This window comes from Callithrix jacchus, chromosome 5, assembly GCF_049354715.1.
Source record: "Callithrix jacchus isolate 240 chromosome 5, calJac240_pri, whole genome shotgun sequence".
Lineage (NCBI taxonomy): Eukaryota > Metazoa > Chordata > Mammalia > Primates > Cebidae > Callithrix > Callithrix jacchus.
This window is the reverse complement of record NC_133506.1, coordinates 63956635-64244992: the sequence shown is the minus strand read 5'-3', so window position 1 is coordinate 64244992 and position 288358 is coordinate 63956635. Positions and strand designations below refer to the sequence as shown.

General features: G+C 50.1%; 2 protein-coding genes, 1 long non-coding RNA gene and 1 pseudogene across 33 annotated transcripts; 1 reads left to right on the top strand and 3 right to left on the bottom strand.

Moving 5' to 3' along the window:
- Nucleotides 1-26922: 26922 nt before the first annotated feature.
- LOC100400762 (protein PML pseudogene) lies at nucleotides 26923-29470 on the top strand (annotated as a pseudogene).
- Nucleotides 29471-71128: 41658 nt separating this feature from the next.
- DOC2B (double C2 domain beta) lies at nucleotides 71129-105568 on the bottom strand. Of its 5 annotated transcripts, none has more exons than XR_013535371.1 (10): nucleotides 105026-105568; nucleotides 96564-96643; nucleotides 95919-95945; nucleotides 91589-91663; nucleotides 89569-89678; nucleotides 88828-88954; nucleotides 84024-84181; nucleotides 76416-76558; nucleotides 75304-75400; nucleotides 71129-74737 (listed from the first exon to the last, which is right to left on the bottom strand). XR_013535371.1 is itself a non-coding variant. In XM_035299285.3 (10 exons), the coding sequence occupies exons 1-10, from the start codon at nucleotides 105396-105398 to the stop codon at nucleotides 74601-74603; spliced, it is 1269 nt and encodes a 422-aa protein (XP_035155176.1). In that variant the 5' UTR covers nucleotides 105399-105568; the 3' UTR covers nucleotides 71129-74600. The 5 variants fall into 5 exon arrangements, 4 of the variants coding, with proteins under 4 accessions (XP_035155176.1, XP_035155177.1, XP_035155178.1 ...); XM_035299285.3 differs by having other exon boundaries at nucleotides 75304-75403; nucleotides 76416-76497; XM_035299286.3 differs by having other exon boundaries at nucleotides 76416-76497.
- Nucleotides 105135-282773, bottom strand: RPH3AL (rabphilin 3A like (without C2 domains)). 27 transcript variants are annotated; one of them, XR_013535372.1, is made up of 11 exons: nucleotides 282661-282773; nucleotides 226272-226384; nucleotides 218156-218299; nucleotides 216311-216440; nucleotides 184071-184157; nucleotides 159363-159537; nucleotides 137034-137147; nucleotides 126314-126440; nucleotides 118727-118860; nucleotides 110153-110314; nucleotides 105135-105260 (listed from the first exon to the last, which is right to left on the bottom strand). XR_013535372.1 is itself a non-coding variant. In XM_078372325.1 (11 exons), the coding sequence occupies exons 3-11, from the start codon at nucleotides 226346-226348 to the stop codon at nucleotides 133229-133231; spliced, it is 1101 nt and encodes a 366-aa protein (XP_078228451.1). In that variant the 5' UTR covers nucleotides 226349-226384; nucleotides 239498-240052; nucleotides 282734-282773; the 3' UTR covers nucleotides 131783-133228. The 27 variants fall into 27 exon arrangements, 26 of the variants coding, with proteins under 26 accessions (XP_078228458.1, XP_078228459.1, XP_078228471.1 ...); XM_078372325.1 differs by lacking the exons at nucleotides 105135-105260; nucleotides 110153-110314; nucleotides 118727-118860; nucleotides 126314-126440 and adding exons at nucleotides 131783-133232; nucleotides 134523-134748; nucleotides 135316-135459; nucleotides 239498-240052 and having other exon boundaries at nucleotides 282734-282773; XM_078372337.1 differs by lacking the exons at nucleotides 105135-105260; nucleotides 110153-110314; nucleotides 118727-118860; nucleotides 126314-126440 and adding exons at nucleotides 131783-133232; nucleotides 134523-134748; nucleotides 135316-135459; nucleotides 220169-220419 and having other exon boundaries at nucleotides 282734-282773.
- On the bottom strand, nucleotides 169690-172460 carry LOC144582527 (uncharacterized). Its single transcript, XR_013535373.1, has 2 exons — nucleotides 172150-172460; nucleotides 169690-171751 (listed from the first exon to the last, which is right to left on the bottom strand). It is a non-coding gene; the product is annotated as an uncharacterized LOC144582527 (long non-coding RNA).
- Nucleotides 282774-288358: the final 5585 nt, after the last annotated feature.

The following is a 288358-nucleotide window of genomic DNA, read 5'->3' as shown; positions in this document are numbered from 1 at the left end:
CTTAGTGTAAATTATTCAAGTATCTGTAGATAGGGAATTCTCTATCTGTCCCCATGCTCTCATGATATACTTGCATATCTGGGAGTAGGGACACAGTGATTTAAGTCACATTCCTGCCCCTAGGAGTTTACAGTCTAATGGGCAGAAACACACAAGTAAAATGAAATAAAGGAACATTTGTAAAGGCAATATAAACAAACAGAAATGATGCAGCAGGACTCCTGGGCAAGATGGCTGCAAAGGAACAACTCTGGTCTGCAGCTCCCACAAGACCAACACAGAGGCTGGTGATTTCTGCAATTCCAACTGAGATACCTAGTTCATCTCATTGGGACTGGTTAAACAGTAGGTGCAGCTCACAAAGGTCAAGCAGAAGCAGGGTAAGGTGTCGCCTAACCAGGTAGCACAAGGGGTCAGAAAAATCCTTCTAGCCAAGAAAAGCCATGAGAGACTGTGCCATGAAAGACAGTGCTATCTGGCCCAGATACTAGAGTTTTCCCAAGGTCTTTGCAACCCACAGACCAGGAGATTCCCTCGGGTACCTACACCACAAGGGCCTGGGTTTCAAGCACAAAACTGGGCAGTCATGTAGACAGACACTGAGCTAGCTGCAGGGATTTCCTTATCATACCCCAGTGGTGCCTGGAATGCCAGTGAGACTGAATGTTCAGAACCATTCACTCTCCTGGAAAGGGGGCTGAAGCCAGGGAGCCAAGTGGTCTTGCTCAGTAGATACCACACCCACAGAGCCCAGCAAGCTAAGATTCACAGGCTTGAAATTCTTGCTGCCAGTACAGCAGTCTGAAGTCAACCTAGGATGCTGGAGCTTGGTTGGGGGAGGGGCGTCCACCATTACAGAAGCTTGAGTAGGCAGTTTTCCCCCTCACAGTGTAAACAAAGTCAGTAGGAATTTCAAACTGGGCAGAGCCCACTACAGCTCTGCAAAGCTGCTTTAGCCAGACTGCCTCTCCAGATTCCTCCTCTCTGTGCAGGACATTTCTGAAAGAAAAGCAGCAGCCCTAGTCAGGGGCTTATAGATAAAACTCCCATCTGCCTGGGACAGAGCATCTGGGGGAAGGGGTGGCTGTGGCCACAGCTTCAGCAGACTTAAACTTTCCTTCCTGCCAGCTTTGAAGAGAGAAGCGAATCTCCCAGCATAGCACTCAAGCTTTGCTAAAAGACAGACTGCCTCTTTAAATGGGTCTCTCACCCCCAAGCCTCCTGAGAGGGAGATACCTCCCAGCAGGAGTTGAAAGATACCTCATACAGGAGTGCTCTGGCTGGCTTCTGGTGGGTGCCTTTCTGGGATGAAGTTTCCAGAGAAACAAACAGGCAGCAACCTTTGCTGTTCTGCAGCCTCCACTGGTGATACCCAGGCAAACAGGGTCTGGAGTGGACCCCCAGCAAACTCCAGCAGACCTGCAGCAGAGAGGCCTGTTAGAAGGAAAACTAACAAACAGAAAGCAATAGCTTCAACACAACAAAAAAGAATGACCACACAACAACTCCATCTGAATGTCCTCAACATCAAAGAGCAAAGGTAGATGAATCCACAAAGATGATGAAAACCCAGCACAAAAAAGGCTGAAATTTCCAAAAACCAGAATGCCTCTTCTCCTCCAAAGGATCACAACTCCTCCCAGCAAGGGAACAAAACTGGATGGAGAATGAGTTTGATGAATTGACAGAAATAGTCTTCAGATGGTAGGTAATAACAAACTCCTCCGAGCTAAAGGAGCATGTTTTAACCCAATGCAAGGAAGCTAAGGACCTTGATAAAAGGTTAGAAAAGTTGTGAACTAGAATAACTAGTTTAGAGAAGAATACAAAAGACCTAAAAGAGCTGAAAAATAGTACAAGAACCTTGTGAAGCATACCCAAGTATCAATAGCTGAATTGACCAAGTGAAGAAAGAATATCAGAGATTGAAGATCAACTTAATGAAATAAAGTAAGAAACAAGATTAAAGAAAAAAGAATGAAAAGAAATGAACAAAGCCTCCAAGAAATATGGAACTATGTGAAAATATCAAACATAATTTGATTGGTGTACCTGAAAGTGATGGAAAGAATGGAACCAAGTTGGAAACACACTTCAACATATTATCTGATAGAACTTCCCCAACCTAGCAAGGCAGGCCAACATTCAAATTCAGGAAATACAGACAACACAACAAACATACTCATCAAAAGAGCAACCCAAGACACATAATCATTAGATTCACCAAGATTGAAATGAAGGAAAAAATGTTAAGGGCAGCCACAGAGAAAGGTCGGGTTACCCACAAAGGTAAACCCATCAGACTAACAGTGAATCACTCTGCAGAAACCCTATAAGGCAGAAGAGAGTTGGGGAGCCAATATTCAACATTCTTAAAGAAAAGAATTTTCAACCCAGAATTTTATATCCAACCAAACTAAACTTTATAAGTGAAGGAGAAATAAAATGTTTTATGGAAAAGCAAATGCTGAGGGATTTTGTCACTTCCAGTCCTACCTTATAAGAGTTCCTGAAGGAAGCACTAAATAAGGGGGAGTGGGGGGAAATTCCAGCCACTGCAAAAACAAATCAAAATAGACAGACCATCGACACTATGAAGAAACTATACCAACTAATGGACAAAATAACCAGCTAGCATCATAATGACAGGATCAAATTCACACACAACAATATCAACCTTGAATGTAAATGGGATAAATGCTCTATTAAAAGGCACAGACTGGCAAATTGGATAAAGAGGCAAGACCCATCGGTATGCTGTATTCAGGAGACCCACCTGATGTGCAAAGACACACAGAGGCTCAAAATAAAGGGATGGAGGAAAATTTACCAAGCAAATGGAAAGCAAATAAAAGCAGTAGTTGAAATTCTAGACTTTAAACCAACAAAAATAAAAAAAAAAAGACAATTAAAAAAAATGTCTTTACGGGCATTACATAATGGTAAAAGAATCAATACATCGAGAAGAGCTAACAATCCTAAATATATACACACCCAATACAGGAGCACCCAGGTACATAAAGCAAGTTCTTAATGTGACCTACAAAAAGACTTAGACTCCCACACAATAATAATGGGAAACTTTAACACTCCTCTGTCAATATTAGACAGATTAACAAGACAGAAAATTAACAAGGATATGCTGGACTTGAACTCAGCTCTGGAACAAGTGGACCTAGTAGGCATGTACAGAACTCTCCACCTCAAATCAACAGAATATACATTCTTCTCAGCACCACATTGTACTTATTCTAAAATCAACAACATAATTGGATGTCTCTCAGATCACAGTGCAATCAAATTAGAACTCAGGATTAAGAAACTCACTCAAAACCACACAACTACATGGAAACTGAACAACCTCCTCCTGAATGACTAATAAGTAAATAATGAAATTGAGGCAGAAATAAATAAATTCTTTGAAACCAATGAGAACAAGGTACAATGTACCAGGATCCCTGGGACACAGCTAAAGCAGTGTTTAGACGGAAATTTATAGTACTAAATGCCCACAGGAGAAAGCAGCAAAGATCTAAAATTGACACCCCAACATCACAATTAAAAGAACTAGAGAAGCAAGAGCAAACAAATTCAAAAGCTAGCAGAAGACAAGAAATAAAGATCAGAGCAGAACTGAAAAAGATAGAGACAGGGAAAACCCTTCAAAAAAGCAATGAATCCAGAGCTGGTCTTTTGAAAAGATTAACAAAACAGATAGAACGCTAGCTAGACTAATAAAGAAGAAAAGAGAGAAGAATCAAATAGATGCAACAAAAAAATGATCAAGGGGAGGTCATCACTGATCCCACAGAAACACAAACTACCATCAGAGAATACTATAAACACCTCTACACAAATAAACTAGAATATCAAGAAGAAATGGATAAATTCCTAGAAACATACACCCTCCCAAGACTAAACCAGGGGGAAGTTGAATCCCTGAATAGACCAATAATAAGTTCTGAAATTGAGTAAGTAATTAGTAGCCTACCAGCCATAAACACCCAGGACCAGACAGATTCACAGCCAAATTCTAGCAGAGGTACAAGGAGGAGCTGGTACCATTCCTTCTGAAACTATTGTAAACAGTAGAAAAAGAGGGATTCCTCCTTAACTCATTTTATGAGGCCAGCATCATTCTGATACCAAAACCTGGCAGAGACATGACAAAAAAAAAAAAATTTTAGGCCAGTATCCCTGATGAACATTAATGCAAAAATCCTCAATAAAATGCTGGCAAACCGAATCCAGCAGCAAATTAAAAAGCTTATCCACCATGATCAAGTCAGCTTCATCCCTGGGATGCAAGGCTGGTTCAATATTTGCAAATCAATAAAAATAATCCATCACATAAACAGAACCAATGTCAAAAACCATGATTATCTCAATAGATGCAGAAAAAGCCTTTGATAAAATTCAACACCAATTTATGCTAAAAACACTCAATAAACTAGGTATTGATGGAACATATCTCAAAATAATAAGAGCTATTTATGACAAATTCATATCCAATATCACACTGAATGGGCAGAAGCTGGAAGCATTCCCTTTGAAACCCAGCATAGGACAAGGATGCCCTCTCACCACTCCTATTCAACATAGTATTGGAAGTTCTGACCAGGGCAATCAGGCAGGACAAATAAATAAAAGTTACTCAAATAGGAAGAGAGGAAGTCAAATTATCTGTTTGCAGATGACATGATGGTGTATTTCAAAAACCCCATTGTGTCATCCCAAAATCTCCTTAAGCTGATAAGCAACTTCAGCAGTCTCAGGATACAAAATTGATGTGCAAAAATCACAAGCATTCCTATATACCAATAACAGACAAACAGAGAGCCAAATCATGAGTGAACTCCCATTCGCAATTGCTACAAAGGGAATAAAATATCTAGGAATACAACTTACAAAAGATGTGATGAATCTCTTCAAAAAGAACTGCAACCACTTCTCAAGGAAATAAGAGCGGACACAAACAAATGAAAACACATCCCATGCTCAGGGATAGAAAGAATCAATATTGTGAAAATGCCCATACTGCCCAAAGTAATTTATAGATTCGATGCTATCCCCATTGTTATTGCTGACTTTCTTCACAGAATGAGAAAAAAAGCTACTTTAAATTACAATATGAAACCAAAACACAGCCTATATAGCCAAGACAATCCTAAGCAAAAAGAACAAAGCTGGAGGCATCACACTACCTGAATTCAAACTATATTACAGGACTATAGTAACGAAAACAGCAAGGTATTGGTACCAAAACAGATATATTGACCAATGGAACAAAACAGGGGCCTCAGAAGTAAAACCACACATCTACAACCATCTGACCTTTGACAAACCTGACAGAAACAAGCAATAGGGAAAGGATTCCCTATTTAATAAACAGTATTGGGAAAACTGGTGAGCCATATTTAGAAAACTGAAACTGGACCCCTTCCTTACACCTAATACAAAAATTAACTCAAGATGTATTAAAGATTTAAACATAATACCTAACCCCATAAAAACCCTAGAAGAAAAGCAAGGCAATATCATTCAGGACATAGGCATGGGCAAAGACTTCATGACTAAAACACTAAAAGCAATGGCAACAAAAGCCAAAATTGACAAATGGGATCTAATGAACTAAAGAGCTTCTGCTCAGAAAAAAGAAACTGTCATCAGAGTGAAGAGGCAACCTACAGAAAGGGTGAAAATTTTTGCAATCTATCCATCTGACAAAGGGTTAATATCCAGAATCTACAAGGAACTTAAACAAATTTACAAGAAAAGAACAAACAACCCCATTAAAAAGTGGGCAAAGAATATGAACAGACACTCAAAGGAAGACATTTATGTGGCCAACAAACATATGAGAAAAAGCTCATCATCAGGGGTCATTAGAGAAGTGCAAATCAAAACCATAATGAGATACCATTTCACACCAGTTAGAATGGCGATCATTAAAAAGTCAGGAAACACAGATGCTGGAGAGGATGTGGAGAAATAGGAATGCTTTTACACTGTTGGTGGGAGTGTAAATTAGTTCAACCATCATGGAAGACAGTGTGGCGATTCCTCAAGGACCTAGAAATAGAAATTCCATTTGACCCAGTAATCCCATTACTGGGTATATAGCCAAAGGATTATAAATCATTCTACTATAAAGACACATGCACTTGTATGTTTATTGCAGCACTATTCACAATAGCTAAGACTTGGAACCAACACAAATGCCCATCACTGTTAGACTGGATAAAGAAAATGTGGCACATATACACCATGGAATACCATGCAGCCATATAAGTGTGAGATCATGTCCTTTGCAGGGACATGGATGAAGCTGGAAACCGTCATTCTCAGCAAACTAACACAGGAACAGAAAACCAAACACCACATGTTCTCACTCATAAGTGCTAGTTGAACAATGAGAACACATGGACACAGGGAGGGTAACATCACACGCAGGGGCCTGTCGGGGGTGTTGGGGGACATGGGGAGGAATAGTATTAGGAGAAATACCTAATGTACATGACAGGTTGATGGGTGCAGCAAACCACCATGGCACATGTATACCTATGTAACAAACCTGCACATTCTGCACATGTATCCCAGAAATTGAAGTGTATTTAAAAAAGAAATGAGGCAGCAAAAAAAAAACAGGTCCTGAAGTACCCCAGTGGGAGTCAGAGAACAACTTAAATAAAGGAAAGAGCTTGGGCTTAAAATGGAAGTCTTGTCTGTGTAGATGATGGATGCTGATAAGAATGTTACCATGTATTGATCATCATGCCCCAGATATGGCCCTCCATACAATACATGGTTATCTCAATTAATCCCCACCACATCCCAAAAACGGAGGCTCAGAAAGGTCATATGCTTTCCAAAAATGGTAGAATTTGAACCTAGATCTCTGACTCCTAGGTGTATATCTCAACTCCTACAGGATTCTGCCTTTTGAAATTGATGCAGGCAGGCAGAGTTGCCATTTTTTATTACCCAACAGGTGAAGCTACTCAGTTTGTAAGTAATCGTCAAAGAAAAAGGAATACCACAGAGCTCAGACTTTGTATGGGCTGCGTGAGGGAGGGAGGGGCTATATGGTAAGATTTGAAGCAAGGGATGTTGCAAACAGTTTGATCACCATGATGCAATTGCCATCAAGAGCATGTAAAAAATCAGCAAACCCAGTGGGTGAACTAGCCAAATATGTAGCCATGGGAATTTCAACAGTAAAGAGACATGAAAGTTCTTGCAAAGGGAAAGAGAAAAAGAAAATGGGGCACCATAGAGTAAAAGAAGGGATTGAAAAGAAATGTTGATCAATGCAAGCACATTTGAGGGTTTGTGTTTTATGTATGTCATTGATATTTTCTAGGTTTTATATACATCCATCTACATAAATGTTTATGGAATGTAAATAATAGTTCGCAAATTATACTTGTATGTATTTCTTAAATTGTGTTTTCAGCATTTATGTATTGGTGTGATATGACTGTGAAATCTTAAAGGAAACAATCTGTGAGGATTAATGAGATCTGAAAACACATCTGCATGGTATGTGTGCTCTAGGGAGATAAGCGCTTTATAAATACGATATTGTAACACATTTGTCTCAGACAGGGTCCAGGGAAGAGTGGTGGCTAGGCATAAAAGGGGCTCACTGAAGATTTTTCTCTCCTAGAAAAGAGAGTTTGGGTGAGCAATATGCTACTTTGGTTGATTCCTTCAAAGATAGCTCAGATGGATTCTATACCTAAAGCCAAAGTTTTTATAAACCCAGTTCCACTTCCTGAAAACTAGTAGAGTGGTTGCAGGACTTTCTAGAGTGTTGGTACCCCCACACCCTACCACCTATGGGGCATGGTGGAGGCACCTGGGGCCTTTAAAGTCCCTTATGCCAGGCTACAGCCCAGACCAATGACATCAGAATCACCCAGGGTGGGTTGTAAAGCTCCCTGAAGAGCTTAGCTGAGGTTGACATCCACTGACCTAGGAGAATGCATTTGCTTAGCTCACATCTGAAAACAAAGAAGAAAATAAGATCATATCCATTCTTTGAACTACGAGGCTGCAAATCATTTGTTTGGGTACTGAACTGCCAACTTTCTCACATGGGTCAAATTTGACAGACACAAAATGCAAGGTTAATAATAGAAAATGGCAAGTTGTTGTGACCCAAGAGGCAGAATGATGTACAGACAAGAACTGGAGCAGATGGAAAGGATGTGTGAGTTCAAATGTCAATGGCACAGAACTAGCAATAAAGGAACTAGGAAATCCAAGTCAACCATTTAAGGAAAAGTGGCAAGGAAGGCCAATTAATTCTGTCAGCCTACATCTTTGCCTTGGCAGAGTATCTCAGACTTCTCTGATGGTAAGGATTTCCTGAGGTATATGTTTAACTTGCAAATTCCCAAGTGCCATCTCAGGCCCTCTGAATCCCTGTCTCCAGGGGAGGTACCTGGGAACCTTGGATACTTTATGTTTAACAAGAACATTGTTTGTTTTGTTTTGTTTTTTTTGAGATGGAGTTTCACTCTTGTTACCCAGGCTAAAGTCCAATGGTGCATTCTCGGCTCACCGCAACCTCCACCTCCTGGGTTCAAGCGATTCTCCTGTCTCAGCCTCCCAGGTAGCTGGGATTACAGGCATGTGCCACCATGTCTGGCTCCTTTTTTGTATTTTTAGTAGAGATGGGGTTTCACCATATTGGCCAGGATGGTCTCGATCTCTTGACCTCATGATCCACCTGCCTTGGCCTCCCAAAGTGCTGGGATTACTTGTTTTGTTTTTTAAGACACCAGGCATTGTTCTGTCTGCTGCCCAGACTGAAGCGCATGGGCTTAATCATAGTTTACTGCAACCTCAAATTCCTGGGCTCAAGGAATCCTCCTTCCTCAGCCTCCCAAGTAGCTAGGACTATAGGTACATACCGCCATGCCTGGCTATTTCGTTTTTTATAGATACAGGGTCTTTCTATGTTGCCCAGTTTGATCTGGAACTCCTAGGATCAAGCAATCCTCCTGCTGCAGCCTCCCAAAATGCTGGAATGAAAGGTATGAGCCACCTATCATCCAATAGCCTCCTCTTACCTTTTTAATGGTGCAGTTTGTCCCCTGATGTCTAAGAAGCTACAACTGACACCTAAGACCAGGAGACCAAGTTGAACAAGTGTCAGGTAAACACTGTTCTACTGCTGAATCTGACCAGCCTGGCCCTGACCAAAAAAAAATGGCCCAATTTACAAGCTATTCTATCTGTTGCAGAAGTAGGACGATTTTGCCATTAGTTATGCTCAAGCCTTGATCCTAAATGTTTCCTCACTTTTAAATTCTCTGGAGTGTCCACCATATGGCAGATCACTGGGCACTGAAGCTATGCAAGCTGATTGCATTATAAGGGTTGCTTCATAAGATTAGCTCTACCTGTTGAGCAATAAAAAACGGCAACTGTGTCTGCCTGCATCAATTTCAAAAGGTGAAATCCTGTAGGAGTTCGAATTATACACTTAGGAGTCAGAAATTTAGGTTCAAATTCAACCATTTCCAGAAAGCATACACTTTTCTGAGCTTCTGTTGTTGTGATGTGGTGGGGATTAATTGAGATAATCATGTATTGTGTTGAGGGCTGTGTCGGGGGCATGATGAGTGATCAATAAAATCATATAACGGAATCAGGACTTGAACTTGGAAATAGTATAAGATTTTAAGTTTTTTATTCCCAAATCTTTCTTTTCACACAACCTAGGTATGAGAATAAAAAATATGAAATGTATGTTTGATATAGGCGTATGGAATAAAGATTTAATAACCATCCCATGTTTCTAGGCAAGCTGAAGCTAGAGAAAACAACACTATTATTCCAGTCTCAATCTTGGGGACAAATGAACATTTGTCACTCGTTGTGGCTTCTGTTTCCCTCAAGCAGGTGAGTGTATGCTCCTGGTCTAAATGAAATGAGGCCAGAGGAAAACTGGTAGTATAAAAGTGCAATTCCTATTGATCTTACCACATTGGCAGCAAGCTCCATAAATGTGATATTACATTGAAAACAACAACAGTACAGCTGTTCTCCTTGAAGGTGGGCATTATTCAAGAGAGCCTGTTATACTCACCTGATTACTGTACACACACATGCTCCATGTCAACACATGTGAATATAACAGAGAATCAGAATGTTTCCGTTTCTTGGATCAAACTATAATTTGTAAGCAAGCACAGAGAGGAGGAGTAGTTCATTTGAAAATATGTATGAGATTTTACCAAGCTATTAAGGCAAAAGGTGAGTACAGTGATAAGTTAGTAATTAACTAGACATGTAACATATAATTAATTCATAAAGGCTTTGAGTGGTGCTCAATGGGAGCTTGATATGTCTATTTGCCTCACAAATCAGCTGCAATTTCCATTCTATTTTTTCAGCCTCATTTTCTTCATAACACTTAACTATACAGGATAGCCTGCAATAAACCTAAAAATTATCTATAGGGTCTGCAACGTAGGGTAATCACTCTGCAACAGGCACTTAGTGATGATGTGTCTCTGGTGAGCTCTGTAACCTTCTCTGCCTTAACAACCTCATCTCTTAAATGGGACAGTAAGAGTATTGCTCACATACAATTACTGAGATAAATATGTTAGAAAATTGATGTGTCCAGACTATTTAGACAGCAGAGTTCACCTTGACCAGGGACAAATGGTGTTAGCATAAGCTTTGTTTTCCATTCACAAAAAAAGATAGCTCTGATAGAAACAATGTAATAGACTGACTACAGCGGAATAAATGGCACACCTTTCTATAAATTAGATGCAATTGTAACAGAATCAGGTTACATTAAATCTGTCATTTGGTGGAAAAAAAAGAAAAGAGAAAGACAAATTGATGCGAAATGGATAGCTCAATTCTTGGCACACAAATGCAAAGTATTATAATACATCATAACAGATTTTATATGTGGCATAATTATATTTTGTATAATTAATTATATTTTTATTTCATAATCTACCTCTTAGAATTTAGATTTTTAATTAAAATAAGCTCTCTTCCAAGTATTAGAAAAAAACAGGCTTGATTTTTGTACATTTCCTCAGATTGTTACTTAGTCATACTAGTTGACCTCATTTAGGCCAGCCTTTTGAGCCTTTTTATCAGATTTTTTAACTCATCTTTTCAAGTAGCAATATACATGGACAATCTTATTTGGCTTCCAAAATGGAAAATAGGACAATCTTTTCTTCCTATTCAACCTGCATTGTCTTGACTTTTATTCCACCAGCTTTCCCTTTATACCAGAGTACCTACCCCTATAGTTGAAAGCACTGAAAGTCAAAAGAGGCCAAGTGCCCCACGTGGAAGAATCTGGGACATTCACTAATCCCAGACCCAAAGAGGTCTTAGAGAACCAGTGGCGGAAGTATGCGTTTCTAGCATTGCCCTTTCTTTTGCTAGCAGATTATTAACCTTTAACTTTATCAAAGTGGATAATTTATATGATCCCTTGAGATCCTTTCAACCAACAAAGCGGTATCATCCTGTATAATGTGACTACTAGGAAGACATATCCTGAGCTTCTTCTCCAGGGCTCTTCTAGTCTGGTTTGATTTTAAGATTATTTAGTCTTAAATCTTTCTACAATATATGAAGCTTAAAACATGGTGGGGCTGGGGGGACTCAAGATGGCGCGTTGAGAACAACCCAGGATTAAAGCTCTCAGTGAATGCGCAAAGAGGGTGAGTCAGGGCTGCATTTCCAGATGGACCTTTGTTGCCCATAGAATGGGGAAATTCCCAGGTATAAAAGAGAAGTGGGACGTCAGGCAGAGGTTTTGGCAGGTGCAGCTGGCAGCCGGTGCAGCAGGCAGCCAGTACTGTAGTGCAGCGACGCTACACAGTGCTCCACACGAAGCGCACTAGTCCGGGTGCCCTGTTGAACTGGCAATCTGAGACTTGAGAGGGCTGAACTTGAGACTGAACGGGACTTGGACAGTGAGCCAAGCCAGGAGATTCCAGGGAAACAGTGTTTGGGGTAGCGCAGTGGGACAAACAAAACGGCGATTCCAAAGGCTCCAGGTAGAGAGGTTCCCTGAGGGCACAGCTGAACCCAGGACGGTGCAGCACCGTGGGGGAGGGGCGTCCACCATTACCAAGGCAATCCGCCCCTACTGAGGTACACGCCCATTGCTGAAGCAACCTGCCATTGCCGAAGAAACCCGCTAAAACAGAGAGACTCTGCCGCAGGGCGTAGCCCGTGGCAGCAGGGCAGAGACCACAGCAGCAGGGCAGAGCCTGCAGCAACAGGGCGAACCTCACACCAGCAGGATGGAGCCTCAGCAGGCAAATAGTGAATAGACCGCCTCCAAGCTGGGCAGGACAGCACAACGGACACTCACAAAGAAAGCCCCAACCCCCCCGAGACAGAGCATCTGAGAAAGAAAGGGGTTTTTTATGAGTTCTGCTGCAGCAGAATTAAACGTAGCAGCCTAACAGCCCTGAATGAACAACAGAGCTCACAGATCAGCACTTGAGCTCCGATAAAGTACAGACTGTCTCCTCAAGCAGCTCCCTGACCCCTCTATATCCATAAGACTGACATTTGGCAGGCATCATTCTGGGACTAAGATAGCAGAAAAAGAAACTGGTAGCATCCCTCACTGTTCTGCAGCTGCTATAGGTGCACCCCAGACAAGCAGGACCTGCAGTGGACCTCAGCAGTCATAATGTGGAGGGGCTAGACAGGTAGAAGGAAAACCAAGTAACAGAAATACTTCATCATCAACAATCTGGGCGTCCACTCAGAGACCCAATCGAAAAGTCAGCAACTACACAGACGACAGGTGGATAAATCCACAAAAATGGGAAGAAACCAGTGCAAAAAAAAACACCCAAAACCAGAACACCTCGCCTCCTAGAAAGCACCAAAACTCCTCACCAGCAAGGAAACAAAGCTGGACGGAGAATGACTGTGATGAAATGATGGAATTAGATTTCAGAAGGTGGATAATGAGAAACTTTTGTGAGCTAAAAGAACAAGTTTTAAATCAATGCAAAGAAACTAAGAAGCTTAAAAAAAGATTCGAGGAAATGATAACAAGAATGGATAACTTAGAGAGGAATATGAGTGAATTAAAGGAGCTGAAAAACACAACACGAGAATGTCACAAAGCATGCAAAAGTTTCAACAGCCGAATTAACCAAGCAGAAGAAAGAATATCAGAAGTCGAAGATCAACTCAATGAAATAAAACAAGAAACCAAGATCAGAGAAAAAAGCAAAAAAAGGAATGAACAAAGTCTCCAAGAAATGTGGGACTGTATGAAGAGACCTAACCTACGTTTGATAGGTGTACCAGAATGTGACGAAGAGAATGAATCCAAGCTGGAAAATACTCTGCAGGACATTATCCAGGAAAACTTCCCCCACCTAGCAAGACAGGTCAACACTCAATTGCAGGAAATACAGAGAACACCACAAAGATATTCCGCAAGAAGAGCAACCCCAAGGCACATAATCATCAGATTCAACAAGGTTGAAATAAAGGAGAAAATACTAAGGGCAGCCAGAGAGAAGGCCGGGTCACCCACAAAGGGAAGCCCATCAGACTCACAGCAGATATCTCAGCAAAAATAATACAAGCCAGAAGAGTGGGGGCCAATATTCAACATCCTTAAAGAAAAGAACTTTCAACCCAGAATTTAATATCCAGACAAACTGAGCTTCAGAAGTGAAGGAAAAACAAAATCCTTTGCGAACAAGAAAGTACTCAGAGATTTTGTCACCACCAGGCCTGCTTTACAAGAGCTCCTGAAAGAGGCACTACACATAGAAAGGAACAACCAGTACCAGCCATTCCAAAATCACACTAAATGCTAAAGAGCATCAACATATTGAAGACTCTACAACAACTAACGGGCAAAACAGCCAGCTAGCATCAAAATGGCAGTATCAAATTCACACATAACAATATTAACCCTAAATGTAAATGGACTAAATGTACCAATCAAAAGACACAGACTGGCAAATTGGATAAAAATCCAAAACCCATCAGTGTGCTGTATCCAGGAAACCCATCTCACATGCAAGGATACACAAAGGCTCAAAAGAAAGGGATGGAGGAAGATTTACCAAGCAAATGGAGAGCAAAAAAATGCAGGAGTTGCAATTCTCATCTCTGATAAAATAGACTTTAAAGCAACAAAGATTAAAAGAGACAAAGAAGGCCATTACATAATGGTAAAAGGATCGATACAACAAGAAGAGCTAATGATCCTAAACATATATGGACCCAATACAGGAGCACCCAGATACATAAGGCAAGTTCTTAATGACTTACAGAAGGACTTAGACTCCCACACAATAATAGTGGGAGACTTTAACACTCCACTGTCAATACTAGACAGATCAACCAGACAGAAAATCAACAAGGATACCCAGGGCTTGAACTCAGACCTGGAGCAAGCAAACCTGGTGGACATTTACAGAACTCTCCACCCCAAATCCACAGAATACACATTCTTCTCAGCACCACATCACACCTACTCTAAAATTGACCACATAATTGGAAGTAAAGCACTGCTCAACAAATGAAAAACAACTGAAATCATAACAAACAGCCTCTCAGACCATAGTGCAATCAAGTTAGAACTCAGAATTCAGAAACCAACCCAGAACCGCACAGCTTCATGAAAACTGAACAACTGGCTCTTGAATGTTGACTGGGTAAACAATGAAATAAAGGCAGAAATAAAGAAGTTCTTCAAAACCAATGAGAACGAAGACACAACATGCCAGAATCTCTGGGACACATTTAAAGCAGTCTCTAGAGGAAAATATATAGCAATAAGTGCCCATATGAAAAGAATGCAGAGATCTAAAATTGACACCCTATCGTCAAAATTGAAAGAGCTAGAGGAGCAAGATCAAAAAAACTCAAAACCCAGCAGAAGACAAGAAATAACTAAGATCAGAGCTGAACTGAAGGAGATAGAGACACAAAAAAACCCTTCAAAAAATCAATAAATCCAAGAGCTGGTTTTTTGAAAAGATCAACAAAATAGACAGACCACTAGCCAGATTGATTAAAAATAAAAGAGAGAACAACCAAATAGATGCAATAAAAAATGATAAAGGGGAAATCACCACAGATCCCACAGAAATTCGAACCATCATCAGAGAATATTACAGACAATTCTATGCACATAAACTAGTAAACCTGGAAGAAATGGATAAATTCCTGGACTCCTGTGTCCTCCCAAGCCTAAACCAGGAGGAAGCTGAAACTATGAATAGACCAATAAAAAGGTCAGAAGTCGAGGCAGCAATTAAGAGCCTACCGCACAAAAAAAGCCCAGGTGCAGATGGGTTCACAGCCGAATTCTACCAGACACACAAGGAGGAGCTGGTACCATTCCTTCTGAAACTATTCCAAATAATCCAAAAAGAGGGAATCCTTCCCAAATCATTTTATGAGACGAATATCATCCTGATACCAAAACCCGGCAGAGACCCAACAAGAAAAGAAAACTTCAGGCCAATATCCATGATGAACATAGATGCAAAAATCCTCAACAAAATATTGGCAAGCCGATTGCAACAGCAAATCAATAAACTTATCCATCATGATCAAGTAGGATTCATCCTGGGGATGCAAGGCTGGTTCAACATACGCAGGTCTATAAATGTAATTCACCACATAAACAGAACCAAAAACAAAAACCACATGATTATCTCAATTGACGCAGAGAAGGCATTTGGCAAAATTCAACAGCCCTTTATGCTAAAAACCCTCAATAAACTCGGTATCGATGGAACGTATCTCAAAGTAATAAAAGCTATTTATGACAAACCAACAGCCAATATCATACTGAATGGGCAAAAACTGGAAGCATTCCCTTTGAAATCCGGCACTAGACAAGGATGCCCTCTTTCACCACTCCTATTCAATATAGTACTGGAAGTTCTAGCCAGAGCAATCAGGCAAGAAAAAGAAATAAAGGATATTCAAATAGGAAAGGTGGAAGCCAAATTGTCTCTATTTGGAGACGACATGATAGTATACCTAGAAGATCCAATCGCCTCAGCCCAAAAACTCCTGAAACTGATAAGCAACTTCAGCAAAGTCTCAGGATATAAAATCAATGTGCAAAAATCACAAGCCTTCCTCTACACCAATAACAGACTTAGAGCCAAATCAAGAACAAACTGCCATTCACAATTGCTACAAAAAGAATAAAATACCTAGGAATACAACTCACAAAGAATGTAAGGGACCTCTTCAAGGAAAACTACAAACCACTGCTCAACGAAATCAGAGAGGACACAAACAGATGGAGAAACATTCCATGTTCATGGTTAGGAAGAATTAATATCGTGAAAATGGCTATACTGCCCAAAGTAATTTACAGAATCAACGCTATCCCCATGAAGCTACTATTGACTTTCTTCACAGAACTGGAAAAAACCACCATGAACTTCATATGGAACCAAAAGAGAGCCCACATAGCCAAGCCCATTCTAAGCAAAAAGAACACAGCGGGGGGCATCACACTACCAGATTTCAAACTAGACTACAAGGCTACAGTAATCAAAACAGCCTGGTACTGGTACCAAAACAGAGATATAGACCAATGGAAAAGAACAGAGGCATCGGAGGCAACACAACATATCTACAACCATACAATCTTTGATAAACCTGACAAAAACAAGCAATGGGGAAAGGATTCCCTGTTTAACAAATGGTGTTGGAAAAACTGGCTAGCCATGTGCAGAAAGCAGAAACTGGACCCCTTCCTGACACCTTACATTAAAATTAACTCCAGATGGATTAAAGACTTAAACATAAGACCTGGCACCATAAAAACCCTAGAAGGAAATCTAGGCAAAACCATCCAGGACATAGGAGCAGGCAAGGAATTCATGAACAAAACACCAAAAGCATTGGCAACAAAAGCCAAAATAGACAAATGGGACCTAATCAAACTCCACAGCTTCTGCACGGCAAAAGAAACAGTAACTAGAGTGAATCGGCAACCAACAGAATGGGAAAAAATTTTTGCAGTTTACTCATCTGACAAAGGGCTTATATCCAGAATTTACAAAGAACTCAAACAGATTTACAGGAAAAATCAAACAAGCCCATTCAAAATTGGGCAAAGGATATGAACAGACACTTTATGAAAGAAGACATATATGAGGCCAACAATCATATGAAAAGATGCTCATCATCACTGGTCATCAGAGAGATGCAAATCAAAACCACATAGAGATACCATCTCACGCCAGTTAGAATGGCGATCATTAAGAAATCTGGAGACAACAGATGCTGGAGAGGATGTGGAGAAAAAGGAACACTTTTACAATGTTGGTGGGAGTGTAAATTAGTTCAACCATTGTGTAAGACAGTGTGGCGATTCCTCAAGGCCTTAGAAACAGAAATTCCATTTGACCCAGCAATCCCATTACTGAGTATATATCCAAAGGATTATAAATCGTTCTACTATAAGGACACATGCACACGAATGTTCATTGCAGCACTGTTTACGATAGCAAAGACCTGGAACAACCCAAATGCCCATTGATCATAGACTGGATTGGGAAAATGTGGCACAAATACAGCACGGAATATTATGCAGCAATCAGAAATGATGAGTTTGTGTCGTTTGTAGGGACATGGATGAATCTGGAGAACATTATTCTCAGCAAACTGACACAAGAACAGAAAATGAAATACCGTATATTCTCACTCATAGGTGGGTGATGAAAAATGAGACCACATGGACACAGGGATGGGAGTATTAAACACTGAGGTCTATTTGGGGGTAAAGGGGAGGGCCAGCGGGAGGGGGAGCTGGGGAGGGATAGCCTGGGGAGAAATGCCAAATGTGGGTGAAGGGGAGACAGGAAGCAAAACACACTGCCATGTGTGTACCTATGCAACTGTCTTGCATGTTCTGCACATGTACCCCAAAACCTAAAATGCAATAAAAATTTTTTTAAAAAACCATAGTGGGGACACTACTCCTGAAATATGAGATGCTCTAGTCATACTTTCCTTATTTTAAAATTCTCCTTAATAAATTAAACGTTATGACAATCACTCTTAATGTGAAGTATTCTCTGGATGTCCTTCCCTCTTCAGAAAGAGAATATTTCAGGTGTTAAAAATGGCTCCCAGTGGGGTCTTGGATACAGAGCCTGACACAAACTTGTTGAGTGAACCTCCTCTTTACCAGATGGAAAGAAACCTTAGTGTGTCAACTATAGCCTGATTGCAAGCCAAAAGCCTTTTGAACATGCCACAGAAAAACGGAAGTTTGCTGCACATTTAAACAGGCCAAATACTTATGCTGGGTTATAGTCTCTAAAAAAAAAGTTGCCTTCATTATGGAAAGCATACAAAAATAAATTTTAAAAACACAGAGATAGAAAAATAAAGATATTTTGTTCCTGTCCCTTTGAACAGCTTTTTAAGAATGCACATTTACTGTGCATTCTTAAATTTTGAATTTTTTTGAATGTGGTAATACTAGCTATGCTGCATAATGAAAGAGATTTTGTCCATTTAGTTTACTAACAAGGCAAATTATGGTTCTTTCTCTACATAGGTAATTTCTGAAATGAATCCATAAGGAATATCTAATAAGTGTATCAGTCTTCAGAATGTAGGCAATCTTTTTGAAAGACATTCAAATGTTGCTCATTCCACCTTAGTCAACATAATAGCAAAGGTTATAAAGTCTGAATAAGAAGGTATTGTAGATATGCTGTATTTTATAAAACCAAGCTGGTCAGACTGACATTTCATTTAAAAAATCACAATTACTTTCTTAAAACATCAAAACTGTCATGAAATAAATTAAATTGTATTTGCTCTAAAGGCATGGTTAATCACAGTTTTCTCAAGGAGATATCCTAATCAATGTGTGGCTTTTATCAGACCTCTTCTGAACTTATTCTCATTGGGGACTATTGCCCCAAATGTGAGATCCAGCCTACAGAAATGCATGTCAACCTGAAGAATAAACTTCTCTGGCTCTTTGAAGGCTGTTCCTCTGAATACCACATTGGCTAGAGGTTTTTCTTCTCAGCTGCTCTCAAAGCTATCATCTACTGTGCCCAGGCTGCCTGGTTCTTGGGAGGAATGCTAATGAGTTTCTGGCCATGTGCCTTTTAATCATTGAATTGAAGAGTGAATGTTTGGAAATCCCATGCTAGATTTTTTGAACATATTTTCAAGAGAAGGAAAAGAGAAACAGTATGGAAGAAATGGGTAGGGTAGTTTTCTGGAGTAATGAGTCCTTTGTGTCTTTTTTTCAGTTTAAGAGAACACTATCCAAATAAATGTGATGTGAATTATTAAGCTAAATTTACCCAGTTCAGATCGGCAATGAAAGACAAAACATGCCATTGTTTTGTTTGTTTGTTTTTTGTTATTGTTTTAATCTAGAGGAACAGTTTCTATTCTGAATGTTAAAATGGGTTGAAATTTCAATTGACAGAAAACTATACATAACTTGCAGTCTGTTCATCTATACAGAACACCAAAGTACATGTCAGTAAGGTTAGGATATCACTGAATGAACATTATTTGTCACGTGTTGCAAGGAAAAATGCTAAAAACTAGTGTTGTAGGGATAGATGGATGCATGGATGGATAGGTGAAGGGATGGGTGAGAAAGTATAGGGTAATGACTATGAGAGATTTGAATAAAAACGATTTGCATTCAAATCCTGGCTCTGCCACTTACTATCTCTATAACTCAGGGGAAAAAATGCATGAACTTCAGTTTTCTCACCTATAAAACGGTGATGTTGAAGACAAGGATAAGATGATAATGATGACGATGATGATGAGGATGATGATGTGTACCTCAGAGAGTTTTTGTGAGAATTAAGTTATTTTATAGAATACACAGCACTTAAAACAGTGTATGGTACATTTTAAGCACAAATGTTAGCTTTTATTATGTTAGGAAAAAAGAAAGCCAAATTTTATGCTAAGCCATATTGCTTATATCTTGTTTTTCTACAAAGCTTTGGAGTTTACAAAGATTGTTCACATACTTAAATTATGTGATTGCCAATAGAGGCATATGATTTAAATATAATCATAACAATTTTACATTTAAAAAAAAACAACCAATTGGGAAGCAAGATATTTTGCATGAAGTCAAATTTAAATTTAATGGGTAACCTGATGCTAGAGACCTGGGCTCAAAAAATGGCTTTGAAAACTCTTAGCTCAGAGATTTTGGAAAAGTCACTTAACTTCTCTGACCCTGGATTACTAATCTATAAAATGGTGATAAAATGATAATACATTCATTGTAACATTGTTAAAGGTCTTGTTATGTTACTCAGTAAATATTTACGGTGTGCCTCCTATGCACCAGGCACTGTGCTAAGAACCAGACACATTGGCACAGCAATACAAATACCAAGTATTTCAACAAATCAATAAATATTCATGGTTTTCATTGTTTTTATCATCAGTTGCTATTCTCCCATGGAGAGGCCAGAAATATCAGGTCTTCAATCAGAGCTTGCTCTTTGTAATAATTCAATGAAGTTTCCTAAAACTCTCCTGATGGGTAAATGGTCAGTAGTGTCTTAGGGAGGCAAGAGTCTGTTGTAGACAGATGGCTTGACCACTAAAGATTTCAGTGGGAATTGGCTTCAAATATGCATTCTTTTTGCTGTTTTGTTTTTATTTTAAATTAACATGATTGAAGTTTAATTTACACACAACAAAATACACCCATATGAAGGGTAGTTTGATGCATTTTCACGAGCGGGTACATCCCTGAAATCACTCCCACAATCAAGATATAAAACTTTTTCATCACCTCAAAAAGTTTCCTCATGACCCTTTGCAGTCAACAGCCCCACCCGTTTTGAGACAACCACCAATTTAGATTAGTTTTGTCTATTAAAGAATTTCATAAAATAGAATCATTCATGAAGCATGTAGTTATTTGTGTTTGGTTTCTTTGTCTAAGCATGTTATTTAGGTTCATCCATGTCGTAGTATGTACCAATATTTTGCTCCTTTTTATTGCTGAATAGTATTTCATTGCATGGACTTGCCACAATTTGCTTAGTCATTCATCTGTTGATACACATTTGGTGAGTTCTCAGTTTGGGGTGATTATGAGTACAGGTGCTATAAGCAATCATGTGGACATGTTTCTATTGCTCTTGGGGAGACAGTGTAATTCACTGAATCATATAATAAGTGTATTTGTAAATATAACTTCAAAAATATTTTCCAAAGTGGCTGTATATGAGTTCACCCCCACTGGCCATGTAAGAGAGTTCTAATTGTTCTACCTTTTGCAAACAATTGGGTTCATGTTTAATAAACAGAATTGTTAGTGAACAAGTAGAAGGGGCTCCATGTGTACAGGCACAGGAATCTCAGAAGCCACCACAATGTGCACCTCTAAGGGGACTTTTCTAAGGTTAGTCCAAAGATTCAGAAATAACAGTCTTCACACGCAGTGAAGAGAGTAAGATAAAGACACACAGATGGATGAAGGCAATTGAGGAAAACAAGAAAGAGTGAAAAAAGAGCAGAATAGCCTAAAAAAAAAAAAGGCAAGTTATATCTGTCAATGACCAAAGTGGAGAATAATGGGAAGAGAAGCTTCATAAAATTTACAGAATTATTTTAATTAATTGTCTATTCACAAACCAAATTTATGTATCATATCTATTACAAAATATGATATTTTAAATATATTACACACACACAAATCTATTTTTCCAATGGGTAAGGCTGCGGTTTTATTGCTGTTGCTTTTATTACAAAGCTTTACTTAAACATCCAGGGCTTGGCAGTAGCTGCCAAAGCTTCTTCATTAGCCCACCTTTGAGAATGTAAACACTGAAATCAGTTATTTTAGGGTCGGGGACTGGAAAAGATGCTAATAAAATGAATTGACCAGCTTTCTATGGATGAGAAAACTCTAAAACCTGATGGCTTTTTTCTGGTAACTGCAGCAGTAAATCAGCCAATCCTGGATAAATATCAGGCTGCTTTTGGGAAGAAAATGCCTCCATCAAGCTACAAAAACATTATGAAAAGGGGTAGAGAATTGCAGGTGGGAGAAGTGTTCAGGCTCTCTCCCCTCTCTTCCCAATCTCTTTCACAAGGCAATGCTAGACATGATGCATTGCAAATTATTAATACCACTGTGCCTGTATTGGATTTGAAAATTCAGGAACATGTATCTATATTTAATTCAGGTATCTGTTTCTGTAGAGAAGGGAATATGAATGGCTGGTGGGAATAGCTATCTATATTCAATAGTGACCAACATAATTATTTTACATGCTTTCTGTTCCCTTACATCCTTTTATTTCCTTAGCACATATTCATTCACTTAACAAACAGTAATTGCTAGGCATGATCTAGAAGCTGAGGACAGAGTAACAGACAAAACAAAGTCCCTACCCTCATTGAACTACCATAAAGGGGTGACACACAATAAACACACCACTGAACATATGTCATGTAAGATAAGGCTAAAAGCAGTGGAAATGATTAAGAAGGCTAAGGCATATAGGGTGTGCTATGTAGAAAGCACTTTATGATATCAGATAATCAGGGACCTAATTAGGTTATTATTGAGCAGAGCAGACCACATACATACCAGGGGGAAGAGGGAACACTCAGGGTAAAGAGAATGAATCTGGAATGCACTTGTCATTTTCCAGGACACTGGTGTGTCTCAGAAGGAGCAAGAAGGCCAGTGGACAGAAATAACAAGGGTGGGTCAGGGGCAATGTGAGGAGATGAGAGGACAAGGGGAGCAGGTTCACATCTTAGACAATATTTTGTTTCATTCAGTAAGAACATTGATGTTCACCATGATTGAGGTGGAGCCACTGAAATACTTCTGTGTGGAGAGTTTCCTTGTGCCCCATCTTCTGTGCACTAGGATGTGACAAGGTGTAAATAGGATAGGTGTAAATAGGTTTTCACCATCCCTGAGCTTCTACACTAGCTAAGCATGTGCTAGGATGGGTGATAAAGATTTGGAATGTCAATTTTGCCATGAAGGAGTTCCTGATGTAGTTGAGACAGGGAGAATAAATGGAAATTACATCACAGTGTCATAAGGGAATATTCAGTGCATCATGACGTTATAAATGAGAGGAACCTCCCACTCACTAGGAGAAATCAGGAACTATTTTTTTGAGACAAGTGTCCAGATTAGAGTGGTCAGCATGGGAGAGACATTATAGAATGACACTTAAGGAAGGGGATAGCATGTACTGAGGGACAAACGTGGCCACTTGGCCTGCCTTGAGTTTTTCAACATGATGGACATACAGAGCATGCCTACAATGGGGAACAGGGGAGAATTCCAGGAATGTAGAAATTATGCTCAGATTATTCCTAAGATTTCTAATGAATCTATATAATGTGTCCAGGCAAAGCTACTCTGGCTAGGATAAGTTTCCTCCACCAATCCAATGAGGCTGTGTTTGGGATATAAGAGCTATTTATTGAACAGCTAGTTCAAGAAGAAATTTCTGAATAATAAAATCATTGCCTTGGTAAAAGACAAGATTTTTTTTAGGATCTTGAATGCCAGGCACAGGAGCTCAAACTTTATCCAGTGAGGATTAGAAGTGACTGAAGTTTTTAAAATATCATAAATGCACTTTCTGGGAAGTTTCATTTTACAGACCTGTAAAAATCATATGAGAATTGGCAGAAAACAAAAAGGAGATAGGTAAGCACATTATAACAATGGCCAAGGCCTGGAGAAAATAGGAGACATGGAAAGACACCGAGAAGGTGGAAAAGGGGACATGAACTGCTCTTGCCTTCCACCATTTACTTCTCCTTTTGATAGGTAGCAACTGAATTTTCCTTTGAAGGAATTACCTCTATCCCATGGTATGCCAAATGACCCAGAATTCCAAGCCCTCCCTGGCCAAAGTTTGGCCACATGACCACAAATGAAAACAAGTAACTAATCAAATATTCAGAAGCCTAAAAAAGGCTGGTTTCTGAGAGATTCTGGTAAAGAAAAATCATAACACAATTTCAATTCCACAAGTATTTCTTTTAAACAACTATTATGGATATAGAAGAATGTAAAGAACAAGGTCTCTATTCTCAAACTTCCTATATTTTAGATGTATCTGATGTCCTTCTTTCCCTCTGGCTTCATTTACACTCTATCTCTTCTTAGTTTGCATGACCAGCAATGATACAACAAAATAGCAAAGGCAATGGAATGCCCAAAAAGTACTGAAAAAGTCACACATGCTGAAAGTTTAGTGGGTGGGAAAGAAAGTGTCTAACCAGGCCAGGCGCGATGGCTCAAGCCTTTAATCCCAGCACTTTGGGAGGCCAAGGCGGGTGGATCACGAGGTCAAGAGATTGAGACCATCCTGGTCAACATGGTGAAACCCTGTCTCTACTAAAAATACAAAAAATTAGCTGGGCATGGTGGCGCACACCTGTAATTCCAGCTACTCAGGAGGCTGAGGCAGGAGAATTGCCTGAACCCAGGAGGCGGAGGTTGCAGTGAGCCGAGATCACGCCATTGCACTCCAGCCTGGGTAACAGCAGCGAAACTCCATCTCAAAAAAAAAAAAAAGAAAAGAAAAAAAGAAAGTGTCTAACCAAGTTCAGGTATGGCAAAAACATAATCTCCAGGCATACAAAAATGTTCAGTAATGAGCCTCTATATTTTGTAAGTCAATAATTCTTTTGAGTATGTCTGTATACATGTGTACATGTCTAAATTAACATTTTCAAAGAAAGAATTAAACATATCCATTAAAACATATCCTCTGATTATGAAAACTGATTACGCTTTTGCCATACCTGAACTGGAGAATGACTACTTACTTATCCAAAACTTAACTTTTTTGATTGCTACTATTTAAGATTAGGGTCAAAATAACAGATTTAAGGTTAGAGACATTTGGACTCAAATTCTAGCTTAGTTACATATTGACTATGACTTTCAAAGACTTCTCTCCTTAAATGTGTGATGTGTGATTTTACCACTGACTGTATATCAGACTCAGCCAGGGAGCCTTATAAAAATACATATATCCCAACTTCATACCTAGAAATTCTAATGCACCAGGTCTAGAGCAGAGACTTTACAACAAAGAAAAAACGTGGAGTAAAAAAATGTGTACCGCTCCCGGGAGAATCTAATGGATAGCCAAGGATAAGCATTACTGCCTTAGATAGCTAACAGTCAAATCCATCATGAAATGGACCACATGCATCATGGGAGGTGGCTGAACTGAATGGCTTTATGCCACAATCGATTTATCTAGATAAATAGAGAAATGATTTTCATCAGGGCAATGTTCATGGAGTCAGAAGTCACTGGGCATCGATGGCAGGGGTTTTTGTGAGCTGCTGGAGTAAGCTGACATGTAGGACCATAGTTAGGTGAAGAGATGGCACACAGAAGGGAACCTTGAAATGCTACAATTTACTGTAACTTTTTTTTAATAGGCCAATGAAAGAGAAAGGGGGTTTATTTTCAGCTTATTTCTCTGCACACAGAGCCATGGATGTCACTGACCATTGTAGCAAGCCAAAGTATAGCTCTCCTGTGTGGAAGGAAGGACATGCCTTTCCTCAGTCACTCCACTCAAAGGCATGCATGCAACAACCCTAAATCTGCCTCACTGAACTCCAGGAGACTTCCCTAGCTGGAAATGTAATAGGGTTCTGCTGCCTAGTCCCAGCTAAGACTTCCCACCTTCTCATACTCTTAAGAGACATTTTATGCTGAGCACTGTACCCACAGTGGTCTGGATACTTTATGTGCTATTCATTACTTAATCCTTGGCATGAGCCTGTGTAGTAGGTAAAATAGCTCTACATTTTTTACCGAGGAAGAAACTGGGTCACTTGGCCAAGAATCCACACAGCTAGTTAGTTAAGTGCAGACCAGGGTTTCAATCCCAGGTCTGCCATGTCCACAGTACAGACTTTCAGCCACTGTACCAGTGGTGAATAGGCTTCTCAAGGGCAGAACCCCATTTCACCAATTGAAGATCTCACAACCCACTTCAAAGACAGCCAGTTTGAGTTGCCTTGGATTTTTCTGTAATTACATCTGTCCTCTGATCCTTTTTGCTTTGCTTGGATGAAAAAAAATGCCTTTGATTCTTCTAATGTATATTTATGTAGTGCTTATGCATAGTGTCTGGCACTTGGTAAATTAGTTATTATCACTGTGGCTGTTATTTTTGTTATTAGCACTGCCTCCTTAACCAGCCTATCTCTATTTGTTTTCTGAGTTCCATTTCTTCCTTTTGCTTTAGAACTTTACTCATATTTTGGCATTGATCCTCATATCTTCTCTCTATATACTCTTTATGGGACTTTGTATCTGTTCTTCCAGCTTTAACTTTTTATGTTACCCCCCAAAAAACTGCACCTGTAGCCTCGACTTCCCTCCCATACATTACATCCTTATTTCTCATGTACTTTCCATAAATATCTCCACACAAATATCTTGCCAGCCAATGAAATTCACAATATTTGAAACTTAAAGAATTATATTCCTTTCAAAATCAGCTTTTTTTTTTTTGAGTTATATTTTAATGGCACACTGAGTCCCCTAGTAACTCAGGTTGAACATTTCATAATTACATCTAATTCCCTCCTCTCCCTTTATCCTCCATAACCAATCAATTACTAAATATTCTTGTGTCTACCTGGCCTCAGGCCTCTCCCTACCAATCTGGTTGCCCCTACGTTCAATCAGAGACTAAAGAGATGTTAGCCTAGAAACTTGAGGGACCTTCTTTTCTTCTAATTCACCTTCTTCTAAAACACTTTAGACACAACTGTCATATCAATATTCCCATATAGGCCAGGTGCAACGTTCCACTGTTAAAAATTCAAAGTGTTGCCCTTTCAGCTTCTCCTCCCGCCCTCCAAGATCTAAACCGAGAATCGAAACTAAGCTGGGGTCCATGCAGCAGGAGCCTGCACCCGAACGACCTCCGGTGCCCCAGCAGGACCCCACCCGGCCCCACGCGCCCACCATGCCTCCCCCCGACACCCCCTCTGAAGGCCGCCAGCCCAGCCCCAGCCACAGCCCTGCAGAACAAGCCACGGAGGAGTTCCAGTTTCTGCGCTGCCAGAAATGCCAGGCCAAAGCCAAGTGCCCGAAGCTGCTGCCTTACCTGCACACGCTGTGCTCGGGATGCCTGGAGGCGTCGGGCATGCAATGCCCTATCTGCCAGGCGCCCTGGACGCCAGGTGCAGACACACCTGCACTGGATAACGTCTTTTTCGAGAGTCTGCAGCGGCGCCTGTCGGTGTACCGGCAGATCGTGGATGCACAGGCTGTGTGCACCCGCTGCAAAGAGTCAGCCGACTTCTTGTGCTTTGAGTGCGAGCAGCTCCTCTGCGCCAAGTGCTTCGAGGCACACCAATGTTTCCTCAAGCACGAGGCCTGGCCCCTGGCAGAGCTGCGCAACCAGTCGGTGCGTGAGTTCCTGGACGGCACCCGCAAGACCAACAACATCTTCTGCTCTAACCCCAACCACCGCACCCCTATGCTGACCAGCATCTACTGCCGCGACTGTTCCAAGCCGCTGTGCTGCTCGTGCGTGCTCTTTGACAGCGGCCACACCGAGCTAAAGTGCGACATCAGCGCGGAGATCCAGCAGCGACCGGAGGAGCTGGATGCCATGACGCAGGCGCTGCAGGAGCAGGACTGCGCCTTCGGTGGGGCGCACGCGCAGATGCACGCGGCCGTCGGCCAGCTGGGCCGCGTGCGGGCGGAAACCGAGGAGCTGATCCGCGCGGGCATGCGCCAGGTAGTAGCTCACGGGCAGGCGCAGGAGACCGAGCTGCTGGAGGCGGTGGAGGCGCGGTAGCAGCGCGACTACGAGGAGATGGCCAGCCGGCTGGGCCGCCTGGACGCTGTGCTACAGCGCATCCGCACGGGCAGCGCGCTCGTGCAGAGGATGAAGTGCTATGCCTCGGACTAGGAGGTGCTGGAGATGCACGGTTTCCTGCGCCAGGCACTCTGCCGTCTGCGCTAGGAGGAGCCCCAGAGCCAGCAAGCTGCCTTGCGCACGGATGGCTTCGACGAGTTCAAGGTGCGCCTGCAGGACCTCATCTCTTACATCACCCAGGGGACAGATGCAGCTGTATCCAAGAAAGCCAGGCCAGAGGCTGCCAGCACTCCCAGGGACCCTATTGATGTTGACCTGCCCGAGGAGGCAGAGAGAGTGAAGGCCCAGGACCAGGCCCTGGGGCTGGCTGAAGCCCAACCTGTGGCTGTGGTACAGTCATTCCCCGGGGCACACCTCGTGCCAGTGTACGCCTTCTCCATCAAAGGCCCTTCCTACAGAGAGGAGGTCTCCAATACAACCACAGGCCAGAAAAGGAAGATCATTCAGACCCAGCGCCTCAGGAAGGTCATCCAGGAGTCTGAGGAGGGTAAGGAGGCGAGGTTGGCTCGGAGCTCCCCCGAGCAGCCCAGGCGTAGCACCTCTAAGGCAGTCTCACCACCCCACTTGGATGGGCCGCCCAGCGCCGGGACCCCCGACATGGGAAGTGAGGCCATCCCACCCAACAGCAACCATGTGGCCAGTGGCGCCGGGGAGGCAGAGGAGTGCATTGTGGTGATCAGCAGCTCAGAAGACTCAGATGCCGAAAACTCGTGCATGGAGCCCACGGAGACCGCCAAGCCACAGTCCTCGCCAGCCCAGTCCCTGCTGAGAACACAAGAAGCCTCCATCCTGCCGCGTGGTACATGCCATCTGCCGGCTTCGCCTCCCCACTAGCCCACTGAGGTTCCCGACGCTGAACCTCAGAGCCAGCCTGCCAATCACCAGGAGCACCCTGCCGTCCACCGTGGGATCCGTCACCTGTTGTGCAGAGCACAGAGAGCCATCCACCTTCGCCATGCCCTCCACTTGCACCCTCGATTGCATCGGGCCCGCCTTCCGACTTGGTCTCACCACGTGGTTTAGGCCAACACTCCTGCCACCACAGGGCCCCTCAACCATCCTGCCAGTGCCCAGGAACATCCTGCCCAGCTGCAAAGGGCCATCAGCCCACCCCGCCGGATACGAGGGGCCATGAGATCCCGAAGCCGCTTCCTCCGGGGCTCCTCTCATTTATCCCAGTGGCTCAACCACTTCTTTGCCCTCCCCCTCTCCATGGCTCCCCAGCTTGACACTTCTTCCATGCTGGGGGCAGGGGGAGGCAGAGCCCAGACTCTTGGAGCAGGTGTTACCCCTGGGGATTCTGACAGAGGCCCCATGGAAGCCCCTCAAGTCCAAGTTCCTCGGGAAGCCTCTCCAATTACAATCCCACCACCCTGTTCCCCAGAAAAACCTCGCATCAGCCCAGTCCCAGGGCCCTGTCAAGCAGGCCTCTGAGCGTGCCACTCCTCTCTTGTAACCTTGCAGCCAACACCCCTGCCCAGCCCCTGAGCTGCCTCCTCCAGCCCATGCTCTTACAGGCCCTGGAGAGTAGGCATTCATTAATTGTTGGTTAAAGAATGAATGAGTGAATGGCTATGCATGGACCTCTGGGTAGGGAGACTTGGGTCTTCTCTGGCTGAGAGGGGAAGGCTAAGGCATGGCTGAGATTCAGGCCACCCTCCCAGGCCTCTTTGCCCAAGAAGGAAGCTTCTCTCACACCTGCACCCTCCTGTGTTCTGAGTCCCTGGCCAATAGCACAGCCCTCCATGCCCTGACCCCCACCCCAAGCCTTTCCACAGGGCCTTTGCTAGGACCTAAGCCCATGAGCACAGGGACTGGCTATCCCAAGACCTGGTAGACATGGCTGCTCAAAAAACACTTGTTGAACGATTAAAAAAAAAAAAAAATCAAAGTGTTGTTCCTTAACTGAAATGGGTGGGGGCTGGATCTTTAAGTAATTTTTATATCAGTAATTCATGTAGCCTCCTCTTGGTCATCTACACATGGCTCTACCCTCGATGATATGGGCATGCTTAACTCATGAGTGGGGATGCCTGTCTGACCTGAGATAATCTATGTCTTTTTTCTTTTTTAGACCGAGCCTCGCTCTGTCACCAGGCTGGAGTGCAGGCACGCTATCTCAGCTCACTGCAACCTCTGCCTCCTGGGTTCAAGCAATTCTCCTTTCTCAGCCTCCTGAGTAGCTAGGACTAGAGGCATGAGCCACCATGCCCAGCTAATTTTTGTATTTTTTAGTAGAAACGGGGTTTCACCATGTTGGCCAGGATGGTCTCAATCTCTTGACCTCATGATCCACCAGCCTTGGTGTCTCAAAGTGCCAGAATTACAGGCGTGAGCCACTGCGCCCGGCCGATAATCTATGTCTTATCTTCTTTTTGGTTATAGGCATTACCAAGAGTATTCCAAAGAAAGAGACAGGAACTGATGTTTGTAAACAATGATGGCTAACAAATCCAAATACTAACTCCTCTATATCTCTGGCTCATAAGGAGCTTTGTTTCGTTCTTACTCCTCTAACTTCCTTTCACATATTGATTGCACTTATTCTGTTTTGATACTTCTTGTTTTTTATTTTTGAGACAAGATCTTGCTCTGTCGTCCAGGCTGGAGTTCAGTGGTGCAATCTCAGCTCACTGCAACCTCTGCCTCCCGGGCTCAGGTGATCCTCACACCACACCCTCCTGAGCAGCTGGGACCATAGGCCTGTGCCACCACCCCCAGCTAGTTTTTGTATTTTTTGTAGACTCAAGGTCTCTATATTGCCTCGGCCAATCTTGAATTCCTGAGCTCAAGTGATCCTCCCACCTCAGCTTCTCGAAGTGCTAGCATTATAGGCATAGAGCCACAGCACGCAGCCCTGTTTGGATACTTTTGTGTTGTCTTACATTATTAGTTCTCTTTAAAGGTATACTGTCCTCTCTTTTTATTCTGAAAATATCATAAGAACTAGCCTTCTCAACTCGAGATATTCTATGCTGGCCTTAAAAAGTGATTGGCCCTAGCAGATGCTCAGTAAGTATTATTAGGATCTAGTATGTGGCTGATGCTCATTTTGGATTCCCTACCTATGTGGAATGAGGTTTAGAGCAAGCGTTCCTCAGCGTGACTATTTGTATCAGGTGGTACTTTTTTGGGTTTGAGTGATTTAAAACACAGTTCATCTTGACTTAAACACTGTGACTGATGCTGCTGAAACATCTAAACATAGATTTCAAGTCAGACAAGCCTGATCAAGAAGCTCAACTGATTCATCAAGATCCAGTTTCTCTCCATCTCTCCTCTCTGCTTTCCATGGTGTCAGCTTCATTCTCAGGCTACACACACCAGCGCCCAACAGCTTAAGGCTTTCTCTGCCTGTAGCAAACAAAATGTCCACTACAAGTCTGGAGCTCACATCTTTAACCACTGTCTTCAGAGGAAAAGAGTCATTTGCAATAGCTCTAGGTTTTAGGAGTCACTCTCTACCATTGGCCTGAATGGGGCAAAAGTGGATCTATCTCTTAAAAATAACCACATGGTGGAGAAGAGACAGAAACTAAACACACAGAAGGAAATTTGGGTGCTGATGGCAAGAAAAGGGTAAAATTAATATTTAGGCTGAAACCAACACCTTCACTACACTGATCATCAGAATCACCAGATAAACGTAAAAATTCAGATTTATGGGCCCTATATCAAAACTTCTGACTCAGAAGCTTGTTCTAAAGAATAGGATCTGCATTTTATAAAACCCACTCAGGTAATCCAGGTTGTGGGATCAAAGTGTCTTGCTTCTGTCTCTTCCTTCATTTACTTCTGTAACACAGAACAACAATCCATATATACACTTAAAGCATATAAAATAATGCTTAGAAAAAAATATGAGTACCAAGGAAACTGACTCTGTAAATATAAAAGTGTAATTATTTTCAAAAAGCATTTCTGCCTGTAACCTCATCTTAAAAAAAAGCATGTGAGCTGCAGGGATGTCTGATTCTGATCTTTCAGACTCACTAACACAGATTTATTCCCTTAGATGGCACAAGAAGCAGTTGCATCTTTGAGGGGGGTAGAAATCTATCCTCCCGGGCAGCCTGGCCCTATCCTGAAAGAGTCACAGACATAATATCACAGAGAAATTCAATATAAATGGATGTTTCCTCTGATGATACAAAATCATCAGAAACTTTGCAGGCATTTGCATAAGTGTGACATGAATGTGAGAAGGATGAAGTGCTAAGAAACCCAGGTTCCCTCCTGGCACAAAGTCTGCTCTCAAACACCGGCTTCGGAGCATTCACTTGAGCAATTCTCATACGGCGTGCCACGCCAATGAAGTTGCAGAATGCTCCATTGAGCTTGCCTGGCCCAGGAGAGATCCTATGCAACACCAGAGCAGTGTGTCTGGAGAAGAAAAGGAATAGAACAGCTGTGCAGCCAGCTCCAATTGCTCACCTGCCGGCATGAAGGTTTAATACCCTCAACTGATTAAACTTAAACAAACAAACACGAAAACAGAAAGGGAAGAGAGATGTGAGGGACAGGAGAGTGGCAAGTTGCTGGAGAGACTCACTTTAGCTCGTCCTCCTGGATCATGTCTGCTCTCTTTCAGTGAGCAGGTCATTTTTCCGTCTTCTTCCAGCTGTATAGGCTTGCTTCCCTTTCATTCTCCCACCTCTCAGCCACTCTTCACTAGTCTCTCTACCTCCTTCTTCTTCTTCTTCTTCTTCTTCTTCTTCTTCTTCTTCTTCTTCTTCTTCTCTTCTTCTTTCTTCTTCTTCTTCTTCTTCCTCTCTCTCCATCCCAAGTGTTCTGAAGAAGCCAACATGCTGGATAACAGATGGTCCTTGACATATTGTGTCACTTATCACACGACAGCCCCAATCCTGCTAACAGGGCCTTTCCCATAAGTCACTGTCGACTTTTACACGGCCCCAATGCATCAAAAAGAAATGGTTTAATACAATGTGCTGTAATTCCCGAGTCACAGCTCAATGGAGGGGTTTGGGACATCGAGCTTCCTTTCCTTTCCATTTTATTTACTTGTTTCAACTGGCTCTTGTTCCTGACAAATGGATGAATGAACTCATCTGAGGTCAGGTGGAGGGAAAAATCATCCACAGAATTATGTTTCAGGTTGGAAGAAAAAGGGAAGGTAGGTCTAGAGTGGAAGGCAGAAAATGCAGGCTGCATTCTATTATCACACTCCCTAGCAGGCACTTGCTTATTTTCTATGGAGCAGGGCATCCGCCATGCTTAACAACAAGGAGTGCTCAGTGGTGAAATTCTATAAATCCAGACTGACACAGGAGTGCCCTGCTGCATCCCCAATGGGAGGAGAGTTGACTGCATCAACTGCAAGGGGAGGTTCCCTGACCAAACCTTCACTGAGGGCTGCTCCTGCTTTGGCCAGAGTAAAAGGGTTTTGCGGTATTTCCTGTTATAACCCATTCATCCCAGAAGCATCGTCATAGCAACAAGTCACATCTTTGTAAGCACCAAAGGGCATTGCAAGTTCACACACTTTACGGCTTTCTTTCTCTCCAGATCCTCACGGCTGACTTGCCACTCCTGTCCGCTTGCCAGTGGGTTGCATCACCCCCAGGCTGATGGGCTTCAAGTCAAGCTGAGTGCCAATGTGATTGTTCTTCACCCCCACCTGAGGCCTTTGATGCAAGTGACTTCCATTCCCATGGGAAGCAGACAGGAAGATGCACACAGGAACTCAGACATGCAAAGACAACATGGTTTACACTTTTTATATATATATAGTACCACCCCATACATTGAATTGCAGATTTAAGATTTTCATTATCTTAAATCTGCAATTCTATGTATCTCAATTTATTTTTTGATTTAAATTGTCTTTGGGGTTAAAACAACTTGGTAGGAAACTGAATTGAGTGAACTCGGAATTTAACTTTCAGTTAAATGTTCTGCCTTCCTTCCTTTTTTCCAAGACAGGATGTGTTGTTGTGGGACTGCGAAGGCATAGGGAGCAGGTGGCCCCTTGTCTCATTCTGGTCTCTTGACTGCTAATGGCTGGGTTGGCCTTTAGGTGTGGGCTGCTGGCCCTGGTGCTGACCCCTGGCACACTCTCCCTTTCTGCTGCTGGGTATTACTGCTGGTTTTCTTGCTGTTGTCCATAGCTCTTCTGTTGCTGCATGGACAATCCTTTCAAGGATCCTAAGAGCCACCTTGGTTCTTAGTGCCTGGGACTCCCACTCAGGCCTTAGGAGGATGGCCTGCCCGCAGATAACTTTTGGCCCTAGGCTCATACTATCCTGTAGTGAATGAACTCTTTGGACAAGCTCTCCAGCTAGATTTCCAGGAACTCTTCTGAGAGTCATGTGAAAAATTTCAGGTCCTTTCCCACCATGCAAAAGCTGAGTGAATTGGGGTTAGAAGGAGAGCTAACCCCAGCTCTCCTTCTCCCTGAACAATAAAGTAGGAATTCCTATCCAAGTGACTTCTTTGGGAAGGATATTCTTTGAAGAAAAGTGAAATGAGGAAAGCCAGCAAGCAAGAGGGAAGGAAAAAGCCAGTGAGATTGTGTTCTCCAACAGATATATAAAAAAGAAACGCTCAACACCACTAATCAATCATCAGGGAAGTGTAAGAAACCACAGTGAGATATCATCTTACCCCAGTTAGAACGGTTATTATCAAAAAGACAAAAGATATCAAATTCTGGCAAGGATGTGGAGAGAGAGGACTGCTTGGCCACTGTTGGTGGGAATGTGAATTAGTACCACCTTTATGGAAAACAGTACAGAGATTCTTCCATAAACTGAAAACAAATCTATCCTATGATCCAGCAATCCTACTACTGAGTATTTACCCAAAGGAAAGAAAACCAGCATCTCAAAGTGATACCTGCATCCTTATGTTTATTGCAGCACTAGTCACAGTAGCTAAGATATGGAGTCAACCCAAGTGTCTATCAATGAATGGATGAATAAAGAAAATGTGACCTATATACACAATGGAATGCGATTCAGTCATAAAAAAGAATGAGATTCTGTCATTCATGGCAACATGGGTGAGTTTGGAGGACACTGTTAAGTAAAATAATCCAGGTACAAAAAGACAAATCCCATGGAGAAGAGGGAATGGTGAGAGGTTTGTTAATAAACAAAATTACAGTTAGATAGGAGAAATAAATTGTGGTGTTCTGTAGCACTGTAGGGTGACTATAATTAACAATTTATTGTATGTTTTTAAATAGCTTGAAGAGTGAATTTAGAATGTTTCCAACACAAAGAAATGATAAATATTTAAAGTGATAGATAGGCTAATTACCCTTTCATCATTACACACTGTATACACGTATCAAAGTATCACATGCCCCATAAGTATGTGCAATTATTGCACAATTTTTCACAAAAGTGAAAAAAGGATGTTGCCTCAACAGGAGATTCCCATCCATCTGATCACACAGGGAAGCTGAGAGCACAAACTGTACCCCCAGCAGCCATGAGCCCCAGCTGGAGATCCCTGGTGCCCTGTGGCAGCTGGTAGTTGGCCAAGGGCCACAGGGGCTGAGTGGAGAGAGAGCCACTAGGTTTCCCTGGCTCAGTGACTTCTGTCTGGCTAAGGGCAACGTCAGAAAAGAACAACAGTTTCTCCTTGTCAGACAATACAGCATCCAGGCGGAGATGCACAGCCTAGTAGGGATCCAAACAGAACAGTAACACCCACAGCACTGCCCACATCACTTTTTCTTCCCTGCAGCCACCTTGCCTTGTGGGCAGGAGCAGAGGGAAGGAGGAGAGACCCTCCTGCAAAGCAACTGCATCTGTCTGCTTTTCTCTCAGAGTTTAAATAGAGTGAGTCATATCCGTCTCCTCTGCTTCCTCTTCACCCTTCTCTAACACATTTTCCCCAAACACTTCAGCCCTGAGAGCAGAGGCCAGGATGCCTATGATGAAGGACTTGCTTTCCTTCCTGTTGCTCTTTTCCTTCCCATAATCCACCAGGGCTACAAGAGGTGGCTTTTTACTTTTCTCTCCAGCACTGATTCTCCCGCTATTATATCTAGTTCTTTCTCAAAGTTAATTCATTCCAGCCATTTCCTTGAGCCACAATGGTGGACTGAATGAAGGAAGAGAAAGTGGCTTACTAACAATGACAGATCGAAAATGAACCTTTATTAGGATTGTTATTGTTATTAATGGCAAGATTAAAAATATACTTTAAGTCAGGATCTGGGGTTTAGGTTCCCAGTGAAATTTTGAAAACCATTGTGAAGTGGATATGATCATATTCTCTAACAAGTGAGGAAGAGGCATCTAGGTGGGAAAAGTAAATCTTGAGCATGACACAGGGAACGGGGAATGAAAACAGAACCTGATACGAGCTCTGTCTGATTCAGATGCTCAGGCTCATTCTACTGTATTGTAGCCCTAGGAATGTTCAGAGATGGGGAAATATCTCCTCCACTCTCAGCCTGCTCCTCAGATTCAAAGCCAGATTTTTGTTTTCTTTTTCTGACCTGACCACACGCCTTTAAACCTAGCTGAATACCACCCACCACATGGCTGGTACACAGTAAAAACAAGGCATAGCCTCCCAGCTCCATACAAACTGTCTTGAACCTGGCTTTGCTTCCACCTCAGCTCTTGGCTCCCTTCTCAGTTCCTGAGGTTATTGAGCTCATAATGTTCCAAATTTCATCCCCACCTCTGAGGATCTGGTAGCTTTCCCTTTGATATGCAGAGCTCTTCCAAGCATGACCTGAACTTTCGTTAGGTTCTTCTGATCCTACCAAGGACTGATCTTAGCCCAGCACCTGAGAGGTCAGCTGGACACCAGGTTGCACAGTTAGCATTCCTGCTGGGCTTGTCTCTTCACTGTGATCAATGCAGACAGAAGATTCTGGCTTAACTCCCACTGGCAACTCCATTATTACCACATTCATCTCTGGTAATTGACCCTTTGGTTAGACAACAATTATGGTTAGATTCCGGAGAAGGGAAGCTACCCAACCTCTTCCAATAACAGGGATACAATGCCCCATGCCCAAGTGTGCACACTGTTACTTAGTCCTTTAGTCCTTTGAGGAATGCTGGTAAGCCCTTGGCATGGGCCTGCTGGCACAGGTACCTGGATATTCATTCTCCTAGAAGCATATCTATGTCATTGGCACACCTACTCACACCATCTTTGATGGCTCTCAGAGTCATTTATTAAACAGAATGGGTCATTAAAAGCAGTCCACTATGGGCGTTCTTCACTGCTCAAAAGGTCATAAATTTTGTTTGAGCAGAAATTGGAGAGAGCTGCTGAATAATTTTTTTTCTTTTCCACAGCGTGAGATGTTGAAGATTTTGATTCCAAAGGAAAAACACTAGGTCAATTTTTTTAAATGTAGTATTTGGAATTCACTAGTTTGAAGGGTTTTTCAATGACCAATGATAATTATATCCATGCACCCAAATTTGCTATAAGAACAGCCATCACTCTCAGGGCTATGTAATACAGTGACATGGCACAATAACCACACTGAGTGCTCTTTATAATACAGCTCTTTCCAGCAAGCCTTCACCCACCAGATTTTAGAAAAATCGTCTTTCTTGAGTCCTCATAGTAGAAAGGATGGTTTCCGTCTTGTTCTTCAACTAAATCTCTAATTGTTGGGTCTTTACTCCATCTGTCCTGACCCTGGCTCTAATGTATGACTCTGACCCCAAAGTCCACTCCTGACACAATGTTTGATTTTTATGTTTCTTGAGCTTGTTTCCTATGCCTGATTCTGATGCTTGTGTTCCTCAACTCTTGTATCTCATATCCCAATAAAAGGTACTTTACTTCTGCTATGCTCCCTTGGTTCAACTGTCACTTATGAGAACATTTTGGAGTTTGATGGCAGCTCCCTGGCTTCCATTGCTATTGTGTTTATGCTGCAGTATGACAGCAGGAGACCATGTCAAATGCACAGTAGGTACATGCCCTAACTTGGGTTAAAGCATCAATGACATCATTCATGAATATGTGGCTTGGGGCAAACTACTGAACCCATTTCCTTGTCTAGAAAGAAAATCCACCTCATAGGATGGTTATGAGGAATAAATGAGATTGTGTCTATGAAATGATAGGCACAGTGCCTGAAATACAGAAAGTAACTTCCATTCACAGTTTATTATTACTCTCCATCTCTTGGTGGGGGGTAGAACAATCATACATGTCAATTTAGCCCTTGATAACAGATTATTGACCATAATCTCAACTTCTCCTTTCTTGATGATCTAAATACCAACTTCTGAGTATATCCAAATAATATATGAACCAACCATGAGTGATTATGTATTCTTAAGCATTTCTCTGGTTGGTCATATTCCCTTACTGTTGTTCAAATTATTCTACCCATCCCTCATGAAAATAGCATTAAATTTCCTGACCCAAAATATCTTAGATCCCAATGAATGATTTTCAAAATATCATTTGTTCTTTTTCTTTCATTATTATTCAGCCTACAAACAGAGTTTCCATTTCATAAAAATATAATATAGCAGCACAAGAATCAAAGACAAATTATAGTGGAAAATTAGTCAATAAACTTTTATTATATTAGTTCATAATGCCGTCATTAATACTGAGAGACTTAAAATTAATTTCTATCCAGGGCAAAATTTATGGCTAAAACTTCAGATATAACGCTGGCTAGGACACTAATGAAGACCACTTCAGGAGCCCCCAGGCTGTTCCCACTGGAGTTGTGTGCTCTGACATAAGGATTCTGCCTAAGTAAACTGGGAATGCTTCTGTTTACACAGCCTATCTGCTGTGGGCTGCCCGAGCGACTGAGGCCTGAGGAAGAGCAGCTGTTCGAGAGAGGAGGAATTTACTCGTTTCGTAACACCTCAAGTAAATGTATTTAATGGAGAACCACAAGGAAATCCCACAGTTGGATCAAGTAGTTGCTGCCTGGTCATGGTTTGAAAAGTGTTGGATTTCTATGCTTTGCTCAGTATTGCCTTGTCTTGACCCTGTGAGTGACTTTTGCCCACTCCTGCTAAACTGAAATGTATTTATTCATTTATGCATTCTTTTATTCATTCTTTCAACTGATAATGCATTAAATGCTAAGCCTTGGAGAATTAAAAAATGAACATTGTTTCTACTGTCTTTGATTTATAATCTACTTGGAAAAAATTTAGATGTACCATATAGGGCCATTAGTACTGAGCCATAAGAATGGCGCTCCCTATAGAGAGTTCAGCTGAACAAGATGCCATTTCTAAGTGTGGGCTTTCAAGGCAAGTCATGTGTAGGGAAATGTAATTATCCTGGCTGGAGTTTTCAAATTTGCGACCCATGAGTGATTTTTAAATGTTTCAACGTTTAAATATTGGCAGATAACACACACTTAATTTTTTGAATTTCTGACTACTCTTAAATATTGGGGACACTAGCGACACAAGTTTTTCTGTTTTTTTTTTTTTTTTTTTTTTGAGACGGAGTTTCACTCGTTACTCAGGCTGGAGTGCAATGGCGCGATCTCGGCTCACTGCAACCTCCGCCTCCTGGGTTCAGGCAATTCTCCTGCCTCAGCCTCCTGAGTAGCTGGGATTACAGTCATGTGCCACCATGCCCAGCTAATTTTTTGTATTTTTAGTAGAGACGGGGTTTCACCAGGTTGACCAGGATGGTCTCGTTCTCTTGACCTTGTGATCCACCCGCCTTGGCCTCCCAAAGTGCTGGGATTACAGGCTTGAGGGATTACAGGCGGTGGCACCCGGCCAGCAACACAACTTTTACATTTATACATAGAAACAAGCAGGAGATGAGATGCTACCCTGTATATACTGCCCAGTTACAACATCCTCACCAGGATTCTTCCACCCATCAGCATTCCCCACTTGGTTGAGTTTGCCACCCACAAACAAGATTTTCAATAGCAGATATGGCTTAGTAGGCAGGAGAGAGTAGAGAAGGGAGAGTTGCCAGATAAATTACAGACTATCAGGCCATGCACAATGGCTTATGCCTGTAATCCCAATTTGTTGTGGGTGGCAAACTCAACCAAGTGGGGAATGCTGATGGGTGGAAGAATCCTGGTGAGGATGTTGTAACTGGGCAGTATATACAGGGTTGGTAGGCCGAGAAGTATGGATCACTTGAGGTCAGGAGTTTGAGACCAGCTGGCTAACATGGTGAAACCCTGTCTCCCTTAAAAATACAAAAATTAGCTGGGCATTGTGGCAGGTGCCTGTAATCCCAGCTATTTGGGAGGCTGAAGCAGGAGGATCACTTTAAACCAGGAGACAGAGGTTGCAGTGAGCTGAGATGACATCACTGCACTCCAGCCTGGGTAACAGAGCAAGACTCCATCTTAAAAAAAAAAAGGAGAGACAGACTATCAGTTATATATGAATTTAGATAAACAGATACATTTTTAAGATAAGCATATCCCATTAAATATTGCATAGGATATACTTGTACTAAAAACTATTGGTTGTTTATTTAAAATTTAAATTTATTTAAATGTCCTGTATTTTTACTTGTTAAATCTGATAACCCTGGATGGTGATAGAGGAATTGGGGATAAAGAGGTCGTTTCTGACAAAGTGAATGTTATTTTAAAAAGTAGGGAGATAGACAAAGCATATTCCTGAGAAAGGGAGTGTTCCAGTCTGCGCAGAGCATGTGACTGGGGAGTATTAGGAGATAATAAGGTAATAAAAATAAGAACTTAGCTATATTGAGCATTTCACACCAGATCTCATACAAAGTAGTTTACCTAAATTAGCCTGCCTTTTTTCTCAAAATCCACCCATAATAGTAACCATCTTATAAGTAAGAAAACTGAGGCTTGGCTAGGTACAATGGCTCATGCCTGTAGTTCCAGCACTTTGGGAGGCTGAGGTGGGCAGATCACAGGGTCGGAAGTTCAAGACCAGCCTGGTCAACATAGTGAAACTCTGTCTCTACTAAAAAAAAAATACAAAAATTAGTCAGGCGTGGTGATGTGCATCTGTAATCCCAGCTACTATGGAGGCTGAGGCAGGAGAATGACTTGGACCCAGGAGGTGGGGTTGCAGTGAGCCGAGATCATGCCATTGCACTCCAGCCTGGGTGACAGAGCAAGACTCCATCTCAAAAAGCAGACAGACAGGACAGGACAGGACAGGACAGGACAAGACAAGGACAAGGACAAGGACAAGACAAGACAAAGACAAGACAAAGACAAGAAAAGACAAGACAAGACAAGGACAAGGACAAGACAAGACAAAGACAAAACAAGACAAGACAAGACAAGGACAGGACAAGACAAGACAAAGACAGGACAAGACCAAGACAAGACAAGGACAGGATAAGATAAAGACAAGACAAGGACAAGACAAGACAAGACCAAGACAAGACAAAGACAAGACAAGACAAGGCAAGGACAAGGACAAGACAAGACAAGACAAAAGACAAAGACAAGACAAGACAAGGACAAGACAAGACAAGACAAGATACACCACGCCATGCAAAGGGAAGGGAAGGGAAGGGAAACTGAGGCTTAGCTGGATCATGTACTTTGACCTGTGACATTCAGTTGGCAATTGAGAAAGGCTGGGTTTGACCTCAGATGGCATGAGCTCATCCACTCTTATCACAGATTCCTGACAGAAACAGAAGGGCGGGAGGAGACAGATGAAAAGGCTGAGAGCTCATAAGGGTAGGGTTTGCACTTTTTAAAGCCTAATTTCCACCCTGAAGTGCTCACTATTGGTTGAAATTGTTGATGCTCTTCTAAGAGGCTTAGCACATTAGTTACTAACCAGGATTAGGATCAGCTGAGCTTGTGACAGACTAGGTTGGGGGACCCAGCTGAGTTGGGGGAACTGCATGCATATTGGGAAAAAAAAGAAATTGAAGGGTCAGGATAAAGTAGTTCCCTGAGAGCATCAGACTGTGAAGAAAGGACTACATCTTACTATAATTTTTTAAATTATGGTGCTCAATAAATGTTCACAATTGTAACATAATGAAGCTCTGAAGCAGGAGCAGTGCCTCCTCAATCTTATTTAAAGCCCTTTCTCATTTCTCTGTTGGGGAGAAGTAGCTGATCACTGGGCTAGTGCTTCACAAAAAGCCAAAATTATTTCTATTACATACCAGGACTCGGGGAGGGCAGTTTTGGTCACAGCACCAAGACATTCAGATTTCTATCTAATATTTGACAGCAATATTTATTTATTTATTTAGAGACGAAGTTTCGCTCTTGTTACCCAGACTGGAGTGCAATGGTGCAATCTCGGCTCACCACAACCTCCGCCTCCTGGGTTCAGGCAATTCTGCCTCAGCCTCCTGAGTAGCTGGGATTACAGGTTAGCACCACCATGCCCAGCTAATTTTTTGTATTTTTAGTAGAGATGGGGTTTCACCATGTTGACCAGGATGGTCTCGATCTCTTGACCTCGTGATCCACCTACCTCGGCCTCCCAAAGTGCTGAGATTACAGGTGTGAGCCACCACACCCGGCCCTATTCTCAGTCTCTTTTATTTAGCTTCTCTAGTACATACCTTCATACATACCTCAGTGTCCTCAAATTGAACTAACTTATAAAATTATAAAAATTACTCTCTCTGGCAACAGCCACTAGGGGAGAAGTTGTTTTAAAAATAGTATCAATGGAAAATCCCCAAGAAATTTGGAATCATTTGATGTAAATAAAATGAAATAAAAAGTCCTGCTCAAATCCCTCCGCAATATGATGATTTTTTAAGATCTGGCAAAGCCAGTTTGTTTTATTTTGGTGAGTTGCAGAGTCTTAAAAAAATATTAGAAGTCCCAATTTTAGTGATTACTTATTCTTTGTTGCACCATAGTTATTTTCCACAACCATAAGCAAGTCCTTAGGCACTCTCTGACAAAACTGTTTATACATCCTTAGTCTTTACTCAGCTAATCCATTAAACTAATTAACTTTTGGTCCCTATTCCTTATTAACAGATGCTGCTTTGCTTATTTGTAAAACAATAAATATGAAATCATGGTTGTTGACTAATATTAATTATTAATATAAGTCTTCCCATTAACTTAGTGTAATTGTCATGGCAATAAAGATCATGGCTCTGGTCTTTGTCACTCTATACACAATGCCTAGCACAGTGCTTGTCACCTAGTGGGAACACATTAAACATGTATTAAATGGATGGCATGAGATAGAGTCTCCTGGCCCTGAAACTCTTGCACATAAAGCTAATCCTGGATAAGACCATCATTCTGAACAAGAACCTTGCTCTCACACACCCAACAGACAAGCTTAGCCCATCTTAATTTTTTTCCTTAGCTTAATTTTATCCTTCTCCATACTTATGTACTTTCCTTATTCATTTTGAATCTCTTCTTTGGTGTATCATTTGTTGCAGCCTTGTCCTTTGTTCCTCACCTGACTCCAGCAAGGCCCAGCTCTGAGAAGATGAAACTTTCTTCAAGCTTAATGGGATGTTACCAGATCTCCCCATGCACTCGTGCACACACACAGGCGTGCACACACACACACACACCATGGAGAGGGGTAAGACTATAATTTTCTATATGCATGCAAGGTTTAGAAGTGAGGATTTTACTTAAAAATGGGCAAAAAAAAGAGAGAAGAGAGGAAAGCGATTGAAGGGAAAGTTAAGAAGCTCCATTGCAATCACCCTGAAGTACCATCTTAGGGAAAGAAAACTGAATTTAAATATTCCTCAGACTAATGAACCACTGTGAGAAGAAATTTTAGTTAATATAGGATTAGTTAATGACAGTTGTTAACAATTATTATTGTGTTGCTATATATTGGTAATATATTGGTAACTAACCATAATAACAATAGCCGAAGATTTATTATTTATTATATGATAGGAACAGTGTTAGGCACTGTACATGATTCTCTCATTGAATTAATGGATTCTATTATCTTCACAACTTTACTGGGAAGGAATCTGAGCCTCAAAGAGGTTAACAAATGCACCTGAGGTTACCAATCAGCTTAGGAATTTAAGAATTATGGCTCCAGAACCCATTTGCTTCACCTATGTACAGCACTAGGTTAGTGTCCAATCTGAAAATTAACTTCAGATGCTCCAAATTCTAAAGCAGCCCATTGAGTTTTAATAAAATTACACAGAACCTTAAATCTCTAATTTGGCTTGAACTTCTGATTCACGTGGAAATGATTCCTTTAAAGTTAGCCTAAATGGAGCACCTTTCATAGCTTAAAACATAGGATTTTTCAAAAATGTAAATTTAGAAAAGTCTGATTAAAGTGAAAAAAATGACTTTCACCTGGTGAGATCACCCTGGTCTTCACCTAGTAACAGTAATCCTTACAATACTTAGTGGAAAATCTTCATAATTCTTAGCTTATCTTCTCCCTGCCTGATCTTAGTCACCCCCAGCTGCCTTCAGCATAACCTCAACTGACAGCTGAACCAGTGAAAATGTCAAAAACATAAATAGGGAAAGGGACAGAAAATTTAATATACACATATTTTAATGTGGGACTCATATATGTTTAAATAGAGATTTACTTGGTAGGTTAGTGACACATATGCTATTTCCTTCATTTTCTAGCCCTTTCCTCCTAGAAATTATGAAAAGAACCATCTGAGCTGTCCAATCAGTATTTCTCCCTGCCCTACATATTTCAACTGAATGGATTTACAATAGCTCAAGAATCTTTCAGCATGTATATTCAATAGGAAAACTTACAATTGGACACACACCTCAATTGGTAAGCTTCAGTAATTGCTGTGTCTATGTGAGCAAAACAAATTCAGAATAATAGGATATACAAGTCCTGAATGTCCTGTGTTCATTTCTTCTGCATCAATTGCAACTGGACTACAAACCTCTTCTGAGACGAAGCCATGTCCATTTAATCAAGCTTTGCATACGACCCCATATGAGTCCAGAGACACACCCGATATTAATTGCTGCAGTGCTACAGCTATAGTTCCCTTATCAACTCTGACATCCTCTGGTGTCAGATATTTGGGCAGCAGATAGAAAAGCAGCAGAGAGGAAAACAACTAATGGATTCTATTTAAGGACATTTGATGAAAATGTTGACTGGCCCATGACCGATTTTATTCTTAGCGCTTAAATGTTAGTTAGTCAATTTGAATGTTAATTAGCCATAATGACAAGGAGTGTCTCTTTTTATGATCCTCTTAAAATGTATCCAGGGGCTAATAAATAATGGGTGCATCCCATAAATATAATAAGTAAATAAATTAGCATCAGTTAATTTAAATGTAAGCAAACTGCATTATCTGCTCTCCCTGCATTTCAGTTATTTTTCTCTCAGCATCTCGTCTCACCTCATCAATTTCAAGATCTAAACAATATACTCTACAGCTAAAAGCAAGGTCAGACATTATTGAATTCAATGTAAAGCAAGCAGACTTTTTTCACTTTTCAGACACATGTTGTCAGATAACTGGGTGGTTAGAATAAAAGTCAAAGGAAATGAGACTCATAAAATTCTGCTTGTGTGGACAACCACTTTCACCATGGTGATTAATACAGATGGTTAGCACAGTCATCAAAAAGGTTAATTTGGCCAAATAACTACCTAGACTCCATTTCCTTGAAAGCCAAAATGGCTAGGAAAGTGAATGACCAAATACTTCAGCCACAATAAAAGGATCAGTTGGGTGTGTAGATGCCTGTAGTTTCCTGCACTGGCTGAATCAAGTAGAATTCCTGGATCAACCAGAATTACAGGTGCTCCACTCTGGATGGTGGAATACAGTCAAGGACATTTTATAAACTGGATCTCAATAGCTTATGCTTCTGTAAATCACAGTCTTTTAGAGGAAAAGGCCACAGAGACACATTCCAATTATAAGAGAAAGGAAGAGAGTTATATAAGAAAGATGCTGTTATCTCCCTGCCCCTGCTCACTCAGTATTAGTTTCTGGATTGCATTAGTGGATACATTACCAAATTTAGCACATCTAACAGAGGAAGGCTGAAGCTTGGAGACTGAGTGGGAGTAGACATGGAGCTTAGATTGAGGGGTGCCTTTCTGGACATACCAATTACCACACAGTGCATGCCAGAGTTTTCATGGGAACATCCCTACTTGGCCAAATAACTACCTAGACTCCATTTCCTTGAAAGCCAAAATGGCTAGGAAAGTGAATGAAACAGAGACCCTGACAATGAAACTTCTCTCTCCAAGAAATGTGAATCATGGTTGAAGTTGCTGCTCTGAGTCAAAGGGCAGGATTTTGGAGCAACTGATTTTCTTAGATAGATATATTTCATTTAATGTTTCATTCAATCTTCCTTGCACTGGAAACGTTGATGTAATTCCCAAGGAACAGCCTGAATAGAAGCTGCACCTTCCTCCTTCTAGAAGGAGCTAAACAAGCTCATTTAGAATTATGCAATCAGCCTGGTTCTGTTTAAATTTCCTCTATCCATCTGTTAACTACGTGGCCAATGGCAAAAAAAAAAAAAAAAAAAAAAAAGACAAACAGATGAGGTATCAAGATGGCGCTGTGAGAACAACCCAGGATTGAAGCTCTCGGTGGATGCGTGGAGAGGGTGAGTCAGGGACGCATTTTCAGACGGATCTTTGTTGCTCACAGAACGGGGAAATTCCCAGGTATAAAAGAGATGCAGGACGCCAGGCAAAGGTTTTGGCTGGTGTAGCCAGCAGCCAGTGCAGCAGCGGCCCGCGCTGTTGCGCAGCGGCGCTCCACAGCGCTCCGCACAAAGCGCACTGGTCCGGGTGCACTGTTGAACTGGCAACCTGAAACTTGGGAGGCCTGAACTTGAGTCTGAACAGGACTTGGACAGTGAGCCAGCCCAGGAAATTCCAGGGACACAGCATTTGGGGTAGCGCAGTGCGACAAACAAAACGGCGATTCCAAATGCTCCCGGTGGGGAGGTTCCCTGAAAGCACAGCTCCGTGGGGGAGGGGCGTCTGCCATTACCGAGGCAATCAGCCCCTACTGAGGTACACACCCATTGCTGATGCAGCCTGCCGTAGCCAAGGCAACCCGCTACAACAGAGAGACTCCGCGCAGGGTGTAGCCCATGGCAGCAGGGTGGAGACCACAGCACAAGGGCAGAGCCTGCAGCAACAGGGCGAACCTCACACCAGCAGGGTGGAGCCTTGGCAGGCAAATAGTGACTAGACTGCCTCCTAGCTGGGCAGGACAGCGCGACAGACACTCAAAAATAAAGGCCTAATACCCCTGAGACAGAACATCTGAGAAAAAAAGGGTTTTTTTTATGAGTTGTGTTGCAGCAGAATTAAACATAGCAGCCTAACAGCCCTGAATGAACAACAGAGCTCACAGCTCAGCAATTGAGCTCCTATAAAGTACAGACTGTCTCCTCAAGCAGCTCCCTGACCCCTCTATATCCAAAAGACTGACATTTGGCAGGCATCATTCTGGGACAAAGATAGCAGAAAAAGAAACTGGTAGCATCCCTCGCCGTTCCGCAGCTGCTATAGGTGCACCCCAGACAAGCAGGGCCTGAAGCGGACCTCAGCAGTCGTACAGCGAAGGGGCTAAACTGGTAGAAGGAAAACCAAGTAACAGAAATACTTCATCATCAACAATCTGGGTGTCCATTCAGAGATCCAATCGAAAAGACAGCAACTACACAGACGACAGGTGAATAAATCCACAACCATGGGAAGAAACCAGCGCAAAAAGGAGGAAAACACCCGAAACCAGAACACCACACCTCCTAGATAGGACCAAAACTCCTCACCAGCAAGGGAACAAAGCTAGACGGAGAATGACTGTGACGAAATGACGGAATTAGACTTCAGAAGGTGGATAATGAGAAACTTTTGTGAGCTAAAAGAACATGTTTTAAATCAATGCAAAGAAACTAAGAACCTTGAAAAAAGATATAAAAAAGATTCAAGGAAATGATAACAAGAATGGATAACTTAGAGAGGAATATGAATGAATTAAAGGAGCTGAAAAACACAATACGAGAACTTCGCTAAGCACACACAAGTTTCAATAGCCGAATTGACCAAACAGAAGAAAGAATATCAGAAGTCGAAGCTGATACTCAATGAAATAAAATGAGAAACAAAGATCAGAGAAAAAAGCAAAAAAAGGAATGAACAAAGTCTCCAAGAAATGTGGGACTATGTGAAGAGACCTAACCTACGTTTGATAGGTGTACCAGAAGGGGACAAAGAGAATGACTCCACGCTGGAAAATATTCTTCAGGACATTATCCAGGAAAATTTCCCCCACCTAGCAAGACAGGCCAACACTCAAATGCAGGAAATACAGAGAACAACACAAAGATATTCCACAAGAAGAGCAACCCCAAGGCACATAATCATCAGATTCAACAAGGTTGAAATAAAGGAGAAAATACTAAGGGCAGCCAGAGAGAAAGGTCAGGTCACCCACAAAGGGAAGCCCATCAGACTCACAGCAGATCTCTCGGCAGAAACCCTACAAGCCAGAAGAGAGTAGGGGCCAATATTCAACATCCTTAAAGAAAAGAACTTTCAACACAGAATTTCATATCCAGCCAAACTGATCATAAGTGAAGGAAAAATAAAATCCTTTGTGAACAAGCAAGTACTCAGAGATTTTGTCACCACCAGGCCTGCTTTACAAGAGCTCCTGAAAGAGGCACTACACATAGAAAGGAACAATCAGTACCAGCCATTCCAAAATCACACTAAATGCTAAAGAGCATCAACATAATGAAGAATCTACAACAACTAACGGGCAAAACAGCCAGCTAGCATCAAAATGGCAGTATCAAAGTCACACATAACAATATTAATCCTAAATGTAAATGGGCTAAATGCACCAATCAAAAGACACAGACTGGCAAATTGGATAAAAATCCAAAACCCATCAGTGTGCCGTATCCAGGAAACCCATCTCACATGCAAGGATACACAAAGGCTCAAAAGAAAGGGATGAAGGAAGATTTACCAAGCAAATGGAGAGCAAAAAAATGCAGGAGTTGCAATTCTCATCTCTGATAAAATAGACTTTAAAGCAACAAAGATCAAAAGTGACAAAGAAGGCCATTACATAATGGTAAAAGGATCGATACAACAAGAAGAGCTAACGATCCTAAACATATATGGACCAAATGCAGGAGCACCCAGATACATAAGGCAAGTTCTTAATGACCTAAAAAGAGACATAGACTCCCACACAATAACAGTGGAAGACTTTAACAATCCACTGTCAATATTAGACAGATCAACCAGACAGAAAATCAACAAGGATATCCAGGGCTTGAACTCAGACCTGGAGCAAGCAAACCTGATAGACATTTACAGAACTCTCCACCCCACCCGAAATCCACAGAATATACATTCTTCTCAGCACCACATCACACCTACTCTAAAATTGACCACATAATTGGAAGTAAAGCACTGCTCAGCAAATGCAAAACAACTTAAATCATAACAAACAGTCTCCCAGACCATAGTGCAATCAAGTTAGAACTCAGAATTCAGAAACCAACCCAGAACCGCACAGCTTCATGGAAACTGAACAACTGGCTCTTGAATGTTGACTGGGTAAACAATGAAATGAAGGCAGAAATAAAGAAGTTCTTCAAAACCAATGAGAACGAAGACACAATATGCCAGAATCTCTGGGACACATTTAAAGCAGTCTCTAGAGGAATGTATATAGCAATAAGTGCCCATATGAGGAGAATGGAGAGATCCAAAATTGACACCCTATTGTCAAAATTGAAAGAGCTAGAGGAGCAAGACCAAAAAAGCTCAAATCCCAGCAGAAGACAAGAAATAACTAAGATCAGAGCTGAACTGAAGGAGATAGAGACACGAAAAACCCTTCAAAAAATCAATAAATCCAAGAGCTGGTTTTTTGAAAAGATCAACAAAATAGACCACTAGCCAGATTGATTAAAAAGAAAAGAGAGAACAACCAAATAAATGCAATAAAAAATGATAAAGGGGAAATCGCCACAGATCCCATAGAAATTCGAACCATCATCAGAGAATATTACAGACAACTCTATGCACATTAGTTTATGTAAACCTGGAAGAAATGGATAAATTCCTGGACTCCTGTGTCCTCCCAAGCCTAAACCAGGAGGAAGCTGAAACTATGAATAGACCAATAACAAGGTCAGAAGTCGAGGCAGCAATTAAGAGCCTACCACACAAAAAAAGCCCCGGTCCAGACAGGTTCACAGCCGAATTCTACCAGACACACAAAGAGGAGCTGGTACCATTCCTTCTGAAACTATACCAAATAATCCAAAAAGAGGGAATCCTTCCCAAATCATTTTATGAGACCAATATCATCCTGATACCAAAAGCCGGCAGAGACCCAACGAAAAAAGAAAACTTCAGGCCAATATCCATGATGAACATAGATGCAAAAATCTTCAATAAAATATTGGCAAGCCGATTGCAACAGCAAATCAAAAAACTTATTCATCATGATCAAGTAGGATTCATCCTGGGGATGCAAGGCTGGTTTAACATATGCAAGTCTATAAATGTAATTCACCACATAAAAAGAACCAAAAACAAAAACCATATGATTATCTCAATTGATGCAGAGAAGGCCTTTGACAAATTCAACAGCCCTTTATGCTAAAAACCCTCAATAAACTCAGTATCAATGGAATGTATCTCAAAGTAATAAAAGCTATTTATGACAAACCAACAGCCAATATCATACTGAATGGGCAAAAACTGGAAGCATTCCCTTTGAAATCCGGCACTAGACAAGAATGCCCTCTTTCACCACTCCTATTCAATATAGTACTGGAAGTTCTAGCCATAGCAATCAGGCAAGAAAAAGAAATAAAGGGTATTCAAATAGGAAAGGTGGAAGCCAAATTGTCTCTATTTGCAGACGACATGATAGTATACCTAGAAGACCCATCGCCTCAGCCCAAAAACTCCTGAAACTGATAAGCAACTTCAGCAAAGTCTCAGGATATAAAATCAATGTGCAAAAATCACAAGCCTTCCTCTACACCAATAACAGACTTAAAGAGAGCCAAATCAAGAACGAACTACCATTCACAATTGCTACAAAAAGAATAAAATACCTTGGAATACAACTCACAAGGAACGTAAGGGACCTCTTCAGGGAAAACTACAAACCACTGCTCAACGAAATCAGAGAGGACACAAACAGATGGAGAAACATTCCATGTTCATGGTTAGGAAGAATTAATATCGTGAAAATGGCTATACTGCCCAAAGTAATTTACAGAATCAACGCTATCCCCATGAAGCTACTATTGACTTTCTTCACAGAACTGGAAAAAACCACCATGAACTTCATATGGAACCAAAAGAGAGCCCGCAATAGCCAAGTCAATTCTAAGCAAAAAGAACACAGCAGGAGGCATCACACTACCAGATTTCAAACTAGACTACAAGCCTACAGTAATCAAAACAGCATGGTACTGGTACCAAAACAGAGATATAGACCAATGGAACAAAACAGAGGCATCGAAGGCAACACAACATATCTACAACCATACAATCTTTGATAAACCTGACAAAAACAAGCAATGGGGAAAGAATTCCCTGTTTAATAAATGGTGTTGGGAAAACTGGCTAGCCATGTGCAGAAAGCAGAAACTGGACCCCTTCCTGACCCCTTACACTAAAGTTAACTCCAGATGGATTAAAGACTTAAACATAAGACCTGGCACCATAAAAACCCTAGAAGGAAATCTAGGCAAAACCATCCAGGACATAGGAGTAGGCAAGGACTTCATGAACAAAACACCAAAAGCATTGACAACAAAAGCCAAAATGGACAAATGGGACCTAATGAAACTCCACAGCTTCTGCACAGCAAAAGAAACAGTCACTAGAGTGAATTGGCAACCAACAGAATGGGAAACAATTTTTGCAGTTTACCCATCTGACAAAGGGCTGATATCCAGAATTTACAAACAACTCAAACAGATTTACAGGAAAAAAACAAACAAGCCCATTCAAAATTGGGCAAAGGATATGAACAGACACTTTACGAAAGAAGACAGATATGAGGCCAACAATCATATGAAAAAATGCTCATCGTCACTGGTCATCAGAGAGATGCAAATCAAAACCACATTGAGATACCATCTCACACCAGTTAGAATGGCGATCATTAAAAAATCTGTAGACAACAGATGCTGGAGAGGATGTGGAGAAATAGGAACACTTTTACACTGTTGGTGGGAGTGTAAATTAGTTCAACCATTGTGGAAGACAGTGTGGCGATTCCTCAAGGCCTTAGAAATAGAAATTCCATTTGACCCAGCAATCCCATTACTGGGTATATATCCAAAGGACTATAAATCGTTCTACTATAAGGACACATGCACATGAATGTTCATTGCAGCACTGTTTACAATAGCAAAGACCCGGAATCAACCCAAATGCCCATTGATGATAGACTGGATTGGTAAAATGTGGCACATATACACCATGGAATATTATGCAGCAATCAGAAATGATGAGTTTGTGTCGTTTGTAGGGACATGGATGAATCTGGAGAACATCATTCTCAGCAAACTGACACAAGAACAGAAAATGAAACACCGCATATTCTCACTCATAGGCGGGTGATGAAAAATGAGAACACATGGACGCAGAGAGGGGAGTACTAAACACTGGGGTCTATTGGGGGGAAAAGGGGAGGGCCAGCGGGAGGGGGAGGGGGGGAGGGATAGCCTGGGGAGAAATGCCAAATGTGGGTGAAGGGGAGAAAGCAAGCAAAACACACTGCCATTTGTGTACCTATGCAACTGTCTTGCATGTTCTGCACATGTACCCCAAAACCTAAAATGCAATAAAAAAAAAATAATAAGTAAATAAATAAAAAGAAAAAAAAAAGACAAAGAAGAAGAAAGGAGCTTCATCTTCTTCAAGGAATTGATTCAGAACCCTTGTTTCTGCAAGGCCAGCAAGCGGCTTCTTCTCAGTCCTCCCAGGCCACTGACCTTTGGCTTTAGTTCCTGCGTCCACCCCGCTCCAGCCTGTCTATCAGACTCACCCTGGCTCGGGCACAGCTGAGTCATCTTTGGTCACTTTGTTTTTAGCATCTTGAATGTACATGCTTGCCCTGATGTGGTCACCAGGACTGGACCTCAGTGTGGCCCCTGGCAGCCCTGCAGCCAGGCCCTGCCAGAACCCTGAGGGAGACATGAGGACAGGGGCCACTCCAGTCAGTGTGACCTGCCCCTTCGCTGACACACTGACTTCCAGCCACCTGCCAGGGGCTGTTCCTCATTGTTCTTAAAGTGCAAAAAAACCTCTTAAATTTTTCACACCACTGGACCCAAGAAAAAATTTAACCCAAAGCCGAATAGCCTCAGGCTTTAGATCTCCCTACCACCTTGAGGCTTTTATCTAAACTCCTTTGTCCCTGCTATCCTTGGTGGTGACCTGATATTATGGAAGTGAAAAAGGTTGGTCAGCAAGAGTAAAGTATGAAATCACAGGGAAAAAGAGTAACTCTACAATGTAGAAACCCAGCAAACATTACCTCAGCAAAGTCAACATCAATAGTGATAAATCATACTGATATATCTTTCTTCATAGAATGCAGTAAAAATGGCACTTTACACCTGTGGTCTCCTTCCCAAAAATACACACAAACACAGGCTAATCATGAGAAAAACATTAGATCAATGCCAATAAAGGGTCATTCTCCAAAATATCTGACCAGGGCTCCTCAAAACTATTGAAGTCATCAAAAACAACGTCCGAGAAACTGCCATGGCCCAGAGGAACTTGGGGAAATGTGAAGACCAGACAGATGTAATGTGATGTCATGGATGGGAGTCTGGATTAGGCAAAAACTAAAGACATCTGAATAAAGTATGCACTTTGGTTAAGAGAAATGTGTTCACACTGGCTTACACTAATTGCAGTTTGACATGCACATAGTTGTTTGTCAAGAGGTCTAATCCCAGGGCAAGCTGGACTCAAGCCCTTATGCCAGGTCCTTAGCAAACAGAATCCTGGGCCACAAAGTTAAAACTTGATCCTGGGAACTGGGATGCTGAGAATCACAAGGGCCCCAACTTAGTGGAAGGATGGGAGGATAAGAGGTGAGTCCCTGGATTCTAGGGATGGCTAGTGGGAGAGGGGATTCAGAGCTATTGTGTTGCCAGTGCACAGCCCAATAGCCCTGGGGTTTTCAGATCTGCTGCAGGGAGGGGAAGCCTTTGAGATTACTTAAAACTGACTTTCCCATGTAACGTAGCAACAGGGAGTCTCAGCCAAGTGGAGTCATAGAAGGTAGTAGGGACAGAGAAGTCAAAAAGGGGAGAATGTCATTAGCACTATAACAGGGTCCTAATAAAATGAACACAACTCAGTCAGAAAGGTGATACAGTGTATTGAGTAAACATTAACATTTCATAATATGTGTGGAATCCCATGGCCTACTAGACATTGTGTAAACACTCAGGATTACTAATAAAGTAAAATAAAATCATATAAACCAAGACTAGTGTGAAGGTCAGCCTAAGTTATAGAAATATTTTACACATAGTTCTTTTACTTTGTCCTACAGAGACACAAGCAGACACTGTGGATGGCATTATTGCAAAGGTTGAGATACTATGAATTTCCCTATTGCAAATTACTCAGAAATGTATGTGGTAACAGACACTTTTGTGGACACCACATTATGTGCCTGTGCTTAGCACTGTGTGCTCAGCCATGCACACGTATAGGTTAAAGGTAACCCTACTACACACTTTATAATGGAAGGAACATTATATTCATTTTACTTAAAGACAGCAGGGCTATTCAATTTTATGTAACTTGTCCCAAGACCACTTGAGTACTGAAAGTGGCACTGAAAGAAACAGAATCCCCAGATGCCAAGTCAGGCACTCATCTTTCCTGTCATGGTTTCAGGCCAAGTTCTGGAAAATGAGATTCATCGTGGGATCTTACAAAGGGTTAGCAAATTAATAAGGTCACTGCTAACAAGCCAGCAGGTCCACTAAAATACTGGAACTTTGGAGCAAAGTAGGCCAGTTCCACCACTTGGTAGCTGCGAGAACTTTAGTAAGTTACCTAACCTCTCTGAGTCTCAGTTTCCTTATCTATATAAGGCATTTTAGTATTACCCCTCCCACAGGATGGTCACAAGAATTAAAAGAGATTTGATAGTATAAAATGCTAGAAACTATTTACTGTTACATAGTAAACACCCAGTTTAAGAATCTCCATTTTAAAGATGTGTATGTATCACTAAGTTACACTGAAATACAACCTACTTTCTCAAAAGTGAGTGCTGTAAAGTCTTTGTTCTCTCAAAGCCCAACTTAAAACACCAATTATCACCTGTGGACTGTTATACCTTTGTTGTTTCTCCAGAGCAAAGTTAATTCTCAGTGTGCCTCTTCTTTGCTTCCACAACAAATTACTGATGCATCTATTAAAACAACTATCCTATGTGCAGTGGTTAGCTCTTCTGGGTCTTTCAAGTTTGAGGTGTGCTTTTGATTATAAGATTATATCACTGCTTCCCTAAATTCTAGAACACTGTCTAGCACTTGGCAAAAAGTTACACACACACACACACACACACACACACACACACACAGAGAGAGAGAGAGAGAGAGAGAGAGAGAAAGAGATACTTCTTTAATCACTGAATTCTGCCTTAGGGTGCTTAGTAAATCCTATTAAGAAAATGTTATATAACTCAACTGAAACATAAGCACTGAAATTACAATTTGCATTTTCTAAGTTAACTCTCCAATATATAATAACACTGATATGATGCTTTGATTCGCAATGTCTCAGAAATTCAAAGATTGGCTACATCAATATAGACACTCTAAAATGCTGGAATTGAAATAGGCTCTATTCCATTGTTCTGTTCCGCAGAAAAGCAGCCCCAACCTTGATCATTGAAGGATAAAGAGCTGACTGAGGAGGGGACTCAAGATGGCGCTGTGAGAACAACCCAGGATTGGAGCCCGCGTTGAATCCGCAAACGGTGAGTCAGTGCTGCATTTCCAGACTGATCTTTGTTGCCCACAGAACGGGGAAACTCCCAAGTATAAAAAGACACGGGACGCCAGGCAGTAGGTCTGCCTGGCGAAGCCGGCAGCCGGGGCGGCGGCGGCCGGCCCTACCCAGCAATCCCCACAGGGCGCGCTTGTCCGGGTGCCTTGTTGAACCGGCAGCCTGAGACTTGAGAGGGCTGGACTTGAGACTGAGCGAGACTTGCACAGTAGCCCAGCCCAGGGGATTGCAGGGACAGATCGTTTGGGATACCCAGTGGGACGAACAAAACCGCGATTTCAAACTATCCCGGGCAGACGGTCCGAGACGCTCTGTGGGGGAGGGGCGTCCACCACTACGGAGGCAACCTGCCCCAACTGAGATACACGCCCACTGCTGATGCAGCCAGCCGGTGCCGAGGCAACCCGCCCCAACTGAGATACACGCCCACTGCTGACGCAGCCAGCCGTTGCCGAGGCAACCCGTCCCTACTGAGATACACGCCCACTGCTGACGCAGCCTGCCGTTGCTGAGGCAACACGCTACAACGAAGAGACTCCGCCGCAGGGCGTGGCGGAGACCACAGCAGAGCCGGCAGGAACAGCGCGAATCACACAACAGCAGGGCGGAGCCTCGGCAGCCAAACAGTGGCTAGTCTGCCTTCGAGCTGGGCAGGACACCTGATCGGACATCCAAAAATAAAGCCCAAACCCCTCAACACAGAGCATTTGAGAAAAAAAAAAGGGTTGTTTAATGAGCTGTGTTGCAGCAGAATCAAACATAGCAGCCTAACAGCCCTGAATGAACAACAGAGTGCACAGCTCAGCAATTAAACCCCTATAAAGTACAAACTGTCTCCTCAAGCAGCTCCCTGACCCGTCTATATCCAAAAGACTGTCATTAGGCAGGCATCATCCTAGGACAAAGAGAGCAGAAAAAGAAACTGGTAGCATCCCTCGCTGTGCCACGGCTACTAGAGGTGCATCCCAGACAAGCAGGGTCTGGAGCAGACCTCAACAGTCATACAGCGAAGGGGCTAGACTGGTAGAAGGAAAACCAAGCAACAGAAATACTTCATCATCAACATTCTGGGTGTCCACTCAGAGACCCAAACGAAAAGTCAGCAACTACGCAGACGACCAGCGGACAAATCCACAAAGATGGGAAGAAACCAGTGCAAAAAGGAGGAAAACACCCGAAACCAGAACACATCGCCTCCTAGAAAGGACCAAAACTCCTCACCAGCAAGGGAACAAAGTTGGACGGAGAATGACTGTGACGAAATGACGGAATTAGACCTCAGAAGATGGATAATGAGAAACTTTTGTGAGCTAAAAGATCATGTATTAAATCAATGCAAAGAAACTAAGAACCTTGAAAAAAGATTTGAAAAAAGATTCGAGGAAATGATAACAAGAATGGATACCTTAGAGAGGAATATGAATGAATTAAAGGAGCTGAAAAACACAATACGAGAACTTCGCGAAGCAAACGCAAGTTTCAATAGCCGAATTGACCAAGCAGAAGAAAGAATATCTGAAGTCAAAGACCAACTCAATGAAATAAAACGAGAAACCAAGATCAGAGAAAAAAGCGCAAAAAGGAATGAACAAAGTCTCCAAGAAATGTGGGACTATGTGAAAAGACCTAACCTACGTTTGATAGGTGTACCAGAAGGGGACGAAGAGAATGAATCCCAGCTGGAAAATACTCTTCAGGACATCATCCAGGAAAATTTCCCCCACCTAGCAAGACAAGCCAACACTCAATTGCAGGAAATACAGAGAACACCACAAAGATATTCCGCAAGAAGAGCAACCCCAAGGCACATAATCGTCAGATTCAACAGGGTTGAAATAAAGGAGAGAATACTAAGGGCAGCCAGAGAGAAAGGTCGGGTCACCCACAAAGGGAAGCCCATCAGACTCACAGCAGATCTCTCAGCAGAAACACTACAAGCCAGAAGAGAGTGGGGGCCAATATTCAACATTCTTAAAGAAAACAACTTTCAACACAGAATTTCATATCCAGCCAAACTGAGCTTCAGAAGTGAAGGAAGAATAAAATCCTTTGCGAACAAGTAAGTACTCAGAGATTTTGTCACCACCAGGCCTGCTTTACAAGAGCTCCTAAAAGAGGCACTACACATAGAAAGGATCAATCAGTACCAGCCATTCCAGAATCACACTGAATGCTAAAGAGCTTCAACATAATGAAGAATCTATAAAAACTAACAGGCAAAACAGCCAATTAGCATCAAAATGGCAGTATCAAATTCACACATAACAATATTAACCCTAAATGTAAATGGACTAAATGCACCAATCAAAAGACACAGACTGGCAAATTGGATAAAAATCCAAAACCCATCAGTGTGCTGTATCCAGGAAATCCATCTCACATGCAAGGATACACAAAGGCTCAAAATAAAGGGATGGAGGAAGATTTACCAAGCTAATGGAAAGCAAAAAAAAGCAGGAGTTGCAATTCTCATCTCTGATAAAATAGACTTTAAAGCAACAAAGATCAAAAGAGACAAAGAAGGCCATTACATAATGGTAAAAGGATCGATACAACAAGAAGAGCTAACGATCCTAAACATATATGGACCCAACACAGGAGCACCCAGATACATAAGGCAAGTTCTTAATGACTTACAGAAGGACTTAGACTCCCACACAATAATAGTGGGAGACTTTAACACTCCACTGTCAATACTAGACAGATCAACCAGACAGAAAATCAACAAGGATACCCAGGGCTTGAACTCAGACCTGGAGCAAGCAAACCTGGTGGACATTTACAGAACTCTCCACCCCAAATCCACAGAATACACATTCTTCTCAGCACCACATCACACCTACTCTAAAATTGACCACATAATTGGAAGTAAAGCACTGCTCAACAAATGAAAAACAACTGAAATCATAACAAACAGCCTCTCAGACCATAGTGCAATCAAGTTAGAACTCAGAATTCAGAAACCGACCCAGAACCGCACAGCTTCATGGAAACTGAACAACTGGCTCTTGAATGTTGACTGGGTAAACAATGAAATGAAGGCAGAAATAAAGAAGTTCTTCGAAACCAATGAGAACGAAGACACAACGTGCCAGAACCTCTGGGACACATTTAAAGCAGTCTCTAGAGGAAAGTATATAGCAATAAGTGCCCATATGAGGAGAATGGAGAGATCCAAAATTGACACCCTATCGTCAAAATTGAAAGAGCTAGAGGAGCAAGATCAAAAAAACTCAAAACCCAGCAGAAGACAAGAAATTACTAAGATCAGAGCTGAGCTGAAGGAGATTGAGACATGAAAAACCCTTCAAAAAATCAATAAATCCAAGAGCTGGTTTTTTGAAAAGATCAACAAAATAGACAGACCACTAGCCAGATTGATTAAAAATAAAAGAGAGAACAACCAAATAGATGCAATAAAAAATGATAAAGGGGAAATCACCACAGATTCCACAGAAATTCAAACCATCATCAGAGAATATTACAAACAACTCTATGCACATAAACTAGTAAACCTGGAAGAAATGGATAAATTCCTGGACTCCTGTGTCCTCCCAAGCCTAAACCAGGAGGAAGCTGAAACTATGAATAGACCAATAACAAGGTCTGAAGTTGAGGCAGCAATTAAGAGCCTACCTCACAAAAAAAGCCCAGGTCCAGACGGGTTCACAGCCGAATTCTACCAGACACACAAGGAGGAGCTGGTACCATTCCTTCTAAAACTATTTCAAACAATCCAAAAAGAGGGAATCCTTCCCAAATCATTTTATGAGACCAACATCATCCTGATACCAAAACCTGGCAGAGACCCAATGAGAAAAGAAAACTTCAGGCCAATATCCATGATGAACATAGATGCAAAAATCTTCAATAAAATATTGGCAAGCCGATTGCAACAGCAAATCAAAAAACTTATTCATCATGATCAAGTAGGATTCATCCCAGGGATGCAAGGCTGGTTCAACATACGCAAGTCTATCAACGTAATTCACCACATAAACAGAACCAAAAACAAAAACCACATGATTATCTCAATTGACGCAGAGAAGGCATTTGACAAAATTCAACAGCCCTTTATGCTAAAAACCCTCAATAAACTCGGTATTGATGGAACGTATCTCAAAGTAATAAAAGCTATTTATGACAAACCAACAGCCAATATCATACTGAATGGGCAAAAACTGGAAGCATTCCCTTTGAAATCTGGTACTAGACAAGGATGCCCTCTCTCACCACTCCTATTCAATATAGTACTGGAAGTTCTAGCCAGAGCAATCAGGCAAGAAAAAGAAATAAAGGGTATTCAAATAGGAAAGGTGGAAGCCAAATTGTCTCTATTTGCAGACGACATGATAGTATACCTAGAAGACCCCATCACCTCAGCCCAAAAACTCCTGAAACTGATAAACAACTTCAGCAAAGTCTCAGGATATAAAATCAACGTGCAAAAATCACAAGCATTCATCTACACCAATAACAGACTTAAAGAAAGCCAAATCAAGAGCGAACTGCCATTCGCAATTGCTACAAAAAGAATAAAATACCTTGGAATACAACTCACAAGGAACGTAAGGGACCTCTTCAAGGAGAACTACAAACCACTGCTCAACGAAATCAGAGAGGACACAAACAGATGGAGAAACATTCCATGTTCATGGTTAGGAAGAATTAATATTGTGAAAATGGCTATACTGCCCAAAGTAATTTACAGAATCAACGCTATCCCCATCAAGCTACCATTGACTTTCTTCACAGAACTGGAAAAAACCACCATGAACTTCATATGGAACCAAAAGAGAGCCCGCATAGCCAAGTCAATTCTAAGCAAAAAGAACACAGTGGGGGGCATCACACTACCGGATTTCAAACTATACTACAAGGCTACAGTAATCAAAACAGCATGGTACTGGTACCAAAACAGAGATATAGACCAATGGAACAAAACAGAGGCACCGGAGGCAACACAACATACATACAACTATACAATCTTTGATAAACCTGACAAAAATAAGCAATGGGGCAAGGATTCCATGTTTAACAAATGGTGTTGGGAAAACTGGCTAGCCATGTGCAGAAAGCAGAAACTGGACCCCTTCCTGACACCTTACACTAAAATTAACTCCAGATGGATTAAAGACTTAAACATAAGACCTGGCACCATAAAAACCCTAGAAGGAAATCTAGGCAAAACTATCCAGGACATAGGAGTAGGCAAGGACTTCATGAACAAAACACCAAGAGCATTGGCAACAAAAGCCAAAATAGACAAATGGGACCTAATGAAACTCCACAGCTTCTGCACGGCAAAAGAAACAGTCACTAGAGTGGATCGGCAACCAACAGAATGGGAAAAAATTTTCGCAGTCTACCCATCTGACAAAGGGCTGATATCCAGAATTTACAAACAACTCAAGCAGATTTACAGGAAAAAAACAAACAAGCCCATTCAAAAGTGGGCAAAGGATATGAACAGATACTTTACGAAAGAAGACATATATGAGGCCAACAATCATATGAAAAAATGCTCATCGTCACTGGTCATCAGAGAGATGCAAATCAAAACCACATTGAGATACCATCTCACGCCAGTTAGAATGGCGATCATCAAAAAATCTGGAGACAACAGATGCTGGAGAGGATGTGGAGAAAAAGGAACACTTTTACACTGTTGGTGGGAGTGTAAATTAGTTCAACCATTGTGGAAGACAGTGTGGCGATTCCTCAAGGCCTTAGAAATAGAAATTCCATTTGACCCAGCAATCCCATTACTGGGTATATATCCAAAAGACTATAAATCGTTCTACTATAAGGACACATGTACACGAATGTTCATTGCAGCACTGTTTACAATAGCAAAGACCTGGAATCAACCCAAATGCCCATTGATAATAGACTGGATTGGAAAAATGTGGCACATATACACCATGGAATATTATGCAGCAATCAGAAATGATGAGTTCGTGTCATTTGTAGGGACATGGATGAATCTGGAAAACATCATCCTCAGCAAACTGACACAAGAGCAGAAAATGAAACACCGCATATTCTCACTCATAGGTGGGTGATGAAAAATGAGAACACATGGACACAGAAAGGGGAGTACTAAACACTGGGGTCTATTGGGGGGAAATGGGGAGGGCCAGTGGGAGGGGGAGGTGGGGAGGGATAGCCTGGGGAGAAATGCCAAATGTGGGTGAAGGGGAGAAGAAAAGCAAAGCACACTGCCATGTGTGTACCTACGCAACTGTCTGGCATGCTCTGCTCATGTACCCCAAAACCTATAATCCAATAAAAAATTAAAAAAAAAAAAAAAAAAAAAAAGAGCTGACTGAACTCCAGGCCAGTGCGGGTAAGGGTAAAGAATATTTATCAAAGTCATTGCATTGTTGTTATTTGTTTCAACTACAAATTTCTCCTGGGTTCCTTTTAATGTCTCCAACTATCTTAGAATTATAAGCAGCAATGCTCAAAGGCAATGATAGGAAAAATGCCTGACTTCACATACAACATGTCCTGCAAGGAATTAATTTCCCTGAAATAAAATGAAAAATGCAGACATGGTTCAAGGTTGTATTCATCCACGTGGTGAGAACAGAGCCTGAAATTATAGGGGCATGAGTATTCGGGAGAGTAGACCTTTCACGTTGATTCCTCAGAGATGAATTGAAGTTATGGTCCCGGGAGGCATTTGTGCAACACTCACCTGTTGCCCTATCTGTCAAATTTACATTGTGAGTCTGCTGGGTCCAGCTATAATTTTAAGTCTGATAGCATGGTTGACAGTCTATTATGTTCAACACATTTTTTTAAAACTTTTACTTTCAAAAAAAAATCACAGCTTTCTTATTCTTTTCTATTCATCATAAGTCCGTGTTGCTAAGGTGGAGTCTTGGACTTTTCTCTATCTCAATGTGGTAGAAGAGGCCCACCCCGCGGAGTTTTGGCACAAGGCTGGCCCTGGAGAAAAGCAGAGGCCAAGATCCCACATTTGGCATATTTTAAACCAGTTCTGAGAGATACTATTGCTTATCTGTTTTCTTACCACTTGGACTATGATAGGAACCTCCCAACAGAGAGAGCACTCTACTTTCTATTCTAGACCTAAGGTCCTCATGATCCAAGGAATGGGTGCCCTTTGGAATATCTTTGTGAGAAAGCAGAGTGAAGGGAAAAGACATTGTCTATGTGTTTCTGGAACCTTCTGTGAAACCAGCAGCCATATTTTCCCACCTCTAACCTCTTTCTCAGTATTCACTTGTTAGCAGCACTGGTCCCAAAGATGCCACCTTATCTAGGACACACCATGAAATCAGACCCAGCCCATGAGAAAAAGAGACACAGAAATTATTTTGTAAGTTATTAGTAACAGCAAAACCACCATCAACCTAAATATGCAATAAGTAAGTGAACAGTTAGTAAAATTCTCTTAAAAATTAACTCAATTTGAAGAGTGCTAAAATTTTTTACTTGTACCATGGTAAACTGCTCATGATACCATTAAAAAAATAATTAGTCAAACTCCACAACAAAGACAAGCCAACTCAAAAACAGGCAAAGGATTTGAACAGACATTTCTCCAAAGAAGATATACAATGGCCAAAAAACATGAAAAGATATTCAATATCATTAATCATCAGGGAAATGCAAACCAAGCCCACAATGAGACTACTTCACATCCACCAAAATGGCTCTATTCATTAATAAATAAATAATAAAAACAGGAAATAAGTGTTGCCAAGATAAGGAAAACCTGCAACTCTCATACATTGCTGGTGGGAATGTAAAATGGTTCAGCTGTACAGAATATGACTAACAATTCCACTCCTCGGTACATATCCAAAACTGAAAACAAGTGGTAACCAGGCTTCCCTGTAGCACTGCTCACAATGGCCCAACAATGGAAACAGATCAAATGGCCATCAACAGATGAATGGATAAACAAAATGTGGCATAATGAAATATTCTTCAGCCATAAAATGGAATGAGTACTGATGAATGAACCTTAAAAACATGTTAAGTGAAAGACACCAGACACAGAAGGTCACAAATTATATGACTCTTTCTATATGAAATGTCCAGAATACGCAAATCCAGAGAGACAGAATGCAGACTCGGGGTTGCCAGAGGCCGGGGAGAGGGAATCATGGGGAAGGCTTATTTAATGGTTAGAGTGATGAAGTGTTTTGGAACCAGACGGAAGTGGTGGCTGCCCAACACTGTAAATGCACTAAGTGAACAGTTCTTCACTTTAAACAGTTCCTTTATGTGATCTGAATTTCACCTCAATAAAAGAGAGGGAGGAAGAACTGGGCAACTTCAAGTTTCAGTCAAAATGGAATAACAGGGATGAGATTGACCCTCCCACCCAAAATAGCCAAAAGGGACAAAATGTATAGAACAGTGGTTTTCAAGACACCAGACGTCAGGCAATGAAGAACAGTAATCCCTGAGGAATGGACACTAATGAAATGAGCCTTTTAACTGCCCCTGCTCACTCTCATGAGATAGTCCTCAGGCTGTGACACAGGAAGAAAGAAACCCAAAAAGAGACTAGGTGGCCTCCCAAGGTGAGGGAATGGGGAATGGAACCAAGATGGCTAGAGTTGATAGGACATGGTTTGAGAATCTGCAGAGAAAGAAGTTTGAAGATCTACAGAGGGTTCCCAGGTAGACAGCCGAATACTGCTTATGGTGTGCATGTAGGGAGAAGACCCAGGGCCAGGGAAAGAACCACCGAAAGACTGAAGGTAACCATGCCCCATGCTCACAAAGAGCTGGCACCAGGTTAAAAAGGCCCTAGTGGTACAGTTCGGTGCGTCCCTCCAAATCTCACGTGGAAATGTGACCTCCAATGTGGTAGTGGGGGGTGTTTGGGCAGATCCCCCATAAACGGCTTGGTGCTGTCCTTGTGGGGATGATGAGTGAGTTCTCTGAGTTCATATGGAAGCCGGTGGTTTAAGAGAGCCCGGCACCTCCTCCTCTCTCTCTTGCTCCCTTTCTTGCCATGGGACACCCTGCCTTCACCTTCCACCATGTGTAAAAGCTCCCTGAGGCCTCCCGGAAGCCAGCAGATGCTGGTGCCATACTTGTACAGCCTGCAGAACTGTGAGCCACATAAAACTCTTTCTTTATAAATTACCCAGCCTCAGGTATTCCTTTACAGCAATGCAAATCGGACTAACACAGTTGGGTAGAGTGTAATGAGGCTCCTTACCTTGAGGGTGGGCGCTCATTAGCCCTCGATTGAGCACTGCTCTGGTTCTGCCTAACGGATGTTAATAGCAAGATCTGAAAGAAGCAAACTGCTTCCAAAAAAATCTGCAACTCATAATAAAGCTCCAGAATACTCATAGGAATACAAAAATATACAACACCCACCAAGGCAAATGTTACCTCTGGCATCTGATCAAAAATTACTAGGCACAGAAAGCACCAGCAGGGCAGGACCCGCAGTGAGGAGGTAATCCACTGAAACTGACCCAAGTGATAGGATCTGCAGACAAGGACATCAAAACTGTTTTTATAACTGTGTTCCTGGTTTTAAAAGATTAAAGACAGGGCATTGAAAAACACACATATATATAACTTTCAGAACTTTTAGACACAGAACTACAATGTATAAAATTCAAAGTACGCAGGATGGGCCTCACAGCAGTTTTGACATTGAAAAGGAAAATATTAGTGAACTTGAAGGGGCAGCAATAGAAACTATCCACAGTGCAACAGAGAGAAAGCATAATGTTTAAAAAGTCAAGGGAGTACAAATGAGCTGTGAGACAACTTCAAGCAACTAATACAGGAATAATGAGAATCTCCAAAGGAGAAGACAAAGTGCGGGGGTCAGAAAAAATATTCGAAAAATACCGTAAAATTCTCCAAATTTTATGGAAACAATAAACTCACAGATCCAAGAAATTCAAAAATTTCCAAGCACAAGAAACCAAGGAAAAATAATACACCGAGGCACATCATAATCCGTGACGTGTTTTAAAAGGAACATTGTGTAAAGATGACAGATTTTTCATCATGAAACGATGCAAGCAGACAGTAGAGTATATCTTTAAAGTACTCAAAGGAACTATCAAGCTAAAAATGTAAATTCAGCAAAAACTGCTTTCAAAAATGAAGGCAAAATACTTTTTCAGGCAGACACAAACAGTAGAAGAATTTATCACCAGCAGACCCACACTAAAACAAAAGCCCTTCAGGCAAAAGACAAGTGACACCAAAAAGAAATAAAGATGTACTAGAGGAATGCAGGACAAGTACCCACTGGGTCCAGACAACAGAGAAGGCAGGAGCGAGGGGCAGACTCCTAAGGAGGTGGCAGCTACCCAGCTACAGCTGCTCTGCTAATGCTGTTACCAGATCTTCCAGAAACAATGCAGGACTTGGAGACACAGGTATGACATTTTTCCACTTTAAATTCAAGGTACAGTGCAAGTGAAGCACACCAACAGCCCAGGAAAAACGAAAGCTGCTATGAGGTTAAAATGCATCCAAGATTTGAAATTAGGATTGAAATTAAGAAATACAGATAAAATGTCTTTAGCCCTTCCTGGACTTTCTACTCTCACAATGTAAAGCTTTGGCTCATCGTATTACTGGCGGCATTGTACAGATGTAAAGAGGATGCACATTTGAAAGGCTTCGACTCTTCAATTGTGGGCTCCTGGCAGGTAAGGAGCTGGTACCCATCTTGGAATCCCTGCAAACTACTGTGGCTGAGAGCCTAGCACAGTGCTTAATAATTTTGGTTGCTGACTCTAATATTTTATGGTTCACTAGATTTCCTCAAAAGATGGCAGAAAACACCTTTCCTGTACAGGGGAAATGTGCTCTATATGACCCACAAAATAAAACACAATAAAACCTATAACCAAGACTTAAGATCCCCTGTGGCTGATGCATGAGATCTTCAGCAGCAATCTGACAAATATATATATGTCCATGCCTTTCTCCCTAGAAACAGCTCCTGGCAAAGGTACACACCTGGTGCCTTTCACATTCCTGTCATAATAATCTCTGTATACTTTGTTACATGCACACTCTGTATATACTTGGCTATAAAAAATATACACACTCTATACACATCTATATACTCTGTTATACACATCTATATACTCTGTTATAAAAAATATACACACTCTCTACTCTGCTATAAAAAACATATACACTCTCTATATACTCCATAATGAAATATATACACACTTGCTATACACTCTGTTATAAAAAATAGGCCGAGCACAGTGGCTCACGCCTGTAATCCCAGCATTTTGGGAGGCCAAGGCAGGCGGATCGCGAGGTCAAGAGATCGAGACCATCCTGGCCATGGTGAAACCGTCTCTACAAAAAATACAAAAATTAGCTGGGTGTGGTGGCACGTGCCTGTGGTCCCAGCTACTCAGGAGGCTGAGGCAAAAGAATCGCTTGAACCCAGGCAGAGGTTGCAGTGAGTCGAGATTGTGCCACTGCACTCCAGCCTGGTGACAGAGTAAGACTCCGCCTCAAATAAATAAATAAAATAAAATAAACTCACTCTAATTGTACTCTTACAAAAATGTGCACACTCTATTTCTACTGTGTTATAAAAAATATACACACTCTGTACTGTTATAAAAATATACACACTCACAAAACACTCTGCTATAAAAAAATCCACTCCCTATTCGTCCTCTGTTATAAAAAATATACACACTCACAAAATACTCTGTTATAAAAAATATACACTTTCTATTTGTACTCTGTTACAAAAAATATACACACGCTATTTGCAGTCTGTTATAAAAAATGTACACTTTCTAGTTGTACTCTGTTATGGAAACTATACACTCTTTAAATACTCTGTTATAAAAAATACACAGACTCTCAAAATACTCTGTTATAAAAAATATACACAACCTATATGTACTCTGCTATTAGAAATATACACACTCTATTTGTACTGTTATAAAAAATATACAAACTCTCCAAATACTCTATTATAAAAAACACACACACTCTATTTGTACTCCATTATAAAAATATAAACACTCTATTTCTACTCTAAGAAATATACAAACTCCCAAAATACTCTTATAAAAAATATACACACTCTATTTATGCTTTTTAATACAAAATATACACCTTCTATTTGTACTCTGTTATAAAAAAATACACACTCTATTTCTACTCTGTTATAAAAAATATACACACGCTATTTGCACTCTGTTTTAAAAAATATACACGCTATATTTATACTCTGATTTTAAAAATGTACACACTCTCTAAATACTCTGTTATAAAAAATATACACACTCTATTTGGACTCTGTTATAAAAAATATACACCCTCTATTTGTACTCTAAGAAATATACACACTCTATTTATACTGTGTTATAAAAAATATACAACCTCTCCAAATACTCTGTTATAAAAAATACACACCCTCTATTTATACTGTTATAAAAAATACATACACTCTATTTCTACTATTATAAAAAATACACAAAATCTCAAAATACTATTATAAAAAATATACACACTCTATTTGGACTCTGTTATAAAAAGGATACACACTCTCAAAATATTGACCCTAACGCTAACCCTAAACCCTAACCTGAACCCTAACCCTAACCCAAATCCAAACCCTAAACCCTAACCCTAACCCTATCCGTAACCCTAACTCTAACCCCAGCCAAAAACAAAATACACCGAGCCTCAATGGACCCTACCTGCCTCCCTGCCAGCCCATCACTTTAACCTGACTCTGTTCCTGCCTTCCCCAGCAACGTAACTGGTATGGAGGGGCCCTATTCAGACTCTTATCCTCTTCTGGGCGATGGTCATATTGGATGACAGCATATTCCCGGGCCCGGGTGTCTTCATCCTCCCTGGTTGCCATCTTTGGTAACGTCATAATCTCAGATGCCACTATCTTGGATGTACCTGTAACCCTTAGAATCTGACGACATTTTATAACATCCCCCACCGTCTCCAGAAACCCGGGCTCTCTCCCTGACAGACACCCCCGAACCCAGACCCCTCACCGAGTGCCCTCTGTAAAACAAAAAAACAGAAAACAAAAAAGACAAAACAAAACTTCTCCCAATCCCCAACAACCACAGGCAACTCACTGGCACCACAGCACAGCACAGCACGGCACAGCAGAGCCCAACAGTGGCTCCCTTCCCCTAAACTCGGGGAGCCCCTAACTCCAAGGAGTCCCTAACCCTAGCCCGAACCCCACGCCCCTGCCCAGAGCCCCCCTGGGAGCCCCCAATCACTCCCCCACCCTTCCCCCTGCACCCGGGACCCTGGTATAGACTTCCCTGATGAATATTTATAAGCATGCAAATGACGACCCCAAAGAAACCCCAGGGACCTGCTCCCCTGCACCAGGGGAAACCCTGCATGCCGATTTACATGATATGCAAACAAGCATGCCAATGACCCCCCCAAACATCCCTGGGGCAGGCCCCCTCCACCTGCTGGGAACCAGAAATTCAAATCTCTCCGTGAATATTTAGATATGCAAATGAGACACCCCAAATTAAAACACACCACACCCCTCAGGGCACACGAGCATGGAGGGCACACAAGCCTGGACGGTGCCTGCCTACCCAGCCTTCCTACTTTTGTGAAGCCTATTCGGACTCCTAACCTCTTCCTGGTGGCTGCCATCTTGTATGACGTCATGTTCCTGGGCCACATGTGACGTCATCTTTCTTGGACACCCTATTTGATGACGTCATATTTACATGACACCCCCCCTTGGTTTCACCTGTATCCCATAGAATCTCATCCCCTTTAAAAAAAATGTTTTCAGAAGGAAACCAACCCAACACGATCCAGAAACCAAACCCTAAAAAGAGAAAACAAAAGACAAGTCAAAAAAGAAAAAAAATTTTTCAAAATAACACTAGACTCTCCCTGGGGCTCCCTTGTACGCCGACCCTCTCCCTAACCTGAACCCTGACCCTCGTCAGGGTTCTGAGTGGAACCCTGTGAACCTGATCCTAATTAGGGTTAGGAGCCCAACCCTGCCCCTAAGCCATGAATATTCATGCTCTCCTCATGAACATTCATGAAATATCATACATGCAAATGAGATGCCTATTGATTATGCAAAACCCTAACCCTATCCCTGACTCTAACCTTTACCCTAACCCTGACCCTAACCTGAACTTGAACCCTAAACTCCAAACCCCTAACAGTGACCCCAGACTCTCACCCTGAGCCTGATTCTAAGGTGAGACATAGAAGAAAGACATTGAGAAGTTTGTACATTCAGTGACATAATGCATTTTATTCTTTAGTCGATGTTAGAAAGCAAAGGCTTGTATCTCTTGAAAAGTTTCTATCTGACATAAAGAATGATATACAATAAACTGTATTCAACAATTGGTCAACACTTTCTAACAAGGTGGAATGAAAATATAAAGTGTGGGGATTGATACTAGTCCTCATCCACTTATCTGTGGTTAGGAAGGTTTATTTTTCTCCCTCAAAACCTAAGTAGTACATGTGTTAAATTACCTTCCAAATTTCAAGACTCTTGGCGCCTCAGACAGGGACTAGGATTAGAGTCAAACCACTCCACAGCTGTTTGTTGCATGAGTGCACAATAGCATGGCCAACATGTCATGGTGAAAAAAGTCTTGTGCAGCTTCCATTCAAATTCTGCTTCTGCCATTGACCAGCCATGTGATTCCGCACAAGTATTTTAACCTTATTGGGCCTCAGTTTCCCCATCTGTAACTTGGGGGCCTACATCAAATGGGTTCCTGGTGAATAACAACAAGACTGTATTGTTTCAGTTGCCTTTTCCTCCGTCTTTCCACTCTCCCCTCCAAGTTCTTTTTTTTTTTTTTTTTTTTTTATAGTCTCCCTCTGTTGCCCAGGTTGGCGCACAGTGGCATGATCTCAACTCACTGTAACCTCCACGCCCCAGGTTCAAGAGACCCTCCTACCTCTGCCTCCAAAATAGCTGGGGCTACAGGTGTGTTCCACCATGCCAGGCTAATTGTCAGAGAGTATGTGTGTACAGACCACACCAGGCTAAGTATGTGTGTGTAAAGATGGGTTTTCTCCATGTTGACCAGGCTGGTCTCGAAACTGGCCTTAAGCACACTTCCCGCCTCAACTTCCAAAAGTACTAGGACTTACAGACATGAGCCACTGCCCCACCACCAAATCTATTAAAACAAGAGTCTCACCAAGACAATGAAATTGCAATGTGACGTTTCTGTTTACTTTGGATTATATGTCGTTATAAATATTAACAAATAAGACTTTAAAAGGACACCTTTGGGTGGGTCAGACCAAAGTACAAAACTTGTGTTGTGGGGCTGTAGTTTGAGGACAGTGTCTGCAGCCTTCACATGGTAGCAAAACAGTGTTAAGCAGCGCACGAAAGTCTGCGTCGGCGACAGCCACAGTCCATGCATCGGGAGGTTCGCTTGCTTGGCGAAGGAACGAACCATGGGCAGGGCATGCACGGCCTGGGCTCGGCGGGCGGGGCGCAGTTCCCTCACTCGCTATTAGAGGCCGGTAGGTGACTGCTTAGGGGCTGGATGTCGGGCCCGTTGGGGACTGGCTAGTGCTGACGGGCGCAGTTCCCTCGCTGGCCACTAGAGGTCAGGAGGTGACCGCTTCAGGGCTGGAAGACAGGCCCGTTGGAATTGCCTACTGCTGGCGGCGGGCGGGGCAGGGTTGAACGCGGCACCTCATTACTGACACCTGACTTTGGAATGACTTTTGTTTTGGCATCAATTTCCTGTCTTTGTGGGGCTGATGTACCCGAGGAAAAATGCCCGTTTGGAGTCAACGCACTTTGAGAGAGAGAATCTGCATGGGATCTAGAACCAAGCAGGGATCCTAGGTAAGGACGATTTCCAAACTTCCTGGCGGGGGGTTCCTGCCGGAGTGGCCGCGCTGCCCCTGGGCTGGGTGGCCAATGAGCCCCACCTCCCAGCCTGACTGTCCCCACCTTTCGGGTCCAGCCCCATTTGCACAGCCTGGTCAGGACAGGGCCTGCACTAGGGGCCTGGAGTTCCGGGTTCTTGTCCCAGCTGTACCCCTACAGGGCCCTTCCGCCCACGCGCTGAATTAAGGAAGCCATAACCAGGTGGCTCTTAACACAGCCATAACACAGCCTCTTCTACCTTTGCCGTTCATCACTTCCGTGTCTTCAAACAGGCTGTCAAGTCTCCTCTCTGAATGAGACCTCCCCCCAAAAGGCAAAGAAGATAGCCAGAGCTTTGCATGAGACCCACCCCCCCACCACCCCCCACCTCCCCCACCCCCCACCCCCGCTCAAAAAGCAAAGCTAAGAAGATACCCAGAGCTTAGCTAGACACCAGGCCTTTTAGATATGGACCGCCTCTTACCTTAGGTCCCCAAAGGGTCTCCATTCTGGCTGCATGGAGAAAAGAGGAGCCTTTGCCTCAACCTGCAGAGGCTGGGGTAGGGTGGCTGAATTCTGGGACTGGGTTAGGCACCTCTGGGGGAGCCTGAAGTAGCATGGATGGTTTCAAAGCCAGCAGACAAGGTGGCAGGACAGTGACAAGACCCCAGGTCCCTATCGTGCACCAGAGCTCACTGAGTCTCCACCTGGGGTCTCTGCTGAGTCTCTGACAGACCAGGAGGGAAGGAACTGGGGGTACTGATCCCCAGAGAGAGAAAGTGGCAGTCAGAGGACTTGGGTTTGAGTCCTGGCTCACCCCTTCCTGGTTGTTTGGCCTTGACAAACTGCTCAGACTCTGGGAACCTGTTTTCACCTACAAGATGGGGCAGAGTCAAACCCAGCTTGCAGGGCTGTGAAGATGAGTTCTGCCACATACAAAAGCCTTCCTAAAGATAGGGAAATAAGGCTCCATGAGCAGCAGGTGGCCAGGGAATGTGTGGGGGCTGGAGTCCTGTTTCCTCTGCAACCTGGGACAGGGCTGATGGGCACTTGGTGTAATTCAAATCATGACCCTGGAACTTGGGCGGTGGTGTGCTTTTTGTCTGCAGTGGAAGTTCCCATCCTCGTGCCTGTGAGACCCGTTACCAGTGCTGAAGGGCGGGCAGCAGGCAGGTGAGCCCCAGGCTAGCAGCCAGCAGGATCTCTCGGGTGACCTCAGATGCCAGTACCCCTCAAGTGTGGTGTCCGGCACTCTGGGCTGGGGGCCCTGGATCCTGGTTCCAGCTGTGTAGGGGCTGGAGAGCCCTGGGCAGGTCACCTGCCCTCTCTGGTCCTCTGTCTCCATCACACACTGGAACTCCAGCTGTGCAACTCTTTGGCTCTGCATCTGTTCACCCAGCATTCCTGAGGGCCCCTTAGTAGGCAGGCAAAGTTTGCTGGCTTCAGCCCTGAGCCCCAAGATTCAGATCCTCTCAAGCCCTTCTTGGAGAGCCTAACTCAGGGGAGTGGACAGGCCCACCAAGCAGGGTGACTCTTGCTCAGCTCCTGCAAGGGGAGACCTGGCCCCACAGGCCTCCCAGAGACAAGGCCCTGGACTGCCACCAGCTACTCCCAAAGGGACATCTGTGGCCGTGGTAGGGCCAAGATGCCATGAGCAACCACCTGGAGGCTCCCAGTACTCAGTGTGAGCCAGGAAGCAGAGAGGAGGGTAAAGGGCAGAGTGAGGACGTGGAGAAATTCTTGCTTTTTCCAAGCAAAAGGGACCCTCTTCTCCACTGCAGTTGACTTGATGCTTATGCAGGGAAAGAGGAGGGGGTGGGCTGTCCTTGAGGTCCGTCAGGTGGAGAAAGAGATCGAAGTGGGAGACTTGCGTCTGAAGTCTGACGTTGACCCTGCACCAACGTCTCCATGGTGCTTCCGTCACTTCCCCCACCTCCTGCCTCGAGCCTCACGCCTTCCTAACAAACCCTGGCCCAGTGAGGAGGCCCTGGGTCTGCAGCTCCCTGATCCCATCAGCTTTCTCTCTCCTCCAAGCCTTTGTGACCACACAAATACTGGGACTGCTTTTCCCTGACCTCTCAGCAGTAAACAGAGCCCAAGGTACTTGCAGACTAGCCAGGCTGGTCTTGGTATTTCTTGCCACAGTTGGAATGGTTTGTTCCCAGTTCCCTGATGGGAACTCCCTGAGGGCAGGCCCTATGTCTCATTTACCCCCAGTGCTTGTGGAATCACTGAGTGAAGCATGTACCAGTCTGCCCCTCATCAGGAGCCTCGGGGAACTCTGGCAGACTTCTGGCTTGCAGGCCCGCTTCTTCCACCTGCCCAGCAGGTGACAGAGATGAGGGATGCAGTCAGTCTTTCTTGGGCTACATCTGGGAGCAGCCGATCTTCAAGGTCTCATCCTCCACCTGCCTGCCTCCTCACCACCTCCCTCCTCCGTTCCCATTGCCCCTCAGCATGACCCGCACTCCTGTCCTCTCAGCCTGGGCTGGCCTCTAGAAGGGCCCTTGCCCCAGGTGGCCCTGTCCCCTTCCCCTGGACACATGCTGAGGTCTCCTTCCACCACTGGCCTCTTGGGCACCAGAGGGCTGAGAGCCCCACCCCAGCTCCCTGCCCTCCCCATCCCAGAGTGGCTGAGCCCTCCAAGTCCTACACACGGGGACTGCGGTGGCTCTGCATCCAACAGGGGTCCTAGATCTACCCCGACGTGGGAGCCACAGGCTGTGGTGGCTGCTGGGGAAGCCTGGGGCTGGCCGTGCTGGGCGCAGGTGGCACGGGGCTGGTGGTGGTGGGCAGGCATCAGTCGCTGAGCACAGCCCCCGGGAGCTCGCTGGTGAGTGTGTGCCAGCGCTCAATGCGCTTGTCCTTGTTCTTCAGGCAGTCGAACCAGTGCTTCAGACGCTCCCCCTTGGCATTAATGCCCAGAACCACGCCACCTGCAGGAGGATGGGAGGGGCAGCTGGGGCACAGGGACCCTCTGACTCCTCGGCCTGGGGCCCATGCTCCCTCCCAGGTTCTGTGCTCCAAGGCCGGCTTCTCCCCCTGCCCGCTGGGTTCTGAGCTTGGACAGGAGCTGACCTCCAAGCCATGCTCTAGCCCTGTCATCCTGCCCCTCTTCCACCAGGGCAGGGCTAGAGGCAGGGTGCAGAGGCAGTGTCAGGGCCAAGGAATGGGGGCTGGAAGAGGGGAGAAAGGGCCAGCAGCCCCACTATGTGCAGTCACCAGGCCCACCAGGAATTTGGGAATCCCGAGGGCTCAGAGTCCAGCCCAAGGTGCTGCCCATCACCGTCTCCTGTCCCCACTCCATCACAGACTGCTGTGTGGCCCTCCCACAACTCCTTCCCTCTCTTGGCCTGTCCCTTTCTGGGGCACAGGGGTCAGGCTGGAGAAGGTCTGAGGGCAGTTGGTCTGTGGCTCCAGCTTTCCCCAGGGGCCAGGAAGGAGGGTCAGTGGCCTAAGCCAGGACAGGCAGCGAGACAGTGTTCCCACTGTGCCCCCTTACCAATGAAATCGTTGGATCTCCCAATGTCGTAATCCCACACGGTGACCTCCAGGGACTTCTTGGCCAGGTCCCCATGCTTAATCTCATAGCAGAACTCCTGCTGGCCAGAATGGAGTTAGCGCTGATGCCACGAGGCCTGGGCCTCGGCCAGTGGCCAGGAGGGTGTGAGGGGTGGGGGAATGAGGAGGGCGGGGTGGTCAGCACTCAGGAGGGTATGAGGGGTGGGGAATGAGGAGGGCAGGAGTGGTCAGCACTCAGGAGGGTGTGAGGGGTGGGGAACGAGGAGGGCGGGGGTGGTCAGCACTCAGGAGGGTGTGAGGGGTGCAGAATGAGGAGGGCGGGGGTGGTCAGCACTCAGGGTGGATGAGGGGTGGATGCCCATGTGTCTTGCCTACTTCCCCCAAGCTCTGCTGGGGTCTCCAGGACCCCATCCCCTCGCTCACTTGCTCCGTGTCCCTGAGCCTGCTCTGCCCATATCCCGGGGGCCTCCTGACTGCAGAGGTTCTGCACGCCCCAGTCCCCGTCATCCTGGGCCTCCCTGGGGCCTGGCTTTGCTGACCTCTCCCTACTCTGTGGGTCCCTCTCTCTCTAAGCTTCTGGGACCCTCTCTTCCACCCGGGATCCCCCTTGCTCTCTGGAAGCATTTCCTTGGCCCCCTGTCTGCCCCTGGATCACTGCTGTGGTGTGGGCTCTACCTGAGGCCCCTCTGCTCTTCTTTCCTTCTTGTTCCTTGGGGGGAATCCATGTTTCCAGCCATACTGACCCTCCTGGGATGAAGACTGTTCTGGGGTCCCCAGGGCACCGTGACTCCCCTTGCCCCACACAGAGCTTCCCCCATCTTCAACTCCTCTTTGCCCTGTTGCCTTCAAGAGGAACCCAGGACTCCCCTCAACACTTCCCTCTCCCAGCCCTACATCCAGCAAGTCCTGCCAAGAGCTTCCCAGGGGTCCCTCAGCTCCCCCGTGTCTGTGGCCTGATGTGGCCCCGCCCCACCACCTCTGACCATCCTCCTCATCCCACCATAACCTTTTGAAAACCCAGCCCCTCCAGCCACACCCCTACCATCTTAGGGCAGAGGAGTGGCCTTCCTGAAGCTCTACCAGCCCTCATACCTCATTGAACTCCGGGTTCAGGGTTTTTTTCTTTACTGCTGTCTTATGTTTGGATTTCTTGTCCACATCTGGCCTCAAGTATCTGGAATTACATCCAAAAGACGGGCAGAGGATGGGCACAAGCTATGGGGCACAGATGAAGCCTGTGGGGATTAGAAGAGCTTCTGTCCCTGGAGATTCCTGGGCCCTTCTGTTGTTCTAATAATTGGATTTTCCCAACACTATTTTGTGACAAAGGTGAGACATTGTTTTCGGGAACCAAGCAGTCCCTTAATCCGCCTCACTTCTGTTCACACACACATTCCTGAAGTTAACCATGGCAGGCCCCTCCATCCACCTGGGAAGGGGTTTTCCTCATTTCTGGAAGTCTCATTTTCACAAGGCTCATGCTTCCCACCAGACTAGAGTTTTTAGCAGAGTTGGTCTCACATTCGAGCTTTTCTTTCTTTCTTTCTTTCTTTCTTTTTTGGTCGCTCTGTAGCCAGACCTGGAGTGGATGGCACAATGTCGGCTCACTGCAACCTCTGCCTCCCGGGTTTAAAGGTTTAGCAATTCTCCTACTTCAGCCTCCCAAGTAGTTGGGACTACAATCACACGCCACCATGCCCAGCTAATTTTTGTACTTTTGAGTAGAGATGGGGTTTCACCATGTTGCCCAGGATGGTCTTGATCTCGACCTTGTGATCCACCCGCCTCGGCCTCCCAAATGTGCTGGGATTACAGGCATGAACCACTGTACCTGGCCTTTTTTTTTTTTTTTTTTTTTTTTGAGATGGAGTTTTGCTCTTGTCACCCAGGCTGGAGTGCAGTGACATGATCTCAGGCTCACTGCAACCTCCATCTCCTGGGTTCAAACGATTCTCCTGCCTCAGCCTCCCAAGTAGCTGGGATTACAGGTGCCTGCCACCATGCCCAGCTAATTTTTACATTTTTAGTAGAGCTGGGGTTTCACTGTGTTGGTCAGGCTGGTCTTGAACTCCTGACCTCAGGTGATCCCACCCTGGCCTCCCAAAGTGCTGGGATTACAGGCATGAGCTACCATGCCAGGCCTCAAGCTTCTATTATAAAATAGCAGATTTATTGAGTTATATTTCACATACCATAAAAAAAAAATCCATCCTTCTGAAGTATAAAATGCAGTTGCCTTCAGTATACTCCCAGAGTTGTACAACCATCAACACTACCTCACTGGACTTTTGAGGAAGGAGAAGACCTTTTGTAGAGTAACAGGGAGGCCAGCTAGACGGTCTTGTCTCCATAAGCATTAAGGCCTTAGACTTTGATGCAGAACAGCTGTCTTCCTCTGAGGCTCAGAAAGGTGGAGTGACTTGCCCAAGGTCACACAGCCGGCAAGTCCAGGGGTGGTACTCCTTTCTCTATGACAGTGAAGTCATGTGCAGGCTGGAGAAGGGGACAAGAGGTCCCCAACTTCTTTGCAAAACTTCTCACCCTGTCTCTGCATGGATAATTGCATGACAATTGACCTGCCCCCACTAGGTGTGCTCTGGGGCCTCTGGAGTCTCACCCACTACCTGGGCCTGGCATCGGGGAGCTCAACAAACATCTGTCCAGTGAATATCTGAATCCTTAGAAGTGAAGGCGCCTGCCCAAAGGCATACCTGTGTCCAGCTTATCTTGTTTTGACCAACTGCTCTCCAGAAAGGCTGCATGGTTGACACACAGCACCCTCAACAAAGCTGGATGCTATCACTTACAAAATCCTTGCTGGTTTGAGAGCAGAAAATGATATCTCACAGTTGCTTTACTTTGCATTTGTTTTAAATTTTGATTTTTATGGCATAAATACTACTTGTTTATTATAGAAACACTAGAAAATGCATAAGGACAAAACTTGGGATTACGAGAGAGAAATGAAGACATATGTCCACACAGAAACCTGTTCATTGCCGCGTTCTACCATCACTAAAATTTAGAAACACATGCCCTTCAGCTGGGGAACTAACCAACAACAAACCTGTGGTTTACTCTCATGATGGAAGCCTATTCAGCAATAAAAAGGACTGAACTCCTGGCACCTGCAACTGACAAAAGCTGGACTCACAGGGCATATGCCTGCAACTGACAGATGCATCTCAACACACTCCGCTGCATGAAAGAAGCCGGACTCACGGGGCACACACTATCTGACTGCCTTCATGGGGAAGTCTGGAAAATGCAACACTACTGACACAGAAAACAGGTCAGTGGTTGCCTGGTGCTGGGGAGCTTTCTGGGGTCATGTTCTGTATCTTGATTGTGGTGGTGGTAATAAGATTGTACCAGCCTGGGCAATACAGTGAGACCCCATCTCTACAAAAGAATGAACACTTAGCTGGGCATGGTGGCGCATGCCTGTATTCCCAGCTACTCACAAGGCTGAGGTGGGAAGATCACTTGAGCCCAGGAGTTCAAGGCTACAGTGAGCCATCTTTGCACCACGCTACTCCAGCCTGGATGACAGAGCAAGACCCTGTCTGAAAAAAAAAGGAAAAACCTCACAGGATGTGAATGATACACGTTGAGGATCCATTATCTGAAATGCTTGGACCAGATGTTTTGAATTTTGGATTTCTCAGATTTTGTAACATTTTAAGTGTATTTACCAGTTCAGAATCCCTAATTCAGAATTTCAAAAATTCAAAAACTGAACAATCTGAAATCTCAAATGCTTCAATAAGCATTTCCTTTGAGCGTCATGTGAGCACTTAGAATGTTTTGAATTTTGAATTTTTGGATTTGGGATGCTCAACTGTACCTCAAAAAACCTGACTAAAATAAAAAGTGCGGGGGAATTCCACTAAGCCGCCGCCTGGAGACAGCAGTTTTCTTCAGTTACTGTGCTCCTTGGCCATTTTGCTGCATGCTGGAATTGTTTCTGCTGTGAACTGTGCTTGGCCTGTTTTGTGACGGGGTGAAGAGCAGTGTCACAAGAGTCCTGCACACCCTGCCTTCACGAGTCCCTGGAAGGAAGGTGGTTTGGGGATTTCTGTGCCCTCAGCCTACACAACCTGTGTTCATCTAGTGACCCCTCACTCAGCCACCAGACTTCCACAATGGGCACCAGCCTGGGTGCCTTCAGCCACGGGCAGCCATGGACAGTTCCTCTGTTATGCTGTTTTCTCTGCTGGGAGTGCCCTTCCATCCTGATCTGACATTCTGGGGAGATCCCTCAGCATCTGCTCTGGCACCAGTGCACCCTGTGAAGCCCCAGAGGCCTGCCCTGTGGCGTCTCTCCCTCCCTTACTGTCAGGACAGTGGACCTGGCCCCTGGGGCTCATGAACTCCCCAAGTCATGCACCTCGAGCCCCCTACACAGCGACTCCTGTTTGCCTGTGGCTTTGAGAAGAAACCCTTCTGGTTCTAGATAAGAGAGCTGGAGAAGGAAGGGAGTTGCCCAGGGTGGCACAGCAAGTTGCTGCCAGTTTCCGCCATTTTCGCTGGTATGAAATGCAGATAACAGAAGCGACTGCATAGGCTTCTGCGAGAGTCACATGCAGCCATCCCACAGCTCAGAGTTATTACTCAATATGTCAGCAACTGTCACAGCCACTGTTACTCCTGGGGTTTTCCATCAAACTTTCCAGAGCTGGGCCTGGGGTCCACTTCCAGCCTGGGGACACTGAGTCAAGTGTCACCAGAAATGAGGTTTATAAAAATGGTGCATGGCTGGGCACAGTGGCTCACACCTGTTACCCACACTTTGGAAGAGTGGATCTAGGAGCATCACTTGAGTCCAGGACTTTGACACCAGCCTGGCCAATATGGCGAAACCCAGTCTGTACAAAAAATACAAAAAACAACTATCCAGGTATGGTGGTGCACACCTGTAGTCCCAGCTACTCCGGAGGCTGAGGTGGAAGGACTGCTTAAGCCCAGGAGTTTGAGGCTGCTGTGAGATATGATCGCACTACTGCTTCCAGCCCAGGTGACAGAGTAAGTCACTGTCTCAAAAAATTAAAGGAAGAAATACAGAAAGAAAAATAATGGTGCAGACAAAAGGCACTGACCCATCTAGCTTTGCCCCTCAGCATCAGCCACTGGGCACATCCCTCCCATCTTCCGGGGCACAGGTCACTCTCTCTCTTCCAGGTCAAGGATGCAGCTGAGGGGTACCCCTCTTACCATCTAGCCTGTGCACTTATTTCCCCTGCTATTATCGAGGATGTGGGCCCTGGTCCATGAAGGTGCCTTTCAGAGACAGGCATCCCTGAGGAGACCTGAACAGCAGCCCCATGTCTCACCCAGGGAGTATGAAACAGACATGGAGGTCTCAGGTGAGGTGTAGCTCAGATACAGGGAGTGGCCCACAGCTCTGCTGGTCTGAAAGGTAACATGACCTGGCCTGTGCCTGGCAGGTGGGACCCAGCTGAAGGGTTCCAACAGCACCTAGACCAGCCCCCTGTGGCAGGGAGGAGCCTATGGTGCAGTGGACAGGCCCTGCCCAGGAGGCCCCCTGCTTGCCCATGGAAGTCAGCTGAACCGACTGTCACAGCAGGTTAAGACCTTGCTGTCTGAGCAACCCAGCAGACAGCCCTGGAATTCCTGTCCATCTGGTAGGTGGGCATATAACCTGATTTAAAAATTTCACACCATAGCTTGGGCATCGTGGCTCATGCCTATAATCCCAGCACTTTGGGACCTGAGAGGGGTGGATTGCTTGAGGTCAGGAGTTGAAGACCAGCCTGGCTAACATGGTGAAACCCCATCTCTACTAAAATTACAAAAATTAGCCAGGCATGGTGGTGCATGCCTGTAATCTGAGCTACTTGGGAGGCTGAGGCACAAGAACTGCTTGAACCTGGGAGGCAGATGTTGAAATGAGCTGAGATTGTGCCCAGCACTCCAGCCTGGACAACAGAGTGAGACTCTGATCTCAAAAAAAAAAAAAAAAATTCACACCATTTTGGCTTCCGATTGCATCCTTCTGCAAGGATGTATACACATGAGCTTCAAGTCAATGACAAGTCAGAAGAAAAAATATATATGCAAACCAGTTTCCTACTGTGTGTGTCGTCTGGTGTTCTGAACAGCTGTCCATGTTATAATAATTCATATAGTTCTAACTTACTCATTTTAACGGCATAGCCTACATTCTACACATATGCCACGTTTGATTAATCTATTCCTCTGGTGATGAATGTTTGACTATTTCCAGTTTATAGCTACTATGAGCAATGCTGCGATAAACAGCTACCCACCCCTGCCCAGGTTTCTAGGAAATAACCCTGGAAGGAAAATAATGTGGTCACAGCACACCCACATTTTCCACATCGACTGGACACTGCCAGCTTTCTCCCCAGTGGTTATTACAAGAGTCTCCCAAGTGTCTTCTGAGCATTCACAGAGCTTCCTCCAACACTCGGGTCTCCAGGGCACTGAGACTGTTTACTCATTGTTGAGGCTGGGGCCCACTTTAGTGTTTTCCACAAAGAAAACCAGTAGCCCCTGTGCTATTTTTGGGAGCCTAACTTCCCCCACAGATGCAGCAGGTCCTAGGCTCTGCTCCTGGAGCCTGGTGTGATTGGATTTTTTTAAATACAGATTTTTGAGAGACATAATACACATACTGTACAACGCACCCTTTCAGATGTATATAATTCAGTGGTTTGGGGTATATTCACGGAATGATGCAGCCATCATCACAATCAATTTTAGAACACTTTTGTCACCCCAGAAGGAAACCTAGGACCCTTCAGCAGCTACTGCCGATGACACCTCAAGCTTTCCCTGGCTCCTGCAAACACAAATCCATTCTCTGCCTCTGTGGGTTGGCCTATTCCGGACACTTCACAGAAACGGAATCCTGCAATACGTGGCCTTCTGTGCCTGGCTTCTGTCACTTAGCATCTTGCTCTCCAGGTTCATCCACAGTGTAACCAGTGCTCCACTTTTTCTTAAGGCTGATCTTCTACCACAAGAACAGACTGCTTTTGAGCATCCATTCATCAGTGGATGGAGTCTTGGGCTGTTTCCACTTTTGGCTGCTGTGAATAATGCTGCTATGAACATTCTTGTACAAGTTTTAGGATGGACATATTTTTCTTATCTCTTGGGTATACTACTAGGAGTGGAATTGCCAGATCAAACGGTGACTCTGTGTTTAACTTTCTGAGGAACTGTCAATTGCTTCCCAAAGTGGCTACCCTATGATTGTCATATTATTTTTATTTATTATTGCTATTATTTTGAGACAATGTCTCGCTCTGTCACCCTGACTGGAGTGCAGTGGTGTGATCTTGGCTCACTGCAATCTCCACCACCCAGGTTGAAGTGATTTTCCTGCCTCAGCCTCCCGAATAGCTGGGATTACAGGTACTCGCCACCACACCTGGCTAATTTTTGGATTTTTAGTAGAGATAGAGTTTCCCCATACTGGCCAGGATGGTCTCAAAACTCCTGACCCAGGTGATCCGCCCACCTCAGCCTCCCCAAGTGCTTGGAATGCAGGCATGAGCCACTGCACATGGCCTAATGTATTATTATTTTTAACTGTAGAGACAAGGTCTCAGTATGTTGCCCAGGCTAGTCTCAAACTCCTGGGCTCAAGCAATCCTCCCAAGTAGCTAGGACTACAGGCACACGCCACTATGCCCGGCTAATTTTTAAATTTTTGGTAGAGATGGGGGTCTCAAACTCCCAGCCTCAAGCAATCCTCCTGCCTTGGCCTTCCAAAGTGTTGGGAATATAAGTGTGAGTCACTGCACCTGCACCATATAATTTTAAAAGTGGTAGGAATACAATCACGGCCAGTGGGGATGGTGCCCCCAGAGCTGTGCCACAAGTAGTACTGGCCTCTTCATGGTGCCAAGATGCCCCCGAGGCCTCAGTCACCTGGGTCCCTGGTGTCCCCTAGGTTAGAGCCATTCCTCTGTCATTCCCCCTCCCTGAAGCACCTGCCTCTCCTTTCTGCTGAACTAAATTCCTCCCTAAGTCTCCCCTTTCCAGAGTCTCCCTGCGAGCTCAGACTCATACCTACCTAGTTTCTGCAGAGCTCCAAGCACTGCAGGCGGCCGCTGTAGCACCTGTGGCACCCTCTCCAAAGGGCCAGGGCTCCTGCCTGGCTCTCAGAGCTACACAGCCCATCCTGGACAGGCTCACAGATCCACAGCTCTGGGGCCCAGGCCACCTGGCATGGCCCTTTAGTGGCTCTCCCCAGGACCACCATTGGCCTCCACTGGTAGAGCTGGGTAGACTCTTATCCACATCTGTGGCCCCAAGATAGGGCTGGGCACAGGTGGGCAGTTGCCAAGGCCTGGAAGACTTTCTCTGCTGCCTCTCCCAGCCTCCTGGTGGGCCCTGCCTTCTCCTATCCCCTCCTCCAAACTGCTCATGGCCCCTCCTGGGCCCCTCAGTCACAGAGAAGCCTGGACATGGCATCAGGAGATAACTAATATCTGCATGAACCTGGGAAGCCACTCAGCTTATCTGGGCCTCAGTTTCCCCACCTGTGACATTAGCTGGCCATGCTTAACCCCTGGAGTTGCCAAAGGAGCCCATCAGGGAACATGGCACCCCTGAACCTCAGCTGCTCCCTGGGTGCCTGTCACCTGAGACCATGGAGGCCAGAGGTGAGGAGGTGGCAGGAGGTCACATGCATGGCACACTCACGTTTTCACGTAGGGGTCCGAGTAGCCATTGGCGTCCATGGCAGCCAGGTGTGCGCACCGCACGATGCCCACCAGCAGGCCCTGCTTCTGTGAGCTGTACTTGAGGGAGATGAGGATACGGCCCCGCTCCTCCAGGGACTTGTCTTCGGTCTTGTCCACCTGTTGGAGGGACCAGTCCTTTAGTCCTTACCTGCCCCCACCCCTCTCTCGGCCATCCTTAGCCTCCCCTTCCTAATCCCGCCCACTCCCACTGCCACAGCCGGGCCTGGTCACGCCCCCGGTGAGTGGTCACTTGGTGAACACACAGCCTTTCTGTCATCTCTTCCCTCCCAAGGTTTCTGCCGGGGATGAATCTGCCCTCTCACTCCCTGTTCTTGGCTGCCTGGTCTGGGGTGACCTTCACAGCCCAGCAAGGGCCAGCACAGGGGTTGGCAACTGCAGCCCAGGGGCCAGATCAGGTCCGATGCCTGGCTCTGTGTGGAACATGAGCTGAGAGTAGCTCTTACACTTTTTAAAAAAATTGTTTAAAAAACAAAATAGAGACTGGAGTCACAATGTTGCCCAAGCTGATCTCAAACTCCTGGGCTCAAGAGATCCTCCTACCTTGGCCTTCCAAAGTGCTGGGATTACAGGTGTGAGCCACCGTGCCCAGCTGGTTCTTACTTTTTTGAGTAGCAGAAAGAAAAATGAAAAGTATTTTGTGGCACATGAAAATGATATGAAATTCACACTTCAGCTCCCATTGATAATATGTTATTACAACACAGCCTTGCCAGCTCCTTGACGCCTTCTCTATGGCTGCCTTTGCTCTAAGGACAGAGCTGCATGGTGACTACACACCACGTGGCACACAGGGCCTGACATATGCGTGAACTGGCCCTTCACAGCAGTCTGCAGTGCTGAGCCTGGCGCCCTTGGCTTCCACAGATGGTTTTCTGCCTCGTCCTACCTCACAGCCTGCCTGACTTTCTCTATAGTCCCAAGGCTTTGAAGCCGGGTCCCACCTCCATGCCTCTGCACATGCTGTATCCACAGCTCGAACACCCTCCTCTGTGTTCACTGCTTGATAAATTCCTGGTCCTCTGGGCCTAAGCTCAGTGCAAGTGGCACCAGACTGGGAGGCGTTTCTGACCCTCAGGGTGGGCTGCCTGTCCCCTCGGTGATCCCACTGCCTCGGCTTCTGTCCTGTCTGGGTGGTCCCCTGCTTCTTCATAGGTCTGTCCCAGCCTCTAAATTCCTTGAAGTTGGAACTCTGCCTGTAACTTCTTTTTTGAGACGAAGACTTGCTCTTGTCACCCAGGCTAGAGTGCAGTGGCACAATCTTGGCTTACTACAACCTCTGTCTCCCAGGTTCAAGCGATTCTCCTTCCTCAGCCTCCTGAGCAGCTGGGACTACAGGCATGTACCACCATACCCGCCTAATTTTTGTATTTTTTGGCAGAGATGGGGCTTTGCCATTTTTACCAAGCTGGTCTCGAACTCCTGACCTCAAATGATGCACATGCTTCAGCCTCCCAAAGTGCTGGGATTACAGTTATGAGCCATCATGTCTGGCTAATACCTGTATCATCTTTAATACCTCAGGGCCGGGCAACAGCCTGGCACTAAGTGCCCACTGGAGGCTTGTCCTAGTGAAGGCAGGAATGGAGGGACAGGTGGTACCCTATGGGTTCAACCTCATGCAACCAACTCCAGCCTGGGGGGGTTTCAAAGAAAGGCAGAAAGGTCTGCCCATGCCAATGGAGCCTGGTGGATGGAAAAAGGTCGTCCTAGCCCCAGTCCCCCAAAGATGCCTCTCAGGGAGCTGGACGTGGCTCACTCAGCAGAACCCAGAAGACAGAGCTCTGGTACATTCCTCCCCTGGGAAAGCTGAGAGCCAGCTGGGGAGGCCATTCAGTGCTGTACCCCAGCAGCTGCCTGGTGCCTCCTCTTGGGGCAGATCTCACTTCCAGGCCTCCCCATCCCCAGCCAGCCTGATGCTTCTCCACTCCTTGCCCTCCCCAGACCACCCGGCCTCTTCCTTTTGGCTGCTACACACCCCAAACTCCTTCTCCTAGGCCCTGAGCCAAACAAGAAACACCAGCTTGAACCCTGGGTCCCCTTAGGACTCCACAAGGCTCCTCTCCTAAGCAGCCCCAGCCACATCCTGTTGCTCACAACTGTGCCCTGCCTGGTACCAAGTAAGTCCCTCTGTAGCTACATCTAACCTTTTCTGGAGTTGAGACTCCTGTGAGGTGAGCAGGGATGTCTAGCAGGGAGGACACACATGTCCCCAAGGACCACCTTCCCCACCTCCCAAGCCCACAGTAGACATGGCTAATCTATCCCAGCATTTACTCTGAGCTCCAATGCCACCTCAGAATCCTTCTCAACAGTGCTCGGGCAGCCGTTCCCAATGGATCAGGCCAGGCCCACAAGATCTCACTATTTGCCCCTCAGGTTGAGCTTTCTGTGTGAGGGCCTCAATGCACCATGCTGCTTATGTCAGTGTGTGTGATGTGAAAATTAATATAAACCAGCAGGGGCCAGGCGTGGTGGTGCATGTCTGTAACCCCAGTACTCTGGAAGGCTGAGGCAGGTGGATCACCTGAGGTCAAGTGTTCAAGACCACCCTGGTCAACATGATGAAACACCGTCCCTACTAAAAACAAAAATTAGTGAGGCATGGTGGCAGGTGCCTGTAATCCCAGCAACTTGGGAGGCTGAAGCGGGAGAATCACTTGAACCCGGGAAACAGAGGTTACCATGAGCTGAGATCATGCCACTGCACTCCAGCCTGGGCAAAAGAGTGCAAGACTCCATCTCAAACAAAATAAAACAAAACAAAATAGCAGGGATATTTTCAGCTGTTTTTTCAGGGGTGGGATATGGTATTTTGGGTTGTTTCATAAGAAGACCATTGGGTATGAGTCAGTATTGACTTAAAAGAGATAATGTTCAGACTGTAAAATCTAAAATGTACACCAGAGGCCTGGCACAGGGGCTCATCCCTATAATCCCAGCATTCTGGGAGGCCGAGGCAGGGGGATCACTGGCCAATGTGGCAAACCCATCTCTACTAACAATACAAAAATTAGCCAGGCATGGGGGCTTACACCTGTATTCCCAGCACTTTGGGAGGTTGAGGCAGATGGATCAGTTAGGAGTTCGAGTTTGGCTTGGCCAACATAGTGAAACCTCGTCTCTGCTAAAAATACAAAAATTAGCTGGGTGTGGTGGCACGTGCCTGTAATCCCAGCTACTCAGGAGGCTGAGACACGAGAATCACTTGAACCCAGAAGGTAGAGGTTGCAGTGAGCCGAGATTGTGCCACTGCATTCCAGCCTGGGTGACAGAGCAAGACTCTGTCTCAAAAAAACATAAAAATAAACAAACAAAAGTATCACCAGAATGTGGCTTTACTGCCGGGGGGTAACACAAACTGCACTCCTGTGGCCACTGTGTGTCCCTGAACTACACCAATGAGCTGGTAGCACATCCAGCAATGCCCTGAACATGGCCATGCACAGGCACGCACACACTTTCACCAACACACATAGACACTCTCACACATACAGTTCACATATGGGCACATACACACACACACACACAGACACCCCATGAACACATCCACGTGGTTGTTTATGCCGGTAATTAAAACTCAGGAACTACAGCAGGGCTGATGTTGCCTTTCTTAAGTGACATAGATCGTGTGGGAAAACCAGGTTACCTGTGGTTAGCAACTAATAATAACACAGAAAAAGTTACATCCATCCCGCAAATGTCTGGGTGGGAGAGAACGTGATAAGGAAATAAAACTGGACCAAGTGATGCGGAAGGACAGAACTGGGACTCTGGGAGGAAGCCCCAGTCACAGGCTGACTTGTTCCCAGGGCTTGACTTGGGTTAAGCTGGACGTGAGTCCACATTTCCTGGCCCCACTGGGGCTGGGCACACTGGGGACAGCTGCTGGGCTTTGTCCTCCTGAACTTGCCCCTTGCCCAGACCTCTAAGGGGACTATGTGCCAGGAAGGGGACCATGCCTCTGCCTGTGCCCTGAACACTAGAGGGCTGAGGGCCAGCATTTCTCTTGACCCTGGTGGCACTGGGGAACCCTGGTGAGAGGGCCTTCACCTGGTTCATAAGGGCTTTGCCAGCCCTATATACACCAAGACTCAGGAGGGCGTAGCTGCTGGAGCAGGCCGGGGGCAAAATCTCTTCTTACATAATGTTCAGACAAGTGCCATTTTCCGGAAAGGATACTCTTCTGTCTCCTCTGCGTATCTCACAGGCACTCAAGTCTAACATGTTCCAAGCACGCTCCTTGAGTGTCCCACCTGCCTGTGGTCCCTGCCCCAGTCCTCTGGACACAGTGAACAGCCTCTCAGGCTTCAGGGGCTCAGACTCCAAACCTCAGGCCTGCCCTCCCCTCACCCAACGAAGTCCTATCTGCTACCTGTACATCCGGTCCAGAATAAAGCCCCCTCCTGCCGCAGAGGCCAGGTCAGGGCCTCCCCATCTCCCCTGTCTCCCCGGGCCTCTAGCCCTCTCCTCCTTCTTCTTCTAGACTTCCTGAGCCCAGGGCCAGCAAGCCTGGTAAAATGTCATCCCCTGCGTTCCCTCTGCTTGGCACCTCCCGTGGCCACTCAGAGTGAAAGCCATGGTCCTTCCTCGCCTCCAGTCCCTCGCCTCTTCAAGCTCGCCTCCTCAATCTCCCCTCCCCTCTCACTCTGCCCCTCATTAGCCCATCATAGGCAGGAAGTTCTGTCTTCTCAGCACCTGCCGCTGAGCCAGGTATACCACAGGTGCTCAAGAAATGCTCTCACCGGCAGCTGCTTCTCCAGGCAGATGCTAAATGTCTTGGTGTGGTTGGGTTTCAGCTTCTTCAGAGGCACTCGCGTCTCCCCGATGAACTCATTGTGCCGGAATTTGTCCTCATCGCACACGGAGATCCTGGCGGGGGTGAGGGGAAGAGGCACAGCCAGTGCCTCAGACGCACTGGGCTTGGTGGGGGTATGCGAGGATAGGGCCAGCCCTGGCTTCTCCTTTCTCGAGCCCTGCCCTGGTCTGGAGAGGGAGAGGCACAAGATGCCTGGGTGACAGGACCAGAGTGTGGCATGATGTCAGGCACTGTCCTCCTGGACAAGTGTCCTCCAGTTCGAGGAGGGGATAGGAGAAAGCAGGGGTATCCAGGAGGCTGGGAGAGCCAGTTCTCCAGAGGGAACCACCTCCAGCACCCTGAGAGGCCCCAGGAAGCACCTTCAGGGGACAGGCCAGGGTGACCCTTTTCCATCCACCAGGCTCCAATGGCATGGACTAACCTGTCTGCCTGTCTTTGAACCCAGGCTGGAGTTGCTGGCATGAGGTTGAACCCACAGGGGACCATCTGACCCCTAGTCCTGCCTTCACTAGGACAAGCCAGGTGGGGGTGGGTACGAGGAGGGAGCAGCTGTCCGGGACCCTCACCCACCACAGAGCTTTGCCTGACCCCCAGTCTTGCCTTCACTAGGACAAGCCGGGTGGGGGTGGGGACGAGGAGGGAGCAGCAGCCCGGGCCCCTCACCCACCGCAGAGTCTTGCGGATCATGTCTTCATCTGTGATCCCGTAGTAAGTGAGGGTCTCGTTCCACGTGGGGTTCAGAGTGTTATGGAGAGTCTTTGTTCTGAGCTTATTTGCCTGGAGAAGGGAAAAATGATATTATTAGCATCAAAGGATGTGTCAGACAGAACAGTGGCCCCCAGAGATGGCCACATCCTCATCTTGGAACCTGTGAATAGGTTCTCAACACATCCAAGGGGAGTGGAGGCTGCAGGTGGAGTTGGGTTGTTAACAGGCTGATGTTACAATAGGGAGATGATCCTGGATTGTCTAGGTGGCCCAGTGTGGTCACAGGGTCCTTAAAAGCAGAAGGAGCAGAGAAGAAAGTCAGACTGAGATGTCACCAAGGAAGGAGGCCAGGGAGATGCAACAGGGCCTGCTGTGAAGGTGGAGGGAGGGCCAGTACAGAGGGTGGGCGGCCTCTAGAAGTCGGAAAGAGCCAGGCAAGAGGTAGGCTCCCGGGCTCCAGAAGAAATGCAGCCCTGCTGACACCTTGATTTTAGCCCAGGGAGAGCACGGTTGGACTGTCACCTGCAGAGCCGTCAGAGAGTAAGCGCGCTGCTTCAAGCCACGAGGTTCGGGGTCATTTGCTGCAGCAGCCGTAAGAGGCTCATCCAAGGAGGGTCCTGCCTCCAGCCCCTGACGCCTGGGGTGGGTTCTGCAGGAGGCCTGTGTGGAACCCGAGTCTCCTTCCCAGGGCCCTGCCTTTTCGGACTGTCCCATCTGCCTGGAACCCATCCTGTCCTCCGGCATGCCTCGGGGGTGGCCTCTCTGAGCTGGAATGTTACAGCCACTCCGTCCTCCTGAGCCATCGACTCTGAGCTCCATGTTTGAATTGGCCTGATGCCTGCCACGCCCAGCCCAGGCTGGGAGGTCAGCAGCCCCGGCTTCCAATTCCAGGTCTGTGGCAGCATCGGGTTCCACAGCACGGACAGGGCACAGGAATCCCTCTCACATTGCTTTCTGGACCTTGTTTACAAGGAGACCACACTTTATAAAACACTAGGGAGTCCTGGGAACCTCCTACAATGCAGCAGCCAGGCACTGCCAGCTCCAGTCCCACAAATGAGGGGACCCTGAGCTCCTGTGTCAGGTAGACGTCCCCGGTCACACTCGCCCTGGCCCTCACACCCCGAGCCCACCTGCATAAGGACATGGAGGCCCGCCTGGCATGTGGAGCCCATTTCTTCCTCAGGACTAGGTGGTGGGGCACTGCCATTTCTCCTACAGCCCTGTCTCCCTAGAGAAGGGGGATGGCCCCTTCTGAGCTGGTCCTCCTGGACCCCAGGCCTACCCATTTAGAGCCCCAAGTCAACTCAGACTGCCCCATGAAATTAAAAATAAAACAACACTGAAGTGTCAGATGCACAGAAGGAAGACTAATTGGGTTCTGATTCTCCACAGCTCAAGGTCACCTTGATGCTTTTATTTAACAGCGACTTTTTTCCCTCTCTCCTAGATGCACCTGTTGCGCTGGTGTCCTGAGTGCACGTGTGGTTGACCCCCATGTCCTCCAGTGCAAGAACAAGGATCCTGTTTTCAAATATATTGGGCAGATGCTGCCCATTTTATCCTCCTTACGGAGAGTCAAGGAGCAACCCATCAACACATTACATGATAAGTCCTATGGTACAGAAACCTGCTTCCCAATGTTTCCCAATGTTACTGAACCACAGAGTCCTCCGTTTGTACCTAACAGTAACTTCCAGTTGCAAACGCTTCTCATCAAATGCAGGCCTGTAAATTCTCCAGGGGTTCCCCCAGATCAGCAGGTAGGTAAGGCAGACACATGAGGTCCCCAGGAGGCATCCAGGCTGTGGGGCAGACCTGGTGCTCTGTGTGGAGGTGAATGGCTGAGGTCCCCTCAGCTTGCTTGGGCTCTGAGGGGAGTGGCAGCTGTGGGCCTCCCTGGGTGCCCCCAGCCTAGTCCAGGCCCCATCACCGTGGGCAGGTGTAGCTGGTGGGCAAGGCTGCGTGAAACCCCTCACCTTACTGGCTCCGGGCAGCAGGTGCAGCTTGACGTAGGGGTCTGCCAGCCCATTGTGGTCCATCGGCTTCAGGCCCTGGGCAGAGAACAGCAAAGGGTGTAAACTGGAAATCAGGGAGATGGAGCCTGCAGGTGCCCTTGTCCCCTGGGTTTCCTGGGTGGGGCCACTCATGGCCCCTTTCACAGAAGACCCCAGACCCCGCACCTCCAGACAGAGGGAGCGAGGACAGCTCAGGGCCAGTGTAATCTCCCCTCCTGCTAACATCCTGGCCCAGGGCAGCTGTCAGGGACCTTTGTCAGGACAGACTTTCTCTTTCTCTTCTCTCCCTGGAAGCCAGGTGGCTCCCCTTCCTCGGAGCCTCCCTCCCCACCCTCTGTGGCCAAGCCCTTCTCCTAACTCCCCTCCCCCATCTTCTGAGCACGGCCTCCTGAGTGGCCAAGTACCTCACTGACCCTAAATCCACATAACCCCGGGACACAGGCCGAGACCAGGCCCCACTTTGGGCCATATTTGCCACAACTCCCAGTCAGTCCATGGAGGTCACACAAACTGGCCACAGAAGTCCCTCCACAAGATGGCACCCCTCACTCACACTGGTTTTTCTAGAAAACCCAGCCACGCGTGCACAGCTGGGGCACACAGAAGCATGCACACACAAAAAAATAAAAATAAAAATAAAAAATAAATAAAAAGAAGCATGCACACACAGGTTCTTTGCTGACCTCAGCAGGCTCCTGTTTCTGAAAACTGCATTTTTTTTCTTCTGGGCTGGTGCACAGGGATGTAGGGAGGCAGCTGTGGCATCTAAGAGGCACAGCTGGCAACCCCAGGACATTATTCAAAGATGCACTGCAAGGCTTCTACCCAGCCAGGTCAGCAGGCAGCATGGCTGCTCACACCAGCCCATCTCCAAGGGAGGCTGAGGCTCCCTGCCAGGCCCACCCTGCCTTGGTTTGACGGAGCCCTGGGGGATTCGGTGGGAACTTCCAACCACCCACTTCTCTGACGCTGGCAAAGGGTGGAGGTGTGGGGGCCTGGCTGGCTTGGGTTCTGGGCTCAGCTCCCATGGTCACCAGTTGGGAAGTGGATGAGTTACTTTGCATCTAAGCCTCAACTTTGTCATCTGCAAAATGGGTTGGCCGGGAGCAGTGGCTCACACCTGTAATCCCAGCACTCTGGGCCCAAGAGTTCAAGACCAGTCTGGGCAACATAGTAAGACCCTGTCTCTTCAAAAACTAAAAAATTAGCTGGGCATGGTGGCCCGTGCCTGTGGCCCCAGCTACTATGGAAGCTGAGGGGGAAGGATTGCTTAAACCCGGGAAGCGGAGGCTGCACTGAGCCACGATCACGCCACTGCACTCCAGCCTGGGTGACAAGAGCGAGACCCTGTCTCAAATTACAAAAAAAAAAGGGCAGGGGTGTAACGGTCCCACCTTCCTTGGGCTGGAGTGAGAGGCAGGGAGACGATGTGGACACAGGGCCTGGCAGGCAGGGCAATGCTCCCTTGTCTGCACACCAGGTCCTGCGAGGTGCCGGAGAAGCGGCTGAGGTCCAGGAGACGCATCTGAGCTGTGCCCTGCGCTGTGGGGCTGCCTCTCAGACGGGGCCTGGTTCAGTGGCCCCACGTGTGCCCAAGGTGACAAGGCTGCTCTTCCAAACCCAATTCCCTCACCCTAGCCTCGAGCCTTTCCCACCAAGTGCCTGAAGTGCAGAGTTCTGGGAATCTGTGGCCCAGCCTGAGGGGGGAGTGTGCCCGACCGCTGTGTCTTATTCTTACTTTCTTATACATTTGTTTGTTGTAGCTTAAAATGTTTTCATTTGGCCCATGTTTCTCCAGCCAGCCCTCTCGGGGGCTGGCCTCCCACGGAGCCTGACCTCTGTCCATTGAGGGAGAAGGGCAGGAGCCTGTTTCCAGGGCCAGGAGCTGCTAGTGGGGCTCTTCGGCAGACTCTCCCCAGCTAGGGAGTCCTCAAGAGACAGACACCGACACCGTGGGTTAAGGGGAGGCCTCACCAGAGGTGATCTGGTTAGACTGTGTCCCACCCAAATCTCATCTTGAATTGTACCCTACCATTCCCACATGTTGGGAGACAGGTCCAGTGGGAGATAACTGAGTCACAGGTGGAGGTTCCCCCATACTGTTCCTGTGGCAGTAAGTCAGTCTCACAAGCTCTGATGGTCTGATAAGGGGAAACCCATCTTGCTTGGATCCCATTCTCTCTCTTGCCACTAAACGTGTGAGACGTGCCTTTCACCTTCCGCCGTGACTGTGAGGCCTCCCCAGCCTTGTGGAACGGGAAGTCCGATAATCCTCTTTCCTTTATAAATTACCCAGTCTCAGGTATGTCTCTACGGGCCATGTGAAACGGATGAATACAGGAAGGATGGGCAGAGGCGGCCACGAGGAAGGCCCTGGCCAGCACCAAGGGAACACATGGGGGCTCTGGCTTTAAGAGGACAGCCCCTCCCCAGAACCCCAGCCCTGCCCGCACTGGGCCTCTCAGAGGCTGTTGCTGGCGAAGTGTTGAGGAGAGGAGCTTCCTAGTCTCAAGTATTATTCAGCCTGAAAAAGGAAGTTCTGACCCGCACTGCGACGGGGATGAAGCCTGAAGACTTCCCGCTGAGTGAAAGACACCAAGGACAGGTGCTGGGGAACTGCACTTATGCAGATCCTAGAATACCCCAGAATAGTCAAATCCAGAGAAAAGGAGGCAAAGCAGTGGCCTCCCCAGGGCTCCATGGAGGAGGAATGGGGAACTGAAGGTAGAAGGTTCTCAGCACAACTGAACTGTGCACCAAAAATGGCTGAGCGTGGAGGGGAGGAGTCAAAAAAATGGTTGAGATAGGAAATTTATATTTGCATATTTTACCACAATAAAAAAACCACCAAGAGTCTCCTAGAACTGGCAGCGCCAGGGGCTGCATGTTAATTCATGTAATGCTCTCAACAGCCATGCAGGGCAGGGACCATCAACTACTGTATTTACAGATGGGAAACTGAGACTTACCCTTATCAGGGGGGCTGCCTGCCTCCCCCTGGCCCTCCAGAGGCCTATGCCAGCCCTGCTTCAGCTCTGCCACCCTGGGCCCCTCCCCATACCCCACCCCAGAACCCCAGCTCTTCCCTGGCCTGTATCACCCACTTCTCTACAGAACTGGATTTACATACAAGGAACCCGGCCTCCCATCCCCACCTCTGATACCTGAGGAACACAGGCCAAGCGGACACACACTTACACATGTGCACGCACAGTACCCACACATGCACACACACACACAGACCCACGTTCAGAACACACACACGTGTGCACACACAGTACCCACACATGCACACAGAGACCCACATTCAGGATACACATGTGCACGCACAGTACCCACACATGCACACACACAGACCCACGTTCAGGACACACACGTGTGCACACAGTACCCACACATGCACACACACAGAGACCCATGTTCAGGACACACACACATGTGCACACACAGTACCCACATGTGCACACAGAGACCCATGTTCAGGACACACACATGTGTGCACACAGTACCCACACATGCACAGAGACCCACGTTCAGGACACACACACATGTGCACACACAGTACCCACACATGCACACACACAGACCCACATAAGGGTAAACCCGCCTTGCTTGGCTCTCATTCTCACATTGCTTGACTATGTGTGTGCACACACACGCACCTGGAGCTGGGAAGGGAAGGCCCTGGTGTCTGGCATCGGGAGAAGAAGTGGTGGGCTTTGGCCAGAGTGGCCTGGCAGCCAGCACCCCTCCAGTCCCCAGGCCTGGACCACCTCTACAAAGCCGGGCAGAGGGAAAGGAGAGGGGTCTAGCCTGGCCTCTACCTTGGCACAGCTGGAGTTTGCCAAATGCTCCGCCCTGCCCCTAGGGGTGGGCTGGAGCACCCCTGAAAGGCAAGGCTGGGCTTGCCCTGAGACACAGCCTGGGTGGTTCTAGAGGGGAGGGCAGGGGTGAGATGGATTGTGTAGGCCTCTCAGTGCCCAATCAGAGCCCTGGGCCTAGGGTGGATTGCGCCCGCACCTGCCTGTGGCGGTCCATGTGTCGTGGCCAAGGCTGGGCTGGGGGATGGCCTGTGGTGACACCCAGTAGCCTGTCCCACTGGGTGGGCACAGTGCCAAGGGCAGCCCTTGCTGGCAGGCTGGGAGGAAAAGCAAGGGGGGCTACAGGTTGGGAGGCTGGGTGGGGCCTAAGCCCAGGCAGCTCTGTGGGAAGCCGCTGGATCTGAGCTGGGCTGGCTCAGGCCCTTGCGTGGCACTACTAGGGGGACTCCACTGGCCACACAGGCCCTTACCTTGCGAGAGAACATCAATTTTGGCACCTTCCTCCCACAGGGAGCAATGGGATGAGGGGGCAAGGGAACAGGACAGTTGAGAACATGGAGTGGACATATTCTGGCTCAAGAGGCAGAGCCAGAGGGAAGCACCAGGGGCTGGGCCAGGCAGCAGAGGGGCCACAGACACCCCTGACCCCACCCCACGCAGTGAGGTTCAGAGGGCATCTGAGCTCAGGCCCTGGATGGCCTGCCGGCAGTGTCGTCAGCTTCCTCCTGTGACTCAGCTTCCAGGGTGCATGGTGGCGTCATCTGGGAGGCTTAGAGGCACCGGCACCCAACCTGCCCTCCCTTGGCCTGCAGGACAGCCCCTCTTTCCCTCTCAGCAGCTCCTCCCCAGCCTCAGGGGCCTCCGTCCAGGCCTTCATCCTCCCATTCTCGTCTGTTTCTTTTCTTTGCTCCCCGAAATGCCTGACTAACCAGGGTGTTTCTTGGGGTTGGGTATTCAAGATTTAGGCAAGAACTTTTTCCTGGCCCCACACCTCACACTGCACAGACATCCAAAAGCCTGGACAGTAAATGGTGGGGGGGTCTGGCCTCCCTAACCTTGGCTCTCTCTTGAGGACCCCAGGGCACGGACTTTGGGGGCAGGTTGGCAGAGCCTACCTTGGCCTTGGTGATGGTGCAGTGGAGGGCATTGCTCTCCTGGTCATACAGCAGACTGAAGTCCAGGGTGCCCAGGGCAGCTGTGAACAGAGGAGAGCACAGGTCCCACACTGGCCACGTCTTGGAGAAGTGTCACCTGCCCATGTGGCCAGATGAGCCTGGCCTGAGCAGGTGCCACCACCCCATGGCAGCTGCCACGAACTGAGGACCTACTGCAGGCCAGCCCCTCACCCATCCTCCCAGTCCCACCCAACCCTGGGAAGTCACACCATTCTCACCTTTCCAGAGGAGGAACTGAGGCCCAGAGAGGTCAGGTGGGCACTGAGGCCCGCCTGAGCTGAGCACCAGGCCAAAAGACTTCCTGCCCTCCTGGTGCAACTGCAAGTCTAGGCCCCATGTCTCAGTTTCCCTCACCTGTGAATGTCATAAGGATCACACGAGAAGGCAGAGAAGAGGAGGCTTTGAGAGGAGCAGGCCTGGCCAGGAAGACTAGTCCCCAGGCAATGCACAAGACTGCAACTCCTCTGTCTCTCGGGCCCCTTGGGGACCCTAGACAGGCTGTGAGGAGCCAGCTGCATCCTCAGACCGCTGCCCCTGAGTCTCTCAACCGCAGCAGCAACTCCCAAAAGCCAGGGGGAGGGTGCAGCCATAATTGGGTGCAGCTGCCTCCCTCCCTGGGGTCAACCACGCACAGCAGCTGTGGCCTTCTATGCAGCAGCAGCTCCCAGCAGGAGGGCCAAGGGGAGGGCAGAGCTTGGCCAGTCCCCAGGCAGCAAGATGCACATTCGCAGATGGCTTCGGAAGCCCAGAGTCTGCTCCCAGGCTGCAGCGCTGGTCCACGGGTGTTTCATTCATTCATTATTTACCAAGTGTTTACAGTGTGCCAGACTCTAGCGCACGGACATCTGAAAGGCAGGGTCCCTACCCCGAGGAAAACAGAGCTTAATGGGAGGAACAAATGGAAAGAATTTACTCCAGTAGAACCTGGTGAGCCAGGAGCCTTGGGAAGCCCATGTGAATTGGAACCAGCAAGGAAGGCTTCCTGGAGGAGGTGATGCTTCACCTGAGCCACAAGGAATGAGTAGGAGTTGGCCAATGGCACAGTAGGGCTGGGGGAGGTGACATTCCAGCCACAGGCCAACCAGCAGGTGTGGGCTTAGTGACTGGTGTGATCCTGGGATAAGGGAAGGCCAAACTTGAAAGACTTTATTCTTCAGGCTAGGACTCTGAGCTAGGCTCCCAGCATGGGTCTACATACAATTATGGCCCGCTGGCCAAACCTGACCAGGCCCATCCATTTATGCCTCATCTGTGGCTGCTTTCCCGCTTCAGAGGGACCATATGGCCTGCACAGTTGAAGTATTTACTATCTGGCCTGTTATAGAACAAGTTTGCAGATCTCTGGGCAAGTGCTGGGGCCCAGACGTAACAGTTTCCTGGGTCTGCAGGGAAATGGGCTGGTGAGGGGCCACATGTCGTTTATTCTGAGCTGGTGATGGGAGTGGATTTCTCTACATCACCCGGTCCTCACACGGGATGGGGCAGATGTCTCTGTCTTTGGCTGCAGCGCAGTGTGGGGTGCAAGACCTGCTCCCTGGTATCAGTCTCCTGGGTTCAGAGCCCAGCATGTACTTCCCTGCCATGTGACCAGCTTATCCAGCATCTCTGTGCCTCCGTTTGACTCATCTGTAAAATGGAGACAACAATAGTATCCACCTCACAGCACTCAGTCCCTGGGGTGTAAGAGGCGCTCAGTAGATCTTTCTGGAAGGAGCAGATTCCTCTGGTGGCTTTTCTAGCTAACAGTACTGGCTTCTGTGAGACCCATTCTGAATGAAACTGCTCTCAACTGGAGCATTTCCCTTCCTACCTTTGGGAACAGAATATACACATGGTCACTTAAGCTTTTCTGAATAACCTACATCATTTCTTTGGCTGCAATTACTTTTCCGCATGACACAGTCATAGTCCAGAGGCGGATGGGGAATGAGGCAGCCCCTCCACTGGGGGTCCCGGGGACGGGGAAATGAGGCAGCCCCTCCACTGGGGGGTCCCAGGGATGGGGAAATGAGGCAGCCCCTCCAGTGGGGGGTCCCAGGGACGGGGAAATGAGGCAGCCCCTCCACTGGGGGGTCCTGGGGATGGGGAAATGAGGCAGCCCCTCCACTGGGGGGTCCCGGGGATGGGGAAATGAGGCAGCCCCTCCACTGGGGGTCCCAGTGGGGCCTCTTTTTGGTTTTCTTCATTTTTCTGCCTCCTCCTTTGATACCAGCCTGAAAGTCCTATTAGATTACTTGCCTCTGGTAGCACAAACAGCTCTCTCACCTATTCAATAATTCTTTCTCCCATGAAACCAGGTGATGATACTTGTTAGAACTGTGTGCAAACTAAGAGCCAACAGGTCTTGAGTGGCCGGGCGTGGTGGCTCACACCTGTAATCCCAGAACTTTGGGAGGCTAAGGTGGGTGGACTGCTTGAGCTCAGGAGTTCAACAGCAGCCTGGCCAAACATGGCAACACCAATGTCTACAAAAAATACAAAAATAACTGGGTGTGGTGATGCGTACCTGTGGTCCCAGCTACTCAGGAGGCTGAGGTGGGAGGACCACTCTAGCCCAGGAAGTTGAGGTTACAGTGAGCGTGATTTTTCTACTGCACTCCAACCTGGGCAGCAGAGCAAGATCCTGTCTCAAAAAAAAAAAAGAAAATACTAGGTCTTGAGTGGAGCCTGGGCCACGTTCTCCCGAGCAGGGTATTTGTGCCTCAACAATAGCCATAGCTGGCCTTCGGCTGCCTGTGTGCTGGCTGCCACCCACAGGGCAGGCAGGTGAGGCTGCTGGAAGGGAGGTATATCCCATTGCTCCGGCGGCAGTGAACACAGCCACAGCCCAAGATACACCAATCGTGCTGCAACAATATTCTCCAGAGCTGTTGACTTGACATGAGAGTAAATCCATTTGCAGCTCAGGTTGGGCCTACCTGGGGTTTGTTTCCCCAACAAATTCACCTCCTGAGCTCAGGGACCTTGTCATGGCCACACCTGTGAGACCGACAAAGAGCAGATGCAGACACACGTGGCAGTTCCATTCAAACTCACTTGCCCTCTAGGGGCTCCCAGGAGCTTGGATCTGGTGTGCCGCCCACGTAGAAAAATGCACACTCTGTAATTTCCGCCTGTTTCCCAACCCCAGAGAAGGGCAGCCAGAAGACAGAGTGGCTGCCTGCCCATCCTCCCCAGGACACCCAGCTCCAGAAGGGGAGTGTCTGAGGACGGGGCGATCGGACACCTGTTACCATCTCCTCGGAGGGAGCGGCCCGCCCAGTACATTACCGGGAAGGGACTGATGAATTTCTCTGAATTCCAGTGGAAGGTCTGTAAGAAATGATAGTTTATAAATAGAAGCTCGGTCACAATTTTGAGAGATCTGGCGAAGCTCTCTTAGGGAGCACATGTCCCAAACTCTTCATTTCCCTTCAGAGAAATGAGGCTCAGAGAGGGGAAGTGAGCTGCTGAGCGCGGCCCAGAAGACCTGGGCACAGAATCTAGGCCTCTTCAACCCTGCCTTAAAGCCTAGTGGCTTCCAAAAAGTTGGGTTTTTTTGTTTGTTTGTTTTCTGAGACAGGGTCTTGTTCTATTGCCCAGGCCAGAGTGCAGTGGTGTGATCACAGTTCAACCTCCCAGGCTCAAGCCATCCTCTCAAGTCAGCCTCCCAAGTAGCTGGGATTACAGGCGCACACTGCCATGCCCAGATAATTAAAACCCTCTTTTTACACAGAGACAGTTGGCGGGGGGGGGGGGTAGGTCTCACTATGTTGCTCAGGCTGGTCTTGAACTCCTGGGCTCAAATGATCCTCCCACCTCCACCTCCCAAAGTGCTGCGAGTACAGGCACAGGCCACTCCACCCTGCTCCAATAAGCTTTTATTTTTATATTTTATTTTATTTCAGTCTTGTACTGAGTGAGACTCCAGTTTTAGGCCAGTTTGCCACTTTGTTTAGCTGAAATCTTAGGAGGATGCAACTAAGAATCGAAAGGAGAGAAAAGCAGAGTTGCTCTTGGGGAAGGAGGGTGGGGCTTCAGCGCTTCCCTGGAGAGGCCTCCCAGTTGGAAAAGCACCTCCATCCTGTGCTGGGAGTGAGGAGGGCCTGGGGGCAGGGGAAGGCGCTTCTCTATGAGAGCCACAGTGCCCTACCCTTGGAGCGCCCAAATCACATGGCCCCACTGAAGTTTACATTTTCAGAGAAATAATGAGGGTTGGTCACTAATGGGCCTCTGAGAGTTCTCACCCGCCTGTCGATAATTATAGAGCTTTAATGGGGCTGATTCAAAGAAAATCCAGCTCAAGCCCCTGTTGGCTCCTCCAAAGCTGAACACACCCCGCCTGGCTGATGGAGACTGACAGCATCACCATAACCTTGCTTTGTGCCTGGACTTTCCTGACCCACGCACCCTTGGGAATAGGAAATCTGCCCTGATTTCTTTCTTTTTTTTTTTTTTGGAAGAAAAAAGAAAATCTCTTTGTAAACTCTCAAATAGTTTACAAAGACAAAACAACTGTGGCAAGGACCACAGAAAATCATCAAGCCTGTGCTGAAAGCATTTTATACTCGGGGAATCTGAGGCACAGAGCCAGTCAGCCACTGCAGGGGGATAGAGAGGAATGAGCCATCATCCCTGCTTCCCATCACCTTAGAGATGAGTGTTACGATTTTTATAAATATCTTCATTCATCTGCTTTAAATTGTTCAAAGATTCTCTCTCCATCAACTCCTGGACTCCGTGCAGCCTCCTTGGTGTGGCATTCAAGACCTTCTGTGACAGATATGACTGCTTTGGCCTCCTCATCGATCTCCATCCCTTGTTTCAGCCCCTTGGCTCTATTGTTTCACCTACACCGGGCTGAGTTTCTGACACTTCAGAACCTGCGTACACAGCTGTCCCTCTGCCAGGAGCACCTCCCTTTCCTCCTTCCCCTCTGCCAGCCCACCTCCTCCCTCTTCCCAGTCTTACAGCTGAGCCCTCTCTATGAGTGACCTCTGCAAGCCAGAGCTTCCCACTGGGGTTCTTGCCTCCCTGTACCTCGCTGCAGGGCCGCTTGTTTTTCTTGGTTTTGATGAACACCCTCAACTCAGAGTTACCTCTCAGCATTCTTGTCTCTCTGTGCCTAGCACAGATGCTGCCACATGGTGCTGTAATGTTGAGTGCATTAAAAATATGACAGGTCCAGGTAGAACATGACTGGAGCCAAAGAGCTTCTGGGCTCAAAGGAAGGGGCACCAGAGCTGGTGGGGGCTGGAACATGCCCCCTGCCAAGGAGAGCCTTGGTGGTGCACTCGACACTTTGTCCTTGCCCCAGACCTGCATGGAAATCAGTCCTGACCCAGCCCTGGTGCAATTCTGGCCAATGAGACCAAAGGACAGGTCTCCTGGGGACTTCCAGAAGAGGTTTCCTCACTCTTAAACTGAGACACGAGAGAAGAAATTGGTCCTTACCCAAGGGAGGACCTTATCATTACATGCAATGCCTAGACCCGCAGCAGCCACCTTGGACCTGAGGGCTCTGTTTGGCTGTTGGAGATGGACAGCATCATTCTGACCTTGGTTTGCGCCTGAACCTTCCTTACCCAGGCACCCTTGGGAATAAGAAATTGGTCTTGATTTTCTGTCTACAAGGAAAAGCAGACAGCCACATGCAAAAACAGACAGAGCCATCACCCCTGATGGTGCTGAGGTGCTGCCGCATTGGTGCACCCTGGGCAGCAAGACCTCAGCTGTCATAGTTTAAGCTACTCTGAGTTGGTTTTCTGTCACTTGCAACCCACAGCCCCCTGGTGATTACAGCTTTGAAGAATGAACTGGGCTTCCACAGGTGGGGCCAGGCAGGAGAGCATCCCAGGTAAGGCAGTGTGTGGTTTGAGGGCCCAGGGCCCGCCTGGAGGGCAGCGCACTGGAGAGGCCATCCTAGGAGAACTGGCAGGGTGGTGACCAGGTCCTGTTGCTCCCTCAGACATTTGCCGCCTTTCCTCCCTGTCATCACCCCTCTGAGAGATCTGCTGGGAACATATGAGTTGTGTGCTTGCGCTCTGATATGACTTAATAAAGGAAGGGCTTTAAAGAGCCGGGAGAAAAGGCTGAGCAAATAAACAGCACTTCACTCTCCGCCTTGGACAACAGAGCAACCGCCCTCATTTCTTCTTGTCAGAACAGAGATAATCCAATAATTAGGGCAGCAAATAGCATAACCCGGGCTAAAGCCATAATGAACCATCTGGCTTGAATCATTTAGGCTTATTCTAGGGATCTGGTTGTCACAGCCCAGAGGGGGGCATGGCCTGGGGTACTGAGTGGAAGGCGGTCCCACCCCAGAACCTGTTTGCCCACCATGGACAAGAGCCAAGAGTTCTGGGCTCACGTGCCTAGGATGTTTGCTCAGCCTCCAGCACGATCCAAGCCTGGGTGGGGCACCCTTTAAAGGGGGCAACAGTGGCCCAAGCTGGCCCTGGCTCTGTGGCACACCATCCTCCTTAGCTCTTCTGAGTCTGTTTTCAGCATTTGTTTGGTGTGTCCTGGTAATACGGGTATGCACGAAGTGGAAGTTGGCAAAGCTGGGTCCGGCTCTGCCCTGCACTGGTGACCCTATGTGAGTCTGGCCCCCGCGCGGCATGTATCTGAGGCCAGGGACCCAGCCCCACTGCCAGGACATGCTCCAAGAAGGGCTGCTGAGCTGACAGACTGGAGGTGGGGCTGGCTGGCCTGAGTTTTGAGATTTCCCATCCCCTCCTTGCCTTGTGGGTTAGAGCTAGCCAAAAAAAAAAAAATGCCAGCTATTCACATCTTGGCCATTTGCCATCCAGAGGGCCCTGTGTGGCACGAGGATCGGGGACTAAAGCTTTGCCCTCACGTCTCACTTCCTTGGTGCAGCATTGGAGATATCGGAAATGGGAACAACCTTCACGCCCCTTCTTCTAGGGGAGGCTTTGGATTCAGGCCAGCAGAAGGAGAGACCTGGATCCCACTTAGGGCCTACCCAAGGGCTCAGCAAGTCTGGGGTGAGCTTCCCACAGGGTTCCGGGAGCAGAGAGGAGGGGCCTGGATCTAGGGCACAGCCCTGAGGGCAAAACACTCTCGCAACCCAATTTCTCCAAGCTGGCAGGAAAGTGGAGGGGCAAGACTGCTCCCCAGCCCCTACGCCCCAGGGCAGGGCCTCCATATGCCAGGCGCTGGCCCGAGGGCCGCGGTCCAGGCCTCGAGAAAGTGCATAGTGGGCAGTTTCCCTACAGCGGCCCAGCTCTAATGGGCCACTGCTGATGGGCCTCCCCAGGTGGGGCAATGGGGGGAATCTGCGCTCCGGGGTGAGGGGCACTGGTAATTCCCACCTTCATCTTCTGGTGGCACATTTGATGTGTGGGAAACTCCAGGCCCGCAGCCCGCAGGCCCTGGTAGGTGCCCAAGCCAGGCACAAACACCCCTGCTATGCAGGAGAGGGCCACCCCGGGGCCCTGGAGAAGCCAGAGCGGGACTCCTTCTCAGCAAGGGCCATATCCCGGGCAGGGCTGGGGTTTGACGCTGGTTTTCCAGGTCTCTCAGTGACACGGCTGGGGCTAAAGCTGGACTGGGGCAAGGGGGGTGTCTCCCATCCCACCCTGACCCGCACAAAACGATTCCTCACTGGACTGCGACCTATTCCAGCCTCGGTTTCCCAGCCAGTCCCGGCTTGGCCGGACAAGCACCCTCAGAAACAGGAAAAGGCGCCACGAGCGCCCACCCGCCGGGCCTCGGCCCTGGGACTCCGGCGGTTGCCTGCTCCTGGGGCTCGGGGCTCAGTCCCGGGGGAGGCGGGCGGGCTGGGAGCCCATCCTGCCTTGGGGCAGCACGCGTAACAGGTGTGCGAAGGTCCGCGGCCCTGCCGAGCACCGCAGCGGGGTCCATGGACATTTTTCCAAAGGACAAGCGGCCCCATGGCCCTCCTGGTCCTCAGCCCGCGCGCCAGCAAAGCTGCGGCTCTCTGCAGAAAGCTGGGCCCACTGGGAGGCAGGGCCGCTCCCAACCCCGGGCCCCTCCCCGGCTCGCCCCGGCCCGACCCTGCGCCAACCTCCCAGAGCGGTTGGCGAGAGGGGAGTGACCGTGCGGCCCGCAGCAACTAGTGTCTCTCGCGGACGCAGCTCCGCCCTTAACGGAAAAAAAAGCCGCTGCCCGCACCGGAGCTCCCGGAGGGCAGGTGGGCAGGGAGGGGGCGCGGCCCGGCCCCGGAAACGGGATGCCATGGGGGAGGCCCCCAAACTTCCCTCCTCTCCAGCCCGGTCGGGGCAGGGCTTGGAGAGCGCGCGAGGGGGCGGCGACTCACCTCCGGAGGAAGAGGCGACCACGCTGGGGGCGGGGAGCGACCCAGGGGACCCGCGAGGCTGGGGGCGCCGAGCCCCAGCAAGGGAAGGGCGAGCGAAGTCGGCGAGTTGGAAACTTACTGCAATCGTCTGACTCGTAGCCGTCGGCGTCGGGCTCGTCCTCTGGTGGCTTGGCAGGCGGGCACGCGGGGCTGGGACCCGGGCTGGGGCCGGGGCTGGAGCCGTAGGCGCCGAAGAGCTGGTCCACATCCTCGTCGTCGTCGCGGGCGCCGTCTGAGGGACTGCGGGAGCTGGCGCTGGCCGCTGCCGGGCGTGCAGGGGCGTCCGGGGGCGCCGGGGTGCGGAGCGCGGCGTCCTGGGGGAGGCCCCGCGGGAAGCGGGGGAAGTAATCGGAGATCTGCTTGATGGGGCGGATGGGGCCGGGGCACACGTCGATGGCCATATGCTCCTGGATGCTGATGGTCGCCTTCTCCCCGCGCCGCCGGAGGGTCATGCAGGCAGCGCCGCCCCGCTCGGGCGCGGCCCCGGCCCGGCGCGACCTCGGCCCGGGGGCGGCTCAGCAGGCCCGGAAGGGCACGGCGGGGGCTGTGGGCATCGCCGGCCGCGCCCCCGGACGGCCCTGACGCTGCTGCTGCCGGCTCCGCGGCCGGCGCGAGTGAGTGCGGGAGGCCGGCAGGCAGGGGGCGGGCCCAGCCCGCGTCACCCGGCGGCAGCCAAGCAGGGTGAGCGCGCCGGCGGGCGGCGCGGAGCGGAGGGGGCGGAGGGAGCCGCACGGCGCCACAGTCTCCCGCACCCGCACTCACACCGCGCGCACCCCAGCCCGGGACCCCGCGCGCTCACACTCGCGGCCAGGCAGGGCCGCCGAGCGCCTTCCTCTCGCACGCTCGCGGGACAGTCGGGGACCCCGGGACGCACGCAGGTGTGCCGGTATAGAGACGCGGTGGAGGCCTCCGCTCGTTCGAACCCGTGGACACACACACGCGTGCGTGGGCACACAGAGTTGGTCAAGGGTGCTGCGGCACAGCGCACCCCAACGCCCACGGGCTCACACCTTGCAGAACACACACACGGGTGATCAAGGGCACCCCTGAGCCCCCAACACACACAAACATGCGGCCATAGAAGTGATCGGGGACCCTGGGCACAACTCCCTCTGTCCTCCTGCATCTATCTAGCAGGACTCGGGGTGAGCTCCTAGTGGGTAGGGACAGGCCGCCTACACACGGGCATGGACATGCCCAACTGTACATGGACACCGCGGCACAGTCTGTGCACACATATTCTCAGGTCTCATACTCTAACACAGCACTCTAACCTCCAGTCAGCCCCTCACTTGCTCAGTGAGTGGCTTGAAGGACCCACCAGGGCAGGGTGGCTGAGAACCTGGACAGGGTCTGGTCAGAAAGGGTGAGGGCAGGGCCTGGGCCGTAAGTGAGACAGAGGCTGGGCGGCATCCCCACCCCGACCCTTACTCTGGGTCTCTCACATGGTCAGATCACTAAACAAATTCCACAGGGCCCAGCCCCGCTGTCCGGCTTTCCAGGACCAGAGCCCTGGTGGGAATGGCTGTTCGTGGACAGGTGTCCCCAGAAAGCCCTGGACACAGATGGAATTCTGTTTACCCTCTGGTTTCCACTGACCATGAGACGCTTAGCTTCTTAGCAGGGGACCTTTGTTGAGTCTGAATGAGGGGCTCCAAGCCTCTCTTGTTCCCCCACTGTAACCCCTGCAGAGGGATGGAGACCAGAGGAAACAGTTGCAAAGCCTTGCCCTGCTTCCAGCTGCACATTTCTGGCAGGCTATTTGAGCTCTTTGAGCCTCAGTTTCCCCATCTATGAAGTGAAGGTATTTCCAAATGCACAGCATTGTGGCAAGACCCCATCCAGCACAGAACTTGACAGGTAAGAGCTTCTCAGTTGGCTTTCCCTTCTCCCTTCTTTTGGAAAGACCAGACTCATGGTGAGAAGTGATGAGAAATTCATGTCTCGTGCTGAATTCTGAACTGGGTGGCGGCAGCACTACCGGCCTTTGAAAACACTGGAGGAACACATGGCGTATGTTGCACTTGCCAAGAACATTCACAGCTGTCATCTCATTGATCCCTTAACCACCCCAGGATATAGGCAGGGCCTGCTGTTCCCACTTCACAGGTGAGGAAATTAGCACTCAGGCACAAGGATGTGCCCAGGTGACTGCTAGCTGGTGGCAGAGCTGCGGTGAGAGCCCAGTGTCCTGACTTTCTGGTCCTTCCACTTTCCCTCCCTTCTCCCTTTTCTCCTCTCTTCTACAGAGCTCAGGGGCTCAGAGCAGAGTTGGAAACGCAGGTAAAACCTTGTGCCCAAAGCTCATCCTGAGGCTTCTTGAACAGGGGAAGCTCAAACTGAGGAGGGGAAGGAAGAACAAAGAAGAGGAGGAAGAGGAGGAGGTAGGAGGCCAACAGCCTCAGGGGTTACAGTGGAAATGAACCAGCCTGTAGTCTGAGGTCCTGGTGGGAGAAAAATTCAGCCTTCCAAGAGCCAAAGGCCAAGGGAAGGGACAAGAAGAGCCTGGAAGGGCAGCCTGGTGCAGAGGGGAGGGAAGGGACAGAAGAGCCTGGAAGGGCAGCCTGGTGCAGAGGGGTTCTCATTTCCGGGAATGCTTAGATTAATCCTTAAATAGGCACTTTTTCTGTGCCAGAGGTGGCTGCATCACAAAATGATTATATAATGATACAGGTATTAAAATACAGACGCTGAACCATCATTTTATCATTACTAGGGAGCTAGAGGGTGCTGTCATTGTCTTACTGATGGGGAGACTGAGGCTTTCGAGGTCAAGTGACTAGGAAGAGGTAGCGTAGGGATGAGACCTGGACATCCTGACCACCAAGCCTGTGCCTTTTAACATCAAGGCCCTGTGCCTGTGTTCACTGAGAGCTGGCCCTTATCCTGTGGGTCTGGGTTTTGGAGAATGAGCTCATGGCTCTTGGCTCTGCAGGACCTGGCTTGTGGGGAGGGTTTGGAAGAAGTCAGGTGGAGGACCCAGCATCTAAGCATGGAGCCAGGAAACCCCAGTGTGCCCACTGGAGAAACATGTGGCATGTGGGGGCCAGCCCTTGGCAGGTAGCAGAGTTGAAATCCATGCTAGGTCTGAATTTGCCCAGCTCTAAGTCCAGCTGACATGGGTGGGGACTCCCCAAGGGACAGAAGTGGTGTTATCTGGGCAGACGTTCACTTTTTAGAAAGAGCATAGGTCAAGCAGTAGGCACGCTTAGGGTCAGCAGTCAGGCGTGCCTCCTCTCAACTGCCTGACTGGGCAAGTGGCTTAACGTAGGCCCTGGGTCGCATCTGCAATGGGGGAGAAGAACAACCTTGTGTGAGTTAGAGGCCAGGATGGGCACACAGTGCCCAGTGTGTACATGGCACTCAGGGAATTGTGGTTCTGCTGCCCCTGCGCCACCTTCCTGGTGCAAACCTTCATTGCACTCTGCACTCGCCTCGATTTCTCACCAGTGAAATGTGGACAGCTGTTCCCTGTCTGCCGCCAGGACCAGGTGAGAAATGGATGTACCTACCAAGGCGGGGTGCTGGCTGGCATGTGTGGGCATCTCTAAGCAGTTGGACATGTCCAAAGCCTCATCAGTCATGTTGCCTTCCATTCCCCATGCTGGGATGGGCAGCTGGACCAGCCCTTGGCAAAGTTAAGTGGATGGAGTCTGCCCTTGGGCACAGCCCTCAGGAGCCCCAAGCCCTTGCCTCTCTGCCCCCTGCATTTCCCAACAAGCTTCTGAGCTTTCTCCCAACTCCCTACAAATCCACTCAAAGGCTCCTGTCAAATGAGATAAAGTGGGTTCTTTAAAAAATGGACCCAGCATCTGTAGCGATAGCATGTCTAGTCAGTTTGTCACCGAAGCTGGAGTGCAGTGGTGTGATCACAGCTCGCTGCAGCCTCGACATCTGAGGCTAAAGTTATCTTCCCAACTCAGCCTCCCAAGTATCTGGGACCACAAGCATGCACCACCATGCCCAGCTGATTTTTTAAATTTTTGTAGAGATGGGGTTGTTACCCAGGCTGGTCTCAAACTCCTGGGTTGAAATGGTATTCCTGCCCTGGCTTTTCAAAGTGCTGGGATTACAAGCATGAGTCACTGCCCCCAGCACAGGATGTCTATCAACAATGCCGACTACAGGCCCCACCTCACACCCACTCAGAATGTGTATGCACAGTGAGGATGCATCTTAACCAGCACCCCGATGATTCTGGTGCACAATGAAGGTTGAGACTGGCTGGGTGAGAGGGTGCTAATGGTTTACCACAGTGATTGTCAACCTGCTGGGCTGCCTCTGTGCTGTTTACATGTGTAACACAAGCCCATCATGACATCCCTCAGTATTTAGTGATTCTTCACTGGGGAAGTGAGTGTCTAACCCGAAGTGGGTGCTGGGATTTCCAGAGGGGTTTGGCAAAGCCACTCTGGGGAGTCTGATCTCCTCCTGTTTGGATATTCTGACCTCTTTCCTGTTGGGGAAGGACCATTTAATAGCTCTTCCTAGAGTAGGTAACGTGTTTTTGAGGAAATACCCTTAGTGCAGCACTTGGCTGGATGCTCCTTGGTTGGCATCTTGGCTGGTGTCCACATACCCAGAGAGGAAGGGCCCTCTCTGACCCTGGCCTAACATGTATCCCCTGTTTACCTTCCCTGATTACCACAGGGGCTCCTATCCTGCTGTGCTAATAGTACATTCTCTGTATTAACAGAAAACTTTAACCCAACAGAGGGGCTTGAATGGAGGAATTCCAAACAATGTTGCTGTTTGATGGAAAGGGGCCTTCCAAGGTCTCCTGTCTGTTCATTTATTCCTGAAGCCACATTTCAACAAATATATATTGGGCACCTACCCTACAACAGGCCCCTGCTGCATTCTGAGGGGGCTGGTAATAAATAAAGCCCATTTTTCTTTAGATTCCACATGACGGAGGGGAAGTCAGAAAGGGATGTAGGAACCACCACTCTGGGGTCCCATGTCTCCTTCTTGATGTGTGCCATAGCCTTGGCATGGAGGCATGCTGGAGTGCTGATGCCAGCAAGTCAGCTCAGCATTTGCAACACAGCTTGTGGCTGTGAGAGGCCAACTTGATACATTAAGTGATGTTAAAAATGCAGCCTATTTCTGATAATTTATTATGCACATTCTCATAAACACATTACACTCGTCACAGTACATTTACAAGCACCAGGCCTCCCAGTGGGGAAAAGTTAACACCTACCTAATGATGTTGTTTTGCAGATGTCAAAGGCGCTGGTGCTGCAGTGATGGGCTCAATGGAGCAAAGAAATACGAGTCTTTTTTTCTATCCAGGGACACCAGGAGGCTGCCAGGGCTGGGCGGAAGAACAAGGCTCTCTCCCTCCACCCTGCCAAGGCCTGGGCTGTGGGATTGGAGAGAGGCCGGGTGAGAGGCTCCCCTGCCAGGAGAGACTTAGCCCAGGATCAGGCTGCCTTTGGCAGGAGATTAGATGTCAGAGGGATAATGCTGAATCCTCTGGGGAAGCTCTAGAAATGACCTCTGGGAGAAAGAGGGGCAGAGCCTGAGGCTTATGTGACAACACAGACGTGCCTTCCTCCCACAGGCCTGGGGACCCCTAGAGCCTAGGATCTTCATGACTGGGGTGAACATCTCAGCGTTATACGTGAATTAGAATGGGCAGAAATTTTAACAAAGCCAGGGCTGGTGGAAACCCAGGGCCAACAGCCACCAATGTTCCCTCTAATAGCTCTGAGTTAAGGGTGCAATTCAAAGGTATTAACAATGCAAGTGGTAGCTGCCAATGATAAGCTGTTCCATCTTTTTTTTTTTTGATACAGAGTCTCCCTCTGTGGCCCAGGCTGGAGTGCAGTGGCATGATCACAGCTCACTGCAACTTCTGCCTCCCAGGTTCAAGCAATTCTCCTGCCTCAGCCTCCTGAGTAGCTGGGATTACAGGTGCCTGCCACCAGGCCTGGCTAATTTTTTCTATTTTGAGAAGAGATGGGGTTTCACCATATTGGCCAGGATGGTCTTGAATTCCTGACCTCAGGTGATCCACCTGCCTCAGCCTCCCAAAGTGCTGAGATTATAGACATAAGCCACCACGCCTAGCCCACTTTTTTTTTTTTCCTTAAGGGACAGGGCCTTGCTCTGTTACCCGGCTGAAGTGCAGTGGCATGATCATGGCTCACTAGTCTTGAACTCCTGGGCTCAAGAAATCCTCCCACCTCAGCCTCCTGAGTAGCCAGAACTATAGACATGCACCACCACGCCCAGCTAATCTTTTAATGTTTTATTTTATTTTTGAGACCAAGTCTCGCGCTGTCGCCCAGGCTGGAGTGCAGTGGCGCAATCTCGGCTCACTGCAACATCTGCCTCCTAGGTTCAAGCAATTCTCTTGCCTCAGCCTCCTGAGTAGCTGAAAATATAGGCACATGCCACCACGCCCAGCTAATTTTTTGTATTTTCTTTTTAGTAGAGTTGGAGTTTCACCATGTTTCCCAGGCTGGTCATGAACTCCTGAGCTCAGGCATTCTGCCCGCCTTGGCCTCCTAAAGTGCTGGGATTACAGGCGTGAGCCACCATGCCCAGCCTATGTTTTATTTTTTTAGAGGTGGGTCTTGCTATGTTGCCTGGACTTACATGAACTTAGTTTTGCACTTACTACAAATGTGTGTACCTGTAAACAATATATGGTATTGTTCTGCATACTTTAAAATGTTATATAAATGGCATCATTCTGTACATATCCTCATTAATCTTATTTTTGACTTACTATTGCTTGTGAAATTTATTCCTGTTGATGCATCTAGCGACAGTGTGTTTTTACTGCTGTCTACTATTCCACTATGTGAATACGGCATAATTTTTTCTCTTTTCTCCTATTGTTGGACATTTAAGTTAGTTCCTATGTGTGACTATCATCAACATGCTACAATGGCTATTCCTGTTTGCTGGTCCACATATGGGACAGATTTTTTTTTTTTGGGTCTCACTCTATTGCCCAGGCTGAAGTTCAGTAGTGCCATCTTGGCTCATGGCAGCCTCAACCTCCCCAGGCTCAGGTGATCCTCCCACCTAAGCCTCCCAAGTAGCTGGAACTGCAGGTGCACGCCACCACATCTGGCTAATTTTTGTATTTTTTGTAGAGATAGTGTTTGCCATGTTGCTCAGGCTGATCTCAAACTCCTGAGCTCAAGTGATCCTCCCACCTCAGCCTCCCAAAGTGCTGGATTACAGGTATGTGCCACCATGCCTGGCCAGGGAGAGTTTCTTGGATAGGACATTCGCTGAGCTGAAGGGCTGTATATCTTTAGCTTGACTAGAGAGTGTGTAGCTGCTCCCCAAACTGGTTCTAACCATTGCCAATCTCACCAACCGTCCATAACGGCACCACCTCCTCCATGTCCTTGTCAACACTTGGTATCGCCAGACTTGAATTTTTGCTAGTTTGATAGGTGTGAACAGAGTTTTTTGTATTTAATTAGTTCTCCTGGCTAATTAGGAGCTACTTCATTTCTGCTGCTAAGGGTGGACACATGCCATCAATAGATAAATGCAACAAATTAAAAATTGAAGAGCTTCTACCTATAAGGGATTGGCTAACCTTATAGATTAGTATATACTAATGATACATAGTAATATATATAACAATATATAAATTAGTATATACAACCTTATAGTATGCCTCACCTGTACAACAGAACACTACACGACCAATAAAAAGGATGTGTGCGCTGATACAGAGGATATACTGGTATTCTGATGTAATAAATATCTTTTCATCTCTAAGACTTATTGTTAAATAAAAAAGCAAGAGGCATAAAAAGCATATTCCCTTTGTAAATGAAAGGAGACGTGTACACATACAGATTTTATGTACATGCACAGAATACCTCTGAAAGAATGAACAGGAAATGAAAAGAGCAGTTCATCTGGGAAGAGCACCCGAGGACAGGGAAACTTTCTGCTCTGTGAATTTTTACCACATATGTGTATTAGCCTGTTAGAAAAAATAAGCCCTAGAATAGGCAAATTCATAGAGACAGAAAGTAGAATAGAGGTTACCAGGGGTTTCAGGGTGGAGAAGACGTGGTTATTCTTTCACAGATGCAGAGTTTCTGTGGAGGCGATGAAAGAGTTCTGTAGTGGATAGTGGTGATGGGACTTAATGCCACTAACTGTATACTCAGAAGTGGTTGAAAGGGGCCGGGTGCGGTGGCTCACACCTGTAGTCCCAGCACTTCAGGAGGCTGAGGGAAGTGGATCACCTGAGTTCAGGAGTTTGAGACCAGCCTGGCCAACATGATGAAATCTCATCGCTACTAAAAATACAAAAATTATCTGGATGTGGTGATGGATGCCTGCAATCCCAGCTACTCAGGAGGCTAGGGCAGGAGAATTGCTTGAATGGGGGAGGTGGAGGTTGCAATGAGCCAAGATCATGCCACTGTACTCTAGCCTGGACGACGAGAGAGAGACTCCATCTAAAAAAAATAAGGTTGAAATGGCCAGGCACAGTGGTTCATGCCTATAATCCCAGTACTCAGGGATGCCAAGCCAGGAGGACCACTTGAGCCTAGGAATTTGAGACCAACTTGGGAAAGATGGTGAGACTCTGTCTCTACAAAATTTTTTAGATTAGCTGGGTGCAGTGGTCTGCAGCTTGTGGTCCCAGCTACTTGGGAACTGAGGCAGGAGGACTGCTTGAGCCTAGGAGGTTGAGGTTGCAGTGAATCATGTTCTCACCACTGCACTCCAGTCTGGGCAACACAGTGAGACTCTGTCTCAAAAAAAAGAAAAAGAAAAAGGAAAAAGAAATGACCAAGTACAGTGGCTCACGCCTATAATCCCAGCACACTGGGAAGCCGAAGTGGGAGGATCACTTGAGGCCAGGAGTTCAAGACCAGCTGGGCAACACAGTGAGACCACATCACTACAAAAAGGAAAAAAGATCTTAGCGGGGTATGGTAGCATGCACCCGCAGTCCCAGCTACTCAGGAGGAGGCGGGAGGATCCCTTAAACCAGGGAGACTGAAGCTGCAGTAAGCCATCAGTGTGCCACTGTATACCAGCCTGGGTGACAGAGCAAGACTCTATATCAAAAAAAAAAGATGATTGGAATGGTATATCTTAGGTTATGTCTTTTTACCACAATAAAAAGAGCAGGAAAAAAATAAGCTCACAATAAAAAAATTTTAATTGCAGCATTTGAAGAATAATTACTTAAGACTGTCACTTTCCGAATCCCAGGCCCCTTCTTCTTATTAATTTATTTTCATTTTTAAGAGACAGGGTCTTGCTATGTTGCCCAGGCTGGCCTCAAATCATCCTCCTGGCTCAGTCTCTGGAGTAGTTGGGTCTAGAATTCCAGGCACGTGGCACTGGGCCCAGCCCCTGAGTCCTAACTATGATGTTCCAGGGAGGGAGGGTGGGAGCTGGGAGTCAAGACCCCACAGGAGGGGAGCCGTCACTTCCAGTCCTCTCACAAGGTGCAGATGACAGCTTCTGAGGTCCTGACTTAGATGAGCGCTAACTCCCCACTGGTTGGGTGGCCTGGGGTCCCTGCACTTCCCCAGCCCCCACCCTCCTTTCTGCCACAGGTCTCCTCCCTGGCCTCAGGACTTGGAGGCTGCACCCCTCTGGACCTCTGGATATAAGACCTTTGATGAGGTGGCCCCTCCCACCATATCGTCCAGCCTGGCCCTCTTCTACCCCTTGGCAGTGCAGCCCCCCCACATCTGAGGCTCTGCCCACCCCAACATGCCCAGCCCTCACTGAAACACCCTCCGTGATATCTCAATGCCTTTGCCGGCCAATGTGGCCCCAGCCCCCAGCTGCCCCACCAATGGCTTCACTTCAGCCCGTTTTCCACAGCCACACCCAGGCCACACTGCTTCCTCCCTAAATCACAACTGCAGCCCATTCTAGAGTGCAGGGGGAAGCACTTGGTCCTCAGGGGTGAGGAGCAACCCTGCCCCCTCTCCCGCCTGTTCCCTAGGCCTGCCCCGAACCCTCTGGGGCTCCCAGGGCTTAGGAAACAGTTCAAAGACCATTAGCTCCAAGGAAAACCCCAGCTGGCATTCCTTCACTTTCATTACTTATGAATCAGCTTCCCAACTGGAACCTGCGCTACTATTTACTTAGTACTTCTCTTTAAACGGACTCACTTTAAAATCTCTTAAATACCCAGGTTAGCTTTGTCCTAACAATAATATCTGTGATGGGAATTGATATGCTGATCATGTGTCTCTATGGCACATTGAAGTAAACATAATTATTACAGTAAAATGGGTGGTGCTGAGTCAGTGAGGGTTAAGTAAATGGCTGAGGTCTCGTAGCTAGGAAGAGGCAGGCCTGCACTGAGGCTTGTCTGGCTCCAGAATTGACACCTTTGACCGTTGCCACTTACCCCTGGCCTATGGCAGTTACCTGTTCTCTGCCCCGGTGACAGGGCATGCTTGCCAAACACGTTAAGGCTTCGGGTGGCAGAGGATAGTTCTCTGCGGGTGTGTAGAGAGGGCAAGGTAAGCTGAGCTTTGCTCACCATCCTCAGTGGCACCTGCTGGTGCTGGGCCAATCCTCTGCTCCCTCAAACTCACAGGACAATGACCTGGGGGTCCCAGACTCCCTGTAAGTCCTGGCCTTCAGGCTCATGCCCTGCCTTCCTCAGAGGGCTGGGGGTCTGTATCAGGCTAACCACACAGCAGCCCCTGTCCCTGTGCCCCCCCCATGCCCATTCCTGGCTCCCTGACCCTCTTCTGCCCTAAGGCAAGAGCAGGAGGCACTGTGTTGGCCTCAGTCCTGAAACCTGAAGGCTGAGAAAAAGCCCATGGAAGGGATGAAGGAAGGAGGAAGGGGTCCGGGCAGGGGTGTGGGGAGGAGTGCAGTGTTGGGGGAGCTGCCTGTGGTGAAGCCTGGCTTCGGCTCTGTGTGAAGGGGCCCCATGGGCAGAAGGTGGAGGCCAGTGGCCCCCATGGCCGCTGTCCCTTGGGCTTGGTACATGGTCACCCTCCTGTCACACTCCCCTGGATGCTCCTGACACTGAGGGCTCCACCTGCCTTCTGGGTTAGCTTGGGGGCCCTTTGCAGTCTGCATTCAGAGTCAAAGACTCAGGGATGAAGGGTCCTTATAACTCATTCAGGAACCCCCATCCCTCACCCCCTCTGCAGTCCAGCGCCCAAACGTACCCATGAGCTCAAGCTACCACACCTCTGCTCAGGCACTCTGCCTGCTGGGCGGCTTCACCCACCCTTGACCACCCAGCAATGCTGCCCTCAACACCCTACTCAGGTGTGCAGCCAACGTGAGCTTTCCACAGTGGTACATCTGTGCCACCCTATCGGCCTTATCACACTTGGTGACTGTTGTTCAAGGCCACCCCCACCTGCAAGGCAGTCCCCAACGGTGTTGAATTTCTTGAGGACCTGGGTGGGACACCACCATCTTTGTGGCCCCTAAGCTGGGGGGTCCAGATTGAGGCCTCGGAATCCCCTGGGAGGTTCTCGGGACCCACCCCCAGGGAGCCCAGGCTTCAAGCCCAGAGTAGGGCCATGTTCTGGAGCAGGGTTCTACCAGCACGGCTTCCCCCATCTTTGTGAACATGGAATTGGAGGCCGAGAGGCGGCCTGAGCTGTCCAAGGTCATGTAGCAACATTGAGGCAGGGCCAGGGCTCCTAGCTCCCTCTCGAGCTCTATCTAGCTCAGGGCTTGGCGGCCACCAGGGTGACGGTTCCTGCCCCACATAGCTACCAGCAGCCAAGATGGTGACTGTGGCTCACCCCCTATTACAGGGCCTTGGACAAAGTTCCTCTTACTCAGGAAGAACCCATTTCAGGGCTTTCGTCCTCTCTCCCCACACTCCCATCTGCCCAGGCTCACAGCCCCGTCTGCCTCTGCAGAACAAGAGCCCTGGCCGGTGCCACCTCCTGGAATATCCTGACACCAAAGCATCCCATGAGGGGCTCATTCACACTGAAGGTGTCCCTGGAGGCCAAGTCCTCGCGAGGCCTGGGGAACTGTCGAAAGCAGCTGTGTTCAGGTCCTGCTCCTTTCTGCTCTGCAAGGCTCCTTGGAGGCAGGGACCTAGCCTGGTGCTTGACTCACGGAGGACAAGCACTCAGCTCACAGAGGTGGAAGGGAGGCAGCCATGGGGTAAGCACTGAGTGACGGGCAGCTGGGTAGGAGGAGGAGGGAGGCCAGCCTGGCTCCTCCCTGCCTGTGCAGCTCCCACTCTGGGCCAGTGGCCTTGGAGACTGGAAACAGCAGCGCTTAGAGGGAGGAGGGAGTGGGAGCGGAGGGCCATCCATCAGTGGGAACACGGAGAGCCTCATAAATCAGGGAGGCTGTCTGTGCCGGTGTCTGGGAGCCTGGGGGGCAGGCTGCTCTCTGGGATTGGAGGCGGCCACGCCTCGGGGCTGCCCTAGTTGAGGAGGGTGGGTGAGCCTCCCTTCCTTTCCTGGCATTTCGGCATGTGATCCAAATACCTAACGGCCCCCACCCCCATCTGCAAGGCAGGCCATAATTTTGTTTTAATGATTCTGATTTTTAGTACACAAGACTAGAAAATAGCATAACGAATCCAAAAACATATCCACCAAACTAACATTTTCATTTTCTATGGAGGGTTTTGTTTGGTTTGCTTCTCTTGAAGAGTCATGGTCTTGCTCTGTTGCAATCACGATTCACTGTAGCCTCAACCTCCTGGGCTCAAGCGACCTCCCACCACAGCCCCCTGAGCAGCTGGAACCACAGGCACATGCCACCACATCCGCTAGTTGTTTGTATTTTTTTGCAGAGATGGGATTTCACCATGTTGCCCAGGTTGGTCTCAAACTCCTGGGCTGAAGCGATCCTCCCCCGTTAGCCTCCGAAAGTGCTGGGATTACAGGCTTGAGCCACCACTCCCGGACTGAGATTTTTTAACTCAAAAGATTGTAAGCGATAGAACATAAAACTGCATAAAACACAGTTGCCTAAAATGATTAGTTACAAAGCAGACATCAGCATAATTACCACCTGAGTCATGAAACAGGAAGTGACCAACCTTCCCTGCCCCCACCACGTGTTTCTCTCATTCAGCACCTCTCCCTGCCCCCGTTATTACTGGTTTCTTTAGAGATGGAGACTTGCTGTTTTGCCCAGGCTGGACTTGAACTCCTGGACACAAACAATACTCCTGCCTTGGCCTCCTGAGTTGAGACCACACACCATTGTGCCTGGCTTTGCCCTTATTATAATATAATAATAAGGGCATGTGCCTGATTTTACGTGACATCACTGCTCAGCTTTCCTGGTCTTTTAAAAATATAAATACAGTAAAACATTACAGATCAAAATTCCCTTCCTGAGGCTCAACCCCACCTCAGTGGGCAAGCATAATTTTGAAATCTACATACATCATTCCAGGCTGTATTTGATATTTTTACTATACACATAGTTTAAAGCTTTTCATAAATAAAAGCGAGCCTATATATATTATTCTGCAAGTTGCTTTTTCACTAACTCCAAATGCCTTGTAAAAAACAGCTTTATCGAGGCATAATTTATGCACCATAAAATTCAACCATTTCAAGTGCACGATTTAATGATTTTTAGTAAATTTAAAGAGTTGTGCAACCATCAGCACAATCCAATTTTAGAACATTTCTATCCCTCCTAAAAACTCCAAATAGGCTGGGCATGGTGGCTCATGCCTGTAATCCCAGTACTTTGGGAGGCCAGGGTGAAAGGATTGAGAGAGGCCAGGAGTTCTGAATCAGCCTGGGCAACACAGCGAGATCCTGTCTCTACAAAATGTTTGTTCAAAAATTACCTGGACACAGTGGATGCACCTGTAGCCCCAGCTACTTGGGAGGCTGAGTCGGGAAGACTGCCCAGCAGTTCCAGATGCAGTGAATTACCGTCTCACCGCTGCACCCCCGCTGAGCCGACAGAGCAGGATCCCGTCTCCAAAAAGAAAAAAAGTCTCAGTGCTTTTTCGCTTTCTCTCCTTTTTTCCTAAGTGCTTTTTGATACACATTTTAACTGCCCCTTATAAAGCTTCTGCTCTGTGCCAAGCACAGCTGTAAGGGTGTTAAATATGTCACCACATTTAACATTCATAGCAACTCCACAAGGTGACAGTCTTAGGGACGATGACACGGAGGCACCGGGCGTAACAAACTGTCCACGGCCACCCTATTAGAAGGTCACAGAATAGGCCGCAAGGTCACAGAATAGGCCGCAAACCCACAGTCTGACCCCAGAGTCAGCCACCTGACCACCCCACACACAGCTGCCTTGCACTCATGCACTCTTACTGCCGTGTGGTATGTCAGGCAAATGTTTTTATCCCACCATACGAATGAGAAACCAAGGCCTGGAGGGGGTGAGTGACGTGCTCAGCATTGCTGGATGGAGAATGACAGTGGGGATTTGGATTTAGGTCCATGTGACTTCAAGCTCGCCTGGCCCCTTGCTGGTCTCCTAGGCTGCCTTTCCTTTTCATTACAGTCAAGAGAAAAGAAGAGGATGAGTGGAAAGGGGGAGAGAGTTATGTCATAAAAAGCTTTTTTTTTTTTCTTTATTGAGACGGAGTCTCACTCTGTCACCCAGGCTGTAGTGCAGTGAGTGCTGTGATCTCGGCTCACTGCAACCTACACCTCCTGGGTTCAAGTGATTCTCCTGCCTCAGCCTCCCAAGTAGCTGGGATTACAGGCATCCACCATCATGACAAGCTAATTGTTCGTGATTTTAGTAGAGACAGGGTTTCTCCATGTTGGCCAGGCTGGTCTCGAACTCTCGACTTCAAGTGATCCACTGTCCCAGCCTCCCAAAGTGCTGACATTACAGGTGTGAGCCACCATGCCTGGCCAGAACAAACTTTTAACTTCTTTTATGCTCATGCCGATATCAGGGATACACTTACATATGTACATGTGCAACACAGGATCTCTGAACACCAGCTCTAGTCAGTGTGTGTACACGTCTGTGTGTAGGCTGTACATGTGCGTGCACGTACCACTCTAGATGCACGCTCACACAAGAACATAGTGTGCACACAGATGCTCATGTGCACATTACAGCACACACACAGCTGGACACACTGAAATGACTAGAACTGCTGTTCATTGATCCTGTGTTACTCAGGGTGAGGAGAATGTCAGTGTGTATGCGTGCTTGTGTCTGTGGTAAGAGATGGGTGTTCAGTCTTTCAGGGTCCCCTGGTGGCCCATCTCTCAGGATCTGGAGCTAAGAAAAGCTCCATCAGGGTAGACCCCTTCACCAAAAGGCACTCTCAGCTGGGAGGGCCCCATGCCCCACCAGCCTCTCTTTACACTATCAGGTGCCTGCTGGGGTCCTTAGATAAAGTTTCAGCACCTGAAGATGGGGCTGGGCATGATCTCTGGGGATTGCCTGGCCAGGTACGGCCAGGAGTCGAAGCCACCATATCTCTTCTCACTGGCCTGGATGCTTCCGTCCCCAAAGCTCTCTGGCCCCGGACTCCTCTGAGTCTACACAGACCTGCAAGGACCTATAGAAGCCACATCTAACAACAGCCACACAAGCAGCAGGCAGTGAGCAGACATGAGTGGCAGACACGGGGCCTCACCCTAAGTCCAAGAGCAGGGCACAGCAACTCCTGCCATTTCACAGATGGGGAAACTGAGGCACAGAGGCCTTCTGCAGGGCCCTGTGGCTGATGGGGGATGGGCTCCCGATTTGAACCCAGGCTGTGTGTTGACTGTACAACCCAGAGAACACTCAAGCCCGCTCAGGCAGCAGCAACATCCTGGCCTCGGAACCCAGGAGTTCTAGGGTCCAGCCTCAGAGTCTTGGTCCGGCCCTGGTGGTTTACAGAAGCCAAGACGCTGACAGCTTTTCTCACCTACAACAAAATGGGGAAGGCAGAGGGCAATGTGGGAGTGTTTCCTAAAGTTAAATCCTTTCATTAAAAAACAACACAGCCTTTTTGTTGACTTTCCCCCTTCCCTTTCTAAAATAAGGGTGATCTTGTACAATGCTTATTACTTTGTATTCTTAATTTAGCAAGATAAACATGTGGGCAGCTGCACGCCAGCCCCCAGATCTGGGGGAGGGTTTTCTGGTTTATGGACTGTCTCAGGTTCGAACATGCATGGGACGTCCCCTGTTCCCTGTGCCTTAGCCTGGAACTGAGACTTCTTTTTCTTTCATATCTGTCCTTCCCAGATGTCCTATTTGCATTTACCAAAACAATCCAGTTGAGGAAATCCTATCCAGTATGTTTGAAACCTTTATGCTACCAGCTCAAACTGTGGACTGAGTTAACAGTAAAACAGAGGAAAACTCTTTCTTATTCAGCAGTCAAACTTCAAGGCAACTTCAGCCCCAGGAACTCAGTCAGTTCCTGGGAAGTGAAGGAATCAAACAAAGACTTCTAAGCAGTAAAAAATGTCTTTAGAACAGAGCTAGGCTCAGAGAGAGCTCTGGCCTTCCTTCGAATTAAGAATGATTTGGTGACCTCGTTTATCTCCCTTCTCCCAGCAAGGCTCAGCCTCCCCAGGGGTCACTGGCAGCAGACTCAAAAGGAAGCCTGGAGGGCCGTCTGGGCTGGAGAAGGAAGCAGCCCCAACACGCTGGGGTTGGGCAGTGCGGGGGCAAAGAGTCTCCTTACTTCCACAGCAGCCTGAGTCATCAAACAAAGTTGACAAGACACTTCTACGTTGATCTGGAAAAAGAAGGTACTCCTAGTACATCTTAGATTTCCATAAAATGGGTGAAAAGGCAATCGTAAAACCACAACAAACCTCAGGCAAGGGAAAAGATGAACTTCTGTTATCCGGAAGCCTCAGAGAGAGCAGAGGGTTCACAAGTGAGAGCCTTGGCTGGGTGGGGGTAGGGGTCAGGCCGGGCCCTTTGCGGAATCAGCAGCGGTGTGGGCTCACCTGTGGAGCTGCTCCTCTGAGAGGGCCTGACCCCCTAGATAACTGGAGGGTCCTGTATCTAACGGCAGCTTGCACCCAGAGTCCTCTGATCACAGAGCGGGCACAGATCAGGAGGGTGAGTCAGGGCAGCCCAGCAGCTGCCATTTTACTTCTGCACCATTCTGAGCATGTGCCCCACCTTATTTCATGTAGCCCTTGGTACTGCTGTGTCCAGGAGGTAGAGGCTCAGAGAGGTCAAGTTACTTACCTGAGGTCACACAGCTAGTATGTGCCAGAGCTTGGAAGAGAATGCGTATTTGTCTGACTCCAGGATGTTGGTTTTCTGCCTTGACTCCAGCCTCTTCCACTGGCTGGTGGCAGGTCCTGGGCCTCTAGGGAGGACGTGCCTGCTCGTGGCCGGCTGTGTGCCTGGCCTGGGATTGACCTCATACCCTCTCACATCTGGGGGCTGCACTGACTGCGGCGGGCAGAGTGCCTCCCTTTCTCTTTCCCTAGATACCAGCTCTGACCCCTCCAGTTTCCACCACGATCACAGCGTTTTCAGAGTCAAGCAGGGTATGAGGGAAATTGCTCTTTCCCTGGAATAATTAATCACCTTGTTATTTCTGTTAGCTGACCCTGTTTGAGCCTGAATCAGTGCTGAGTTGTTTGAATTTCCAGCTTGGAAATCCCCAGGCTGGGCGGGAAATGGTGTTTCCTGAGCTAGGAGCAGACGAGGGGCCTGCTGCCTGCAGGCTTTGCAGAGGGAGGGTCGGAGAGTGTTTGGGACAGCGACACAGTGGGGAGGAGGTTGAGGACAGAACCAAGCCAGATTTGTGATTCTTCTGGGCCCAGAGTGGGGGTGTGGTGAAATTCCACAGGGCCTGCTGGGCTGATAGGGGGGAAGGTGGTGGAGGGCTACTGTGACCTGCAGTCAGCAAAGGCATTGGTATGAGTGGGGAGGGGGCTGTGGAAAGCAAGGGGACCCCTGGACCAGGGCACAGAGGAAGGCTGTGAGGGGCCTCAGGAGACCACGTGAGAAGCACACCGCTCACAAGCACAGGCCTTGGGCTAAACCCTCGCTCTGCCACGCTCTGCGGTCCCGTGAAAGTCACGGACCCCCTCTCAGCCTTGGCATCCTCCTCTGTGGAGTATGGGGAATGACAACCATCCCACACTATTCCTTTAATGTGAGCGCTGAGGGTCAGCTGGAGCTCTCTTGGCCTCCAGCTGGGGGTCCATGGGACCCAGGTGCTGGCTGTTTAGGGTGATCAGCAATCCCCAGTTTGCCTGGAAACTTCCCTGGTTTCAGCACTGATAGTCCCACCTCTTGTGAAACCCCTTGGTCCTGGAAAGTCTGGGACGGTTGGTCATTCTGCCTGTGGTCTCATGCGCCTCAGCTGCATTAAAAGCGCCAGGTCACATCTGTGTCCCGGGGAAGGCCAAAGCCCCTGCTAAGGTTTCTGTGATAGCACCTCTGGCTCTGAGGTCTGCTTTGGCTGAGTTAATTCAGTGTTGAAGTAGATACGTGATCTGGCACACATTTCTGAGCCACAGAGACTCAGATGTGACATTCAGCCCCCTTTCCCCCCAAATTCAAAAATCGCAAGGCATCTGGGTGTGTGGGACACCACAGACATCTGGGGTGGGATGGGGGGGCTTATGTCAACTCAGCCAATGGAACGTGACCTACAAGCCCTTTACACTCCTTCAAAGTGTGTGGGATGCAGGGGTGAACAGCAGCTTCTCTCAGCGGCCTTCTGCTTCACCTCCACTCTGACCTCTGCTCTTCCCTCTAAATTCTGTTCGTTTTCAAAGTCTCTTTTGTGGCCTTGGCCCCTAGTTGAAATGTGTCCTTTAAAAGCATTTTTCCTAAATGAAGACACTTCCTCCCCAGAGGAACTGTCCCCTCCGCAGCTGTTGAGGAAATAGCAGGTGTGTTCCACCTGCTGCGACACTGAGTTACTGTTTAGACTTAGAAGGCCCTAAGAGCTGCGAAGACCCCTGGGATCTGTTCCAGGCCCTGCAGGTCACCATCCCTGGCTGCAATAACCCTTTCTTGCATTGCTATCAAGAGGTACCCAAGACTGGGTAATTTATAAAGAAAAGCAATTTAATTGGCTCACGGTTCCTCAGGCTGTACAGGAAGCTTGATGTTGGCATGTGCTCAGCTTCTGAGGAGGCCTCAAGACACAATCCTGGCAGAAGGCCAAGGAGGAGCAAGCATGTCTCATGGTCGGAGCAGCGAGAGAGTCGGGGGAGGTTCTACACACTTTTAAATGGCCAATCTCATGAGAACTCACTCACCAAGGGGATGCTGCTAAACCAATCATGAGAAAACCGCCCCCAAGATCTAGGCACCTCCCAGCAGGCCCCACCTCCAACACCAGGGATCAGAGTTGAACCTGAGATTTGGGGGAACACAGACTGAAGGGAGATGGCTCTGGACCCCAATTCAGAGTCTGGCTGATGGCTCTCCCGTGTGTGCCTGCAGGAGCTGCTGGGCTTGGATGAGGGGCTCTCCCCATGTGAGGAGCCTGGCGACCTGGGTGTCACCCACAGCCTAGGGCAGAGATGCCACAAAGGCACAGACTTTCAGGGCCAGGAGACCGTGGAGTGCACCTGGCCCAACCTTGCACTTAACAGGGACTCTGAGGCACAACTAGCCAAGTGACCCATGTGTCCTTACACTGTGGCAGCAGAAGAGCAGAGGGGAGTGCTGCTGTGGCATACCTGAGCAATGCATTTTAAGACACAGTCATGCCTTGTAGAATAAAACTTGTCAGTGACAGCCTGTCTACTCGGCAGTGGTCCCATAAGATTGCAAAGGAGCTGAAAAGTTCCTACCACCTAGCAATGCTATAGCTGCTGTAATGTCACAGTGCAACATGTTACTCACTTGTTTGTGGTGATGCTGGTGTAAACAAACCTATACAGTGCCAGAGTCACACAAAAGTGTACAGCAATGTCCTCCACCCTCACACTCACCACACATTGACTTACCCCAAGCCACGCCAGGCCTGCAAGCTCTATTCATGGTACGTGCATCCATCCCCCACCCACCCACCCATCATCCATCCAACCATCCCCTCCCTCACTCACCCTTCCTCCACCCACCCATCCATCCCCTCACCCATCTGCCATCTCCCCATCCCCTAGTCGTCCGCACCCCTCCAGCCCCTGCTCACCCCTCCCTACCCTCCATCTGCCCATGCATCCATGCATCCATTGATCCAGCAACACTTCTTGACAGCTAACCGGGGACTCAAAGATAAACAAGCCTTGACTTCTGCCTTCAGGAGCTGGGCTCTGGGGAACCCAGCATTGCCACGCCACGTCTGGAAGCACAGACTGGGAAGGAGGTGTGGGGACTGATCTGAGCAGGCCCCTACTTTGGGGGGCAGGGATGACACAGCCCAGTTTTGGGTTCCCTTCTCCCCATTAAAGAGCCTGGGCCAAGGTGGAGGCGGAGGCAGTCAGGAAGGAGGGAGGAGGAGGGAGAAGCTTCACTTGTCAGCTGCTCAGCAGGTACAGTCAGACTTAAAATGCCCCCAAAGAACAGCCGCTGAGAGGCAGGGGGTGAGCATGCTGAATTATCTTCTGGTAACTGGCATTGAAGATGCTGCAGACATCCTGGGGTCTGCATCAAAGGGCTGAGAGCTTCGCCCATCTTGCTGGAGATGGAGGGGCACCTTGTCGGGGGCTCCCGAGGCTCTCTGAGCTCCCACCTCCTCCTCCTCCCGCCCGTCTGCTTGGTACTGTTGGGGGTGGGGGACATGCTCTGCTTTGCTTTCTACACAAGACAGCCCTTGGTGGGTGGGCACTGCAGGTCAGAGCCCTGACCGTTTGCAGGGGAAAGGAAAGGGACAGGAGACTGGAGCATCAAGGTCCTGCTCTGTGAGGACACCAGGATGAAGCCACAGCAGGGGCTCTGCCCATGTTCTTCACACACAGCCTGGCAAGGGCCTTCTCCTCACACACTCCGGCCAATGCCGGTGACAGGTTTTCCCTCATCCTTCCCCTGTGCAAAAGAGCATTGGAAGCACCTGGATGAGCAATTCAGACTAGACCTCCACATTTATTTGAGGCAGGGTCTTGCTCTGTCACTCAGGCTGTAGTGCAGTGGCACAAACACAGTTCACCGCAGCCTCAAACTCTTGGGCTCAAGGGCACCTCCCTTCCCAGCCTCCTGTGTAGCTGGTACTACAGGCACACATCACCATGCCTGGGTACTTAAAAAATTTTGTGGAGATGGCATCTGTCCATATTGCCCAGGCTGGTCTCCAACTCCTGGGCTAAGGTAATCCTCCCCTCTTGGCCTCCCAAAGTGCTGGGATTACAGGTGTGAGCTGCTGCACCTGGCCTCCTCCGTATTCTGTAAACAGTAGAACATATTCTGTGTCTGTAGGTACTAGTGTGTGCACACTTGTGTGTGGGTCTGTGTGGCATCCATCTCCCCTGGCAAGGCCCCTTCTGCCTAGTACCTCCCACAGCTGGGCCCTCCCGCTACTCACCTTGTGCGGGAGGCTTCAGGGAGGAGTTCCCCACCCGGCCTCAGCCTCCTTCCTGCTGGGGACCAGTCATAGGGGAGGAAACTGAGCTTTTTCCTTGTAGCCAACTCAGGCTCATTGGCTGGGCCCCCTGTGAAAAAAAAAAAAAAAGTCAGATTAATAAGAGAAGTCTGCACATGTATTTAATAAGTGTTACGTGACACAGGAGCTTCATGAAGAAGTGGAGATCTGAAGAACCTCTATGATGAGTATTTCTTAGAGCAGCTCGATGAGGGCAGAAGGTGGTGGAGAACCGTGCTTGGGTGAAGAGAGCACGGTCAGTGAAGCGAGTGGGGGCCTGAGCCAGGCCTGTTGCTCCGACCCTGCTCCTCGTCCTCATGATAAGATGCTCCTTTCCTCTGGGTATCACGAGAGTGCTTCTCGCATGAGGGGCTTCTGACCTGCTTCAGGGGAAGGTCGAACAGTCCTTCTTGCACCTGCTCCTTCTCAAATTTCTTCAGCTGAAGACACTCACTGGGCCGAAGTACTCTATTCTAGGGTAGTATTTCCAGAACCCGCCACTGTGCTGGCAGCATCCCAAACAGCCCTCTGGAACTTCCTGTCTCCACCAGGGAGCTCTGAGGAACTCTCTTGTCTCACACACAGAGTGACAAACCCGGAGGACTCGAAGCAGGGCTAGGATTCAGACCTGTGTCCAGTCAGGCACTCTGCTGCCTCCCCAGGCAGCCCCTCCACAGAGGGTCAGAGGATTCATCCCGTCCAGCCGTGACAGTTGAGCTGGCTGCACTTACAGAGTCTGTGCCCAGGAAAAAGCCAGGCTAGGCAGGACCCGCCCTATGATTGTAGGGCCTGGTGCAAAATAAAAATGGGGGACCCTTATTCAACATGATGAAGTGTTTTCAGATGGTGACAGCAGATCACTGAACCAAGCCCAGGGCCCTTCGAGTCCCTTCTTGCCCACAACGTGTGTCCACAGGCCAGCACTGAGGCCAGGAGGGCTCCAGCCATCACAGGAAGAGCCGAAGCTCCCGGGGGCGGGGGTGCACTCTGGGCTAGTGAGGGGCTCAGGAGGATGGCATCCTGCTTTAAAAGGAAAGGCAGACCCTGCATATTGCTGGTGGGCATGTGAAGTGGTGAGCCTCAGCGAACTGTGCTATGGTGGACCTAAAAACAATTAACTTATAATTTCCATAGGATCCAACAATTCCTCTGGGTAGCTATTTATTTATTTATTTATTTATTTAGAGACAAGTTCGGGCTCTGTCACTCAGGCTGGAGTGCAGCTGCACAATCATGGCTCACTGTAGCCCCGACCTCCCAGGCTCAAGTGGGAGGCCCCATCTCAGCCTCTGTAGTAGCTTGGACTACAGGTGTGGGCCACCATGCCTGGCTAATTTTTGTATATTTTATAGAGATGGGGCCTTGCCACATTGCCTAGGCTAGTCTTGAACTCCTGGGCTTAAGCCATCTGCCCACATCAGTCTCCCAAAGGGCTGGGATTATAGGCACGAGTCACTGCACCCAGCCCACTCTTGGGTATTTACCCAAAATAATTAGAAGAAGGGACTCAGACAGGTACCTGTACACTGCTGTTCACAGCAGCCTTAGTCACAGCAGCCAAAGGTGGAAACAACCCAATGACAGGTGAATGGATTCACAGTGTGGTGTGTACACCCCAAGGAATATCATCCAGCCATAAAATGGAATAAAATTCCGACAGGTGCTGCAATAGAAATTGACCTTGAATACACTATGTGAAGTGAAATAAGCCAGACACAAAAGGATGAATATATGATTTCACTTAGGTGAGGTACCCAGGGTAGTCACAGAGAAAGTGGGAAGGTGGTTACTCAGGCTGGGGCAGGGGACACGGGGTACAGAGGTTCTGTTTGGGATCATGGGAAAGTTCTGGAAATGGATGATGATGCTGGTTACACAGTGCTATAGTGTATTTAATGCCGCTGAACTATACCCTTAAATTCTATGTAATTTTGCTGCAATTTTTAAAAAGGGGGGCCGGTGCTTGTGGGAAGATGAGACAAGTGTGGGCACCTGTGAGTGGCATAGGAGCCTGAGGGATCACAGCTCTCCTGCTCGGAGCTCAGGTGCCACATCCCACAGCCGGGCTTCCCCAGCCCTCTGAGAGGCTGAAGGTCAGCCCAGAGACAGGCCCTGGGCTCCAAAAGCCCTAAGAGCTCACTTGATCCATGGAAGCTACAGGAAACCCTCCCAGTCAAAGCTGTCCCTGTAGCTGAAAGGGCAGCTGCTTCCATGAACCCACCCCCAAGTGCCAACGAAGGAAGACTGAGGTCAGAGCCTGGGGTCCACACCCAGGCTGGGCCACAGACATGAGACAGTTTCCAGAATGGGGCGACATCGCAGCACTACTGAGACTTACCCTCATTTGTTACGTTAGCATTGGGAAAACCCCCAGTGGAACGAGGGGCTGACCTTCTCCCATTCATCTAGAAGTTTCCATCTGTGCTGCCGACTCAGCAGCTGTCCCCACCTGAGCCTGCATCCTCTGCCCTTGGAATCCCAACTTTTCCATATCAAGCCCTGGCCTTGCAGCCTGCAGGGTATGCTCTTTGACATCTGACTACCCCGATTCAAATTTAGGCCCTGTGGACCTCTCAGGGCCTCAGTTTCCTCCTCTGTAAAATGGGAACAATGAAGTCCCTGACTCACTGCCCCACCCCCCTACCCCGTAGGCGAGGATTCCCTAAAGCTCATGGCAGGTGACTGACTCAACAAAAGGTGGCCTTGATGGTGATGACCGTCCCAGCACAGCAAAATGCTTCCTCTCTCCCTGGCCTTCACTCTGTGGAACTGAGGCTGTTTGTTGTCAGCAAACAAAACTCAGTTGGGGAGAGGATGTGGGGCTGCAGCGAAGGAAGCTGGGGAGCCAGGGAGGGCGCTGCCTGGAGTCTTGATAGGCCTCCCTCCTGGAGCCAGGCAGCTTCCCTCTCTGAAGCCTGCCTCACCTTGCTCGGCAGAACACACCGCAGCCACCATGGTTCACAGAGAGCCGGGAACAGGCAGGACAAATAGGGCAGGCTGTTGAGAACCCTGAGAGGCAAGGCCAGAAAGTGGGCATTTTCTCAGGTGGGCAGGATGCTTGCCTCCACTTCTGGGGTGGAAATGGCTCTAACCTGCTGGGCCTGTGCTCCAGGGCTGAGCAACAGCTTGGGATCATGCATCTGTCCCGGTTGGGACACAGCAGCTCTGAAGCTGACAATTCCAAGATGAAGTCGTCTTGATCAATGCCTCTCTAGGAAATGCATTTGGAAATGACCTGGGGCTGCAGGGACTGGGTCTGCCCTAGGCTCGGGGTTCTGGTGGGGTTGAGTGTGGGGGCTCGTGTTGCAGCAGGTCTGAGAGGGCTTCGGTCCGAGAGACGTGGGCAGAGCACCTGCAGTTGAGAGCTGCAGACAGACAGACGGACAGAGACCTGAGCCTCTCCCAGGCTGCTGTTCCCAGGTCGGGTGTGGACACAGGGACTTCTGGGCAGCCCACAAGCTGTCGTTTCTCTGCCAGGCAGGTGTTTACTCACTCATCTGCTATGGCCTCGGGGCTCTCACTGCCCATTCCCCTGCCTTGTGGGTTCATCAGGAGTTTGATGCTTATTTTTCCATAAAACCTAATTGTTATAAATGGAATATAGTCTACTATTTTAAAAGGGTAACTCTCCTACAAAGTTTATATCATAAAGCAGGAATGCCCTGCTCACCTTGAGTCTGTCTCAAGGTAACCCTTTCAACTCTTTTTAGTCCCATGGCATCTAAAATCTCATGTGGATTCCACCTTGATTTTGTAATTTTATAGAGCATTATGTATTATAAAATATAACATAGCTCTCATATGTGATCTCCCAGACACACATGAGCTTCTTGTATGTCCTTGTGCACCTCCTGTCCTCCTCTGGGCTGGCTGGCATTGGCCTCTAGCCCAGCCACCCAGCTCCACCATCATCTTGAGCGTTCTCTCCTGTGTCGGGCTCATTTCCTGTGGAAACGTACCCTCTCCCCTGGTTTTCTCCCTTGTTTCATGGAAGCACATCCTGGAGTAGCTGCCTGAGAAAGAGGGCAAGGGGGGTGATATTTTTCAGGAACTCATGTGTCTGAATGTATCTTCATTCTACCTTCACACTTCACTAAGTTCTAGCTGGATAGAAAAGTCTAAATTAGAAATTGTTTCCCCTCAGAATTCAGAAGATCCTGCTTCATTGTGCTCTGGCTTCAAAATTTGCTTTGAGAATTTCAGGGCCATTTAAATTCCAGATTCTTTGTGTGTGACCTTTTTTTTCTTCTTCGTTGGAAGGCTTTGGGATATTTTCCCTTTATCCTGGTGTCCTGAAATTTCTTAAGAAGGTTTGGTATAGTTCCTTAATTTTCTTACTTTGAAATATTTCTGACATATAAAAAATACAAATCTATATAGTGAGTGAAAGGCAACAAAGCACTGAACATGTGGGTGGGGCTCGTGGACTGGGGGACCCACAGTGGACTGGGCAGAGAGATACTGTTTGCGGAACCCCCAGTGTCAGGACCTGCCCATCTGTTCTCTTTCATCAGTTTTCCAGAGGTAAATTCAATAATGTCCTGCCTTGAGGGTGGACGGATGGGGACCAGGCCTAGCTTTTATCAGTCCCTTTCAGGGATTTTAATGAGTCCCCATTAACATCCTGATTTCAGTTAGGTGCCCTGCCCTGGCCTTTGACAAGGCTTGGGGTCCCCAGTCCAGAATCTTTTCAGATCACCCTTGGCCGGCAGTACACCTGTCTCCCACCATGCTCAGGGAAGGGCAGTCCCCAGGCCGGGAGACGGGACCTGAGGTCTAAAGACTTCTTTCAATCAATACAATTTTCAGACCCACGCTTAACTTCCCTGTTAGGGACACTTGGCCCCCTAAGTTCTGTGCATTTGGGGTATTCTGCAGAGCAAATAGGCTTGTTCATGCGTGGCTTCCTTCTTTGTAGACATTTTGGGGCTGACATTAAGTGAATTATACCGCTCCAGCTTCCAAAGCTCTTCAGATGTCGCCATCCGTTGCCATCTTCTCTCCTGTTCTTTTTCTCTTTGTGGTTAATGCCATTTTCATTCCTTTATGTCACTCTAGTGGGGTTTTAAGGGACAGAGGAAAATATGAATATATTCAGTGCACCATATGTAACCAGCAGTCCTTGTCCATTTAAAATTCATTTTTGCATACGTACGTATGTTTATAGAACTCATTGTGATTATCTGTGTTGTGAAATACTTCCTTTAGTATGTAGATGGCCTTGCTTATCCGTGCAGTGTCAGGTGTGTGAGCTGCATGAACACACACAGATCTAGCCCCTCCTTTCTCTGCGGCTTAGGAAGTGTTCCAGCAAGTCAATGCATCACAGTTTTTTCCATCTATTTTCTATTGATGCATCTCAGAAACACAGGCAATTGTGGTCTTTTGATCAACACACTGGCTCAATGCAAATTTTAACCTTCATTGTTTTAATTCTGAAGCATAATGTGTCACAGGGAAAGTGAGTTTCTTTATCATTTGCCAGCAGCAAGGACAAAAAGTGAATGGTGGGGGCCCAGGAGCTCCCAGCTTGGAGAGAATGAGGCCCTTCCGGACCCAGGGACCTGGGGGTGGGGTGGGGGAGGCAGGAGGGCGGGTGTGGACACTGTCATGCACACGTCCCCCACATGTTCTCTCTTCAGGGAAGGGTTTTCCAGAAGCATTTGCCTGTACTCTGAAGTATCTGCATGCCAAGCCAAACCTACTGAAGAGAAGTGAACTAATGGCTGAGGGGAGCCACATGCCCTGGCCGGGGAGTTGCCTGAAGGCTGCTCTGCAGTGAGTTAACAGCATCCACCAGAACCATTCACAGCTCCTCAAGCTGAAGACAGGCTGAGCAAAAACCAGGTGGGCCGTGAAGGGATTCAAATAAACCTAATAGGGCCGGGCGCAGGGGCTCACGCCTGTTATCCCAACACTTTGGGAGGCCAAGGCAGGCAGATCACTTGAAACCAGGAGTTTGAGACCAGCCTGCCCAACATGGCAAAACCTTATCTCTTCTAAAAATACAAAAATTAGCTGGGCATGGTGGTGGGCACCTGTAATCTCACCTACTCAGGAGGCTAAGGTGGGAGAACCGCTTGAGCCTGGGAGGCAGAGGCTGAAGTGAGCTGAGATCATGCCACTGCACTCCAGACTGGATGACACGCAAGACTCCATCTCAGAAACAAACACACAAAAACCAAAGAACCCTAAAAATTCCAGGTTTCACCTGCAGTCCTGGGCCAGCCCAAGGGAGGGGGGGTCCTGCTCCTGCCTGCCAGAGCTGAAGAGAGGGGGAGGTGGGTGAATCTCACACCCCACTGAAGGGAGGGGAGGTGGGCGCTGCTCTGGCTCCAGTGCTCACCTCTAAGGGCCACACGCAGCTTCAGAGGCCATGCCCTAGGTTTCATTTCATCTTGCCATTAATATAGCAATGGAGAAAGCTCCACCTGGCTGCCCCTCTGACTTGCATGTGGGAAGTACCCCCCGCCCCAGCCCAACCCAAGACCCAAGCAAACTTACAATAATCACAAGGTAGGTTGGGGTTGTGGGGGGGGCCAATAAATAAGGTTGGGGTTGAGGGCAGCGGTGGGAGGGGTGGTGGATGCAGAAGGCCCCCCAGGAAAGAAGGGGTACAGAAAGGCACTGGGTGGGGATGTAGACAGCTCCCAACACTGGTTTGTTGCGTCATGGGCAACAGGGTGGCTGGCGAGGGCATAGGGACCTGTCCGGCAGCAGCCTCGCAGGGTCTGGTTCCAGCTTAGTCCAGAATCTTCCACGCGGAAGTCTGTTCCAGGCACCCAATGCCTCAGCCCAGGCAGCTGGAGGGGCCTACTGGAGCCACATCAGTAGCGGGGGCTGGCCCAGGTGTGTCTTTTACCTTTGGAGGAAAGAAAAGGCCACCACTCGGTGAGCAAGGGTGGAGTCCCTCCCTCCCCAGTGACAGTGGGGCCTTTGGGAATGAGAAGGAGGGCTGGTGGGGAAAGTGGGCTTCTGCTGACAGCACTCAGGCTCGAGACCAGCACCACACTGCTCTGCGCTGCTGTGTGATGGCGGCAAAGTCACCAGTCACTCTGGGCTTCAGGCCACCTCCCAACCCAGGTGACCAACACAGCAACCCCAAAATGCCGGAAGGAGCAGACGGACACAGAAATAGAAAATCCTCCTCCAAGCTGATCCTTTCCAAGCTGTTTCTTAAGCCTGGGAACCCTCTCTCCGCACTGGGCCACATGGCTTCCCCTTTATTACCCCCCAGAGGACCCCTAGGGGAAGGCAGTCTGTGTGGACACTACATTTTGTCTCTCTGGAATCCTGTGAGGGACACCTTATCGATAACAGAACTGGGTGCAGAGAGATCAAATATAAGGGTGAACCATATCGAATTACTGATATTTCACTGTTTTTGAACCAAAAAAATGCAATTTCAGTTTGGTGCGGTGGCTCTTGCCTGTAATCCCAGCACTTTGGGAGGCCAAGGTGGGAGGACTGCTTGAGCCCGGGAGTTTGAGACCAGCCTGGGCAACACAGAGAGACCCATCTCTTTGAAAAACACACAAAAAATGGCCGAGCATGGTGGCACCTGCCTATAGTCCTCGCTACTTTGCAGGCTGAGGCAGGAGGATTGCTTGAGCCCAGGAGGTTGAGGCTGTAGGTGAGCTAGCTGTGATCACACCACTGCACTCCAGCCTGGGCAACAGCATGAGATCCTGTCTCAAAAAAAAAGCAATTTCACGTGGTTCAACCTGGGGGGTCTGTTCAAGATCCCGTGGCTGTAGGTGGCAGGGCTGGGACAACGACTCAGGCTGCCTGATCCACAGTGACCTCTAACCTCTGTGGAGGACCCCTAGGAGGCTAGAGGGAGGGGGCAGGTCTGCTCCACAGCAAAGATGCCTCCTGGTGCTCTGCAACTTCTGGGGAACCATCAAGTCAGGGAGGGGAGGCGGGGGAGGCAGGCGGGGCATTCCTGCAGTGGCTGCCAGGTGCCCTCCACACCTCGGGAGGGAGATCGGCCATTGCCCTGGTGCGTGTGTGTACCCACAAATTGAGTGGGGGTGGGAAGTGGGAGAGGCATTCCCTCAGTGGCTGCTGGGTGCCCTCCACCTGGAAGGGAGATTAGCCACCGCCCTGTGTGGACCTGTGAATCCTCAGGCCAGGGAAGGGCCCAGCCCACCTGGGGCTTCTTTCTTGAAGGAGACAAGGCCGATCCTGCACCTGCACAGCTTTCTCTGGCCTCAGTGTAAGGAGGACCCCCTTCCCTGTCACAGGATGGTCCTGGGCCGGCCAGGGCTGGGGCCAGCAGGTACAGGGCAGAGTGGGATCCCAGGATTCTCCCCTCACTCTCTCCATGCCTTGGTTTCTCCGCCCATCAGATGGGGACGATAAGCCTCCCAGCCACTCTGCCAAAAGAAGGCAAGTTTACCCCAGAGGTGCCAGGCAGGCTGGGCTCTGTGTCCCAGGCCCTATGGCTCTGGAATCTCCCTCCTATGACCTGGGCTAGCTCCGGGCTGGGCTCTGTTTCCAAGGGGTTGTTGTGGCTTCCTCTGCTATGTGGCAGGTTTGGGGAGGGCAAGAGCTGTCCCACCTGGCTCCCAGCTCAGGCTGGGCACTTGCTGAGGCTCAGTGAGGACTGACTGCCTGGCGCATAGCAGGTGCCCTTGAGCGGGAGATGTAGTATCATAGCAAAGCCGTCACAGAGATGGGGAAATGCTTTATAATGCAGGGGATGGTAACCACTGCTGGAATTACCAAGTGGCTACAGAATCACTACCATGACCAATTTGGGCCCCTCTCTCTGTTCCTGGCAGGCCAGGCTGGGGTCTGGTTCACCTGGTCCCCAGCACAGTGCTCAGTAAACATAAAGCACTGACCATGTCACCCACCACCCTCCAGTTTGGGAGGAGTGAGTGAGAAAGGACGTGGCCGGGGGGGCAGGAGAGGGGAGAAGGCAGCAGCCGGGTACTCACCAGGGCCCTTCAGGTCAGCCCGGGGCGGGGTGCCCTGTGGGTCAGCAGAGCCTGTCCCGGTCTCACTGGCCAGGCTGCTCTGGCTCACGGAGAGGTGGCTGGGCGGGCGGATGAGCCCCATCCTGGGGGCATCCTCGCTGCCACCTGTGGGAAATCACGTGGGCCCCGTGGGTCTCAAACTGAGATGGGGTGATCACAGTCGAGGTCCTCGTTGGGAACCATGGTGGGTCTCTGTGGGATGTTTGCCCCCCACCCCACCCACATGACCCCACCCTCTGACCACTGCTACCGGGTCCAAGAACAGGCCTGTATGTAGGTCGTTTCATTAAGTCACAAGTCACCAACATGAAAATCCACAATGATCACAGACTGGGGATAAGGGTGGGGATGCATATTTTGGTTAACCTAATGAGAGAGATGTTGATGGCTGCCTTAACTCACTAAACGATCCTCACACAAACCTGGTTTTTGGTCCTTGCCTGGCCAAGAGAGAAGACGTGGAGCCCACTACTTTGCTGACCTTTTCCTGACTCCCAGTCCTATGTGGTCAGAGCTGAGGGTGGGTGTGGATCGAGGGGACCAGAGCTCATGATGGGAGGAGGGGTGAGTATAAAACCTGCTCTGGAAACCTAGGCTGGCAGGTAAGTTTCCTTTATACTCTTCTAAATCTCTAGACTCTTCAGCCTGAAGTCACTGGTCCAGGGAAAGTTTTCATCTCTTATACCATCTCTACCTACTGATATTGGCCACTTGGAAAACTGCACTGAGGAGGATTCTGAGGGCTCATCAGGGCTCTGTGACCACCTAGTAACGCCTGCCATGGTCATGGGAGTGGGGAGTGGTGATCCATGTGCCAGGCCTCTGCTAGCTCTGATTTAGCTCACACTTCCATTCCCAACCCAGTCTTGGTCCCAAGACAGGACCCCCAAGGCATTTCATTCCCATTCGGGGCAGTTATTATAGAGCCCTTTCTTCCTAAGTACTAAAATTGGCCTCCCTGAAATTTCTTTCAAAGATCCCAGTTCCAACCAGTGAAGCTGGCTCTTTTTCCAAAGTCCTTCCTGGTTTTGAAGTCCGTCTCACTTGCTAACGAGAAGAAAATGCAGGCCCAGAGGTCATGGCAGGTCCTTTCATGGTAGAACTGAGCTCATGCAGGGAACTTTGTCCCTGATTTTCACACTCTCAGGATTCAAGAGGCAACCTCTCAGCTGGGGAACCCTCACAGGTGAGCGTGGGAGGAGTCCCAGGTGTGCCAGCCCTGCCTCCCGTTGTCCACCTGCCCTGCTTCCCCCACTGTGTGGACAGAGGAGCCTCAAGAAGCCTCATCACCCATCCCTAGGCCTGCTTCTCCTTCCAGATGTAGAACTCTGTGGAAACCTGCTGGGAAGCAGCAACTTTGAAAAGCAGCAGCATTTTTTGGGATGGAGGGTGATGAAGTCTTGCTGTCACCAGGCTGGAATGCAATCACTGCAACCTCTATCTCCTGGGTTCAAGAGATTCTCCTCCCTTAGTCTTCCAAGTAGCTGGGATTACAGGCACAGGCCACCACACCTGGCTAATTTTTGTATTTGCAGTAGAGATGGGGTTTCACCATGTTGGCCAGACTGGTCTCGATCTCCTGACCTTATGATCTGCCCACCTTGGTCTTCCAAAGAGCTGGGATGACAGGCATGGCCACTGCACCTGACCAATAAGCAGCATGTTACTCCCCACCTTACCTGACTCCCTCCAGGGTTTGTCACTTTTTGGGTCCCTGACCCCAGTGGGTGGGAGTCTGTCCTCTAGGCTGGAGGAACTGAGATCCGAGTCACTGTCACTGTCACTGGAAACCCCTGGAAAAGATAAACCACAGCACAGGAAGTCATGCAACCAGACACTGCCGCAGGCACAGACAGGGGCCAGGACAGGCCTCCCCAGCTTGGGACAAAGTAGTGTAGCAGTCCAGCTGGCCCTTTTGCTTTGGGCAGGAGAAGCAATGGCCTGGGGACGGGAGGGCATGCATTTCTGCTGGCCACAGAGGGGAGTCCTGGCATGAGGAGGCTGGGACTCAGAGGCTCAGCGTGACCAGCAGAGAGTTCACCTATTGGCCAGCCATCTTCACACGTCAGCCCCATTTTAGTTCCCAGTACGGAACCAGAACCTGCCCGCCATGGTGGAGGCTGATTATCACGGCACTGTGGACACAGCAGCTCTGAAGCCTCCACCCGGTGAGGCAGAAGGCCCAAGGCGATGCTCTGTGGGGATGAGGGTGGCGTCAGGCCTGACCTGAGGGAGCATCCCAGGCACGTTCCACAGACATGTTCACCGAAACTTCAGAACAACTCTGAGGTAGGAAAAAGCATTACCCCCATTCCACGGGCAAAACAACAGGGGCACACGCCCAAGGGGAAGAGCCGGGATCCTCCTCACAGCAGGCCATGCTCACAGTCCTGATTTCACTGGAAGAACTGAAGTGGGAGGTGGCAAGCCTGGGCTCTTATCCCAGTTCATCCAGAAACTCGAAGTGGGGTCTTGCAAATGTGGAAGGGAGCCAGAAGGATGGGGCTGGAATCCCAGCAGGGGGAGGCGAGGATGTTGCCACAGTGGACACCCACCGTGGGAGAAACTCTTTTCTGGGCTAAATCGGACCATGTTTGGCTGGCTAATCAACAGTGGAGTCATGATGCAGGATGCAGCCACCTGTTAAACGTTCTATTTTCATTTTAAACACAGAAATGCACACCATTCACCAATCTTTCGATGCCAGGCTTGGGTGCTCCTGCAAGATTGGCCCACGCGGCCTCCTGTGTATAAACTGCACCGTGCTGTGTTGTCTTCGACCCAGTTGCAGTTTCTCTGAATTTCAGCAGGACCCACAGACCCTAGCGAAGGAGGACAACTGCAGAATCTCCCTTTCTCTGTGTGCTGTGAGGAGGATCTCCATCTCTTCCTTTTTGTTTTCACAGTTGTCCTGCCCATCCCTAATTCCACAGATTTTTATAAAGCAAGTTGCTTCCACTAAGACTTTCCAGGGCCGGGCACGGTGGCTCATGCTGTAATCCCAGCACTTTGGAAGGCCAAGATGAGTGGATCGCCTGAGGTCAGGAGTTCAAGAAGAGCCTGGCCAACATGGTGGAAGCCTGTCTCTACTAAAAACACAAAAATTAGCTGGACATGGTGGCAGGCACCTGTAGTCTCAGCTACTCAGGAGGCTGAGGCAGGAGAAGCACTTGAACCCGGGAAGGAGAGGTTGCAGTGAGCTGAGATTGTGCCACTGCACTCCAGCCTGGGCAACAGAGGGAGACACCATCTTAAAAAAAAAAAAAAAAAAGACTTTCCAAAGTCTCGGTTTTCATGAAACTATTCTGTCTCTTTTCTGACTCTGTCAATTCGCATAACATTTATTTAAGTGATATCATTGCAATGCCTAGTACAACTGCACAGAAAGGTCTGGATCAGGGCAACCAGCTTCGCAGGCGAGAAACTCAGCAGATGGGGCAGGAGTCATCAGGTGCCTGTCAGTGTTTTCCTTGGGGAATGCCAAATGCTGGTGGTTCTGGAGGAAGGTTAGGATGGGTTGAAGCTCCTATGCCAGGCGCTGTGCTGGGTTCTTAGTGAGCGTCATCCTCCTCAGTCTTCCAGACAGCCCTGAGCCACAGTACCCGTTGGTGGGAGATGAGACTGGAAACATCGATCTATACCAAGGGAGGCTAGCAGGTGACATTTGATCCACCAAGCCCTTTCTGGAGTAGTGTATAGGGAGAATTCCAAGACCGCATGGAAACTTAGTGGGACAAAGTACCTGGTTAGTTAGGAAAATCCACCGTGGGCACTGGGGTGGGAAATGGTAGCTTCCATGGAGATCCAGAGGCTCCTGGAAAGCCTTCGTGCATTCAGCCTATGTCACATTTCAAATAAGGGAATCAAGGGTCTTGGAACCAAGCAAGCAGAGGCTGGAGCTGGTGCCAGGCAGACCCGGAGAGTCCTAACCCTGTGCACTCTCAGACACTGGAGCTGGCTGCCATATGCAGACCCAGAGACTCTCAACCCTGTATACCCCAAGAGGCTGGAGCTGTTTCCAGGCAGACCCGGAGACTCTTAACCCTATGCACCCAACAGAGGAGCCAGCACACAGCAGGTGCTTCGTGAAGCTCAGGGATGTGTAGTCTTGCCTCTTTTCTCCTCATGTCCTGCCAGTTTCATAGAAATGGCTCTTGAATTGGCTGCTTCCTCGCTGTCACTGTCTTGTTTAACTCGAGCTGTTGGCTCCTACCACCTGGACTCCTGTGAGGATGCCCCACCTGGGTCCCACTTGCAGGCACCCCATGGTGTGTTCTCTGCATAGCCAGGGGATGCTCCAACAAGAGCACAGGTCCCAGCTTCACCCTCTTTAAAGGTTCCCCACGCCCCCAGGGCTTCACCGGGCTCCCAGCCTTTGTCTACTTTTCCAGCTGCATCCCATGCCACCCAGTGTCTCCCCCAAGCTTCCAGCCTCCTGCGGCTTGTGGGTCCTGCCGCCACCTCTGGCTGGGACTGGCTTGCCTCTGCCCAGAACGCCCTGCCCACCTGTCTTCTCTTGGCTCAGTTAGAAAACTACCTCCTCCAGGAAGCCCTCAGTCTCCCCTGTGCCTTGGCTGGCTGGATTCCCTATGCTCTCTGCTACAGCTGCACCAATTTTCTGCCCTCTTTGTTTCCCCCACAGGTCGAGAGGTTTGAGGGCAGGGACCAAATCATACAGGCAAACGAGGCTGGGTGTGGCTCTCCTCTCTGTGGGCCTGACCTGTGCCCTGGGGCAGGAGTGGTGAGCATGGGATGGGGCCTGGCCTTTCCTTCCTCCACCTGCTCAAAGGCTCTGCCTTTTTCTGCCCTGCTCTCTAGGAAGAGTTCTGCTTTGATTCCTCAGACTTCTGTGACACAGCATCAAAAGGAGAGGGGATGGAGCATGCCCCTTCCTAGTATGTAAGAAATGCCAGCAAAACCTGCCTCATTTTGCAGTCGTTTTTCAGGTCCTGGACTGAACTACTTTGATCATGAATCTACCAAGACTGGACCTCATGGGCGTCAGTTTCATAAGCATTTATGTAGTTTTTGACTCACTGATTAGATGCCAACCTCATGGGTCCCATGAAAAAGGGGTAGGAGGAGGTGGCAGAAGGCAGGGATTCCTGCTGGACTCCTGGAGGAGGCCATTCCCCATGTCACCCCTGAGGCAGCCACAGTGGAGGCCAGGCCACTTCAGTGTACAGCAGGAGAGTCCCTGCAGGGGGGTGGCTCACCTCCAGGTCGGTCTCTGCCTCTCTCTGGGAGAGATGCTTATGGGAGATCCAGTCATGCTTCCTGACTTGAACTGGCCCAGCTCGCCTATGGCTGATATGCAAAATCTACACAGTCCGGGGTTGGAGTAGGTGTGGGGCTCCATGCTGCTCTACCTGGTTCCTTTGGTGAAAAGGGGCAGATGCCAAAGGACTCGGAAGGAGGCGACAGGATGGGATGTCCCAGGACTGGGTTAGGGAGGTGGGCTCACCCTCTCCATCATCCCTGCCCTGTTGTCATCTGTCACATGTGGTCACAGAGTCGGGCTGGAAGCAGGCGAAAACCGCAAGAAAACCGTGAACAGTGCCGCGCCTCGTCATGAGAACGGCGTTTGTTGTGAGCTGTGCATTTTACCCAAACAGCAACCCTGGAGGTGCGGTTAGGGTCAGGGTGCCTCATGACCTAGTCCCCATGTGTGCCTGTGTGCACAAGGGTTAACAACAACAAAAAAATGTAGAAACCATTCCCAAGTTACAGTCAGCTGGCTTGTTCTTCGTCTCCTTTTATATAGACCCCAAAGGGCCACAACCATGTAAAAGGGCGGAAGAGCCTCCGATGCCAACTGAGCTCGAAAAGGTGACACAGAGTAGGTACCAGGCAGCCAGTGAAACAGGCTCACAGCTTTCAGATGCTTCTCCCCAGCTGGAGCCTCTCTGCTCATTGTGTCTGCGATTTCAAGCTGGGGCTTAGAGGTCTTTGTGGTACAAACCCAAATCCCATTTCTAATCCACTCTAATAAACACCACTCGAAAGAAATTAATCAGAGGAAGTCAGCGGTGCCCACACCAGCCTTGGGTTCACTGCCAGTGCAGAAGGCCTACACTGAAGGACCCTGCTGAGAAGTCCTTGGCCCACCACGAACACCAAATGCCAAACGTCCCCAGCTTCCTCAGGATGCGAAGGAAGCAGTCTTCCCTTCTACCCCCACTCTGGAAACATCACTGTAAAACCCAAACCTTGCCTAATTTGCCATTCAATGGCTGTTGCCCCCTTTCTCCCCGCACAGCAGCTGTACTGTCAATCTTCTAGGTCCATTAACAAAGCCTTCAGGCTCATACATCTTTCGGCTCTTACTCTTCCATCTTCAGTGTAACACTCTGTGTCTTAAGGCTGATCTATTTTTTTCTCCTTAATTCCCCAAAGGCTGAGTCTGGGATGGCTCACCGAGGGGCCCTGTACTCTGCCCACACCTGAATTTTCAGATGGAAAATGGGAGAACACCAGGGAGAAACCTGTCCCAATAGTCTTTCTGAGAAAGAAGTATCATCAGATGGAGTCACCCGGTGCCACCAAGAGACAGGGGTGGGGGAGGAGCTCCCTCCACAGTGGCCTGAGCCACTTGCTGGATTCCTGGCATCCCTGAGACTTCCCCACCGTGGTCCAGAAGGGCTGCCTGCCTGCCTGGAGCTTGTCCTCAGCAGCGCCAACTCCAGTGCCAGCCGTGCCCACTTCGCTGGGGAGAGGCCAGCTTTTCCTTCCCCCTGCTTACTCTTGGCTGGATTTGCAATTTGACTGTCACCATGGAAACTCAGGGTTTTGGTATATGGGTGCGGGGAGAGTCTTTCCTCCTGGAGGCTCTTGACTGCCTCAAAAGATGTGTGGCCACTGCTGTCCCAAGGAGGCGCCTGGCCTGGACGGGTCTGGGGATGGGCATCATGCTGGCCATCTGACCTCATAGCGCTGCTGTACTGGGATGTGGGGGGCCTGCTTTCAGGCTCTGCTCAGCCACCACCTCTCTCTGTGGCCCCAGGCATCTCCCCAAGCTGCGCTGCAAAAACAGAGAGGCTGAGCTGGGCACCCACTCGGGGTCTAAATCCTGGGATTCAACCTCGGGTCAGCCCATTGGTGGATGTAGCCCTGGTGCCCTCGCTGGTTAGGGTTGGGGAGAGGCTCCCTCTGGACCACGCAGCACTGCTGCCTGCACAAGGGCAGCCAGCAGCCTGTGGGTTTCGGAGGCACTCGTGAGCTACGGCTGCTCTGCTTGGAGGCTCCCAAAGCCCCCAGAAATTATGGGAATTATAGAGGAAGAGAGATATTTTCAGCAAACATTCTGCCAAGCCAAAGCAGATGGTGGAAAATTTTGCATACTAAAAACACAACATTTTTTAATGTAAAGGAATGGTGATACGGCCTCACAGAGTGTAGACAGTCTGAATTAGCCCTCTCCAGCCCACCAGCCAGGCACAGCTGCAGAGACACCGGGCTATCTGTCCCTTCTGGGATAGGACGGATGCTCCTTCTCACACAGGGCAGGCTCCGTGCCTGAAATCCCACAGAGATGTCTTCCCAGGCTGGGGCTCCCTCTTGGTGTCAGCAGAGGGGAGTGAGGGAGTCACCAGCTCTGAGACTTGGCGTGGTGTCCGCCTCTGCCACTTCCCAGTGGTATGACTCTGGGCCAGTTTCCTATTCTTCATTTTTGGTAGAGACGTCATCTCCCTATTTGCCAAGGCTGGTCGCTCACTCCTGGGCTCAAGTAACCCTCCCACCTCGGCCTCCCAAAGTGATGGGATTACAGGTGTGAGTGCCCAGCCATGGGCCAGTCCTTTACTAACCTGTGTGCTCAGCAGCTCACCTGTGGAATGGGGGGTGGGGGCTCGTGCCCCGAGGTGTCACGAAGGTCAAGAGAATAGTGTCGGCATCTGACCTGTGGCAGGTCCCTGATGGGTAAGAGCTGTTGTACTGGAGAGGCCTCTGAAACTCAGGGACCTACACTTCACAGCACTGGTCTGGCCCCAGGATGCCAACTTCACAGCAGGGCTCACCTCTTTCGGGGGAGTGTGGATTCCCAAGCTGGGCTTTGTAGGACACCAGGGCACAGGGTGCCTTCAGAAGCCATTCAGAGACTGGATTTGTATCCAGGCCTTTCCACTGCCAGAAACATCCCTTTTCCACCTCACAGAGCGGGCAGGACGCCCCCCGGGTCCTGTCTGACCCTAATGGCTCTGCCCCCTCAGAAATCCTCCCCTCCAGGCAGCCATTCCCCTCTTGGTCTCCCCACCCTGCTTTTCTGTGCCCTCTCTGGACCCGCTTCCTGTCGCAGCCAGAGGCCATGGTGCGGGGAAAGCTCCAGCTCACTCTTAGCCACTAGAGTTGAGCTCTGGTCCTGCCTTAGATGCTCCTGGGCAAATACCTTAATCTCTTTCAACCTCAGTCTTCACATCTGTAAAATGGAGATGAAAATGACTACCAAGTAGGACACATGGCTTTGGGAATTTAAAAGGCTACACAAGCCTACATGTATTTTCACAAATTAGAATCTAATCCACCCCCCTCCAGGAACCCATTCAAATCCTGCCTCTACTGAAAAGTCTCCTCAGCCCCAGGGAAAGGAGCCCGGGAGAAAGGACCTCCCTCCTGTCCCACCGGACACTGTCTGGCTTGCATTTCTTTTCCTACCAATGCCTGCCTTGACCTCAATGGATTCAGGTACCACCTGAGGGCACAGCCATCCCTGAATGCACCATCTCTTCCCTCAGCCTGACCGCCAGGCTTTTGGCAAAGCGGTTACTCAGGAAATGCTTGCTGACTGTTTTCCTGAAAACCCTACCAGGACCAGAAACCGTACTGTACAAAGAGCAGGGCCGGCCAGGGCAAGGGGTGGCCACAGAGATAAAGGAGCCCCCAAAGCCCCATCTGCCACCTCCATCTCCCCCACAGAGCTGAGGTTTCCACCAGGATGAGCGCTGGGCAAGCAGTCAGCCTTTCTGGGCCATGATGGAGGAATCTCAGGGGTGCCAGGTGCCTCTCCCAGCCCTAATCCCGATGGACACTCTAGGGGGATACTGGTGGCCTCAGCCTGGGCAAAAAACAGATAAATGGGGAAGAGCTGTAGGAGGCTGGTGGGCTGTGGGGGAGAGTGCTCTGTCACACAGTCTGCTCTTCTTCCAAACCCACCTGCAGGCCAGGGTGCGGGGCTGGGGGAAACAAGCTCTCTCTTTGGTTTGAAACTCCCTGCAGGGCCCTGGAGAATCAGGGTCTGGATAGGGAGAAGGGGGCTCCAAGGCCTGTAGAGCCTGTCCTCTTAGGGAGGGGCCCACTGGCAGCCAGAAGAAGCTGAGCCCAGCCCTCCCTCACTCAGGGACCCTGGAGCCAGAAGATGTGGGCACGCTTCCGGCCCTTTGCTGGCCAGCAACCTGACCACCCCTGACAGCTCCAGGACTACCCTGGAGGGCTAGTGAGGCCATGGTACCTGGGGAGCCTTCCTTCTAGGCTGCCAGGAAAGGCTCCTGAGTGCAGACCCAGGCATGAGAGCCGACAGGCACAGGCAGGGCTGGGAATCCAGGTTTGGGGAGTGGAGGAGGCCGTCCTGCACCTGCTTATTCATTTTCCATCAATTTTCGTTTACTCCCTCCTTCAGGTCCAGAGACAGGAGGCACCAGGCAATGAAGACAAATCCACAAATCAATAGAGACATGGTCACCAGCATTGGAATCTTGTGGTCCCTGCCCTTGCTTGAGGAGCTCCAAATAGAAGGTGGATGTATAGAAGAACAGCTCCCTGCAGAGAGAACGTGATAGGCTGATGAAGGGCAGGGGTTGTTCAGGGAGAGGGCCAGTCAGAGAGGGCTTCCTGGAAGAGGTGAAATCCAAGGATGTACATAATTTAGACAGATATGAAAGCTGGGCTGGGGCTTGCTGGGCATCCTGGACAGAGAACAAGAAAAACAAAGGCCAGGCAGTTGACTCCTCTGGGGCCAGGGCAGTCGTGCTGGCTCAGGAGAAAGGCTCCAGGCACAGGCATACAAGCGCCTGGTCTGGGTGTGGTCTGTACTGTCAGGACAGATGAGGGACAAAATGCGGCAAGTGCTCGCGACTTTGCTGGGTGCAGGACGTGCTCTTGGGTGCTCCTGACTCCAGTCTTCTATGTGTATCTCTGGGCCTTCATGGTTCTTTCACTTCATCTCTTTATGCCTCTCTTGCTGAGTTTTTAAATACAGAGACAGGGTCTCCCAATGTTGTCCAGGCTGGTTTCGAACCCCTAGGCTCGAGTGATCTGCCTGCCTTGGCCTCCCAAAGTGCTGGGATCATAGGCGTGAGCCACGGTGCCCGGCCTCTTACTGATGTTTCTAAAGTCTCCCTCTGCCTGTGAATTTCTTGTCTCATTTCCTCACCCAGGTCTGCGCCTCTGTGTGCTCAGAGCCTTCTGCAGTGTCTCTGGGTTCCTCCTCCTGTCTTGCCAGCTCCTCTCACTCTCCAGTACCTGCATCTCTGGGCCTCCATCTATGTCTCTCCCTCCCCAGGCCTTCCTGTCACATATCTTCAAGGCCCTGCTTTCTTGGCCTTGCGTTTGTGCCTCAGTTTCCCCCACCTGGGCTGGAATCTCAGTCCCTTCTCAGGCTCACCGGGTCTGTGGTCAGAGCTTAGGTGTGGGGTGGACTGCCTGCTTTGCCTGGATCTTCTGTCACCCCAGGGGCAACCAAGGCAGGGGGGCCTGCCCACTCCTTCCCATGTGCAGGCCAGGGCTCTGTCAGGAGGCCCTGGGAGGGAGCTGCAAGCCGAGCGGAACCAGGGCAGTTGTCTCCCAGGGCTCCGCTGGAGCCTGGCAGGGTAGGGAGGCCCAGATTTATTCAGTTCCCTTAGTCCCCGAGACAGGCGAGTGGCTGGAGGCAGATGCACTTCACTGTGCGAGCGGAGCCTGGCATGGGCCCGGCACACACGGGAACTCTGCATACCTCCACCAAAAGGAAGGCAGAGGCTGGCCCCTGGGGTCTGGGCCCCACTGTCCCAGTTCTGCTAAGATGGGGCAAGGGGCCCACAGATGTCACGTTGCAGCTGGAATCAACCAATCAGCTGAGGTTGTCATTGGGGTTTGGGCAAATTAGAGGTGACAGCCATGCTCCTGACCTCCGTGGTGTGGCTAATGAAGTCCGTCTGCTCTTGGAAATCAACCTCTAAGCCAGCGAGGAGGCCCAGGACAGGCAGGTGGGCTGCTAGAGGATGGGGTCAGGTGCAGCAGGTGAGGAAAGCAGCAGTAGCTTGCTGATGCTCAGGACTTCTGTTCTGGTGGGGGGACCTCCATTCACACCCACCATCACTGAGCTTGTGTTTGGCTTAACCAAGGGCTCCAAAGGTCAGAACAAATTCGTGTGCGTTGGCTTCCCTTTGAAAACACTGCCACGCGGGATGTGGCCGGGTATACTTCCCTGAGATTTAGGGAAAGGGCAGTTTCCCGACTGCCACAGGTGTTTCTCTGCCTTTCCATGCTGAGACTACCGTGCAAATTATTTGACTCTCTGTGACTTAGTTTCCTGTTCTGTAAAATGGGAGTAGCAGTGCCCTCATCGCAGGTTGTTGGGGGATGACATGAAGTCACAGAGATGCGTAGCACCTGGTACAGCCCGCAGTGAGCAACCGTGTCACTGCGGCAGGCACTGCTGTGGCTTTTTGTGTTTTCATCCGACTACTCAGAACCAAGGCCTGAAGCCTGTCCCTCTTACCTGCACTGACAGACAGGCAGATAGTACCCAGGCCTCAGGAACCTGGCAGAATGGCAGCTGCACGGGAAGACTGATGCCTGGCTAACTGCCAGTGTTTCTCCCAGCGGGACCTGCCTGGGTCTCGGGCAACGCTGTGCCGCCTTCTCCCCTCACCCTGCCTCGGCCTCGGGCAGCGCTTTGTCACCCTCTCCCCTCGCCCTGCCTCAGGTGGGATGGACAACATTCATTCCCAAATGTCTGGCTAGACCAGAGTCACAGACACAACCATCTGTGACATTGTTTGATTGTTTATTTTCTTGACCCAAACAGCAGCCCTACACTCGGGAGATCTGAGTGAATGGCTTTCAAGGAACCACACAGGGCGTACAGGGCTGTTCTCAGGTGACTCAGACAACTGTCCCTCCCTTGTCTCTAAACAGTCCTTTCTGGCTTGTGTGTCAGAGTGAGTGAGCAAGTGTGTGAGTGTGTGTGTGTGTGTGCACGCGCATGTCTGTGTGTCTGCATGTGTGCACCTGTGCCTGTGTCTGTGTATGTGTCTGTGTGTGCATGTGCGTGCGCATCTGTGTGCGTGCATGTGTGCATGTCTGCGTGTGCATGTGTCTGTGTGAGTGTGTGTCTGTGTGTTCATGCTTATGTCTGTGTGCATGTGGGCCCATCTGTGTGCTTGTATGTGCATGCATGTCTGCATGTGTGCGTGTGCATGTGCATGTGTGTGCACATCTGTGCATGCATGTGTGTTTGGTGGCTTCTATTAGCTTTATATTTCAAAAATCCCAGGTATTTCCAGCTCCCCAGGACTCTAGAACCCACACAGGGAGGAATTGAGTGGAGACAGGGAGGTGATAATTAGGCATAAGAGGCCATCCTGGGGCTGGGACTCGGCTAGTTCACAACACTGTGAGCACTTATCACAGCACGGTGGGGCTGCTGGGTTGGTCTGACGGGATTTCACTGGGCAGCACATGCCTGTGTGTGTGTATGTGCGCACGCACACATGCGTGCACACACACAAAGCGGGCAGGGCCAGCATGGAAATGGGGCTGGGCTTCCCAGTAGAGCTTATCTGAGAGCTGCCCTGTCAGCCACTGACCTACCACTAGCCTGGAATTCCTCCTCCCTTGGGTGTAGACCTGTAAGACATGAGCGCTGGGAGAGAACAGACTCCGACCCAGCCCCTCATCCAGCCTACTCATGGGGAAACCAACGCCCAGAGAGGAACACAGACTTAAAACGCCAAGGCATTCCTGCCCAGGAGCCCCCGTGAAACACTGGCTCTGTACGCCCTGCTGGTAAGGTCATGCTGGGCCACCTCTGACCACAGCAGCCACTGGGGCGGAGTCAATGGGGCAGGGTCAGGAGGACAGACACACAGTTGGGACCCAGTCGACCCCTGCCTTCCATGGCCAGGTGCGAAAGTCAGGGAGTGAAGTGAGCTGGACACGGGAGCCGTTCCCGTTCCTCCGAGGGAGGCACGCCCGTGCAGCCAGTGTCCCTGCTGGTCTATCTTCTACCCTCACTTTTCACAGGAACATGAAACAAGAATGATTTCTCTTTCTTCTTAAAAACACTGCAACGGTGATGCTGGAAGAATGTCAGAGGCAATAAGGCAGGGTGGGGACTGCAGCCAGCCCGAGAACGGGAGCCCTGTGTGGCAGAGGCAACAGGGCAGGATGGGGACTGCAGCCAGCTGGAGAACGGGAGCCGTGTGGCGTGGGCACTGCTACTCACCCTAACCAGCTTCCCCAGAGAGGAGAGGTATTGGCAGACCTTCTGATTTCCAAAAAGGAAGCCAGAGCTCCATTTTTTACAAAATAAGAATTTTCCATATTTAAGCAAGTTGACGATGAATTTTAAGCAGTAGGTTGGACTGGATCACCAGTCTGTGACCCGAAACACAGGCAAATGTTGGACCGCCTTGGGATACACCCCAAGAAGGCGTTCCTACTCCACTCTGCCTCCTCTCCCCTACACAGAGCCTGCCTTCCCCCTCCACATGGAGGCCTCCCTACTCCACTCTGCTTCCTTCGACAGCTCCAGCCCCCGGCCCCACCGGGTACAACACACACTCCTGGCTGTTCTGAAGGCTGTGGGAAATTCAGGTACTGTGGCTGGCCTATTTGACAGAAATGGCAAATCCAGAGTCTGCCAGGAAAATACTGGGGTGGAGAGTGGCTGGGGTGAGGAGAGGGTAGCTGAGCTTCCAAAATGCGAATCTCTCAGGGGCAGAGAAAGGAAGAAACGAAACAGCGGCAGCAGGCTCGGGCAGTGAGCAATCCTATCTGAAAATAAAACATTTTACAATCCACAACTGCACCTCATTAGACTGAATGGATTGAGTGGTATAAATAGCATGCCTCGTGCAGAAGTCAGGAAACAGCCTATGTGTCTGACGGAGAAACAGCTGCATGGGATGGCTTGTTAGCTCAGCTGGCGGAGGGTCTGCACTCACGAGACCTCCTGGGTTCAAAGCTCCCGTAGGCCACGCGGACTCCCTGATCTTGGACCCAGAAGGCACTGCCGGGCACCAGCCTCACTCCCAATCTAGGGCCTCACCCTGGACACATGGCACCAGCCCACAGCATCTGACCCACAGGATCCCCTCGCTAGTGTCCTGCCTCTGGGCTTGGATGCTCCCGCTGACAGGGAGCTCACTCCTCTGTCAGATGCAAAGCAGTCAGTTCTGCAGATGGACGGCTATGGATCAGGAAGTCCACACGTCCCCCTGCCCCGCCTCAGCTCTGCTTGGGGAAAAGTGGCCCTAACTGGCCGTGCCGTCCATTATGTTTGACTATCAGACACTGAACAGAAATAACTGGGCCAATCACTTTTCCTCCCAAGTATGGACATGGGGTCCCGAGAGCGAGGTGGAGGTGGGGCAGGTGGGTGGCTTGGAGGGAGGGCGAGCTGCAGAGCAGACATCAGGAGCATGGAGCCAGCACAGGCAGAAGCAGCTCGGCCACCCCATACGTCTCCTGGCAGTCTCACCAGTCTTCATCTCTCGCCCTGCTACTGGGAGAACTTTCCTCGGCAGCTTGGCAGTAACCCCTACCTCGGAGGTCCCTGATCCTCACAACCAAAAATCCCTAACAGTCAGAAAAGCAGAGCCAGCAAGCACAGGGAGCTGAGAGCCCAACCCTGCATGGCTTCTGCCATGGGCAGGTGTGCACTGGGGTGTGGAAGCTGGGTCCCAGGTCCTCTACGCACAACCCAGTTGCTGAAAGGACCCTGGGCAGACCTCCCGAACTCATCCAGCATGAAGGACTCCACCACCTGCAGCTGCCCCAGAGGCTGCTCTGAGAATCAGCTGGCCGTAAACCACAGACCGCTGGGGCTGGGACCAGGACAGCTCGGAGGGACTCAGCCTTTCCAGAAAGATGACGGGTACAGGGCATGGGGCAGGGGCAGCAGGTTAGCTGGGGCCTCACTGGGGAAGGGCAGCCCCAGTAAACATTTGGGGCCTGAGCTGAACCAGACTGCTCAAGCCACACAGAACCCCCAAGCTTGCTTTCACCCAACTACAGACAGGACCACAGTTTAGGATTTCTAAAAAGCTGTCTAACAGCCAGCTACTGTGGCTCACATCTGCAATCTCTGCACTTTGGGAGGCCAAGGCAGGCAGATCCCGAGGTCAGGAGTTCAAAACCAGCCTGGCCAAGAGGGTAAAACCCCGTCTCTAGTAAAAATACAAAAAATTAGCCAGGCATGGTGGCGCATGCCTATAATCCCAGCTACTTGGGAGGCTGGGGCAGGAGAATTGCTTGAACCCTGGAGATGGAGGTTGCAGTGAGCTGAGATCATGCCACTGCACTCCAGCCTGGGCAACAGAGCAAGACTCTGTCTCAAAAAAATAAAAAATAAAAATAAAACTGTCTAACATCAAGTGAACCAGTAAAGTGATCATGAAACTCCCATTTTTCTTAAAAATCCCCAACTGGAACAAATCCGAAAACTTGGAATACTTTTCTGGAACAAGGGAACCAGTGTGTCACCCTGTTCAAAGCCATGTGGGAGGCCTGTGCTCCCCTCCGGTGAAGGGTGGAGGGTGGGAGGTGGCAGGATCCCTGCAGAGTCAGGCTGTGACCCAGGTCAGGCTATGACCCAGGCCTCCACAGAGAAGGGAAAAGGAATTTGCCTCACAGCCAGAGCTGCCTGTGTCCCCACTGGGGCTTTTTGGTTCCTCTCTAAGGGCATGGAATAGGGTTTTACACCCCATGAGTGGGGCTTTTGATGGTGCTGGGCAACATGATAGGGCCTCCCCAAATCTGCTCAGGCCACACCCAGTGACACAGCTTTCATGACACCCAGGATCTCAGGCAGAGAGAGGTCCACAGGGTGAAACCTCATGAACCCAGAGGTCCTGGCTCCTACCTGAGAAGAGGACGCATGTCCAGAAAGGCCTCTGAACGCTGGATGCTGGTGTCAGGCCCCTGCTGCCAGGCTCAGCCATAGCAGAGAAAGGCGGCCAGAAACGATGGAGCAGGCAGGTGGGGGCTCACACCTGTGATACCATAACTTTGGGAGGCTGAGCCAGGCAGATCACTTGAGCCCAAGAATTCAAGATCAGCCTGGGCAACAGGGAAGAACCCCATCTCATTAGCAGGTGTGGTAGTACATGCCCAGCTACTTGGGAGGTGGAGGTGGGAGGATTGCTTGAGCCCGGGAAGTCGAGCATGCAGTTAGCTGAGACTGAGCCGCTGGACGCCAGCCTGAATGACAGAGTGAAACCCTGTCTTTAAAAAAAAAAAGAAAGAAAGAAACTACAGGGCAGACCTAGGCAGTGGTGCCTCCGGGTCACAGCTCTGGAGGCTGAAGAGAATATGAAGGCACGTCCCATGAACTGTCCTCGGCATTGGAGGTAGAAAAGAACAACGTCCCATCTGAGAATCACTTCCACACATAACGACTCCAGCCAGGCTTGCTCTTCCAGCCGCCCTTTCACCTTCCTTTCTTTATAGTGACAGCTGGAACTGAGCACCCATCGTGTGAACATGAGGGAAAGACCAAGAATTGCAAAGACATCTGTCCTGACATCGCCATCATTCCTTCCTCTACGCTTCATATTTTACAAGAAAAAGATGGATTATTTTGCTGCTCGAACATGCCAGGTTGACATGGTTACTCCCAACTCCCACCCAGCAAATCTCTCTCTGCATAGGGTGGGATCCGGCTCGAAGGAAAGAAGCCTCAGAGGGGTGAGCCCAGCTCTAAAGGTATTCCAACCCCAGACCCCACAGCACTGAAAAGAAGCCTCAGAGGGGGTAAGCCCAGCTCTAAAGGTATTCCAACCCCAGACTCCACAGCACTGGTGCCTCCATTTATACCTCATATACCACAGGGGAGCTAAGAGACCAGGCTGCAAGAAAAAGCTGACTCCACTGCTGTCATAAACCCGGAGCAATGATATGCCAGGAAGAGTAGGGCAGAACACATACTGCACACTGCCTGCAGGGATCAGGTGGAGGGGGAGAAAGGTCACTTAGAGGCAGCCAGGTCAGACCTAGGGCCAGGCACCTGCCGTTCTCCACCGGCTCCTGGGGAAAGAAGGAATGGGTGGCTGGGCTCACCAAGGGGTTTGCAGGCAGATCCTTGGCCAACATCAACACCCAGTGCCCAGGGAGGGACAGAGTAGCAACCTCGGTGGCCAGAGCACCTGTCCTGAGGTGCAGTGCAGTCACTGGCTGTCCTTTGGAGAGAGGCATGGACATGGCTCGTCTCTCCCTGATACTGTCATTGTGTTATTTTTAACATTTACATCTTGTCTCTCTGCAATGTGTTCCTGGATACACACAGAAGGAGAAAGAAATCTAATTACACCAGCTCCAGTTATGAGATAGATCTGTTATTTCTCACTGAGTTGAAAAGCTACTTACATTTGGCTTCCATACATTCTTAGGTCTGTTCTGTCTCTGTTCCTGTCTATTCCACTTGTCTATTTATTCATTCTATAAATATTCTATTAATCCTGATGTCGATACTATATTGTTCTTATTGATTACAGTAACTTTATAGTAGGGTTTAAAATTTGGTTGAATAGGGCCAGGGCACGGTGGCTCACACCTATAATCCCAGCACTTTGGGAGGCCAAGGGGGGCAAATGACTTGAGGTCGGGAGTTTGAGACCAGCCTGACCAACACGAAGAAACTCTGTCTCTACTAAAAATTAAAATAAAAAAATTAGGCCGGGCGCGGTGGCTCAAGCCTGTAATCCCAGCACTTTGGGAGGCCGAGGCGCGTGGATCACGAGGTCAAGAGATCAAGACCATCTTGGTCAACATGGTAAAACCCCGTCTCTGCTAAAAATACAAAAAATTAGCTGGGCATGGTGGCGCATGCCTGTAATCCCAGCTACTCAGGAGGCTGAGGCAGGAGAATTGCCTGAACCCAGGAGGCGGAGGTTGCAGTGAGCGCCATTGCACTCCAGCCTGGGTAACAAGAGTGAAACTCCGTCTCAAAAAAAAAAAAAAAATAGCCAGATGTGGTGGTGCATCCCTGTAATCCCAGCTACTCAGGAGGCTGAGGCAGGAGAATCGCTTGAACACGGGAGGCAGAGGTTGCAGTGAGCCGAGATTGTGCCATTGCACTCCAGCCTGGGTGGCGAGCAAAATTCTGTTAAAAAAAATATTGGTTGGACACTTCTTTCCACTACCCTTGCTATTGTTTTATTTTGTTTTGTTTTTTGAGAGCTAGGGGTTTCACTCCATCACCAAGGCTGGAGTGCTGTGGTGTGGTCACAGCTCACTGCTGCTTCAAGCTTTTGGGATTTGTAGAGACAGTGTCTCGCTATGTTGTCCGGGCTACTCTTGAACTCTGGGCTCAAGCCCTCATGCCTTGCCTCCAAAAACGCTGGGATTACAGGCGTGAGCTGCTATACCCAGCCTACCCTTGCTATTCTTTAAAAGTGTTTGTTGTTGTTGTTACTAAGCTATTCTCTACCTTTGGAATTTTAAAAACTGAAATATAATTTATACACCATAAAATTTACCCTTAGAAAGTACACAATTCAGTGGTTTCTAGTATAGCCATAAATGTGTGCAACCACCACAATCTGATTTCAGAGCATTTTCATCAGCTCTAGGGGAAATCCTGTGCCCATCAGCCATCAGCCCCATATCCTTCACCCTCCCCAGTCCCTGGCGACCACCAAGCTGCTTTCTGCCACTGTGTGTTCTCCCCATCTCATATGAATGAGATCATGTGGCATGTGGCCTTTGTCTCTGGCTTCTTTCACTTGGCATGATGTTTCCAAGGCTCATGTATTCTCAGTACTTCATCCTTTTTCATGGCTGCATAATGCTCCACTGTGTGATTATGCCTTATTTTTTATCCACTCATCAAATATATGAGTTGTTGCCACTTTTTGGCTATAATGCTCCTGTGAATGTTTGTGTCCTTATGAATGGTAAAAATCATCTTGTTGGCCAAGGATGGTGGCTCATGCCTATAATTCAAGCACTTTTGGAGGACAAAATGGGTGGACAGCTTGAGCTCAGGACTTCGAGATCAGCCTGGACAACACAGTGAGACCACATCTCTATGAAAAATATGAATTTAAAAGTTTGCTGGGTGCAGAGGTGTGCACCTGTAGTCCCAGCTACTGAGGAGGCTGAGGTAGGAGGATCACATGAGCCCAGAAGGTCAAGGCTGCAGTGAGCCATGATTGCGCCACTGCACTCCGGTCTGGGCAACAGAGCAACACCTTGTCTCTAAAATTAAAAAAAAAAAAAAAAAAAAACAGAAATAATCTGAATGTCCATCAATAAGTGATTAATGAAATTATAATGCACTATATTAGGGGATTTTACTCAGCCATGAGAATAAGAATGTAAAATCTATACCTGTTGGCCTGGAGGGAAGCTCATGATTCTCTTCTAAGTGAAAAAAGCAGCATGCAGAGTGATGGGGAAGAGCCTATTTTTGTTGCTAAAACAAAAGCCCCACCTGTTTATCAAGTGTATGTTTGCAGGGACACAGAGAAAGGGCTAGAGATGAGGGAAGTAGAAGAGGTTTTTCTTCTTCATACACCTTTGAATTAACTTGCTAAAATAGATCATTAATTTTTTTTTTTTTTTTAGACAGAGTCTCACTCCATCACCAGGCGCCAGGATGGAGTGCAGTGGCACGACCTTGGCTCACTGCAACCTCCACCTCCTGGGTTCAAGCGATTCTTCAGCCTCAGCCTCGCGAGTAGCTGGGACCACAGGCACGTGTCACCACGCCCAGCTAATTTTTTTATATTTTTAGTAGAGACGGGGTTTCACCATGTTGGCCAGGATGGTCTTGATCTCTTGACATGGTGATCCGGCCCTCCTTGGCCTCCCAAAGTGCTGGGATTACAGGTAATTCTTATGTAATTAAAAATTAACAAAGAAAGTCCAGGCATGGTGGCTCACGCTGGTAATCCCAGCACTTTGGGAGGCCAAGGCAGGTGAATTGTTTGAGGCTAAGGAGTTTGAGACCAGCCTGGCCAACATGGTGAATCCCCATCTCTACTAAAATTACAAAACTTAGCCAGGCATGATGGTGCACCTCTGTAATCCCAGCTACTCAGGAGGCTAAGACACAAGAATTGCTTGAACCCAATAGGTGGAGGTTGCAGTGAGCCAAGATCACACCACCATACTTCAGCCTGGGTGGCAGAGCAAGACTGTCTTAAAAAAAAAAAAAAGATAGAAAATATTAACAAAAACAAATTAAAGGAGGAAGAAAAAAGAACCTACTCAGAAACATCAACCCCTTTCACTTGATTGTTCTGTGGATTGAAAAGTTCATGACTTGTAGTACCTATTGATTACCCTTCCTCTTCCAATGGGGCATGAGAAAGAAAATGGGGTGGGCTGGGACAGGGGAGAAGAAGTTGGGAGCTGCAGGTACATGAGCCTAAGGGATGTGGGGTGCAGGAGGGAGGGAGGGAGGGGGAGAGAGAAAGCAAGAGGGGGAGAGAGAGAGAGACAGAGAGAGAGAGAGAGAGAGAGAGAGAGAGAGAGAGAGAGAGAGAAAGGAATGGAGGTGGCAAAGAGGCTTAGAGAGAGGCTGAGGGAACGAGTGAGCTTGTGCTGTGTTTGGCTCCAAGCCATATCGGAGGCAGGGGCCCAGGAGGAAGAGCATCTGGTGAGAGCAGGTGGCTTTCACAGCCTCTGAGTATCTCCTGGGGCTGTCCAGCAGACCCCCAGTCCAGAGGAGCCTGCCAGTCTTAATGAAAACCTCGCCATAGGCCTTTCAGGTATTAAGGAGTGGGTAGGCAGTTCATTTATTCATGTAATAAGCGTCTATCCCATGCCTGTCCCCTGCCACGTGCTGAGGAATCAGCCTGTTTAGGACAGACCTGCCCACCTGGAGCTTCCTGTGTGCCAGGGGGACCAGGCCTCAGTGCTGGTCACTCTCTGTTTCCACTTGTGCATAGCTCGGGCTGAGTCTGGTGCTGAGGGCTGTGCTGTCAGATAGGCTCTGACGTGGAGCACAGCTACAGCCCTGAGCCCAGCAAGCTGCCTGGGACCGGGGTGCCCCAGGTGGTGGGGCTGGGGGTGGGGGTGGGGATGCCAGTCTCAGAGCTACAAAAGCATCCTCGGGGTCCCTGGTCAGCAGTGGATGGGACAGGCCCAGGGACATCCTTGTGCCAGCCTCCCAGGACTGCCCACTAAGGGTCATCTTCCACAGAAGCCTGACAGCTGTGAGACCAGCCTGAGCAGGAATGGGCACTGAGGTAGCTTAGGGGGCTTTCTAGAGGTAGGCAAGGCCATGGACTTTATCATGCAGCCCTGCCGGTTCCTACAAAGCCACAGAAGGGCTGGCAGGGGCTCATCCCCGGGAAGGCCTCTGCCCCCACCCCCAGGCTCAGGACCTCTGATCCCAGGCAGGGCCTCTGCCCCTGCCCCCAGGATCAGGACCTCTGGTCCCCTGCAAGACCTCTGCCCCTGCCCCCAGGCTCAGGACCTCTGGTCCCTGGGAAAGCCTCTGCCCCCACCCCCAAGGCTCAGGACCTCTGCCCCCACCCCCAGGTTCAGGACCTCTGGTTCTCTCCAAGGCATCTGTCCCCGCCCCAGGCTCAGGACCTCTGGTCCCTGGGAAAGCTTCTGCCCCTGCCCCCAGACTCAGGACCTCTGCTGTAAGGACAGTTCCAGCTGGCCAGGGTCGTCTGGCCTCCCACAGGAACCCGGCAGCCACCCTGTGTACCCCCGGGAGTACACAGCCAGGTCTGGGATGGCCAAGGGACCACACACAGTCAGAAAGCCCACACCTTGGCTTTGGCACACGCTGATCAGAGAGCACAACACAGCTACCCAGGAACAGGCCAGCAGCAGGCCAGGAACCCTAACCTATGTGTGGTCCTCCACAGTCACCCTACAAACATGGCACTTTGACTTTTTGGGGACAGAACCTCTCTGCTTCCCTCTGCCTCCCAGGCCACACCCCCTCCGCCCATGATAGTGGGATTCCCCAAGTTTAGTCTGGCCCGCACGCACCTGCTGCACCCACACATCCTGGCGCATCCCCTCTCAGAGTGGCTACAGATGCCTCCTGAGTCACCATTAGCAGCCTGGCCACCAGCCCTGACCACCCTGCTGCCCGTGGGCGGATACACATCACACAAGCTAGGTCACCTGGATGACCACGGGGCTGTGATGTGCCTGGCATGCTGCCTGGTACAGAGGCACCTGGTGGGGTGGTTTGCAGTCAGAACCTTGGAGGGAGAACAAGTTCACACAAGGCAGCCTCCGCATTGTCTGGCTGGCCTCCATGCAGTTAATAAACAATGTCTGCTGCAAGAGTGTGGGGCCGCTGCCCTCCTCGCCCGGGTAATTAAAAGGCCATCTTTTAAGTAATTAAACGGTCAAGTCTGCATGGCTAAAGAGGTGACGGCAGCTCCGCTCCTCCCCAGGGCGTGTGCATGTACATGGGAGTGTGTGTGCGTGTGGGCAAGTGTGTGTGCACGAGTGCGAGTGTGTGTGAAGATAAGCATGTGAGCTATTGTGTGCACGTGTGTGTACATGCAAGTGTGAATGTGTGCGAGTGTGAGAGCATGTGTGTGCATGTGAGCAAGTGCATATGTATGTATGTGTGCACATGTGGGTGCAAGAGACTGTATGCAAGTGTGTGTGTGTGTGTGTGTGCGTGTGTGTGTGTACTCTGACTTGGAGCAGACCAGACAGTGTCAGCTCTTGAAGTGGGGTTTAGGCCACAGCTGCCCCCAAGGACCTTCAGCTTCTCCCGTTCAACTGGCTCCAAGCAGCATTTCAAACCCACAAGTGTCCACCAGCTTCTCTGCTCCCACGTTCCGAGGAACATGGATGAATCTCGATAGGGTCAGCAGGTGAAAGCCTGAGCTCCGAGGGTGTCAGAGGGACCGGGCAGAGGACTGCCACTTCTCCAGCCCATCTGTGGCCATCCCTTCCAGGCTGGGCAGCCATGGTGCTCCTCAGGCCAGTGTCCCAGCCAGGCCTGCATGCCCTCCTCCCACAGGGACTCTCTGCCTGCCTGCTCTCCGCTGCCTCACATCCCACGTCTGTCCGAGGCAGCACTGTCAGGGGGTGAACCACAGGCACAGAGGTGTACACAGCATATGGCAGGGCCAGCGAGAAGACGATGCTATGAAGGAGCCGGGTGCAGAGGAATGAAGTAACAGCCTGCCCCCAGATCCCAGCTCAGCCACACCTGCCAAGGGAGCCCCTCCTGTCCTCTGAGCTGCGGGTTCACCCATCTGTCAATGCAGTCATTAAATAACTGCCCTTCCCACCTTCTGAGCCTGCTTTGAGACCAGGAACTTTGAAATAAAACCACAAACATCAAAGCCTCATGAAAGCTGTGGAGAGCGGTCCACAACCAGGTTCTGCCACCATTTCCCACTGGGGCGGCTGCCTGGGACACACACACCTTAGTGTGGCCACCAGAATGCCTGGGCACTGGGCCCAAAGCCCCCTTACTCATCAGGACCAGGGAAGCCAGGAGTTCCCCCTGACTGAGACACAGTGCCAGGAAGAGACGGTGCGGGCCAGCCCAGGAAAGATGCAGGTTTAATACACACCACGTTTCTGTGAAGACACAGTGCTGCTCATGGCCTCCTTGCTCCCGAATCAGTACTTGCATGTGAAACAACCCCCAGGGACCCTCCCACCACCCTCCTGCACAGTCAACCATCCCTTGCTGGAAGTCCCCGCTGCTCAGGAGCAGGTATGGAGCTGAGGGCACAGGGAGGGGCGCATCACCAGAATGAGCCTCGGGGATGGAGGGCATGGGGGGACTGGCCTCGTGCCTGCAAACTGCCAGGATGGCTTGACAACCCTGACTTCAGAGGCTACCTGGGAGAGTGGTGGAGGGGACTTACCTTTTCCTCGGGCCCAGGGGTAGATGCGGCTGCTCTCGGAGCTTCCGGTCTCTCGCTCGGCCGGCTCCACAGGCAAATGCCGGAGGTGGGGATCATCAGCTCGGCCAGGGGTCTTCAAGGGCAAGATATACTTGGGGAGCCCTTTGTAGAACCAGGCCCCTGACCTCTTCCAGACCTGGATGGAGAAGAGAGCTGCCTGGAGCACAGGATGCAGAGGGGCCTCCCCTCCTGCTCCTTGCCCAGAGGACGGGAGGCACGCAGAGAGCCAGTAGCAGTGTGGGAGTGGGAACTCTGGCTCTGCCCTCGCTGGCTGATGGGCTGGGCAGTCACTTACCTTCCCAGAACTCAGGACAACTTGGAGCTCAGTTCCATGAACTCTCCAAACTTTCTTTCTCTCCCTTGTTTTAGAGTTGAGGCCTTGCTCTGTTGCCCAGGCTGGAGTGCAGTGGTGCAATCATCACTTACTGCAGCCTTGACCTTCTGGGCCCAAGCAGTCCTCCTGCCTCAGCCTCCTCAGCAGCTAAGGTCACCGTGCCTGGTTTCACACCTACTTTAAAGACAAGCCCACGTCCTCTTGTTTCTCTCTTGCAGAGTGGGGACCTCAATACGGGCCTGGCATGTGAGAAATGTTTATGAAAACTGTCTGCCATTATCGTCCCTATCCTCCACCACTCAGGATCCCAGAGATTGCCTAGTCAGACCCCTGCCCATCCCTAGTCCTTCCCAGACTCTACTGGAAAACATCTAGTGATGGGAAGCCCACAGGCCACCAGGCACTGCCGAGTTTCCACTGGATCTGCCAGGGACCAGCACTTCCTGCCCACCAGCTGACCTCCCTGGCACCTTCTCTCACTGGCCAAGGCAGAGGGCTGCACGGGACGGACCCTCCCAACCACGAGTACCTGCAGACACCTCCCCAGCCCCCAAGCTCTCCTCAGTGCCACACCCAGACCCGAAGCTTCTCAAGGACAACACCCCTGGTCCCTCAGCTATTCCAAGCTCCCTCTCATCGAGCCACCCCCTCTCGCCAATGTTTGTCACTACCCCTCAGGAGAGGGGCTCAGAAGTGGCCACAAAGCTCCAGACTTGTTCTGGCTGCCCCCAGGGCACAGCCACCAGCTTTCCACCTCTCTCCTGCCTGGGTTCTGTCTTCCTCAGGCCCTGAGCCTCCCAGGAGCTCCTCTTGACTCCACGTAGTCCCACAGGGCCTCTGAGAGCCAGGTGGGTCCAAGGGTGCCTGCCAGGACCCATGCAGATGCAAAGCGTCCCTTTATCACTGACCTGGGAAAGAGAGGAGTCACCCTAAAGCTGGCAAGACAGACACCCCCGAAGGCTGGCAGAGCCCCAGGAAGCTGGGGATGCTGACCCTGAATTCTGGGTCTCGGATGCACAGCCCCTTGGGCTCTGACGGGTCCTTCTCTTTCTCTGTCACCCCCAGCTTGGACATACAGGCTCCCTACTCCTATTGTCCCTGGAAGCAAGGTTGAATCAATGGCAGCTGCCACATACTGGCTGTGTGGCTTTCAGTGAGTTGCTTACCTCTCTGAGCCTGAGTTTCTTCATTAACTACATTGATTAAATATGATAGCTGCTAAGAAAGTTGAAAGTGCTCATCAGAGCAAATGGCACCCAGAAGGTGTTCACAAGATGCCATCTGCCTGCCTCCTTCCTGCCCCTGCTCCTCCCCCTCAAGGCTCCAGGGCAGAGCCACAGAGGCTGGAGGGAGAGCCAGGCTGGGCCGCATCACAGCAGGTGCCTGCTCTTCTCTGAGGGCTTCTCATGAGACAGTCTCTCCAGCAGGAACAGAAAGGACCCGCTTCCCAGGAGAGCTGCTGATTAGAATTCAGAGCAACAGCTGAGTTAAGGTCTCTAAATTTTTAATGCCTCCTTCAGAAAACACCACATGCTGTATAATCTCTTTTCTGATGAAGGAAATAAATTCAGGGCATTTAGTCAGGAGGGGTGGGAGTGTGTAAAGGAATATTTGGCAAGAAACCTCAACTGACTTCACCCTTTTCAGAGCAGTGCAGGCCAAGGTTCTGAGCAGATGTCCGAATTTGAATCCTGGGTCCGGCACCCAGTACCTGTGTGACTTGGACACGCCAAGCTCCCTGGCCCTCAGTTTCTTTGTGGGTAGGCAAACAGGATCTGCGCTCATCTCACAGGGTGGACTTGAATGAAGCTGAAGCCCCAGGGTCCAGCGCCTGTGGCACAGAGCAACCTCTCCACAGAGGAGAGGCCCATGGGTACCCCTGCCACCCTCTTCCTCCCACCTGGAACACAAATAGCTTTACCACCATTGGACCAATTCCCTACTTGAAGAATTTAAAATCAGAAAACCGGAATCTGCCGATTCTGAGACATTGCTTCCCACTCCCCAAACATCCTCTGTACCACATAAATACTGTGGGATATTAACAAGGGCCAGGTCAAAAAAAAAAAAGGTTTTTAATCACATACACTTGAAAAGCATCAGGTTAAACCAAGTTCCATCACTGCAGGACTTGTCAGAGCCTTTACTATGCTAACGTGCACAGTGTTAGCCGACAGGCAAAAGAACACACAGTGCTCTGGACTCAAAATCTGCCTGGCTGGCTCTCCTAGAGAAACTCGACCTTAGGATGGGTCGAGTTAGTGCCTAGGATAAGACCTTAGGCACTTATCCGGCCAGCACTTACTGTCCACTCGTGAAGTGATGTGTATCGGCCTCTCCAAGGAGGCTTGAGGCACCTCCTCATGCTGCAGAGCCCCAAGCCTGGGACCACCAAGTCCAGACAGGGTCCCGGGGTGGATCCCTCCCTGCCCCTGACAGCCACCCTGAGTGGAGGGCCTGGAACCTGTCTGGTGGGATGGAGGCGTCATGGCACCCACTTTGGAAAACCCTTTCTGATCCCCTCGGAGCCTTCCTACCACACGTATTTATGTGAATGGGTAATGCAGGCACATAGTCTAAACATCCACAGCGCAAAAGTAACCAGTCTCCTCCCCCATCCCCAGAGATGTTTGAGGAAGCTCAGTGATTATCTCTGCTTTTCAGGTGGGGAAACTGAGGCTCCAACAAGTTCAGCAATTTGCCCAAAGCCAGCACATATTCTGTTGGCCTCTACTCCACTCAGAAGGCCCTAGTCCCACCCAGCAGTTTACAGATGCCAGGTGGCTACTCACTAATAAAGCGGTTGAGTGGTGAATAAATCCTGAGTGGGTCAGATGTCAGGGTGGGCTCTCAGAACCCCACAGGCAGGAGGAAGAAGCAAACAGCAGCCACCACGGCCACCCTCTCTCTGGAGAGCTGCTGCGAGGCTCATTAGAGCAGCTTCCCAAGTCCAAGAGGCCACGGCAAGGCCACGGGGGCCATGGGGTGGGGCTGGCTGAGCCTCCCATTGCTCTGAGCAAAGGCTCTGAGCACGCCACCTCCCTGTCCTCTGCTGTAGACTGGGCCTGGGGCCAAGCCCTAAAGAGTCGTCTGTGAATGTCGGGGCCTGCGCAGGCTTCGAACCGCACACCACACTGTCTCCCCCACTTGCCACAGAAGCTTTCTCTTTTTTGCTTTTTTTTTTTTTTTTTGAGACAGGGTCTTGCTCTGTCACCCAGGCTGGAGTGCAATGGCGCAATTGGCTCACTGCAGCCTTCACCTCCCTAGGCTCAAGTGATCCTCCCACGTCAGCCTCCTGAGTAGCTGGGTCTATAGGTGGTGTGCACTGCATTTTTGTATTTTTCTAAATTTTGTAGAGATGGGGTTTCACCCTGTTGCTCAGGCTGGTCTCAAATTCCTGGGCACAAGCAATCTGCCCACTTCAGCCTCTCAAAATGCTGGGATTACAAACATGAGCCACCACGCCTGGCCTCCCCCCAATAACCGCGTCTTTTTCCTGAAAAATACCTACCTAGCATACAAAATTAGCACAATAACAAAAGAGTAAAATGAAACTAGGTCACCTATAATGTTACCGCACAGAGCCAGCCCTGCTGAGCATGGCTGCGTGGACTTTCTTTCGCTCTTTCCCAGGCACACGCACTATTTGTTTTTCGTTTTTTTTTTTTTTTTTTTTCAAAACTTGGCTGAATGACTGTTGGCAGCTGTGGGTCATTTGCTGCAATGCGCCTCAACCTACAGTCTGCTGCCTTCCTGGGGAAGAGGCCTGGGGGTGTCACCCAAGTTCCTGTAATTAATCAAATGGACCTCCTATTTCAGATGGAAAGAGGGACAGAGAGGAAGGGCCTGGCCGGCTGTGCTGGTGGAGGGGAAAGCCCAGTGAGCCTCTCCTGCCTAGCCGCCCTGCCTCCTGTGGCAGACCACAGCCCCAGCCCAGGCCTCAGCCTTGCCTCTGCTGCAACAAGCCATCTCCCATGCCCACCCCACTCAAAAATCAATGCTCAGAGGAGTTCTTTTAGAAGACAAAGAGCACAGGATCCAAAGCCTCAGGGTGAATTGCCATTGGTACTCAGCCATTTGCGGCTGGTCAATCTTTTATTTTTGAGACAGGGTCTTACTCTGCTGCCCAGAGTGCAGTGGCACGATCATGGCTCACTGCAGCCTGGGCTCAAGCAGTCCTCCCTCAGCCTCCTGAGCAGCTAGAACCACAGGAACATGCTACCATGCCCAGCTAAGTCAACCATTTTTGAACTATATAAAAAAATCCCATCAACCTCATACAGTTCACCCCAACATTTACACTCAGCAGGGGCAATGGCCCCACCGGCCTGCCAGGCCATGTTGCTCCCCGGGATCCGTGGGCTGGGCCACGAGCACCCGGCAGATCAGTCACTCGCTGTGAGTCCACCGTGATGGGGCCTCTGCTCTGATTCCCTCCTGCTGTCACTGAGGTCCAGGTGGAGGGTCTGAGGGCTCACCCTGACCGCCCAGCATGGCCAGTGATCTGGACCCGCATGAGCAGCAGTAGGTCCTGAGTCCCAGCACTGGGTGGACCAGAGCACACAGATTTGTCACCTGGTATGGGAGGTGCACCCACCAGACATGCATAAAACACACTGTTGGTATTTTGGAAAATGCCTTCCACAGGGGAGAGCAGGTCTGGGGAAGTGAGGTGCAAAGGACCTCAGCTGGGCTGAGCTCTGAGCTGCAATCCCCACCGCCATGCCAATGCATGCACACCACAGACCTCTCCTCAATGCCTGCCCTTATGCTGCAAAACACACAACAGTTGTCTTCATCACGTGCCTTCTGCTCAGTGCATCTGGGCCCATCACCCGCCACCTGGCATCCATGTTTGCCCCTCCCCAGAAACTGTGGCAGGCAAAGGCCTGGTGGGAATTAACCCCACCCCACCACAGACCATCCCACTGATTGAAAATCATCTACTTTCTGGAGAAGCTGAGCAATTCTGCAAAACTCTACTCGGCTCCCCACGTGTGGTTTGCTGTGATAAGGCCAGCAAAGCAGCCAGCCTTGAAAATCCCATTTAATGAGAAAAGCCCACAGCCACCACGGCAGTGGCCTGGGTGTCCGGCAGCAGCAAACACTCCTGGCACAGCAAATGCTCCTGGTGCTGCCGCCCTCCCTGCCTTGTGCTCCGCTCCGAGGTTTGCATTACGGTTTCAGCTCACGGCCAATCCGACTGCAGATACTGATGGATATTCGCCAAGCTGTTCCCAGGAAATTTTAATTACCATGATAACAATTGCTAATCACTGGCATTTCCTAAGCGGCTGTGGCTGGAGAAGGTGGTAATTGTCAGGCTGGTGCTGGAAAGAAGGGAAGTCTCAGGGATCTGCCACTGGAGGAATCTGCCACTGGAGGAAGTGGTGCAGGGGGAGCCTGAAGACCCTTCTCTGTCCATTGCTCCACCCCTTCCTCATATTACAACTTCTCCCATGCCACCCCGAGAGTGCACCTGGCATGAACTCAAGCAAGCCTCTTCACTGGCCCAGGCATCCAACCTGTCTGCCCCAGCCCCACAGGTCAGAGCAGGTAATGGTCTGTGGCCTGTACACTGCTGTTCCTTTCCCGGAGTGCCTTTCATCAGCATCTCAAACAGGCAGCCACGCCTCCCCTGGATCCTTCAATGAATGCCCCTTCATGCGAATGGGGCCCCTCCATCATATTCCCGGATGCTACGTGGTCCCGCTCGCGCAGCACGCCACACCTGGGCTGGAGCTCAGACTCACCCACCTTCCTGAGTAGGGCTGTGAGCTCTTCCAGCTCAGGTCTGTGCCTCAGCCATCTCTGGATTCCCGGGACCCTGCAAGGAGCCTGCTGTGCTACTTACTGGCCACATGAACAAACAAAGGCGGCGAAGCAAAGGCCTGTCTCCAGAGACAGAGGTGAGACTGTGCCTTCAAGAAGACTGCGTTCTGTCTGCCTAACAAGCTCCAGACTGAATCAGTCTTGAAGAACTGCGGGAAACAGCCTGTGACAGGGTGGTCTTCTCATTTATACTGCGGATACTTTAAAGGGCTCTTCAAAGGCCAACCCTCTCCAGCCGAAAAGAGGCAGGACCCTCCCTACCCATTACCTGAAACACACTCACAATGCTGGCCTCCCAGGAACCCTAACAGGCAAGTTAAACTCCACAGAGGCCAACAGCACCCCAGGTCCCGGCCTCCCTCTCAGCCTCACCTCTCGCCTCCTCCGCCCCCATCACCAGCCACAGCAGCTCTCGCTCCCTGACCACACTAAGCTCTCCCTTCAAAGACATTGTTCCTTCTCCCTTCCCTGGACTAGCTCCTATCCAGCCTTTGGGAAATCACTTTTATCCAGAAGCTTCCACAGACAGCATCGTACATGTCCCCAAGGCAGTGCAACGCCCTGGGTTATAAGCACCTGTTTCTGTGTCTGTTTCCTGCTGGATGGAAAGCCCCATGATAGCAGGAGCCAGACAGAGCGCCCAGCAGGTGCCAGCACATGGCAGACACCCGACAAATAGGCCACTGAACACACATCCCAACTGCAAGGCGCAGGTAACTCAGGTTACTTAGGAGAAGTGCAGGCTCTTGGAGGGTGCTGGGAATTGAACTGTGTTTCCCAGATCTACATGTTAAAGCTCTGACCCTTCATGTGCTGGTGAGGGCGATGCGCCTTCGGAAGGGAATTAGGGTTAGATGAGGTCACGAGGGTGGGGCCCTTATAAAGAGAGAGACACCAAGAGAACTTGCTGCTTCTCCTCTCAGCCCTGTGAGGGCACAGCAGGAACAGCCAGCTGCAAGCCAGGAAGAGCACCCTCACCAGGGATTCGGACCAGCCAGTCACTTGATCTTGGACCTCCCAGTCTCCACAAACAAATTCCTGTTGTTTACACTACCCCATCTACGGTACATTGTTATGGTAGCTCAAGTTGACTAACATGGAAAAAAATAGGTCACCTATAAGGAAACCAGAGTCAGAATGGCATTAGCCTTATCACTGGTAACAGTGGCTGCCAAGACGTGGGATCTAGAATCCTGTCAGCCAAACTACCAACCCAATGGGAGGGCAGAATACAGAACCTTTTAAACTCACAAGGATGCTGAGTTTCCCTTGCACCCACCCTTTTTAAGAAGTACTTAAGGAAAGGTTCTGGAAAAACACAGGATCCTGGAAACAGTGTCTCCAACTCAAAAGGTGAGCCGAAGGGAAGTTCCAGGAAGGCAGCATTCCAGAACTACTCTGGGCTGGAGCCATAAAAGGGGATCTCACAGGGAAGAGACGGCTGCACGTGACAGATGGTAAAATAAAAGAGCTGCATAAAAGAGGGTGCATAGTTTCATTACTCTGTTGGCAAAAAGAAACATAGTCAATAAAAACTCCAGGGAAAAAGTGACACCAGAACATCATGGTCCAGAGACTAGGTAGATTAAAATGTGACCGGCTGAAGAAATTCAGAGAAAAAAAGGAAAATGTGTTCAGAACAACAGGAACATTCTCCTTGGGTGGTCTCAGGGTCAAGGTCATTATAAAATGTGATCCTCGTGTGCATTTGAGCCTAATATGTTTGCTGTTTACAAAATAATTTTTACGATGTAAATCCCAGCCAGGTGCAGTGGCTCAGGCTCATAATCCCAACACTTTGGGAGGCCAAGGTGGGAGGATCACTTGAGGCAAGAAATTCAAGACCAGCGTGGTCAAGATAATGAGACCCCCATCTCTATGAAAAGAAGAAAGTAAAGCACCAATAATTATTGAGCACTTTGTGTGTACCAGGCACCATTTTAGAATGTTATCTCTAATAACTTATTTAACTCTCACAAAAGTTCTATGAGATAGGAACTGTTATCATCTCTATTTTACAGATAAGGCAGAGAGAACAAGTAACATGAACAGAGAGGAATAAACAAAAATCTAAACCCAGGCAGGCCAGCCTGTCCTCTTAACCTTCTTTCAAAATCAGGTATACTTTTGTTATAGTAAATGCTATTTACTGATTTTTAGCTCTTAGAAATAGCCTAGAACTAAGTGTTCTGTGTTTTCTTAGATTCTTCATTTGTTTAGCATACATTAATCACAGGGCCAAACTCACGGCCAAAGTTGTTTACATCTTCCCATGACCCAGCTTTTGTGGGCATGCAAAACTCATGTGACAAACTATGAAACGAATCCTAAGTACATACCCCCAGCCATCTCTTTCTCTAACTCCCACACACCAAGCTAGTATTTCCCCTGCCCTCAATCAATGCAGAGCCAGGGACCAGACAGCTAGGGACAGCCCCCACGGCACAAAGCCTGCGGGGTTATTCCAACCGGCCAGCCTGAAGATGTGTACCCGGCCCCACCTTGCTTCCCTACAGACACCCCAGTAAAGACTGTGGACATGCCTTCCCCTCTCCTCTGCCCTGACTGGCTCTGGTGCCTCCCCAGGTGGCCCTGCCTGACATGGTGGTCCCCTCCTCTCAGAAACTGTGAGCAAGAGATTCTTTCAGTGACATTAGCCTCTTTGTGTCATCCCTGTCACCTGCATGAAGTAAGACCTGGGCACAAATCACAAAGCATGGAAGAATTAATTACAGCTAAAGAACAGAATCTAAATGTAAATTCTGGCAATCTACAAGTACAGATTCCATCTAGACAAGGAGGAACGTAGGCGGAGGGGAGCGAAGGGAAGGCCTCCATACCTACAGCTCACACAGAGGGAGTCAAGGGTACCAAAGCTGATGGAAGAAGAAAGAGGAGAATATTATACAAAGCCACAAACTTAATCAAGAGCTAAAAGTCATAACAAGATGATCCAACACCAGGGGAGAGAGGGAAAGCAGAGTTGTCCAAACTCGCCAGCTCCTCACCCTGCAAGTCCGGGAGTCAGTAGAGAGTCTCCCAAGCTGGTAAATCAAGAAAGGCATGGCAGGAGCCAGCACGTGGAGGAACAAGCCACAGCAGGTGACGCACTGGCACAGAGTCCCCCGGACGACCACTGTTCCCAACACTAGCTCTTCTGAACAATTTGATTTTTTAAAACCATATGCATGTGTTACTCTGATTGAAATTAAAATGGAACAGATTGGTAATTGGATGTTGATATTATTAAATCCTCGGTCTGCATGGCAGGTTGACGGGCGGAGAGCTGGCACAGTCTGTGGCTCGGATGCTGAATCTGGATGTGGCTTATGGGAGAAAAGCTGGGAGCTTAGGAAAGGAACACAGTAAGTGAAACTTTCTGCCATGGAACAGGCTAGGAAGAGATTTTGGAAAGTTATGGTTACTTTGAGACATCAGCATGAGTTGGGAAGACACTGACATTTCTGTCCCTGAAGAAGGCCAAGTTCCTTCTGGCATGTCACTGTGCCCACCTAACCACGAGGAGTCAGATTTTTGGCGGTGGGCACCTTAACAGTTTTTCAAAGGGAAGCAGAGTTTCACTGCAAAGGGGCAGGAGGAGCTGGGTCGAGAGGGAACAAAGGCCGGGATATCGTGCCGTTCGTGAACGCAACACTGCTTTCCAAGACGGCCAGGCGGTAACCTCTGATCAGGTTTCAAAGCCATGATTTTGACCACATGCGACAAACTGGACTCTCCAAGAGCCTTGGACCCTAACCAAGGTGATTACAGGTGCCTGGCCAAGAGATATTTTTTCTATTGTAATATAAGTGATTAGATAAGCACAGCTGTGAACATTCAAAAGTTATATACATGCATACACATATCCACCTAAGACAACCAGCAGAATTAAAACAAGGAAAAAGTTTGTCCTCCTGAAATACCTGATCTGCTGTTTTTTCTTTTATTCCCTCCTTCCCTCTTCCTTCTCTCTTCCCTCTCTTGTGCTCTGTTTATAACTTCTCCTTGTTGTTGTCCTTTCCCTTTCAGGAGGAATTATGTCTAGGGTAAGCCTTTCCTCATTATTTCCTTCCCCTACCTCTAGAAAGTGACACAAACATCTGAAGAGAGAGTCAGTGGGTATTAATTCATCCAAATCACATTTATTCAGCATCTCGTGTACCCACTGCTAAGAGTGAGCTAAGGAAACACATCCAGTGCAGTGCAGACGGTGGCCATGGCACTGATCCATAGAGAGGAAACACATCCAGTGCAGTGCAGACGGTGGCCATGGCACTGATCCATAGTGAGGAAACACATCCAGTGCAGTGCAGACGGTGGCCATGGCACTGATCCATAGAGAGGAAACACATCCAGTGCAGTGCAGACGGTGGCCATGGCACTGATCCATAGTGAGGAAACACATCCAGTGCAGTGCAGACGGTGGCCATGGCACTGATCCATAGTGAGGAAACACATCCAGTGCAGTGCAGACGGTGGCCATGGCACTGATCCATAGTGAGGAAACACATCCAGTGCAGTGCAGATGGTGGCCATGGCACTGATCCACAGCGAGGAAACACATCCAGTGCAGTGCAGACGGTGGCCGTGGCACTGATCCACAGCGAGGAAACACATCCAGTTCTGTGCAGATGGTGGCCGTGGCACTGATCCACAGCGAGGAAACACATTCAGTGTTGGTGCAGATGGTGGCCGTGGCACTGATCCACAGTGAGGAAACACATCCAGTGTTGGTGCAGATGGTGGCCGTGGCTGTCTTCTCTCCCCCATGAGAGTTCATGCCCTGCCTTCATGGCTCTTCTGTTCTGAAGGGTTCCACTGACTTCAACCCCTCAGGGTGAGCCTCTGCTCGCTGCAGGTGTTTCAGTGTGGTGGGAAAGCACAAGCAGGCGATCTAAGCCCACAGGAAGGTCTGAGCTGTGCCAGGGCAGCTGGGCAGAGCTGTGGGCAGCGTCATCCTCCTGCCCCCTCCCCACCCGTGGGGTGGAATCCGTCCAATCCCTTCTAAAGTGCTAACTCACTCCTAATTGAGGTGTTAGCTCGAAGCTAAATGAGACCCCTCCCAGGAGTATTCATGTATTTGCAATTTTAAAAGATGTCATTTGCGATGTGTGTGCATATGCATGCATGTGTGTGTAGGTGCACCTTCAAGCATGTGTGTGTATCTGCAAGCATATGTGTGTACCTGCAAGCATGTGTGTGCATACACCTACAAGCATGTGTGTGTGCACCTGCAAGCATGTGTTTGTGTGCATCTGCAAGCATGTGTGTGCACCTGCAAGCATGTGTGCATCTGCGAGCATGTGTGTGTGTGTGCATCTGTGCATGCACCTGAGCCTGTGCGCATCTGCGAGTGTGTGCATGTGTGTGTGTGCCTGTGTGCCCGTGTGTGTGCATCTGTGAACATGTGTGCATGTGCATGTGTGTGTGCACCTGCGAGCATGTGTGGTGTGCATCTTTGTGTGTGTGTGTGCTTCTGCATTTGTGTGTGCATGTGCATGTGTGCGGGCACCTATGAGCATGTGTGTGTGCATGGGCATGTGTGTGCACCTGTGAGCGTGTGTTTCTGCAAGCATCTGTGTGCATGTGCGTGCACCTGCGAGCGTGTGTGCGTGTGCACCTGCGAGTGTATGTGCATCTGCAAGCATGTGTGCATGTGTGTGTGCACCTGCGAACATGTATGTGTGCATGTGTGCACCTCTGAGCACGTGTGCACATCTGCAAGTGTGCGTACATGCATCTGCGAGCACGGGTGTGCATACGCATGTGTGCGTGCACCTGCGAGCATGTGTGCATCTGCGAGCATGTGTGTGTGTGCGTGTGCATCTGTGAGTGTGTGTGCCCACACCTGCGAGCATGTTGGTGAGCCAGGGAGAAAGCCCCCATCATCCCTGGCTTCCCTTAACCCCGGTAGGAGCACAGATTCATCCTGCCTGGAAAGTCCGCTGCCTCGCCATGCTGCAGGTGGCCGGCGGGCTCCCCTGTACCCATTTGGAGGCCCCACCCTCACCAGGAGACAGGCTGGAAATCACATCCCAATAAAGACAAAGCACACACCTGCCCTTTCTTCCAAATTCCCATGGGCAGCAAAGCTCCCCGCTCAGCCCAGGAAAGTACAGCTTTCTCCAGAGCCTGGGTGAGTTTCTTCTTCATTTCAAGTGGGTTTTTGAGCAACCAGGTCAGTCTGGGTGGCAGGCAATTGTCAGCACAGTAGAAAAGAAAAACTGCAGTGAGAAACAGTATTCTGAGGGTGCTATCTGTTTTCTTGACAGACAATTTAAACACCTCACCTAGATTACTTCAGAACTAGAGGAAACACTTTGGCTTCCATTAACCCCTGGCAAGGGGCTCCCCCCTGCAAGGCGTCTACACAATTACCAGTGAGGACTGCTTGTCAGCTGCAGAGGGAGGCATCACCCAATGTGGGCTCCTAATGGCTAAAGGGCTGTGCGCCCTGGATCAGGAAGACCCCCCTGGGACAGGCTGCCTGGCTTCACCTCTGGCCTTGTCTGGATTAGTAGCCCAGCCTCAGGGTCTGTGCCCCATGGCCACCCATGGCCCTGGCACTATCTCTCACATTACCTGTGATGAAGAAAGGTCCCGGCAAGCTGCTGAGAACAGGGGCTCCTGCCTTTTCTCTGGCCCTGCACACCATCCTCTCAATTTGTCCAGATGCTATTTCGAGTTCAGCAAATCCAAGGAGGCTAACGACCTTCACCTGGTGTTCTTAATGATGTGTTATCGACACTTGGCACACGCCAAGTGTGCCTTCACTGGCCTGCAGCATGCAATCCTTTCGAGCCCCAGAATTTAGCCTGCCGTGACACTGTCTGAGACAGGGCAGGCCTGCTATAGCAGTGTTTGGCTGAGAAGCCTTGCTCTGTTCCCAGACTGAGTGGCTGCATGCAGGAAATGAATTGGGGCTGGAAGCAGAAAATTGGACAGGCCAATTAGACTGAGCCAGGTCTTTTCAGAGGAGCTTCATGATTTTGATTCGATTCCCAGGAAAACAAATATGCCTGTGTTTAAACACAGTCTCAGAAACATGCTCCCAAGCCAAAGCGAAGCCCTTTCTGGGCTGACCCCTCATCAGCAGGGCTCCAGGCTGGTGCAGCACAGGGTGGGGGTACTTTTTTCAATTACGTATCTGATTAATGTTTCAATTTCTGACGGGTCCTGTTCCCTCCCAGGGAAAACCTCTAATTCTTAAGCTCCGTTACCTCTCTGCCTTCCAGTCATCACCGTCTCCCTGACCACGTTTAGCTCTTTGGTTTTCTCCCTGCATTCTGGCAGATCTCACAGGTCTCTCTCCATATCACTGATTCAAGCTGCTTATTCTTTGCCTGATTTTCATGCTCTCCTCTCACCTTTTGGGTGCATGCCTGTGAAAGCTAGCAAACCTATGAAAGTGTAGTTCATGCAGACATTTCGAAGAATCATATTTGATTAAATACCTGTGAGCTCATCAGAAACAAAATGGTACCAGATCCGAGAAGCCCCCGTAAACCCACCCTCCCTTCTCAGAGGTAACCACCATCTGGCATTTTGTATTAAGCAATCTCTTGCTTTTTTAGTTTAATAAAACTGCATATGTATGCATTTCTAAATAAATACAGTTGACTCGTGAACCACATGGGCCTGAACTGCACAGGCTCGTTCCTAGCCAGATTTCCTCTCCCTCTGTCACCCCTAAGACAAGAAAACCAAGCCCTCCTCTTCCTCTTCCTCCTCCTCAGCCTATTCAATTCGAAGATGACAAGGATGGAGACCTTCACGATGACCTGCTTCCCCTTAATTAGTAAATACATTCTCTTCCTTATGATTTTCTTAATAACATTTTCCTTCCTCTAGCTTATTCTGTTGTAAGAATATAGTATATAGGCCAGGTGCAGTGGCCTGTAACCTTAGCACTTTGGGAGGCTGAGGCAGGTGGATCACCTGAGGTTGGGAGTTCTAGACCAGCCTGACCAACATAGAGAAACCCTGTCTCTACTAAAAATACAAAATTAGCTGGGCCTGGTGGTACATGCCAGTAGTCCAAGCTACTTGGGAGGCTGAGGCAGGAGAATCACTTGAACCCAGGAGGCGGAGGTTGCAGTGAGCTGAGATCGCGCCATTGCACTCCAACCTGGGCAACAAGAGTGAAACTGTCTCAAAAAAAAAAATAGAGAGAGAGAGAAAATATAGTATATAATACATATACAAAATATGTGGTAACTGAATGTTTTTTACTGGCAAGTCTTCCAATCAACAGTAGGCTATTAGTTAAGTTTCAGAGAGCTAATCATTATGTTAAGATTTTAAGCCTGTTTTTGTTGTTTTTTGAAGCAGTGTCTCATGCTGTTGCCCAGGCTGAAGTACAGCGGCACAATCTTGGCTCACTGCAGCCTCCGACTCCCAGATTCCACACACTGCTCCTCCCTCAGCCACCCAAGAAGCTGGGGTCACCAGGCAGGTGCCACTACATCAGACTAACCTTTTTTTTAAAGTTTTTATAGATACGGGGTTTTGCCATGTTACTCAGACTGATTTCAAACTCCTGGACTCAAGAAATCTTCCCACCTCGGTCTCCCAAAGTGCTGGGCTACAGGTGTGAGTCAGCGCACCTGGCCGCACTGTGTTTCTGATGCATCCTTTGGTGAGCTTAGCTGCAGTGATTTTTTTCACTGTTGCCTGTTACTTCATAGCCAAAATGTATCTATCCATTCTACTGCGAAGGGACAGGTGTAACAGGTTATTTCCAGGGCTTCTTTGCTATTACAAGAACACTCATATAAGCCTCTGTGGCATGTTTCCCGGGGAACAGTCTGTGAAGCACACCTCGGAGTGGGTTTCTGGGTCCAATGTCATGGAGACGGTACTTGGAAAGAACTTACGAGGTGTCAGGTGCAACGTGATGAACCAGCTGAGACTCCTGCTGACAGGACTTCTCTGATTTAATCTGCGAACAGGGCAAATTAGGAGCCAGCCTATGGCTGTGACACTGACCCTCAAGTCATGTGGGGTGGCAAAGTTCCAGGTGTTAGGGGACAGCCAGGTCCCGGGACCCAAAGTTCCAGGGGTTAGGGAACAACAAGGTCCCGGGACCCAAACCCAAGTTCAGAGATGCAGACTGTTAGAAAACAGTTGGGGCCAGACTGTGGACTGGGCTTTTTGTGGGAGCATGAACCCAGTCTGGGAAGTAACAATTTACAGAGCCAGGGCAAGGAGATAAGAAGCAGGGACTCAGGAACCCCCCAGATATAACAGTCGGGAGTCACCACGTTGGCAACTGAGGTGAAGACAGGGATGAAAGGCCACCTCTGCCCACCTGTCCTCTAACCTGCAGCCTCAGCTTAGAACAGGAGGGGTCAGAAGGCAGGGGAGGGGCTGATCTGGTAGGAAGTCAATCCGACAGCCCACGGTTGAATCCTGGCTCTATTGTCCTGGACTTGTCACTTAAAGGCCTGGGCTTCCATTTAGCTGGAAAATGGGAATGTTAATGCCTACCTCCCCATGCCTCACACCACGCCCAGAGGAGGATCTCAGCAAGGGCCAGTTCTCTTCTGTTTCTGTTTTTCATCAGCAGAATTTTCTGGCACCTCAGTAGAACACGCATCTTAAATTATTTCTTGGGGAGAGGGGATGGGTGTGTTTTTCCAGGCTGGGCACCACCTAGGAGCTTATTAAATACTTCCTGAGGGAGGGTGCCCCCCTCTCTTCCCCAGTCTCCATCTGCGAGACAGCTGTCTGGGGGAGGGGCACCACGGTGCCAGACAGTGTCACTTGGCATCTGAAAAACGGGCAGGAAAATTGGCTCATCCAAATTTTTATTCAAATGAATGCAAGAGGAAGACCAAATTCAGATGCTTTCTCCTTAGCTTTTCACCCACTTCCCGAGGCAGGCACAGGAGGGCATCGCACTGGGGAAAAGCAGGAAGCAGGAGGCCCAGCAGGGAGAAGGAAGTGCGCTGGGTGGCTGCCGCGTCTGGATGTTGTCACAGCAGCCAACCACGGAGTAGACTGGTGTCCTGCCCCCCAGTCCAGGCTGGCTGTGGACAGCAGGGCTCTCACCTCTGCCCACTCAGAGCTCACCTGCTACGGTTGAGAAAGTGAGGGCTCCCAGGGGTCCACAGAGCCAACATGCTAGGAGCTGTGAGCCGCATTTCTGGTGGGCCAGGGTGTTTCACAGAGAACCACTCACATCAACCCACCTCCCTACTCTCCACAACAGGGAGCCTTCCAGGAACCAGAGTCCAGGGATTTGTTAAGTGGGGATCCCCACTGGCCCCCTGGCTTTGCTATGAACACCCAGGGCACAAGAGAGTCTCCCCTGCCTGCCCTGGACACTCTTCCTCCAGATGGACAGCCACTGGCCCCCCCGTACAACTCCTTCAAGGTTGTGAAAATGAACCTTTTCAAAGAAGCCGCCTTGGCCAGCCTACTTTTTTAAACTGTGGTAAAATGTACAAAATATAAAATTTACCATTCTAGCCATTTTAGGTATACAGTTCAGTGAAACTGAGCCAATTCACCTGGTTGTGCAACCATCACCACTGTCTATCTTCTGGATGTTTTCGTCCCAGACAGCAGCTCTGCTGCTTCCATGCTCCCCTCACCCGCCTCCCCTGCCGGACCCAGAGCCGCCACTCAGCCTTCTGCTGCTATGAACGTGACTGTTCCAGGCCCTCCTATAAACAGAAGCCTGCGGTCATTGTCCTTCTGCACCTCTGTGTCCTCCAGGTTCACCTATGATGTGGCAAGAGTTAGGGCTCCCTTCCTCTGTGAGGCTGAAGGGCAGGAATCATATCACACATACACCACGTTGTGTTTCTTTGTTCATCTGACGATATACACTCGGGTAGCTTCTGTGTCTGGCCTCCTGTGAACAACGTGGCGGTGAACACAGGGGTGCAAACGTCTATTTCAGTCCCTGCTTGGAGCTTTCTTGCGCGTTGTCCAAGGAGCGGGATCGCTGGGCCCAGTGGTGACTGTGCAACTTCTCGAGGAACTGCCACGCGGCTCTCCAAAGTGGCTGTGCCGCTTTGCCTTCCCAAGAGCGGTGCACAAGCCCTAACCTCACAACATCCTCACCGGCGCTTGCTTCTGCTTTTTAAGAAACAGGCATCCTAATGGCATGTAGTGGGTACCTGGCCGGTCTACTGTAACACTGAAACCTCCCCGCACCCTGCATTCCCAGCACTCCTCATTCCTTTATGCGCTTCCACTTTTTCTTTCACTCTTTCTTTCTTTTTAGAGATAGGGTCTTGCTCTGTTGCCAGGCTGGAATGAAGTGGTGTGATCATAGCTCATTACAGCTTAAAACTCTGGGGCTTGAGCAATCATCCTGCCTCAGCCTCCTGAGTAGCTGGGACTACAGGTTCATGCCACCACGCCTGGAGTTTTTATTTTTTAGAGATGAGGTATCGCCATGTTGCCCAGGCTGGTCTTAAACTTCTGGCCTCAAGCAGTCCTCCTGCCTCGGCCTCCCAAAGTGCTGGGTGTGAGCCACTGTGCCTGACCTACATATTATTTTCCTGATTCAGCATCTCATATATGATTTGATTTGCTTATTTGTTTATGTTTCACTGTCTGCTCCCCACCACCCAGCCCTGGCCCCTGATAGAATGCAATCTCAAGGCAGAGCTCTTTGGCTATTTTACTCACTGCTGTTTTCCAAGGGTGTTGGACAGGGCCTGGCACATGGCAAATTCTCAATGAATACTAGATGAATAAGTGATTCAGTGAACAGAGTTGTCAGACCAACACACTGAGGAAGTGTGACCATCCGGGTCCCCCGGGGACGTTGTGACAGCAGCCCAGAATGAGCTGGGCACAGATGGAGGGGTGTTCAGGCAGCCACCTGCCCCGGCACCAGCCACCCACTCCTGAATGCACTCACAGACCTCCGGAGGGGGCCCCCGGCAAAGCTGTTTGCAGCAAAAATCCAAACTGCAAGTAACAGCAGAAGCAGGAGAGAGACCACATGGAGAAGCAGATGGCAGCTTGCAGTGAGCACAAGCTGCCTGCCCGGGGAGCAGGTGCCACAAGGATGAGGGGCTTGGGCTTGGCAAGCACGGCCAGTCCCCACCGGCTGCTAAGCTGGCTGCGGAGTCTGGGAGCCCCCAATGATCCTGATCTTCCAGAAGTCTGTGAGGCCCAGACTGAGGAGGAGTCTCCTCGTTGGAAGACCCCAGCGGGCTCCTGGTCACCTCCAGGATATGAGAGTTGGAGATTATTTAAAGACCAATCCTGCCAGGCATGGTGGCTCATGCCTGTAATCCCAGCCCTTAGGGCAGCAGAGGCAGGAGGACTGGTTAAGCTCAGGAGTTTGAGACTAGCCATGACTTAGCAAGATGCCATCCACACAAAAACCAAACCAAACCAAACCAAACACCAAAAAACCATGTAAGACTGGAGTCCGGCGAGTTTGGGGAGCAAGCAGCACTGGGCCCTGCAGAGAAGGTGGAAGTTCCCAGGCCCAGTGGGGACACTCCTCAACCCGACCTCTGGAGGCTCACTGCAACCTTATTACGATCCCCAACACTGTGCAGAACTGTTTTTGAGCACAGTTTAGAATTGTAAACTGCCCAGGCTTGAGTGCACTGGTGCAATTACAGCTCACTGCAGTCTCGACCTCCAGGGCTTAAGCAATCCTCCCACCTCTGCCTCCTGACTAGCTGGGACTACAGGCATGTGCCACTATACCTAGCTAATTTTGGTATTTTTTGTAGAGACAGGGTTTTACCATGTTCCCCAGGCTGGTGTCAAACTTCTGGGCTCAAGCAATCTACCCACCCTTGCCTCCTGAATTGCTGGGATTACAGGTGTGAGCCACCACACCCAGGCTTCTTCCCTTTTTTGTTTCTTTAAATCTTGAACACATGTCAGAATTTACTAATTCACCAGCAAGAAAACCAGGCAATGGACTAGAGTGTAGCAGTCCACAGCGGGAATGGAGCGGAGAGTCAAGAGGTGTGGAATGGAGCGCTGAGCTAAGCAGCTAGTTTACAAAGGCAAGCAGCTCATCAGGAAAATGTCCTGGTTCTGTATGGTCTCCGGAACCTCGTCTCCATGACAGTGGTATAGAGGAAATTGGGGACCAGACAGTTGGGAGCACCAATCAGGAATCGAAAATAAAAAACAATCAATGAGAAGCAAACGATAAGGAAACATATGTGGCTGTTAAGAGGAATGACAAGGTTTGTCGCACTAAGAAATAACTAAAATACAGTTCAATTGAGTTTTAAAATTCATTAGTGAGATCTTTCATTTTTAGGAATGAGAATGGTTCCGGGGTTCTTTTTCAAATTTGCTTGTACTTTTCTCAGAGGACTAGTTTGTTCAACTTGGTTTCTATTCTTTCTCTTAGATATTTTGTTTTATTTTAGAGACAGGGTCTTGCTCTAAAGACCTCAGTGAGCCTTGCTTGCTCACAAAGGCTGGAGTGCAGTGACACGATCTCAGCTCACCTCCACCTCCACCTCCATCTCCCAGAAAAAAGCAATCCTCCCACCTCAACCTCCCAAGTAGCAGGGACTACAGGCATGCACCACAATGCCCAGCTAAGTTTTATATTTTTTATTTTGCAGAGACAACGCCTCACCATGTTTCCCAGGCTGGCTGGTCTCAAACTCCTAGGCTCAAATGATCTTCCCACCTCAGCTTCCCAAAGTGTTGGGATTACAGGTGTGAGCCACCATACCCAGCCTCTCTTATATCTTTGAATTAGTTAATTTTTAAAAAACACACGTATCAGCTCTTTCACAGTTTCACTATTCTCTCTCATTTTCTGGGTACCAATTCTCCTGTTACATTTTCCATTTCTCCCAGATTAACTACATTATCAGTAAAGTGGTCTTTCTTATATAAAGGCAAAATTTATCAGATAACCAAGGACTCAGAAAATGTATCATCTGTGCGCATTTTTTAATTACATAAAATTATACACCAGCTAATTATTAAATAAATAAAAATAATAACTCAAGAGTCTCCAAGAAAATAATCATTTTCCTTCTAGAAATCCATTCTGAGGATACAATCTAAAATGCAGACAAAGAGCTATGCACACAGTAAAAAGAGAAAAAATGGAAACAATTTAAATGTCCTCAATTAGAATATCTAATGAGGTGTTTACAAAGAGTTCTTCATTACACTGGGAAAGACTTAAAATATGCATTTAAGAACGTAGGTTCAATAACATAAAGAACATAGAAAAATGGAATACATGAAATATTAACAGTGGTTGTTTTGGATTCCAGATTTTTAGAAGGTGTGTATTTCTTTATGCTTGTCTATAATTGTAAATGTTCCTCAATGACCATATTAATTTTATAACCAGAAAAGAGAAAAGTGTATATATGTTAAAAAATGAAAACTTCCAAAGGTAACAACAGAGAAGAACTTATATATCAAGACAATATTAAATAAGAAAAGTAAAATACTGTGTTGCTGGCCTTGAGATAGTCTGCGAATTACTCTCAGCACAGCAGTCAGAGTACCCTTAGAAGAGGGGGGTCAGATTCTGTGCCTCATTTTACTGAGTATAAAACCAGAGTCTTGGCCAAGTGTGGTGGCTCATGCCTGTAACCCCAGCACTTTTGGTGACTGGGACAGGTGGATTGCTTGAGCTCAGGAGTTTGAGACCTGCCTGAGCAACATGGCAAAACCCCGTCTCTACAAAAATACAAAAAATCAGCTGGGTGTGGTGGTACATGCCTGTAGTCCCACCCACTCAGGGAGGCTGAGGAAGGAGAATCACTTGAACGTGGGAGGCGGAGGTTGCAGTGAGCCAAGATCATACCACTGCACTCCAGCCTGGGCAACAGAGTGAGACTCTATCTCAAAAAAAATTTTAAAATTCTGGCCAAGTATGGTGGCTCATATCTGTAATCCCAGCACTTTGGGAAACTGGGGCAGGTGGATTGCTTGAGCTCAGTAGTTTGAGACCAGCCTGGGCAAAATGGCAAAACCCCACCTCTACAAAAATACAAAAAATTAGCTGGGTGTGGTGGCGCCCACCTGTAGCCCCAGCTATTTGGGAGGCTGAAGTGGGAGGGTTGTTTGAGCCCTGAAGGCAGAGGTTGCAGTGAGCTGAGATCGTGTCATTGCACTACAGCCTGAGTGACATAGTCCTTCCAAAGGTCTCGAAGCACCAGCATGGTCAGAGCACCCTGTCATATCTCTGCTGATACAGCTTGGCTGTGTCCTAACCCAAATCTTATCTTAAATTGTTCTCCCATAATTCCCAGGTGTTGTCGGAGGAACCTGGTGGGAGACAATTGAATCACAGGGGTGGGTGCCCCCAGACTATTCTCATGATAATGGGTAAGTCTCTGAGGTCTGCTGGTTTCATAAGGAGAAACTTTCACTTGGTCACATTCTTTCTTTGCCTGCCACCATGGAAGACATGCCTTTCACATTCTGCCATGATTGTGAAGCCTCCCCAGCCATGTGGAACTGTGAGTCCATTAAACCTTTGCCCTTTATAATCACCCAGTCACAGGTATGTCTTGATTAGCAGCCTAAGAACAGACTAATACATCTGACAACCTCTCCCCAGCCACAACTAAACCCCAGTCACACTGGTCTCCTCGCTGTGCCTCAAACCTACCAAGCGCACACATCTGCCTCAGGGTCTTTGCACCTGCTCTACCCCTGCTTGGAATGCTTTCTCTCCACACAGCCACAGAAGGTGCTTCAGATCTCCACTCAGAAGTCATTTGTCAGTGAGCCCCTCCCTGATCCCCATATAAAATAGCAATGTCCCTGCATCCCTTCTCCCCTTTGCCCTAAGGACTTGCTCACCACTTGTGACATTGCAGAATTTACTGGGTTTGTGGTCTCCCTCTCCCACTGGAAGAGCTACTTTGCCTGGCATATAGGAGATGCTCAATAAATTTGTCACCTGCCTATGTGAATAAATGCATTAGACTGCAGGCTCCCCCAGAGCAGAGGGGCTGAGACTCACATTGCCACTCGGTGAAAGTGTATACAACAGGCAGCAACATCCCCCTGACAGCCCCAAAAATGTCTCACCAGCACTTGACTCACTCCAGAAAAAGTACTTAACAATTACAGCCAGAGATGATGGAAGTGAAGCACCAAAGGGAAAGGAAGATAAGAGGGCTTGGGCAGAGTGCTACAAGAGCTTTCATCAGAAAACCCAAGTTCTCCCATTAGGATCTGGCTTTTGCGGGGAGACAGAACTTTGAACTTTCATCACAGACTCAGAACCAGCTTAAAATCTGACATTTTAAATAGCCTTATGATTAGACACTTTTCTAAGAAGAAAGGGCACTAGGAAACCCGCCAGTCTTTTTACATCCCAAACGCAGACAGAAAGATCCAGCACATAGTACCCAGGCTCAGATACCATGACTGTGCTCCCGGCCCCATCCGTTCCTAACAAATGGCCACTGTTACACTGGTGCTGCAGAGGGGAACATTCTTGATCCTTTAGAGGTTGAGTTTTAGCCTCTAAAAATTCAAGGACAAGGTGATAGTGTAACGCACAGCCTCATATTCTCTGCCTTAGGAAAGATAAGAAAATTCATCCTAAGCCATTTCGGTCTTTTCTGGGCACTGCAGTGCGCTGGAGATTAGGACAGGCTGGTGGTGTCTCGAGACTGCTAAGGAGTGTGAGGGTGACTCATAGGGAGCAGCCCTTGACTAAATCATTAAGTTTGCTGAATTTGTCTTTCCTTCCATTCACCTTTTTTTCCTTCAAAGCTCCTTCACTTCTGCCCTCCCACAGCTCAGCTATGACCATCATTTCATCCCACTAAGTGTCTGCCCACAAGATAATGTTCTAAGGAATTTCCTTTTCCATGGACATCTGCAACTTCGAAGAGGTCACCTGGAGATAAGAAGGACCCCAAGTTCAAAGGGGAGATGTCTGGCTGAGGAGGAAGGGAAGCCTCTAACAGTTATGGAACATCTACTCTTCACTGGACATTCTGCCCACTTTAGCAATCATACTGAATTCTCACAGCAACTCTGTGAAGTGGGTATTACTAACTCCATCTGGAGAAGAGGAGTCAGGTACTCCCAGCAAGACAGAATGCTAGCAGACACTTTGAGGCCCTACCTGCAGCTTTCCCTATTCCAAAGATAAAGCTGTAATAGAGGAAAATATTTTAACAACAACGGCAGCAAGTAAACGTGTGCAAAAACAAGATCTATATCTCAATGGATCAGAAATTTAAAGTATTTGCCATTTAGAGTGGTGAAGCCACAGCCTGCAAAGCTCTGGGTCCAGAAGTAGAGAGAGGCAGCTGGGAGACTGGTCTTCCAGGGTTCGGGGACTAAAAGTGTCCCTTGGGAGGTGGGGGACCAGAGCAGAGTCACTAAGATCAGGCTGGTGAGGGGATTTTCCATCGGGGAAAGAAAACGGCAGGCTCCCGCTCCAAGACTAGAGCACGTACAAGGACATGAGCTCAGAGGAAAGCAAGGCAGCAGCCACAGGGCCTGGCCCAGCTGTCACAGCTGGGACGAGGATCTGGGAATAACCAGATCCAGTTCGCACCTCCATGGCAGACCTCCGCGACGCTCGTGCCCTGTTATCAGCATGAATGGGCAGCTCACCACAAACCCAGGATGCCTGGCTCCACGCTGGTGGCCCAGGGCCCAGATGGAGGCAGCTACAAAACCATCTGGCCAGAAGAGCTGGGTGGGAAGGAGAGAGAAATGGACCATCACACAGGATGAGCGCACAAACCAAAATTCCAAAACATCCGAGGAAAACTAACCCTAAGAAAGATGACCCACAACCCCGGGGGAGGGGACCTCAAGGAAAGACTGAGTGACGTGGAAGGCAGAACCGAGGAATCCACCCAGAAAGCATGGCGGGACGTGAAGACAAGAATGAGAGCAGCTGGGGCTGCAGAGGGTGGTTAAGGCACTGAATGCACCAGTGGGATTTCCGGGGGCAGGGAATGGCACATCACAGCTGAGTTTTCCAGAACTGAAGCTGTCTGCTTACCTGCAGATGATAAGCACATCCCAAGTGGCCAGCGAGATGTAAAAAGTTAATAAATCCCTGTCTGAAGAGCAGACGCTGGCGTCCCCACCCGCCTCCCCAGGGCACTTCCCCCAAGCTGTTCTAGCTCTGTTCCCACTCAGTTCTGATTATTCAACCTTGTGTGTTTTATCTCCCCATCAGGGAAAGGAGGAGGAGTAGCACCACCAGGGGCCATGTAGGGATGAAACGGATTCACATAGCAGGGAACTTACCGCAGGGTGAGGCACAGGGCCAGCACTCACCCTGGGTAGCTGCAACTTTGACTGTGTAAACCACCCCACACACTCCGTGCCAGGCGCTTCCCACTGAAGCCTCTGCCTCTCCCAGCTAGAACGGCCACCCCTGCATGGAGGCGGCTGGCCAGCAGGCTGTGGCTGTGTTTCCTCCCCAGTACTCAACTCTTCGTGCCCTCCAAGACACCCCTCCCAGTGACCGTCTGCCCATCCCCTCTGGGAGCGCCCCGCCCCACCCATCACCCCTCCTGTCCGCCAGGACACCCTACCTCTCTTTGCTCACTGCAGATCTTACACAGCCACAGTGGCCGCTTCTGGCCAGGGGAGGCCTCGATCCCACACTTGGTGCAGACTTTCTACAAGAGAGAGGACACAGGGTTGTAAAGACTTGCAGCCGCCTCCTCCTCCAGCTGCAGCGGACAGAGGGGCTTCGTCCACTACAACTGAGGGACACTTGGCATCTCCCAAGGAGTGGCTCGTGCTTCAGGACAGAAGGAACCAATCACCCCAAAGGCACAGATAATCCCAAAACCCTTAGTTGGCTGTGGACATAATGGCTGGCCCCATCCACAGATTCTCTCCACAGTTAGGTTCTGTTAGAATTGTGCAGAAAACTAAGCTTGCTGACATTGACAACGGCATCATTTTCAACAGCAAAGAACTGGAAATAACCCAAACGCCCAGTGCCAGGGGAGGGTCCAGGCAAACACAGCAGCCTGTGATCTGGTCTCCACGAGCAGATCATGGTGCTACCTGGAAAGGGGGCAGGAAATGGTGTGATTCAACAAAGAGACACACATTTACACATGAGCATACCCAGAGCCCGCCTGTGCGTCCGACTTCAGACTCGTGAGATGCTGCTAGCAACCTGAGGACTTCCTTTACACCAATCCCCATTTAATGATCCCTGCACCCCGTTCCATAAACCTGAGGCACTTCCTTTATGCCAGGCCCCATTTAATGATCCTCGTACCCCCATTCTGCAAACTTGAGGCACTTCCTTTATGCCAGGCCCCATTTAATGATTCCCACACCCCGTAAACTTGAGGCACATCCTTTATGCCAAGCCCCATTTAATGATCCCCACACCCCCGTTCCATAAACCCAAGGCACTTCCTATACGCCAAGCCCCATTTAATGATCCCCGCACCCCCGTTCCATAAACCCAAGGCACTTCCTATACGCCAAGCCCCATTTAATGATCCCCGCACCCCGTTCCATAAACCCGAGGCACTTCCTTTATGCCAGGCCCCATTTAATGATCCCTGCACCCCGTCAACTTGAGGCACTTCCTATATATGCCAAGCCCCATTTAATGATCCCTGTACCCCGTTCCATTCTGTAAACTCAAGGCACCTCCTATATGCCAAGCTCCATTTAATGATCCTCGCACCCCCATTCCATAAACTTGAGGCCCATTTTATAGGTGGGAACCTGGGGCTTGGCAGAGTTTGAGGATTTGCTCAGGTTCACGTGGCAAGCACGTACTGGATTCAGGTCTGATTCTAGAGACATTTTATCATATTCTCTGGACACAGAAATAGCCAAAAACTGGATTCTACAGTCTGCTGGTGTGCTGGGCCATCAGATCCCAAGCCCAGGAGCTTCTGGGAGCTGGAAAGGAGCTTTGCTTTAAACTCATAACTTACCATTACTGTCGCTTAAAAACAAGAATATGTCTCGAGAAAATGCCTTGTGAGGTGACTGCATCGCTGTGCAAACACCATATAAAGTATTTGCACTTACACAAACCTCAGTGGGGTAGCTGGCTGCACTAGGCTAGCTGGTATACTCTGCTTCCCAGGCTACAACCCTGTATGACATGTTACTGTACCGAATGCTGAAGGCAACTGTAACAACACAAAGTATTTCTGTCTCTAAATATATCATAGAAATAGTACAGTAAAAACCCAGTGTTAGAATGGCAGGGGACCACATTAGCTGAGTGCAATGTTGTTACGTGATGCATGACTGTACTTACCTTCCTTCCCCTAAATGCACAGCAACAAGCAGAGGTATGAAAGCAGCATGCTGCGAGGCAGAGGCAGACTGCTGGGGCTGAGACTGGCTGCAGGCAAACCTGGGAGAGTCTGATTCAGCGATAGCTGGCGACTCCTCAGGACCCATGCCCCAGCTCATCCATCTTTCTGCCACATGGAAGCCACCTGGTCCCTGCATGAGTGGGGGCTCTCTGCAGCCCCCCGCCAAGGAAAGGCTGGATCTGTGGCTTGGCCTTTTCACAGGCTGCCAACTGAGGAAGGAGCACACCTCTCCATGGAGAGGAAAATGTCACCAACTTGGCTTCCCAAAGCATGTCGTCACTGGCCTGATTTGGTGACTGAACTCAGTGCTCCTGGGGTGGCGGGGGGCAAGCTCACAGGGGAGGGAAGCTATGATACATTCCGGGGGATGAGGGGATGGATTTGCTACCATCCAATCCTCCAATATGAGAAATGTTGCCTCGCTTTTATTTCTCCGAATAAAATGCAATCTGCTCCAAGCTCCTGTCCCTCTGGGTTGGAAGGAAAATCAGCCATAATTGGGGCCCCTTTCCGGCTCTTAAGAAGGTCCTAGGCTTGGGGTCTCTGATGGCCCAGCACATCTGCAGAGGGTACCGTGAGCCATCCACACTCCTCACTGCTGGCCTGCTGCTTCCCAAGCTCTCTGAGGCCCAACACATCTGCAGAGGGTCCACTGAGTCGTCCACACTCCTCACTGCTGGCCTGCTGCTTCCCAAGCTCTCATGGACCCTCGAAAGGCAGTGGGAGCACTTGACCATCCTTGTGTCTGTCTTGGGTTTGGATCGTTGCTAGACTGGCTTCCAGCCTCTCCAGAGACCAGTAGCCTGTCCCCTGGAGCCCTAGGCCACTATCCCTCACATAGTCTGGTGACCCTCCCCTTCTCCAAGAGAGCTGCCTCTCTCCACCCCTCCCACCATTTGCTTCCAATTCTTCTACCTCAACAACAGGGTCCCCGTCTGCCCATGAGGCAGGCTCCAGAAACACAATGTGGGCAAAGGAGAGAGAAAGGAAGTGCCGGTGCTGGTTAGCTCTGGTTTCCTCGCAAATCCCCACCATTCCTGTGGACATGGCGCACAGGTGGAAACCAGTGTGGCCCCAGAGACGTGAGCTTTTCCTTCTGCACCCTCCACACACATGTAGGTTGAGGGCAGCTCACCTTATAAACACCCAGAGCGCTCTGCCCCATGCAAGCTGCTGAGGGAGAGAAGGATGCCGGAACAGGAGGGAATCAATTCCCGCCCCCTCCGGCACATTTGGTGAACAGTTATGTGACCAGGTGCCACAGCCCAGGCCACTGAGTGTGAAAGAGGCGGGTGTTATGATCCCCACTATACAGACAAAGAAACCAAGGCTCAGAGACGGCTCTGGCTACCTGAGTCGCACAGCTCATTAGTGGTAAAGCAGGGCCTTGGTCCAGACCGCAGGAGACTCGGTCACACCCTCCCTGCCATGGTGCCAGGCTGGTGCGCACGGCTCTCCAGAGAGCTGCTTCTGCTCAGGCGGGTCCCTGGGGATGTGGCTGATGGCTCTCATAGGAATAGGCAGAGAAGGTGCTGGGGCTGGCCACGGGACAAAGCTTTGCTGGGGTCGTGGGTGTGGCCCTGAACCTGACTCTAGGAGCATCGGCCCAGGCTGGGGAGTCTGGCCCGGCAGCCCCCGTGCTGTCTCCCAGGAGGGAGGAGAGAGGTGTTCAGCTGTGAGCAGGAAGCCCAGCAGCCTCCCCACAGCCTGGCCTCTCCCTGGGGCTGCCCTCCCTTACAGACACAGCCAAGGGGGAGGGGACAGCCTCTGCCCATCTTAGCTCAGGTTGCTGTGACAAAAATGCCATAGACAAGTGGCTGAAACCACACAGCTTGTTTATCATAGCTACAGAGGCCTGAAGGCCCTGGTGGGGTTCTGGGGAGGGCTCTTCCTGGTGTGCAGATGGCAGCTTCTTGCTGTATCCTCCCACGGTAGAGTGAGGCCTGGCCGCCACCTCCTTGTCCTATAAGGATGCCAATCCCATCACAAGGCTTCCATCGCTAGGACCTCATCTAATTGCCTCCCAACATCCCCACCTCCAAATATCACATCGGGGTAAGGGCTTCAACATTGGGATTTTTGGGGCGATATAAACATTCAGTCCACAGCCGCCCCCAGGCAGGACTGGGACCCTCTCTCTGCTTTTGTGCTCGGGAGCCCAAGAAGTGGGGGCTCATCATCTCTCTCGGCCCTGGAGTCGTCTGGAGCCCTCGGTCCTCCCTAGCCTGCACCTCACACCATCCTGCTCTGTCACTGACTTCCTGTTCCTGAAACATTGCTCTCAGCTCATCCAGAGGCCCCTGCTGGGGGTGCTCAGCTGCCCAGTGGGAGGTTTTGAAGGACGTGTGGGCACACGCCCATGGGCACTGTCTCACTGATAAAACCATGTGCTGCTGGGGGCCAGGAGAGAAACCAGAAGAGTGTCCATGGAACTGAGTCCTGTCCTCTGCTCACAGGCCACGAGGGCAGGGAGACAAACCAGGAGGGTATCCATGGAACCCAGCCGTGTCCCCTGCTCATGGACCATGAAAACAGAGCCCACCAATCTGGGACAGGAGCAGAAGGGACTGGTCACCCTCCAGAGGTCAGGTCGAGGCCTGTCCCCACTGAGCTTAGGAACCTCCGCCTTCACCACAGGGTCCAGTGCTGCCTGTTCCCCAGACTCCAGCAAGAGCTCGTGGCTGGCCAGGTGGAGAGAAAAATGCTCCCACCCTACCTTGGGCCACCTGTTTCAGGCTACCAGCCATCACTGGTGGTGGCCACAGTCAGTTCTTGCCATCTCTCAGACGTCTCTATGTTCCTTCAGTGCCTCTGGCTGGCAGGGGGCCTGGGGGTCTCCTAAGAGGCTGGGGCCACGAAAAGATGACTGACATGCTCCCATTGAAATGACACACAATTGCTGTTCTAGCAAATCTCAGAACAGTAAGACAGTCATGAGCCTCCTCTTCTTCTTTGTGTTTTGTTTTGTTTTTTGATACAGAGTCTCACTCTGTCGCCCAGGCTGGAGTTCAGTGGCACAATCTCGGCTCACTATAACCTCCACCTCCCAGGTTCAAGTGATCCTCCTGCCTCAGCCTCCTGAGTACTGGGACTATAGGTGCACGCAACCACTCCTGGCTAATTTTTACATTTTTAGTAGAGATGGGGGTTTCATCACATTGGCCAGGATGGTCTTGATCTCTTCATCTCATGATCCACCCGCCTCGACCTCCCGAAGTGCTGGGATTACAGGTGTGAGCAACTTCGCCTGGCCGAACCTCTTCTTTTTATGTTCTTTGTTCCTAGGTTCTGATAAAGAAAACTAAACTGGTGGTGTTTTTAGAAACCCATGAGCAAGAGGGCAAGCTGGCTTCTACATCACCTTGGTGCAAACACGGCCCTTCACCCTCTGTGTCAAGGACAGTCCTGGGGTGCAGGGACGCCCACTCACTTCCTTGCCTGAGCTGGGCTTCCTTGGAGTGGAACTGCCCTGGGCAAGGGAGTCCTGGCTTCCGGGCTTGGCTGCCTCACGCACCCTGCAGCCTGGAGCTATGTCCGAGGGTTAAACTGGTGAAGACTTGCTCAGGCACCTAACCCCGGGCAGAAGCGACACAACTCCAGGCCTTCAGACTGCACACCCTCTCTCCCTGCTCCTGTCTCAGACTCACCACCCTTCCTACGCCCAAGAACACAGGGAAGGGGGTTCCCCAGGAACCTGCCCACAGGACACAGGTTTTGGGGCAGGAGGGAACAGGGTGTGGCATTCAGAGGTGACCTCAGACTTGGTACCTACCTTCTCTGAGCCTCATTTCCTCATCTGCCAGTTGGTGGTAACAGCCCTCCAAGGTTGCAGAAGAGGAGATCAAGGGAGATGTTCATGAACGTGCTTAGCACAATAAAAGTTCAGGCGGGCGGCAATCTCAGACCTTTATCGCCACTCCTGTTTCAGGGAAGGCAGCCAGCATCCATCAGTCACAAAAGCTGCAACCCAGCACACATCCTGGGCCCCCATCATTCCTCCCTCCTGCCCAAATAATCTGTCTCCAAGAACTCCAGCTCTCTCTCCAGCCTGGTCAGTTCCCCTCTAGCCCCGTCCCTGATCTCTGCTGCCACTGCCCATGCCCACACCAAGGCTGCCCGGCAAATCTCCCTGCCCCACTGTGACCGTCTTCTAACTGGTTCCCAACACTGCAGCCAGGCTGATCTTTTCAAGATGCAAATCTAATCACATCACTTCTCCCATCCCTCCCAACTTAAAAGCCAACAGAGGCTTCCTGCTCTGCTGGGACGACCACCGCCCCACTTGATAAGGCACTCGGGCTGGCCTTGCCTCCTCTGGACCTCAGCTCACACCTACCTTCCCTGTTCCATTTCCTCGTCCTCCACCTCCGAGCTCCAGCTGTGTGGAGTTTCATCAGCCCCTGGTCCTTCTGCCACAAAACCTTTGCATGTGTTGCCCTCTCTGTCTGGGGCTACACCATCTCCTCATTAACCTATGTAGCCCTCAGACCTCAGCAGAAGCACCACGTCTTCAAGGAAGCCTTCTGAAACCACTTCCACCATAAGAGCTTCCAGAATGGGCTCTTGCCTCATCTCAAGATCTGTGATTTTACCTTGCACTGGTGGCTGTGGGGCTCCTGTCACATCCCTGGCTGGGCTGGCCGCTCCTGAGGGGCAGAGGCCACGTCTGTTTCTGTTCACCTTCCTGTTCCCAGTGCCCAGCACAATGGCCATTTGCAGAACTGAATGAACAATGGAAGCTACTTAAGATATCACAATTGAAAAGGCAAGACATGCTTGCTCCACAGCATGAGGCAGGGTCCGATCACATCCACACTGAATGATGCTGACCAGGAGCACTGTGGGAGCCCAAACCAGGGAGAGCCGCACACAGGACAAGTGTCCAGGGGGGTGGGGGGGTGGCCAGGTGGGCCTCATTCTCAGGATATGGAGCATGAACCCAGCTGGCTCGGCCAGAAAGAAATGACCCAAGAATCCTTCACTAAGGGTGGGGAGCGGGCATGTTTAACCCCCCTTCCCACAATGGCTCCTGCCTGCTTCCCCGGGTGCGTGCCACTTCAGTGATGCTTCTGCTTCCTGGAACTCCCCACCCCACCCCTTTGCCTTCCCAGACAGCTCCTAAGAGTCAAAGTATGACAGAAAGGTCTGCCAGGCCACACACTCCAAAGTTTAGGTGCTTCACACCCAGGCTGGCCTGTGAGTCCTAACCGATCCATTTCACAATGCAGAATCCACGAGGCTCTGTGGTGCGGTGGATTCTGTGGGAGCTCTCTTTAATCTGTGGGAGCTCTCCCAAGCTCCCACAGATTAGAAGATGGGAGGGGCTTAGTGCCAGTGTCGGGGGAGGGAATGAAACTGCTCTGAAAGCAGACGTCACCATCTTACAGTGTCCGTGGCTGCGACCACTCAGTCACTGGGCAAACTTCACAGCGCTGTCACCCATCGCACCAAGAGTGCTGCTCACGAGGTTCCCTCAACCAAAAGGGTGCAATTGTGCTCAGGGGTTCTGTATAAGGAGGCCAGAAAAACACACACCATGCTGCAGAAATGAACCCTGAAGATGGTTAGTTCCAGTGTTTAGAGCTACAGTTCATAAACGTGTATTCCACACTGCATATAAGGCATTATTCTAGGAATTCTGAAAATGAACAAGCCACAGCCCTTTGTCCTCAGAGTGTCCCATAGAAGGGAGTAGTTTATCAACCAGCAAAACTTAGGGCCAGGCACGGTGGATCATGCCTTAATCCCAGTGCTTTGGGAGGCCAAGGTGGGAAGATTGCTTGATGCCAGAAGTTCAAGACCAGCCTGCACAACATAGTGAGACCCCCATCTTATTTCAAAAGTAATAAAATAAAATGGCAAACTTTCATCTGGAAAATGACTTTCCTGAGCGTTCCAGTGCATTGGAATTGACAGGCGAGCCGGCTTCTCGTCGGGAACCGTGCTACAGATGATGTTTACAGAGAGATCGTCCCCAGACCCCGATAACACAGGGAAAGACACAGCGATGTCTGAGTGGCCACAACCGCGGTGCATGACAGCTGCACCAAGGGAGAGCCTCCAAGCATGTTCTGTGCCCCAAAATATGCTCCTGATGCTAGAAATCAAACCTGCGAGAGGGAAAACCTTACTGGGCTTAGGGGAAAGCTATGCAGCATAGAAACCAGGATGACCCAACAGAAAAAGTGACAACATAATGATGGAGCGAACAGGCAATACTCACTGTAAACTGTCACAATAAAAACAGCATGATGGGACAGGCTGCCCATAGGGCACCCTACCACATAAACACACAGATATGCCTGTATCTACGAGCATCTATATATACACAGAAAACAAACTAGAAGGATATCAGCCCAAACTGAAATCAAACTGGGCAAAGTCAAAATCTATTTTAAATGGATAAGCAGAATTCCTATTTAAAGGACGCTTATGCTAACCACTTTGGGAAGTCACTTGCCCCAACTTCATTTTTTGACCAGGTCTGGATTTTTGCAGGTCGGGATGGATTAAAGAAGCTGACGGTGCCCAGGCAGATGGGCAGGAGACACATACACCGTGGGTGACTGTGGCTCAGCTGTCATCAGGCCTTTGCACCCCTCAGTGGGTCCCAGACGGTCCACCTGGGTCACCAGCCCCTCCGATCGTAAGCTCAGCCCTGCTTGGCACTGAAGCGCCACCAGCCAGCCTTAGAGAAGCATTACCTGCCCCAGTGGGCCAGCAGCAGAAAGGCTGGATACAACTCTGTTGCCATAGACCCGTCTGGAACCCAGGCCCTGCGGCCAAATGACTTTAAATGTATATACAATTCAGATATTGCTATATATATGTGTATATATATATATATATATATATGTATATATATGTGTATATATGTGTATATATATATACATATATGTATGTGTGTATATATATATATAATTATAAATATGTATATACTTTCTCAGGTATTTATGCTTACACCAGGCACCAAGCTAGCTGCTTTATGCAGAATTTCATTTAATTTTCACAGTGGCCCTATAAGGTGGGTATGACTGTCCCTGTTTTACGAGCAAGGGCTCTGAGGCTTGAGTTTAAGTAACCTGACGCGGGGACCGGGGATGTGAATCCTGTTCAGTCTGAGCTTCGGACCTGGGCTCCTGCTGCCCCAACCAAGCCTAGTTGCCTGGCCAGCACAATCTCGCAAACCTCATCCTCCTGCCTGGACCCAACTTCACCCTCCCCACCCACGGTAAGGCAGGGCTGGCTCCCTGGGCCCTGGCTCTGCTTTCAGAACAACAGATGAGGTCAAGCCTCAAGTGGGAGAAGGCACAGCCAGTCCCCTCTTCCCGTACATTAGGACACAGCTTGACCACCTGCAAACACCCAATCACAGAAGGCCCCCCACAGCCTTCATGCCAGCCACCTGCTGCTTGGGATGACGCAGAAGCCAGAGGCAACGGGAGAAGCATTTCAGGAGGAAGGCACGTCTCTCTGTGCTTCCACCCATGTCCTGCAAAGGGAGCACCGGCCTCCTCCATCCTGGCTGCGGGCGGCTCAGGGGACCAGCCACACAGGGCCATGCCACCTCTCTATACCAGGGCTTCGGCAGGCTGCAGCACCACCGGGCAGGCCCTTGCCCTCCATCAGAAGAGCGTCTGACACGGCCTGCACGCTCCAGGCCTGCACCCACCCCAGCCACCTCTCCCAGCCGAAAGCAGCCACCATCACGCCCTACTGATTCCAAGCTCAGCTTCCAAAACACCTCCTCCCTCCACCTGCCACTCAAGCAGAGTTACCACCGCATCCTGAGTGGAGAGGAGGGTTAAAAAAAGGCAACAGCACCAGCTGTTGGTTATTAACATTCACAGAGCACATAATAAGAAATCATGACTTGGACAGGGCTTCAGATCCTCTCTGCACTCGTGCCTCTGCGCGTGTCAGACACAGGGAAATCGGGGTGTTCAGACAAGATGAAGCTGCCGGGCTGGCTGGGAGCAGGAGGTCTGGGGAGGCAGCAGGGCCAGCACCTCACCTGTCTACCCCACAGGCCTCAGTTAACCCCTTCCTGGTCCTGGTTAACTTCTGCATCCCCCTCAGTCCCAGAGAGTTTTCTGCATCTTTCCCAGCAGGACACAGGAAACAAAGGAGGCCTGAGCCATCCTGAACTGGGCCAAGGATTGTGCAGCATGGGGGATGCAGGTACAGTGCATTCCACATGAGCTTGGGCCAAGGGGTGGATGGGGTGGCTCAACTGGAAAGTGAGAGGTTGGTTTTTAAAAACCAGCAAATCTGACTGAGCATGGTAGCTCACACCTGTAATCCCAGCACTTGGGGAGGCCAAGGTGGCCGAATCATGAGGTCAAGAGATCAAGACCATCCTGGTCAACATGGTGAAACCCCGTCTCTACTAAAAATACAAAAATTAGCTGGGCGTGGTGGTGCACGCCTGTGGTCCCAGCTACTCGGGAGGCTGAGGCAGGAGAATTGCTTGAATCCAGGAGGCAGAGGTTGCAGTGAGCTGAGATTGCGCCATTGCACTCAAACCTGGGTAACAAGAGTGAAACTCTGTCTCAAAATAAATAAATAAATAAAAATAAAACACAGCAAACCTAATAGCATACAATCACGGGGGAAGCACAGGACATGGTGCTGGTCTCCAGGAGTGAGCTTGTTCATTCAGCATCTGTGGAGGACACAGAGGGTGCCAGGTATAAGCCCAGTCAGTGGAAGGTGTGAGGAGTACTGGTGGGGTAAAGAGACGTACAGATGCCAGCATGAGATGGGTCACTTGAGCCCAGGAGTTCGAGACTAGCCTGGGCAGCACAGCAAGACCCCGTCTCTGGGAAAATTACAAAAATTAGCCGGGCATGGTGGTGCACACCTGTAGTCCCAGCTACTTGGAAGAATCATTTGAGCCCAGAAGGTCGAGGCTGCAGTGAGCTATGACTGTGCACTCCAGCCTGGGTGGTAGAGCGAGGCCGACCTGAGTGGACACAGTATGACATCTGAGCAGGACTGAAGAGCAGCTGTGTAGAAATCATGGGCCAAGGGATCACATATCAGTGTGGGAGGGACAGAGGAGCCATCCCCAAGGGGCGGGAGGACGCCACCAGGAGCAGCTCCTGCACCAGCTCCACCTTGGGCACAAGGCCAAGGACATCAAGCCCAGAGGCCAGGGAGTCCCTTGCATGCTCGTCCCACTGTGGCTCATCACGGCCACCACCGCTCAGCACCCTCTCCTCTGAGGGGCTCGGGGAGGGGGCGGTCAGAAGCTGCAGGGCCCAGAAGCCGGCTGTTCGGTTTCAGGCCCACTGTCTCCAAACACACAACATTGTTTCGAAATTTCAAATCACATCTGAAGCAATCATGTGGAAGGACTCCACGTCTATCAGAAGGGAGGATGGGCCACAGTTATTAAAAGGGCACTTAATCATGTGTTATTAATGATACATAATACAGTTAACTATTATCAATAATAATGGAGTGCCTACTCCAGCCCTAGCACTGCTGTTGGTGTCCAGCTCATATCATCATCATCACCTTTAATCTTGGTGACTCAACAGCCCTGCGAGGGAGGCTTCAAGGCCTGACCATCCTGGATGAAGATCTAAAGGCCCAGAGGTGTGGCACTGCTTGGCCGAGTTCACATCAGGAGGTGGTATTAGAGTCAGAATTGGGACCCAGGCCTGTGACAACATAATAACGAAATCAAGAGCTCAAGTGATGCATGCTTTGTGCTGACGTGGGTGATGACCTCTGGGGAAGACGCAGTGAATGAAGGCACACATAGCCTGGGTCACCTGTCACAGCCACACGAGGTCACCAGGTGGACGCTGGGCCAGGACCCTCCTCCTGACCTGGCCTTTCACCCACGCTCCCTCTGACCCCACACCTGCTGGAAAGGATCCTTACCGGGCCCCGAAACGGATATCACTGGTTACAAAGGAGCTCAGGAGAAAGAGAACAGAGTTGTTCTGTGGACGGTGGGGGTCCATGACAGCCCGCTCTACAGACATACGTTGGCCATGCAGGGAACATGAACATGGGGAAGCAAAAGCCCAGATGGAGCCAGCCCTGGCCTCCCCAACCTGGCTGTGGAGCCTCCCTGACCCGGCCGTGGCCCCTCCCCAACCTGGCCCTGGCTCCTCCCCACCCATAGCCCCCACAACCTGGCCCTGGCCTCCCCTACCCAGCCCCAGCCCCCCCACCCCAGCCATGATGAGGGGTTGTCTGGGAATACCCAGAGCAGGGTAGGGACCCACCTTGCCCTGCCTGCAAAACCCACGTCTGCTTTCCAGAAACCTGGGCAGGGCCTCCCGCTGACAGCTTCTCATGGAGAAATGAAGGGCCTGCACTGCTGCCTGGGAGTCACCTGACCCAGACTCTGTTAAAAATCTCTTTTTTATTTTTTGAGACGAAGTCTCGCTCTGTCTCCCAGGCTGGAGTGCAGTCGTGTGATCTAGGCTCACCGATACCTCCACCTCCCAGGTTCAAGCAATTCTCTGCCTCAGCCTCCCGAATAGCTGGCATTACAGGCACCCACCACCACACCCAGCTAATTTTTGCATTTTTAGTAGAGATGGGGTCAGGGTTTTCACTCCTGACCTTGTGATCTGCCTACCTCAGCACCCCCTGCCCAGTGCTGGGATGACAGGTGTGAGCCCCCTCGCCTGGCCCCTTTCATTTTTCATCCCATGTTCTGCATCCTGAAAACACCCCGTGCCGGCCACAAGTGAGTCTGCCTCCTCGAGGGCTCCTGGAAGCCTACCTGGGAGGGAGGATGCCGCTGAGGCCAGGTTGGCAGAGCAGGTCCCTGCTCAGAAATTCTGCAGCTGCAGGGCATGTGACCAGCCTGTGGGGCTGTGATACTGTGAAATATATTTGGTATTCATCCTGACACAGAGTTCCTTAGACTCTGGGAATACCCAGAGCAATGAACGTCTTTTGTATGCCAATGGGTGAGCTGCAGCTTGGGCACCTCTAGGTGGCTTCAGGCTGGGGGCACAGGAAAGGCCAAGGCATGATGAGGGGTTGTCACTTTCAAAGGGGGAGGGGCTATAAAGGCTGAGTCGATCACCAATGGCCAGTGGTTTAATCAACCATAACTTCGTAATGAAGACTCCACAAAAGCCAGGAGGGCAGAGGTTGGGAGATTCCAGACAGCTGAACGCATGGAGGTTCCTGCGGGAGGCACCAGAGAGGGCCCAGAGCCCTTCACCCGCCCCCACACGCCGCACCCGGGAGGCTGCCTTGTTCATCCACATACTTTCTAATACGGGAAGGCTTAAAACCTACATCATACACCAGTACACACAAGCAGAGTGTTTCTCTGAGAGTTCTGTGAGTTGCTCTAGCAAATTAACTGAACACAAAGAATGGGGTGTGGGAACCCTGATTTACAGAGACTGCTGAGAAGTTCCAGAGGCCTGGCCGTGTGACTGGCATCCGAGGCGAGGACGGTCGCCTGGGATCACACCCTCGTCTGCAGGATCTGAGGCCACCTGTGGGTGGATGGGGTCTGAACTGGTGTGTGGCCCACTGGAGAATATGCCATGGAACGGATCAGGAGAGGGTAGGACAGAGGTCGTGGAAGTGTGCTGTAGTGAGTGACTGCAGGGGAACAGGAAAAAACACTTTGGTTGGCGTTTTCCTCCATTTTTAGGGCCTGATCCCCAAGACACTTAAGTTCTGTGCTCCGGGAAGGCTTAAAACCTCCCAGTAGGGTGAGGCAGCAGCTGAGGCTCTCCTGCCACCACCCCGGACCCTAGAATTTGGTGAAGAGCAAAGGTGGTCACGGGTCAGGGCCAATGCTGCCAGTAGCCTTCTACAGACACTTCTAAGTGCCTGTGACTACCAAGCTGAACTAGGCAGACGTCAGGGAGGCTTCGTGAGCAGATGGGGAGAGGAGAGAAAATGACACACGGACACACACGCAAACCTTCCTCCCTCCCTGGCCCCCACCTCTCTCTCATCTCGTCCCCCGCCCGGCCTTGCCAAGCTCAGCACGCCGGCCCCACACTTGGCTGTCTGCTCCCAACCCTCTAGCTACTTCCTGTCTCCATCCTCTGTGCCTCATGCCTGGCAAACTTCTATACATCCTGCAGGAACTCCAGCATCTCCTCCTCCATGATGCCTTCTTTTGATTTCACCCGGGAGGCACCAGTGGCTCCCTCCCGTGCTCCCTCGATGAGCTGACATTCTAGGGTTGCATTGATTGCGTTATATGGAAACTGCCTCTCCCATGACCGTGCCTCTTTGAAGACTAACTCCTGAGGAAAAGGGCATCATTGTTGATGTTTAAATCCCGAGTTGGGCAGGCACCTGGCACATGGCAGCTGTCTAGGGAGGGAGGCAGAGAGGCTGAGTGACAAGCACGTGGTGCTGCAGGGGCTGGAGCTCCCTGGACATACAGCCCATGGCAGCTCTCAAGGAGGGAAAGAACATGATCCAACTGGGGTTTCAGAAAGGCCTTTGCTGAGACTGTGGGATCCTGTCGCTCTCCCACCAATCTATCCTCCAGAATCAGCAAAGACTCTTTCGAGACCATTCCCAGATGCAAATGAAATCCCAACTCCTAGCTGGTGTGGAAAGTGGGGGAAAAGGAAGGACTCCAGGGTGATCTGGGGCTGCTGGCCCAGCCCACAGGGTGGACAGGGGTCGCATGAACAAGGGGGCCAGAGGCAGGCACTGATGGACAGTGGGGGTCCAGGCCTCCCTCCCACGAGCCGTCAACACTCGGGACTGGAGCTTGGGAGAAAGGTCAGGGCCACGGACACAGAAGACGGAGGAACCACACCCAGCACTGGCTGAAGCTTAAGAACCCCAGAGACAGACAGGCCTTGCAGCTGAGAAAATGCCTGAGATTCATTTGCCCACTGCTTCCTGTGATTTCACCACCCAGAACAGATGCTTCAGGAGGATGGAGGCTTTTCCTGCCTGATCCCCGACGTGGTTCCAGAACCTGGGCTGCTGCATGATACACGGTGGGCACTCAGGATGCATCTGTCAAGCAACGGAATGAAAGAAGTGCCAGCAGCCAGGGGCAGACCCTGGGCTACACCAATTTCATTCCGAGGCAGCAGAGGCGGCTGAGGCAGGGAACCAGGCAACGAAGGCCAGGGAGGGCAGAGGCTGCTGGGGGCAGGGAGCCAGGTGACAGGGAGCAGGGAAGACAGGAGGGCAGCCCCGCTTGAGGTGTGGGGTGAGGAGAGCACTGGGGCAGGAAGGGCTTTGGGCTCGATGAGACCCAGGGATGCAGCCACCACTGGGCCTGGGGCCTGGAGGAGGCAGGAGGGACCCAGAGTGCAACCAGGGCCGGAAGCTGGATGGCACACAGCCTACCACCCACACTCCCAAGTACAGTGCGGAGTGGGGGAGGCTGGGGGTGACAGCCCAAGGCCAGGCCAGGATCCATCAGAAATGGAGTCAGCACAGACCACCTGGGCAAAGTTGGGAGACTCTCCACGTCCTCCAGCTTTGCCCTGACCAGCTCAGCGTGGGACACTGGGGCCGCTCAGCAGCCCTCCCCACCCCACTCTCAGGGGTAGAGCACCAGCCTCTCTGACGTTGCAGAATTATCATAACTTTTAAAAGCTCAGTCTGTAAAACTGCCCTCTCCCTTCCCTGTGTTCTTTCCCATGCCTAGGATACAGTCACTATTCTCCAAGCCAGGCTGGGCATGGTGGCTCATGCCTATAATCACAGCATTTTAGGAGGCTGAGGTGGGCCGATCACTTGAGGTCAGAAGTGTGAGACCAGCCTGGCCAATATAGCAAAACCCCATCTCTACTAAAAATACCCAAAAAAAAATTAGCCAGGCATGGTGGCATGCACCTGTAGTCCCAGCTATTCGGGAGGCTGAGTCAGGAGAACTGCTTGAACCCGGGAGGCAGAGGTTGCAGTAGGCTGATATCAGGCCACTGCACGCCAACCTGGTGACAGAGGGAGACTCCATCTCAAAAACAAAACCAAAAAATCCAGCCAGCAAATACCTGTCATTGGAACTTATTTTTCCTTTGAAAAATACAGCAGACTAGACAGATTGTAGGATTTCTTAACATTCCAACAGCAACAGCACTAACGCTCCCTTGTAGACCCTGGAGATGCATGGAGGAGCTCCAAGGAGGGAACAGGTCGGCAGGTCGGGGCTAGGGGAATCAGGCCTGGCCCTGGGCCTTAGAACTCCCAGCTGGGAGTTTCACCTGTGCTGCTAAGTCAGCAGGCTGCAGTCAGGGAATGAACTGAGGGCCCTGGATACCATGGGGGGGTGTTTTAGAGTTTACGCTATGGGCAGTAGGGAGCCACTGAAGACTTCAGGGGAGAGGAAGGAGACAGTGACCTAATCAGAGCTGCATTTGAACAAGCAGAGGAGTGGAGGATGGGCTGGAAAGCAAATGAGTCTCCTCCACCCAGCAACAGCCCAGCAGCCCTCCCCCGATTGGCAACTCAGGTGCTCAGGCCACACTCCCTGCAGGCCTGAATACCACTGCTGTCTGAGCCTCAACACCATTCCTGGGCAGAAGAGTCTCAGCCTTCTCAGCCCTTCTCACCCCTTCTCAGCCTCAGTTTATCCATCTGTGACCTGGAGCAGAATCCTCCCTCCCATGGAAAGCAGGACAACAAGGGTAAGAAGAGAGCCTTGAAGGAGAGAGCTAAAGAGGCCTCTGATGAAGGCCGGATTCGCAGTTTTGAGGCCCAGGCTAAAAGGAGCTGCAGGGAAATGAACCTGCTCCCCCTTTTCCCCTTGGCTCCCCCATCAGCAGAGGAGCTGCCCGCCATGTCCTCCCACAGGGAACTAGATGGGCTCAGTCCATCGTGAGTTAAGGTCCATGAACAGCAAAGAGCTGTAGGGAAATGTCACAGCAGAAATTACAGGGGCAACTAGAGAGTGGTGAGGAGTCACAGGGGTGAGTGGAGAAGGGTGGAGTCACAGGGGCGAGTGGAGAGGGATGAGGAGTAGCAGGGGCGAGTGGAGAGGGGTGAGGAACCACAGGGGCGAGTGGAGAGGGGTGAGGAACCGCAGGGGCGAATGGAGAGGGTTGAGGAGTTGCAGGGGCGAGTGGAGAGGGGTGAGGAGTCGCAGGGGCATGTGGTGAGGGGTGAGGAATTGCAGGGGCGAGTGGCGAGGGGTGGGGAGTCACAGGGGCGAGTGGAGAGGGTTGAGGAGCCGCAGGGGCGAGTAGAGAGGGGTGAAGAGTCGCAGGGGCGAGTGGAGAGGGATGAGAAACTGCAGGGGTGAGTGAAGGGGTGAGTGGAAAGGGCTGAGGAACTGCAGGGGCGAGTGGAGAGGGCTGAAGAACCGCAGAGATGAATGGAAAGGGCTGAGGAACTGCAGAGGCAAGTGGAGAGGGGTGAGGAACTGCAGGGGTGAGTGGAGGGGCGAGTGGAGAGGGGTGAGGAGTAATAGGGGTGAGTGGAGAGGGCTGAGGAACTGCAGGGGTGAGTGGAGAGGGGTGAGGAATTGCAGGGGTGAGTGGAGAGGGATGAGGAGTCACAGGGCTGAGTAGGGAGTGGTGAGGAACCGCAGGGGTGAGTGGAGAGGGGTGAGGCACCACAGGCCTCCACAAGTGCAGCAGCTCGAGGGCACAGCGCTGAGGTGTATGGCATGGGGCTTCGCTGGACTGCAAATGTCACTGTTATTTACCTCAACAGAGACAAGAGGCTGTGTGAAATTACTGCTCCTGGTAATGGCTGCTAAATGGATTTGCCAACGATGCTTCTTCCTGGGGCCGAGGCTCTCCCAAGGTTGCACTGACGGGCCCCAGGGAAGATGGACACTAAGCTGACTGACCAGCCTCAGGGAAGACGGCCACGGAGCTCACTGACCAACCCCGGGGAAGACGGCCACAGAGCTCACTGACCACACACTGAGTTCACTGACCAGTCCAGGGGAAGACAGCCATGAAGCTCACTGACCAGCCCCGGGAAGATGGCTACAAAGCTCACTGACCAGCCCCGGGGAAGATGGCCATGGAGCTCACTGACCACACACTGAGCTCACTGACCAGCCCCAGAAAAGATGGCCATGGAGCTCACTGACCAGCCCCGGGGAAGACGGCCACGGAGCTCACTGACCACACACTGAGTTCACTGACCAGCCCCAGGGAAGATGGACATGGAGCTCACTGACCAGCACTGGGGAAGACAGCCACAGAGCTCACTGACCACACACTCAGTTCACTGACCAGCCCCCAGGGAAGATGGCCACAGAGCTCATTGACCAGCCTTGGGGAAGATGGCCACAGAGCTCACTGACCAGCCCCGGGGATGACAGCCATGGAGCTCACTGACCACACACTGAGTTCACTGACCAGCCCCAGGGAATATGGACACGGAGCTCACTGCCCAGCCCTGGGGAAGACGACCACAGAGCTCACTGACCACACACTGAGTTCACTGACCAGCCCCAGGGAAGATGGACATGGAGCTCACTGACCAGCCCCGGGGAAGATGGACACGGAGCTCACTGACCAGCCTTGGGGAAGATGGCCAGAGCTCACTGACCACACACTGAGCTCACTGACTAGCCCCCGGGAAGATGGACACGGAGCTCACTGACCAGCCTTGAAGAAGATGGCCACAGAGCTCACTGACCACACACTGAGCTCACTGACCAGCCCCAGGGAAGATGATGGACATGGAGCTCACTGACCAGCCCTGGGGAAGACGGCCACAGAGCTCACTGACCACACACTGAGTTCACTGACCAGCCCCGGGGAAGACAGCCACGGAGGTCACTGACCACACACTGAGTTCACTGACCAGCCCCGGGGAAGATGGCCACAGAGTTCACTGCCCAGCCTCGGGGAGGATGGACACGAAGCTCACTGACCAGCCCTGGGGAAGACGGCCACAGAGCTCACTGGCCACACACTGAGCTCACTGACCAGCCCCGGGGAAAACAACACTGAGCTCACTGACCAGACCCGGGAAAGATGGCTGCTGAGCTCGCGTGGCAAGTATCTTGGGGGAGAAGATGTCACTGCAGGACAGCCCTGACCAGTGTCCCAGATACCCCAGCCAGGCCCACAGAAGCTCTTACCCACTCTACATGGGGCTGGCCTCACGGTGAGGCTGGGCCACAACTCCTCCATATGTACAGCCATCGTCCAGCCACCTCAGGGGTGGGACAAACCAAGGTCAGGCTCAGGTTTACTCTGTAAGGGGCACTGCCTCAGGGTACCCAGGGCTGGGTGCTCCCTCCAACTCTGAATATTCCAGGGCTGGGTGCTCCTCCTGCTCTGGGTGCTTTCTCGAACTCTGGATGCTCCAGGGCTAGTGCTCCCTCCCACTCTGGCTGCCCCAGGGCTGGGTGCTCCCTCAGACTCCAGATGCCCTGGGGCTGGGTGCTCCCTCTGTGGATGCTCCCTCCAACTCTGGACGCTCCAGGGCTGGGTGCTCCCTCTGACACTGGACGCTCCAGAGCTGGGTGCTCTCTCCGACTCTGGACACTCCAGGGCTGGGTCCTCCCTCCACTCTGGAAGCTCCAGGGCTGGGTGCTCCCTCTGACTCTGGATGCTCTGGAGTTGGGTGCTCCCTCTGACTCTGGATTCCCTGGGGCTGGGTGATCCCTCTGATTCTGGATGCTCCAGGGCTGGGTGCTCCCTCTGACTCTGGATGCTCTGAAGTTGGGTGTTCCCTCTGACTCTGGATTCCCTGGGGCTGGGTGCTCCCTCTGACTCTAGATGCTCCAGGGCTGGGTGCTCCCTCCAACTCTGGATGATCCTGGGCTGGGTGCTCCCACCAACTCTGGATGCTCCGGAGTTGGGTGCTCTCTCTGACTCTGGATTCCCTAGAGCTGGATGCTCCCTCTGACTCTGGATGCTCCTAGGCTGGATGCTCCCTCACCCTCTGGAGCTAAAATTCCTCCCCCAGTGTCAGGGGCATGAAGCCATCAGCCTTGCCACCTTGTTTGCAAGTGTGACCAGATATCACCTTCTTTCTTTGGGAGTCTCCTGCACATCTTTAGATCTCTTTACATTTTAAAAGGTATACAGGCAAAGTTCTCTGGGTTTTTGTTTTTCTCTTGAGATAAGGTCTCACTCTGTCACCCAGGCTGGACTGCAGTGACCAGACCAACGGCTCATTGTAGCCTTAACCTCCCTGGCTCAAGCAATCCTCCCATGTCAGCCTACCCAGTAGTTGAGACTATAGGTATGTGCCACCATGCCTGGCTAATGCGCCACCATGCCTGGCTAATTTTTGTATTTTGTGTAGAGATGGGGTTTTGCCATTTGCCCAGGCTGATCTTGAACTCCTGGACTCAAGTGATCCTCCTGCCTCAGCCTCCCAAGTAGCTGGGACTACTTGATTTTCTCATTTTTTGTTAAAACACGGTCTTGCTTTGTTGCTCAGGCTGTATCAAACTCCTGGCATCCAGGGATCCTCCTACCTCGGCCTCCCAAAGTGCTGGAATTACAGGTGTGAGCCACCTCACCCAGCCTGTGGGCAAAGTTCTGAATAGAGCTGTAAGAGTCGTTGCAATGCACTGGCAGTGCCACCGAGAGGGAGTCATTCCTCTGAGCCTCAGTTTCTCTATCTGGAAAATGAGTATGAACACTGCCTTTTCCCTGCCCATCTCCTGGGGGACATGAGTGACACATGACATCACAGGAACGTCAGAGGCACGGGGGTTCTCAGAAGCACCCCCACACTGACTCCTCCTGCGCAGAACTCACTAGGGCCCGGGCCAAAGTGAACTGAGCAGCAAACCTGCCATGGCTTTAAAACCACCACCAACCAAGCTGTGCTCCAGAGAGAGACGGGAGCTTCAGCACCCAGCCCTGTAATTGCTGCTCTGGCACCTGTGCACAGTGAGGCTTCACGGCTGGGACAGAGCTGCACTGTGTGGGAGGAAACCGATAAATGGGAGGAAACCGCAGGGAGGCCGAGAGATTCTCCCTTCCAGCCTTTGCCTTTCACTGGAAGGTCAGAGAGAGGAACAGATTTTCACCTGAGGTCATGCGGGAGGTTCAGAGCACGGCTGTCTCCCAGCCCTTCCAGGTGTGGGTGCAGCAGGACAGGCAGGTAACTGAGGTTCAGATGGGTTCTGCCTGTGCATTTACACCGCAGTGCCTCACCCCACCTGCCCCAGCCCACCCACCACATCTGTCCTTTCATTTACCCAAGATCCCAGGAGCCGTTGCAGGGATGAACTTGAACCATGCCTTCAACGAGAGTTCGGACGTGTGTGGGTGTGTCTATGTGCAGTGCAGGGAGTGGAGGGCAGAGGAAGGCAGCAGACAGGGCCAGGCGCAGGAGAGACTCGGACCCCAGAAAGAGGCTGAGCTTAACCGAAACAGGATGGAGGCATCTGCTGTCAGTGAGGGTGGGTTCAGGCATGGCTCTCCCCTCTCCCCTGCCCTGGCTGCCATCCACACTCACCCAGGCCTGACCAACAGGGATGTAAGGGGGCTGGAGGGGAGTGTGAAAACTCCCCTATACAGCACCGCTCCTACAACTGGAATTAGATTTACACGTATAGTCATGGGAGGATGTTTTTGGTATCTTATTAAGTGGGAAAAGATGAAAAAAGGAAATTCCAGAATAAGTAATGTAGTTTGGTCCCATGAAGAGCATACATACACCTCGACCCTGTGTACACCCATGTGAGTGTGGGGAGACACAGAGAAGGTGGGAGGACACACACCCCGACTGCTAAGATCACGGGTAAGAGCTTAACATTTCACATACATCTGCAGCGTTTCACGTATTTTTTTAGGGTTGGATTATCCTTCATATGTCATGTCTACAAGGCATCCAAGTCAGAAAATAACTTGACAGTCCTCTGTAGGACTTTATCTCTTGGAGATAAAATCTGAGGCTTTTAAGAACTAACGACTTAACTTTACCGTCAAGGTTGGCGGCTCACACCTGTTTCCCAGTACTTAGGGAAGCTGAGCAGGGGGATCACTTGAGGAGTTTTGAGGTCAGCCTGGGCAACATAACAAGACCCAGTCTCTACAAAAAACAGAAAATAAAAATTTATCCAGGAGTGGTGGCATGCGCCTCTAGTCCCAGCCACTCGGGGGACTGAGATGGGAAGATCACACGAGCCCAGAAGGTTGAGGCTGCCATGAGCTAAGATCCCACCACTGCACTCCAGCCTGGACAGCAGAGCGAGATCCCATCTCAAAAAAAACAAAAACAAAACAAAACAAAAAAGATTTAACAACTAAGGAATGAATTAGATCCCCCAGCAGTTATAAGAAACAGGTGGAGGGGCAAGGAGAAAGGCTGCATTGTTTGACTTTTTAATAATTAGTGAGCAGTTCCCATGATTCAGGGCCTGTGTCTAAGAGCATATCACATACTTTCCTCAATGCAATCCTTACAGCCACCTTCCGAGATAGGCACGATTATTATTCCCAACTTCCAGGTGAGAAAGCAGAGGCAGAGAGGAGGAAGAGGATGAGCCTGAGCCAGGAGAACCCAGGGGCCAGAGTCCAGTGCTCTAATGTCTGCACAGTAGTGTAAGTTACTTTTTAAAATTCTGGGAAAAGAAAACTAGTAAGACCAAGAGAAGCCAGCTCGTTAAATTCTGGAATCTGCAGAGGCTCAAATAGCTGAGGCTGGTACCCAACACTGCCCCCACATAACTGGAGGGGAAGGAGGTCAGGCCCCTTCTCGATTCTGAGCAGCGAGTGCCTGGCTGGGGCTCACGTCTGGGATGCTGATTGGTGAAGGGCCAGAGAGTTAGCATCTTAGGCTCTATCACAACCATTCAACCCGGCCAGGGCAGCACTGAGCCAGCTGAGGCCACAGGAGAACAAGAGTGTGGCTGTGCTCAGCAAACCTTTAGGGACACTGAGATTTACATTCACATAGTTTTTGGGTCACAGATATTCTCCTTCTTTTGGTTCCCTCCCACCCCTGAGCCATTTACAAATGTGAAACCCAGGAGAGTCCAGGAGGACAGGGTGGTGCCTGCCTCACAGCTGAGGGGCTTGGCAGGGAAGGAACACTCCACCCTACAGGCCCAGCTCACACCAGCCTCCTCTGCCCCTGACATCCCACGGGGCAGCTCCACCAGGTTACAGGCCGGCTCCTCCTCACCTAGATTCCTCCCACGTGGGTGACCTGACCACACACAGCAGGTGCCCAGGGATGCCCCAGCTTCAGCATCTCAACAGCAGAACACCCACGTAGAAGTGCTAGGTCACACAGTCTTGACTCACTTCGAGTCCCACCTCTGGGGCTCAAGCCTTCCAGGCTCATCCTCCCATCTCAGCCTCCCAAGTAGTTGGAACCGTAAGTGCACACCACCATGCCCAGTTTTTTTTTTTTTTTTTGGTAGAGACGGGGTCTCACTACATTGCCCAGGCTGGTCTCAGACTCCTGGGCTCAGGTAATTCTCTCACCTCAACTTCCCAAAGTGCTGGGATTATAGGTGTGAGCCACTGCGCCTGAATTCCCCAGCCCCTTTCTGACCCATGGCCTGGGAGCCAGCCTGGACCACCTGGTACACATACACAGCTCCCCTGGACCCCCAGCCCCACTACCAACATGCCCTCAAGCCCTTCCCCATGTCGGCTCCCACGCCAGACCAGCCCTCCATGCAGTCCCTGTGCACACGCCCCGCCTGGCTGGTGAGGTAGTCAGACTCAGCACTGGCCGCCATGTGACTCCACTTGGCCTCCATCTCTTCACCCACAACGCACTGACCAGGACCTCCAGGTGGCTTTGCTAATGAGGCAGGTGCAGCCTTGGCACCTCTAGAGTGAGCTCTCCATCGCCGGCTGCTTCTGTCACGGCTAACTCTTGTCTTCAGTCTCCATCCTGGCTGCTCCTGCCTTAACTCAGGCCCTCACTACAGCGAATTGGATTCAGTATCCACGGAGTCTCTGCAAATCTGCATCTAGATGTACCCTCCCCACAGGCCCATGTGACTGGCTTTTCCCTGCCTAGCACCCTTCGATGGGTCTGACGCCTGTAAGTTCTCCACCTGCCACAGAGCAAGCCCCGGCCTGCCACCCAGAGCCCTACTGATCCTCCTGTCTCTCTCCTCCCCACCTGCTTCTTTCCCCTCACTGGCTCTTTTCCTCTCCCCACCGCCCTCTTCTTCTTCCCTTTTCCTCCCTCCCTCTCCTTCTCACTCCCTGGCATAACCAGACCCTCAGCTACACCAAACGCCCCCATACTTACTTGGCACCACACTTGCGCTCCGCTGCACCACATTTCCCCGGCACCCTCCTCTGCAGAGCTGCGGCTGCTCCTGAAGTGCCCTCTTCGGGAACCTGGTCACCCATCCTCCCGGCCCGCTGCAACACCCACCCCCCTCTGCAGCCCAGAGGCCTCCCCCACCTCCCTGGGTGCCACCATTTGCCCATGGCAGGTCCGCCCCATGCTCCTGCCTGCCTTCTACTCCTACAGCACTTCTCACGCTGCACTGCCATATCTGACACCAACTGTGAGCTCCTGGAGGGCAGAGGCTGGCTCTCCGCCTCCTAGGCCTTGGGGCCTGGCGTGAAGGTGACTGAGTGCACACAGGAACTGGCGTGGGACACATCACACAAAGTTCCATCCAGAAAGCTCTGGGCCTTGCCAGGGATCCGAGCAGTTCCCCAAGCCCACCCTGGGTCCCTGCAGCCCCCTGGCTGCCTTTGTGCTGATAGCCCTAAGCTGGAGGTCAGCAGCATGCTGGTGGCATGTGGTGTGAGAAGAATGGGCTCAGCACTGCACAAGGCAGCTGCTTGCTCTCCCTTCAGAAGCAGAAAAGTCATGCTGCAGACCTCCCAACAGCAAGAGAAAAGCAGGCCGTAGTGGAGATGCTCTGCCGTCAGACTCCAGAGCAAGGCGGATGTTCCGAGAGGCAGCGTGGTGTCTGGTCCAATCCTCCGATCCAGCCAAGCTGGTTCCTGCCAAGCAACCTCGGAGAGGTAGGAGCAGCTGGAGCAGGCCCCTGGGGCAGACAAATTAAGTGACTGCTTCCGGGTATTTAGGAAACATCAGCCACTGAATGAAAAAATCCATCTCCGTAATGAGGCATAAACACACGTCTTCCACATACAAATTAGGTTGAGAGGAGAAAGGACCAATTTGCAGGCCACTGGGATGAAATGGCTCCGGGAGCTGCTGCTTCTCCACTCCACGGAGGGACAGGCTGAGGGTGAGGTTTGAAAAGGGAGTAGGGAACGGGCTGACAGAGGACTTTCACCCCACACCCATCCAGGAGGAGGCTCTGCAAAAAGCTGACTTCTCCAAACCCTTACACTTGTGGGAACATAAAATGGTGCAGCTGCCACGGAAAACAGGATGGAAGCTTCTCAATTAAACAGAATCGCCATAGGATCCAGCAGTTCCCGAGAGACTGGAAGGCAGGATCACAGAGAGGTGCACACTTGAGGTCACCACAACGTTACTCACAACAGCTAGAACACGGAAGGAACCCAGATGGCCGTCACAGATGAGTGGATAAACAAAACACGGATGTGCACCGTGAAATGCCCTCAGCCTTAGAAAGGACGGAAATCCTGACGCCTGCAATGTCACAGATGAACCTTGAAACCTTATGCAAAGGGGCCTGGTTAAACTGCAGCTTCTAGCCTGGGAGGTCTGGGGGGCTGAGATTCTGCATTTTTAATGAACACCCAGGCGACAACCACATCACTGGTCCTCGGCCCACACTTTGAGCAGCAAGGACCCGGGCAGCACCTGAATCCTCTCCTGGCCCTTATGCCTCCACCTCCAGGAGGAGCTCTCTGTAAACTGGATGGGGCCAGGACCCCCACAGCTTCCCCAGACAGGAAACGACTTCTCAGGTGAGCAGACTCTCTCTCGAGTGCTGCTGCAGGCACGTCAGGGGTCACTGCCACCTCCACGAGCGGAGGGCAGGTGCTGGGAATGAAACAGTGACGAGGCCGGACACCGGGGCTCACGCCTTCATCCCAGCACTTTGACAGACCGAGGCAGGAGGGTCATCTGAGCCAGGAGTTTGAGACTAGCCTGGGCAACAGAGCAAGACCCTGTCTCTACAAAAAATAAAAAATTATCCAGGCAAGGCAGTGCATGCCTGTAGACCTAGCTCCTAGGGAGGTGAGGTAGGAGGATCGATGGAGCTGAGGAGTTTACGGCTGCAGTGAGCCATCAACCACTGCACTGCAGCCTGGGTGGCAGGCCAAGACCTCGTCTCTTAAAATGCTGCCAGAGAGGGCAGAGCTCTGCAGTGGGCAGGCAGCAGAGTGAACAGACACTCCTGCTCCTCCCGTGGCTTCACGGCCTGGAGTCCCAGAAACTGAACAGAGGGAAACCGAAGCTTTAGGAAAACGGCGTGTCCCCCACCCAGCCCAGGGCTCCTGCCAGCCCCCTGGCCAGGGGCCCAAGATGACTCAGCAGGATACACACCCTCCTCAGAGCCAAGTGGGCTCAAGCCAGGCTGGAGGGAGGGTCAGGTTCTGGCCCAGCCCCTTCCCTCCAAGCTGGGCTGGCTGACGCCCACCCCCACCTGACCCACCTGAGCTGGACTTCCTCTGAGGGATTTGGGCAAAACATGAGACTGTCCCATCTTCCTTCATTAGGACCCAGGTGATCTTTCATGGGCAGGCTCCCCTGCACCCACATTGCGGGGCACATTTGGCCAAGACCAGAAAAAAACCCAACTGCTTCCCTCAAAGGGTGATGATTCCTCCCAGGCTCCGGCGGGCCTTGCTCAGCCTCCCAGTGCTGGCTGGACTCTGGATGATGCTGAAAGCGGGCTGACTCTGATCCCAAGCAATCAGAGGCACCAGGCCTCTCTAATTAAGCATGCAGCCCCTCTCCCTTCCCACCACAGCCCTCAGATAAAGAGGGCAGGCAGCCGAGGCCGCAGGCCCAATTACAGAGGGGACACAGTGAGGAGCAACACAGCAGCGACTTCCACTCTCGAGCTCATTAGCTGACGGCTGCCAGGCCTCTCGCTGGGGACGCCTCTATACACCCAGGAGCACTGGAGGCTCTGTCCCCCGACCTTGCCTGGGCCTGGACACTTCCTATGGTGGGGATCTCCCCAGCACCCCTTCTCCAGCCTGCCTGAGCCCTCACTGCAGCCCCCTGCAGAGGGTGAGGAGGTGCAGCGTGGTGATGGAGATAAATAGGGAGGTGCCCTGAAGCTAGCAGGCCCCATGTGGAGGGCCCCTGATGTCCCACACCATGTGAGAGCCCCCCTAGCCCCAACCCCAACTATAATGAACCACCCCCATCCTGGTTTAACACCTCTCTCCGGAGCACTGGGATCTGCATGGCTCCCGATGCCAGGTCCCCAGTGCCTGATACCACAGTTGGACGAGAAATGGATGGCATCGTCTCTCCTCCCAGATGCCAGAGAGCCCTGCAGGGGTCATGTCTGGGCCTCCCTGATTCTGCGGTGGCTCAGGTTCTAGGTAACCACCCCTCACAGCAGGGATCCCGGGGGGTCAGTGACTGCAATTCTCTCCCTGGAGTCCCAGGCCCAATACATCTGCCCGTTCACTGCTTAAATGCAGCTTGTCCCCTGAAAGACTCCCAAGTCCCCTACAGCTCAGCGTTCCAAAGATTCCAGTTCTGCCCTGCGTTTTCAGGACTGGGGGTGCTCAGCCTTGGAGGCAGCTGGAGCACGCCCCTCCCTCCTCCAAGGTCACTATTCCCCAGTCAGATCCTGTGTTGCTTTTTCCTCCAGCACACGCCTCTGCCTCGCGGGCACCTCCCTCGCAATCAGGCGCTTGCCCAGCTCAGCCAGTTTCCAGCTTCCAGCCTTGGCCTATGTGTTCTTCCCCTCCGCAGATGCCCTTCCCTCTGCCCTCAGCCTTGCAGAAGCCTGCCTGGCCTTCAGGGGCCCCCTCCTCCAGGCAGCCCTCCTGGCTGCTCTGAGTCCTGGAAACTCCAGTCCCAGCCATGGTGCACGTCACTCTAGAGAATCCCATCTGCCCATCATGACCTTGAGGCCATGCGGGAAGAGATCGTTCTGAACACCTCTCTTTTTGGATACCCCTAACCCAGGACTGGCACACAGCAGGCTAAGCGACTGAGTGAGACATTTACGTGCTTAACCTGCACAGAAACTGAGGGCTTCCCTGCCGGCTCAGGAATCCAGTGCTGAAGCTACAAAGGCTTCTGGGCTTTCATGTAAACTACGGGACTATTGTGGGAGCTCTGTTTCTAAGTTTAAGACAAAGATAATTGCAGTGCTGGGGACTGAACTGTGTCCCCAAGGGGCTGTATTTGAAGAGAGGGTTGTTAGGAGGTAATTTAGGTAAAATGAGGTCACAAGGGTGGGGCCCTAATCCAACAGAACTAGTGTCTTCATAAGAAAAGGAAGAGGTTGGGGGTGTGGCTCAGGTCTGTCATCCCAGCACTGTGAGAAGCTGAGGTGGAGGATTGCTTGAGGGCCAGTTTGAGACCAGCCTGGGCAAAAGACCAATGCTCTATGTCTACAAAATACATAAAATTAGGCAGGCGTGGTGGCACACATCTGTTGTCTCAGCTACCCGGGAAGCTGGGGCGGGAAGATTGCTTGAGCCCAGGAGTTGGAGGCTGCAGTGAGCAATGACCACGCCACACACGCCAGGCTGGGTGACAGTGAGACCCTGTCAAAAAATAAGAAGCAAGAGGAGGAGGACAGACTAGAGCCCTCTCCTCTCGCCACATGGGCCACAAGAAGATGGCTGTCTGCACACCAGGAAGAGCACCCTCACCAGACACAGAATCTGCCAGCACCTGGGTCTCAGTTTCGTGCCTCCAATGAAACATGTCCACTGCTGAGGGCGCCCAGTTCAGTCCATGGTGTTTTGTTGTGGTGACCTGGGTCATGACCCAGGGAGTCACTCAGCCTCTTTGGAGACATCCTGGACCTGCTCCATCCTCATAACACGCGTGCAGCCTCCTCAGGCAGGACCCTGAGAGGGTGAGCAGCAGTCACAGGCGCTTTCACTGCCGGCTGGTGATGGGCTGGGCATCACCACTCACTCGTCCATCAAGATGAGAGAAGCTTGATGATGCCATTTTACAGACGACTCCATTTTACAGATGGCAAAACAGAGGCCCAGAGATGTGAAGTGATTTGACCATGACTGCTCCACCAGGGCCACGCGGGGACCTCAACCCAAGTCTGTCGGGCTCAGCAGCTCAGGGCACAGCCACCTCACAATCTTGGGGCCAGGGAGGAGGGAAGCTGCCCTGCCAGACCCTTGTGGGAACATGGAGTCACTTCTCAAAGTATGGATGAGCCCCTCCCATCCGGTCATGAGCCCTCAGCATCGTGTTGTGTCTGTGTGGGTACAGAACTCACCAGCCAGTTCAGTAGCACCTGCTGCCCCCTTGTGCTCAGGTAGACCAAGTGGCCTTTCACCCTGGCTGGCCCCTACAGTCCAGGGCTCTTTCCTTCCTATAACCCTTATTCACCCCCTCTAACTCCTCCCCATCTGCTCAGAATACGCCAAAGAGGCTGGCGCTGTGTCTCAGCAAATGGCCTCAGTCCCTTCGTGGCCTTGTCCCGACCCTATCATCCCCCAGGGACGGCCATCACCACCTGACTTGTCTCCAGCTCGTCTCCCAGGGATGGCCATCACTACCTGACTTTCCAGCTTGTCCCCCAGGGACGGCCATCACCACCTGACTTGTCTCCAGCACCAGGGTCATCTCTTAAAATCAGGTCCCATCACACCCCAGCTTAAAACTCTCCACTGACATCCCATTAAACTCCCGGTGAAATCCCAACTCCTGGCCTTGCTGGCAAACTGTGTGTGATGGGCCAACCCGCCGCTCACTCTGTCCCAGACGCCAGCATCTGTCCCTTGAACATGCCCCAAGGTCAGGGAGGACGCCGAAGCCTCTCCCTAAGTGCTCCATGTGGGCGTGAGGTCAGAGAGGGCACCGAAGCCTCTCCCATGCACTCCGCATTAATTCTCGGTGTCCAACTGCTACTTCGTTTGTATTCATTTGTCTTCTCTGTTCCTCAGTGTACTGAGTGCTGCCTCATGAATGCTATAACATGAAGCAGAGCACGACACAGAGCACCTAGGGAGAGGCTCTGGGGACCCTCTCTGAGCTCCATTTGTCTTCTCTATTACCCCACCCCTGGAAAGTCATCTCCGTGAGAGTGAGGACTCTGTCCGTCTTGTTCACGGCATCGCCATGAACCCAGAACAGGGCCTTCACACAGTGGGCTATTAATCAAAGAATGAATGCACATAATCTCCTCCAAGAAGGAAGTGTGAACTCTTCAACCCCCCAAATGCCCACCATCCAGCTGTGTTTCCTAACACCCTCTCCTCCCGCCTCCAACCTGGAACACGACCCTCAGAAGCTCAGAGCTCCCCAGCCTCACCACCCACACCAGGACTGAGTCCTCAGCCTGCTGAACGATAAGAACCATTTCAACGGAAATGCCTGGAGCAGCCCAGAGCTTCAGAGTGGCCTGGGGACCCACTGCCAGCTGAGGTCCTCCCCGGGACGGCCATTGTTGCCTAAGACGTGGCCCTAGGGAGCAGTTGTGTTAGCTGCTGCACAGCCAGGCCAGCAGCTGCCTCTGTGGCCCAGGCCCTGGACTGTCCCAGGGGAAGCAGGCCGGCTCTGCACCTCTTTATGATCCCCTATATCTGGAATATTCACAGCAGCTGTGAGGTTGAGAGGCAGAGGAGGAAACAGGCTGCCAGGTCCCGTTCTCCCAGCAGGAGTCATAAAACATAACCTCACCACCAAAGCCCTGGAAGCTGGACCTTCCCAAGTCCCGGCGCCCCCACCTACATTGACCCATAGTCCCAGGCCTTTGCAGGGCTGGAGGAGGAGCCAGCACAGCCCGACAGCAGCCTCCACCTCCCCTCCAGTATTCTTGGACCAATTAATCCACATTCCTCAGCCCAGTTTACCACATATGACAGAGCAGGAAAACAAATGACCGCAGCTGAAATCCTGCCTTTCCCATTTGTTAATTGGGCACATTAACCTCACTGTACCTTTGATTTTCTCATCGACCTTTTGAATGCCACTGAAAATGCCCTTACCAAGTTGCCAATGGCCGCCATCTTCCACGTCCATGTTTATTTATCCTGACTTCTCCATCTCTCCTGGTCCTCTCAGCACTTCCCAGCCCCCAGCCCCCGTTATTTCTTCCCAGAGCTTACTGTGTCCTGAAACCGTCTTGTTCACTTGATCGTTACTTGTTTTTAAGTTCCCTTGCCCACTATTATCTCAAGAAATTTCCTCCTCTGTCTTCTTCAGTATAATAACTCCAGTCTTAAAACCATGACCAGCAGCCAGGCAGTGGCTCACGCCTGTAATCCTAGCACTTTGGAAGGCTGAGGCCAGTGGATCAGCTGAGGTTAGGAGTTGAAGACCATCCTGGTCAACATGGCGAAACCCCTTCTCTACTAAAATACAAAAATTAGCTGCGTGTGGTGGTGCATGCCTGTAATCCCAGCTACTCAGGAGGCTGAGGCAGGAGAATCACTTGAACCCAGGAGGTGGAGGTTGCAGTGGGCTGAGATCACATGCCATTTGCACTCCAGCCTGGGCGACAGAGTGAGACTCTGTCTTAAAAAACAACAACAAAAACCATGACTAGCACATGGAAGTTACTTGAGGATGAGTTCCAGCAAAACTAAGATGAAAATAAAAAAGAGAACAGTGTGTCTAACCGAGGAGGGTAGCAAAGGGGAGTCCCATTATAACAGCTGTGCAGTTACCAGCCTAGAAGGGAGCAGGAGGGAGAATCTAGAAGGGTTTATTCCAGGAAAAAAAAAAAAAAGAGGCTCCATATGATAGTAAACTTGAGATGCTGACTAATCGTGAGGATTGGAAGGTGCATTATTCTCTCAGCAATAAGAAAAAGAAAGGCAAGTTGAAACTCCAGAAGAAACTAAAAGTCATACTTAAAAAGTCCCAGAATCATTATAAAACAATTTAACATGTGGCACAGTTTAGTATAAGGAGAAAATCGATTTGCTCTCCTGCAAAGATCATTCTCCTTTGAGTAACCAGGGATGAAGAGCACAGCAGACCAACAGAATACACAGTCCCTCCCAGCACACAACCTGGCCTTGAGGAAAACAGGATTTATCCAATAACAACTAAAAACATGTTTTTCTTGTTGCCTTAATATATTCTAAAGACGATACCATTTGAGTGCCTATATGCCAGGCAAGGTTGTAAGAGCTTCGCCTTTAATGATATGTAACCCTCAGAGCACAGTGAGGTGCATGGTATCATGACCATATTTTACAGATGAGGAACCTCAGGTCTGAGATAGTCATTAGGTTTTCTGAGGTCACAGAAGAAGAGCTAGATTCACACCCTGACTTCTAACAGCAGCGCTGGGTCTTGAAGCTCGGTGTGAATCCAGTGGGAGAGCCAGAAGATACACCCAAGCTATGCGACCCAGAGCCAGCCCTAGACATCAGGACGTTTGGTTTTCCTTCATCCTTGCCAAGAGGCTGAGGGTATGACAACCCAGCACACAAGCCACAGAGCAGCAGGGCTTGTCCAGAATCGCAGCTGGGAAGGCGGAAGGACAGGACGGAGCAGGAGCAGGGTCTTACCTTCCTGCAGTCTTTGCAGAACACCGAGGAGCTGCCCAGGAAGCCCAGCACCTCCCCGCAGAGCAGACACTGGGACAGGCCGTTCCCCATCACGTTCCCCCGCAGGGTCTCCAGCCGCTCCACCAGTCGCCTGCGGCCAGGACACAGAGTCAGAGGAAATGCGCCTCCCACTCCAGCCCAACCACTGCCTGGCACAGCTGCCACCGAGGCCCAGAGCTGAACCATGCCATGCAGCTGTTCCCTCACGAGGGTGTCTTTCTTCGCCCTGCCCTTCCCCAGGCTAACTGTGAATCTTTCATTCACTTGCCAACTATTCACCTAGCACCTAAGATCCATCAGATGCTGGGGAAATGGCAGCAAACCAGCCAGACAAACAAGGTCCCTGTTCTCCTGGAATGTACCTTCAGTAAGGAAGAAAATTCATGAGCAAGTCAAAAAGAAGACTGATTTCAGAGAGAGAGCAGCGCTGTGAAATGGAAATAGTGGGGCAGGGAGGGAGAGGGAGTTGGAGGGGAGGGAAGGAGAGGGAGATGGAGGGGAGGGAGGGCAGGAGATGGATGGGGAGGGAGGGTGAGGGAGATGGAGGGGAGGGAGGGAGAGGGAGGGAGATGGAGGGGAGGGAGGGAGAGGGAGGGAGATGGAGGGGAGGGAGGAAGAGGGAGGGAGATAGAGGGGGAGGGGAGGGAGATGGAGGGGAGGGAGGGATAGGGAGATGGAGGGGAGGGAGGGAGAGGGAGACAGGGGAGGGAGGGAGAGGGAGACAGGGGAGGGAGGGAGAGGGAGACAGGGGAGGGAGGGAGAGGGAGATGGAGGGGGAGGGAGGGAGAGGGAGAAGAAGGGTGGAAGAGAAGGGAGATGGAGGGGAGGGAGGGAGATGGAGATTGAAGGGCAGGGAAATGCCCCATAGGGACCAGTGAATGCTCTGGGAGAACTCGTGGACTCACAGCTGAAGAATGAGCCACTCCAAGAGGCCTGTTTCTCCCATGGCAAAGATAAGAAGGCTGGGCGGGGTGGCTCTTGCCTGTTATCCCAGCTCTTTGTGAGTTGAGGCAGGTGGATTGTGTGAGCCCAGGAGTTAGAGACCAGCCCTGGTAACATAGTGAGAACCCGTGTCTTACAAAAAAAAAAAAAGAGCTGTATGTGGTCACATCATAGTCCTGGCTACTTGAGGCTGAGGTAAGGGGATGGCTGGAGCCCAGGAAGCTGAGGCTGCCAAGATCTGTGATCGTCACTGCTCTCCGGCCTAGACGACAGAGTTAGACCTGTCTCAAAAGTAAAAAAAGAAAGATACAAGCCATGCAGGAGACCAGAATGAAATCGATTCCAATCAAGGCCCTGCATCTGTATTCCCTACTCCTGCTTTTCTGTGTTTCCAGAGTTTCTAGGAAACAGGCATTGCTTTGTCACTAAACACAGGTCACAGTGAAAGTGCTGGAAGAGGAGCTGTGGTTGGGGCTGGACGCTGTAGGCTGGAGAAGTGCACGCAGATGGCCAGGAGGGGCGACCCTGGCTCAGCCTGCAGCTGAACCTCCCTCCCTCCCTTGGCTGACCCTGGCACAGCTGCAGGTGTGCAGAGCTCAACAGCTCTGGGGCACTTTGCCACGTGAGCATTCCTGCCCACACCCAGGCGCACATCCAGCCTCTGGCCTCATCCGACAGGGGTATCCTGAGGCTCCGGGGCTGTGCAGGAAGAGCACCCTTCAGGACAGGCTGGAGTCCGTGACATTCAGACTCACTCCCAGAGATGAAAAGCAGCAGCAGGAGCCAGAGGGCCAGCCTCCCAGTCCCCGGGATTGGCACCAGAGCCCCTGCTGCCCTCCGGCTGAGCTGGCTCCCATGGCTCACCCGATTCTCTGTTGCTCCAGGACGTCCAGCCGCTCGGCCCTCTGGATGACCTGCAGGATGGCCTCCACCTCTGCGGGGCTGAGGTGCTGGTCCCTCCTCTGCTTCTCCGTCTGGTAGGTGTGCACAGACCAGCCCGTGTGCAGCCTGGAGAGGGAACAGCACAGATGACGCTGAGGCTGAGGCAGCGCAAACCCCAGCAGCCCCTGCCACATCCATCAGGCCCAAGACAGCCAGTGGGCAGCCCCCTACATCCACCAGGCCCGACAGCAGCCAGAGGGCAGCCACCCCAAATCCACCAGGCCCGAGACAGCCAGCAGGCAGCCCCCCCATATCCACCAGGCCTGACAGTAGCCAGCTGACAGCCCCCTCACATCCACCAGGCCTGACAGCAGCCAGAGGGCAGCCCCCCCACATCCACCAGGCCCGAGACAGCCAGCAGGTAGCCCCCTATATCCACCAGGCCCAACAGCAGCCAGAGGGCAGCCCCCCCACATCCACCAGGCCCCAGACAGCCAGCAGGCAGCCCCCCATATCCACCAGGCCTGACAGTAGCCAGCCAGCAGCCCCTCACATCCACCAGGCCCAATAGTAGCAAGTAGGCAGCACCCCCATCCACCAGGCCTGAGACAGCCAGAGGGCAGCCCCCTCACATCCACCAGATCTGAGAGCAGCCAGCAGACAGCCCCCTACATCCACCAGGCCTGTGACAGCAGCCAGCGGGCAGCCCCCTACATCCACCAGGCCTGTGACAGCAGCCAGCGGGCAGCCCCCTACATCCACCAGGCCCGACAGCAGCCCCCACACATCCACCAGGCCTGAGAGCAGCCAGCAGGCAGCCCCGCACATCCACCAGACCCGAGAGCAGCCAGCAGGCAGCACCCCCACATCCACCAAGCCTGAGAGCAGCTGGCAGGCAGCCCCCACACATCCACCAGGCCCGAGAGCAGCTAGCAGGCAGCCCCCCACCCACATCTACCAGGCCCGACAGCAGCCAGCAGGCAGCACTCCCACATCCACTAGGCCTGACAGCAGCCAGCCAGCAGCCCCTCACATCCACCAGGCCCAATAGTAGCAAGTGGGCAGCACCCCCATCCACCAGGCCTGAGACAGCCAGAGGGCAGCCCCCTCACATCCACCAGATCTGAGAGCAGCCAGCAGACAGCCCCCTACATCCACCAGGCCGCAGCCCCCTCACATCCACCAGATCTGAGAGCAGCCAGCAGACAGCCCCCTACATCCACCAGTCCTGTGACAGCAGCCAGCGGGCAGCCCCCTCACATCCACCAGGCCCGACAGCAGCCAGCAAGCAGCACCCCAACATCCACCAGGCCCGACAGCAGCCAGCGAGCAGCACCCCAACATCCACCAGGCCTGAGAGCAGCCAGCGGACAGCCCCCCTACATTCACCAGGCCCAACAGCAGCCAGCGGGCAGCCCCCTCCCCACATCCACCAGGCCCGACAGCAGCAGCGGGCAGCACCTCCCATCCACCAGGCCCAACAGCAGCCAGTGGGCAGCCCCTCCACATCCACCAGGCCTGACAGCAACCAGCAGGCAGCCCCCCACATCCACCAGGCCTGAGAGCAGACAGTGGGCAGTCCCCCACATCCACCAGGCCTGAGAGCGGCCAGCAGGCAGCCCCCCCACATCCACCAGGCCTAACAGCAGCCAGCAGGCAGCTCTCCCACATCCACCAGGCCTGACAGCAGCCAGCAGGCAGTGCAGGTGCCGTGTGCTGGGCTGAGGCATGCGGGCCAGAGAGGAGCTCCAAGCGCCGGCCCTGCCATCTGCCCACTCCTCGGCCTTGGCAAAGACGGCAGCAACTTAGCCGGGGAGGCTGAAGCCCAGAACATGACCCTCACACATACAGAGAAGGCCAACGTCATGGCACGTGAGGCATCAAGGGAGGAGCATGAAAGATGGTCAGGAGAAAAGGTGAGCCCTGAGGCCATGAGGGAGGAAGATAGAGCTTCCCAGGGGACAGGAAAGCAGTGTGATCAGGACAGACACACACCTGCCAATAGATGTTGTGAGAACTGGCAGGTTCAGGGCAGGAGGGGAAAGCAAGTTTCACAAGAGGCGGCGTGGTGAGGGCAGTGGTGAGGCGTGGTGAGGGCCGTGGTGAGGCGTAGTGAGGTGTGGTGAGGGCAGGTAACCTCGAGGCATGGGGCTGGGAGGAGCTCGGAGGCTTAGCTGTCTCTGCTCCACTGCTCTCCAGGAGTGACCCCTCCTGAGATCGTAACTGCGGGGAACTGTCCTGTTTTTCTGGAAAGGGAGAGAATGGCAGCAGATCAAGCCCCAAACCCCCTGCCCTGGGTGGGTCCCAGCTTCCCTGAAACGGTTTGTACCTGTGACACTGCTGTAAGTAGGGAATGAACAAGATGGAAAGTCACTGAACCTGAAGAGCTACACTATGGTGGGGAGGCAGCTGCCAAGTCAATGACAAACACTCATTTAATGAACAGGTCTCAGTGCATTAGCAGGTGCCCGCTGGGATGCCTGGCCTCCTGGTACCAGAGACAGGCCGCTCGGTGGGATGTGCAGGCGACGTCAGGAAGCGGATACATGAGACAATGGCCCATAGGGAGGGGATGGGGCTCTTGCAAGGCTTCCCTTCTTCAGGGACGCGTCAGAAGCCGAAGTCCTGGAAGCAGGACCTAGGGCAGGCAGCTGAGGGAGGCGGAGACTTTCCTGGGAACCCTGACACAAGACCGGCCCTGGGGTCTCATGTCCTGCCGGGTCCCGGCTATTGCAGCTATGGATTCTCAGTGGCCCACACGGTAGGAGTTTGGAGAGTGAATAAGCATCTCCCTGCTCTGTAAGGAGGGGCTGGGGACTGATGACTGTGAAGATGCAGGCTTTGGAGTCCGCTGCTCCCATCCCTGCCCAGATGGGACACCTAAGATGAGGTTCTCACCCTTGGTTTTCTGATCTCTTTAAGGGATGCCATGAGGATTACATGAGGAGGGTAGACAAGGTGCTTTCACTCAAATGCCCAATTGTCTACAAATGGCAGTTAATGGTGGTAACTACAATTATCATGGGTGGGGCGTCAGGCATGGCTTCGCCAAAGAGACAGCATGTGTGGGAAGGAGGCAGGTTCAGGCAGAGGAGATCACACACAAAGGCAGGGGTGTTGGGGGTAGGGTGCAGTGCCTTAGGGTCCATACTTCTACACTGCCAGTTTTTCCAAAAAAAAAAAAAAATACATTGCCCTAGACTGACACTATTGAAGCCGTCTTCAAGGGGCTGGGGAAGGCAAATGATGGGCAACAGGGCAGGGCTGGAAGGGAGGCAAGGCCTGCCTCTGCCTGGACCACCTGCCTTGCTCCTATGAGCTGGACACATTCAGGGTACAGGCCCCAAAAAGAAACATCCCCTCCCCCACCTCACCTATTGCTTTGCTCCATCTGAGCATCTCAGAAGCTCAAGGCATCAGTGGTGGGCCAGGACACAGTCATGTGGCCCCCAGGCCAGGGGAAAGGAGGTGGAAGCCAGGGCCCCCAAGTTCAGCGAATCCCCACTCCCTCCACCCTCCAACTAACAGACAGAAAGGAAGGGTCCCAGGAACACACAGAAGGGCGGGCACAGGCATCAGCTCCATCCCACCTGTCCCGACAGGCACAGGCATCAGCTCCACCATCACCACCTGTCCTGACGGGCAAAGGCATCAGCTCCATCACCACCTGCCCTGATGGGCACAGGAATCAGCTCCATCCCACCTGTCCTGATGGGCACAGGCATCAGCTCCACCATCACCACCTGTCCTGATGGGCACAGGCACCAGCTCCATCACCACCTGCCCTGAAGGGCACAGAAATCAGCTCCACCCCACCTGTCCTGACGGGCACAGGCATCAGCTCCACCATCACCACCTGTCCTGACGGGCACAGGCATCAGCTCCACCCCAGGTGTCCTGATGGGCACAGGCATCAGCTCCACCCCAGCTGTCCTGACGGGCACAGGCGTCAGCTCCACCCCACCTGTCCTGACGGGCACAGACGTCAGCTCCATCACCACCACCTGTCCTGACGAGCACAGGCGTCAGCTCCACACCACCTGTCCTGACGGGCACAGGCATCAGCTCCACCCCACCTGTCCTGACGGGCACAGGCATCAGCTCCACACCACCTGTCCTGACGGGCACAGGCATCAGCTCCATCACCACCTGCCCTGATGGGCACAGGAATCAGCTCCATCCCACCTGTCCTGATGGGCACAGGCATCAGCTCCACCATCACCACCTGTCCTGATGGGCACAGGCACCAGCTCCATCACCACCTGCCCTGAAGGGCACAGAAATCAGCTCCACCCCACCTGTCCTGACGGGCACAGGCATCAGCTCCACCATCACCACCTGTCCTGACGGGCACAGGCATCAGCTCCACCCCAGGTGTCCTGATGGGCACAGGCATCAGCTCCACCCCAGCTGTCCTGACGGGCACAGGCGTCAGCTCCACCCCACCTGTCCTGACGGGCACAGACGTCAGCTCCATCACCACCACCTGTCCTGACGAGCACAGGCGTCAGCTCCACACCACCTGTCCTGACGGGCACAGGCATCAGCTCCACCCCACCTGTCCTGACGGGCACAGGCATCAGCTCCACACCACCTGTCCTGACGGGCACAGGCATCAGCTCCATCACCACCTGCCCTGATGGGCACAGGAATCAGCTCCATCCCACCTGTCCTGATGGGCACAGGCATCAGCTCCACCATCACCACCTGTCCTGATGGGCACAGGCACCAGCTCCATCACCACCTGCCCTGAAGGGCACAGAAATCAGCTCCACCCCACCTGTCCTGACGGGCACAGACGTCAGCTCCATCACCACCACCTGTCCTGACGGGCACAGGCATCAGCTCCACCCCACCTGTCCTGACGGGCACAGGCATCAGCTCCACACCACCTGTCCTGACGGGCACAGGCATCAGCTCCATCACCACCTGCCCTGATGGGCACAGAAATCAGCTCCACCCCACCTGTCCTGACGGGCACAGGCATCAGCTCCACCATCACCACCTGTCCTGACGGGCACAGGCATCAGCTCCACCATCACCACCTGTCCTGACGGGCACAGGCATCAGCTCCACCATCACCACCTGTCCTGACGGGCACAGGCATCAGCTCCACCCCACCTGTCCTGACGGGCACAGGCATCAGCTCCACCCCACCTGTCCTGACAGGCACAGGCATCAGCTCCACCCCACCTGTCCTGACGGGCACAGGCATCAGCTCCACCCCACCTGTCCTGACGGGCACAGGCATCAGCTCTACCCCACCTGTCCTGACGGGCATAGGCATCAGCTCCACCCCACCTGTACTGAGGGGTGCAGGTCCCATGAGCTCATTCTAGCACTGTGCTAGCACAGGTCACCAGATATCTTCCATTGAACCCTCACAGTCACTCCACAAGTCAGACCCAGTCCCTCAGTCACCCCACGAGGCAGGCCCGGACCCTCAGTCAACTCATGAGGCAAGCCCAGATCCTCAGTCTCCCCACGAGGCAGGCCCAGACCCTCAGTCACCCCACAAGGCAGACCCAGACCCTTAGTCTCCCCACAAAGCCGATCCAGACCCACAGTCACCCCATGAGTCCGACCTAGACCCACAGTTACCCCACAAGGTAGACCCAGATCCTTAGTCACCCCACAAGGCAGGCCTGGATCCTCATAGTCACCCCACGAGGCAGGCCCCAACCCTCCACTGAGCACGATGCCCCCACCCCAGCTGCAACGCCCCCTTCACACAGCCCAAGGAGGTGACCTGAGGCCGCCTGACATTGATGAGCTGCAGCCTCCAAGAAGAACTTGCAGTCCCTACACACCCAGAAGCCCCACCTGCCATTCCCCGACACATTCCCCATATGGAGCCCTCATCTCCCTGACTACCTCTCTATCTTGCTTTCATACTGTCCACCCTTTACTCTGCACTGAAAATGCACTGACCTCCTGCCAGGGCCTCCACACACCCTACCCTTCTGCCTCAGGGCCTTTGCACATGCTGTTTCTGCCACCTCAGGACCTCTGCACATGCTGTTCCCTCTACCTTGGGGCCCTTGCACGTGCTGCTCCTTCTACCTTGGGGCCCTTGCACGTGCTGTTTCTTCTGCCTCGGGGCCCTTGCACGTGCCACTCCTTCTGCCTGGAAGTGCTTCCCTCCCACTCCCATCTAACATTCACCCATCTTCTGGGTCTCAGTGTAGGCAGCACAGTCTCAGGGAAGCCCCTCCTGATCCCCAGACTAGGTTAGCACCTTCACTCTACATCCCCACTGCCTGTTATCATCGTCAAAGCCACCTACCTGGGTAACTACTGAAATAACACTCACCTCTGCCCACCTATGCTTTAAAACTAGGGGACTGTGTTGGTCCTTTTCACTTCTGTGCAGTCAATGCCTGGTACGGAGTGGCGGGTTTGAAAATGTCTGATGGCAGCTGGAGGACTGAGGGGAGCCCCGAGCCACAGCCCAGACTTCCACAAGGGCCCCACAGGGCACAGCTCCCAGCTCTGCAGCCAGAGATTCATACACTGCTCATGTCCAGAGACTGCCAGGCATTCTGAGGCAGTGCACTCTCCCCTCTAAAGGTGCTACAACAGCTTCTGGCTGCTGCTGAGCAAGACAAGGTCAGTGAGAGCTTAAGAAAACCCTGGAGGGGTCAGGACCCTATTGGGCCCTGGATGAGAACATGGGTAGTGGAGCTCTCCTTAGAAGCCCCAACCCGGCCCGGGGGGACGCTTCAGCTGCCTGGCATCAGAGCACAGAGACGGAGAGGGGCCAACCTCATCCCCTGCAGGGCTGCACGAAGGAGCTGAGCCCTCCTGGCAAAGGGGACAAATTAACTGTGGTGCAAAGCCTCCTGCAAATCACGCATCACTCCACTCTTCCTTGGCATTTTGAATTAAGTTCTCTATCCGTCTCTGATATCTCCACCCTGTCCCCTGTAGGCTCATAACATCTAATTGCAAATTTTTTGAACCTGGTCCCATTTGGGAAATGCTGGCTCCCATCATTGGCATGGGCTGACGAATGAAGGGGCCCTTTTGGACTTACCAGACGCAGAGACCCCCGCCCCCAGCCACTCAGAGGGACAGGGAGGGACTGGAAGGCAGGCGAGGCCCGAGAGCCCCCATCTCCAGCCATGGTGGACAATCTTCGGAGATGACCTACCCTACCCGGAGCTGAGAGGTCACTAGGCTGAGGGACAGCAGGAAAACCAGGGCTGGGCGCAGTGGCTCACACCTGTCATCCCAGCACTTTGGGAGGCCAAGGGAGGCAGACTGAAGTCAATAGATCAAGACCAGCCTGGCCAACATGGTGAAACCCCATGTACTTAAAATACACAATACCACTGTGGTAGCAGGCGCCTGTAATCCCAGCTACTCAGGAGACTGAGGCAGGAGAATCGCTTGAACCCAGGAGGCAGAGGTTGCTGTGAGCTGAGATCACACCACTGTACTCCAGCCTGGGCAAAAGAGTGAGACTCCATCTCAAAAAAAAAAAAAAGCCAGGACCCCCAAGGGAAGAAGCCAGAAGCCAGGAACTAGTGAGATTCTCAGGAGCGTGTGGGGAAGACCCGGGAACATCGGAGCTGACTGGTGCTTCAGCCTGAGGGGCAGCGCCTCATTCGTTCAACAGACCTCTGTCCCCACCATCTGACAGTGCCAAGTGTGTGGCTATGGAGTGGGCATCCAGAGATCAAAGGCTCCTTGCCTGCCTTAAGGGACTTGCAGTCCTAAGGCTTAGTGACAAGAGAGAAGGCAATGAGGTGGTATGGGTTAGGCCCTGCAGCCTGATGTGAGAGAAAGAACACAGGATTAGGAGTCAGCTGGACCGAGGTGTGGGTCGCAGCCCTGCCACGCACAAGCTAAGTGGCGTGGGCAGGGAGCTCAGCCTCACCTTCCTCATCTGGGAAATGGGGATAAATTCTGCATGGCAGTTGAATGAGTGAATGGCCATTATAAGTGTCCAGCTCAGGGCCAGGACTGTGGTGTGTGTCCAGCAGGCACTTCTCTCCAAACCTGTCTTTCTGAGCCCCTGGGAATGCATCTTGCTGCAGGCAGGAGAGAAGCAGGGAGGCAGGATGAGGGAAGCCCTGGGGCCCGAGGTACTCACTTGGCACGCAGGGCCAGCTGCCGATCGTTGGGGCAGACCCATTGGTCATTCCCACTGCTGAAGATGGTGTCAGCCATGCTCAGGGCACCCAGCGGGGGGGTGGGGAGTCACATCTGGGATGAGGAGAGGGAAAAGAAAGAGTGAGCATCACTGGCTGGGGTACGGACGGCAGACAGGATCCCTGCAAACCCAGGCACGAGATGCTTGGCCCTTCTACCCGCTCCACACACTCTCCCACCAATGCCTGGACTCTCACTGTGAGAATCATCTCTCGGGCAAACCACTGTTCCCTCAAGCCTCCTTTTCAGAAATCTCGTGGTTCTGGGAAGGGTGACCAGGTGGATCCTGTGGCTGAATGACCAGAGTGAATGTGACTGGCAGGACACCAAAGCATCAGCATCAGAGATGAGAGAACAGACACATCCTTAGTAGTTTTCAACTCAGCTGGCCACCCCTGGAGGCCCCCTCCTCCCTGCCCCTCCCAGTACAGCAGGGGCCACACCAAGCACATCACCCAGCAGGAGGGCTACCTGGGAAGCCCTACCCCACTCCCAAACCTGGGGACCCGGTGCTCCTTCCCAAAGGTCCACACTGACAATCACAAAGCTCTCTAGGGCAGGGAAGATACTAGGTGTTGGCAGCTGCAGCCACAATCACCAGCCAGCACCGTGCCAAGTGGTGCTGTCCACAGACACTGTCATGAGCATGGCAGCCTGAAGACCCCATAGGGAGGCAACCCTGCCCCAGAACCCGACAGCTTCCCCCATGTACCGCCTGGCACAGCTGCTTTCTCCTCGCCTCCAAGGCAGGATCTCCTTTGGTTCTCTGCTCTGAGGACACCACACATGCATTCCAGAGGGAGTGTGCGATGGGGCTGGGGTATCTCAATGCCAGGGCAAGGATGAGGGGCTCTCCTGAGTCATCCACACTCCCCGGGTCTAATCCCAGCTAGACCAGTGCTTCTCAAACTCAGGACCCCTTTACACTCTTAAAAAGTATCCAGGTTCAAAATCCATTTGACACTTCCTCAAAATGTTGAACACAGACTTGTCATATAACCCAGAAACTCTACTCCTAATCACATACACAAGAGTACCGAAAACACATGTCCTCACCAAAACCTGGACACAGATGTTCTTAACAGCATGATTCATAACAGCCAAAAAGCAGAAACAACCAAAATACCCATCAACTGATGAATGAGAAGAATGTGCCGTATCCATACAATGGAATATGAACTGGCCATAAAAAGGAATGAAGTGCTCATATCAGCTGAAACTGGATGAGCTTTAAAACATGCTAAGAAAAGCCAGTCACAAAAGACCATGAACTGTGTGAATCCATTTATATATGACAGGTCCAGAATCACAAATCTAGAGGCAGAAAGTGATAAGTGGTTGTTGGATTGCCGGAAGAGGGAAAGAGAATGCCCACGGGCTCAGGACTTCTTTTTGGGCTGATAAAATGTCCTGGCATTAGACAGTGGTGATTACACAATTCTGTGAATATACAAAAACCACTCAACTGTACCCTTTTAAAGTGTGAATGTTATGGTCTATGAATTACAACTTCAGCATGAATACAGACCATGAAAATAAAAATGAATTACAACTCATTCATAGCCCAGACATGGTGGCTCATACCTATAATCAATCCCAGCATCTTGGGAGGCCAAAGTAGGCAGATTACTTGAGCCCAGGAGTTTGAGACCAGCCTGGGCAAGATGGTGAAACGCTGTCTCAACAAAAAGAACAAAAATTAGCTGGGTGTGGTTCATGCCTGTGGTGCCAGCTACTCCAGAAGCTGAGGCAGGAGATGGTCTAAGCCCAGGAGGTCAAGGCTGCAGTGAGCCACAATTTCGCCACTATAATCCAGCCTAGGTGACAGAGCAAGACTCTATCTCAAAACAACAACAACAACAAAATGCTATAAAAAATTGGCCGGGCATGGTGGCTCCAGCCTGTAATCCCAGCACTTTGGGAGGCCGAGGTGGGTGGATCACAAGGTCAAGAGATCGAGACCATCCTGGTCAACAAGGTGAAACCCCGTCTCTACTAAAAATACAAAAATTAGCTGGGCATGGTGGTGCGCGCCTGTAGTCCCAGCTACTCGGGAGGCTGAGGCAGGAGAATTGCTTGAACCCAGAAGGTGGAGGCTGTGGTGAGCCAAGATCGTGCCATTGCACTACAGTCTGGGTAACAACAGCGAAACTCCGACTCGAAAACAAAAAAAAATTACTGAGGCCAGACACAGTGGCTCAGGCCTATAATCCCAGCATTTTGGGAGGCCAAGGTGGGAGGATTGCTTGGGGTCAGGAGTTCAAGACCAGCCTGACCAATGTGGTCAAACTCTGCCTCTATTAAAAATAGAAAAGAACCAGCTGGGCAGGGTGCTGGGCGCCTGTAATCCCAGTTGCTCAGGAGGCTGAGGCAGGAGAATCACTTGAACCTGGGAGGCGAAGGCTGCAGTGAGCCGAGATGGAAGCACTGCACTCCAGCCTGGGCAACAACAGCTAGACTCAGTCCAAAAAAAAAGATTCTTGAGGACTCCAAAATACGTGGGCTATGACCATTGATAGTCATCATACTGAAATTAAAACTGAGAAAATCTTTAAAATTTTGTTAATTCACTAAAAATGATACACCCATTAGAAGATCACATAATTTACAGCTTATGAAAAAACTACACTTAAAAACAATTAGACAAATGACATTGTTTTACATTTTTACAACTCTTTTTAATGTTTGGCTTCACAATAGAACGGCTGGATATTCACATGTGACTTTGCATTCCAGTGTTTGCGATGGGTTGTTCGTTGAAGCAATCCAGGATATCCAGACCCTCACAAACATGTATGATGGCTGAGGAAAGGAGGCCTTTTTTTTACTTTCCAGGAAATTGTAAATATTTTTCTTTGATATTGTACCAAAACTCTATAGATATTAATTTCTTAAACATTAGTTCCAGCATGGCATCTGAAACCACATCAATGAACTTCTCCTTTTATTTGTGAGAGGATGAAACAAGAGTCCTATTCTTCTTCTTATGAAAACACTTTTGACCCTGTGGTCTCTGGAGGGGCATTGAGGCCAGCTTTGAGAACCGCCTTTCTAGGCCAGTGTTAGCCGTTTCCAACACAACCAGCAGGCACAGTGGGCAGACCGCCAGTACCTGGCCATAAGGGGACTCAGGCCACCACCTCTACCACACGGTCCCTCCACCCACCTGCTCTTCCAGATTAGACCCGACACTCCCCAGGGGGCTGCCTCGGGGATGGGACCCTGGCAGCCCCAGGCCCCAAATAGCCAAGTGTGTAAACCCCACGGCCAGGCCCAGACCTGGGGAGGCCTGAGGTGTCCAATCACCAGGACCTCCTCAGAGGCAGGCTCAATCTCCTCCTGAATGAGGCTGATGGGCGAGCAAGGAAAGACAAGGTCAGGCATGGCACACTCCTCAAACAACTTTAAGCAGGCCTCTCTCAGCCTTTCAGTGCACAATGCTTTGCTTTGCTTTGTTTTTTTAAATCTTCAGTTATCTTGTGCATAGCAGTCACACCATTCCATATGGGTGTGAAAAGCATTATTCTGTTCAAAATAAACATTTAAAATATACTACAGGCCAAACGTGGTGGCTCATGCCTGTAATCCCAACACTTTGGGAGGCTGAGGTGGGTGCGTCACTTGAGCTCAGGAGTTTGAGACCAGCCTGGGCAACATGGTGAATCCCCGTCTCCACTAAAAATACAAAAATTATCTGGGTGTGGTTGTGCATGCCTGTAGTCCCAGCTACGTGGGAGGCTGAGGCAGGAGAATTGCTTGAACCCAGGAGGTGGAAGCTGCAGTGAGCCAAGATAATGCTGCTGCACTCCAGCCTAGCGACAGACTGAGACTCCAAATCAAAACAACAACAAAAAAAGATCTGTGAAAATTTAGCTCCTCCGTAAACTTACTAACAGTCCAAGAACAAGCCAACTGTCTCCTGGGCCTCAGGTTCCTCACTGGCACCCCACAGAGCTGTCAGACAGGTTGGATCGACTGCCTCGTGCAATTCCATAGCCTGGTTCTGACTCTGCTGAGTTATGTGAGGACAGGGAGGCTGCCGGCTGCTCTCACATGGGAGGCGGAAACTGAACCCCTCCCAGCCCAGTCCACAGGACAGACAGGAAGAGGCCACAGGAACTGCGTCCCCCATGTCCCCGCCTTTCTCACTGCTGTAGCTTCAGGACAGAGGTACCACAGAGCCACGAGCTGCAGAGAGGTCAAGGGAGGTGGAAGGGTGTCGCCTCCGGGGCAGGGGCCGTGGGCAATGGCAGGGCAGGTTCATCACGAATGGCAAGTTTGTAGCTAACCTGAGCAAAGGTCAGAGATGAGAACCTGGATGATTCAAGCCCCGGCTCTGGGACGGCCATGATAACCTCACCCTGGCCGTGGCTGGCACCCCAGAAGGCACAGCTGTCCTTCACTCGCACAGAGCAACTCGGGACTGAGGGTGGAGAGGAAGGGAGACTCGAGAGGCATGTTTTAGGAACATGCGGTTCTCCAAAACTCTTCAGCCTGACTGGCTACCAGCTCCCCGACTCGGCAGCAGGGAGGGCCTCCCCAGCTGACCCCCTGGCCCGGCACCCCCTTTACCCATGGGTAAAATGTGCTCCCACCACCCAGCACTCACCTGGGCTCAGAGGGCAGGGAGTCTGGCCCATTCTCTCTTAAGAGCAGAGTCCTGAAAACCCCAAAGAGCAGCGCCACGTGCTGAAAACAGACTGCGCCCTTGTGCTCCTATGTGGCCACTTGTCCCGGGCAAAAATCAGACTGATGAGGGAACACAATAGGACCTTACAGAAGGTGAGAGGAACAGCAGGGTAGCAAACCCCCAAATTCAGGAGGGGAGGATGGAGTTGGCCTGCAGGGAGCAGAGGCAGGAGGTTGTGCGGACAGGGCTGGTGGAGCCCCAGCCACTTCCTCAGTAAACTAGAGAAGTGATCCCCAGGGCCATGTCTGTCTCTGAGGTTCTCCAGCTGGGACAGGTAAGAGGTTAGAGAAGGGTTGTGTATGTGTGTGTGTGTGTGTGTATACATGTGGGCGTGACAGGTAAGCAGCTGAAGGGGGTTGTCTGTGCACATGAAGGGTTGTGTGTGTGTGTGTGCGCGCGCACATGCGCGCAACAGGTAAAAGGTTGAAGGAGAAGGGTGTGTGTGTGTGTGTACATGAAGGGGGGTGTATGTGCACATGAGGGGTTGCATGTATGTGTGGCGTGCATGCACGCAACAGGTAAGAGGCTGAAGAAGCGGTATGTGTGTGTACATGAAGGGGGGGTGTGTGTACATGAAGGGTTGTGTGTGTGTGTGGTGTGTGTGTGCATGTACGTGTACCTGAGCATGTTCAATGAGCACACACAGGAAAGGCAGGCCCCTTATGGGGAGAGCAGGCATTCCACCCAGGAACCAGAAGTCCTCAGTTCTGTCAACATGAAATTTCCATTTCTTCTTCCCCGCTGGACTGTGGGCTGCCTGGAGATTCCCTACATCCTCCTCCTGCCCTCCCTCCCTGATGCCTAGCACAGGGCCTGCTGCAAAGCAGGTGCTCGGAATATCCATTTAATTCAACTGCATTTCATCAGAGATGGCCCTTCCCAGACAAGGCAGAATTCAGAAGACAACGCAGATGTGCTCTGAACCAACAGCAAGGCTCTAACCACGCTCTGCGACTTGTTGACTCAGAGGCAGTTTGTTCCTTCAGGTTCCCCATGGGGTAGTCAGCCTGGCGGCAGCTCCACCATCTAAGAGCCAAGACCACTCTCTGCTGAGAGGCTGGTGCCCCCAGGAGCCTCCTCTGGGAAGCCGAGACCTCCGGGAGCTGCCTGGACCCGCCAGGCGACACAAGCTGAGCAGAGGCTGCACTCAGTTTGGCCGCCTGGCAGGCAGATGCTCCCAGCCCTTCCTAAAACCCCACAGTTCAGGGACCAGGGGACCCCAGGAGAGTAGGGGAGGGAAATGGAGTTGCCTGGTGATAATTTCCTGAGAAAATTCCTAAGGGCCAGAGGTTCGTCAGCCCCAGACAACTTTCTGAGACAGATGTATAAAAGCAGCCCCTTCTTCCAGGGGTCCACTTCTCTCTCTAAAGTCAAAAGCTCACCCTGGGTGTTAGTCACGGGAGACAAATGCCGCAGCCACAGTCATTACGCACCCTCACGCAGTCTTCCCAGGTGCTGTAGGATATTGCATCATAGAGAGAAAATGAAAACACACCTTACGTTCGCTGCCAGCCACCCCCCATGGCGACTCTGAATGTCTTAACGCAGCACCTTCCAGTTTTTCCAGGTATTTGTGTACACATTTTAAATACAAGTGGGTTTGTACCACATACACTGCTTGCTGGCTTCTTAACCACATTGTACTTTTCCACATTATTCAAGTTATTTACAAATACAATTTTGAACTGTAACTTCGTATTCTGAATGTACTATATGTCACCGTTTTCCTGTTTGGGAGCACAGAGACTGTCTCCAGTTTTGCTCTATTATATGCAACACTAAGAAGGATATCCTGGGAGATAAACCTCTGATGACTTCCTCAGGATGAACCCCCAAGAGAGAAATGCAGTGCATTTTTTGGGGTTCGTTTTCATAGTCATATGCTTACAGCCGCTCAGAGCTGTCAGATGCGTGTCTCACACCTGCTCCCTCCACCTAAAATTGTCCACCACAAAAATTCTGCCAGAGGCAGCTGTGTCTTGGCAGCCTAATGTGGATTTGGTATTTTTTTTTTTTTTTTTTTTTTTTGAGATGGAGTTTTGCTCTTGTTACCCAGGCTGGAGTGCAATGGCACGGTCTCAGCTCACTGCAACCTCCGCCTCCTGGGTTCAGGCAATTCTTCTGCCTCAGCCTCCTGAGTAGCTGGGATTACAGGCACGCACCACCGTGCCCAGCTAATTTTTTGTATTTTTAGTAGAGACTGGGTTTCACCATGTTGACCAGGATGGTCTCGATCTCTTGACCTCGTGATCCACCTGCCTCGGCCTCCCAAAGTGCTGGGATTACGGGCATGAGCCACCATGCCCGGCGGATTTGGTATTTTCAAACTCAGAACTCAAAGATGGAAAAACCTATCTGTAGATCTCCAATTAGACGGTTTCAATAATGTAGATGATCCTCTATCCGCAAAAAAAAAAAAAGGGGGGGGGTGCCTTTTCTTTGCAAACAGATAGTTGCATCTCCTTGAAGGCATCTAACTCCTTCACAGCCTTTGTGGGCTCAGAAGTGGGTAAAGTCAGCACTGGCTGTAGGGCCCTGAGTTACCCCATGGCTGGGGCTGGTCACATGGTGCCCCCTCCAGCAGAATGCTCTTCTCCGCCCCAACTGCGAATGCGGGTCCCAGAAACTTGGAGCTCACTCCCATAAGTGCTAGAAAGCAGCACAGATAGTCGTCACTCCAGGAAAACTGCTGCTTGACCATGACCTTCCAAAACTCACAACGGCCACAGCACAGTATAAGAAACGGCAGCCGCCTGCCCTGTCTGTCTCTACCACGTATCACACTTTGAAAATCACGTCTGAGAGCAAAACCACCTGCCCTTAGAGAAGCCGGGCAAACGCCCATGGAGTCTCCAACCCACCACCTCGGTGGGACGAGGACAAAACCACTACCCCAGCAGGGGCAGCTCCTTCCCACACCTTCTCCCCAGGGCCGTGATGGCTCCCAACCTCATGCCCTGGCACTTTTACCTCCTTGATCTTATTTCAAGGACACATTCATGATAGAACTGGGTCTTCAGACTCCCTAGGGTGTGGCGTGAATGAGCGTGCTTTCATCCAGCCCGGGGTTCGACCCATGGTGAGAGCGGCCAGCAGACCCCAGCTCCTGAGACCAGCAGATTTGCTTGGGTGGGGTCTGCCTTGAAGTCACGAGCGTGACCCCATGAGAGACCCCCAGAGAAACGCATTTGCAAGAGAATGACCACACTGTGACCCCCAGGGTGCCTGTGACAATGAAAGCCCAGGTACAAGGGTGCAGGCGTCCAGAACAGACCAACTCTATGGGGAGAATAAATGATCAGGGAGAACGGTGGGAAAGAGACGGCGGACACAGGGCTGGAGGAGGCTGCTGTGCCCGAGAGGGATGCCCACACACAAAGCCAATATGCCACCAGCAGCTGCAGGAAACCAGGTCCTGTCAGCCGCAGAGAGAGGGCCCAGGTGTGTCTTCCACGAGAGGGGCAGTGGGTGTCCTCTGACCACCGAACCACCATGCTGAAAATGAAACGCATCACCCAGCCAAGAGTGGCAGAACATCCCAGCTGGCCGTGAACTTGGGAGGGGTAATAAACGGTGGTCGTAAGCCCCCATGTTTGGGTAGGTGTGCCTGTCATGCATGTTATCATAGCAATATCTAACCCACACAAATGGCAACTGGCAGATAAAATCCGAAGCCTGACCTCAATGTCCAGACAAACCCCTTTCCAGAATTATTCAGAGTTTGATTTTCCACTTGTGGTGGCAAGGCCAAAAGACCAGACAAGGGAGGCAAACAGGAGACAGGAGAGGCAAGCAAAACCCACCCCTCCCTTCCCCTCCACTCCCAGGTGCCAGAGGAAGTACCTGCAGAGAGGGCTGGGAGGGCAGGGAGGGCAGGAGGTGTTGCAGGTGGCCTCTGCAGGGCTGGAAGAGAGGCTTCATCCCAAGTGCCAAATCTGAGCTGGCGTCCAGAGGGCTGGGTGGAAAAGGGGTTGGGGCCCACCCCAGCCTCCATAGAAAGGGACGCTGTGATCCATCTGTCGGATCTGTCCCAGGCGTGGAAGGAGAGCGGCTGCACATTTGCCATCCCCAGATGTGGCACTGTGCCTAGGCCAGGGAGGCCGGGGTGGGGGGAGATGGGGTTTAAAGGAGGGAAAAGCAGCCGGAACTCCCCAGGCCTCGAGGACACCGTGCAGGGGCCCACCGCTCAACACCAGGGAATTAACATCCCAGGGAACCCTTAGCAACGGCACTGACATCTGCTCTGTTACTATGATACCGGAAACACGAGGAGAACAACAAGATAAGGTGAGCCAGACATCAACGTCCTCCACCTGTCAGGCTGCCGGGAGGATACAAGACTCAGAGAGGGAGCCTCAAAGGCCTGTCTGAACCCAAGGGAGCCACTTGCTGGAAGCTTCGCAGGCTGATCACGCACCAAGAGGGCGAGAGTGGATTCCAGAGTTGAAGCCAGAGCCCAGGGAAGCCAGTGTCTTGACACACATCTCCCAAACGCCATGTCCCTGACACCTACCAGGTGTGCCTGCTTGGGATTGCCCCTCCTCCCAGCTCACCTGCCTCAGAACCTGCTGGGGCTCCCTCTTGAGCCATCATGTGCAGCCAGAGGTCACCCTGACAGCCTAGGTCGGGCTGTGTGAGTCTGCTGCTCAAAAACCTTCAGCAGCTCCCACTACTAAGGAGAAAAGCCCGAGCTGCCCTCCAGGCCGGGGATGACCTGGCACAGACCACCCTTCCGCTCTGCAGCCACCTCATCCTCTGCACAACTGCGGCTCCGGCCACCAGGACCTTGGCGCATCCCAGCGGCCCAGCCTCGCCTCCTGCACCCTCTCACTCAGATGGCCAGAGCCCAGTATCACCTCCCTTGGGGATTCTCTGGCTCCTCCCATCTGGCTGCCATTCAGATGGAACCCACCTCCCTCCCATCAGCATTTCACTCTGCCGGCCTCCCAGGGGTTCTTCCCCTGTTACCCCAATGCCCAGATGTGGTGGGTGTCCAGTGCACCTTCAGGAACTAATGTTAACCATTGAAGAGTCTGCCACTCGCTGGAACTATGTACATCCATTATGCACCAATAATGTTTTTTGAGACAGGGTCTTGCTCTGTTGCCCAGGCTGGAGTGCAGTGGCGCTATCACAGCTCACTGCAGCCTCCAACTCCTTCCTGGGCTCAACTGATCCTTGCATCAGCCTCTCAGGTCGCTAGGACTACAGGCTTGTGCCATCACATCTGGTGAATGTTTTAATTTTTTGGTAGAGACAGGGTCTCACTCTGTTGTCCAGGTAGGTCTTGAACTCCTGGGCTCAAATGATCCTCCTGCCTCAGCCTCCAAGTAGCTAGGACTACAAGAGTGCCCCACCACACCCAGCCTACCAGTAACATTTTGTTTCAAAAAGCGCCTCACAGAATAACGCCCTGCCTCGCTGGTCTGGAATTCAAGGGCCAACAGTGTGAAGCCCTCACTTCCTGAAACTGCTCCTTTTTCCCCCGCCACACATGGACTCTCTGAGGACCCCCAGTCCCTGCTAAGACTCCTGCAGCCTCGCTTGTCTGTGACCTTGAGGAGCAGCAACCCTGGGCCCACGCCACCCAGGACCCCTCCAAAGCACACGTGCTGGGTACTGACGAGGCACCAGGCCCACACCCAGCAGCTCCGTCTTACTGCCTGGGCAGGGGTGTTTTTCTTTGTACCCTCACATGGCCTCTCGTGGGGCCCATGTAGGAAGTGTCACTTACTCCTGTGGATCTTTTTTAGCCTAGGAAAGTAAATCCTTGGACATCTTTAATGACCAAAACCTCCCACTCCAGTGGCCCCCAAATCCCTGCCCGTCTTTTCATCTAACATACTGTTCTCTCAGTCTCAGGCAGATATGCTCTGCAAAGCCTCCAATCCAAATGAGATGTGAAATTACCTACTTCTCCCCCAGCATCTCAAGTGCCAACCCTCGGATTTAACAGCCACAGCTTGCTTGTGTCTTTTCTGAAAGGCCTGACACAGGGCAGGCAGAACTCTTGTATCGGCAATCACAGAGCTGATGGCAGCAACAGCACAGTAACCTGGCTGGGCGCAGAGGCTCACACCTGTATCCTAGCACTTTGGGAAGCTGAGGTGTGAGGATTGTTTGAGCCCGGAGTTCAAGACCAGCCTGGGCAACACAGCAAGACCCCATCTCTACAAAAAAATTTAAAATTTAGCCAGGTGTGGTGGCACGCAACTGTAGTTCCAGCTACTCAGGAGGCTGAGGCAGAAGAATCACTTGAGCCCAGGAGATGGAGGCTGCAGGGAGCCATGATGGCACCACCACACTCCAGCCTGGGCAACAGAGCAAGACCCCGTCTCAAAAAAAATGTACAGGGTTACCCCCGCCACACACACGCACACACAGGGAAAAAAAGAGGAAATGGAATTCTAACTTGGCACAAAGGTGACCAGAATAACACATAGGCGCCTGTGGCCCCTGGGCTCTCTGCTCAGAAAACACCTCAGTCCTCCCAGGACTGCCAGGCACCTGGCTTGGGACGAGCCATGTCCAGCGTTAATACTATTTGTCTTATAATGCAGAGATGCAGGCCTGCTTCCATTTACACGAGTTATGTGGGTCTGGAAAGTCCCAGGCAGGCAGAATCTTTGCAGAGGAAACCTGATTTCAGCTCCCACCTGGGAGCTGCTTGTTGAAGGAACCCAGAAGAAACCTCTCCATGAGGTAGAGAAGCTTCTGGGGAAAGAAGGCCCACCCCTCCTCACCTGCTGGGAAAAGTCCCAGGCCTCGGGTGTACAGAAGGTAGTGCTCCAGGTCTCGGGGGCGGCCTCCCGCACCGCTGCCTCCCCCAGTGGCTTCCGTGCGGCCCAGACCAGGCTCCAGCCCCAGGTGGCTCTCCACCGGCCCTGCCAGGCTCTTCTCCACCCTTTCTCCGCCCACCTCACCGGAGCCAGGGTTTGCTTACAGCTGGTAGCCAAGGCAATCCCCAGCTGACCTCACCTGCTATCTGTGGGCCAGATGTCCCCTCTTGCTCACAGAAACACAAACAGACGTTTCTCTGTTGCAACCCCAGGGTGAGGCACCAGCCTTCCTGGGAACCAGCTGTCCAGGTCTCTGCACACTCCCCCTTCTCCTGGCAGAGGCTAAGACCCCAAACAAGTGGGGGTGCCCATAAAGGGGTCACCTGAGGGCTCAGCCAACATGGGAGGCCACCCCAGAACACAGCCTGGTACAGAGAAGAGTGGCAGGGGAAAGGCTCAGACAGAACCCCTGGCACTGAGCTGGGAGTTTTCAGAGCTTCTAGGAAGAGCTCACAAATTAACAAATGTCCCTGCACTTGCTCAGCCTGACCCTGCACTCCCAAACCAGGAGAGGAAGAAGCCGCCTTCATGGGTGCTGCCCGCCTGCCAGGTGCCCACCACTGGCTGACCAACTGGAATCATCACAAGCCCAAGAGGATGAGGCGACCATCACTCCTTCCAGAAGCAAAGAGAAGAAACCAGCTTGAGAGGGGCAGCCACCTGCTCAAGGCCCCAAAAGCTGGCACCAGGTGCCCTGTTTGGCCCAGCCAAGCTGGGCTGAGCCCAGGTGCTTTCCATTCCCCTCTGCCTCCCAGGCACCCCAGCTGCAGGCATGGTGCCTAATGACAGCAACAAGCCAGGGGTATTCTCCAAGCACCTGCCATGCACCCAGCAGCCGGGAACACAGCATCCAAGGAGTTCCCAGAAACTGAGTCGTGCAGTGATTGGCCACACAGGAGTTCTGAGAAGAACTGGGCCGGGGCAGCCTGGAGGGTGTTGCAGAGGAGACCGGCAGGATTCTGAGAGCAGGCAGGAGCCAGGATCTCAGAGGGGTAGGGCCTGTGAGGCCTCGGTCACCAGCCTCCAGTGCCCCTTTGGCCCCTCCCTAGGCCTGCAGAGCACAGAGGCACAAAGGAACTGCTGTCTGAGGCCTGGGGCATTCCCAAAGACAGCCCTGCTGCCCACCATACCCACCGGCCGAACCAGGGAATCGCCCAGACCTCCCAGTCACCCCACAGCCCTAAGGTGTCCCCCTGGCTCCAGGCTCCCCAGCTCAGACCCCGCCAATGCTGATACCAGACAGACACTCCAAAGGCCCCGTTCCGCCCAGACACCTCCAAATCAAGCCCAGGGTCTCCACCTGGGAGTTGATGGCAAACTGCAGGCTCTGCGTTGCCTTCCAAAATCTGTCTTCAAACAAAAACACTTGGCATCATAGCTTGTGCCCAGACACAGGCGCCCCCATATTCACACTCACAACCCCAGACCCCGACCTCCCCAAATCGACACTCACTACCCCAGACGTCCCACATCCACACTCACAACCCCAGACTCAGACGTCCCCACATCCACACTCACAACCCCAGATCCAGACCTCCCACATCCACACTCACAACCCCAGACCCAGACCTCCCACATCCACACTCACGACCCCAGACCCAGACCTCCCATATCCACACTCACTACCTCCATACCCACCTCATGGCCTCCCTCCCCACCATGTGGCCCTCCCTTGGGAGTGTGGAAGAGTGAATGGTCCACAAAGACTGGGTCCAATTCTTTTTCTTCATCACATGCATCACAGCTGGAATCTGTGCCTATTTCTTCATTTGCTTATTAGTCTCTGGAAGGTTCAGTGGGAGAAGGGCCACTTCTGTTGTGCTGGCTCTGAAGAGCCAGTGCACACTGCACAGTGCATGAGATGAATCCAAATGAATCAGACGGTGGCCCCAGTGAACGCCGGGGCCATACGAAGAGCACTGGGAGTAGAGAGAAGGCGAGTGGAGATCAGTCTGGACGGCTTCCAAGAGGAGAGTGTGGTGCAGGGCTTCAGTGGAAAAGGAGGGACTTGGCAAGCAGACAGCGGCATTCCAGGGAGAGAACTATCCTCCCAGAAGCACCCAAAAGGAAGAGGAAGCTCACTCCAAGAACTAGGGTAGCTGGGCAGAAGGGAAACTGGCCTGGGCAGGTTAGCGACTGCCCCAAGGTCACAGCCTGCTGGCACCAACTTGGGCAGAGCTGGGAACTCTGAAGCTGTAGAAATAGAAAAGTGCACAAAGTAATTTATAGATTTAATGCTATCCCCATCAAGCTACCACTGAGTTTCTTCACAGAATTGGAAAAAAGCACCTTAAACTTCATATGGAACCAAAAAAGAGCCCACACAGCCAAGACAATCCTAAGGAAAAAAAAAAAAAGCTGGAGGTATCAAGCAACCTAACTTCAAACTATAATACAAAGCTACAGTAATCAAAACAGCATGGCACTGGTACCAAAACACAGATATAGACAATGGAACAGAACAGAGGCCTCAGAAATAACATCACCCAACTACAACCATCTGATCTTTGACAAATGACAAAAACAAGCAACGGGGAAAGGACTCACTATTTAATAAACGGTGTTGGGAAAACTAGCTATATGTAGAAAGCTGAAACTGCATCCCTTCCTTGCACCTTATACAAAAATTAACTCCAGATGTATTAAAGACCTAAACATAAGACCTAACACCATAAAAGCCATAGAAGAAAACCTAGGCAGCAGCATTTAGGACATAGGCATGGGCAAAGACTTCATGACTAAAACACTAAAAGCAATGGCAACAAAAGCCAAAATAGACAAATGGGATCTAATTAAACTAAAGAGCTTCTGCACAGCAAAAGAAACTATCATTAGAGTGAACCAGAAACCAACAGAATGAGAAAAAAATTTTGCAATTTACCCATCTGACAAAGGGCTTATATCCAGAATCAACAAAGAACTTAAACAAATTTACAAGAAAAAAACAACCCCAGCAAAAAGTGGGCAAAGGATATGAACAGACACTTCTCTAAAGATGACATTTATGCAGCCAACAAACACATGAAAAAAAGCTCATCATCACTGGTCATTAGAGAAATGCAAATCAAAACTGCATTGAGATACCACCTCACAGCAGTTAGAATGGTGATTATTAAAAAATCTGGAGACAACAGATGCTGGAGAGGATGTGAAGAAATAGAAACACTTTTACACAGTTGGTGGGAGTGTAAATTAGTTCAACCATGGTGCAAGACAGTGTGGCAATTCCTGAAAGATCGAGAAATAGAAATACCATTTGACTCAGCAATCCCATTACTGGGTATATACCCAAAGGATTATAAATCATTATATTATAAAGACACATGCACACATATGTTCATTGTGGCACTGTTCACAATAGCAAAGACTTGGAACCAACCCAAATGCTCATCAATGATAGAGTGCATAAAGAAAATGTGGCATATATACACCATGGAATACTATGCAGCCTGAAAAAAAGATGAGTTCATGTCCTTTGCTGGGACATGGATGAATCTGGAAACCACCATTCTCAGCAAACTGACACAAGAACAGAAAACCAAACACCACATGGTCTCACTCATAAGGGGTGTTGAACAATGAGAACACATGGACACAGGGAGGGGAACAGCATACACCGAGGCCTGTCGGGGAGTGGGGAGCTAGGAGAGGGACAGCAGGGGGTGGGGAGCTAGAGGAGGGATAGCAGGGGGTAGGGGGATGGGGAGGGATAACATTAGGAGAAATACCTAATGTGGATGATGGGGTGATGAATGCAGCAAACCACCATGGCACGTGTATAATTATGTAACAAACCTGCACACTCTGCACATGTACCCCAGAACTTGAAGTATAATAAATAAAAATTTAAAAAGATATCGCAAAGTGCACCTCCAGCTTTCACTGAAGTAAGGCTGAGAAAGGAAAGTGAACAGACCCTGCCCTTCCGCATTTCACCCACACCTCCGAACATCCAGGGGCCAGGAGTATGTGTAGAAATCACCAGCCCAAACTCAAAATGGCTCTAAGGTTAAATTCACATTCTATCCCCACATATAATGATTATCTTAAAAATTAAAGTGACTGGGCACAGTGGACCACGCCTCTAATCCCAACTCTTTGGGAGGCCGAGGTGAGAAGATTGCTTGAGGCCAGGAATTTGAGACCAACCTGGGCAACATAGCAAGACCCTATCTATATAATAAATTCTTTTAAATAAAACTAAATGTTAAAAATTAACAAATTCATTAATTCAGTTGAATTAAAATAATGCTTCTCCTCCACCCCCTTCCAAGAATGTCTTCCAGTAAAATCGAGTCCAGGATTGTGCAACCCTAATTTTATGTAATAACAGCAGCAGTAGCTGACATTTCTGTAACACCTTATCTGTATCACAAGTCCCAATCCCCGCTGCAATGCCATCGAGTTCCAGCAGCACCCCCATGTTCAGATGCACCCATACAGAGGAGCACAAACGGGATACTTCCTCTAAGGTAAAAGTTCTGTCCACAGTCTCACTGCTACAGACACAGTCTCGCTTTCAGAGGGGTAAGTTTGCAACTGGACTCCAAAGCTAAGCAGTGGTATAATTTGGGGCTTGTTAAATTTCCCTATACTTCTTTCTTCCTTTGCACAACAGAAGTAATGAATAATGCATTCCTCAACAGGTTTTGTCCATAGTGAATTGTGATAACAGAGTAAAAGTTCCAGGCTGGGCAAGGTGGCTCACACCTGTAATCCCAGTGCTTCGGGAGGCCAAAGCGGGAAGATCACCAGGTCAAGAGATCGAGACCATCCTGGCCAACATGGTAAAAGCACGTCTCTACTACAAATACAAAAATTAGCTGGGCATGGTGGCACACACCTGTAGTCCCAGCTACTTGGGAGGCTGAGGCAGGAGAACTGCTTGAACCCAGGAGGTGGGGGTTGCAGTGAGCCGAGACTGCACCACTACACTCCAGCCTGGGCGACAGAGATTCCGTCTCAAAAAAAAAAAAAGTTCCAAACACAGCATGTGGTACATAGCAGGCCCTTAAAAAACAAAACCAAACTTCTTTTTTAAACCAAGCTGGTCCCTGAATGCTGGTGAACTTCTCCACACTAAAAGGATGAAATGGGGGTTTTAAAAAACTGTGCCCTCCCCTTCTCCCCTACCCCCACCCACAGACCCTGATGATGAATGAAATCTTGGCCTGGGGCTGTCAGCCAAGGCCATCTGGGCCAAACCACAGGGCAGGAAACAGCAGCCTTCTTCCTCCTGCTCCTGCAAGAACTCTGGCCCAGAGAGGACATTCCTTCAGCTGACCACACCCATTTCCCTGAGAACATTTCAGAATATTCCATGCTAGGCCATGAAACTCCAGGAAGTAGCTCTTACCACCTCCTCCCAGCAGCCGGGAGAAGACACCCCTCCCTTCCAGGACTCCATGCACATCTTGTGACCTTCCCCCCTGCCCTCCCCACAGAGGGCAAAGGGTCAGCTCGCCCACCTACAACCCGACTCTCTCCAGCATATCTAGGCTGGAGAGAGATGTCCTGGGGGGCTGAGGGGCTCGTCCTTGACTATGGCCCTAGTTTGGCTTCTTAATTTCTCTTTACTTGGGCCCTGGACTGGTCATCTGCCCCCAGTCCTGGGATCCACTACAAATAAACAAGACTCGTCAAGGACTATCCAGAAACACTTCCCTCCTCAGCCATCCTCGATGGCTCCCACTGCCTCCTCAAAAGTTCAGAGGCCACACCTGATGGTCCTCCACAACACAGTCCAAACTCACCCTCTGTTCCATACAGGACTCACCTGCTGCACCAAAGTGAAATAAACCGGGAATCATACCCATGCTTCTGGACCTGTAAGCACAGACTCCCCTCCTACCTCCACCCAGCAGGGTCCCACTCCCGCACCCGCCTGACTCTGCCATGAGCTTTTCATTTTTCTCATCTCTGAATTCCTCCAGCATGCTACTTCCAAACTCAGATATCCACATGCCACCTGCCAGCCCCATGTGGCCCCCGGATGACTTCACTTAATATCTCCCTTTGAATCAACCTACTCTTTTATGTGAACAAAGTTATTCCAACAGAAACTTTGTATCTCCACCATAAATAGAAAAACCATCCCACGTGCCATAAATAGAAGGCAACTGAAAAAGACAAAGTTACTCTTCAATACACGTGAAAATAAGTAATAGTGAAAACATGTTTGAGTGCTAGTCTGTATCCCGATGAGGTAAACCTGTACTACACAGCTTGTAAATGTACACCCTCTCGAGCGGGTGGGTCCTGAGATGGCCCCTGCCTGTAGGGAGCCCTGACATCCTGAGCGGATCAGCTGACCACGGCCTTCAAAGCCCTCACAAATCCCATCCCGCTCTGAGACACGCAGCCTAAGCACTTTATTTTTGCCTTCCTTGTGGCCCTTGGGCCTTTGGCCCCGTCTAACAGTTATCTGGGGGACTTGTCACCAAATGTGGGACCCCGGGGAGGGAGCAGAGCCTCAGCCCCTGCACGCGGCATGACCCACAATACAAAGGGCTCCCCAGCAGCAGGCTCCAGTCTGCTCAGGGCGCCCTGCCCCCACAGGACCCAGGCCACCTGCTGCTAGCACACAGCCCCTCTGCCCTGCACCCCCAAATCCATCTCCATCCACTGGGGTGTTTGAAAGGACAACGCAGAGCAGCAGCTGAGGCACCCACGGGCCCATGGCCGTCCTGCAACCCTGGCACCTCTGCTGTGGAAGCTGCAGGACCCCTCGCAGCCCGGAAAAGCAGGCTTCCAGTCAACGATTAACCAGACTCCCCAGACAGACCAATCCTTTCCCCAGAAGTGAGCAAAGTTCTGGAAAAACCCCTGCAGAACCGCCCGGACTCTGGAAAGACCGAGGAGGTATCTTCCAACGTCTCTGGAGCCAGGAGGCCCAGAAACACCTACCAGGAACAAGGGGCTTCACCCAGAGGACGCTCCACCTGCGGAGGCCACCCTCCTCCCACCAGCGGCGTCAGGAGACACAGGTGTTCCCAGAGGATCTGAATCACTGGACTTGTCAATAAGTGGCAGCCACCAGGCAGCCCAGCTGGAGCCAAACCAAGGCCTGGACTCTCCTCGTGGATGCGAGCCTGGCAAGGTCCCCATGGCCCCTGGTGACACAGCCTCCTGAAACTGAGGGATTCAGGACACTTTCTCTTAGAGGGCAGCCCTCTTACGGAATGTTCGTCTGGCTGCTTTTACATATGTCACATCAAACAATTTTTGGTTAGAAAGAGCACATTTTCTGAAAAGGTATCCAAAATATTCATTACGGTCAGTGGTGGGTGGTGCATGGGACGTCAGCATCTCATAACTTCCTGAAGTCCCAGCGGCCGGGAGCGGGGCCCCTTTGGGGTGTGGCTCTTCAGGAGGAAGGCAAACTCAAGCACAGATAATGACCGATGCTGTCAACGATCCTCTTCCAAGAGGCACTTCCGGAGGGCAAGGGCAATGAAACAACCCTCACGTGCCAGGGAGCGCTTATGCCCTGACATCTGCTGCAGAGAGAAGGAAGATGACAAGGAGCTCCTCGCTGACCTTCTCATAGTGCAAACAAGCTACTGGAAAAAATGTGTTTTGGTGCAAAAAAAAAAAACCCACCATCCGTAACCTATCCCCATGAGGAATAATGGCAGGTGCTAGAGAGAGAGAGAAAGAGAGAGAATGAATGAGAGAGAGGCAGACAGATGGTATAATCACCAAGAGGCTCTCACACTGGCTTCCAATGAGCCAGGGGTGCCCAGTGTCTCCTTAGAACTGTGCAGGTAGAAGCAGGGGCTGGGAACAAGGTGGGCTTTTCCAACCCAACCCAAAGCAACTCAGCTTGTGTCCCCTTCATCTATCAGGTAAGATTTGATTTGAAGAAAAGATCCTGCCGTAAAAATGTTGAGAGGTGCTGATATGTTATATGAAAGTGTGGAAGGAGGCCAGGCATGTCATGCCTCTAACCTCAGCTACTTGGGAGGCCGAGGCAGGTGGATCACCTGAGGCCAGGAATTTGAGACCAGCCTGGCCAACATGGCAAAACTCCGTCTCTACTAAAAATACAAAAATTAGCCAGGTGTGGTGGCAAACATCTATAGTCCCAGCCATTCAGGAGGCTGAGGTGGGAGGATGGCTTGAGCCCAGGAGTCTGAGGCTGCTGTAAGTCATGATCTAGCCACCATACTCCAGCTGAGGTAAGAGAGTGAGACCTTGTCTTAAAATTAGAAAAATAAAATAAAATTCCTTGGTTGACCAGGCATAGTGGCTCACACCTATAACCCCAGTACTTTGGGAGGCTGTGGGCAGATCACTTGAGGTCAGGAGTTCGAGACCAGCCTGTCCAACACGGCAAAACCTGCCTCTAACAAAAATCCAAAAATGACTGGGGCATGGCCATGGGTGTCTGCAGTCTCAGCTACCTGGGAGGCTGAGGCAGGAGATTTGCCTGAACCTGAAAGGTGGAGGTTGCAGTGAGCCAATATTGCACCAATACACTCCAGCCCACGCAAAAGAGCAAGACTGTCTCAAAAAAAAAAGAAAGAAAGAAAAGAAAAGGGTGGAATGTGCTAGAAGCTGTCTCTGAATGTGCAGCACCACACATCCCAGTGTGCAGGAAATCAGCTGGTATTCATTCTGCTCATGTGCTCCATGTTGAAAAGCAATGCAGGGGAGATGCGACCCTTCACAGGGTCCTGCCTGACCACTCTCCCCGTCCCCTGGCAGGACCACAGGCCAGGAGGACCAAGTCCACAAACACAGGGGACACCAACTGAAGCTGAGTCTTGAGCCAAGTCAAGCATTTGGAAAAGAGACTTGAGCCCCAGCAGGGCAGGGGCCGACGTTGGCATCAGAGCCAGATGTATGCACACAGCCCAGAGGCCAAAGGTATGTGAGAGACCCTGTCCATGACGGGAGCTGATCTGGGTCAGTCACTGGGGCAGGCATGGTGGCTACAGGCTAGTTTCACCTGTGCCCAGAGGTCACTTCACAGAAAGGCCACGTCTGTGGGAAGGTCCAGGGTGGACCAGTCACCAAGCTATAAAGAGGCGAGTGTTCGCCATCCATACAGCTGAGAGCTGCAGGAGGCTGCCACAGTGCTTTGCAGACAGCAGAGCCACAGAATCCAGACAGCTGTGTAGACAGCACCTTCTACACCCTCACCCTCACACTGAGCTCCAGAGTCCAGACAACCGTGTAGACGGCACCCTCTACACACTCTACACACCCTCACACTGAGCCCCAGAGTCCAGACAGCCGTGTAGACGGCACCCTCTACACACTCTATGCACCCTCACACTGAGCCCCAGAGTCCAGACAGCCGTGTAGACGGCACCCTCTACACACTCTATGCACCCTCACACTGAGCCCCAGAGTCCAGACAGCTGTGTAGACGGCACCCTCTACACACTCTATGCACCCTCACACTGAGCCCCAGAGTCCAGACAGCCGTGTAGACGGCACCCTCTACACACTCTACACCCTCACACTGAGCTCCAGAGTCCAGAAAGCTGTGTAGACGGCACCCTATACATACTCTACACCCTCACACTGAGCTCCAGAGTCCCCAAAGCCACGTAGATGGCACCGTATACACACTTTACACCCTTACACTGAGCCCCAGAGTCTAGACAGCCGTGTAGATGGCACCCTCAACACCCTCTACACACACACACACGGTGAGCTGCAGAGTCCAGCCCTGTAGACAGCACCCTATACACACTCTACACCCTCACACTGAGCTCCAGAGTCCAGAAAGCCGTGTAGACGGCACCCTCTACAGATTCTACACCCTTACACTGAGCCCCAGAGTCCAGACAGCCATGTAGACGGCACCCTCTACACACTCTACACAACCTCACACTGAGCACCAGAGTCCCAAAAGCCGCGTAGACGGCACCCTCTACACTTTCTACACACACGCGCTGAGCTCCAGAGTCCAGACAGCCGTGTAGACGACACCCTCAACACCCTCTACCCACACACGCTGAGCTGCAGAGTCCAGACAGCTGTGTAGATGGCACCTATACACACTCTGCACCCTCACACTGAGCTCGAGTCCAGACAGCTGCATAGATAGCACCCTCTACACCCTCACACTGAGCCCCAAAGTCCAGACAGCCATGAAAACGGCACCCTATACACACTCTACACCTTCACACTGAGCCCCAGAGTCCAGAAAGCTGTGTAGACGGCACCCTCTACACCCCCTACACCCTCACACTGAGCCCCAGAGTCCAGACAGCTGTGCCCCTCCCACCTTTAGCAAAGCAAAGGCCGGGGACTCTGCTGGCCTTATGCAATGGGCATATGTTTTGTCTACCCAGCATTCCTTTCCTTTCTTTGAGAATCAGTCTTCAGGTCAAAGTAATCATGCCCAGTGCTTCTGGGAAAGAGACACAGCCCCTCCTTGCTCCTCTTCCTGGGTGAATGTGATGAGGATAATAAATTAGAATATCCCCGCCCCCTAGGCAGAGTAACTGGCTCAGGGCATGTGACTTGGGCCAAGCCGTACATGTCCTCCCTGGGGTCTCACCAGAGTTCCTGAGAAAGAAACCCAGTGTCTGGGGCTTGAGATGGCCAGTAGCTATCTGGCTGCATCTAGAACAGCCTGTCTGCAAGTGCAGCTAAACAGAGCTGAGAGTTGACGGTGTATCATCCCACGCCCATTGTCAATGGCTGGATCCAGCCATGCCTGAACCGCTATTCTGATCCCCAGCTTGCCAGGCCCACAGAGCCCCCGTTTTGCTTAAGCTAGTTTGAATTGGGTGCTTGTTGTTTGCCATCAGGAGCCCTGAGTAAGTCACCTGCAGTGTGTAGGAGGGAGTGACCATGCAGCACACACAGTAAACAGATGTGCCGATGTCTTCCCAGACACAGCAGGAGCCGGGCGTGAGCTTTCTGCCACCACTCCTGCTCCTGACTGCCCCTTGGGAGGCCTGTGCCAGCAGCAGTTGGGCCCAGAGACCCTAGGCCAGCACTGCTCTCCCTCCAGGCACAGCGCTGACCCTGGCTCCTCTGCAGCAGCCACATGGCCCAAAGGAGCCTCTCCATTGGGGCTCCCTCCACGGCCCCTGTATGGCAGGGCAGCCTCTCCTGTCACCATGTGTGACCTGCTCCCTCGGTCTTCACCACTCATTCATGTCTGCCGGGACCTCTAACTCTGTCCCAGGGTATCCCAAACCCTGACTCATATCCCAGGCTCTCCATTCAGGCTCCATTAACCAACTACCTCTGAACACCTCAGGTCTGCTGGTCTTTGGGGTACCAATGCAACCAGAAAGAACACAGGAAGGAAGCCTCACGTCTGACACGAGAACCTTGGGTGCTAACTCGAGGGCGGTGGGTGCATTATTAGCACCCAACCACCAGGCACCATCCTCTGATCCACTAACTGCGGACACCAGGCCCAGTGGCCACGGCCCCTCCTCCCTCTCCATCAAAATCTCACCCCACAGACACAGCACCTCCTCCCCCTCCATCAAAATCTCCCCCCACAGACACGGCCCCTCCTCCCTCTCCATCAAAATCTCACCTCACAGACACACCTCCTCCCCCTCCATCAAAATCTACCCCCACAGACATGGCACCTCCTCCCTCTCCATCAAAATCTCCCCCCAACAGACATGGCCCCTCCTCCCCCTCCACCAAAATCTCCCCCCACAGATCCGGCACCTCCTCACCCTCCAGTCAGAATATCACCAGCTGAGTCTGAATGTGAATGTAGGTGCTGAAATGCTTAATAAATCCACAGGTAGGTAAGAGTCAAAAGAAGGAGCCAGAAAGAAATAAGCTGAATGACTGATACACAAAATAATCTGAAAATTAATATAAATAGCAAATTAAAAGTCCCCAGCTAAGTGACAGAAAACACCTTAAAAAGCCCGAGAGGGCAGAAACGAATAAAATAAACCTATAATTGCAAAATAAAAGCATAAAAGAAGCTGTGTTTGAGATAAAATGCGACAAATGTGATAAATTCATGTTTTAACATTAGTAATGTGTGGGCAGTAGTGCTACCTGGAGAACTGGCTGCATGAAGCCTTTCTGGAGGCTGGGCTGGGCCCGTGGGAGGGCAGCTGGCATGGCTGGCGCCAGTGTGGGGTCCTGGGGCCAGGGCTTGTGGGAGGGCAGTCCCCAAGGGCCAACAGGCATGGGAGAGGCAGGATATACACCACGTCAGGGAGTAAAATCTGTGCACCCTCCCAGGACACTGCCCCCACCACCGCCGGCTACACTTGGGCCTGCCTGCCTCCCGTGTTCCTCTCTGTCTGCCCTGCCTGCCCGAAGGCCCTCTCGGCCCGTGCTCCACTCATATCTGCTTCTCCCACTCCTGCCCAGTTGGCCTGCTATGCAGAGCTCCTGCAGCCGGCTCAGATCTGCCCTTCCTGAGTGGCCACTCCTCCCCGCCGCCACCCCAGGAGCACCCCAAATGAACCCTGGCTTTGCTCCTCTCCAGTTCTGCCTCTGCCTTTGCTCCTGACATCCCCAGGGCCCCAGGTGCCGTTCCTCATCTTATCCTTCCAGACCTAGCACCTGTCCCCACCAGGGGGCCTTTCTGGACGTCCCCATCCTCCTGGAAGAGCCTCTCCCACCCGACAGGCCCTTCCCCACGTGCCTGTCCCTTTCCCTCACACTGAGCCTATGCTGCATCTATTTATGTGCTTATCTTCTCCTGGCTCATCTCTGCATCCTCTTTATCCTCTTTATTTATATTTATTTTTGAGACCAAGTCTTGCTGTGTTGCTCAGGCTGGAGTGCAGCGGTGCAATCTTGCCTGACTGCAACCTCCACCTCCCAGGTTCAAGCGAGTCTCATGTCTCAGCCACTGAAGTAGCTGGCACTACAGGTGTGCACCACCACACCTGGCTAATTTTTGTATTTTCAGTAGAGATGGGGTTTCACCCCATTGGCCAGGCTGGTCTTGAACTCCTAATTTCAAGTGATCCATCTGCCTTGGCCTCCCAAAGTGCTGGGATTACAGGCGTGAGCCACCGAGCCCGGCCCTCTTTATTCTTTTATTCATTCATTCCACCAATATTAACTGAGCACCTACTATGTGCCAGAGCCCATGCTAGGACTGAGGACACAATGATGTCCTCAGGGATATCTGTCCTGAGGGGCCAGGACACCTGTCCAGGGACAGACACCGTCCCTGCCATCCTGGAACTCCCAACCTGGAGAGAAAAAACACTAAGCAAATAAACACAAATAACTATGTCAGGACATGCTGTGATAAAGGCTGGGATAGAAAGGCGTAGACTGATGCGGCAGGTGAGCGTCAGTGCAGATGGAGGAGCTGGGGGAGGAGACTCTGAGAAAGTGACACTGAACTGGGGCCAGTAGGGTGAGCAGAGCGAGTCGGGCACGCTTATCCAGGCACACAGCTGGTGTTTGCTAAACGTGTGGAACAAATGAGTGACTAACAAGCCGGAATCCCAAGTGTGTGCCCTGGGTCCCTCCAGACACAACAACCCACCCCTGTCAGCCTGAGGGGCCCCTCCGACTGGCACCCAGGCGAGTTTTCCAGCCCACATGGCTCCTTCAGTGCCCACCTTGTCACCTTGCAGAGCCGCTTGCTGGGACTGGAGGGGATCTCCACTCAGAAACCCTCATGGCCTGGCTGAGCCCGCCAGCAGCCCTCGGCCGGAGAGCAAGTGGGTCTGTCTCACCTGCAGACTCAATCGTGGTGATTGAGCCCAGAGCACCCAGAGCAGAACTTCGGTGAGACGGCCTCTGGGCTCGGTGGGAAACAGCCCCGATCCTGCTTGATTGCCGGTGTCTGCCACGGGACAGCAAAAGACAGAGAGCCACATTGCCACATCTTTTCCTTGTCACCCAGGGGCCCACAAATGACACTTCCTCCAGGTCTAACTACCTGCACCAGCATTCAGCATCTGGGACCCTTTCCTCATGGGCCACTGGACCGTGTTGCCAACTCTCATCTCCCTGCCTTCACTGCTCATTAGCTCAGAGCTCAATGTGTGCTTCAAATACAGCAAAGTGTACACAGCTCTTCGGCCTGAAGAGGTAGGTGACCTGGCTCTCCCCCGGTCTCAACCTTCTAGCTAATCAGTTTTTCCCAATCTTATTTTTATAATTTCTATTTAGTTACATGTACACATACATACACACATATATGTATAGACATATAGACAGACATACCTGCATATATAAAATATCTACATATAGGTCCGGTATGGAATATCTACTTAACCTTTCTACTATGAATATATCTTTTAGACATGTAGATATATTATAAATATGTTTTTAAAAAATAGAGACAGAGTCTTACTATGTTGCCCAGGTTTGGCTGAAACTCCTGGACTGAGTGCTCTGCCTGCCTGGCCTCCCAAAGTGCTGGAATCACGGGCGTGAGCCGCCATGCCCAGCCATAAACACATCTTTGTATATTTCTTTTTTATATTTCTTCTCAAAGACTTTTTTTTCTCAGAGACAGGGTCTCACCATATTGCCTGGGCTGGTCTTGAACTTATGAGCTCAAGCCATCCTCTCGCCCCAGCTTCCGAAAGTGCTGGGATTATGGGCATGAACCACCACACCCAGCCTTCGTATTTCTTACATAAATAAAATAGAGAGATAAACACGTATTCTTGTAAGCATCCTCAATTCATTTATGGAACAAGATAGAGGGAGAAATGAATAAATGAACAGAAAATACCAAGGACAGATAAGACAATCTTTGCGGAAAGAATTCAGAATACAGTTAGTTGCACTCTGCCGTGAGCAGCGTATAGAATTAGAGATCAGAAGCAGACTCAGTCCCAACTCGGCCCAGCTACCTGACTGTGAAGAGAAAAACGTTGCACACACACACACCCCTCCTTAACCCAGCCAATCTGAGGCTTTATCAGCCATTAAAAGCCTATCATCTAATCTGTACTGTTTACTTCACCAGGTGGTAACAGAAATTCCATGGGAGGTTCGTGGCTGTGCCATCAACACCAGCTTCAAGCGCGACCTGGCCTCATTATTAGTATTGCAGACGACATTCTAGGAAGCCAGCATTCGGCCATGCATAAGGAGACACCAAGCCTCATGGCCTCCTTCTAAACGCCACAGGAATTCAAAGAGAAAGACGCCCTCAGAACCACATCTGCATTCAGAGTGCCCTGCCCCTCTGCTGAGAGCAGCGTCTGGCTGAAGCGCTCCAAACCCTGGCTTCTCCCAGCAAGAGGGCAAGCCCTAGCCAAGATCCATGGCAATCCTCAGGACTGGAAACGCCGCCAGGGTACGGAGCAAAGGGCTGCAGCTCTGACCACCCCCAGCGTCCCCTGACCACGTCGTCCCCTGACCCCACTGTCCCCTGACCACACCATCCCCTGACCACACCGTCGACTGATTACACTATCCCCTGCAGAAAGGCCAGCACAGCACACGTGATCTGTGGGCCAGGTGAAAGAGGGCAGCTGAGGCTGGAAACTGAAGGGCCCTGGGGTGACTGAGTCCTGCTCACGCCTCCCACCAGACCTCACAGACACCTCCTTCCCTCCTCACAAGCCCATCCACAATCTCCGGGGCTTCCAGGCACCCAGATCCACACCACTGGGCTTTGAACAGCAGGAGAAATGAGTCGATGACAGTAACTAGGGCCCTTTCCAGCAAGCTGCTCAGGCAGGCACGGACCGTCCTTTCTCTTCTGGGGAAGTGAGAGAATTCACAAAGACAGTAAGATGACCTCTAAATTCTGGAACGTTCCCTGCCCAGTCAAGGGCTGAAGTGAAGGCGAAAAAAGGAGGGCAGAACACAAAGAGCTGGGTTTGCAAATCAGTGCAAGCAAAAAAAATGGGGTCTCGTGTGGTTTATTCCTAGAGGCTGACGGATCCCAGGCAGCGAGTTACCCAAGGGGAGTGGGAAGGGACTTCGGATACAGGTCACCCAGCCCCCTGCCTGTCAGCTGATGCCCCTTTCCCTGCCTGGCCTCCCTGTCACTCTCTAGCCACCTTCAGGGGTGGGCTCCAGAAGCCCCGGGTTTACACTGTGGCCAGTCCCCTGGCCCCAGCTGGCTTTTCCAGGGACACCTAAGCCACATTGGCACATCATGGTCCCTCCCTTAAGAATCTGAGAAATGGTGGGAGGATCCAAGATGGCAGATTAGACACAACTCCAGCGCACAACACCGAGCAAGAGAGACGCAGAAACCCAGAGAACTCCTAGCTTCAACCGAGGTACCAGATGCATTTCAACGGGTCTGGTCCGAAGGTGAGCAAAGCCCACTCAGGGCAGACCAAAGTGGGAAGGAGTGCTGCTTCACCCAGAAAGTGCATCTGACTGGCGACTCAGAGGCTCCTCCTCTGGCACTCCGGTCCAGATACAGCACTTCCCCCAAAGCCTCAGCAATACATGGAACAGGGGATCTTTGCCAGTCAAGTGCTGGGAATTACAAGTACAGAGTTTAATAAGAGCCTGTGGACTGAGCTATTGCCCCCTCTCCCAGCCCAGAGAGAGAGGGAGCTGTTAACAGGAGCAGCTGGGTGGCTCCTACCCCATAACCGGAGAGAGACAAAGCTGAAAGGGGGAAGATGGGTCCCTACCCCTCCCACCCCACAAACTCCAGAGGGCTGAAGCTCTGACTCTAGTGGGTTGCATAGCCAGTGCCACTGTCTGAGATGAACCCTGAATGATCCAGCCCAGTGGAGAAAGGCTCATTAGATTGCACCATTAAAGGGGTGGGACTGGGCTACATGTTTTCGCAAAAAACACAGGAAGCCTATGTAGCAATGGGACGGCGTTTTTGACAACCCAGCAGCGCCTACAGGTCAGCGGAAGAGGCAGGCCTAATCTCCCAGCATAAACAAAAAAGACACCAGAAGCTTCCCTAGTAACCTGAAGGAGTCCCTAGAAACCCAGTAGCGCCCCCCACAGGCAGACAAGCAACCTCATCAAGCAGCTCTCTGACACCACAGCCAGGTAAATCCACAAAGATGGGAAAAAACCAGCACAAAAAAGGTGAAACCACCAAAGACCAGAACACCTCTTCTCCTTCAAGGGATCACAACTCCTCAACAACACAAGATCACAACTTGACCGAGAATAAGTGCGGAGAATTGACAGAAACAGGATTCAGAAAGTGGATAATAACAAACTTTTCAGAGCTAAAGGAACAGATTCTAACTCAATGAAAAGAAACCAAAAACCTTGAAAAAAGATTAGACAAAATGCTAACTCGAATAACCAGCTTAGAGAAGAACATAAATGACTTGATGGAGTTGAAAAACACAGCACAAGAACTACGTGAAGCAAACACAAGTTTTAACAGCCGAATCGATCAAACAGAAGAAAGGATATCAGAGATTGAAGATCAACTCAATGAAATAAAAAGAGAAGGCAAGACAAGAGAAAAAACAGTGAAAAGAAATAAACAAAGCCTCCAAGAAATATGGGATTATGTGAAAAAACCTAATCTACGCTTGATCAGTGTACCTGAATGTGATGGGGAGAATGAATCCAAGCTGGAAGACACACTCCAGGATATTATCCAGGAGAACTTCCCAAGCCTAGCAAGGCAGTCCAAATTTCAAATTCAAGAAATACAGAGAACTCCACAAAGATATTCCCCAAGAAGAGCAACCCCAAGGCACATAATCGCCAGATTCACCAGGGTCGAAGTGAAGGAAAAAATGCTAAGGGCAGCCAGAGAGAAAGGTCAGGTCACCCACAGAGGGAAGCCAATCAGACTCACAGCAGATATCTCAGCAGAAACCCTACAAGCCAGAAGAGAGTGGGGGCCAATAGTCGACATCCTTAAAGAAAAGAAATTTCAACCCAGAATCTCACATCCAGCCAGACTAAGCTTCATAAGTGAAGGAGAAATAAAATCCTTTATGAACAAGCAATTATTAAGAGATTTTGTCACCACCAGACCTGCCCTACAAGAGCTCCTGAAAGAAATACTAAGCATGGAAAGGAACAAGTACTAGTCACTGCAAAAGCAAAGCAGTGGCAAAGACCAAAAATGCAATGAAGAAAATGTGTCAACTAACAGGAAAGAAAACCAGCCAGTAACAAAATGGCAGGATCAAATTCACACATAACAATATTAACATTGAATGTAAATGGCCTAAACACTCCAATCAAAAGACACAGACTGGCAAATTGGATAAAAAGTCAGAACCCATTGCTATGCTGTATTCAGGAAACCCATCTCACATACAAAGACACACAATGACTCAAATAAAGGGATGGAAGAAGATTTACCAAGCAAATGGAGAACAAAAAGAAGTAGGGGTTGCAATCCTAATCTCTGATAACATGGACTTCAAACCAACAAAGATCAAAAGAGACAAAGAAGGGCACTATATAATGGTAAAAGGATCAATCCAACAGGAAGAGCTAACTATTCTAAATATATTTGCCCCCAATACAGGAGCACCCATATACATAAAGCAAGTTCTTAATGACCTAAAATGAGATATACTCCCACACGATAATAGCAGGAGACTTCAATGCTCCACTGTCAATATTAGACAGATCAACGAGACAGAAAATTAACAAGGATACCCAGGACTTGAATGCAGAGCTGGACCAAGCGGATCTAAAAGACATATACAGAATGCTCCATCCCAAACCCACAGAACATACATTTTTCTCAGCACCACATTGCACCTACTCTAAAATTGACCACATCATTGGAAACAAATCACTCCTCAGCAAATGCAAAAAAACAGAAATCATAACAAACAGTCTATCAGACCACAGCACAATCAAACTAGAACTCAGGATCAAGAAACTCACTCAAACCAGCACAACCACTTGGAAACTGAACAACTTGCTTCTGAATGTCGACTGGATAAACAATGAAATGAAGGCAGAAATAAATATGTTCTTCAAAACCAACCAGAATAAAGACACAACTTACCAGAATCTCTGGGACACATTTAAAGCAATATTGAGAGGGAAATTTATAGCAATAAATGCCCACCAGAGAAGAGAGGAAAGATCTAAAATCAACACCCTATCATCAAAATTGAAAGAACTAGAAGAGCAAGATCAAAGAAACTCAAAAGCTAGCAGAAGACAAGAGATAACTAAGATCAGAGCAGAACTGAAGGAGATAGAGACACAAAAAAAACCTTCAAAAATCAATAAATCCAGGAGCTGGTTTTTTGAAAAGATCAACAAGATAGACAGACCACTAGCCAGATTAATAAAAAAGAAAAGGGAGAAGAATCAAATAGATGCAATAAAAAACGATGAAGGGGATATCACCACCGATCCCACAGAAATACAAACTACCAACAGAGATTACTACAAACAGCTCTACTCACATAAACCAGTAAACCAGGAAGAAATGGATAAATTCCTAGACACGTATACTCTACCAAAACTAAACCAGGAGGAAGCTGAAACCATGAATAGACCAATAACAAGGGCTGAAGTAGAGGCAGCAATTAATAGCCTACCAACCAAAAAAAGTCCAGGTCCAGACAGATTCACAGCCAAATTCTACCAGATGTACAAAGAGGAGCTGGTTCCATTCCTTCTGAAACTGTATCAAAGAATACAAAAGGAGGGGATCCTCCCTAACTCATTTTATGAGACCAACATCATCCTGATACCAAAACCAGGCAGAGACTCAACTAAAAAAGAAAACCTCAGGCCAATATCCATGATGAACATCAACACAAAAATCTTCAATAAAATACTGGCAAACAGATTGCAACAGCATGCAAGAAGCTTTTCCATCATGAACATGTAGGCTTTGTCCTGGGGATGCAAGGCTGGTTCAACATATGCAAATCCATAAATGTAATCCATCACATAAACGGAACCAAAGACAAAAACCACATGATTATCTCAATAGATGCAGAGAAGGCCTTCAATAAAATTCAACAGCCCTTCATGCTAAAAACTCTCAATAAATTAGGTATTGACAGAATGTATCATAAAATGATGAAAGCTATATGTGACAAACCTACAGCCAACATCATACTGAACAGGCAAAAGCTGGAAGAATTCCCTTTGAAATCAGGCACTAGACAAGCATGCCCTCTCTCACCACTCCTATTCAACATAGTATTAGAAGTTCTAGCCAGAGCAATCAGGCAAGAAGAAGAAATAAAGGGTATTCGATTAGGAGAGGAGGAAGTCAAACTGTCTCTATTTGCAGATGACATGATTGTATATCTAGAAGACCCCATCAACTCAGCCCAAAATCTCCTGAAACTCATAAGCAACTTCAGCAAAGTCTCAGGATACAAAATAAATGTGCAAAAATCACAGGCATTCCTATACACCAATAACAGACAAACAGAGAGCCAAATCAAGAGTGAACTCCCATTCACAATTGCTACAAAGAGAAAAAAATGCTTAGGAATACAACTAACAAAGGATGTAAAGGACCTCTTCAAGGAGAACTACAAACCACTGCTCAATGAAATGAGAGGACACAAACAGATGGAGAAACATTCCACGTTCATGGTTAGGAAGAATTAATATTGTGAAAATGGCCATACTGCCCAAAGTAATCTATAGATTCAATGATATCCCCATCAAGCTACCAATGACCTTCTTCACAGAACTGGAAAAAAAACACTTTAAACTTCATATGGAATCACAAAAGACCCCCCATAGCCAAGACAATCCTAAGCAAAAAGAACAAAGCCAGAGGCATCACACTGACAGACTTCAAACTCTACTACAAGGCCATGGTAATCAAAACAGCATGGTACTGGTACCAAAACAGAGACATAGACCAACGGAACAGAACAGAGACCCCAGAATAAACACCACACATCTACAACCATCTGATCTTTGACAAACCTAGCAAAAACAAGCAATGCGGAAAGGACTCCATGTTTAATAAATGGTGTTGGGAAAACTGGCCAGCAATGTGCAGAAAGCAAAAACTGAACCCCTACCTGTCACTTACACTAAAATTAACTCCAGATGGATCAAAGATTTAAATATAAAACCTAACACTATAAAAACACTAGAAGAAAATGTAGGCAAAACTATCCAGGACATAGGCATAGGCAAGGACTTCATGACTAAAACACCAAAAGCAATGGCAATAAAAACCAGGATAGACAAACAGGATCTAATTAAACTTCAGAGCTTCTGTACAGCAAAAGAAACCATCATTAGAGTGAATCGGCAACCAACAGAATGGGAAAAAAATTTTGCAATCTACCCATCTGACAAAGGGTTAATATCCAAAATCTACAAAGAACTAAAACAGATACAAGAAAAAAACAAACAAACCCACTCAAAAGTGGGCGAAGGATATGAAGAGACACTTTTCAAAAGAGGACATATGTGAGGCCAACAAACATATGAAAAAATGCTCATCATCACTGGTCATTAGAGAAATGCAAATCAAAACCACACTGAGATATCATCTCACACAAGTTAGAATGGCGATCACTAAAAAATCTGGGGACAACAAACGCTGGACAGGATGTGGAGAAATAGGAACACTCTTACACAGTTGGTGGGAGTGTAAATTAGTTCAACCATTGTGGAAGACAGTGTGGCGATTTCTCAAGGATCTAGAAATAGAAATTCCATTTGACTCAGCAATCCCACTATGGGGTATATACCCAAATAACTATAAATCATTCTATTATAAAGACACATGCACACATATGTTCATTGCAGCCCTGTGTACAATAGCAAAGACGTGGAACCAACCCAAATGCCCATCAATGATAGACTGGACAAAGAAAATGTTGTACATATACACCATGGAACACTACACAGCCATAAAAAACAATGAGTTCGTGTCCTTTGTAGGGACTTGGATGAATCTGAAAACCATCATTCTCAGCAAACTGACCCAAGAACAGAAAGCCAAACACCATATGTTCACACTCATAGGTGGGTGTTGGACAATGAGAACACGTGGACTCAGGGAGAGGAGCATCACACAAAGGGGACAGTTGCAGGGGTAGGGGAGAGACAACGGGAGGTGAAGAGGGAGGGGGGTGGGGAGGGAGGGGAGGATGGGGAAGAATAACATGGGGAGAAATGCCAGATATAGTATGCACCTAAAGTAAAATAAGTTTAAAAAAAAATTCTAGCCCATTTCTCAAAACTGATTCCAAAAAGAAAGTTGATCATGGCAATGAAATAACCTCCAAAAATGAAAATAAATGAATTTTAAAATTAAAAAGAGAGAGAGAGAATCTGGGAAATGGCCGGGCACGGTGGCTGACTCCTATAATCCCAGCACTTTGGGAGGCTGAGGCCGGCAGATCATGAGGTCAGGAGATTGAGACCATCCTAACACAGTAAAACCCAGTCTATTCTAGAAATACAAAAAGTTAGCTGGGCATGGTGGCGGGCACCCATAATTCCAGCTGCTCGGGAGGCTGAGGCAGGAGAATCGCTTGAACCTGGGAGGCGGAGGTTGCAGTGAGCTGAGAATTCACCACTGCACTTCAGCCTGGGTAACAGGGCGAGACTCCATCTCAAAAAAAAAAAAAAAAAAAAAAGAATCTGGGAAATAAGGCTGGGCACAGTGGCTCACTCCTGTGATCACAACACTTTGGGAGGACGAGGCAGGAGGATTGCTTGGAGGCTAGGAGTTCAAGACTAGCCTGGGCAACATCATGAAACCTCATTTCTACAAAAATATAAACATTGGGCAGGCATGGTGGCTCATGCCTATAATCCCAGTGCTTTGGGAAGCTGACATGGAAGGATCATTTGAGTCCAGGAGTTTGGGGCTGCAGTGAGCTATAATCATACCACTGCACTCCAGCCTGCACAACTGAGCAAGGCTCTGTCTCTAAAATTTTTTTTTTAATTTTAAGGCCAGTCACTTAAAATTACAGGTGGCTCACGCCTGTAATCCCAACACTGTGGGAGGCAGGTGGATTGCCCGAGCTCAGGAATTTGCGACCAGCCTGGGCAACACGGTGAAACACTGTCTCTACTAAAAATACAAAAAATTATCTGGGCGTGGTGGTGCGTGACTGTAGTCCCAGCTACGCGAAGGCTGAGGCAGGAGAATTGCTTGAACCCAGGAAGTGGAGGCTGCAGTGAGCTGAGATCACCTCACTGCACTCCAGCCTAAGTAAGAGAGTGAAAAAAAATTTTAATAAATTAAAAAAAAATAAGGCCAGGAGTGGTGGCTCATACCTGTAACCCTAGCACTTTGGGAGGCTAAGATAGGAGGATCACTTGAGCCCAGGAGTTCGAGACGAGCCTGAGCAACACAGTGAGACACAGCAGAGCCTTGTCTCTACTAAAAATTAAAGAAAAAATAGCCAGGTGTGGTGTCATGCACCTGTAGTCCCAGCTACCCTGGAGACTGAAGTAGGAGAATCGCTTTAGCCTGGGAGGTCGAGGCTGCAATGAGTCTCATAGATATACATAGATGATAGATGGATGGATGGATGGATGGATGGATAGATAGATAGATAGAGAGATGATAGATGACAGAGTTTCACTCAGATAGATAGATACACAGGTTGAGTTTCACAGATTGATAGTTTTCATAGATAGATAGATAGACACAGAGTCTCAAATAGATAGATACACAGAGTTTCACCCAGAGAGAGAAAGAGAGAGAGAGAGAGATTCACTCAGATGAAGAGACAGACAGACAGACAGAAAGATAGATGAGTCATAGATAGACAGACAGACAGATAAAAAGAATCTGGGACATGGAGTAAGAGAGAGTCTCAACTCAACTGTCTTTTGCAGTAAGATGCACACTTAGGCTGACAGAGGGGTTGTTTTCCCTCATGGAAATGCCCAGTTAACAGAAGCAGAAAGGTAGCCTCCAGTGAGGCAGAGAAGAGAGGAGCTGACACAGAGTGAAGTGAGGCAGTGAGTAGCCCCTCCCTCAGCATTTGTCTCCACTCGGACCTCCAGGAGCCTGGACATTGGAATCTTCCTCAGCTTCTGTGAGACCCTCCAGCTTCCTGGCAGTACACTTCCCTTTCCTTCAAGCTCTACTGTTTTCAACCAGCCCCACAGGCCTCGAGTCCCAGCTAGCCTGATCAGTATCACGTGCCTGATTAATAAATATCACGTCCACTGGCCCGCCACCCTTCCGTCCAGCAAGGCCACCTTGTGCCCCTTGGAGCTGACTGAGAACACCTGAGGGTCTTCAAATGGGTGGCCAGGGAAAGCAAAGGTTTCCGTGCCAGAGGGACCTAGGTCTGGCTCCATCTAGCACAGTGACCTTGAATAAATCTCCCCAAAATGTAATTTCCTCTCATCTGGGCTACTGCCGATACCTCCCCAAACCCACTCCTGGCCCTCCCTGGTCTGTTCTCTTCACTATCGTCACAGTGAGCTCTTCAAAATGTCAGCCCTCACCAGGTAACTCACATTTTAAAAAGAAATAAAAATAAAAAAATTCAGGCTTATCATGGAAATTCCAGCCTGAATCTGCTCCAGTGGCTTCCTCCTACCTTGATGATAAAAGGAAACCCTCCCCGGGCCCACCTGGGGCCTGAGCTTTCCTCGCCAAGCCTTGTTCTTTCCCTGATTCTTCTGCCTGGGAAACGCTTCCCCTAACCCTCTCCCCACAGCCCCTTTGGCCTAATTAACTCTTCTTAAGATTCATTTTGTTAACATTCTTGAGATAATTCACAAACCATAAAATGTACCCTTTCAAAGTTTACAATTTGGTGGTTTTTGTACATTCACAGAGTTGTGTCACCATTATCACCACTACCTAATTCTAGAACATGTTCATCACTCCACAAAGAAACCCATTAGCAGCCAGGCACAGTGCCTCGCGCCTGTCATCCCAGCACTGTGGGAGGCCGAGGCGGGCTGACCACCTGAGGTCAGGAGTTGTAGACCAGCCTGGCCAAGGTGGTGAAACCCCATCTCTACTAAAAAAAAAACTACAAAAAAAATTAGCCGGTAGTGGTGGCACACACTTGTAGTCCCAGCTACTCCGAAGGCTAAGGCAGGAGAATCACCTGAATCCTGAAGAAGGAGGTTGTGGCTGAGATCACACCACTGCACTCCAGCTGGGTGACAGAGCAAGATTCCATCTCAAGGAAAAAAAAAAGAAGCCAATTAGCAGCAGCTCCCTCCCATTCCTTCCTTCTCCACAATCCTCGGAAGCCACGTATCCATTTTCTGTCTTATTAATTTGCATATTCTGGACATTGCCTATAAACGGAATCACAGAATAAGTGGTCTTTTTTATTCACGAGTTCATTTTTTCAGTTATTTCTTCCCTTTTGCTTGCTTTGGGTTTAGTTTGCTGTTTTTTTCTTCCACCTTAGTGGAAGATTTATTTGAGGTCTTTCTTCTTTTTTAACATAGTTCTTGCAGCTATACATTTTATAAGTTTTGGTAGGTTGTATTTTCATTTTCATTCATCTCAAAGTATTTGCTAATTTCTCCGTGATTTCTTCTTTTTAGAGATGAGGTCTTGCTATATTGCCCAGGTCTCAAACTCCCAGGCTCAAGCAGTCCTCCCACCTTGGCCTCCCAAAGTGTTGAGATTACAAGCATGAAGTACCACACCTGGCCTAATTTCTTCTTTGAGCCATTGGTTATTTAAGAGTGTGTTTACTTTTGACATATATGAATTCCCAAATTTCCTTTACTGATTTCTAACTTCATTCAACTATAGTCAGAGAACATACTTTGAATGACTTGAATCCTTTCAGTTTATTAAGGCCAGGTACAGTGGTTCATGCCTGTAATCCTAACATTTTGAAAGGCCGAGGCAGGCAGATCACTTGAGGTCAGGAATTCAAGACCAGCCTGGCCAACATAGCAAAACCCTATCTCTAACAAAAATAGAAAACTTAGCCGAACCTGGTGGCATACACCTGTAATCCCAGCTACTTTCACGAGTCTAAGGCACAAGAATCACTTGATCCCACAAGGCAGAGGTTGCAATGAGCCAAGATCACGCCACTGCACTCCAATCTGGGTAACAGTACAAGACTCTGCCTCAAAAAGAAAATCAGTCAGGCATGAAGGCACATACCTGTAGTCCAAGCTGCTCAGGAGACAGGTGGGAGGACTACCGAAGCCTGGAAGGTTGAGGCTGCAGTGAGCCGTGATCATGCCACTGCACTCCACCCTTGACAACATAGCAAGACCAGAAAAATTACTGAGTCTTGCTTGTTTTATGGCCTAACATATGGCCTCTCCCAGAGAACGCCTCAGGGGCACTTGAGAAGAATGATTCTGGTGGGGTGCAGTGGCTCATACCTGTCATCCCAGCACTGTGGGAGGCCAAGGCGGGTGGATCGTGGGGTCAGGAGATCAAGACCATCCTAGCCAACATGGTGAAACCCCATCTCTGCTAAAAATACAAAAAATTTGCTGGGCATGGCGTCAGGCGCCTGTAATCCCAGCTACTTGGGAGGCTGAGGCAGAATTGCTTGAACCCGGGAGGCGGCAGTTGCAGTGAGGCCCAGATCACACCACTGCACTCCAGCCTGGTGACAGAGCAAGACACCATCTCAAAAAAAAAAAAATAGGAAAAAAAGAATGTAAAGAATGTGCATTCTGCAGTGTTAGGTGGAGTGTTAGGGCTAGCTCATCTGCAGTGTTTTCAAGTCTGTTTCATTGCTGGTTCTCTGCCTTCTTGGTCTACCCATCACTGAAGTCTCCAACTACTATCATCGTTGGATTATGTGTTTCTCCCTTCATTTCTATTGGTTTAGTTAATGTATTTTGGGGATCTCTTGTTAGGTGCACAGAGGGTTATAATTATTAGGTTTTCCTGACAGGTTGACTCCTTTGTCATGATAAATGTCCTTGTTCGTCCCTAGTAACCATTTTTGCCTTAAAGTCTATTTGTCTGAGGTTTGTGCAGCCACCTCACCTCTTTCAGTGACTGCTTGCATGGCATATCTCTTCCTGTCCTGTTACTTTCCATCCATTTGTGTCTTTGAATCTAAATGTGTCTCTTGCAGACAGCATATATAATAGCTGTATTGTGTTGTTAAATTTTTAATTATTTATTCACTTATTTTTGAGACAGGATCATGCTGTGTCACCCAAACTGGAGTGCAGTGGCATGAATACAGCTCCCTGCAGCCTCGACCTCCCAGGCTCAAGCGATCCTCCTACCTCAGCCTGCTGAGTAGCTGTGACAACAGACACATGCCACCAGCTAATTTTTGTAGTTTGTACAGCCGGGGTTTCACCATGTTAGCCGGGCTGTATCATGGTTTTTAAAATCCATTCTGCCATGCTCTATCTTTTTATTGGGGAATTTAGTCCATTTGCATGTAATGTAATCATTGATAAGATAGGATTTATGCCATTTTGCTCTTTGCTGTCCATATGTCTTTTTGTTCCCATATTTTTCCATTTCTGCCTTCTTTTGTGTTGAAGAGGTATTCTCTAGCATAACTCTTAATTCTCTTTTATCACATTTTTAAAAGTTATTTTCTTAATGGTTGACTTGGAGATGATTATAATTTTAATTTAAAACAATCTAACTTGGATTAATAATGACGTAATTTCAACAGCTCACAGAAACTTTGCTCTAATATTGCTCTGTTCCCCCCAACCCCTTTGGGCCATTGTTGTTATATGAATTACATCTTTGTACATTATAAGCCCATCAACAAAGTTTTACCAAGCGCTGCTTTACACAGTTATCTTTTTAATCAGATAGAAGAATTACAAGCAGAAAATATTTACACCATAAAGATGCTCCTTATATTGTCAGGTGGATTTCATCACTGTTCACTGCCCTTTCATCTCAGCCTGAAGGAATTTCTTTAGTATTTCTTATAGGCCATGCCTGCCACTGACAAATTCTCTCTGTTTTTATTGTATCTATCTAGGATATCTTAATTTCTCCTTCATTTTTGAATGATAGTTTTTTCTGAATATAGAGTTCTGTAAAGGTAGAAGCCTCTCAGCACGCTGATTGTGTCACCCACTGCCTCCTGCCTTCCAGTATTCAGAGAAGTCAGCTGTGCTGTCAATATTCATAAGCGTTCCTGCCTTATTAACGCTCACCCTTCAATCCTGAGTTCAACCACATCTTCCACCCTGGCCTAGGCCAGGCCCTTTGGTATCTGCACTCCATTCCTTTATAATTCCCCTTTGTAGTGACTATCACAGTTGTAATTAAACTATTAATTATGGACAAAGCTCTTCCCTGCATTTTCCCATCACCAGAATATAAGTTCCATAAGGCAAGAACCAGGCCTGTCTTGCTCACCACTCTGTCCCCAGAAGCCACCCAGTGCCTGGTACCCTGTAAACTCTTAATAAATATTTACAGAGTGAATGAATGAAACTCATCCTAACACAGGCACCCTGTAAACTCTAAATAAATATTTACAGAGTGAATGAATGAAACTCATCCTAACACGGGCGCCCTGTAAACTCTCAATAAACATTTACAGAGTGAATGAATGAAACTCATCCTAACACAGGCGCCCTGTAAACTCTCAATAAACATTTACAGAGTAAATGAATGAAACTCATCCTAACACAGGCACCCTGTAAACTCTAAATAAATATTTACAGAGTGAATGAATGAAACTCATCCTAACACGGGCGCCCTGTAAACTCTCAATAAACATTTACAGAGTGAATGAATGAAACTCATCCTAACACAGGTGCCCTGTATGCTCTCAATAAATACCTGCGGAGTGAATGAATGAAACTCATCCTAACACAGGCACCCTGTAAACTCTAAATAAACATTTACAGAGTGAATGAATGAAACTCATCCTAACAGAGGTGCCCGGTAAACTCTCAATAAATACCTGCAGAGTGAATGAATGAAACTCATCCTAACACAGGCACCCTGTAAACGCTAAATAAACATTTACAGAGTGAATGAATGAAACTCATCCTAACACAGGTGCCCTGTAAACTCTCAATAAATACCTATGGAGTAAATGAAGGAAATGTGTTCTGAAGCAGGCTACGTGCCCAGTCTCAGCTTCTCACTCCTGTAACAGTATTAAACAGCCACCCCTGCCACTCCCTGCAAGTGGGCAGCATGCGTCCCTGCCCTGTGACTTGAGCTTGGTCGTGTGACTGGGGATAGCTAATGGGATGTGAGGGAACATGGTGTGAGGAAAGGCTTGAAATGTGCGAGTACCATCGAGCTGGCTCTCCTGTGTACCTGCCTATCACCATGAGACAAAGCAGGCCTTGGGTGGCCACTGGTCCAAGTGGGATCGGAACACATAGAACAGACATAAATCCAACTTGAAGCTTGAGGCCACCCACATCCTACTGAGGGCGGCCTAGACCAGCCAACCTCACCCAACTCCCAGGTACGAGAGAGTGAAGTAAATGCTCACTGCCATATGCCAGTGGGTTTGGGGTGGTTTGTTACACCACAATATGGTGGCAATTGACAACTAAGACACAGGCCCTTGTGAGTCCAAGGCTTGGACTGAGTCCTGGGGAAGGTCTTACATGTGGTCCTTCATGTGGCCCACACTGCATCCAGATTAATTCTGTGGGCAGATACACCTGCCTCCTCCACACTTAAAAAATAAACTTCCCAGAATCCTACAGTCCCACGATTCATCTCCGGTGCCGGCTACAGAGTAGCCCAGTGGGTACTAAGCACTGAGTACAGTGCCAGGCACACAGCAGGTGCTTGCTGAGTCAGGCTTTGTCCTTCTCCACCTTCCCCCTCACCAATTCCACCACTGGACCTGAGTTCATCTGCACAGCCGAAAACCTGCAGTTCTTCCTCTGCTGTGGGGCTGAGGAGGGGGTGCACCCTCACCTGCCACAGGAGCTGACCCTTCTTTATGCCTCAATGACACTTCAGACTCAGGTGACAGGTGAGGACAGGGGCAAGGGCAGGCAGAGCTTCCTTGCTTACACTGTAACTCTGAGTCAGTGTATGACCTAAAATCTTATTCATTCATTCAAAATGTATAACTGTCTGTTTCAAGGAGGGCTTGAGGCAGCATAAGGGCTAAACACAATAAAGAATAAACAACTTAAGGATCAAAGAGAGGCCAGGCAGAGAGCAGGAAGAGACGATGTCACCAGAAATCAGGTGATTAAACAGAGCAAGGCATCTGACTCCAGGCCTTCCAGCAGCCACAGAAACAAGGCAAACACGGGGGCTAGAAACAAAATATCAAATCAATGGAAGCAGCAGCTTGAGGCTGAAAGGGAGCCCCATTCACAGGCAGCTCCAAGTCCAAAAGGGCATCCTCAGGCCAAGTTGTGGAGTCCTCAGTCCTAACAACAGTCATAACCAGCATCCACAGCCAAGGAACATTCTGACTGCTTTGCATATGACTTATCATTTAATCCTCACCAACAATGTGGCAGACACTACTATTACTCCCACTTTACAGATGAGAAAACTAAGGCCCACAAAGGCAAAGCAACTTCTGAAGGCCAGAGCATAAGGAAGGAGTGGTACCAAGATGAAAACCCAGCAAGTCTGAACCCAGAGCCTTGGAGCCCTTAACCTCCAAGCATCGAGCTTCTGCTTGGCTTATGCTGGAGTCACCTACACACCCTAGACCCTGAGCACCAGGCCTCTGGCTCTGGGTCAGCTATAGACAGATCCTTTTCCTTGCTGAGGCTTCATTCCCAACACTTCTAAATGATCTCTTGTCCTGGACAGGGCATGGTGGAGGTTTGAGACGAGCCTGGACAACATAGTGAGACTCTGTCTCTATAAAAACATTAAAAGTTAGCTGGGTGTGGTAGCACACGCCTGTGGCCTCTACTACCTGACAGGCTGACGCAGGAGGACCACTTGAGCCTGGGAGGTTGAGGCTTCATGAACTGTGAGTGTGCCACTGCACTCTAGCCTGAGCACCAAAGAGAGACCCTCTCTCAGAAAGAAAGCAAAAGTGGCCAGCCAGAAGGCTGGTACAGGAGAGTCGATTGAGCCAAGGAGGTCAAGACTGTGGTGAGGTATGATTACACCACTGCACTCCAGCCTGGGCACCAGAATGAGAAGACCCTGCCTAAAAAAAAAAAAAAACTCCTGTCCTGAGACTGCCCATCACTGGCCTTGCCTGCACGTCAGGACCCTGCTACCTCCCAGAGAGCCCTGTGCAGGTGGCATAGCTGAATTCCCACCTGCCAACCTGAAGGGACATGCCTTGCCGTCCTACCTACCACCAAACTTGCACCCCCAACACATTCCTCTTGCCACCCTAGCCCTCCCCGAGCCTCTGCTTCCAGCTCCTCCCACATTGCCCTAGAGCCCAGCACCAACACTCTAGAGTCTACGTCCAGCTCTGCAAGCAGAGCCTGCCACTGAGAATATCCCAAAGCGAACGTCCCCAAAGCTACCAACCCACAGTGCAAACTTCACCTACCCAGCTGCTACTGAGCCTGTGCTCTGGACACCAAGCGAGGTCATCCCATGGTGGAGTCCTGGCTTCCCCCTCGGCCTGTCCATTCTACTCTGACCTTGAAGCATGACCTTGATGGAAATTTTCAATTCCATAAGGAAACTGTGATTCGATATAGAACCTTTTCACTCTCACCATCTGACACTGACACCTGAAGAGGGATTTGTGGGGAGTCTGAGGCCAGCCCAGCCCACATGGTGCTTCTGTGCCAGGTCAGAAGAGGTGCCCCTCATGGAGGCACTGGTCTTTCACCTGGTTAAAGAGCACTGCCATAAACCAATCACGTCAAAACAAGATGCCTCATGCATTCGTCAGAAAGCTGCCAACGAATGCCACAAAACTCCTTCCATGCGGTGTCCTCGTGGGACCCTCAGCATGCAGAAATGAGCCTGGCAGAGCCACCACATCCACCGAGCACGACACTCAAGGCATCCCCTGCTCAGCAGCGACTGAGACAGACCGCTATGGTTGGAATGCTTGCGATGCCCCAAAAACTCCGGTACTGAAACCCTAACACCCCCAAGGAATTAGAGGTGGGGCCTCTGGGAGGTGTTTAGATCCTAGGGGCAAGGCCCTCATAAATGGGTCAGTGTTCTTGTAAAAGGGTGCTATAAAACCTAACACTAAGGTGCTATAAAACCCAGAGGGAGGGACTGAAATCACCTTTGCAAAATTATGACTGGAACCATGAAAGCACTAACTTAACTGACTCCATCTTGCTCCTCACCTCCAAGGTGTCCTTGGTCATTCCTGGGTGTGGGCTGAACTTTGAGAGAAACCTAGTTTATCATTTATAATTTATAGTTTAAACAAAGACAGTAACGCCCTTTCCCACGGCAGACCTCCCTGACTGGGGACTAGACAGCCTTGGTAGGATAAGCGTTAGCCACAAGACTGGAAGTGATGCTCTGGGAGTCACACAGCTGGAGGCCCCAAGAGTCTGACCCTCCCTAAACTGCTCCTAAGATCAGTACAAACAGATGTTTTGCAGACCCTGCACTTCATGGACCAGATGGCACCCCCAGATCAACCGGCTCATCTGAGCTTGTGGTCCCCACCCAGGAACTGACAGTGAAAAAAGACAGCTCTGACTCCCTATGACTTCATCCCAGAGCAATCAGCACTCCTGGCTCACTGGCTCCCCCTACCCACCAAGTTATCCTTAAAAACTCTGCTCCCAAAGGCTCGGGGAGACTGATTTAAGCAATAATAAAACTCCAGTTTCTTGCCAAAAATAATAATAATAATAAATAAAACAGGCATGTAAGGAAGCCTGTTGGCCCTCCTGCCACGTAGGAAGAAAGCGCCATCTAGGAACCGGAAAATGGGCCCTCGGCAGACACAGAATCTGCCCACACCTTGATCTTGAAATTCCCGGCTTCCAAAACCATAAGAAATTAATGTCTGTGGTTTATAACTCACTCAGATGATGGTATTTCAGCATAGCAGTCTGAATGGGCTAAGAGACTTCCCAGTAAATAACCACATCTTGTTTCTGCTCAGCTCACGTCGGAAGTGTAAGGTCATAACAAGCCAGGATGGTGTGAGAAAAGTCTTCACATGGAGGTGGGAGTCACTAGCCCCTGAAAAGTGGCTTCTGCAAATGAGGAAAGCCCCCCACAGGATTAGATGCGGCAGTAGAGAAAGGTCACTGCAGGAGTCAGCTCTCAGAGCAGGCCGTGGAGGTGGGGAGGAACACAGAAGATACAGGCAACTGAATGGCTGCTTCCAGACCCAGCTGGGCTGATCTTTACCATCTGGGGTTAGAGATAATTTCATCTCTGACCTTTTTTTGGAGAGCCTCACCCATGGCACCTTCTCCTTGATTAACAGGGCATGCCCTGTGACCATTCAGAGACCAGGTGAAATTGGGCCATTTCCTATCACTAATCTATGTGATTGGATGGCATTAAAAAAAGAAACCAGAGGAGAATTCATTTCCTTTTTTGCTTTTAAATGAGGCCCCACTTAAAGCAGAACAGTTTAGGTGTTGGGCCTTCTTAAAGCAAGCAGTCCCCAAGGGATGGTGTAAAAAACACTGGCTCCAACCCTCGTATTCTGATCACCACACCAAAACCCTCACCTAATGCCTCACACGCTACATCAAGTAGCAAGAGGAATGAAGCTGGTTTCCAAAAATTAAGTCCAGAAAATAACACTCATGCCTACATTTCACCTTCTAAATTAAGCCAGTGCGCTCCATTAACTTCCCACTGGGGACTGAAAGAAAATTGTTTCAAAGCTGTGAACTAAATTTAAAGATGGGCAGAAAAAAATAACACTTCATAACTCCCAAATGTTCGAAGTAGTTTGTTACGAACTTTAAAGTGAGATCTATGGCGACTGCCTGTTTGAGAGTTCAGGAATCCAACCATCCAAATAGGGTCATGTACAAACTCAGGGGCTAGTGAAAGGTCATTTACTCCCTAAGTTTTAGCAATAGGAGGGATACACTCCAACAAATTTTTGGTTCTCATAGTTGGCTGGGCACACTGTGTCCATCGGGGTTCTTTGGTCATAAGCAACAGAAATCAAGTCTGTGTGAGTTAAGTGGAGAGGAATTTGCTGGAGGACTACCTAGTAGCTCAGAACCAGAGGGCTGAAGACCCCAGTGGGGAAGAAAGCAGGCGCCCTGCTGGCTGCAACAGTACAGGTCTTCAGTCTCACCCACCTTCACGACGGGAACAAGTGCCTCCAAAATCCTTCCTCTCCTTGCTTCACTCCAGAAAGTTTCAGATGCCAGAGTGGACAGCCCAGCACAGCAGCCCCATGTGGGCTGAGATCCCACCCCTTGAGCTGGGAGATAACTATGTGGGGTGTGTCCACTTTGTAAAAATGCAGAATTCTTCTGATGTGTGCTGCATTAAACATATGGGGCACTTCCGACGTGTGCCGCATTAAACACACAGTGCACTTCCGATGTGAGCTGCCTTAAACAGTACACTTCTGATGTGTACAGTTTTCTGAATAGATGCTATGCTTTTTTTTTTTTTGAGACAGGGTCTTGCTCTGTCACCTAAGCTGAAGTGCAGTGGTACAAGGCTCACTGCAGCCTGAACCTCCCACCTTAGCCTCCCAAGTAGCTGGGACTACCTGTGCATGCCACCACACCTGGCCAATTTTTCTGTTTTTTGTAGAGATGGGTTTTTGTCATGTTGCCCAGGCTGGCCTCAAACTCCCAGGCTCAAGAAATCTGCCCACCTGGGCCTCCCAAATTGCTGGAATTATAGGCATAAGCCACCATGCACAGCACTATACTTCAATATTTTAAGAAAAAATGTTCACCTAGCCCATGACCCAGCAATTTCACTCTTAAAAGAAGTAAAACATGTAAGAGAAATAAAGTATATGAAGGGGAATGAAAACGTATATCAACAAGAATACTCATGGCCACTCCACTGATAACTGCCAAAAACAAAAACAGCCCAAGGGTCCATCACGAGGTGAATAGGTAAGCAAGTCATACATATTCACACCAAGGAATTATTACTGACCAATGAAAAGGAAGCAAGTACAGACCCAAACAACAACAGGGACAAATCTCGACAACACGATGCCAAACGAAAGTGAGGGAGCCTTTGACAAAAGAACATGTCGCATGATCCCATTTACATGAAGTTCTAGTACAGGCAAAATTACCCTATGGTGTCCAGGCATGGTGGCTCACACCTGTAATCCCAGCACTTTGGGAGACTGAAGCCAGCTGATCACCTGAGGTCAGGAGTTCAAGACCAGCCTGGCCAACATGGTGAAACCCCGTCTCTAAGAAAAATACAAAAATTCGCCAGGCGTGGTGGTGCGCACCTGTAATCCCAACTACTTGGGAGGCTGAAGTAGGAGAATCGCTTGAACCCAGGAGACAGAGGTTTCAGTAAGCCAAGATCATGCCACAGCACTCCAGCCTGGACAACAAGAGCAAAGCTCCATCTCAAAAAAAAAAAAAAAAAAAAAAAATTACCCTCTGGTGAAAAAACTCCGGAGTGGCTGCCTGCAGGGGGTGGGACAGGAAGTGACGGGAAAGTCGGGGTGGGGGGGTGGGGAGTGCTGTGGGATGGTCATGTTCTCTATGTTGACAGGAACCTGGGTTTCAAAGCCTGCACATTTATCTGAGTTTATCAGAGGAACAGGTATGAAAGAAAAATATCATCAACAAATACTGAACTTTAGTTCATGGTAAGTTTACTGAAGTATTTGACTATTTTGTTCAAAAGATGCATTAAGACAGTTAGAAAGCAAGCCACAAACTGAGAGAAGTATTTGCAGCTTAATAGGTGTGAGATTAGGGCTAATACGTGAACATATGGCGATCTCCCATGAATCAGTAATAATCTAATAAAGAAAAAATGGGTAAAGAAAACTGCAGTGTGCAAATGGGCTAATATTTCAAGTCACTTAGGGAAAGAGGGAAGGATACCCAAATCTAGAAACACCAGTTCCTGGACCCGAAAGGCTGAGAAATAAAGGAGGAAGACTCTTCCCATTTGTCTCTTCGTACCTTTAGAATTTTAAATGACATAATTTTTTTTTGATACAGAGTCTCGCTCTGTTGCCCAGGCTGGAGTGCAGTGGTGCAAGCTCAGCTCAGTGAAACCTGCATCTCCCAGGCTCAAGCGATTCTCCTGCGTTAGCCTCCAGAGTAGCTGAGATTACAGGTGTGCCCCACCACACCCAGCTAACTTTTGTATTTTTAGTAGAGACAGGGTTTCACCATGTTGGTCAGGCTGGTCTTGAACTCCTGACCTCAAGTGATTCACCCGCCTCCGTCTCCCAAAGTGCTGGGATGTCAGGTATGAGCCACTGCATCCGGCCCCTTAAATGACATGATTATAATGTATCTTCCAAAAATAAATTTAAGTTTAAAATACAGTTTGTGGGCAAAGAAAGTGAACTGAAAGAACAGGTCAACAACTTGGAAAGAAAGAAAATGAAGGTCTTCCCTTCCATCATAAAACAAAATAAATATTGATTGAATTAGCATTGAAAGTCAAAGAGAAAGCTGAATGGAAAGGCTGGAACCAAAAAAGAACCTGAACAGAGCTGAATATTTATTTATCTCACCTTGGCGTGAGAAAGACTTTCAAACCCAAAAACAGAGAGTTTTTGAAAAATCATAAAATGGAAAGACTGATATACCTCATCAAATGCACTGGTCAGCTCAGGCTGCCATAAAATACCACAGACAGGGCAGCGTCAACAACTGCCATTCCTTCCTCACAGTCCTAGAGGCTTGTAGATTCCAAGATCAAGGTGCCAGCTGGCTCTGGTTCTGTTGAGGGCTCTCCCCCTGGCTGTGGACATGGCCTTTCCTTTGAGCACCAGGCCCAGGGAGAGGGAGAGACAGAGAGAGTCAGGGGGGAAGAAATGGCGGCGGGGAGAGGGAGAGAGAGAGGGATGGGGGGGGAGAGAGAGAGACTGAGAAAGAGAGTAAAGGAGAAAGAGAGAGACAGAGGTTGAGAAAGAGTGGGAGGCTGAGAAAGGGAGACAGAGGCAGGGAGCAGTGGCTCATGCCTGTAATCCCAACACTTTGGGAGGCTGAGGTGGGAGGCTTGCCTGAGCCCTGGAGGAAGAGGCCAGCCTGGGCAACATGACAAAACTCCATCTCTGCTATAAAAAAATATTTTTAATTTAAAAGAGAGAGAGATTGACAGAGAGGTTGAGAAAGAGAATGCGGGTAGTGGCAGGGGGGAGAAGGAAGGGGGAGGGGCCAGAGCTCTCCAGCATCTGTTTATAGGGACACAAATCTGAATCTGATGGGTCAGGGCCCCAACTTTCTGACCTCGTTTATTCTTAATTACTTCCTGACTCCACACACAGCTACACTAGGGGTGAGCACTACAACCCAGGAATGCTGAGGGAACACAAACGTTCAGTCTGTAATACCACATAAACATTTAAAACTTCTCTGTGTTTAAAAATGATATTTTGTATGCAACAAGATCTCAAAAAAGAAAGATGCAAAAAGGAGGGAAAATGTTCATTACAGATCTCAGTCAATAAAGGGAAATAAATGCAGGTTATCCAATCATGTCTGTTATCATCTGCATTTTTAAAAGGTAAACACTGGTTATCTCTGGAGGTTGAAAATCACAGATTTTTATATTCTTCTTTGTGCTCTAAATTTTCCACAATGACATGAATTACATTTATAATTCAAAAAAAATACTTTTTTTTTTTTGAGCCGGAGCCTCGCTCTGTCACCCAGGCTGAAGTGCAGTGGTGCCATTTTGGCTCACTGCAACTTCCGCCTCCTGGGTTCAAGCAATTCTCCTGCCTCAGCCTCCTGAGTAACTGGAATTGCAGGCCTGCACCACCATACTAGGCTAATTTTTTAATTTTTAGTAGAGACAGGGTTTCGCCATGTTGGCCAGGATGGTCTCGAACTCCTGACCTCAGGTGATCTCCCTGCCTCTGCCTCCCAAAGTGCTGGGATTACAGGCGTGAGCCACCTCACCCAACTGACATTTTTTTTTTAAGAACTGTTATGTCAAGGTCAAGCAACATCCAGGCGGACAGTTCTACAGAGATTTTGGGGGGATGGCTGGTGAGCCTGGCAGAGCGTAAGCAGGAGCCCGGCACTGCAGGCCTGGGAGCACACGGGCCGTATTACCCTAGAGATGGCAGGAAGCCCTGGAGGTGCCCGGAGGAGGAGGCATGAGAGGGAACTTAAACCATGAAACTCTGCCTTTGGAAAAGGGAAGGTGAATCACTGAATCACAGTTTCTTTAGGGCAGATCCTGATGAGATGTCTCCAAATGGACAACAGAGGCAGATTTCAGCTCAAAAGAGGGAAGAATTTTCACCTCCTGGGCTGCCCCTAAATGCAAAGCATCATGCAGTGACGCTCTCTGTCTCCATCCACCTAGGACTCAGGGACCGATGTGGGGAAGAATTCTCCCCTCAGGAAGGGGTTGAGACTAGACATTAATTTTTTTTAATTTTTTTTTTCAGACAGAGTCTAGCTCTGTCACCTAGGCTGGAGTGCAGTGGTGTAATCCTGGCTCACTGCAACCTCCACCTCCAGGATTCAAATGATTCTCCTGCCTCAGCCTCCCTATTAGCTAGGACTACAGGCATATATGTGCTGCCACCCCCGGCTAATTTTTACATTTTTAGTAGAGACAGGGTTTCACTATGTTGCCCAGGCTGGTCTCCAATTCCTGATCTCAGGTGATCCGCCCACCTTGACATTCATGTTCTTATATAAAGATCTAATTCTTTTTCAAAGTTGCACAGCAGTCCAAGGTATGAAAATACAAGCTTATGTAGTTTTCTCACCACCAACAAACATTCAGACTGTATACGATTTTTCACCATCACAAACTGTCATAAAGGCTGTCCCAGAAGTTGTCACCTGTGGCACAGGTGCCAGCGTTTCTTTAGGGCAGGTCCTAAGAAGTGGCATCACTGAATCACTATCTCACAGTTTCTTTAGAGCCAGGTCCTGAGAAGCGCAATCACTGAATCACCATTTCACAGGGCAGCTGCGTTTATCAGAACAGGTCCTACCAGACTGCACCTACCATCATGTTCCTTTCCAAGCCTGGGATCCCAGAGTTTTACAGGTCCCATCTCTATTACATGTCTCCTCGTCAGTTTCAGCCTCCCTGGATGCTCCAGGCCTCCACGTAGTTCCACAGTTCCTCCTTACTGTGAAAACCATCACCCAACCCTCAGACAGGCTGTGCTGCCCCTCATTGCCAGCGGCCTTGATGTACAGGCCAAATGGTCACCCATCCAGCTACTGACGGCAGGGACTCTTGGATGAGGAAGACAGGCCTTCTAACTCTGAGATGCTGCCCCTCTGTGAGTGAGTCAGGGGATACACCACCCATAAGTGAGAAGGGGCTGAGCAAAAGAAGACTAAACCCTGGTGTCACCCAACAGCTTGGATGGGCCAGACCCAAAGATGAAAATGCACCAGAATGCAAATTTAGGCATGAGCACAGCTGGGTGATGGAGATGGGACCGATCATCAGTATCCACATGCAGATGATTAGGTGCCCATGGTAAGATAAGTGCTTTCGAACGTGGCACTAATGATGTTATTTCGGTCTTAAATAAGGTGCTCGGGTATTTTTAGCAGCACGTAACTGACATGTGAATGGAGGCACTGCCCTCCCGTGAACATTGCTGACTTTATGGGCTGGCACAGGCCTTGAAATGTCAGTGTTTTGCAGGCAGCTTGCTGCTATCAGGTGGTGAGGATGTCTACGCCAGGGCTGCAGCTCCACCCGTGTTCTGCAGGTCCTGCAGGCCGGCAGGACTCCCCACAGCCAGCTGGGGTGACACCACTGCGCCTATACCCCCCCAGCATCCCAACAGCAAGAAAATGGCCACTCCAGGGGCTCGCCCAACCCAAGCAGCCACCTTCTAGCTAAGAGAGCTCTCCCCAGACCCAGCCGGGTGGAGGGAGGCAAGAAGAAACCAGAGCCGGCCCAGGCTCAGCTCCCTAGTTCCCAGAGCCAACCCCATGGGAACCAGCGTGGTCACCCTCATGTCACCTCCCACCTGTCACAAGAAACCCAGGGCTACAGACCGGGTACAGTGGCTCACGCCTGTAATCCCAGCACTTTGGAGGCTGAGGCAGGCAGATCACCTGAGGTCGGGAGTTCAAGACCAGCCTGATCAACATGGAAAAACCCCATCTCTGCTAAAAATACAAAATTAGCTGGGCGTGGTGGTGCATGCCTGTAATCCCAGCTACTCAGGAGGCTGAGGCAGGAGAATTGCTTGAACCCAAGAAGTGGAGGTTGCGGTGTGCCGAGATTGCGCCACTGCACTCCAGCCTGGCAACAAGATGAAACTGTCTCAAAAAAAAAAAAAAAAGCCACAAAGAAACCCAGGGCTGCAGGGCTGCAGGTACAGTGAAGTCACAGGTATGGCTTCTCTGAGCAGGGAACGTGTGTCTGTATTCATGTGCTGGGTTTAGCCTTTCTTCCCATTCCTCTCTATTGTATTGACTACACCCACACCGAGGAGCACACACACGGAACAGGTTAATGTGACGGATGCCCAGATAAAGAAACCAGGCAGCATCAGCCTCCCAGGAGCCTCCCTCATGCCTCCCGGAAGCCATGCCCCTGACTTCTAGCACCTGCTATGCATTCTGCCCTTGCTGTACTTTCTAGACGTGGAATCAGGCAGGACAGGCTCCTTTATGGCTCATTCCTTGTGCTGAACATTGTGTCTGTGTGATTCATCCTTGCTGTGCTGTGTGGGCACAGATGGTTCCTTTTCACCACGGTGCAGCGCTCTATTGTCTGTCTTCACCCCAATTTGTGTGTCCATTCTGCCGCTGATAAACACCGGAGGCTTCCAGCGGGGTTTTTCTAGCCATCATATACTGCTATGAACATTCCAGTGCATGCCTTTTCACTGCAAACATCCTAAAATGCCTCACTGAAAACTACTGCTTTCAGCCTCAAGTCTTGGGAAAGCCAAGTGCCCCACCTCTCCTATTTACCCTTTCACTCTTTTTTTTTTGGAGATGGAGTCTCGCTCTGTTGCCCAGGATGGACTTGGCTCACTGCAACCTCCACTTCCTGGGTTCAAGCAATTCTCTGCCTCAGCCTACCAAGTAGCTGGGATTACAGGTGCCCACCACCAAGTCCAGCTAATTTTTGTATTTTTAGAAGAGACAGGGTTTCACCATCTTGGCCAGACTGCTCTTGAACTCCTGACCTCGTGATCCACCTTGGCCTCCCAGAGGGCTGGTATTACAGGCGTGAGCCACTATGCTGGGCCTACCCTTTCACTCTTTAAATGTGGTCCTTCCATTGTCTACAGAGCACCATGTAAAGAGTATTGGCCATCTCCTTAAAGTCCGGGTATTAAAAAAAATTTTTTTTTTAATTAAAAAGAAGACTACTGGCCAAAGGAGTGGAACTTTCTAGGACTAAAGTCCCCTACTTGTTGTGTGTCTTTGGACAAACACTCAATCTCTCTGTGCACCAGCTTCCTTACCTTACCTTAGCATTAGTAATAGTACTCTAACATCATTTGGCTGAGGTTTAAACAAGGGAACAGCATCTGCACAAAGTGAGCTCCCATCAGTGTGAATGGCAATGATTCCTGCTGGAGGTACCCTGTCTTTCTCAACACCCCTGCAGTAGGTACCGTGCTCTGGGTGGCCCCTGCCCGGATATCTGTGAGCAAGGTCCTCAAAGAAAAGGAGATAGCAGGGCCGGGTGCAGTGGCTCACACCTGTAATCCCGACACTTTGGGAGTCTGAGGCAGATAGATCACCTGAGGTCGGGAGTTCGAGACAAGCCTGAGCAAAATGGAGAAACCTCATCTGTACTAAAAACACAAAATTAGCTGGGCGTGGTCACAGGCACCTGTAATCCCAGCCTGTGCTCCCAGCCTGTGCTCCCAGCCTGTGCAACTGGAGCAAAACTCCCTCTCAAAAAAAAAAAAAAAAAAAAAGGAAAGGAGTCAGCAACTGAGAACAAGCAAAATTACCACCTCCAGCCGGAGCAGAGCTCCACCAGCAAGGCCTCCCCTCCACGCCAGATCACTCCCATCCCTCAGCCTCTCCAGGCATCATCAGAGATGCACACTGCTCGCAGCGACTGTCCTTTTATGCATGGGGCACTGGATGTCACTCAAAACGGGACCTCAGCCAGGGTCACCGTGCTGGGGTCATATTAACGGTGTGCCAGCAGCCTGCTGACAACCTGCTTTGGCACCAAAAGTACCCAAAAATCACTGCCTGGAGAAAAATGTTTCTCAATGTTGATGCAAAAGAAGAATGAAAAGGGGTATTTTATTTTAGATGACAAAGATGGAAAAAGCCCTCTCAAAGCTTACAGTGCCAGAGACCCAGGAGCAAGATTCCAGCCTCCCTACCAGTCGCCATGGCAACCGCACTTCACAGCAGGAGCTAATTTTCATATGACAGTGACCTGCAGAGAGAAGGGAAGGGGGAAGACCATCTCCTAAAGACAGTTGAAGGTTTTCCTATTTGGGGTGAGGGGGTTTAATCTTGTTTACCAAAAACACGGCATTTTAAAAGGGGCAGAAATGATCCCGGGGCCCTCACGAGGTTCTCTCTATTCACAACTCTTACTTAAGGCAAGACAGAAAAAAACGGCCCGTTTCCAAGGCCTCCTGCGGCTGATACCACAGCCTCCCTGGATCATGGGTCCTATCATGAACCATCCGTCTGTTACAAAGTCCTTTCCTGGAGACCACCAGAGTCCCAAGCAACCAACCAACCACCCAAGCCACCAGGAAGTCCTGCACACCTGGGCCAGGGCAGAGAAGGCACGGAAGATGTGTAACACACACTCCCCGGACTGAAAAATATGCCTTCCCGGACACACGGCAAATCCTAGCATCTAAAAACAGCCTTGGGAGTCAGGCACACTTGAGTTCCAGCCTTGCCCACCTATATGCTGTGATTTAGGCAGCTCTCTGGCCCTGAGTTTGTGTCCTCATGGAAAAGTGTATATCGCACTCAGGATACCACCGGAGGCTAACAGCAGAGAATAAAGTGCTTTATAAAGTGTGTGGCACACGGATCCATCAATACGCAGGCAGAAGCGCAGACAGGCCGGAAGAACAGAACGGTCCAGGAGGGAGGGCTTCTTAACTGCACTCTGAAGCACGCCCGAGAGGCGTTCTGGGAGGTCTGCGGGTGGGAACGGCTTTATCCAGCGCGTACAGGGTGCCCAGTCCCGGAGATCCAGGGAGAAGGGGAATAAGCTTCCCGCTGCTGTCCAGGACTTAAGGGGCTGTGAGGTCAGCAGACAGCTGCAGCTGGTGCCTGAGGGCACGCGGAGGGCGCAGCCAGGAAAGGGCCCCAGTGCCGACAGGGAGGTGAACAACGCGTTCCCAAGGAAACCACACCCGAGCCAAGTACCAGAGGGTAGAGGTGAGAGGGTCGAACCAGGGGCAGGAGGGAAGAAGGGGCAGGACTGGAAACTGCTTTGAGAATGAGGCCCTGTGATTGAGGGCCTTCAGATCCCGGCAGGGGAGCTCTGAGCTCTGCCTGGGCGAGGCCAGGGGAGTGGGGGCCGGGGCGGGGGAGTGGAAGTGGGGGAGTGAGGGAGGAGTGGGGCGGGGGTGGGGGGGAGTGAGGGAGGAGTGGGGCGGGGGTGGGGGGGTGAGGGAGGAGCGGGGCGGGGGTGGGGGGGGCTGAGGGACCCTAGTCTGGAGGTGGCCTGCCGCATGGGCGGCTGGAGGGGATTCCCAGCTAAGAGGCCTGTTGCACCCTGGACTGAGATGTTCAAGGCCTGTAGGAATCAGTCACAAAGGAGAGGGGACGACAGGTGGGCACATTTCGGGACAAGTGTAGATGACAGGATGAGGGAAACGCACCGGCGGGAAGTGAGTGAGGGCAGCCGCGGGCTGGGGGAGGAGGAGGAGGAGGAGGAGGAGTCCTGTCTTGGGTGCGCTGTGAGGGGAACCCGGGCACCCAGAGAGCAGGACCGGACAGGCCAGAAGTCAGAGGGGGCGTTCCCAGAGGACTCCTGAGCCAGCCCGCGGGCAGCGCAGCGCAGACCTGGGAAAGGTCCTGGAGAGAGGGAGGAAGGCCCAGCACAGAAGGATCCCGGAGAGGCCCGGGAACCATGGCGGGAGGCTGCGGGCTGGACCCCGGGCCGGGGCCTCTTCCTTCCCGGTGAGAGCGTGTCTGGAAACAAAATGACTTTCGGGCCGAGCGGTTTCGGGGAAGTGGCCGCCGGTGCAGAGGACGGAGGGCGGCCCGGAGGCGGCAGCAGGGGCTGCGCTCTTCGGGAAAATGTGACGGAGAAGAGAGGAAGCTGGCGGCTCAGACGCGCCGTTTTGCTTTTTCAGGAGGCCACGTGGAGGACAAAGGCGCGGGCTGGGGGCGCGACCTCGGCGGGTGCGGGGCAGGGACGACGGGGCTGCAGGGGGCTCTGCCCCGCGCCAGGGGCCTCCCCAGACTCCCCTCGACCCTTCAGGCTCCCTGGAGGATCCCAGGCTCCTGCGCACAGACGCTGGTGACCCGACATTCCCTGGAATCTCCATCGCTCTCGCCGCCCCCTCCCTACAGGACAAGCCCCGGGGTGTCAGGACCACCCGGTGGACCCTCAGGCCGCTCCGCCCTCAGAGCAGCGGGGCAGGAGCCAAACTCTAAACGCCGGCAGGGTCTTCTCAGCGCGGGAAGGGAAGAGAAGAAGGGAAAGGCGGGGGAAGGGGAGGGGAAGGAGGGAGGGGAAAGAAAGGGGAGGGGGAGGGTTAGAGAGGGAGAAGGGCGGTGTCTGCGCCTCTGCTGGGGCGTCCGGACGGCTGAGGCGCTTCCCAGACGCCGCCCGCCCAACTCCGTGAACTGGCTCTCCCCAGCACGTGCGAGCCGGGGCGGGCGCCGGGAAACGCAGCGGGTGAACTCGCCCCGGAACTCGCCCCGCGCCGCCCGCCCCTCCCCCCCTCCCCCTTCCTCCCACCCCCACCCCCGAGCTGGGGGGGTCCGGGCCGCTGGGGCGGAGCGTCACTCGGGCGCGGCCCCACCCACCCGCCATTCCCGGGACGCGCCCCGCCCGGGCTGAGCCCCCCAGGCCCCGGCGCCCCCCACCTCACCCAGGCCGCCCGCGCTCAGCAGCGCTCCTGCCTCAGACCCGGCCCGGACGCGCGGCCCTACTTCCCAGCTCACCTGGTCCGCCGCGGCCCGCGCGCGCGCGCGCGCGCGCACTGCCCCCTGGCGGCCACCGCGGGCCCCGCCGCCGCCCCGCCCCCTCCGGCCGGACCTGTGGCGCCCGGCAGAGCGTGCCCGAGGCCCCGGCGCCGCCAGGCTCGCGCGGGAAGAGGCTCCATGGTCCGGGGCTCCAACGACCTCTTTGCCTCAGCCTCCCGAGTCGCCGGGACCGCAGGCGCCGCCCCACGCCCGGCTTATTCCTGTATTTTGTAGAGACGAGGTCTCACCACGTTACCGGGGCTGGGCTGGTCTCGAACTTCAAGCCGCAGTTTCTTTATGTGCAAAACAGAGAAAACAGGAGTCCGGTAATGTCTGAATGAGATTGTGAGCGGCTCGCTACAGGCCCTCAATTAGTGAGCAGATTATTGTTTTTATTTTATTTTATTTTTTTTTTTGAGCCAGAGTCTTGCTCTGTCGCCCAGGCTGGAGTGCAGCGGTGTGATCTCCGCTCACATCAACCTCCTCCTCCCAGATTCAAGCGATTCTCCTGCCTCAGCTTCCCGAGAAGCTGGGATTACAGGCACCTCCCATCATGTCCAACTAATTTTTGTACTTTTAATAGAGACAGTTTCACCATGTTGGCCACGCTGGTCTCAAACTCCTAACCTCAGGTGATCCGCCCGCTTAGGCCTCCCAAAGTGATGGGATGACAGGCGTGAGCCGCCTAGCCCGGCCTGGTGAGCATTATTAATGTCAGTATTCCCTCCTCACCTCCCTAACCCTAAAGCCTCAAGGGTGCAGGGATTTCACTGGCCACACCCACGCATCCAGCCCCCAGGAGTGCTCACACCACCACTTGCATAGACAGGGCGGTGCACTCCGTGTCTCTGAGGTGACTCGACCTCCCTGGGGACTGCCGGCCACCTGAAAAAGACACACAGGCTGACCTGTGGGGCCCCACAAACCCCATGCCCCTAGCTCCACGATTAAAGCTTTCAAGGAACACGTGCTGCACCTCTGCTGTGTGCCAGCTCTGGCCAGACACAATTGGCACATTCGTCACTTAACCCTCATTTTCCCAGGTCTTACCACATGAGGTCCCAATGACAGGAACAAAACCACCTTTATCTGTCTGTGTCCTGGGGCTGTCTAACCGGAGAACACAGGTGCAGCTTCCTGGCTAGTCAAGAAGCCAGTCCCTTCTCTCCTGCTCCAGCGTTTGTCCCCTTGTACCACAAAGCAGCACACTCTGGACTGTTCACTCCCCTCCCACAGACCCAGTGTGAGACGGCCTCATCCTCTCCTGGAAACTCCTGCATGCTCACTGCAGAGGTGAGCTCCCCACCCAAGACCTGGCACCAGGACGCACAGCCTCTCTCGCCACATGTGTACCCCATCTGAGACCTGTCACTAGGCCCCACAGCCCCTCGCCCCACATGTGTGTACCCCACCTGAGACCTGGCACCAGGCTGCACAGCCTCTCTCGCCACACATGTGTACCCCATCTGAGACCTGTCACTAGGCCGCACAGCCCCTCCCCCCACATGTGTGTACCCCACCAGAGACCTGGCACCAGGCTGCACAGCCTCTCTCATCACACGTGTGTGCCCCATCCTAGACCAGGCACCAGGCCGCACAGCCCCTCATGCCAGTGTCATGGGGAGGGCTCGTGATGCAGCCCTTTTACTCTTACTACCTCCTCTTCCCATAGTCTAGGCAAGAGCCTCATTCTCTGTCTACTCAACAACATTCAAAATGGTCTCCTCTCTTTTGTTTTTGCTCCTTGGTCCAAACAAGCTCATATCTTCTTTCTTCAAATTAATTACAGGGATTACTAATAGACAGACAGACAAACAGAGACAGAGAGATCTTGCTAGCTGCAAACCCAGCGATTCTCTAAATAAGGTGAAGTCTTCATTTACGTAACAGACTCCTCTGCCTCTAAAGAGCTTGCTGTCTAGAGAGGGGGGCAGATTTCAAACGAATAAACGAACGCTTCTGGGCACTCCCTGTTGTCTCAGACGCCACCAACCGAGTAAATTATAAAGTATTTTCAGTTCACAGTTCTGGAGGCTGGAAGTCCAAGAGTGGGGTGCCCGTGTTTGGTGAGGGCGGGTCATCTCGGCGGAAGTTAGACGGCAAAAGCAAGTGTGTCCGACAGAGGGTGAGTCACCACAGACTCACTTCACAACATGCTCTCAGGAGACCACATTCACTGATGTAGGGTCACAGCCCTACAGGGTTGTGGGGTGTCCCCTGTCGCTGTGCTGAGGCGCTGGATCCAAGTAGAGAGACAGGACATAGAAGGACTGGAAAAAACAGCTGGGCTTGGGGGGGCCATGCCACCTAGGAGCAGAGACAGGTGAGGCCCCTGAATGTCCAGAAGCCTCTGAATTTATTAGGTAGAGGTCAGGGGGAAGGGTAGTGAGTGAGGTCGTCTTTAAGGACTAATAGGGTCAAGACATTCACATGAGCGATAAGCAAGGGGTCCACCCCATTAGGTCACTGAGGCTAGGAGGTGGTGCACAGTGAAGAGTGCAGTGTGCAATATCTCTTATCTAGGGACAGGCTACTTCTTAGGAATTCTATAGGAGATGCTTTGAGCAGCAACAGAGCTGACCAGGTCTACAGCCACCTGCCGGCAGCTTCCAGTGATTTCTATAGGAGGATGCTCTGAATCAGCACAGTAGGTAGAAAGCTGACAAGTTATATAGTCACCAAGGCATGATTATATTGGAGGGGTTTTAAGCCCTCGGACGCTGGCGGGTTTGCTGGTCTGAGGGCAGCCCTCCACAAGAAATGGATGCAAGGTCCTACAACTCCTTTATCAGGAGGAGTGGCTCTTGCCCCAACCCTGCCACACAGCGGGTATCTTTACGATACCAAACGCTGCCACCTGGGCCAAATATTCTTGTCCTGGTGTAACTGCTTTTCCCTTAAGTCATGCTCTGCACCATGTCTGCTCTAGACATTCCTCCGATTATAAGCAAGATGCGCTTATATATGTGTAGCTGTTTATCCCTTAATTCATGCTTCACAGTGTCTGCTCTAAGCATTTCTCCGACTATGAACTAAGATATAATTATATATATATATATATATATATATATATATATGGAAATAACTGAGTGGTAAGATATTCTTCAGGCACTAATTCTATAAACTATGATTATATATAAAGGATAAAAGGGAAAACTGAGCAGGAACACTTTAAGATATTCCTCAGGCACTAACTGTGCTGGGAATCTACTTAGCTCTCCTTCCTTGGTGCCTAGATGGGGGGTTACCCACAACTCCTGCCAAAACAACATTAATCCATTCGAAAAGGCTCTGTCCTCATGACAGAGTCACCTCTGCTCAGGCTCTTATTGACCTTGTTCATCCCCCACCACTGTTGCATTCAGTTAACCAACACATAAGCCTTTGGGGACACATTGAAACCCTGGCAGCCTCCACTGAGATGAAGAGGCAACGAGGACCTTTGCCTCTAAAGAGGAGCTGCCAGACACCCTTCAAGACCTTCCAAGAGGGAATCCAAGCTGGTCCTTTGCCCCTCCCCCTCACTGATAGCAGACACCGTATTCCTTGGGAGGGGAGCTGCCCAGGTGATAGGTCAACAGGTTATGAGAAGACAAGCTTGTCTTTAACTCCATCTGTGTTTCCCCCTTCACACCCCACCCCCACCCAGAAGACCCTTCCAAGAAATGGAGGCTGCCTGCAAGATGGCCTCTCTCTCCCGGGCAGCACGCTGGCTAACAGCCGTAGCTCCAGGAGCAGTGTGTGGGGCTCTGGAGTTTGGGAGCAGGAGCCCTGAGCAGGGCACTCAGCCACAGCACGACTGACACTTTCAGCCAGGTAGGCTCTGGTGGGTTCGGGGTCTGTCCTGTGTACCGCAGGATATTTAGCAGCATCCCTGGCCTCTACCCCTAAATCCTAGTAGCACAGATCCAACCCCCAGCTGTGACAATAATAAATGTCTTCAGGCATGGCCAAATGTCCCCTGGGGTCACCCTCCCACCGCCACCCTCCCACACCCACCCCACCCTTAGCCCAAACCATGTGCCCTGAACCTAATTCTCTAGCCTAGAGAATTAGGGGAGGGGGAAACTGCTCAGTGCTCGCTGTAGTGGGCTAAGATGGGGAGGGGCAGAGCAGGCCTGCCTTCCCACCCTTTCTCCAGGGGAGATTCCCAAAAGCCAAGCAGACACTGGTAGAAAGCAGAGTTCAGGAAGCCGTAAACAGACACCGGGGGCAAGGGAACCCACCAGTAGAGGCTGAGATGCACCTCTGGACCAGACACTCAGTGGATCAGTGGTCGGCTGAGGGTGTATTACAAAGGCTCTCCTGGGAAACCCTCCAAGGCCCACATCTTGAGAGGATCAAAGCCGAAGGATGAAGGACAGAGAAGAGAGCCCTCCTTCCACCTGCCAGCACCTGTGCTGCAGGGAATGGAGAGGGTGGAATTGGAAAAAAGAACGAAAGTTGGATTTAGATCCGGCACAGTGGCTCACGCTTGTAATCCCAGCACTTTGAGAAGCCAAAGCAGGAAGCTCAAAGCTCTCGTGAGTCCATGCATTTGAGACCAGCCTGGACAACATGCTGAGACCCCTGTCTCTACCAAAAATAAAAACGTTAGCAGGGTGTGGTGGTGCATGCCTGTACTCCTGGGCCGGGCAGGCTGGGGGCTGAGGTGGGAAGATCGCTTGAACTTGGGACGTGGAAGCTGCAGTGAGCCTTGATTGTGACACTCCACTGCAGCCTGGGGGACACAGCAGAATTTGGCTCAGGAAAAAAAAAGGAAAGAAGGAAAAAGAGAGAGAAAGAAAAAAAGAGAGAAAAAGAAAATGTGTTAAGTGGAGATAGAGAAAGATGGAAGGGAAGGAGGGAGAGAGAAAGTAAGTCGGATTTATACACCTCGTACGTTGAATGATGGCCTGAAAAATACATGCCCACATCCTAACTCTCAGAGCCTGTGACTGTGCCTTTATTTGGAAAGGGTCTTTGCAGATATAATTGAAGCTCTCATGATGAGCTCATCCTGGACATCTAGCAGGCCCTAAATCCATGGCATGCATCGTTGTAAGATGTATAGAGATTAGAAGGTGGCCCTGGGAAGATGGATGTAGCAGGGATTGGAGTGACGCAGCTACAAGCCCAGGACACCTGGAGCCCCCAGGAACTGAAGGAAGAAAGGAAGGTTCTCCCCTGGAGGCCCCAGGAGCTGGAGGAAGAAAGGAAGTTTCTCCCTTGGAGGCCCCAGGAGCTGGAGGAAGAAAGGAAGGTTCTCCCTTGGAGGCCCCAGGAGCTGGAGGAAGAAAGGAAGGGTGCTCCCCTGGAGTCTCCAGTGGGTGCACCGCTCTGCTGACACCTTGATTTCAGCATTCTGGCTGCCAGAACTGTGAAAGAATACATTTATTTTGTTTTAAATCAACCAGTTTGTAGTAATTTACTAGGGCAGCAGCCCCAGGAAAGGAAGGCAATAGGAAGCTAGAATTTGCTCTAGAGTGGAGACAGTCTTCAACAGACTCTACTTTTCATTCTGACACTTTATTTATTTATTTATTTATTTTGTGAGATGGAGTTTCACTCTTGTTACCCAGGCTGGAGTGCAATGGAGCGATCTTGGCTCACTGCAACCTCTGC

What these genes read in the sequence shown, in the direction of transcription:
- DOC2B (XM_035299285.3), bottom strand. Translation starts at nt 105,398, where the DNA reads ATGACCCTCCGGCGGCGCGGGGAGAAGGCGACCATCAGCATCCAGGAG. An exon ending in CTACGAGTCAGACGATTGCA is followed by an intron (nt 96,644 to 105,025) that starts GTAAGTTTCCAA and finishes CTCTGTTCACAG; the next exon opens with CTGCCCTGGGCACCCTGGAC. An exon ending in TGCTGCCCGGAGCCAGTAAG is followed by an intron (nt 89,679 to 91,588) that starts GTGAGGGGTTTC and finishes TCCCTTCTCCAG; the next exon opens with GCAAATAAGCTCAGAACAAA.
- RPH3AL (XM_078372323.1), bottom strand. Translation starts at nt 219,903, where the DNA reads ATGCCTCAGCCCAGCACACGGCACCTGCACTGCCTGCTGGCTGCTGTC. An exon ending in TCTGCAAAGACTGCAGGAAG is followed by an intron (nt 184,158 to 216,310) that starts GTAAGACCCTGC and finishes TCTCTCTTGTAG; the next exon opens with AAAGTCTGCACCAAGTGTGG. An exon ending in GGCTGACCTGAAGGGCCCTG is followed by an intron (nt 134,749 to 135,315) that starts GTGAGTACCCGG and finishes TTCTTTTGGCAG; the next exon opens with AGTGGCTGGGAGGCTTATCG.